Genomic DNA, 238,938 nt, shown 5'->3' on the forward strand with positions numbered 1-238,938 from the left:
TTTAGATTTGGCCAATGAGAGGCAATAGCAAGGGGGTGGGGAGAGAATAAAGTTGGGTATTTATTTCCTCAGCTTTGTTTATGTCAGTGTACACATTGAAATTCTCATTCAAAAGTCTCACTGCTGCCAAGTAAAGCTACTGCTCTAAAACTTACCTGGCTCTACAGATTCTGTTGTGTGTTTCCTTCCCTTTCTCCTGCAGCCCAAGTAAAGCAAAACCTATAGGGCTTCACTGTCCCTTGTTTGTTTCCCACAATTCTGCTCTAGTGAACTGAATGGCGGCCCCCCAAATATACATCCACAGTTTAACCCCTAATTTGGAAAAAAATGATCTTTGCAGGTGTACCTAAGTTGAAGCTCTTGAGATGAGATCATTCTTTATTATTTGAATGGACCCAAGACCTAATGACAAGCATCCTTATAAAGAAAGGCAAAGGGAAATTTGTCACAGACAGAAGATATCAATACAATGTAAAAATGGTTACAGAGATTGGATTATGTGGCCACAGAGAGCGGCTTCAACAACTCAATGAAGCCAAGGGAGGCCAACAGCCATGGAAAGCTGAAAGAAGCTAAGAAGCATTCTCCCCTAGAGTTTCCAGAGGGAGTGCAACCCTTCTGATACCTTGACTTTGACTTCTAACCCCCGGATAGGTGCGAAAATAAATTTCTGTTGTTTTAAGACACCAAATTTGTGGTAATTTGCTACAGCAGCCCAGGAAACAAATGCACCTGCTCATACTTTTGTAAAAAGACCCTTTTAAAACTCTTGCCACCAATCTCCTGCCAAGATCTGCCGGATTTATCTGATAGTGAGTGAGTGCCTCTTCATTATAACCTCTAGACTCCAAGAGTGTTCCGGTGACATAAATACAAAGTCGGTGTTTACAGTACTTATTCTTATTAAATAGTATTTTTTATTTTATTTTATTTTTTCCATCACCGTTTATTCTCTCTACGCCCTCTTCCACCTCCACCTACTCCCCTCCACCCCACAATCACCACATTGTTGCCTGTGCCCATGAGTTCTTTTTCATTTTTCCTTTTGTCTCAGTCCCTCCATCCCTGCCCCCAACCGACTCCCCACCCCCCTACGCAAACACGCTAACTTTCTATTTAGCTTGAGGTATGTCTAGATGCATAAGGGATGTTATAAAGTCACCAAACAGCCTTACTGTGGGTTTGTTTCTCCTGTCAGATAGTTGTAAGGTAAGGATTGCAGTTTTTAAAATGTTCTACAAAACAATGCCTGTGCAGTGTGAACTTGTATATGGAAGAAGAGACTGTAAATTAGCTTCATGACTAAGAATTTTCATATCTAAATTCCAAAACTATCATCAAACTAAGAATAAAGTCACTAGATGGCCACTAGAACAAGCACTGGGGGAGAGATTAGGCCAACAGATGGCTGTATGAACACTGTTTATAGACAGGCAGAGCCATGACACAGTCCAGGAAAAATGAATCCAAGAAGATGCCTAGGAAAGCTCTTTGGGGACCACTTATATTTAAGGTGAAAAGGTTGAAGAACAGGCAGAAGAGTATTTAAAAGTACAGGAGGAGAACCAAGAGATTGCAGAGTTTTAAGGTACCTGAAAACATGAAGTATTTCTAAATCTGAACCTTAGAGGTTCAGAGGAATGAGCACTAATAAAAAGTCATTAATTTGGGGACTTTCAAGAGAGTGTCTGGAACAAAAGCCAGATTGCAAAGAGAAGGGTCTGCTGATTGCTGATAAGGGTCCACTGTGTGGGGTCAACTTTCAAATACACAAATAGCAACTATTTCAGAGCAATGGCTTTCAACATTGGCTGCACATTTTAATTCCTGGGAAGCTTTAACTAATCCCAATAATGAGGGCCCTCCCAGACTAAGCAAATCAGAGTTTGGGCGTGCCTAAGCAATACCATTGTTTAAAAGCTCCTGGGTTAGTTATTCTAATGCACACCCAAGATTAAAAATCCCTCCTATGGAGTGGTCCACAAACTATGGTCCAGGCCAAATCCAGTATGCTGATTGTTTTGATAAATAAAGTTCATTGCAAAACAGCTGTATCCTTTGTCAGCTAGGTTACTGTCAGTTGCTGATTTCATGCCACAATGGCAGAGTTGAATAGTTGTGATGGAGACTGCATGCCCACAAAGGTGAAAATATTTGGCCCTTGTAGCAAAAGTTTGCAGGCCTCAGAGTAGGAGAGCCTTGGTACTGTTGACATTTAGATGGGATAATTTTTCTCTTCTTTTTGCTATATATACAATGTTTGGATTCATTAACATTGACTCACAGCCAATAGTGCCCAAACTCGTATCCTGTGTATTATATGGAATTTAACAGGATCCTTGACTTCACCCACTAGATGCTAGTAGCACCTTTTCCTGACCTCCAACCTCCACTTCATTGTGACCATTAGGGTGCCTCTCCACATTCATAAATGTCCCGTGGAGTACAAAAATCACCATGATTGAAAACCACTGCTATAGATGACCAAAATATATAATCTTATACATAAGTTGATTCTTGGTACTCACAGTAGTTACATTCTATAAAGTTACTGAAAACACTGAATTAGTGAATACTGTGCTATTGCTCCTAGGGGAAATACAGGGTTAGGTTCCTGCAAGCTTCTGGTCACAATAAGATCAATACATAATCTTGTTTTATTATGTTTAAAGACAACATATTTGGTATAGACTTTTCACAAATAGTTACATGCAGTATTTCTTTATAATAAAACACCAGTCAAAACAGGTTTAACATTTTCCTGACCCTTAGAAATGCGACTATAAATTTCTTTGGTTTTCAGTCACACAACAATTCTTTATATAAAGAATACACCAATTCAGCCACTTTTCCATTTTTTTCATAGCTTCATCATGCACTGTAGATGTTACAGTGGCAGTTTCTAGAGCAGTCTCAAGTACAGATTGGTGAATTTTCTCTTCCTTTTACTGGATGTATGATATTTTGATTCATTAACATTGAACTCACAGCCAACAGCACTAGAACTCATGCCTAAACAAAGCTTATCTAATACATGTATCCATAAGGTATATCAATCTTGTGTTTAGGAACACTAGACAGCACTTCAGCGCTATACTTGGAGCCATTTAAACAGCAAAATAACCAACAAAGAGCACAAGAATGCAAAAAACATATCAATAAATAGACTGCAAAAGGCACACTTTACAGAATGAGAGCTGAAACAAGAAGCATGGCCTTGTTTGGCTTCAGCTGAATGAGTGAGTGACGGGAGACTCAACCTGTTCACTGCTGTCCACATCCACTAATGGCCACAAAAGCACCTCAAGTCTTATTAATGGAATTACAAACAAAGTTATTGTGTAGACTAAATGATGATGAGGATCCGCTAGATAAGAAATCAACAATAAATTTGGTAGTTTAGTTACACCTGAGTATAAATCTCGTGTGAACAAGGACCATGACTCATTAATCCTTATTTATCAATTGCTTAACACATATTAGTGTTCCATACATGTTCACCTACTAAATTCATGAATACTACAAATGAAAAAGCATTTTAAATGTGTGTAGTTATTTTAAAATTAAGCAATTCTTACAAATATTATGAACATGATGGGAATATCTAGTGATTTTTACTGACTGCCCCAATACTATTCGAAGAAATGTGAAACTTGGCAACTGGTTACTCAACTGTGGAAAACTCAGATAAAACTTGGAGACTGCACCATGGGACAAGTAGAGAGGCTGGCGAGGATACAGTTAAGGCAGTTTGCAGATTCCATTAAATAAAGAGAAGTTTGAGATGTGCATCCCCACTCATCCTGATTGGAGTAGCTCAGGCTGGCCATGGACATTTCGAGAAAGTGATAGTTGCCTCTGTGACTCTTCATGAACCTTAACATTTAGTTAATTACAAAAGAGTGGTCACTTTGCTAGGAAAAGGGTAAATTTTTCCTCGGTATTTGCACATCATCTAGGAGTTCCTGTGTTGTCTGGAATTTCTGTGAAGAATTCCTTATTTCGATTTTCGCTAATGTCTAAGATCAGTATAATAATTGCATTTTAATATTGGTAGTAACAGCTGACATATATAGTGCTGATTACTTACTGGTACCCTTCTCAGTCATGGATACACATATGATATGAGTAATATTATAATATGAATAAATGTTACTTATTCATAAATTTAATACTCATAACAACTTATGAATAGGAACAATTATTATCTTCATCATCTTATAATGAGGAAACTAAGGTACATGACAATTAAGTGAGAGAGGAGAATTTCAAATTTTAAGTTTACCTCCTGACTCCCACCAACTAAGGCATCTGCATGTATGAAAAGACTGCATTATCACTTGACATGATCAGCAAATACATCTTCAGCTACATTTTCTGAGTCTAGAGACCTATTAACCACTCAGTAATATTTGTTGAACATGTACTTACTAAACACTGGTAAAACACAAAATTGTATTGCACTTGAGAAATTTGTAGATTTTTACCAGAGCCTGACGAGAAATATATAATGTTTTCTGCTTTATTTTGTTACCAGATTCAGACTGTTGTCTTCTTTTTCTTTTTCCTAACATAACTTGTTTCAAAATTATTTATAACATAAAAAATAAATGTTTTCATCATGGGGATTTTTATAATTCATAACAAAGATCAAGACAAGCTGTCAAAGTGCTATTAACCATTTTCACAAGTATAAAAACATGATCCTAGAAAGTCCAGTAGTTGCAGTAACATGAATGGAAGAAAACAATTGTTTCAGCTAAGACATACTCTATTTTAGTACACACAAACTGAGATGATGTAAAGGCATAACATTATACAGCGGCTGTCAGGGGAACCTTGAAAACACACTCTGGCCCATAACAAAATTAATCATCGGCAGAACGGCTGAATCTGATAGAGAATTCTTATCTAGCACTTGTGTCTACACATTAGCCTCAGTGCCAGAAAAGAAAGAAAACAGACAAAAGAAGACTGGATCAAGGGGGAGTGTTTGCTATTGTTTACATTCTTCAAAATAGAAATTTTCAAAGAAAAACAAAATAAGGAAAGCAGGTCTGTTGATATTAGAGGAAAATAATCCATCTGTTTTTGTAGAATTAATGTATAAAGTAAACTAGCCAAAACTATACATGACGCTTTAAGAAACCATGCCCTGACCTATTAAGAAAAATGGCCACGTGGTGCCCGGCAAGCAGCTTGGGTGTGCGGAAAACATAAAAATAGGGATGTTGACCAGGCCACTTCTATCCTTGACTAATCTTTATCATTTTAAGTCTCCTCAAAATTTTCAGCTTCCTGATATTTAAAACAACCTAATAAAAGTTGATGGGAGGCAATTAGCAAAATACCAGCAGAATGGTAAACAGCAATTTGCCCCATCACTGAACAAAAATAAAACCATATTTTGTGTATGGAAGGAGGTAGAGTGATTTTCATTATCATGTATCTTAAATATAGCCTTGCTCAAATATAATCTTGTTTAAATATAATCTAATTCACTAAAAAAGAATAAAATACTTTTAGGGGTTGAGTGAAGGCTGCAACATTATCTACTACCTTAAATATAACCATATATTCCCAGCCAAATATCTTAAAATATTTAAGATATGTATTTACACTTACAAAATTTGGGACTTCTAGGAATATTTGCTATTGCACACCTTCACATATAACACAATACTAGAATATTTAAAGTTACAGATAATATAAAGGACATTTTATTTTCTATTTTCCACCTTTCCCTTAATTTTAAATTCATGAAAAATGTTTCAGATTTTGTAAGAGGTACCTAAAATTGTAAGAAGTACATGGAAGCTCTCTGTTAATTGTGTGAAAATTAAATTGGAATTGTGGGTAGAATTTGCAATGGGGTTATTGGGGAAATGAGGAGTACTCCCAGTCCCATGATCCTGTTAAAAATAGGACACAGTCTCATCTGTCTGGGCTGGTTGGGTGTGGTCCTGACTGGAGGCAGGAAGATGGACTAGAATAGATGACCGCACACTGGCCCTGATATCCTAAGGACACTAAGCTTCTAGAAACATGTGGACTCAGGATTGTGGGAGTAAATGACAGAAAAATTCTTCCCACTTTTATTGACCAGCCAGGAACTGAAAAATAAACACATCCTTCATTCCTGTAGGTTCCTGTAACTGAAAAACACCTAGAATACAGGGCTGGCTTCCTTCGACCCAATCAGTGTGTCAGCCATGGCATGCTCAGAAAGGGTCTCAGAAATTACCCAGCCTTGGGCAGACCTTCACAAAAGTGTGTAAGTCTTAATTTTAAGAAATTAAACTTCCTGGGGACTCAGAGGAGCATACTATTTAGAGGAATTCTATATTGAATCCTTTTGATATGAAAATATTCATCTTCTGTTTTGCTTTCTCCTTTGCCCATAATTCTGGTTTTCATAACGTGAAGTGCACTTGTATGGTAATGTCTTAGTATTCATTACTACATTAAGAATATTTCTTTAATAATTTATATTTATTGATTGCACTGTTGTATAGCTACTAAAATTATAACTATAAAACCTATACTATAAATGTAAACAAAAATGTTACATGAGAAAGTTAGAACTTAAAATTGTACATTAGCTATGATTACAACTATATAAAAATTATAATTACATCTGAATTAAAATCAGCAGGTGCTTTTATAAGGGTAGATAAAGCAGAATGTTACAGAAAATTTACATAAATATCCCTACTATTTTCAATGTTAATCATAAAATTAATTAAACTGTTCATATCCTCCATTAATTATGTTTAAAATGGAATAATGACACATAATGCATTCTGTATGGAACTCAGTTCAAATCCTGATTCCTCCACTCTGAAGCCTTGGGCAAGACGTAACCCCATAACCTTTTGTCTTCTCCTGGGCAAATGAAAAGCTAGTAACCTACAAAGCAGGGTAATTGAGAGGATTAAGTGAGATAACATTTAGTAAGTGGTTGACATTGTGCAAGAGCTATGAAATGAAAAGGATTCATGGAAGTTAAATGTAAGCACGACCTCCAGGAAGCCAATGGAAAATGGCTGTTTTTCTGTAAGAGCCTGGTGGACCAATGGTGGACCAAACCACACTTTGCCCAGTCCCCATCAAAGCCAATTACCAATGAGGCAATCTAGTTTCTCTGCATACAAAAAAGAGTGTTAACTCCAACCTCTGAGCACCTAAGAGACCAATCTTTCAGAGAGTTGGAATATACTAATAATTCCACAGCAGTAAACACTACTGCTCTGTAATCACATTACCCAAGAGTCTAACTTACTTCCTCCTAGACATCAGGGTACAGGCACTGTTCTGAATGCTAGATTAGATTTCCTCCTCTACTTAGGCCAGACATCTCTTGAATACGAGGAAATCCATCTAAAGCATCTTGACAGGGCAGAATTACTTGCATTTCATTATTGTTCCTATGTCAGTCACAATGTATACCGAACACAGAAAGTCCTGACAAAGACTGGGTGGCTCACAATCACTGCCTTCTGCAATGTACCTGCAGGAAATGGAAACAGCTGAGAGTCGTATGAGCTAAACTGTAGTCCACCAGACAGATTTATGGTCTTGCTTATGCTCCAATATCCATTAAAGTGGGAAGATTGCAAACAAGAAGAGGCTTATGAAATCCTAGAAGCGTAATTTGATGGGAAGTAATGGCCCCCAAAAGTGTAGGCGAACAGCTTAGTGTCAATCTAATTGAAAGCTACCACACTGGGGTAAATTTTAGGTCCCCATTGTTGTTCAATATTCCTTATCAGTGACAAAATGGAATTAGGGAAATTCTCAATTCTAGTATGATGACAAATATGACAAGATTATTAACACTTTAAAAGTAATATGATAAAAAATGGAAGGTTTTCTTTATAAATTAGAGACATGTATAAACAAAGAATTTTGATAGAAAAATGTGAAGGTGTCATTAACCTATGCCCTGAAATTAAAATATTCTCTGCTGACATAATAAAGGAAGTGATGCTGTAGACGTATACACCAATGGTTTGAGATTACAATGGGACACAAGTTAAAGACACTGATAAATCAATAGTGGATTTGTCTCATTGCTCTTTATAATAATAGAACACAACGCTATCCTAAAAAAACACGGTGGACCATAAGAGCTTGGTGGAGCACATTCTTTACCGAGCATGAGAGAGTGCTTTACTACCCTATCCAAATGAATCATGATACAATAAATTAGGGGAGACCTAGAAAATGCATCTAAATATCTGAAAATATTTAAAGGAAAGATAAAAGACCTGAGGTTATTTAGTCAATAAAAAAATGCCTGAGACATTATTCATATCAGAGAGCACTGACTAAACATTATCTATCTTCCACAGGGCAGGAAGTGATTTCTTAACATCATAAATTGCACTTTGAGCACCTAGAATAAATGGATTTCTTAATAATAAAAATGACTAAACTCTTGAATAAGTTATCAAAAGAAGTTATTTGATGCTACAAAGTCTATAAGTCAACGATAAATGAGAAGCTCTGCCTATTGTGAGCTAGTCTGATGCTTAGGATACCCAAGGTGTTAGGCCAGAGTAGTTAGAGGTTTTAGCTAAGTCTTACATAAGGTCTGTCCAGAAAGTATCCAACCACCACGTACCAAGCAAAATAGAGACATTTATTGAAGAAGATACAAGAGATAAGAAACATTGTACACAGGACAATGACACCTCATTCCTCTTCAAAGTAGGCACCTTGGGACCTCGAAAAGTTCTCCCAATCACCATCAGCTGCCCCATCGTATTTTCCTGAACCACATCAATCGTCTGAAATCTCTTCCCTTTCAAAGGTGATTTTAGTTTTGGGAAAAGCCAGAAGTCGCAGGGACCAAATCTGGACTGTAGGGGGACTGAGTCACCTGGGTGATTTGACGTTTTGCCAAAAAAAACTCTGCACAAGATGTGATGCATGAGTATGCACGTTGTTTTGAAGCTGCCAATCACCAGTTGCCCATAGCTGCATCTCAACCAACGAAGAACATTGAAGTAGAGCTCCTTATTAAGTTTTTGGCCTAGAGAGGCATGCTTGTGATGGACAACACCTTCCCAGTCAAGGGAACACAGTGAACATGGTCTTGATCTTGCTGCAACTTTGCTGTACCTTCTTCAGGCATGGAGAACCAGGAGACTTCCATTAGAATAACTGGGCCTTCCTTTCCGGATCATAGCCATAGACCCACGATTCATCTCCGGTTATGACCTTCTTCAGGAAATCTCGTTCATTGGTAGCAGTTTGAATCAAGTCATTAGCAAATACAGCATGATGTTGTTTCTGCTCTGGTAGCAGAATCCATGGAATGAATTTTGTCATGACATGTTTCATACCAAGGTCCTGAGTCAAAATCTCAGACATAGTAATTTTTGGAATCCCTAGATCAGCTTCTAGTTTTTGCAGTGTCAGTCGCCGATCTCTGTTGCAGCCCGTAGACATTGTTGCAGTCCTTCGGAACATGGATCACTTTCAACAGATTCTTGACCGTTTGAAACATTTGTGCCACACTTTGCACTGGACTCATTGCGTCATCCACGAAATCCTTCTAAATCATACAAATAGTTTCTGTGGAGGAATGTTCAGGCCTACTACAAAATTTGAAACAGATTTGTTGCTCTGCAGGTTCAGTCATTTTAAATGCCATGACCACAGAGTACACATGCCCACTCAATGGCATCTACCACTGCCACTGACGAACACAGTGAAATCGTCCTTGTTCATGCATGTGCATTCCAATCCACTCTCTTTGGCTTCCAGGTTATATTAATTTCATGCAAACCATTCTCTTTATGTTGACAATGACTGGACTTTTTCTGCACAGACCCCTCTTATACAATAAACATTTTGACTTAATTTCTACCTTTGGTCTGCTGTTCTTTTTTCTCTACATGCTCTCTTTAGGCAATGCCCTCTCCTCTCCTGGTTTTGACTAGAACCCATGTGGAATTGCTGACTCCAATCTATCTTCATCTCTGACCTTTCCCCTTAACTTGAGACCCACAGATACAAATACCTGACAAACACATTCATTCACATAATCACTGACACTTCAAAATCAATATTCTCCCCCCAAAATACTTTTACATAAATGTTCGTAACAGAGTTATTCACAATAGCCAAAAGATGGAAACAACCCAAATACTCATCAATGGATGAACAGATACTTGAATTGTGGTATATAGACACAATGGAAAATTATTCAGTCATAAAAAGGAATGAAGTACTGAAACATGCTTCAATGTGGATAAACCTCAAAAACATGCTTGGTGAAAGAAGCCAAACAAAAGAGGTCACATAGCAATGGATGAAATGGATATTTCATCCATTTGTATGAAATATCCAGAATTGGCAAATCCATAGAAATGGAATGCAGATTGGTGGTTGCCAGGGTAAGAGATGGGAATGGGGAGTAATTGTTTAATGGTTAATTTGCTAAATTAACTTCCATGTAGCATACAGTGTTTATTATGAGTAAATAGAGTAAGTAAAAGAATAAGTAGTAAGAATATGTCCCTTTGAACTTTCCATGTGTATCATTGTGATAGTCAGACTCCAATATGGCCCCCAATGCCCCCCCCCACTCCTTGTATTCACATTCTTGTGTAGTCAGTCCCTTGCCACATTGTAGCTAACAGAATGTGGCAGAAATGATAATGTATCACTTTTGCTATTAGACTATGAAAGACACTGCAGCTTTTGTCTCTCTAAATATATATATGTGTGTACATATATTCACACACACAATATATATGTATACATGTGATATGTGCATGTATGTATAATATATAATACATCATATATTATATGTATACACACACATGTGTGTGTGTGTGTATGTGTGTGTCATGGGCAGTCCTTTTGAGAAATCCACATGGAGAGGAAATAAGGATGCCAACCAATAGCCACAGTGAATGTAGAGCTTGAATGTCAATCCTCTAGCCCCAGTCACACCTTCACATGACTACAGTCTCAGCTGACAGCTAAATTTCAGGACAGACCCTAAGCCAGAATCATTGAGCTAAACCACTCCCAAATTCCCTACTCTCAGAAACCACGTGGATAATGTTTGCTGTTTAAGTTTTTACATTTGGGGTAACTTGTTAAGCAGCAGTAGATAAGTAATATAATTATTAAAACTCAACGGTAATCATGGCAACTATTGGAAGCTTAGCCCAACAAAAGATCTTTTCAGGGAATACTGTTCTATCACCAACATTGTTTAGATTAAAAGGGTGTGTAGTGGTGATATAAAGCATATTGATTTTCAGTAGCTTTCATATTATTTTTAAATTCCCCACAGACAATTTACCACCCCCTTATAGCCTGCACCCAGAATGGACTGCTCCCACTGCTCTCATATATCCTGGCTCTATTCTAAGCCATTGTCATCTCTTCCCTGGCAAAACTGGAGTTTCTGTGTCTAGTCGCCCCTATCCCCACTGAATCTACCTACCATACTGAGGACAATCTAATCTTTCTAATTATAAATCTGACCTTGTGACTCACATTGCAAGTCTGTGTAACACCCCTCAATAATTCCCCTGTGCCTTCAGAATAAAGCCCAGGTGATTCTCAAGGCTCTACATGTTGCTTACGTAGAAAATATAGGCAAGTTTCACTTGTTGTACAATAGTATTCTAATAAGGTTGTCATGATTGGGTCCTCACCCTAGCTTTTCTGGCCTCAATCCCTGCTCATCTCTGCATGTAAATGGAGTTGTAAGCCATTGTGAAAGATTTGTAGTTCCCCAAGCATGCACGTAATTCTTTTTCACATTCTGATCTTTTGCTTGGCATTCTCTATCCCCATCAACTCTACTCCAACTCCACTGCAATTACATCCCTATTTACTTAGTAAATTATTCCCCTCCTCCAATTTATAGATAAAAAGTATCTCTTCTTGGAGAACTTCATTGGACTTCTGAAGTCCAAATAAAGTGCTTCTTTCTTATCTAGTTCTGCATACTCTGTAGCAATTATACGTTTACATGTCTGTTTTCTCTACTAGACTGAGAACCACCGAAGAACAAGATACTCAATTCATCTCTAGTGCCCTTTTGGTTACTGCAGTGTCAAGACACCCAGTACTACACAATGCAATTAATAAATATTGAAAATTAAAGCAACAATAGCAACAAAATCATCCACTATCACAACATTCTAATGCATGCACTATTATAATTTTTACACAAGTACTTCCATATTTTTCTAGATAATAATTTCATGTAAACTATCAATTTCAATCCATAAAATTTGCACAGTTCAGTACTCTGCATTGATTTTTCACTTTAGGTAGCTTCTCTTACTTTCTGTTCAAGCCCATTAATTTTTTCTTCTGCAGCATCTTTTCTTCTGCTGTTGAATTTTACAAGTTCTTTACAAATTTTGGATATTAACTCTTTATCAAATGTATCAACAAATATGTTCTCCCATTCAGTGGGTTGTCTTTTCATTTTGTTGATGGTTTTCTTTGCTGTGAAAAGATTTTAGTTTGATGTAGTCCCATTTGTTTATTATCTCTTTGTTTTCCTTGCCCAAAGAAATATATTAGGAAAAAAATATTACTACAAGAAATATGCAAGATTTTACTGCCTATATTTTCTTTGACATTTTTTTATTCAAGTTTAACATTTAAGTCTTTAATCCATTTTCAGTTTATTCTTGAGTATAGGTAAGAAGGTGGTCTAGTTTCTTTTTTTTTTTTTTGCATGTATATGTCCAACTTCCCCCAAACCATTGATTAAATAGACTATCTTTACCTCATTTTATGTTCTGGTCACCTTTGCCAAATATTAATTGATTATAAATGTGTGGGTTTATTTCTGGTCTCTATTCTGTTCCAATGATCTACACATGTTTTTTATGCCAGTACTCTACTATTTTGATTACTATGGCTTCACAGTACAGTCTAACATCAGGTAGTGTGCTTCTTCCAACTTTGTTCTTTCTCAAGATTGCTGTTGTTACTTGGGGTCTTTTGTAGTTCCATATACATTTTTGGAATATTTGTTCTAGTTCTGTGAAATATGCCTTTACCATTTTGCTAGGAATTGCATTGAATCTATATATTGCTTTGGGTAGTATGGGCATTTTAATGATGTTAATTCTTCCTATCCATGAACATGGTATATGCTTCCACTTATTTGTATCTTTTTCAATTTCTTTCTTCAGTGTTTTATAATTTTCCAAGTACAGTTCTTTTATATCATTGGTTAAATTTATTCCTAGATATTTTATTCTTTTTGAAACAATTGTGAATGGGGTTGTTTTCTTCAGGCTTTTTTTTAACATATAAATAAGTACAGAGCATTACTGTAAGTTGAATATACAACATTGTGTGGTTTTCAGCTAAAATGTACCTCATTCATCCTATTATACATATTTATTTCTTTCCTTCCTTCCCTCCTTTCTTCTTAATTATCCCTTAAAAACAAATTATTCAACATAAGTTCTTTTCAAATTGCTGGCAGCATCCTTCATTATTGCTAGTGTTTCTAGGGGTGATGTCGGTGGCAGAGGTGGTGGAAGAGGTGATGAGGGTGATGGTAGGGCTGGAAGAAGGAAGGAGAGGAGGGGAAGGAGAAGATGAAGGGTAAGAAAGAGATGAAAGAAAGAAAGGGATGGAAAGGGAGAAAAAAGAGGAGGAAAGGAATCTTAAAGGAAACCTGATCTAAATAGGAGAGTAGCACGAAACACTATTAAATATACAGTCTTTACTATCAGAAGTCTTGTGGTTTCGCTTTAAATTTTTAACTTATCATAAAGAACTACCTCAGACCAAATATTGACTATCTCAGAGTCTTGTTTTTTTACTTATAAAATAACTAATAATGACTAATACTTTTATAGTGCTTACTCTGTGCCAAGCACTATTTTAAATGCCTTACCATTAACTCATTTAATCATCTAAACAACTGTATTTTACACCTTCCCAGCATAGGAGTGGAACAGCCAGCTTTAAACCTAGGCAGTCTGACCCCAGAGTCTGTGCCCTCAATAACAATTACCTACATGGATTTCGGTGGGGATAAAATGAGGTAACTCATGGGAGATGGTTTTGTTAGCTAAAAAAGAAATTTGTGAAAACAGTTTTCAAAGAACTTGTGAGGGCCATGATGGTGATAAAGTGCAGGTAAGATGAGAGGAGGTCTTAAGAACAAAAACAAAGTATTGTTAAGAATTCCACTGTAAGTTACAACAATTTTCAAGTGCTGAAGAAGCTAAAGATGATGCTTCCCTTGTGTGTTTTTTCTCCCTCGGTTTTCTAGTTCTACAATAGCATCAGTAGAATTCCCAATGCCTTCCACCTTGACTTGCTGATAGTCTATAATACCACAGACCTCATACTCTGATAGAATTTACAGTCTTGAGGTTTTATTTTTATTAAGTATTTATCTTGATCTGGAAGTACATGTTATATTTCATTTCAGTAATGCATTGAAGAGCGTGTTTGTGTGTATACATAAGCATGTATAATATGCACACTCACTGGTTATATCTCAGGATTGTTGGGTAAAATGTCACTTTAAGACATTGTTCTATCTCACTTTTAAATATTAATATATTTTTTAAAAGTCTTTAACATCTAAGAATTGAAACTACTAGTTACCTTTAAAGTTGATTTTTTAAAAGAAGTGAAGAAAGGCAAACTCTGTCTTCTCTCTGCCTCTTCTAATACCTCTTTAGCAGTTCTTCCAATGGTAAGCACAACGGAAACACCTCTGGTTAAAGACAGCCTCACAGTGTTCATAGCCAAGGCACGTTTTCTGGACTTCTGACTGTCACGCCGTGAAACCACAGCCTGCTTCTCATGGGCATCTAAACATATTGCTGCAGAAGTCAGGCTTTCTTTTTTTTAATTTAAAGATTTTATGTATTTATTTTTAGAGAGTGAAAGTAAGGGAGAGAGAGGGAGAGAAACATCGATGTGTGAGAGAAACATTGATCAGTTGCCTCTTGCATGCCACCAATTAGGGACCTGGCCTGAAACCCAGGCATGTGCCCTGACCAAGAATGGAACCAGTGCCCTTTCGGTCTGTGGGATAATGCTCAGCCCACTGAACCACACCAGTTAGGGCGAGATCAGCCTATTTTAAAAAGTGAAATTACAGTTAAAAACTGACCCTCAGTAGGCACATGCTTAATGACATGATTTTGTTGGCCCTCTTAAAACATTTTTTAAAATTATTCCATTAAATGATTTCTATCAAAAGCATTTTAAAAACCTGGAAAGCAAAGGAAAAAAATTAAATCTATGTTTAGGAAATAATGGCTTCTAAAAATCTAAATCTTTAACAAAAAGCAGCTCAAGGACTGCTGGTCTAGTTAGGAAATAAATCAGACAATAAAGTGAGATATTTTTCCCCTTCTCATTCAACTGCTTACTCCTATAGTTTTTGTTGAAATTTTAGTTATTTTGTTATAATACTTATTAGCATCCTGTTTACAAACATTTGTAGATAAGCTAATGAGTACAAATAATGGAACCATGGTTCCTTGAGGAGCAGGGTGTGTCCTTACTTGACTCTAGAGGTCATCAACAGTTCCTCGCAGTTCCTTGCATACTGATGGTGCTTACTAAATGCTTACAGGATGAGGTAATTAGTTATTAAATTATTTTTTTTAATTTTATTTATTTTTAGAGAGAGGGGAAGAGAGAGAGAGAAATATCAGTGTGTGATTGCCTTGATGAAGCTGCGTTGAATGGAAAGAGTAAGAATGGGCCAGGTGAAGAAGGGAAAAAGATGCTCTAGCCAGGTGGATCAGAAAGTCGAAGCATACGACAATATGGTGGTGCTTGGACAGAGCAGGCATAGAGGAGGAAGTAACTCTACGCCAAGAGGTAAGGTAGTGGGAGGAAATGAACCCAAATAATGGGAAGGGTCTGGTCAGGAAGGAAATTGTGATCTGTAATTTACAAAGAAAAAAAGAAGTATGAATTAAACAGTACTTCCAAACTCTGGGGGAGGATAGGGATCACATTCTGAGAATTTTTAAAGTTTGTGTTTCATTTAACTGAAAAAATGTTTAAGTATATTACTACTTACAAAGATAATAAGATTTTAGTTTCTTATGACAGGGCTCCACAAAATATGGCCTGAGAATAAACATCTGAGAAGCACCAGGCTAGAAGATTTATACATAACCTTCCCTGAAGGCTGTAAAACAATCCCTTATTCATGATGAAACTTCACTGTAAATTATAACCACTGATTCCTTTCTATCTACATTCTTGTTTGTTTAACCCTCTAAGAACACTACCATATATGACAGTTACAATTATACCTTACAAATATTATGTGGCCTTTCTGACTTAAGTGTTCAGTAAGTGTATTACAGATATTACCTAGTTATCCAGTGTGCAAGAAAGACTACTCACCGGATCAATAGTTCTCCAAGTTTTGCCTGCAGTTTTTGTAACGGACCTAAAGCCCATTTCCAATTCACTGATGCTCTAGCACAGGGGCTTTTTGTAGCAAAATTTCTAATTTTATCTTTCAATTATTTCAGTACTCCCAGGCAGATGGCAATAGAACAAAGGCATTAATCAGTGCTAATTTGTTTGGTCCACTTCTGATTAACCGCAATAAAAAAAGTTTACCTTTGGTTATAATTGAAACCAGATTGCAGATCTTGGATGGGACAATTTGTGCCTCAGTCTTTAACTTGCTGCTCCTTCTGTAGGGACACAATGCTTCACCTCTCACCTCACACAAGGTTCTTATGGCTGACTCATTCTTACTCATCCTGTCTCTTGCCTGTGGTTTTCCCTAACTACTCTACTGAAAATGTCTAACCCAACTCCCACAGTTTCTCTCCTCCCACTATCCTGTTGCTTTCTTCATAGACTTCATCACAATTTATCATTGTTTTACCTTTATCTCTCACTTAATCATAAGCTCTGCACAAGTGAACTGCAAGTCAATTGGATCCACAGTGTCCTGCACATATAGGGTGCTTCTTAAACACTGCTGGAAGTGTAAATGTATACCTAGAAGATTGCTCAGTGGCTCATCCTCTTCTAGGGGTCATCTTGGCACAGGTTTCATTAAGAATTTTTCACAAGCTTTTCTCTCACACATAATAAGTATGAAAACACATTGTAAAGAATTTGTTTCTGTTTTTAATTGTTTTAAGAGCAAGTTAAGGTTTCTTAGAGAAATATTTGATCCAGGCTTGAACATGAACTACACAATTTTACCATGCTAGAAAGAAAGAAAAAATCTATCAAAGACTATTGGGGTCTGGTAAAAGACACAACACAGGAGCCAATTCAAAGGCTCTCCCATTGGCTGAGGATGGAACAGTTTGAGGATCGACAAGAATAATGATTGAAATAGATTAAAACAAATCAAATGTATAAAAATTCACAAGTTCAGAATGTTTTTAAAATTGGTTAGTTTTGGAATTTCCTATGGCATGACTCATTGTTCTGAAATGGGTAAAGAGGGGAAAATTTATCTGCTTTTTTGTACTAATTATATTTCAAGTTAACCAAAGAGTTGAAGGGAGAAAGTTCTTCACCCTTGACAATATCCAACTAATAAGTGCTTAAGGAATGACAAAATTATAAAAACTATAATTTCATAATCTCTAATAAAAATGGGTTGAGATAATACGAATAACTATTAAAACCATGGACATTTTAATTGTCAAGTCAGAGTGATATAATCTGAATTTTTTATCATTAACATCATTAAAAGTGAGACAACCAGCTCTGGCTGGTGTGGCATAGTTGGTTGGAATGTTGTCCAGTAGACCGAAAGGCAGCAATTTAGATTCCTGGTCAGGGCACATATCCAGGTTGTGGGTTCGATCCTCAGGTGCGTACAAGAAGGCAACCAATCTATGTTTCTGTCTCTCCCCACCCCACCTCCTCTCTCTCTAGGAGCAATGAGAAAATGTCCTCAGGCAAAGACAAAAGGAAAGTTAGACAACCAAACATTATGTGTCTTCTGATGTGATATAATACATATCACATCACCTATGTGTGTTTAATGCCACCTATGAAGTATTCTTTGCCAATAATTAAACCTCTAGAACTAACCATCACTGTATGTGACACCGCGAGGTTGTGAACAGCCATGTGGGAAATTCTGTAGGACAAGTGACTCCATTTCTTTAACAAATAAATAGCAATTTAAAAAGTGAATGTGTGGGGTGAACTCAAAGACACTTAAGAGATATATCAACCAAATTTAATATGTGGACACTGTTTCATCCTGATTTAAAGTAATGAACTACAAGAAGTGATTTTTAGATAATCAAAGAAAAATAAACAAGAACTGGGTATAAGCTGATCTTAATGAATTATTGTCAATTGTGTTAGATGTGATCATAATATTGTGTTTTTAAGAAGTTCTCATTTGTTGGAGATTGATATTAAAACAGTTGCAGGTGAAATGATACTGTTTGGGATTAGCTTCAAAATATTGAAGAAAAATAAAAATGTATGTGAGAAACATAAATGACAACATGTTAATAAATGTTGAAACTGGGAGTTAAGAACAAAGGGGTCGTTATTTTATTCTCCCTGCTTTTGTATGTTTGAAAATGATCATGGTTAAGATTAAAAGCTGAGTTTTGTTTTAATAATGTGTTAGTGTAAAATACAACAAACATACAAGAGTCTATGAACCACTTAAAGAAAAATATTGTAATAGATTCCTACATATCCACAGCCCAGTGCAAAACATGAAGCATCATCATCTCTACAACTCCCCTTCTGTCCCTTCCTGAACATCTACCTGCTCCTTCTTCTCCCTTAGAGATAACCACTATTCTGAATTTTGTATTGTAACCCCCTTATTTTTCTTTATAATTTCTTTTGCTACTAACGTGCCTATTCTTATACAACTTACTGTTATTTTCTATTTTTGAACTTTCCACAAATGGAATCATGCTTTAAGTTGACTTGCTTCCTCGACGTCAATTTTGAAATGATTCATGTTGATCATTTCGCTTTTAGCTGTAGTTTATTCATTCTCGCTGCTGCAAGTGTTCTATTGTATGCATATACCACAGACATTTTATCCATTCTACAGTTGATAGACATTTGAGTTATTTTCAATATATTATAAACAAACTTGTATGTTTCTCATGGTGCACATATAGAAAAAATTCTTTGAGGTATACACCTACAAGTAGAATTACTGTCATAGCATATAATGCAGATGAAATTGGGTAATGCCAAACTGTTTTCTAAACTGGTGATTGTACCAATTTATGCTTCCTCTAGCAAGCAATGTTTTTAAGATTTTTCTCTTTTACATCTTTACCTACTACTATTTTCAGAATGCTTAACTTTTGCCAGTTTGGTGAGTGTGAAATGGTATCTTATTATTTTAGTTTGCATTTCCTTTAACACTGCGAGCATCTTTTCATATGTTATAATGATACTTGTGCTTTCTCCTCTGTGAAATACACATGTTCATTCTTTTGCTCATATTCTAACAAGTTGTTTTTCCTTTTCTTATTGATTTCAAGGAGTCCTTTATATATTCTGTATGTTAACCTTTTGTAGTTATATAGATTACAAATAACTTTTTTGTGGCCTGCCTATTCATTTTTTAATAGAATTCTTTGATGAATCAGTGTTCTGAATTTTAATATAGCCAAATAGATCAATCTTGCATCCTTGGTCACCTTATTAAAGAAATCTTTTCCTACCTCAAGGCTATAAAGGTATTTCCCTATATGGTCTTCTAACAGCTTTATAGTTCTGTTTTTTACATCTAGGTCTTTAATTCACTTGAACTTTTTTCTTCTCCTTTTGTGAGGCAGGGCTCCAATTTCATTTTTTCCATATGAATAGCCAATTGACCCAGAATCATTTATTGAAAAGCTCATTCTTTCTCCACTGCTCTGCAATACCAACTCAGTCATAAATCAAGTGTCTACATAATTGTGGGTGTGCTTCTGGGCTCTCTGAAACAGGCTGAATTTTCATCAGCCAGGAAACAAGGAGAACAGTCTAAGTTTGGTAATTTCCCTTATCACCTCAAACCTAGAACTTCTGAGATTGCTCTTAAATTGTTCTCTTCCATCAGTCACTCCTCCAAACCATCACTCCTAGTCTGAGCACACAGTTAGTTTATGTCAGCCCTCTGCTTAAAAATATTAAAAGGTACCACAAAGAAACAATATAAATAACTATTTTAAATTCCCCAAGCTACACAGTTAACAGCTCCAACCTTCAGATTAACATTAACATCCATAGTGTCCATGATGTAGCAAATGCTCAGTAGATACAAGTGTCCTTATAGGATTTCACATAGGTTAACTTAAATTTTTTTAAGGGAACATGATTTGCCTTCTGCCATAACCAAAATGTATTCATATGCACTCATATTTAGTTTTGTCAAAATGTATAACCTAGGAATTTATCTAAATCATATAAAGATTGTAAATGTTTCAGTTCACTATTTCATTGTTTTAAAGTACCTTACTAAATCTATTTTGAAATGTAATAATATAAAAACGTTACTGTTTAACACAATCTCATGCATTCCATTTCAGTTTGATTTACCTTTGTGCTGTTAAGAAAACAGATTCCTGGAAGACCAAACAACAAAACAAAGTAATCAAGTTCCATTTAATAACAAATGCATTTTTCATTTCATTTTATTAGATGTGCAAGAACTCCAGTTTGGACGTGCTTTCTTACTCACCTGTTTGTAAATTTTGGTATTATCTCTTTTTGAACTAGAATATAAAAAGTCTTCTACAGGCAGCTTCAGGGACCAATTAACTCCATTAAATTTTATCCAGTTATGTAGTGAACTGAACCACTGCTGTCTGGGGCTGTCTAGAGCTGTGACAATTAGGAGATGGAAAGAGGCAGAAAAGAGAGAGATTGATTTTATATGTCACTGAAGCACACTGCAACAATATGCCAGCGTGACTTTCAAAATGGCCTTAAATATTCCAAACTCGGGGAGTTTCCTTGCTCCTGAGTGGGAGTTGACAGACTGTCTGACAGCATTAGAAAGAGGCAGGGAAAAGCTGATGTCTATATTGCGTTCTCTAGTAATGATAGTCTGCCTTTTAGCAGTATTTCCCCTTTAGAAGAATCTGTTTGTTGTGAGGGGTGTACGTGTCTGTGCGTGTGCCCCAGCTTTGCCTCCGCTTATGCAGAGGGCATAATTTCACCTCTTACACGTGGGAAAATCAACCCGAAGGACACTAACGCTCCCAAGGTCACATAGAAAATCAGCGTTGTGGCCTGGGGAGTGGGGATGGTTGAGTGGGGGTGAACAGAACTCAGGTTTCCCAACTCCAGCCTTGTGATATGGGCACTAAGTCATTTTTCCTTCCCTCGTTGGAAAAAAAAATCATTGGGCCGGGGGAAGTGAGAGATTAATCAGATTTCCTCCTCTTTCCCCTAACCTCCTCTCCCCCTTACGGAGATAAAAACTCATGAGAGCAGACGAGGTGTCCACTCTGCAATTCTTAAGCTGAGTCCCAAAAATCCACCTCCACCCCGACACAAAGCAATCCGAGCCCCCGGGTTTCTGCGTGTCCAACCGCTAGCCTGGGAGGTGAGGAGTGGTTTAAAACTCAGCCTTCACCTCCAGCGGGTCCCGGCTTCGCGGCGCCCAAGCCCCGCCTCCGTCCGCCCTTCCCCCACGGCCTCCGCACGCCAGCCCCTCTCCCCTCTCCTAGTCGGGCGCACCCACCCCAGATGCCGACTGGCACCGATCGCAGTCACCGCCGCTGTCGCCGTCGCACTTTCCACTTGTATTGATCACCTCCCAGCCCCGCTCAGCCTGCTCGCCGGAGCGGAGCTGCTAGCGCGCCAGCCCTTGGCAGCCCCGGAGCAGAAGGGCTCCAAGGAGGCAACTCCTCGGGAGCGCCCTGTCCGGGGTGCCCTCTGCGTTCTGCAGTGTCTTTTTCTCTACCTGGGAGGAGGAGGAGGAGGAGGAGGAGGAGGACGTCTTGACCGGATTGGGAGGTGGAGCAGCGGCAGCCACCGCCGCCGGAAAGGGAGAGGCAGGAGAGATCGAGACTTGGAAACCCGAAAGTGCCCGCGACCCTGCCCGGCAGGCTCCCTTCCAGCTTCATGGGCAAAGTGTGGAAACAGCAGATGTACCCTCAATACGCCACCTACTACTACCCCCAGTATCTTCAAGCGAAGGTAAGGGAGCGCGGGGGTTGGGGCTCGGGGGCGCGCGCGGCTCGGGCCCGGGAGGGGCGCGCGACCGACCCCCGCCTACCCCGACGGAGTTGCTGGAAGGTTGCTAACTATAGCGCCGGCCTGGGCTGAGCCGGGCGGCGCGGGGGCGGCGGCTGCAGGGGGAGCGGAGTGCGGAGATCGGGTTACAGAAAGCCGCGGGGGGAGAGACTAGACAGGAAAGAGCCGCCAGCCCCTTCCTGGCCCTGGAGGCGGGAGGGTCGCGGGGCTGAGCGGCGCCCCGAGCCGAACCCCTCGCTGAGCGTTGGCTGCTCGGATGCCGACGCCTGGGGCCCGCGTTAGGACCCGTTGGCGGCGCCGCTTTTCGACCCCTTCTCCTGGGCCCCGCCCTGCGAGCTGTAACTCTTGGGTTCCCTAGAGTGGCTTCGAGCCTCCCGCCCCTCGGGGACGCCCCTCAGCCTCCCGCGCGCGCGGTGTCTGGGGATTGGGGGGCGGAGAGGGGACGGGACCTTTTTCTCCCCGCCTGCCTGGGGCTCTAAGCGCCCGCCCCTTGCCTTGATCTTTGTGCGGTGTGGCACTTCACCTGGTTACTGATTTCTACTTTTACGCTGGTATTTTGGGTAGGAAAGTGGCCAAAGTTCACTCAGCGTTCATTGATGTCTCTTTTAATCGTCCCTGTAGCTTTTGCGAAGGAGGGACAATGGGCAGATTTCAGTGTAGAGAGAGAAGTGACTTTGTATTTAGTTTAGAAAAATACTACCTTCTGTGTTTACCACAGATCGATTTCCAATGGTGCTTTCTCAAAAGTGGCCTTGGCATACTCTTAGGTAACACAGCTGATGACATGTAGCAATGCAAATTGCGACTGGCTTTCTAGGGACCCTGGGTACTTGGTTAGTGGGCCTGTCTTATTTTTTCAAGAATTGGATGCCCCTGAACTCATTGAAAGCAAAAGAAAAACAAAACACGGGGTCCACAAAGAGTGAGTCTTTCACTGCTTTGGACGCTTCTTTGACAGTTTGCACCAGCCTCCCTCGACAATCAACATCTCCTATCAGGATTCCAGGCGCCCCTCTACATCACAAAAGAATCAAGTATGGATGCAGTGTCTGAACTTTATTTGGGAGGTTGTAATCGTGCCCTTCTTGCTGGCAGAGGGCATTTCTGGCCTGCTGCAAAGAATCTCTGATTCATCCTTGAGAAGCTTTTATTGCTTACAGTGTGTGTGGTCCATGTTATGCACCTACAACATAGTATTTGTCCAAAAAGGACACTTGTCAGCACAGAGACCAGACATTTCCTAGCCCTCAAGGGCCTCATTCTCACTCCCCTCAATTCTTATTTTACTTTGAGTCGCCTGAAAGCAGCGAGATGGTAGCAGCAAGGATATCCATTATTCAAGTCTGTGTGGTCCTTAAAAATTTGTTTTGCAAGGACTAGAGCGAAATGCCTGATTTTTGCGAGCTATATGTAAATATAAGTTCAAAGAAATTTTGAGGTGTAATCAATGCACTACTTTTTAGATATCATATATGTTTAATGCACTTGTTTAAATTATGCAGCACTGGCTAAAGGACAGCCTATTCAACACTTAACTATATAAATAATAAATACATACACTCAGGTGAAGAAAAAAGGCCGTGTTTCTACAGGCACATTCACCTTAGTAATTTTTATGTACCATTAAGTTAGAAACCAAGTACATAGCATTTAATATAGCTAATGCAGTGCCATTTGGCTCTTTTTGCCCCTTAAATAATTGAAGAGAGAGACAAACGGCAAGAGCCTGCTCTAGTAATTAGGGTCGGATCCCAGAAAGCTTTAGGGCCCATTTTCTGAAAGTGTACTTCCTGCATAAAGCATTTAATATTGATTTGTGTTACAGTAAATGACATTCTCAAAACATATCTTGTGGTTTCTATTATGAAATCTGAAATCCTATTACTCTGAATCTCTTTGTTTCCGGAGAAGGACATACATACTCACTTGACCTATATAACATGGTATTAAAGTTTGATAATTAAATCTAAATTCCCTATTGTAAAGTATCTTGATTGTCTCAAAAAAGGGGCATCTCCTAAAATGTAAAATGACTAGTTACAGATTCTAGACAAGCACAGTTGGGAACCCATAGGCCTTTTTACTCCCTTACGTATTTGTTGGTATCATGGTAGTGTGAGTCATTTTAAAAAATAGATACTTCTTTTGATTTTTAGTTGAAAAACAAGTGTTGCCTAATCTACCTAAAGAGTTAATAAACTCAGAATCTGTTGTCTGCTGTGATGATCCTTGTCTGTGTGTGCGTGCGTTTTCGCCTTCCCGAAGTATGGGATAGAAAACAACATTGTGTTTAAAGTACAGTGATGTATTCACTAGTCAGAGTTGCTTTGAAACTTCTGTCTGAAAGCGGTATCAAAAACTGAGGAATGACATGGTCATTTACAAGCGATTTTTGACTTAAACTTGTGATCAAGAGATGGATGTGATTGTTTTATGCCGAGGAAGAATAAGTGGATGGGATTTCTTCCCATCAGAAGGAGTAGATACCAATTAACATGGCTCTTCAAAATGAGTTTTCTTACTATAGTTTTGTAAAAGCTAACATTTGCCAAATTATTTTTCTTGTATTAATCATTCAATCAGAGTCTGTTTTAGAAAATGTATTTAGTACTTTTTCCCCATAAAAACATATTGGTCACTTGTATATTTTGTTAGCAACAAAAAATATACAGAGCTGTATTATAGCATGTGACCATATTGGTATGTTTTGCTTTTTGAAAGAAAGATAAAATTATCAGAGAAATGAATGCAGCTGCATTAAACACTAAGTAAACTTGAGGAGCTGTGGAAGGGCAGCACAAGGGTGGAAATGAAGGAAATTGTGAAATTTTCATAATACCTTAGTTTGGAACAACATAGGTTTCAAGTCATCTGATTTTACATGCTTGTTGGGTTTTTTGTACCTCTGTCAGACTGGCCTTACCGCAGCAAATTCTCTTTATCACCTGACACATTCAGTCTAAGATGTGGTTTGATATAGCTTCGTGTGTATAAGCATACATTGTTCTAAAGGATTTTCTGAATTTTATAAAATGACTTATGTTAGATTATGAAAAATTAAATTTGGTATCCACTTTGAAGCTGTACAGAGATTATTCAGTGTATTTTTTGCTGAAGATGTGTTACACAGTTTCAAACAATGGCTATATTAATTTCACTTATTGAGGAAGCCACCCTTCAATTGTGGTCTGTTTATTTCAAAGATACTACAACTCACCTAATGGCCATTGCTTGTATGCAAATATTTATGAGAATTGAAATACTCTTTCTTTGGAAGAAAGGGAAGTACAAAATGTACTTTATGTGATTACCTAATTTTTGTGCCAGCTGAAAACAATTTGACAAGTTTGTGATCTTTGTTTATAATTATCAACATATTTCTGTAAAATATATCATAATGAAAGCTTTACTTTTAAGTTTTATGTATACAACAGTATTGTTTTTCTATACGAAAGAAATGCTTGTTTCTAAACAAAAGTTTGTTTTAAAGCTATTTTTGTGTAAGTGTATGCCAAGAACTGAGCATGTATACTTGAACTGAGATTCAAAATCTGGAAAATAATGAGTGATATACTTTCGGATTCTGTTAATGAAAGATACTAGAACAAAACAGTTTTCGTGAATTGAATTTCTGGGTGCATTAAAATTTTGCTAAAATCCTTAACTTTACTTAGTTGTAGCCAAATGAATATTGCGTCAGTCTGTTTCTCCAGGAATTAGGGGTCAGGATTTGATACACAGAACTACTGAGCCTTTTAAGGTGAATTGGAGGTAGGGAAGCATGATATTAAGACTTGGAGTATTTTGTGTATTAAGAAGTAACCACATTTATGAGGTGAATAAAGTTTGCTTAAATACAGTAATGCAATGTTTTACATAATGAATACTCATTATTTTACCTGGGTGAGTGGGGTATTGTGGCTATCTGGGAGTGGTGTAGGAAGAATGAAGGTCATGGAAATGTTAAGATGAAGATGCATTATGATGCAGTATTTTAGCACCTGTCCCCTTGGATAGCTATTTCTTTGGAATTTTCCATAATGAGTATTATTTTTATATGTGGGGAGCAAAATTTTAAGCTGCTAGAAGACAACAGGAAGAGGTACTCATTAGAGGTAAGTGAAAAGAAGTAGGAAAGTATTTAATCATTTAGTATCAGTATAAGTAAACCTACCTTACAGGTTTGGTTTGACAGTCGTGGCTTTGAATTAAATTCAGATATGGGTGACTTTCATGTAATACACTTTTAAGAAAAAAAATTTAACATTACTGATTTGTTGCTCAGACTTTGTATTTTGCTTACTGGTTTATTGAAACTATAAAATTACCCCAGCATACTTAATGAGTACAGAAATTTTGAGTTATGGGTCTTATAGCTAAAAACAAAGGGATCTTTTTTTCCTTTTCTTTTTACTCAGGAGGGAGTTGCCAGAAAAGAAAAAAAATTTCCTATATCTGCTTAGTCAGTAAAATTCATGCAAGGAAACTCTAGAATGAAAGGGTAAGGGCTTAGTAGAAATGATAGGGACACTCAATATTGTTCATTCTTTTTAAAGATGAGGAGTTTCTTGTTTAGTTTGTTTTTTAGTGGATGCTCAGTTCACAAAAGTTTGTTTTCCCCAAGTATGAACTTGCTGTTCCACTGTTAGCCACTCTTCAAAGGGTATCAACACCTCCCTAGTTTTTTGCTTGATTCGCAAAATAGTAGGTGCTAAATAAATGCTTGTTGGTGACTATTCCTGTTAAGAATAAATACCTGCAAATTTTTCTGGACCAGCAAGAAAATCGTAGACCAAAATCTACAAATATAATCAGCCTAATTTTCTAATGAAATCTTAATATAGATTTATGTTTTGATTTATTTGTTCTATAATACAAACTTTCAAATGTTTTTTGAATGGAGTAAGATCCCTAAAATGAATCACATATCAGTTGGTCAGTGCTTTATTTATGGAATCAAAAGTGCCTCTCTGTGCAATTTTTATTAAAAAATAAGGTGTTGGAGAAGAAATCTCATAGCGTTCGATTGAGGGGAGGAAATGTTATGATGAATTGGTGACTCAGTCTGTCTTTACCTTCTCTCACTGGCCCCAACCAACACAATCCAAACTTTTCCTGCTTAATTTTTAAGAAAATCCTCCTTTTTTCCAGGGTATTTCAGAATTGGTAAGGAAAAAAAAGGAAAAAGAACAAAAAAACATTTATTTAGTGGATAATAAATAAAATACAAACTGTCACAGAGGTGTTCAAAATTATAGGTATCTCTCAGTTTCTGACTGTTGCACAACCCTGAACATGACATTCAGCCATCTAGCTTTTTATCGCATTCACTGGGATGTCATAGGAATGAGCGGGGACACGCTAAGTTGCTCTTAAGTGGAAGTGTCTTGTTCAGTGATGTAGCTTATTCTAAAGAAAATGTAATAATGATATGTCAGTGATTTAAATGCAGTGCTCTAATATTCAGTATAAAATCAAACCACAGAGCATTCAGCATTGAACATTGGGCTTGGGGATTTTATGCAGAATGGATTGTGCTGTTCATTTTAATAAACAAATAGTAAAATCTGGTGGAACTTGGCTGTGCTTCCTAAGAGACCACACTTGTATGACAGCAGACGTTTACCAGTAGTTTGGTCAGATGATACTCAGCAAAATGTCTTCTTAGAAGCGCATGTGCAAACACACATGCAGATTGGAGTACACAGGCAATTCCACAACAGAAACTAAACATTTCTTAATCAGGTCCATACAAGGGGAAAAGTGTAAAGGAGATGCTGACAGCTAAGCCAAGAACAGACTGACCATGTCTCCGAGAACTGAATTCCTGATTTTTGCTTAGTGCATCTAGTCTCAACAGAAGTATATGAGTATTTTAATTTTTCAAACAAACACTAGAAAATAAGTGTGTCACAGAACTTGAGAGAAAGACACAAAAAGGGGAGGGCAAAAGTCAACCTCCTAGATATTTTAGAGGAGAAAATGCATAAAAACTGAACATTGCCCTTCTCCATACATTGTCGTTTGGCTAATTGTTAAGTGAATGCATTTGTCATTTTAGAGGATGGAGAGCAGCCTTCTGGATGATGAATGTGAAAACCTGGATTCTAAAACAATTTAGACGCTCATATGAATAGTTAACTTGCTTATAAATCTGGTACTGTTAGCATACAGTTCAGTGTCTGGTGGATGATTTCCTATGTTGGCTGTAACATCTGTATTCTGGAATTAGGTTAAGTTTTAAGCTGGTAGCTTGTTGGAAAATTGCAGAGGCTCATGGAGGGCTAAAGTACTAATCGACTGTGTATTTTCTGAGTGACCCCAGAGCACCATTCTCTGCACTTGACATTGGGAAAGGTTAGGGAGTGCAGTATCTGGTCCCTGCTCTTCAGCATCTCACCAACTATCAGGGAATACACAATAGATAAAATACAAAAAATAAGCAAAGGATATTTACAAAAATGGTACACCAAAGGGTCTGAGTGACAGAGAAAGCACTAAAGTCTATATGTGGGATTAAAAACAGCACCATGTGTTTTGTGAGAAAAAAGTAAAGTGCTAGCTAATTAAAACTACCATAAACCTGAAAATTTTAGAAAGAAGTTGGGCTTTAGATTAATGAATGAAATTTTTTAAAGTTGATAATCCACAATGTTTGGAATTTTTTCTGCTTTGTAATCCTCTTATGAGTACTTAGACTTTTAAAGAATAACATTTTTAGTGTTTTCTGTGAACTCCTTCCCTTCAGATTTTCATATTCAATTAACTTATTTTACATTATTATTTTTCCAGTTTTATGGTTATATATGTGCACAGCCAACCTATTAGGGTTGTGAAAAAGTCTGAAACTATAATCCTTAAATGATGACATAATGCTTATACAGAAATGTTACTTTTGTAGTTTTAAACCATTTGAAGTGATGTTTATTTCTTTTAATTTGTTAGCCTTCCTCATGGCAAAGGGGGAAAACTAAGTTTGGAGTTTTGTTATGCTGCTAATGAGATCACTGTGTTCCTGCAGTCTACACATTAACAAGGCATGTAAGTGAGCTGGTGTTTCATCAGAAAATCACAACCTTGTATTATTTCTGATCTTTTGTGGATATAGTTATTTGTTCCCTTTATTTGGTCGTTATCTCACTTTAATTCTTTTAAAATAAACTGTTACTCACCTCTGCAAAGGGAGTGCGGTGCTTTAGGAGTCTGGTTGTCCTGTCTGGCCTCTGTGTGGGACCTGGAACCCATCCCTCTGGCTGCTCATGGAAACACGTGTTCTCGGGCTGTCAGGGCCCAGATAGAGTGGCTTCAGGGGAAGGTTTTGTGTTGCAAAACCAGACCATGTCTTAGATGTCCAAAGTATTTTTTACTGATCTTGAATGAAACATGCATCATCTTCCCAGCTCTGCAAGTACGTGTGCCCCCATTTTACATGATACCAGTCTGGGTGTTTTGATAAGTTGAAAAGTGCAATGATTAGGCAGAATTGGGTATATCGTGGCGTAGTGTACTCTTAAATTTCTAGGGGGGGATCAAAGTTGCCAAAATGAATTTTAGATAATAAATTTATATTAATCTTATACTCAATTCTTCAAATGATGCTTTATTTTGTTCCATGTTCCATACTTTTGAAACCTGTTGAATTGAGAGTTGCCATTGGAATTATATTTCTGCTATTGGGGAACCTCTAAACACTTTCTTACCTGTAAAATAACAATGAAATATTTTCTTTTTTTTTAAAGATTTCATTTATTTATTTTTAGAGAGGGAAGGGAGGGAGAAAGAGAGAGAGAGAGAGAAACATCAATGTGCGGTTGCTGAGGGCCATGGCCTGCAACCCAGGCATGTGCCCTGACTGGGAATCAAACCTGCGATGCTTTGGTTCGCAGCCTGAGCTCAATCCACTGAGCTTTGCCAGCCAGGGCGACAGTGAAATATTTTCACAGTTTAGGAAATAAAGTCTCATAAGTTTTTGTTTAGAAGGAAAAGTAAATCTCATTAGAAATTTGTAATTCTATCAGCTTTACCTTGTCTTCTCAACAGCAGTTTGGATTTTTCAACAATAAGCTTTTGACAAATGCAAACATTTATAAAAAGAAAAATTTGCCAGTTTTTATTTTCTAGTCATTAACTGCCATACTCCTCATACTCCTAAGAACCTGGCTACCTCCCACAAAGCATAGCTTTGATTAATTTCATTGTTTTAAAAATGGAAGTCTTTTTAAAAAGGTTCCTAAATCAGTCTCTTTGTAGAATTCATTCCACTTGATCACTTGCATACTTCCATTAAACAACAGCAACAACAACACAGAAAGATTTGGCTATCAGAGAGACTGCTGGAGCAAAAGCAGCACCGATGGTATTTTTCTGGGGCTTTTTGTGATTTGTTTGATGATTGGATTTACCTTACTTTACAAGTGGGTTGTGTTTCCAACAGGTTTTATTCCCAAAAGTTCACTTGTCAGTTATTTAGAACTTAAAAACTCATTTCCTATATTTCACATAGAGGGACCTGCAAAGTGGGAGCGGGTGGGGATAGAGTCCCTGAGATTGGGCAGTCCCTTTCCCCTCACTCCTGCCTTCTTCTCCCTGCTCCCCCACTCGGACTTGCAACTTTTCTCCTGCACACTGAGAATCATGCCACTCTGGACTGACTTTGCAAGAGCATGTGCCCTGCGTGGATCTACCAGGGTGATGCCATGTATAAGCACTTGCACTGTATTTGTCTGAATCAGGGACCAAGTGTGCCTGGCTTAATTTTGCTAAAGAAATCTTTACTACCTCCTAATGCTACAGATTATGATTAAAAATTTCCCAGCTACAATTGCCTCTTTGAATTTGATTTTCTTTCTGATTCTTTATTCAATATTATATGGAAATTTAAAGTAAAATTTTATCTGTTAATGTTCATGCGGGTTAAAGAAATGTTAAAGAAGTGCAGACATGATGTAATACTTTGAACAAAAGAGAACATGATTAGCATAATAGAAGGTATTTTGATGATAAATGTATACGCTGAGATTGGAATATAACTATGACAGTGAAATGGTAAGATGTTTACAATTTTTCTTTACCCATGCTTAAATATTTCACAAAACTATTCTTTATCTAAAAATAATCAAAGTATTGTGTTTTCTTAATTTGTAAAAGACCAAAAAAGATGTTTCTTGGAAATAGTTCCTCAGATTTTAATTTTAATAGCAAAAATCTTAAGTATTAATTTTGACTTTTTAAAAAACTGATTTTGTCTTCATATATAAATAGGGTGTAAAATGATGGTGGGTGCTATCTGGTGTTCTTTACTACCCACCCCTCGGTCTCTATCACGAAATTCAGATTTGTGTTTCAGCAGCACAGGATGTTCTTCAGTGCACATCCTTTGAGCCTTCAGAATTTGATTTGACTCTGAGGTCTGATGAGAGCATGTTCAGATAAGTGCATTGTGATAGTAATCTGCGTCTGGGCCCTAATGAACATCTGCTTTCTAGGGCGCCACCGCAGCACCTTTCTTTGTTTCCTTTTCCTTTGCCTTTTTGATTTAAATCTTGTTTAAACCCTGTAAATGGGGATGTTTTTCAGTATGCAAATATCCTATCTCCCTTTTTAGGAACCGCCCCCCCCCAGATATTTTAAATACGAATGCATTGGGAATTTAAAAGCAGTCTGCAGGAAGCAAGTCCAGGGTCACAGTTCTACTACTGATAACTCAGGCATATTGTACTAAAATCACCGAGTTAAGATCGTGTAGTTGGAACTACCTGTCCAATTTAATGAAATTCAACAAACACTGAGCAGGCATCGTATTAGGCCTTGGAAAGTGCAAATATGTGAATAAGACATGATTTATACCATCATGGAGCACAATGGAGTAATTTTTTTTTTCTTGTTTCTTTGTTAAACATTTTTTGGGGGGTAGAACATACATGCATAGTACAGTGCACAAATTTTAAATGAATGGATGTTCTCATGTAACGGCCACCCAGGTTACTATAGCATTTCCAGCACCGGCAGACACTGTGGTGCTCCTTCCCAGTTTGTGCTCCCTGAAAATAACCATTCGTCTTCCATCTTTGTAGATTGGTTTTGCCTATTCTTGTTGCTCATAAAAATGAAATCCTATAGTATCCTTTTGTGTCTGGCCTCTTTAGTGCATCGGTTTGGTTTGATTCATCTGTGTTGTTATGTGGAGCACATAACATGTTCTTTTTTTGATGCTTTGTAGTATTCTGTCTTGGAATAGACCATGATTAATTTCTCTGCCCTACTATTAATGGGTACTTGGATTATTTTTGGCCAGTTGCTATAATTATTTGTGTGCATATCATTTGGTTAACATGCGCACTGACTTGTAAGGGAGGAACTGGTAGGTTTTGGAATTGGTATTGATATGTCTCATGTTCAGCTTTGGATGATATTGCCAGATATCACCAGGCAAAGCATGAGAAATCTAATTGCCGTACAAATCACTTTTGTCAGTCCTTCTAAGTTTAGTCCATCTGGTAGGTGGTATCTTGTTATGATTTTAATTTATATTTTCCTGATGATTAATGATGTTGAGCACTTTTTCATGTATTTATTGGCCAAATGGCTATCTTCTTTTGTGAAGTGCCTTTCAAGTTTTTTGGTCACTTTTTAAAAATAACAGATATATTGCCTGTAATTCACATAACTTACAACTTAACCTTTTGCTCACTTTTTATATTGGATTTTTCTTTTTATTGGTTTATAGGTTTTAAAATATAGTCTGGATATAAATTCTTCATCAGATATATGATTCAGCATATCTTCTCCTAATTTCCAGTTTTTCCTTTTACTATCTGATTAGTGTCTTAATGAACAGAAGTTCTTAATTTTAATGAAATCCAATTTACCAATCTTTTATGATTATTGCTTTTTGTGTGTGTTTAAGAAGACTTTGCTTACTATGAGGTCATGAAGATATATTCCTATATTTTCTCCAGAAGATATATTTTACCTTTCATGTTCAGGTCTGCAGTGCATTTCTAATTAATTTTTGTTCTTGGTGTGGATGGGGTTGAGTTTGTGGTTGTCTTTTTCCCCTCCATATGAATATCTAATTGATCCAGCACCATTTATTGTAAAGACATTTTCATTTTCTCCTTTGAATTTCAGTGTTGCCTTTGTTGTAAATCAGGTGACAACATGTATGTTTTTCTTTCCCTGGACTCTTGGTTTTGTTCCATATGTATCTTTGTGTCAGTACGACATGGTCTGAATTTTAAATGTATATTTCTCAAAGTGATCTGAACTATTCTTGATCCTTTGTAGTTATATATAAATCTTAGAATCATTTTGTCAATTTCCATAAAACTGATACAGTTATTATTGGAATGGCATTAAATCTGTATATCAATTTTGGGAGAATCGATATCATCCAAACTGTAAGTATATCTCTTCTTATTTATTTATGAACTTACCACTTTTAAGTAATTCATAGCAAAACATGGAAAATTGCCCTGGCTGTTGTAGCTCAGTGGATTGAGCGTGGGCTGCAAACCAAAGGGTCACAGGTTCGATTCCCAGTCAGGGCACATGCCTGGGTTGCAGGCCAGGTCCACAGTGGGGGCCATGCAAGAGGCAACCACACATTGATGTTTCTCTCTCTCTCTCCCTCCCTCCCTTCCCCTCTAAAAATAAATAAATAAAATCTTGAAAAAAAGAGGTAACTCTAGTTTAAAAAAATTTTAAAAAAACATGGAAAATTGTTTTAAGTGCTTATTTCTTAAATACATCCAATAGTTGCTTCAAGATCTGTAGTATGATAATTGGCATAGATTCTGTTAAGAAAATTCTTTCAAGGAGAGAAAAACTATATTTATTATCAGAAATCAAAATTAATTTTGGAAAGTAGCTTACCAACTGAAACTTGCTATTTAAGAACGATGGCATTCTTTTCGTTTTTTTTTAAATGCATCCCAAAATATGGCTGATTCTCCTTTCGTACTCTTTATTCTCCTTTTGAGGCTTTGTTTATTTGATGCTGTGACTTCTCATCACCCTGTCTTACATAGTTATAAACATAATAATAAATTAAAAATTAGTTGTATTTGGAAAATTTTCTGATGCCCCTGGTGATTTTTTTCAATGTGCCCTGGATGTTGTGAAATGAAGACTGGGAATGGTGCTTAGATACAGACTTTGAAGCAAAAGAACATGCAGCTCTGTGGGCTTCAGCTTCTTCAAACTTTTCCTTAGGTGTTCTGAAAATCATAGAGATACATTTCATGCTTTAAGGTTTTGAGGCTTTGATTATTGCCATATTCAGCTAGCCAAAAACAACTACATAGAACTTTCAAAGCTTATTAGTTCTGGCTAGGTTAGCCTAGGCTGAGTAGGAGGTTGAATAGACAACTTCTGAAGTTCTTTCAAGTCTAAATTTTAGGATTCTGGGAATTTATAACATCCAAGAATCACAGAATGTTAGAACTGGAAGGAACTTTAAGATAATCTGGTTCAAGCTACTCAGTTTACAGATGTGGAAAGCTACCCAAAGTGAAAAAAAGAAAGTAGAGCTCCAAAGAGACAGAGATTTGCGGGGAGTGGCAGGAGGGCCAGAGATCGGGAGGGTGGAGGCCTGACCTCACATAATTACTCAATACAGTGGCCTGCAAAGGGAGAAAGGAGAAGGGAGGCCACATACAGCTTCAGCAGTCATTCCAGGAAATTTATCACGAAGTTGGACTGGTGCGTAACAGGGGCCAGCTGGTGTCTGTGAAGGAATCAGCAGTGGTCACTCTGTTTGAGGTCACCCCAGCAGGTAGAGCTGGCCAGACATCTGCAGTTACTTCCATGATTGTGGCTACTTCTTCTTTTCCAGAACTGTTCAGAGCTGATTCTGCTTTGTTCTAATGTTTCTAACTTTGCAGATTTTGGGGAGCCTGCAGTGGGGCCCAGCTCATCCTCCATGGCTTCTAGCCTGTTCATGGCCTTGTTCTCCTTCTGGATTCTTCCTTTACCACATTCTTAAGGGTCTTTTTTTTTTATATAGCCCTGGGTCTGGAGCCAAAACCCTCTCACTTTTTTAGCATGCCTGGAGCTTCCCCCCGCCATCAGGCTAGACTCCAGACAGCTTCATCCATGCTAACTTTCTTCATCCTGCCATCGCCATCCGCTGTAACCTGTTTGGTCACCTCCCCACCCTAATCCAGAGAGTCTCTGACTAAAGCCCTTTTTTATTTGTTGAAGCCACCCCCTCATTCACCACTCTGATGAGAACCACCTTCCTCCTAATGCCAGGCACTCCACACTTGTCTCTAGTGTCTCTTGTTTTTTCATGAGACATTTGAACATAGTTGACAGCCTTTGGTACTCTTCCTACGATCACACTTCAGGACCTGTTTTAGTCGGTTATTATGTGGAGAGCCTTGGAAAAACAAGATGCCCAGTATGTGGCATCAAGAGCCCACGTGTCACTTGGACATAGCTTTTCTCTGATGTTGTTTGGATCATATACTCATTAAGTGCACTGAAAATACCATACCTGGCTAAGTGCTATGCACTGTGGAAATCAAATACAGGAGAAATTGGGATATATTAAGCAAGTTAAAGAGAATGATTTTTCCACAGTTTACAAAGCGATTCACCCGTGAAAATGCCTCCTTAGTTCTATTACATGTTTTGAATGTCCCTAAGACTTTGAGAGAAAGTATAATTTAAAGTTAAGTCATCGGGAACCGTGGCTTATTGAAAATTAATTAGATATTAAGAAAAACAGTTTGTGAAATAATTTCTTAAGTCAGTTGGAAAGAATTACCGAATTTTTCAGACCATAAGACTCACCTAGGTTTTAGAGGAGGAAAATAGGGGAAAAAACTTTGAAGCAAAAAATGTGGTTAAATATTTAGTAACATAAATAAGATAACATTTCACCAATATAAACATAAACAGAACTCGACAGCAGCATTAACAACCATTATTCCTTCCAAATGGAGGTGTGTCTTATAGTCTGAAAAATACGGTAGTTTATTTTGTTACATTTGATTTACACCCAACTTCTTAGGAATGCGTGATGGAGTAAAGGTGCAATTGTAGCTAGCTTTGTTTGTCTGTTTTTTTTTTCTCACTGTTTGAAGAATCCTTTGCACTGATTGGTTCGGCCCTTTCCTCCTGGTTTTTCCTCCTGTGACTGTGTGTAACCATAACTGTGAACTTTGGAAGTGGTGGGCTGCACAGAAGGAAATGACAGAAAGGGCTGTGGGTGACTGAAAGTGTTAGGGCAGCTATGTTATCTGTAAGGAAACCAAGTTGTTTGTGGCCCATTATTAGTTGACAAGTGTCATAGTCAGTGTTTCCCGTGTGGTGGTATGGTTAAAGACTGGGGAGTGGCGTTCTTTTTAGACGTTTTAAGGTACCATTTTACAGAACAATTGATTACTTGGGCTGGAGTGTTCTCTCAGGTGGGATCCAGTGAATAATCTTGAACAACTGATGATCCAAAACCTTTCGCTGTTAATGTTTGTGTGTAAATTGCTTTCCCAAAACACAGCAGGAGCCTTGTATTTGGATTTCTTTTACTTAATATTCAACAGTGAAAGGTGGGCTTGCTTGATGCCTTAGAAGTCATATATGTTGTTCATTTAAGTTAAAAAGGTATGTATTCAACCAGAGTGACATAAAGTCTAAAAGGAAAGTTAGGGTTTAAATAAGCACATGAGTAATTATTATCCTAAGAAACAGAGGGAATTGTCTTTGTGGTCCAAGTTTACTTCCTATACTACAGTTTCTGGTTTTAGAACCTTTCATCTAACTTTCTCAACATGTTATGAAGATTTTGAGCATAGTTTGCCCACATTTTTGAAAATACACAGGCAAATTGAGGGAGATATATCAAATTCTGTGTTGGTTATATGCCCCTTCTTAGGCAGCTTGTAAATTCTCGGTTTTAGGATGCTTAAAAAAAGGAGGCATGAGAGTTTACTAATTTGATTTTTCCTTTTCTTATTATATTTAAACTTCTGTGTCATTTCATCCAGGAGTGTCCAACCTGTGGTCCACAGGCCACATGTAGCCCAGGATGACTGTGAATGCAGCCCAACACAAAATTGTAAATTTACTTAAAACATAAGATTTTTTTTGTGATTATGTGTTGCAATGTATTTAATGTGTGGCCCGAGACAACTCTTCTTTCTTCCATTGTGGCACTGAGAAGAGTTGGACCAAAAGGTTCAACCAAAAATGGTTGGACACCCCTGACCATACTGTATAATAAATTTACATTATAATCTAATATAACTTAACCTGTTGGGGGAAAAGACTGAAAAAGTCAGAAGATAGCAGAAAAAAAGCATGCATGCAGTTATATGTATGTTTAGTAACAATTTAATGTAGTATTTTGATAACATTAATTTGTGTACTTATGGTCTCCTTTATAAGAATATAAGATTCTTAGAAATGTATTTTGTTCATTTTCACACCCATTGTATTCTTTTGCACATAGTAGGTACTTAACAAGTGTGTGTTAAATTGGATTCATATTCATATCTTTTGTTTTCTAACATGATAAACAGAAATATGAAGCCAGAATTATTGAGGAATGAAGTGCTTCTTCTTAAAATATACACATGATTAGGATAAAAATGGGCTAAATTACCTAAATAATTCTCTCACTCTCTGGCTTTACGTTTAGACTCTTAGTTCATGCCTAGCAGGCTATTAGTACTCTTGGGCTAGTTTGTCATTGTCATATAAGCCTTTTATGTAGTACAAAAACAAAATTTTCAGTGACCAATTTAAGTTAAATACAGTGAACATAATGCACATGGAAATGGGATGCCCATTAAAATGAACGTTTCTACTCTGTTAGCATAACTTTTTGAATATCATCTGGTTGGGGCATTAATACTGAAGAGCAATTAACTTTATTTTTAAAAGGGCTGTATTTCTAAGAACTATGTTTCTTCAGATTAGCTGGAGGTCTTTAAGGGCCCAGAACTGTATCTGAAAGGATAAGTCAGGGTTCAGACAGAAAACATATGGCATACTTAAACTTGGTATTTAGGGAATGTTTAATAAACAAGAATATTTGCAAAAGTGTTGGCAGGTTTTAAGGAGACCAAAAAGGGATAACAACACTCTGAGGCCAGCAGAAGGTGGGCACCTTCACTGAGCAGGGTCTAGAGCCAGGGGTGGGAACAGTGTCGAGAGCCTACAAGGGTGTAACCTGCTTTGTGAAGATGGCTGCCTGCCTGAGAGGAGCCATGACCTTCATCTGAGGTGCAAGGCCAACCCATGCTGAGCAGACATCCCTGACTTTCCTCTTACCTTGGGCTGTCCTGCCAGTGCCTCCAATTGGAACCTGTAGGAATTTGGAGGGAGGAGGATCCCTTTGATGCAAGGCATTATGGGTCAGCCTCCCAGGGCACAGAATAGGATGGAGAAAGAAGGTAGACAGTGAAACAAAAGTATGGGGATCAGTAAATATTGGTTGAATAAATGCACAGCTGCTTACTACTTTTCTTAATGGATAATTTTGTGTCTTTTAATTAACAGTGCTACTTACTGCCTTTTAAAAATTCTGCATTATTACTTGAATGAATTAATTAGTATATAATGAATGCCTACTATATGCAAAGGATTTTGCCAGACCTGTTGTTATTGATAGTAGATAACTTTCTAAGAAAATTTGGTGGTACTGGAGTTGCAACCCCTTTTATGTAATACATAGATACTGAAAATAACCAATCAAGTGTTGACATTAAGTACTTGGAGGTGATATAAAGTAACCTAAAAGCACTTCATTTCAAGTAAATTTGGGAGCTTGGTCTTTAAAGCAATACTATAGTGCAACTCTGTCCGGTAGAACTTTCTGAGGTGATGAAAATGTTTTATATCCTTGGTCTGATGTGGCCACCAGCCCCAGGGGGGCTTATAACACTTGAAATTTGTCCAGTGCAGCTGGGCAACTGAATTAAAAATTTTTAGCTACGTGTGGCCAGTGGCTGTCCTATTGGACAGTGCAGCTGTAGAGAATATATTAAGTAAATATATGCTCCCTGATTTGATTTTTGTATGAAGTCCTTTTGAAGTAAGAAATTAGATCTTGGATTTTCAGATTTTCAGATTGCTAATCTCCATATATAGGAACAATGCAAATACTGGTGACCAAAATGTAAAGTGAAAAGAAATCAAAAGCAACTAAGATGAAGCAGGTCTTAAGGCTTGGCTAATAAAAGCAAAGGAAAAGATACAGGAACCCTTTTATGTTATACAATTATATGCTTTACAAATGTAGTTATATTTATTTAGAGAGGGTTGTAAATATTTAAAAACAGATTATTGTGTCCAGGTTTCTCATCATTAAAAAGTCCACTTCAATTAAAAACATTTATTTCTATGATGTAATTTTTCTGGATATTTGATCCTCCATTATCATACTAGCTTCTTTTGTACATAAGCAGTTGGTTATAAAGAATGAAGATAGGAAATCTAATGTACACAGCTAGACAAAAATACTATGATATATTAAAGGCATATATATTTTTAAGACTTTGATTTTAGTGGGTTTGTTTTATATTTTTTATTTTCTTAGTTTTGTTGCATAAATGTATATATTATATACAAAGGGGGCCCCCCAAAATGAAATTTATTTATACAAATTGTGTACTTATTATATATTTAAACGTCAGTCACCTTTACTCTATTTTTGATGCAATACACCTATTGAGACATTTTTCCCACTGCTCAAAACAGTTTTTGATCTCGATTTTGATGCCTTTTAGTGCTCCTGATGTTTTCTGTTTCACCTCTTCCACGTCAGCAAAACATTTCACTTTGAGGACATTTTTCATCGGGGGAACCAAGATATGCCACTTGGGGCAACATTGGGTGAATAGGGAGGGTGGGGTATAGGGGTCGTGCTGTTTTTGGTCAGAAACTGCTGAACCCTCAGTTCGGTGTGGGCAGGTGTGCTTGTGAATTAGCCATCATGAAATGGGCAAACACACTGAAAGAGTCTTCAAAAAAAATTCACTGAAGCCAAATGCAGCCTCTCACAACAATGCCAGCGGGTACACTGATACAGATGGGTTCCTAGAACACTCAGCTGGCCGGGGGAGCCTGTACTATAAGAGCCCCGCCCTCCAGAAGGTAATTCTGATTGTTGGGGTCCCTTCTTGTATATTCAGCTTTATGATAAAAGCTGAGTTCTGTTGGCTGTTTTCATAACATCTTCTCTTCTTTTTAGCTTGTCTTCAGAAATCTGTGTTAAGGTCAGAATCTGAAAAAATGATCACTTGGAATTCATAATTATTCCATAAGGACAGAGTATCACATCATAAATATGACATATTACCTATAATGCAACTGAAAATACTTTGGGGGGCAGTAAGTTCACAAGTATTTATTTTCTGATTATTCTTATTGTACTGAAGTCTACCTTTTACCTACCTTTTTCACATTACACTTTATTTTGATCTGTATTTAATAGGACATAATTACATAGGAGACTGCCTTTTAAAGTAACAAGTTCTAAGTTCATTATGGCAAATTTAAAATAGTTCCTGATGTAAGAACTCAAGCATGTTTTTATTTTGTATATTATGGTAATATATACAAAACATAAAATTTACTGTTTCAAATATTTTTAAGTGGAAATTTTTGTGGCCATAAATACATTCATATTGATAAACCACTCATGAACGTTTTCTAATTCTTAATATTAAGAGGTGATGTTTCCAGTTTTGTGGAATTTTTTGCCTCTTCCAAGAAGAGGAACAAAATCCTCCATAAAAATCTTATTCGTATCAGTAAAGAAAATATCTGCTAATATCCTGTCAAATGGCATTTTAAAGTGATGGTAAATTAGCAAAGTTATTGTGAGTTTGTTCATCAACACACAAACTGAACTTGTTGAATGAAAATGGCACTTTCAATATGAAGATGCAATCATTTTCCTTCTTTGCCTTTCGCTTTTGAAGAACTTTGTCAAAAACTCTGCTATAGCTATAGGACGATGATAAGGTGTAACGAAGGAAGGTTATGGTGGTTGTGTGTGGGATACTCCATGCTTCATAACTAAGTCACCTTCCTTCAATATATTTTTCAAGTTTGTATAATTATATCCAGACTTAAGCTTTCTTTCTTTTGTTCATTTGAGTTCTTAAGATGATATTAACACAACAATGGAATTTTAAGTAGCTTTCATATGTGATAAAGCACATAATTAACTCTTAGGTTTGTGAAAATATAAAAATTAAAACTAGCTTTCTTCCATGACACAGCTTCCTCCTACTTATCTGTTCTCATAGTAACCAGGTAACACCAATAAAACCAATGGGCATCAAAAAAGTTCTCACATAATTTGTGTTGCAAACTCATAGAATCTTTAAAAAGTAATCTTATTTGGGTAGAGGAAGAAAAGATTCAAGTAATGGAAGAGAAGTGAAACTTTATTTGAATATAGAGAGTTGAAGGGGTGGAGGTCTGTATTGCTGAGAAAAGCATTTTCAGAGCAGACTGTTGTGGTATTTTATACCAATTATGTGCAGCTATTGCTTTGAATAAATTTTGTCATCCTGCTGAGATTTCCTTTTTACAAATCCTGGAGCAATTATAAGTTGGAAGTCTGGAATGTATAAACAATGTCCTTTGAACAGTAAATGAGCCTCGTTCTTATAAAATTCAAGGGTTGCAATGTACTACCTTTTATTCTGTGGTTCTCTGCCTTTCCTTCCTCGATCATTGCACAGAAACTAGTATCTACTTCGTGTGTACAAAAACATGAATTACTGCTTTAAAATAATTATTTCCATCAAATTAACAAAATCTTTCTGTTGCTATCACATTGTAGTCAGTATTCTTAATATGTGTTTGGAATAGCTATTGATTACATGTTTCTGCATTTCCAACCTTAACACAAGAGACTACCTTTGTCTATAGACATGGAAATGAAACACTGCACCAAGTCAGTGTTCACGGGGAAAGAAATGACACCTTTAGAACATAACATTAGACCGAGTTCCCAAATGTCAACTTGTTTCATGTGACAAAGCAGTCTGCACTAGTCACGGCAAACAATATATAGAATCCGAAAGAAAAGTCAGCTGTCACTTGGAGTTAACTATAAAAAGCCCGAACTCCATTATTTTGCTGAACTTACAGACCTTATACAATGTTTACAATAAGATTTGGAGGGTTGCCTAGCATTGGATTATATACAATTAAACAACACAGGGGAACAGCCCTTTTATGTCAGCACTGCTCAAGACCGCCATTTATACTCATGTGGTAGTCATTCTTGGAACTCCTAGCATAAACAGGAATAGAGAACATTCATTTGTAATGCTATCTAAGTGCATGAAGGGTTTTATTTTTATTTTATTTTATTATTTTATTTTATTATGTTCTATTCATATAAACCCCATGGAAACTAAAGATAACAATAATAAAGAGATCACTGAATGAGAATTATTTCTTTGACTGTCAAAGAATGTAATACTTTTGTTTGCAGCTGAGCCTAACCACTCAGCTCTTTGGACTTTGATGTAAGCTTATGTAAATAGGGGAGACTGTGTTTGAACTTATTGCAAGGTGAAGTTTATTTGTTTAGAAATTAACTTTACACTAGAAATTAACCCAAAATGCACTTCTTGGTTCCCTCTTTTAGACATTTACTTCAAATAACAAACACAAAGAGACAACAGAATATCATAGATTAAAATAAAACCAAACACAGCCTAAGTCCACATCCATGTGTTGTCGGTTAGATTAGGCCAATTAAGAGTAATAGGCCAGAAAGGTTATCATTCAGCCTCCATGGCAACAATAAGAGAGATACACAACTGAAGCAATTTTTTTAGAAAGTCGAAATTTTTAAGAAATTGATTTTTAGTACCATCTTTAAGTAATATAAATATATGTATTTTTAATGCACATTTTTGGTTTTCCCTATAATAATATTTTACCTGTCAGCTTCCCAGAGATGTTTGGCTTTATAACTTTGAAAATTAGTTTACAGCAACACCAAAATAAAGTATAGCAATATTGTGTGACTCAATGCCAAAAGGGAGATTTCAGCTCAATTTAGGTCAGTAGAGCCAGTGACTCCAGCTGTTTTTGCCTCTGTTTTCTAGCCTGGTGTCTAAAATTTGGGAATTTGTTAAGCATGTTTCTAGAGAGATTTGAGCTGCTTGACAAAAAGTTGACCTGTTATACGGAAAAGAAAAAAAAAAAAGACTGTCAACCCGACTCATGAAAGGTTTGCAGAATATTTGAATGACTGGTAGGGTACCTCAAAAAATTAAAAGGTTATCTGAAATATGATTATGAGGTAAAAAAAATGAAATGTTTGTCTCCCCATAACCTTAGCCTGAAACTTACGAAGTCTTTAATACAGACAACTTTTCATCTTTTACTTTCTTTCATAATATAAATCCTTCTTCCCAATTCTCAAAACACCTAGTGGGCCTGCACTTATAATCAGAATATATGAAAGTTAACATTGAGTTAGAACAAAGGATTTTCTAAATGTGGTGTTTTTCCCTACTTTTGGACATAAAAGAGTAAGTACTTTTCAGAGCATTAGTCAGTTGGACGAACTCAACCAAATGTTCCAAATATCCCTTCAATAACCAAGTGAATCAATCATCTGAGAGTGTGCCTCAACCACTCTTGGACCTATTTATATGTTTAGGACTTGAGAATAATGTGATCCACACACATTTGTGAAGTACTACTGGCTTTTTGCTTGTTTCAAGAAAAATTCATATTTCATGTTTTCTCTGTTCTTCATTTTCCATACTTTGATGAATAAGTTTGGTAACAATTTTATAAACTTTAAATATATCTCCTTTGAATAAATATTTTTCCAGACCAAAGAATCTTACTTTAAAAATTATATTCTCTTGCCCTGGCTGCTGTAGCTCAGTGGATTGAGTGTGGGCTGCAAACCAAAGGGTCACCGGTTCGATTCCCAGTCAGGGCACATTCCTGGGTTGTGGGCCAGGTCCAAGTGGGTGCCAAGTGAGAGGCAACCACACATTGATGTTTGTCTCTCTCTTTTTCTCTCTCCCTTCCCCTCTCTAAAAATAATAAATAAAATCTTTAAAAAAATAAAAATTACATTCTCATAGAAATATCTCTGCTCTTTTGAGATATTCAGTTCTCCATTTTGTTGTTTTGGAAGGGGCAATAATGACATCTTTCTGGAGCAATTTAGATGCACTTGAATCTTGTACATGGTAAGACTAGTTTTTAAATTTTATTTTCATTAAATAACTCTACAACCAGTGCTTATTGTGCTTTTGGGTTATGGTTTCTATTGGGCTGCTTCCTTTCAGTTTATCAGGTGACTCCCAAACATTGTTCTAGTTGTTCCTGATAGTTTGGTGGGCTGTGTTAAGCTTACTTTTATGGATGTTGAGGATAATTCATTAACTTTTGGATCCACTTTCCCACAGCTAAACCCTAGCAGCTCAGTGTTATTAATGAGTAGATTGTTGTTAACATGTAGAGGTGGGTGTTTTAATGTGTACCTCTTCTTTCAAATGCTATATAAAAATGTTAAACTAAGCCAGACATGAGCCTGAGAGACCATTCTTGGAACTTAACAGAATTATGTCATGATTCTTATGTGGGTTTCTTGTTAAATTCCTTCTATAATAATGTTCTTTGCACAGATATTCTCAATTAGGCATCTGGAGGGTTCAAAGGTCAGAAGACATATCCCCACTCTTAGGGACAGTACACCACAACCAGGGGAAGCTGTGTGTAATTAATAGCCATTAGCAGCCTAAGATGAGGGCCATGCATGGTATGAGGAGAATATTCTACAGAAAACTTAAGAAACAGACCTCACTTCTGCCTATGGGAGATCAGGAAGGCTCTGGATGGGACAGCATTTGGGCTCAGTCTTGAAAGAAAGAAAATGATTCTGATGGGAGGTGTTGGAGGCAGAATAGGTGGACTGGAGGAGCAGTGCAGGTGCATTCTGGGAAAGCCCTGAGGGACCACTGGGCAAGTGGAAAGTTCTTACTTTACCATGGGGCAATAGGGAACCGCTCAAAGTTTTGAGATGAGGAATGACAGTATATCAGAGAGACTAATCCAGAGTATGCATGAAGAATGAGGTGAGAGGAAACTCTAACCATGATAAGGCTTTGTTTGTATGTATTTTAAAATGGATTCTGTGGGAACCTTGTCTCAGATTTCTTGAAGCCCCTTCAGATGAGATACTGTGTTCTTTAAACAAAATTAGTGTTAACAGCTTTTTTCACTAGTGATCATAAAAAATTCTAAGCATGAAATCAAATGTGCTCATGATGTGTACAAAAGAGATCTGACCAATTTTTCATTAATTATTTGAATTTGGAATCCTACCTTCTAAGATTCAAGTACTATGTAACTCCTCCATCTAGCAAGCTGTAGGAATTTCCTGGCAAATATAAGCTATGATATAATTAGTATTCATTGTAGCAAAGTAAATTATTATTAACATTAATGACAAAAATAATAATGATAATGACAACTGGCATTTATCGAATATTTACTGTGTGCCAGCCATTGTTTCAAGGAGTGTATATTATTATTGTTAAATGTACATAGTTGAGTATGAATGTATCTATCTCACATTAGAGTAAATGGTAGTAAAAGGGAAGAGAACAACAAATTGATGTGCTTGATAAATAGAACAAATTTAATCTATAGTGTCTTTTTTATATAATTAAGAAAATACCTATGTACTAGGCACTATGGGGAATGAATAATGTTAATGTTTTATACTGACAAGTCTATAATATAGTTAATTAACATATGCTAGAAAGTAAAAATAAATTGGGTGCACAGAATGATGTTTGGGTATTGTGATGTGGAGCTACTCCAAGCAGAACACCAGCTTGGATTTGTTTTCCTTTTATGTCTACCCTCGCACAACAGCCTCGTGGGTTTAAACATGTTGTCTGTGCAGTTCTATCTCCTGGGCTCCAGCGCACCACACTCACTGAACACCTTGGTCATCTGCAATAGGCCTTAGATGCTGCCAGTGTGGGCTGAGCATCTCTTGTTAAGGATCTTATTTCTCATTCCTTCTTTCAGAAGTGCATAGTCCTGCCCTCTCCCCACTCTTCATTGTCTTATCGATTCACCATGAGGTCAGCATTTTGTCTCCTTACTTTATTTTAATTTAATTTTTGAATGCCTTTTTAACTTATGTGTGGGGCTACAAGCTGGAATGTGTATCCTCTGTCTGTATACATGTTACCTTGTGACCAGTCCCTCGGTGTTTCCCCAGCATGCTTTGTGAGTCGTTTACATAAGCCTGTGGCTTCAGCGAGAGTGATGGGATACCGCTAAGATCCTGGGAGGAAACAGAAGGTCCTGATCTAAATGCTGAGATTAGTGACTCCATGAAAGACAATGGTCTGTGGGGTGGTAGGTACCAAGGTGGGCAACTAGAAACCTTTGGACAGTGATTCTGATGGAGGGTTGTCCAACTCTGTAGAAGCTGAACCTACTAGAGAAATCATGAGTATAAATAACAGCTGGAAGCTCTCAAGGCCCTGCATACCCTAGTTGCCATTAAGGGCCACGTAACTTGTAAAGGCAGAATCCAAGGAAGCCCGGAGTCAGAACTGTGATGGCAGCAAGGACCCAGGAGATGAGAAACAGACCCAGGCAAGAACCTCTGGGTCCTTCACATCCAAGGAGGCAGACAGAGCGGACTCTGGTTTGAATTAAGGTTGCAAGACTTGGAAAAGTGGCTGAAAGTGCCGTGAAAGAATGATCTAATGTGTAAACATGAGCCAGACCATGTAAAATTTGAGAGTGTATACCTATACTAAGTCTAATTTCTATGTAGTTTATTCCTGGATATTCTTTTATGTTTGCTTGCAGTTACCAGTCATTTTTTCTGTTTGAACTGACTTTCTGAACATGCAGAGCTGAAGGACCCAGAGTGGGGAGGAAGGCATTGTAAGGAAAGTACAACGGCACGAAACCTAGTGGCTCTGTGCTTGGAGGAGAAACCTGTATTCCTTTAGGTGATGGTGACAGAAAATTTCCCAAGTGGCATCAAACAGAGACTTTTTGTGTAAGGGTCCCCTGGGGCTGGGTTTTGACATGTGTGCATGTATCCAGTAATATTCCCCGCATGGGTGAATGCTAACTCTGTCACGGGCAAGGGCAGAACTAATGCTAACAGTTCATTCTTTCAATGAGCTGTTATTAAACTAGCCCCATACCTATTTTCATATAAAAGTTCAAATCTCTCTTGACCAGTAAATGAGATGTTCACTTTTCAAAGCTGAATTAATGAATCAAAGTTGCTTTTACAATACCTCGAATTGTAGTTTTTTTAAAGCCTTATGGGTAAAGTTTTGTTAGATTTTCTTGTCCAAGATAGAAGTCGATTATATTTACTTAAGCTATAAATTTTAGCTTGATCAAATGATCAAGATTGAATCCCACATGCTGAACACAATACTGTTATTTATTTTTAAAGGTCTTTTAAAATTTATTTATTTATTTATGTATGTATGTATGTATATATGTATTTATTTGAGAGAGAGAGAGAGAAACATCAGCTCGCTGTTCCATCTATCTACACATTCATTCATTGGTTCATTTCCTGCATGTGCCCAGAGTGGGGATCAAACCTGCAACCTTAGCGTATTGGGACAACACTCTAACCAACTTAGCTATCGGGCCAGGGCCATAATACTGTTATTTTAAATGAAGACAAATCAAAGCAATCAGAAAGTAGCTTGCATGAGTTTTTTGTTGTTGTTGGAACTGGAAGAATTAAAATAAGTTTATTTTATTAAGCTGACTTTAATGCTAGACCATACAAAGCAGACCCAAGAGGGGGGTGAGTGTGTGCATTTCCCCACCGTTTAGTGACAGCACTGCAACCATAGTGGCAAAACAGTCCCAAAGTAGGTGACATAAAAACATGAATCTGTGTTCCCAGAATGACTGTTAGTAAGCTGCTTGTAAGCAGGGGCCATGCCTTCATTTGTTTTCAAACCTCTGTTATGCACATACTAATAAGTACTTGTCCAGTGACCCAAATCTATGTATAAAATCTTATTCTTTCTAAGAAAACAGCTACTGCCTTTCTTTAATTCCAAATGTACACATTTTCTTCCGCATACTTCAACATCCTTGAGATTGAAGTGTGTATACTTGTGTATGTGTACATATGTGCATATATATAGTGTCTGAGGGGCCATCAGCTTGGATTAAAGTCCAGTTCTTCCAGCAGGGATTTGTGGATTTGTGTTTGTCTGTGATAGCCACCTGAGGACACTACCAGTCTGGGGCCACTTGAAATTAAATTCTCTCGAGGTTTCCTTGTGCCACACTGGTTGTGTGGATGCAGTGGCTGTCCTCCGGGGAGTTTTTTTCTTCTCTTCACTCAGTCACAAGCTTGAGAAATGCACATTTCCTTGTTGTCTTGTTCAGCGTAGTAAATTTATTTCTTGTTTGCCCTTCCCCAGAGAATGGCACCCTTTGGTGTCTCAGTTGCCTGTAGTGCTCTTCCATTAGATTTCTCATGTGGCAGCATGTTTTATTTCTAAAGGGTACATAGTATATTGGTGTATCCCATTGTTGATGGCACCTTGGGTTTGTTGAAATCCAGTTCTTGTTAGGGTTGCAATTACCCAGCTGATCCACAACATTTGAAAGCCCAGACAGAGCTTCTGCTGATTGACTGGCTGCCTGTGGGTCCAGAAGGCTTATTTTATCTAGATGATGGTTATGATACCCTTGTGGATCGAAAGATAGGAGTCAGTCTGGATGACAATTAATGTCTTAACAGGATTTCTGCTAAGCCTTTTTGGAGTTTGGGAAACAGAGTCCCACTGTAGTTACTTCGGCATGGTTCCTTGCGATGCCTGAGATTGACTTTGAGATGACACTCAAGTGATACGACCAGGAATCGAGTGGTATTTAATCAGAAATCCTTTTTCTTCTCATTAGCTCTCACAAAATACCCTTTCTGTTCCATCATGGCTAAGCTTCTCCTTCACAAATTTACTGGTCAGCTGCGTCCCTTTGGCATTTCGCATAGCAATTTGTCCTTGCCCATCTTTTTGATATCGCATGTGCAGAGTAGAATACCCTCTCAAATGATCATCTTCATTTGTTAGCAGATTATTCGTTTGTCTCCTTGGCGAGTGAGTGCTGTCAATACTTAATGCTTCTGTCCCTGGATGATTCTCTTCTTTGGGAAAAGAGACAAGTGGAAGAGGATTAACAGTTATTTTTTGCCCACTATTGTCAGGTACTGTAGGAAATTATTTAATTTAATTCTCACAGCAACCTGTGGCAGGTAATGATTATTACCCTGTTTTACCTGCAAGCAGACTGGGGTTCACGGAGGGGCAGCACTGGCCCAAGGCGCCGCCTCACAGGTGAGGAGCTGAGCGGGATTTGAGAGGAGTCAGGCTTCGAAGCCAAACTCTTCTCACTCCACCTCATTGTTTCACTTGAGGAAAGAGCTTTACCTAGTTCTTTTTTTCCCCCCTAAGTAAGGCTCATTTAAGTGATTTATCCACAATAAAGATTCAACACATGTATAATTCAACTACAAGTAGATACTGCTCTACATCATAGCTGTAGGCCTTGAGGCCTGAAATTTGGGCTTTTTGCTCTGTGTGTATGTGTGTGCTACATTGGTGCTGGTTTTGGCTACTGTGTTAACATTTGAGAAATGGGTACTCTTACCTCAGATAAAAACAAAAACTGAGGCCTTGTTAATCTAATTCTCAAGTTTAAACATCTTAAAATTAGTCTTCTCCCAATTAGCAGATGGTCTTATCTGCTTTGGTGTCTCATTTTCACATAGATGTCCAATTTAGATTTTTTTTCTCTTTAGGATTTGACAAAGTGTCAATTCAAAGCAAACTATTTCATATTTATATGTATATTCTGAAAATTTCTAGAACTTATTATAATTTGAGTAAATTTAATGTCATAAAACAAAATGATTTTAGAAAATGGTATAGGTATGACTGACAGATATAATCTTAAATCTCTTGGGATTATAATAAATTGCAATACAATTATAATAATATAGTTTGAGTGTATATATACCATATGATTATAATACACAGGTACATTTTAAGCAAACAAAAGCTTTTCTCATAAGTCTTAGAATTACCTAGAGAGGGAGGCTTCATGAAACCTAGGTGACATTTGTAATAACCAAGTAAATATTGAAATTCAGAAGAGAGAGGGAGTGAGTGTGTATATACCTGTAGCCCTACCAAGGCCTAATTTATTTACCCAGCCTCCTCCTCCCTACTGCCTGATCAGACCCATGCACAGGTTTGGGTATTCTGAACCAGGCTTCCAGTCTGATGGGCTCTACTGTGAACTTCAATGATTGATGAGCGCTCTCAGGAGAAAGCATTAGAGAGAAGAGAGAGTTCCGTTCCACGGTCCTCACACTTGGCTCCGGAGCCAAGCCTGCTTTAATCATTTTATGCAGGGATTCCTTACTGCTGATACTGGCTGTGATCTGGTTAGTATCTGACTTTGTCTTACCGTAGACCTGGTCTTTCTTTGAAAGTAAATAATAGTCAAAATAACCGACTGCAGGCCTGAGAACAGACAGGTGATAACTGAAAAAGGGGTGTCTTTCTTTATCAAATAAAAAAGTAGAATGAAAATGTAGGATCGAGTGGGACAGGAACAATAATGTTGGAGGTAGCCAACAATTCTGTGGCTTGATTTTTTCTAGTACAGGTGGCGATATATGTTTGTTGTGCAAAGACTCTCCACGGCAACCTTAGAGAAAAACAGGATGCACAAGACTTTTAGTCTGGAATTTCTACAGAATTGAGTCATAAGATGTTGGAAGTGCTGTTGTGCTGTGGTGATTATGCCAAATTCAAGTTTCATTATATCACATATGTTGTCATTAGTAGTGACAGGTTGGCCAATTAATCTGTCTCTTTGGAAAACCTTCAAAGGAAGATCAGCTTATTTGACTTTTTATCATTATGATTGTCTGTTTGATAATAATTCACTTTGGAACATCTTCAAAACTCATTTGCTTCAGTGCCTTTTTAAAAACTCTTGGCAAGAAGATGGTTAAAGATAAATATTGACAACTATTTTTGGGTCTATAGTAGCATGCTGTTTTGTACATAAGCACATTGCAGTTACTCTGGAGCAATTTTGAACTTAATGGAGAGCCTTCCTACGGTAAACATTGTGGGATGTGACAGGATTCCTAAATAGGAATTAGTCCATCCGTGTGGGCCTCACAAGGGCAAGGATCTTTTCTTATTCTCTGTATCCCAGGATTAGTGACACGTTCAACAAATATTTGTTGAATTCATGAGTAAAATGGGCAATTGAATGAATTTAAAAATATATATGAAAGCCATACTATTTTAAAAAGTCAATTTCACATCCGGAAAGCTGCAGGGAATAACTTTAAGAACCTATATATCTACCTTAAAGTATTAATCATTAACATTTGCTACATAGGCTTTATCTTCTTTTTTTCCTTTTCTCAAGAAATAAAATATTGCTTTCCCTCCTTCCTCAAGGCACCTCCCATTGTGAATTTTGAAACCGTTCATGTTCATGTCGTTATACTTTTGTTTTATGTTTATGTGTATCAACAAAACAGTTTATAGTGCTGCATTATTATGTTTTTCCATTTATATTTATGACATCATATTCTTTATACTAGAATGTTGTTCTGCAATTTTGTTAATTCAAAGTTATGGTTTTGAGAAATGTTCATGTTGATTACATATATCTCTATTTTATTCATTTTATTGCTGTGTAATTTTGTCTTACACCATAATTTACCCATTCACTTTTCGATGCCTATTTAGATTGTTGCAAACTTTTTTTCACTGTTCTAGAAATATTCCTGTGAACATTTCTGTACAGCTGTCTGTGTTCATGTGCGGGACCTTCTCTGAGGAGTGCTTCTGGGAGTGGGGTAGGCAGTCTTTGTGTGTTCTGTGCTCCCCGAAAGGCCTGTCTTTACTCACCCTTCCACCAGCACGCAGGACAGAATAACCTCTCCTCCATGTTCTTCCAAAGAGGCTATACAGTATTTAGTTAGTAAAATATGAAACATGGGTTTTTTTCTTTTTAAGAAAAAAGGTGGATGACTGAACTGCTGTTTAATTTTGTGAAATTCAAATTCTTTTTCATGACCTTAGAGGAGAAAGGAAGACAACCTACGGAACAAAACACTTGTGCATGGAAACAGGAAGTAGCCATGGAATAAAATAGGAGCCTGTTAGGTCAGAACCCCTTTCGTTGTCCTCCTTCCAGGGCTGCTGTTGAGCTACAGTGAAGCGCATATTGGTGTGTAAGGCGTGGCGACTAAACCCAATCACAGTCCTGGCTGAAAAAACTACATAGTAATCATTTTTCAGCCCTAAATACTTAGTTTCTTAGCAGCCTGAACTGATGCTTTTTGAGAGGCATATTATAGAACTAAAGTAGATCTCTTAATGAAAGGTTCTGGATTAAATAGTTGGAGTAACAGTCTGTTTACTCATCTTCACCACTTGGAATATATTTTTAAACCTTTTATTTTTAAAAGAAAAGATTTCTCTTTTATGTTAGAAACTACTGTTAGCAGAAATGAAGATTTTTGTCAGAAGGAAAAAAAACTATGAGTAATTTTATGGATCATTTTTTTCTCTTTTGTCCTGACAGTAGGTTCTATTTTGTCAATTCTACAGGAAGATGCCATTTCCTTGACTTGCTTTTTTTCCCTTTAATACAGAAATAGCAAGTATGAGACTGCCTTTTTCACCTTCAGTCTCTTCTATTCATCTCAGATTTTCATCCTTCAACTGAAATATCCATCTGACTCTAGCAAATGGTCATGGTAAATATGATGTTCTTCATCATTTGCCCAAGTTCTCTATTCTTGCCAAATGTTGTTATTGCTGAGAGTATCATTTCTACTTACTCAGTACTGGGATCTCCAAAATCACCTGGGTGTGAAATCTTTCCCATGGGTGCCACTCGTTGCCCTTACTAGAAAAAATCACCCTTTCCTCTTTTGTCAGTTCCTTTCTTTTCTGCCGTAGTCTGACCAATGTAATATGTTAAATTATAGGTCTACAGAAGGTCATCTCAAGGTTGCCACCTTGAAACCTGGATTATGTCCTTGCTGTTTCAGTACAGTACTTAGCACATTTGTGAACTCTGTAAATATTAAGCACCAACTCTTGAGTGCCCATCTGCCAGTTACCTGTGATAAACGGCACAAAACAGATTGGTTTTTCCTCACAACACAAAATGCTTTCAGGCCACTTGAATATCCTTCCTCAGATGAGTTTGGTGCACATCCAAGTTTGGGGCCCACTGGGCTAAGCAGAAGAGAGCTTGGGTAGGAAATTGATGGGGGCAGGGCATGTAAAACAATAATAGTAACACGTTATCTGTTGTTCTGGGTCATCTGCTCTGCTACTTGCCTTCTGTTGTCATAGAAAACTGAATATTGATAGAAATTATTAAATCAAGAAGATAACAATGGTGATTCCATTCAGCTGCCTCTAAGCCTGAGGGATTCTTTCACAGCTAAGCAAATGTCCGCATGGCTAATGTCTGAAACAAAATAGGCAGCAGGTTCAAGGGAAATTAAACTCTCCTTTCTCTGACCCCTTTCTATTATATTCTACTGGAAATTTGTATTTGTGAAGAATTTTAAGTCATTTGCTGAAGGCAGATACTTGTGTGGACCTAATGGAGTATAGAGCCATGTAGAGGGAGGGAGGAAGGCGGTGAGTGGCAGTGATGGGTGGGAGCCAGGCCTGGTGTCCCCTACAGCCTTTGTGGCTGGGTGCACTCACCGCAGCCCCAGTGCTCTCCCGAAGCCAGAGCAGCCACAGGGGCTTGCCCTCCAGAGGTGAGAGGGATGCAGGCTCTGGCCCGTTAGCAGCCATTGTGCTGACTTTACAGAAGTTGAAGGGAAGGGCCAGGTAGTCACACTCTGCCCCTCCACTGACTTGAATTGGAGTGAAGTGAGCTCTGAAACTGCAGACTGGGCCCCAGCCTCTCTCTGATGTTTGCAGTGCCACCATTTGCACTGTATTCCTTTCGTCAGAGCATCATCCATGGTTCAATAAATAAAAGCATACGTTCTAACAAATTAAGCATCATTGCTCATTTCACTCATTGTAGTAGGCTGGATGAAGACCAAAGAGAAGAAGAGGATGCTGTGTGTCTTCAGAACTGCAAGGTCACCCGAAGGAGAGGTGGCAGGAGAGATGGTCCTTTATCAAGGAGCCTAGGGACCAAAGAGAAAACGCCACCTCACATGTGCACTCTCACATCCACTGAATTATATGTTAGTAAAATCAGAATAAGCTGAGTCAAGGGCAGTGTTAAAGGGGAGCAAAACAACCAAAGAGAAAAACAAAACTAAGCAACGGGTCGTCTGATGGCCTGTGATAGAACAGGGAGTGAGCACTGTTGTAGCAGCTGCTCCAGAACTTTTTTCCCTGGTAACTAACCTGCTGTCAGGCCTGTGGCCAAACCCCAGTAGTTCTACAGTAACCTTCATCGAAACTCAGCGTCTGCATGTCTGCATCGCAGTGTCCATATCAACAGGTTGTCCATCGTGGAGCCGCTGGGTGTTGATCCCCTTGACATACGGGGACGTGCTGAGTGACAGTCACCACCTCCTCCTTCTGCTTCTCTCACTTGGTGTCTCTCAGAGTCATCACGTTGCCTCAACTGCCTATTCCCCACAGAAAAAAGCAGATGCACCCCAATATTTATGACTAGCCCTGAGTGTTGTGGCTTAGTGGGTTGGGCATCTTCCTGCAAACTGAAAAGTCATGGGTTCGAATCCCAGCTGGGACGCATAGCTGGGTTGCGAGCCAAGTCACCAGTTGAGGATGTGCAAGAAGCAACCGATCAATCTTTCTCTCCTTTCTCTGCAGTTCCCTCTAAAAATAAATACATAAAATCTTAAAAACTGAAATCTCTGATCCGAAGCAGGACGTTCACCTTGATTGCCTGGCTTCAGGTTAAGGATGGAGCAGTTGAGGGCCGAGTGGGGTCATCACCTTCTCTGGGGAGGCTATACCTTCTTTGGGCCAAAGGCTTATTTTAAGTTATCTACAAAGTTGATTGATTTAATTATATGTTAGAATATAATTAAAGATTCTTCCCAATTAATGATGCTGGTGTAGGGAAAGCCATAAATCCTCCCGTAGCTCAGCAAGCTTCGGGTTGAAGTAGAGTGATGTTTGGAGGAAGTTCCTGTCTCCTAATACATGCCTTTGTACATATTGGGTTCACTCAATACTGAGGAACTGATCTCTTGGCGAGAAGGTAAGCGCATTAGGTTTTATCTCATCCATCCAGTGAGTCAATTGCTCTGCTTTGAGTGGTGGTGGCAGGTAGTGTTCTGAAATTTTACTTTCCAAGTCATGGAAAAGTGGAATGAATTATTTGTCGAGGAGAACATTGGTTATAAAATGTTCCCTGATCACTGGAGGCAGTAAGATTACCTATATTATATGTGAAATAATATATAACTTTGGTCAACAGTTAATAATGATAAATGAGTGAAGAAAGAGAAAAATGTTTTTCAATAGGCCAGAAATGTCATACTTATGTTGGTTTCTACTTCTGTTTGAAATTTTTAAAGATCAACATATGTATCATTTTCAGTTATTTGAAATCTGCCATTAAGAATTATGGATTTAAGGTTTCCCAAAAGAACACTTAATCTTTTAAGCTTTTGTGCTATTAAAAAGATCATGGAGGATCAAGTAAAAGCATTTTAAATGTAAATCTTATACACAGGAAGAATGGCAGCACACTGTGTGGTGTCTAGCTTATTTTTCCAAGATGAAATTAACTGTCACGTACCTGGGAAGCTACTAAAGTTTTTTTCTGAGAAAGACAACTTAGTTAACCCTGAGAGAGTTGGCACTTAAGGGAAATAGAATAAAGGATGCCCCAGTGCTAGGAAATAGGCAAAGAAAGTCCGAATGGACGTGAATGGGAGCCGTCGTGTAGTAGACACTGCAGTGACAGGGTTGTTGGGAACATCAGCGCAGATTGACCATAGGCCAAACAATCTCAAAACATAATTGCATCACAAAAACAATTAGACTACAATTAGATCTGGTCTTTGAAGCTGTATTACAAAGGTGCTGCCTGAACTTCTAAGGAGCTTTTTTTTTTTAAACTGGTGCAATTTTTGCTCCGGCGCCTCTCACCTGTGGTTGAAGAGAATCAAGATGGCACACAAAGCCCGTGGGAGTCTAAAGCGCGCAGAACACAAGGGTTTGTGCCATCCGAGAGCTGTTTCCCCACAGCCGAGTGCTTCGTCGGTGGACACTGTTGGCCTTTGTGCTTAAAAGTTTCTCTGGTGGTTTCTTTCTGTCTGTGCATTTTAAGATCCAGGACACCAAAATGTGACCCACCGTTCTTACTACAGGTCTAAGGAAGTTCTTCAGGGGCTCATTGGTTGCTGTGTGAAGGCCTCTCCACTGCATGTTAACCTCAGTACCTTTAAGTATTAGTCAATTGGGAAGAAGATGTTTTTAATGTAAGTTCATGTGTGAAATATATAGGACAAGTTTCTTGATCCACTTTTAAAATATTTACAATTTTAATGATTGTTATGAGTAAATGAAGGTTCATGTTCATTGTAATTAACATGATTACAATTAATTATAACTAATTGCAGTTAGTTACAATCACTGTACTTAAGTAAATACCCAGCATTATATACTTAAAGTATATCTACTTCAGTTCTGCCACCTAGCATAATATGTAGCACAGAGTATCTGTGGCCCAGTGTCTACTTAATACATATGGGTTAAGTAAATGAATGGATTTGGACAACCAGGCTGAAATGAATTGTGTCTAAGTGGGAGAGATAAGTGGGTTTCTGAAGCAATCTGCATAAGGTGGTCAGTAAAGCTTGAGTGTCACGATATGCAAGCATTGATGCCAGCAATATGTTTATTCTAAGATATTTTGTGTATTAGAGAAATCTATATTACTTTGCATAGTAGCTTTATTTTTATGCAATAGTCTGCTTTGAAAGTGGTGGGTTGCACCCAAGAGTCCCGGGAAATCACTGCGGAAGTCATGTGATGTGTGAGTGTGACCAACGTTCTGGCTGGGCGGATTAATGCGAGGGCAGCACTGCCCAGCTGGTCACATGTTGTATGTTGCTTGTTTAGTGACCTCTGGTCTACACTCTGAATCTTGTCTCAAATTTTAATTAGATTTGTGATTATCATTCAATACTTACCAGACATTAAATACACAAAGCAAATTGTGGCTATTTCTTGAGGCCATTAGTATTACATTAATACTGGGAGTGTTTTCCATTCCCTTTTGTTGCGGTGAACTTTAGGACACAGAGACACCATGTTCAAATCCTATCTCTGCTGCTTATTAGCTGTGAATGCCTGAGCTGGTGAATGTCTGAGCCTTAGTTTACCTCTCTGTAAACTGAGGATACCACTACTAATTCACAGGATTGCCAGTCTTCTCTACCTATGTTAAGCTACAGTGTCCCTCAGAACTGGCTAGCTGAGGTTTGCTTGAAAGGAAGTATAAATTTTCTTGGTTTGACACGGTATCTCTCCTATCACTGTTGATAAAAGAGCCCACGGAGAACAAACACAGGTCAGAGTTGACTTGATAAAAATGTTGAACTGAACCCGTTGGGATTCAGAAGGCTGGGGATGAAGCACGAGAAGGCTGGAGAAGCAGCTGAAATGGAGCTGGGGCGGGGGGCGGGGCGGGGAGGGTCGATTGCTGCTAGAGCTCAGCACCGGACAGCATCTGGAACTTGGGGCTGATAACCTGGCAGTGAGGGAGTTGACTGTCCAAGTGTATAAAAAGAACAGCTCAAAGAGCATTCGGCTCCCGTTTGATGTAGGAACAATAGTCCTCCATATGTCAGTATCTCTTGAGGTTGCTATTAAGGTAGAATGTGACAGCTAATGTTTAAATTCTGCTTGGTATATTGTGAGTTATTAAAAGAACTTTAAATTATGTTTAGGATATTGTGTCTAAGAAAGAAGGAAAACCTAAACTTTTTCTTAAAAGGGTTAAGGTAAAAATCTATATTGTATTTAAGCCTTAATTATCTAGATTGAAAAACTGACAACATTTACCTGGGATTTATTTGCAAAAGCTCCAGTCAGAGGGAGCTGACCTCACATTCACATTTTAGCTTCATGATAGTGGATTTAACCCAGTTTCCTCATCTTCCAAATGGAATTAAAGTTCCTACCCACCATAGAGCTGATAAGAGCTTTAAATGAAATAACCCATGAAAAACATTTAGTACAGTACTTAATACAAAGTATGTGCTAAATAAGAGTTAGCTTTTATTATTGGTGTTCTTACTATTAATGTACAACTACTACTTTACCTTTTCAGGATTTTTTTTTCTAAAACCATTAAGTCCCACTCCTTGTACATTACTCAGAGTTCCTTGCTTTCTATTCCCTTGTCTGGTCTGGACTTCCTTTTCTTTCATTGATTTTTCCAAACACTGTTTTTAATGTTGGATAACATAAAAGGCTTGGAGAAGGAGTTCATATTACACCGTGTGTACAAATTATACCTTTTCCTCTGTTCTCTTTCTTGCCTTGGCTGGGTGTTGGGTGTTTTTTTGGTGTCCTTTCCATGCACATTCAGTTTTCCTTCCTGAGCTCTAAGCAGCGTCCAGGTGATGGTGCTGCTCGCTGGCCACAGGCCATCCACCGAAGTGAGCGCAGGTGTGTTCCCGTCAGTCTTTGTGCAGCCTGCAGCCCTCTCTCTCTCCTCCCCCTCCTCCCCCTCTTTCTGGTTGTAACATTTCTTTTGGTTCAACAAAATGTCACAAGAACAGTCTAAAAATGTGATTTATCTCCTTTTTTCGACATAATTGTAACTTGAGTGAATTTGTTCTTAGCGGAGAGGAGTGTGACATTTCTAAACAAACAAACATTCCAGCCTCCACTGTTTCTTATATGTGATTCATAAAGCATGAGCTCAGATAGAAAAGGCCAAGTTTCCCACTGCAGTTAAAATGAAAAATTCAAGTTTTAATCAACATCAGGTATTAGTTTTTATCTTGATAAGGGGCTTTAAATGCTGGAATGATAGCTCTGATTGAACATTCGTTGGCACCTGTACTGTGGAATTCTAGGGGCCAAGGCCTGTACTGTAACTTTGTATACCTGAAGTGTATTTTTCGGAGAAACCAGAGCTACAGGGGTGGTTTGGGTTTCACTTTTGGGAATGATCAGAGACAAATATTTGACTGATGAGTATAATGTTTGACTGATGGATGTTCAAACAACTATTACCTTAAATGTACCGGAAAATCAAATAAACTAAGAACTTTTCCATCTCACTAGTAATTCCACCTAAAAAGAATTTTAATGCCTCACTTCGGAGTAATATGTTAAATATGTAAATCTGATCCCATCACTCCCCCACCCCAAGCCTGCCTAAAATCTTCAGGGGCTTATGGGCACCCCTAGAAGAAAACGCCCCTGGAAGAAGACGCAGTGTGTTTCACAGAACCAGCACACCACAGAGCGGCTGGCCCGCGGCACTCCTGCAGCACTCCTGCTTCTTCACCAGGCAAACTGGTCATCTTTCACTTTCTCAAAAGCCCCACGGTCGTCCCCCACCCCCCCCCACCTCAGGACCTCCCAGGACAGTTTGCCTCTTTTGGAAGTGCTTTCTCCCATTTTTGGCGTGGTTTGTTCCTCCTGAGCCTTCACTTTTCATTGTCACTGTTCCTTTCTTAAAGCAGACTTCCCTGGTTCCAGATTTCAGCTGGAGCCTCAAGGTTGCCATCTTTCATGATCTCCTGTTCTTTTCCCCGTGGCACTTGCCGCGATCTGGAATTGTATGTTTAGTTCTCTGTTTCTTTAGCATCCATCGCACCAGCAGATTGTAAGCCTATGAAGACAGGGATCTGTTTTATTTACAAATGTGTACGTAGCTTCTGGTACAGTGCCTGCAAATAATGAGCTCTCAATAGCGGTGCTGAAGTGATGAATGCTCAGGTAAGATTGCAAGAGAAGGATAAATCATTGAAATGGTTTGCACATGTTGTCTTTGCTTCTTTTCTTCCTCTAGTATGGTGTGAATATTCTACCTTTTATGACATTTCCTCAGAGAAACTGTTGTATTATTTTAACTGACAACAACACAACATTTATCCACTTAGGTGCTTCTGCACACAAAGGTAAATTAGACGTAGCTTCTACTTCAGTGGAACTTGGAATGTAAGCAGAGAGATAAACATTTATCTAACTCTTTGGAGGGCAATATGAGAATAGTTCCCAAGGGCTTGTGTTTTGGGGAGAGGTGGACAGGATAGGAGAAAGTTTAATACGGAGATGATATTGAGACTCACTGAATTTGGGAGAAGAAGTAGAATTTTGCAAGATGGAGAAGGTTGGAAGGCTGCTCTTGGCAGCAAAACTCGAATGAACTGAGACAGAGGGGCATCAGAGTACATGCTGTGCTCAGGGAGTTTGGTGAGGAGTCGTAGTTCTGTGTGGCTGGGGTTGGGTGGGGAGAAGGGTGATGAGTAATGAAGAGTGGCAGGAAATGACCCTGGAAAGATGGATTGAGCTTAGGCCCTGGATCATGTGGGTGACTTGGCTAAGAAGTTTAGATGCTATGTAGGGCTTAAGAGGCCATGAAATGTTTTAAGCAGGTGAGCGAGAGCGCAGATCTGCGTTTTAGAAACTTGATGCCAGAGTTCTGTGTGAAGACCTCTCCAAGGGAGCTCTTGCAGTGGAGTGGTGACGATTTGCTGCTGACTGAGTGGGGAGGGGCCGAAGAGGGCGATGAATAGCAGCCAGACTTGGCAGAAGGTGGATTGCTGTGGGAAGGGGAATAATGACGGGATCTCTTTGAAAAACATTTATCTTCTTTTTTTAATTATGAAAGTAATACATGCATAACAGAGAGAATTTGGAAAATGCAGAAAATTATAAGAAAGAGAATAGAAAGTACAATATGGAATCTGGAATGGAAAGTAGAGTCAAGGGAAAATGCTCTTAAGATGGCCAAGGTGAGAAGGAACTTCTGAAAACGATCTGGAAGGATATTTCCTTACCAAAAAAAACCCTTTAGTTTCTTCTTATTCTCATTCTCTCTCTCTCTTTTTCTCTCTTTCTCTCTCTCTCTTTCTCTCTCTCTCTTTTTCTCTCTCTCTTTTTCTCTCTCTCTCTTTCTCATGTTAATTCTGTGTGTCTAGAGGGGCCACAGCCTTTGGGGTGTCAGGTGTTTTATGAATATTTCTGCCTCTGTCTGGAATAGCTTCTCTTATTGTCCCTCCTTTCTTCCTTTTACCTGGCTAACTTACTCCTTCAGGCCAATGATAGTAGTAATAAAAACATAAAAATAATAACAGTAATTGCAGAAATATATACTAATCACTGTGGTTAGTTTTTTTATTTGTTATCTAATTTAATTCTCACAAGAGTTCTATATGGTGTATACTATTATTATCCCATTTTGTAGATGAGGGCACTAAGGCATTGCAGGTTCAGTGACTTGAGCAAGTGTGAATAGCACTACTTATCATTTCCTCAGAGAAGCCTTCCATACCCCTGACCGAGTTAGGAACCCCATGTAATGTGAGTCCATAGCTGCTAATTTCTCCCAGGAGACTTTGATCACATTAGTCCTTATTTGGTAAAGGGGGACCTTCCCTGTCAGACTGGATGCCCTATAAGGGGACCTTTTATGTCTTCTTCTTAGCTTTATCTCGAATGCCTAACTTTGTGATTACATGACACGTAGTATGGTGCTCAGTTAACCAGCCTCTTGACAAGGGTGGTGGTGACTACTCTTGTAGTAAGGTCAGTCTAAGCCTGGGGTGCACCTGCATGGGTGCCCACACTACAAGGATGTACTTACTAGCTGGGCTCCATGATAGTCTGGGGCCTTGAGATATGAGGACTTCGGGAATTTCTGAAGCCTAGAGGCCTCCAGTTCAAACTCTGCATATCTCCTTCCCATCTCCTCTCAGTTCTCTTTATTTCATGGAACTGTCTTCCAGCTGGTCTGATTTTCTAGGCCTTGAACCAGATCTCATCCTCATGCAGGTCTACATGGCGGGACTCCGGGTCGGCCACGGTTGATGCTCAGATTCTCTGAGCTATTTCTTTAAGTGTTCAAGGTTGCTTTTCTTTGGGTTTTATGTGTCTGACTTTCATTGAACTTTTAAGGCTTTATAATCTTGGGAGGAAAAAAAAGGTGGTGATCCTGGAAGGTGATTTTTCAAGATAATGCTGCATTAAAGTTTCATTTTCATATTTTGTCTGACAGATTAGATTAAGTCGATTTGAAAATTACCAATAAAGAAACTGAGCTTTCTTTAATGTAAAAAAGGATGAATTACTGAGGTTTACACTTTAATTCAAATGTAGGTTTCACTGTATATTCTAAGGTAAATATATTTTTGGATTAGTTATGGAACTGTTGCTTCTTTAATTTATTTACCAAAATATAAAACTGCTAAGGCATCGGAAAGCGAACACTCATTTCAGCAGGTTAATCTGGAGTATTTTGAGCACAACAACCAACATCCAGAGAGCAGATGTTTATATTAGTTTTGATAAAAGAAAAAACAGTAGATTTAAGGGTTCTGGCTGTTTCTTTGACAGTTAATGCAAAGTGTCAGGAAAAGAAGCACACATGAATTTTTTTCTAGTTTAGGTTTTTTTTTTTCCTTAAAAAGTGGTCATAGTAAGTAAGGCATTTAAGGTGGGTCAACACAATTTCAAAATATTGGCTTGGAAGCTCCTTTAGTCTTTATCTTTGTCCTTCTGTTTATTTATAGACTGGAAAGGGAAGACAGCCTTTCCTGCCTTTTCAGTTTCCGAATGATGATATCTCAGTTTGCAATGAACTGGTGCAAAGGGAGAAGTCAGCCTTTCTGCATCTGCAGAAGAAACCACCACTATCACGAGCTGGGGTCAGCATTGTCAAATTCAAATGGTTAAGTGCTTTCCACCATTTCCCTTTATTTAAAAATTAATACAACCTTCTAAAAATTTCTTAGCCCTAAAATGTATTAGAGGCAGCATTATAAAAATAATATAACAATAGACAGTATTATTAAAGGATATAAAAATAATTGTTGTAAGCCATAGTAAAACTAACTCTTTGTTGCCATTTCATGGCTGGCCCTGATACCAAATTTTGTTACTTTTGGCATGAAATTAAAGTTAATAGAGTCTGTGATCCGACTATCCTATTTATAACAGTATTTTATATTCATTTATTTAACAGGCGCTTTCTAAGAGTGCTGAGTGCTGAATGCTAAGGATCCAGAGATGAGTAAGACCTAGCTTGTGCTTTGGGAGAGCCCATAGCCAGGGGGCAAAGAGATGACTTAATTTTCAAAGGCATCTCCCAACCTACTATAAGAGCCACTGTAGCATCTCTTGACCCCAGTTCAGAGGAGCCAAGCTTCAGTATATCTTGATCTTTGGGTCTTCAAGATTTCAGCAAGCTAGTTAGCAACAGCAGGAAGAGTATGCCAAGATTCCTTCATTAATCCATTCACTGACAGGAAAACTGACATTTGTGGCAGGAATGTCCTGTGTTCCATGCTAGCAATATAAAGGTGAAAGCCACATTGTTGTGCTTAAGGAACATAATAGTTCAATTGGGAAAACACACAAGTCAACATATTTAATTTCCCCTTCCACAATAATAAGTGCAGTGAGACCAGTAACCATAGACTTTCATGGAGAACAAGGTGGAGTCACCTAGGCATAATGCTATCAGTTCAGCAGCCCTATCTTAGTTTCCTCTTCCAGCTACATTTCCCAGCTTCTTTCGCAGCAGGGATGGAGGCCTGTGACTGACTTGTGGTGAGTGGAATGTGGGCAGAAGTGATGGACACCATGTCTTGGCCTGGACATAAAATCCTTCACATTCTTTCTTCCCTTTCTGAGAAGACTTTGGAGGCTAAGTGTAGAAGATGTCAACATTATCCAGTCAGAAGGAGCCTGTGTCCTTGAAGGATTACATGCAGATGACTGACTCACCCATGAACATTGCCCCTCCCAAATAATATTGGACTGTCATATAAATGAGAAATAAACTTTAGTTGTGTTAAGTCCCTAAATTTTGAAGGTTATTTTCCACAGCAGTTAACCTACATTGATTAATGTCCTCTGTCCACCCTCAGGATACTTGTCCCTGGAAAGCATTAGTTATGTGATGAGGGGGGGAGAGAGTGTTCTATGTGGAATGCAGCATACAGGAGGGAGACACTTTGGGACTTTCAGGAAACAGTAGTTTGGTGTGTCCAGGGTGTAGCAGGAGTAAAGGACAGTATTTATGGATGGGACTGGAGAGAAAAGACAAGGACAGGTCATGGAAAGCTTCATGGGCCAAGCTAAGGAAGGAGAACCATCTAGAACTGCAGGAAAAGCAGCCAAAGGCATGGAGTGTGTAATGATGATTTTCAAGCAATAAAGAAAAGTAGCCAACCCAGATTTGGTAAATGGTTTGGTAAAAGAAACGATTTGTTGTAATAGAGAACTTTTAAAATAATGGACATGCTTAGTGAGTTTTCTCACATATGTGGTCTCCTAAAGTTAATGAATGTGCACCGCCTCCATTGAGGCTAACATGGGCTTGGCATTGACAGGACTTGAGAAAAGTGAAGGTTCAGCCTGAGAGAGAGAACTCAGAAAGACCGTAATCATTACCTTCAAGTATGAACAGCAGGCGGAAGAGGGATATACATGACTGAGTGCTCCCAAGGGGCTAGTTAAGACAAATAGGTAGAAGGGAAGGGAGACAAATAAGGGTTCGCATGAGGAAGAACTTTCTGTCAGGATTGCCTGAAGAACAATCATTTGGTCCTAGAGAAGATGGCAATGAGTTTTATGAACGGAAAGTGTTGAAACAGACTGGCCTTACAGCTTGGAGGTGTTGTTATGAAGGTGGTTCACAAGTATTGGTTGAGGCTAGATACATATGGGGTCTTTGCTAAGAGTCCCATATTCTCTGATAATTTATTTGAATTTTACATTCTGTGAAGGCTGACCTTCACAACATAAGGTCAGAAAACTTCTAAACAGAAGAAAGTATGTTTGCACCAATGTCTTTACCTAGAGCTAATCATTTGACACCTAATACATACTTTTTGTTGGGGCTGGTGAATAGGCATTTAGTCCAATTAATGTGGTTAAATGACCTTGCAGCGGTATCACTGAATTGTATCTCCAATAGAATGTCAGCCCCCACTTACAAGGCAGTGGGATGAATGAAGAGCAGATACTATCTTCCTCTGAGATATTGTGGGAAGAAGCGTTCCCTTAACTCCCTTATTTATCAAAGCCAGATAGCTCAGCTGTTTCTCTGAAACTGTCAGAATTTCTCATCGCCGCCTTTGAACTGATGGATGGGGATTGATTGGAATTGCTTACCAAATGTGCATTGTAGCAAGACACAACTTTATTTAAAAGACCATTAAGATGCAAACACATTATGACCAATCTGAAGGCCTTTTCTTACAACATGAATTATTCAAATGGCTTCTTAATAATTGCATTGATTTCCACAGTTAAAAGCAGATCGGGTTATGGAATCTGCTCAATACCACTTAAATGTTTATAGATGTTTGAGTTGACAAAGGTCTTTTAGACACTGATAATTCCTTTCACTGGGTTGAATGCTAGAGATTTAGCTTGCTAATAATGCCCTGTGATTCTTTTTAATAAATCGGGAACACCATAGCAGCAGTCATTTAAGGGCTTGATTCTTATTCTGTTTCATTCCTAGAGTCATTGCCTGGAAATCTAGTTATGCTAAATATCCAACCAAAAACTTTTACATTTATATTGAATAGAAGCTTTTGTGTTTCTTTTGCAAAGATCAATATAGTAAACATATCTTAACCTGCATGTATTGATACATATATTTTAAAAATCTATGAATATTTATAGTGATAAAATCCAATAAGATTTCAGTTTCTCAGATTCTTTTAGTACCTGATGGAAATGGAGCAAGTTTACTATTATGAGAAGAAATTATAGGTGAAGCAAAACTTAGATCTTGTGTTCTTTTTGAGTTTCCCTTTATTTGAAAATCTCTGCAAAGGTGGTTTCCATAGTGTTTTAGTCTATTCTGGCTGCCATAACAAAATACCATAGATGAGGTGGCTTAAAAAACAAGTTTATTTTCTCACAGGTCTTAAAGGCTGTGAGTCTGAGGTCAGGGTGGTAGCATGGTTGATTTCTGGAGAGAACTCTCTCCCTGGCTTGCAGATGGCTGCCTTCTTGCTGTGTTCTATCCTTGCTGCCCACAGGAGCATTGAGAGAGAAGCCACCAATCCTACTGGATTAGAACTCCACCCTTATAACCTCATTTAACCTTAATTCCCTCCTAAAAATCCCATTGTCAAGTACAGTCACATTGGAAGTTAGGACTTCAACACATGAACACGGGGGAGACACAGTGCAGTCCATAGTACACGAGCAGTGAGCTCGAGAGTCAGACTGCCTGAGTTTGAATGTGACCTCACCATCTCTAGTTCTTAATTTTGTGCATACTGACAATAAAAACAGTAATTTTTTGGTGGCTTTGTTATGTTGAATAAGTTAGGACACGCAGAATATTCAGCGCATGGCATCTACTAAGGGTTAAAAAGCATCCATTCTTTTTATTAAATATCTTAACTAGATAGTTATGCCTTAGCAAAGACTTTGGTGATTTTGTATGGGATCTCCAAGCACTTCATGTTTACATGGTACATGACTGCTGGCTTTGGGGATTCACAGTGTGCCTTGAAAATGTTTCCCCTCAATCTTGATAGATGCTTAAATATAAGAGAATAAAGTTTGCTTTATAAAATTTTTATAAATAAGTTGTTCCCATCAGTGTTGATCAGGTCTCCTCACCTCCTCCCCATCCTGTCCCATCCCCAGCACTGAAGAAAATCTGCTCTGCAAACAGACTGAAGGCCTGCTCTATCACTTAAAGATTTCAGGATGGCATTGCACACATTCTGCCATAGCAGGGGTAGAGTGGTTTTCCTAGCCATAGGAAACAGGGAATTTTCTCATCCCATTTTCCTACTGACCACTCCCGTGTGTGCACACATGCACGCACACACAGACACAGAGCTTCCTACTTGTACAGTAAACAACAGAACACATGGCTGCATACCTTATTACTGTGGGAGTCTAGACACTTCACCACTCATAAAAAGAAATTCAATAATTTTGGGCCTCTACCGTGAGGAGTTTGGGCTCAAAGAAAATGCATTTAGTGTCTTGGAAAGCTAAGGAGAAAACGGTTGACAACTTACTAGTAGCTCTACAGGTAAGGTACAGTTCCCTGACTCATTGGCCAATATTCTATTTCCTGTGTTAAAATGAACACTGATTGGAATTTAAATGGAATTAAAAGGGTGAAGAAAGTGCACTTAACTGATCAGTTCTCAAATAACAGATTATTTGTCAACATTTGCAGTACACGTTTGCAGATAGACTCCACTTCTTCCTGTCTATAGGTCTAGAGCAGGGGTGTCAAACTCATTTTCACTGGGGGCCACATCCACCTTGCAATTGCCTTCAAAGGGCTGAAATAATTTTAAGATTATGTAAATGTAACTACTCCTTAATAGTTAAGGAGTTGAAATTACATTCGGCCCTTTGAAGGCAACCACAAGGCGGATATGGCCCCCAGTGAAAATGAGTTTGACAGCCCTAGTCTAGAGGAAGAGCCATGTTTTCTGTCAGCATCAGTCAAGGTCATTTCTATTTGGCAGTCAAGGTTAAAGAAAAAAGAAGGAAGGAGAAAAAGCAAGAAAGAAATACCCATGAGTTTTCTTAGCTCCCTTTTTAGGAAGCAGTTCTCTTTTCTTGCCTTCTGAATTCTTGTTGTAAGAGTTGGGCCCATTGCTCACCTCCTTATCCCATTTGAGGACATGAACAAGTCATGGGTATTTCACACTTATAAACATTTCATTCTAAGTAGCTGTACTGATAAGTCAAATTATAAGACTTTCTGTCTAAAATTAGAAACCCTAAGAGTCATTTGACATCTGAACTCCTGCTTTTAAAAAAATTAAAGTGAAATATTTGTTTAGCACAGGCTCTAGCTGCTGTAGGATGTGCAGTTAAAATGATCTATACCTGTAATACTTTGCACTGTTAAGATGGCCAGTTTTACTAGAATACTGAATGCAGTAGGAAATAAAGTGAGCGTGGTGTGGGCATGTACAATGTACATGAATACTAAGGAGTTTATATATTATATTTTAAATGCAACTATTTCCCATATTTCCTAAACTAGTAGTATCAAGAAACAATCTTTGGGAAAAAGTGAACTTTGACACCTATCTCTGTACTAAAAAATTAATTTGGCCTGGATTATAGACTGAAGTGTAAATTAAAATTGTAAGCCTTCTAAAAAATCATAGAAGGATATCTTTCTTTTAATTCTTTTTTAAAAGATTTTATTTATTTATTTTTAGAGAGGGAAGGGAGGGAGAAAGAGACACAGAGAGACAGACAGACAGACAGACAGACAAATATCAATGTGTGGTTGTTCGGGGCTGTGACCTGCAACCCAGGCACGTGCCCGGACTGGGAATCGAACCTGCGATGCTTTGGTTCGCAGCCCGTGCTCAGTCCACTGAGCTATGCCAGCCAGGGCAGAAGGATATCTTTGTGACCTCAGAGTAGGCAAAGATTTTTTGGATGCCACACAAAAAGTACAAGTCATAACATTAAAAAATTGATAAATTGGACATCATTAAAATTAAACATTTCTGCTCTCCAAAATATACCTGTAGGAAAATGAATAGACAAGCACCTACTGGGAAAATATTCACACCACATATACCTGACAAAGGACTTGAGTCAAAAACACAAAGAATTTCTGTAAGTCTGTAAGAAAATGACAAACAACCCAATTAATGACTGGAACAGGTACTAGACAAAAGAAGATATATATGAATGGCCAATAAGCTCAGAAAAGATGCTCAATATTATTACACATCAGGGAAATGCAAATTATAGCCACAATGAGATGCCACTTCATGTCCACTAGAATAGCTAAAATTAAAAAAGAAAAGAAAAGAAGCACTGCCAAATGTTGGGAGGATGTAGTAGTACCTGGAATTCTCAGTCTCCAGTGGGAGTGTGAAATGAGTCTCACCACACTGAGGAACTGTTGGGCAGTCTTGTAAAGTTGAACATACATCTCCATATAATCCAGCAGTTTTACACTTACCAAGGAGAAATGAAGATACAGGCCCAGAAAAAGACTTCCATGGGAATGTTTATAGCAGCATTATTCATAAAGCCAAAAACTGGAAACAGTCCAAATGTCCTTAACAGGAAAATGGATAAATAGATTCATTTATAATGGAATACTACTCAGCAATAAAATAAAACAATACTACTGGTTCTGCCCTGGTTGGCTAACTCAGTTGGTTGGAGCATTGTCTGGATACTCCAAGGTTGTGGGTTTGATCCTTGTTCAGGGCACATGCAAGAATCAACCAATGAATGCATAAATAAGTGGAACAAAAATAGATATTTCTCTCTGTCCCTCTCTCTTTAAAAATCAATAAAAATAAATAAATAAGTACAACACTATTGGTTCAGGCAGAAACATTAATGAATCTCAACAACATGTTGAGTTCTAGAAGCCTGTCACACAAAAAAGAAAACTTTATTTTACTATTTAATTTTCATGAAATCTAAATACAGGTAAAACTGTATTTACCTGTTTTTAGGTAACTCTAATTTAGTGGTTAGATAGTGGTTGGAGAGAGAGTTTGACAGGTAAAGGGCCTGATGGGATTCTCTTAGGGACGCAGATGAGCTGGGGACATTCGTCTCTAGGGACATTTGACCTCTTAGGGACATCTTGGTTGAATGGTGACTGCACAACTATATAGAAGTAAACACTTATATCTGTGTATTTTATTCTATGTTAATATCTCATTTTAAAAAATAAGAATCTGTCTTTTTTGTCAAAATGATTACAGGCTGATGAATAATCCAAAGTGGGAGCCTAGAGAATGTGAGAAAGTATTTTGTGAGATTCCTTGGAAGAAGAAATTGGCTGCTTCCATTGTGTACAAATATGGCTGTACTCTGAGAACTCCTCAGAAGATCTCATTAAAGAGGAGGACCTGGAGTCATCAGTCCACTAACCAAATGGGAGTGGAAAGGGCAGGTTCTGTACGAGCAGACCTAGGACTGTCACTAAGGAGGCCATTTCAGAGTGAACAGATTTTGGTGAAGAAGCAAGGGTTGGGTGGTCTTTGCCAGCAGTAAAGGTGCTGACTCTCCTGCTTCATCCAGAGGAGGAGTTGGTACATGGAGATCCTTCTGGGGATACTTCTGGTGTTCCTTAGTTGGGAAGTCAACTGACTAAAAGGACTAGTTAGTGGGTGTTATGTTGAAGGTGGAGCAGAGATGGAAGCATCATGAAGTCAGGGATGCTGGACTGGTTTTATAAAGGTGTCAAAATTGTTTCTTGGACCTGGTTTCTCAAGGCCAGCAATGTAGGATTCCACCTCAGGCAGGAGGTCTGATCCACCTGGTCAGCTTTCCTGATGGAGGAGAATTCCTTTATGTTCCCAGTTACTGAAAAGCACTGATCCTACACAGATTGCCTTTCGCAAAACTTTGCATGAACAGTGGACTTCATAGAACTTGATTTCCCTACAGAGTCCCTTATAATGGTTTCCAAGAGTATTCTTGACTTCTGAGTGCTTTCAGTGCTGCTGAAAAGCAAAAGTGACTTGGTGGGAAGTCAGAGAGGGCATCAACATCAGAGTAACTTATTTCCTTTCTGCAGTGGAAGGAAGAGCAGGACCTTAAGGCATTTCTTATTTCTTATTCGGGTTCTGTCAGAAATCTCAGCTGATCACAGGAGTGAAAGTGGCATGGAGAGGGTGATTCTGCATTTTTGAAGTCAGGCTCTTGAAAATTGTTTCAGAGAACTTTTCTTGTTATCCTTAATCCCTTAAATGCGCCTTAAGTGTCGAATACGCCTATAATCAGAACTTGCTTTTAGAGAAACTGGAAAGTATCACTTGGGTCCCTTTAATAATCAGTGCACCCGGTTTTCCTGAATGCCAGCAGGGTGTATTCATGTGATGTGGGCTGTTCTTTTATACCGGTAGCCCTCACAGTTTGAATGTTTCCTATTAAGTGTTCTAAAGATGCAAAAATGTTGTGAGACAATTCCACCAAACCCTTGAAGAAGGAAGTGTAGTCTTCCTGGGCTGCTTCTGTTCATGTGGTTGTAGACATTTCAGGATTCGTTTGTCAGCCACAAAAATTTGTCCTATTTCAACATCTGTTACTCCTACACATACTGATGGAAAGATGAATATACACTGTGTAGTGAATAGTGGGTTAGAGTGTTGGTACTTTTGACAGAACTGGCAATTTTTCAAATTGAGACATTAGATAGACTTTGCTTATGGATTACATATCACTTTATTGTGGATTACATATTGTTCTTGCTAATTGTGCTCAACTTGGAGAGACTGCAAGAGAAATGAGAACAGTCTGTACTTTGTACCTCTCCCTCCCCAGAATACCTTTAGGAAGGGATCAGGTGGAAGCCTCAAATGACACAAAACAAAGGAGGTGGCAGTGATGGAGCTAAATGAGGTGTCACTAAGGGTAGCCATGAAAGTCTGAGATGAAGGCTTTTCAGACAGTAGTTGGCAGTTTCCTATTTTAATTTTCTGTAAGGTTTTCCCCTTTAGCATCACTCTTTCAGGATTCAGTCTAAATGGATTAGGAACTCTGAAGCAGGGTTCACCTTAAAGGTTATCTCCTCATATTTTAGACTTCTCTAGCTATTGTTTTTTCATACCATTTATATTTACTTTGTCTAATATAAATAGTTTCCCAGTGTTATTTCATTGTAGGGAAACAAAGCCGTCTCCTTCATCAGTGAAGAACATGAATATGAAAACTTAGCACATATTTACATATGTTTTGTAATGATTTAAAGTTCTTATCCCATTGTTGAATTAAATGTTCATGGTAAACAAGAAGACATGAGACACAGAGTGGGGCAGGGGGAGACTCCAGGATGTGCTCCAGAGATGGGCATCCTGGCTGCTTCATTTCAGTCTTATCTGGCTATTTTTCTTCATTAACCTCCAAATTTCAGTTTAAAGCATCAGCTAAAGATTCTTTTGCTATCATTCTTTCTGAACAGTATACAAATGTATGCTACCATTTTCCAGAAACATATTAATCTGTTTAAAAGCTCCCTCCTTATTTTGTTTTCTTGTAACTTGGTGGTAACAATAAGAGTGAGGCTGCTGTAGCAGAAAACCTCAAAGATGAGCTTTCTGTTTGGGTGGGCCTTTTCCGTGCCACAAACATCCTCAGATATCAGTGCTCAGCTCTATTTAATCTAGAGTGAAAATAGATAATAGAAACTTCCAAGTTATTTCTTCTATTCAGAATAAGACATATACATAGCAAGTTTGTTATTAAGGTATGGAATAAATAGCAAATCAGCCTTCTATCTTAAAACAGTAATAATGTATTCTTTCTCATGATTCTGTGGCTCAGGAAATCCGGAGAGGGTTTGGCTGCTCTACGTCATCAATCAGCTGGGGTGGGGCATTGGGATGGATTCCACTTGGTTCATTCACTCAGCTGCGTTCAGCAGGCGACTTGAATGGGCTGGAAATTTGTGAAGGTTTCCGTTTTAATAGCTAGTGTCTCTTGCTTTGCACTTATCTTTTCTCTCTCCACCTGGGTAGCTTGACCGTTCTCACAGGACAGTGACCTTAAGATGCAGGACCTGTTATGGAATGGGTGGCTTCCAAGGGGGAGAGCAGAAGCTGCCAGGAACAGCATCACTTCCACATTTTCATTGGTCAAGCCACTCACCATGCCAGCCCAGATTTTTTTTTAATCCTCGGTTGAGGATATGTTTTTATTGATTTGAGAGAGAGAGAAACATCTATGTGAGAGAGAAATGTCCATTGCTTGCCTCCCTTTTGTGCCCCAGCTGGGGATTGAACCCACAATCTTTTGGTGTGTGGGACAGTGCTCCAATCAACTGAGCCACCAACCCAGGACACCAGCCCATATTTAATGAAGTGAGATAGGTTCCATCTTTTGATGGGTGGAGGGGCATGTGAGTACAGGAAGGGAAGGAATTGATGGTGGCTGTTGGAGATTATCCATCAGTTATTTCTATATGCAACTTGAATTGGAAGAGACAGTTTTAAGAAAAATTGCCAACTTTTATTTGTACCAATGAGGTGGACTGCTACAGTGAAGATTATGAAACCTGTCTTGATGGATTGTTTCCTGGACATGACTTTATAAATACAGTAATATTGATAAAAATTCCTTCCCTACCCTATCTCCCTTTCAGTTTATCCATGCTTTTCAAATAATAACTTGACTATCTGATGGAACACTTATTTACACATTGTAACGAAGTCTTTAGAATACTGTTATGAATGAATTCTTGATTATTAGGGAATTCTTAGGAAATTTAGTCTAGTTCTGAAAATAATTCTAGATGTCCCATTATTGTACTTCAATTGACCATGTAACACTTCTTGTTTTTCCTCTTACTTCCTCAAGGAGTGGTTAATGTCCATTTTCTCACAGCTAGAGATGATCTGGAAAGTAAGCACCTTTTTTAGAAGGAAAAATAAGGTTTGAATTCTAATGTAAATATCCCCCCCAATACAAAGACTAGTCTATGGTTTGGTGAATACAAAAATCTGCTGTTCCTATTGCATTGTAATTATTGGACTATAAAATATACTGCATAACTGTTGTGTATTAAAGATTCTGAAGAAAGAGCCATAAAATAGGCATGAGAAGTTGGATGTTTGGGTCACCTTCAGTAAGTTGCTTAACTTGAAGCCTTTTTCTTAATCTATAAAAATGAGGAAAATAACGGAAAATAATTCTTAATCCACTTACCTCAAAAACTGTTCGAGAAATTTGAATGAATAAAAGCAATCAAGGACATGCATAAGTTGTGATAACTGGGTGAAAAAAGATGTGTTGGTACCAAAAAAGTGAGAAAGAACTCAATTATATATATGAGGTTGATCCAGAAAAAGCCCAGCCATTGTTAATATAACGAGAACAGTTTGCACGATATAGATATAACCTGGAAGCCAAGGAGAGTGGACTGGAATGAGCATGCGTGAACAATGATGACTTCACTGTACTAGTCAGTGGGGGCAGATGCTGCTGAGTGAGCATGTGTACTGTGTGGCCTAGCATTCAGAAGGACTGAGCAAAAAGAGCAACAAATCTGCATCAAATTTTGCATTAAGCTTGAACATTACTCAGTAGAAACCGTTCATAAAGGATGATTCAGAAGGCCGCAGCTATAGGCAACTGGTGATTGGCAGCTTTATCATGACAACATGCCCGCTCATTCATCATGTCTCATGCAGAGTTTTTTGGTGAAACATTAAATCACCCAGGTGACTCAGCCTCCCTACAGCCCAGATTTGGTGCCTTGTGACTTCTGGCTTTTCCCAAAACTAAAATCATCTTTGAAACGGAAGAGATTTCAGACTGCATTTGACATTCAGGAAAATAAGACAAGACAACTGATGGCGATTGGTAGAATTGTGTGAGGTCCTGAGGCACCTACTTTGAAGGGGACTGAGGTGTCACTCTCCTGTGTACAGTGTTTCTAGTATCTTGTATCTTCTTCAATAAATGTCTCTATTTTTTATATTACATGGCTGGATACCTCCTGGACAGACCATATATGTGTGTGTATGTGCACGCTCACACGTATTTATATCTCCCAAGAGGCTCAAGTCTCATTAGAGAGTTTGCAGTAGGATATCTAGTTAAGGCATAGATATAATTTGAAATAACACCAGTCATTTCCAGACAGAGTTAGCAAGACCTGACTTTCTTTTTAGTTCTGCTTGGTTTTGTAGTTTATGTAGAAAGTTTGATCAGGCTGAACTGCCCGGGCCAAAGTACCAGTCTCCTTAAACATTTCGTTCCCTGGAAGGAACTGGGTAATGTGGCAGAACAGTAACCATAGGACCCAGGATTGGGCTTGTCCTTTCTGCCCTGATTCTGTCATTTCTGGCCTTCCTGGACAGTTCTTTTACTTAGTTGTGGTTAAAGATCCTTTTCATGACCAATTTAATAAGGATTTTAAAAGATCATTAGGTAATCACCAGATAAACATAATTGTAGACTCCTGCTGGCCATAAAATAATTGCCACATTAAACTGATAGTTATACAATAGTTTGCTTCTTCATTTTTCAGGAATTCAGTAAAATACAGGCCTGTGCTGTGTAATACGGTGGCTACTAGCTATGTGTAACTATTTAAATTTAAATAATTAAAATAAAAAATTCAGCATCTTAGTCAACACTTGCCATATCTCAAGTGCTCACTAGCCCCAGGTGGGTAGTGGCTCCCATATTGAATAATATACATGTAGGACATTTTCATAATTATAGAAAATCCTAGTAGATAGCATTATTAGGCTATTTTCTAGTTCTTATGTTGTTTTTTCTTTGCTGTCTCCCTCAAAGGCTCTTTCTTTCATGCCTGTTTATTTTGGTTGAGCAATGGGAAAAGAAGAGATCAAATTCATGCCCAAAGTGTCTTTTTTTTTAGTAGTGTTGATGAAATAGTTGGGAATGGGGTAGACTAGAACTGTAGACTAGAGTGAGATTTTTGAAATGCCTTTGAATTTAATTTATATTTAATGCCCCAAACAGTGATTGTAGAGGTAGCTATATCTGTTTTTTAAGCTGACTAGAATCATGTCTTAGCCAAATACTTCTGATAAGATAATGACTACACTTTTTTCTACTGAGTGCTGTTTCATGACTTCTAAAAATTTCACTTCATTACAGACTGCTTTCCTAAGTGAAATTAGGCCACTATGCTCACATCTAGGTCACGTGAAGTAATATGTACCCTTTTCTCAGTTTAAACAGTATTTCTGACCCAAGATATGTTCACATCTTGATATATGCCAATTATAATATTGACTTTAAACAAAGGGGCCATAAAAAATATGAGATTAAAATGATTAGGACCTGAGTTCTTATCACGTAGTCCAGAGTAAACGAGGATTGCATAATCGCGCACTTAAGCAGCACAGTTCAGTTGCACAGGCATGTTCCTGGATGTTCGAAACTGCTTTTAAATGATAGTGTTTCATGTTGAGAGATTTATATTTAAATATTCTAGGGAATTGAAATTCATTTATGATGAATAGTTACTAAAAATCTAAGATAGCTCTATGGAGACATGGTATAAAACAGAAGAGTGTTTTCAAAGCCAAGTCATTTCTTCAGATAAGAACCAGGAATATTTGTGAAAGCTGTGTAGTTTACCAAGCACAGGTCTTCCATAATGGAAGCCTGTGTTTCTCCTTAGCATTGACATAGTTTATGCAAAACCAGGAAACAAAAGTATAACTTAATGTCACTTAGTGTTTGCTATATGAATCCAATTTCATTAACTTTAATCGTGAATCTAAAAATGAAGTTTTGTTGCTGAAAATCTGAATTCTGTGAAGAGACTTGTTCTAAGCATATTTTCCCATCTTCATATCAAAACTTTTGAGCGTTGGTATTCACCCAGGAGGTCTGGCCAGTTAGCCAGCAGCCACGAACCTCAGAAGAGAAGAGCAGTTCTCGTAGCTCACCTTCCTGAACTTCCACATGATGTGAATTGCTTGAGGACTGGGCAATGAGGGTAATGCCCCAGGTCTAATTTGTTTTGTTCTGGGTAGTTGGACAGGATACTTGACATACCTGCCCAGCATTCCAATGAAATGCTTGTCGTCAGTGTTTCCCAGCCACTATCGTGACACATCAACACGTCACAAAGATTTCCCTGCAGGGTTGCAGCAAGCCTAGGTTGCCCCACAGCTCTGGCTCCTTCCTGGTCACATAGCCGCCCATGGTACCTGCAGTGATCTGCATGCTCTTTCCCCACTCCCAAGCATTTTGCATTCCTTATATGTGGATTTACCCAAGGACTTTTCTTGGGCAAGGTTGGTAGATCTCTCACTGTATATTGTTTAGATCTCTATCATACCTACTACTGAAGAGATTCTGCTTTACCACTTTGGTTGCTTTCTTATTAACACTGTCAAATTCTTCTTTTTACCTCCATAAGTACTTATAAATAGCATAATATATGTATATACATATATACTAAAGTTCTTTAAATATAGTAGATTTATATTCCATAAATAATATTGAGTACCTACACAAGATTGTACAATACAGGACACTGATGAAAAATCAATGAACAAAACAAATATAACCATCCTTTTTCTCAAGGAGCTTTCATCAGAGGATCGACATGAAATAATCATTTAAATTACAACTAGATAAGTACAAAAATGCAGATGTATAGTATGCTAGGTGTTAGTAAGGCAGAGACGGAGGAAGAGGGTTCCATGTCAAGGGAGCAGCATGTGTGAAACATGTCAATGGGTAGGTGGCCTTGTAGATACGAAGAGCTGAAAGACCAGATTACCTGAAACTTGGTGGGTGAAGAAGAGATGGTGGAAGATGCTGTTGGAGGAGTAGACAGGCATCAGATCTTGCAGGGATTTGTGGCCCACGTGAAGGATTTGGTCTTTAGCCTAAGATCAAGAAACAGTCAGTGAAAGGTACTAAGTTGAAAAAATGTTTAATCTACATATTTATTTCAACTATCCCCTCCAGCTTCCAGCTTCCATAACTTATATTTGGACTCATTCTTATTTGCACTGTGACTGTTGGGGGGAAAACAGGAAGTGGCATGGCTTATACAGGTCATTGAACCCTCTTTACCAAAAGGTAGTGAGGTCCTTTGTCCATTTTTTAATTGGACTGTGTGGGGTTTTTTGGTGTTTAGTTTTATAAGCTCTGTATAATTTTTGGATATTAACCCTTATCAGACACATTATTGGTGAATATGTTCTCCCATTCAGTGGGTTTTCTTTTCATTTTGTTGATGGTTTCCTTTGCTGAGCAAAAATTTTTTAGTTTGATGTAGTCCCATTTGTTTATTTTTTCTTTTGCTTCCCTTGCCCAAAAAGATATATCATAAAAAATATTGCTACGAGAAATGTCCGATATTTACTATGTTACTGCCTATGTAACAGATTTTAGTGCCTGTGTTTTCTTCTAGGATTTTTATGGTTTGGAGTCTAAGATTTAAGTGTTTAATCCATTTTGAGTTTATTCTTATGTACAGTGTAAGAAGGTGATACACTTTGATTTTTTGCGCGTATCTGTCCAATTTTCCCAAAGCCATTTTAACAGGTTATGTTTATCCTGTTGTATGTTCTTCTCTCCTTTGTCAAATATCAGTTGACCATAAAGGCATGGGTTGTACACCTTTAATCTGTATAATTTTATTTACCATGTAACCCCAATAAATTTAATTTTTTAAAAAGTGATGAATTGCCTCCTCAGAAAAGAAACTGACTAGTAGGTAGAAGGATCACCAATATGGATCCAAAGATTTCAAAATTTGAATTTTATTTTGTCTTGGTCATGGACTACTTGGTTTATTCTGAAAAAACCTATTTCTGGCAATCATCATCCTTCCAATTTAATCTTGGACTGTTGCCTAGGAAACCTAGGTCATTCTTGAATTCTGAAATCATTCCCCCCTGCCACACACAACACTGGCCCCCACCGTAAACTCTTAGCTGTCAAAGGGAAAAATCCCAGCGTTTTACATTTGTGGGAGCTGTGTATCCATATCAGTCATAAGCAGTTTCACCAGTAAACCTAGGGGAGGGAGAGTGGGGTGGGGTGGGAGGACCAAAATGCAAAGGATCTGGTACTAGAGATCGAACCATTACTTTGTTGAACTGGAACTCAGTTACAGGAAGGGAGGCAAGAATTTGTAAAGGATCTTTTCAAATTTAAAAATTTAGTTTATAAAACTGTTTGAAGATGCCAGTGCTTTGTACATACACCTTTTAAATGATTAATGTTTCCTAAACACCAATAGTGAAGTGTACATACATAAAGAGGCACAAGTTCAGAAAGGTTAATTTTGCTTTTCAAATCCTTAGAACTAATAGAAATGAATACATTGTTTGGTCTAATCAGTTCTTACTCAAAAGAAACACTGGCAAGAATAGTTTTTAGTAATTGCTTGGTTATTCAGTAATCACTACTCTATCAGACACAAAATTTAAAAATAAACAGCATTTTCTTATTAGAAACAAATCTCTTTTAAATGTAAATTTTGTGTTTGCTTTTAAGCACTCTCTGCTCTTGGACAGGGTGTTTGACCTCTAACCCAGTTTCCTACTGTAGGGCAAAGCTATGGGAGATAGCTGGATATGAAAGGGCTTTTTAAAACTATAGAGCATCATAGAAATGTATTTACCGGTATTACTGTCTCATTATTTGAGAGGAACAAGCCCTCTCAAATTTAAAAAAATGATTTATTTTTTGCACAAATCCCTGAGTTGGCTGGGATCAGCTGAGTGGATCTTCTGCTCCTGTGACTTTGGGTCACCTGCACAGCAGCCTACAGTTGGGAGCTTGGGTGCAGACGGAATGTCTCTTGTGGCCAGTCACGTACTTTGCAGTTGTCAGGCTCTTGGCTAGAGTGCCTTTCTCCCTCTGCCTGGTTTCTCATTCTGCAGGACCTCTCTCACCATGTATGCTTTCTACCTGGGTAATCACAGCAACCCAGATTCTTTAGTGGTGGTACGCTAAAGGCCTCTTAGGGCCTAGACCAGCAAGTCACTCAGCTGTACTTCTGTGCTCCTCTGGGCCATCCCATTTAGAGGTTGAAAAAACATGTTCCAGCTCGAGTCTGATGAAGGCAAAGTCACACTGGGAAAGGATATGCAGAGTGGGAGGGACTGTGGCATATTTTACATTCATGGGACATTTTACCACAATTATTAAGTAAGACTTGATGATTAAAAGATTCCATTCTCAATGGATAAGCAATTGAAACCAAACTCTTAACCTGCACTGCTTCCAGAGATGAACATTTTTCAACTTGTTTTGGTATAAATGTGCTGTGCATATAATTATCAAATATATTCACAGTAGTTAATCTATTTGAAGGGGAATTATATCCAAAACAAACCTAATTTTGATTTAGTCTTACTGCTTAATAAAAAAGAAATGTACTACAATCATACTTATTGTTTCAGAAGTTAAATTCACTCTACATCTTTATTGGTACAGAGGGAATTTTGAACTCCCTCTAGTGGCAAAAGGTTTTCTTTTATTTTTTTTCAAGGAGCTTGCTTGCAATAATAAGATGGCTGACAAATATAACAACATGGTTTCAAAAATGACTTGTTCTTAGAAATGTGCGCTTTCTCTTGTGTGAGTTATGGTACGATTCTTTCCTCTCTTATGAGATTGCTCACCTTCCTAAGAAACATTGATCATATTACATGAAGAAAAATGTAAAGACTTTCTGTTAACTTCTAAAGTATAAAAACTGCTAACTGCTCCCATCAATCAAATTCTTAAGTAAAAATTATTATATTTTGACAACTGAAGTATCCTGATCTCCAATCAAAAAGTAAATTCAATTTTAATTTCTGTTTGAAGAATTATTTCTTGAATAGGTAAATGTAGTTAATTGCAAAAATCCTTAGAAAGAATAATAGGTAGCTATTGAAATATGATGCTTGCAAAGTACTAATATAGCCCCCCAAAGGAGTGCCAAAGCATTATGCTTCCCTCTTTTAAAAAAAGTTCACGTTTGGATACCCGTAGCCAGTGGGGAAGCAGTATTCATCGGAGCTATCATCACCACCCTGGACAAAAGGAAGTGCAATGTCAAAGGCTGGGAATAGAAAAACAGCGCCTATGGACTTTGTGAATGGAGTTTTCCTAACCCCACCCACCCCCAAAGAGAGTTAATAATGCTTATTAACTTTGTTATCTGTCCACTCACAGGCAGATACAGTCCAATTCTTTGAAAAAGAAGACATTCTTACAAAATGCTACTTTCTCAACTATTTGCTGAAGCAGATCCAAGTTCCTACTGACTGCATTGTCTTGTCTGGCAGGCTGAGGCCCTTACTCCTCTCTTCCTTCAGAGATAGAATGGCCATGGGTGATGGTAGGAATTGGTAAGAATCCATAGATTTTTTTTTGTCCTTTAAAACTCCAGAAAGCAGAACCTAGGATTATCAGAATAATTCCCACAGATTTTGTTTTGTTGGAGAGTAAACTATGAAGTAGTAAGGTTTTACGAAAACAATGAAATCACCCAATGAAAGCTAGACTTTGTTTCTTTCCAGTACCTCTTTTCAGTCCGACATGTATAACCAAGTATGTGTCTCTTGTGGTCTCGATTACATCCGGTGTTTTTAGCTGGCAGCATTTCCTCTGTTGAGGCCCCACTTTATTTGCCAGGCTTTATTTCTGTGAATATAAAGAGAGAAAAACAAGTTGTATTAGAGAGGGAATTTAAGAAAAAAATTATTAGTATAACTTTTTAAAACAAACAAAACTGAGGCACTAAATTTGTTGTAAATAAACAAGTGATCTGGTTATTAAAATATAGAGGCTACAAAAGTGCCTAGAAAGTCTTACAGCCATCTTTTAATGACCCTGAATGCTTTATTGTGAATATTTCTAAAGCCCCACTTCAGTTAACTGAGACGAAAGATGCCCCTCCCATTTAGTTGCTTAGATTTGGAATAATGAAAGTGAATTTGCAGTTCTTAAAATGGTGTTTTCTTTCGTTTTTCAATCCAGTGCTCATAGAAGTGTTTTTGGAACAGTGGTCTGTGCTAACAGCTGTATTCAATCTTGACTAAAAGTTACTTCCTGAAGGGAGTGAAATTCAACTTAACATACAAACTTGCCTGGAACGTAATCCTAGGGCAAGTGTACTATGTGATTATGAAACTGGACACGGGCATCCTGCTGAGGTGATTTCTTGTAAATTGTACCAAGTAGAAACCATTAATCAGTGTCAGTGTTTTTAACTGAAGATTTAATCATCTCAAAACATTGCTTCTTCATACATACAACCGTCTTAATTTTCAAGAATTTTACTCTTCGTTGCTTTGAAAATATGATTCTCTTTGGAATTATATTTATATGGAATCTAACAGCAGATTTATATGTAATCTATAGTATATCTATCTATAGCTATGTACATACAATGATTGATAGAGATAATACATAAATATGTTATTCTTGAGTTTCAGGCAAAATTTGTTTTTGTTTTGGTTTTATTTGTTCATTAATTTATTTTTTCATTTATTGTAGTAAGCCTAATTTAAATAGAATTTTTGTTCCTGGTTTCATAAGACAGTTGATTTTATGTTTATATATATAAATATATATATATATATATAAAATACGAGGTACAGTTTTAGCTATTTAATATCTATTTAAAAATATCTTTTAGGTAGGTATTACTTTTACTCTCTTAAAATATTTCTTTTAAAAAAGAAAATATTGTATCAATATAACTTGCATATTGTTAAACCTTAATGGAATCATTCTTTATATGGAAAAGTTTTTTTACTAAATTTTTTTTTTAATGGATCACTCTTTTGTTGTCTAAACAATGAATGGAGAGTTTTCCGTTAAGGGTACATAATTGAAATAGAAAGTCTAACACATTAACAAGAATTAATAAACATGTACAAAAATCACAGCCTTCTGAATTTGTAAGGGCCAAAACCATTTTCAGCTTTACTTTGGTAACAAAAAGGAAGCTGGGCTTATTTTCATTCCTTGACCAAATCGCTTAGTTGCCTTGAAGACCTTTGTTGATAATGTCTTTGTGCATTGTTCTCCTCTTGACATGCTCCCCTTCCTCGGGTGAGATACTAATTAAAAAGAAGCCACTGTGACCCTAGATTGTTCGGAAGTCACCGGGAATGAGGCGGCAACACAAATCTGCACAGGAAGTGCTTATTCCTAAAATATAACACAACCCTTGAGACCATCTTATTAAAAACCTGTTGGTTTCTAATAGCAAAAAAGTGCCTCCTTTGATTTAAAACATGTACACTTGAAACCAAAACAGAATCCCTAAGACTTAATGCATCATATATCTTACTTTTTAGAAGAATTTGCAACAAATAACATTATCTCATATATCATATAATAGTTTATTTTAGAAATATTGAAGTATATAGACATTGAAGACATTTTAAATTTGATGAAAGACAGTCTAATTTGTATGTGGGTTTTTTTCTGGGTGGGGGAGCCTGTATCTTGTCATTCCTTTTTAAAAAATGGAGATACCTCAGATTGTATATGAGAAGCTTGGTTTTTTTGAACACCAGGCAACACTTTAATTGGGATGATAAAAAAGATGAATGCAGTACCTGCTGATCATGTAGGTGCAATTAGGGCAATTTTGTTAATAATAAATTGTTTGAAAGAAATGGAAATCATTTAGTAACTTCTCATAATAAGCAGGTGGTGCTGCCTGACCTCAAATTATTTCTCTCTCGCAATGACTTGCTATTGCCAAGTGCTAATTTCCAGGAGTAGTTTCTTAGACAACTGTGTTAGCATTTCTTTAGCAAGGTGCTTCTGATTGCACGTAACAGAGATACACTACCGTTTGTGTTAGGTTGTGGGGGTGAGATTGTTCTAAAAATACATAAAGGGTATCAGAATCTCAGCTATGAGGCCATACCCAGAAAAGCTGACTTCCTAGGCTTCAGGATTGGCAGGAACCATGGTGGTCGTGAGCCTTATGGAGAACAACTGGAAGATGGTTCTCAATTCAGGGCACAAATTCAAAACCTGGAATTTTGAATTTTGCCTCTTCAACGTCTACCATTTTTGTCACCCACTTGCTTTGTTTAGCAGTTTTCTGAGTTCAGCTACTTTGCTTCTTGCTATCTGTTAGCATCTCGTTCCTCCACTCCTGTGAGTCTCATAGTTGTTGAAAAATCCCTGCCCTGTGAGTCACTATTACAAGCAATGATTCCTCTTCTTATTGTTTCTGTTTCCTCCCAATCTCAGCTTAGTCATAGCCCCTGAGCAACCTCATGGCCTCCCTCTGTGCACAGCACCCAGCAGTTTGACTGTAGTATCCTCCTTGTGAATAGAAGTTGAATGAATAGATGAGGAACATTATTAGGGAATTTTAAAAGTAACCTATCTTCTCTTTCAGTCAAAATTTGAAAGAGCTAATGAGGTATAAAATAACTAAGAGGCATCTGGAAGAGAAAATATATCTGGAAAATTTTGAGAGTCGTGATCATCTCTTTTTGGGATAAAAAGAATTCACTATGATAGTAGTAGAAATTATTTGTTTGCACAGGCACTGAAGTGTATGTGTTTAAAATTGAGTCTGGACTATCCCATTAGTAGGTAGAAGTGCCTTTAAGTCCTTCCACTTCATGCCACCCCACTTAAGCAGCTAAATGTACTGCTAGGAATGGAGGTAATTTAACTAAAGGTGCCAAGAAGGGAAGCCACCATTTTGTTGACCATTATTGCACCCAGGAACCAAGATTAAGATCTACATTTTGGGGGGGCTGTCCTTCTTAATTATATGTCTGTGAATTGATGATCAATTTTTGGTTATCTTATGGCAACCATCATTTTTACGTCCATTTTTTAAATCCCCTACCTTACTGCTTATCTCTAGCTTTTGGTTGCTCATCTCTGACTTTTGGGTGCTCAGGGTGTAAAAATAAACACCAGGAAAGATTTCTCAATTCTTCCTTATTTTCCTAGCTTTCCCTGCCCCCTTAATATAAAGGAGGTATTCTGAAGCTCATTCTGTAAAATCTTTCCTAGATTCTGCTATTTCTATAATGGTTTCTGAGTAGATGGTAGACATAAGTAGACCCAAATGTATAATTATTCTCTTCTTTAAAATTTTTCAACTAAAAATTGGGTTGAAGAAGAACCTGAAAAGCAGTTTAAAATTTAGTTGCAGAGCTTTCCCTCTTAGGGCATGAATATCCAATATTCATTTTCCTCTTAGAACACAAATGTCCCCAGTTAATGGGGCTTTTATTCCTCCTGCACTTTGGAAATTATGAGCATTCCCAAATGCATTAGAGAGTTTGTCCCTCATTAGAGAAAAAGTGCTCCTCAGATTCTGAATACTTTCTGTGTGAAAACAAAACAAAATAGATAATAAGCATTACATGAGCATAAGGATATTTTTCTCTTTAATTTTATGAAAATGGAACATTTTTTCTTGGACTCCTAACTCAATAAATTTAAAATAACTTTTGCTTAAATTTATAAGTCAATAAATTAAAAATAAATAGAGTTGTAACTATGTGCCAGGCAGTGAGCTAGATCTCTAGCTCTTAACAGGCTTAGATTCCAGTGAAATGCACAAATAAATATAACCAAAGCACACTACAAGTGGCTGTAGTAGGCAGCGTGTGGATTTTAGTGGTAGCATGAGAGAGAGAGAGAGAGGGAGAGGGAGAGAGGGAGAGAGAGGGAATGCTGACAGGGGAAATGGAGGCTCGAGGATGTTTGAACCATGAGTCTGGATCCCTACAGAGAAGAAGTAAGATTGGCTCTCTAGATGTGGACTACTTTGTTCAGGGTGATTACTGGAATGCTAGTCGTGGCTGAACTCTTATGTGGAAAAGAACCTACAGCAGGGGAAAGAGGGCAAAGGAGGACAACCAAAAGAACAGATGCATTGGAATGCCATGAAGGTGAGTTACAGTTAAGTCACACTGGATGGGAGCTAAGAGGCTGTTGTGGGTGATTGGTGGGGGCAGAAGCCAGATGACCGTGGTCTGAATTGGAGTGGGAGGTGAAGACCTACAGCCTTCCACTGGTAAATGGTCTTTTCAAAACTCTGGCAATGAAAGAAAAGAGGAATAAAATACCTCAATAAGCAAAGAAGCATTTTGTTTTTTCAGATAGAGAAGACCAGAATAAGTTGGTATAGAGGGGTAAAAGCCATTGAATCTGTTCTAATTCCTCAAAGAAAAACATATTAATGTATTACTTTTATTGTAAAAATATGTTAAGTAGCCAAGAAGGAAGAGAGGGAGGGAGGGAGACAGAGAGAGAGGGTGGGAGGGAGGGAGGAAGGAAGGGCCAGAAACAGGGTTGGAGAGAAAGATGAGGGTGATAGAGAGAGGAAATAATAGGAAAATTTATTTGAAATCAAGGATCCAAATGGAAACACATGTCTTGAAAAGAACTGGAAACATTTCTAGTAGGTAGAGAAGAAGGCCAAGGGAAAAATACACACACACACACACACACACACACACACGAGTATTTATGCAAATAATGTGAAATGATGTCTGTCTTATTATTTGACAGTGAAAAGTGAGATTGACAGTTTGAAGGGAAAATAAAAAGTTTAGCATTAATTTTCTGTGGGTTGGGGTAGGGAGCCACTGGGAAATAACTAGGCTTAAGTGAATTCTTCTGTGAAGCCAGCAAGCATTGTTATGATTTAGGAAGAACAGATAAACCTGATGGCCAGAAGTGCTCATCTGAAAGAATGAAAGGACTGTGGGTACTAGAGATGACAAAGTGAGTTGCCTGACTTAGGGATTTAACTTTGTTGGGAATAAGTGAAATGTGGGGAGGCACTGTGTTGGTGATGGTGGTGACCTGATAGCACAGGGAAGGGAAGAATAAAGAGAGTGAAGGGAAGCTTAAGTTTTCCATATCTGCAATGGGAAGAATAATGGTGTGAGGATTAATGAAACAATACCTGTAAAATACTTACAGCAATACCTGGCACATATTCATACTCAAAACTGTTATGTAATACTATTATTTTTATTAATAAGAGTGCAGAAGAGAGGGAAGAATGGGAATTTCAGAACTTGATGACATGCAATGATGTTAGTCGTTGAAGCAAAGTGGACATGCAGGTTTTCTTGAAGTGGAATTTAAGGACCTGTAAGGTTGGGGATAGATGAAACGATTATCACCTAGAAAAAGTTCTGAGCCCTGTGCTAAATTATCAAAGATAAGTGCATTTATGCTGGGTGAGTAAATGATGGTAACTAATGTTTATAATTTAACAAACTGAAGTGTCTTATTTTGCTTCTCCCCAAAATACTATAAGAGAGATACTGTTCTTTTCCTTTTACAGTTAAACAGATGTAGGTGAATATTGCTGAACTAGCAAGTGGTAGAATTGGTTTTTGAACATGTCCGTTTTTATTTTTATTTTTTTAAGATTTTATTTCTTTTTAGAGAGAGGGAAAGGGAAGGAGAGGGAGAGAAACATCATGTGTGGTTGCCTTTCACATGTCCCCTACTGGGGACCTGGCCTGCAACCCAGGCATATGCCCTGACTGGGAATCGAACTGGCAACCCTTTGGTTCTCAGGCTCAATCCACTGAGCTATGCCAGCCAGGGTGCGGCAGTTTTTATTGAAAGCTGATGCCTGTCCGCCACTCCACAGTATACATGGCAATGGCAGGCTGTTAGGTCTCAGAACAAAATGGAGTCCGTGTGAACGGTATGCAGATGCTTCTCGTTGTAGGGAGAAAGAAGAATCAACACTGGAGTTTCAGGGGAAGTTGTAGTCACCGGAGAAAAGTAATTCTCAGCAGCTTTATGCATTGTAAAATACATTTTGGTTTCATCTTGGGTTTTAATAAATACATGCTCACCCCGGAGAAAACATTTAATCATTTCCATGCCCTGTTAGGTCAAGAGGCTAGGTTGTTTTGTGATGTACCTTATAGCAAGGTGTTTTTGTTTTTTAAAGAAAGCATTATATGTCTGTAATATAGATATGTTTTAGGTATATGTATATATGTGTGGAGAGACAGAGACAGAGAGATTGAGACCACACATCTGAGTGCAGGAGGGCTAAAGTTAAATACTTATCTTTTCTGGGTTTCTGTAACCACTCTGGCCAATTCTTCATAACAGAGTTTTTCAGATAAGGATGGGAGTGTGTGTCCTCATCACATCTGAGTCAGAATCATGCAGAAGACTGATGGGAATATGTAGTATTCTTTAGGCGGAAGAAAAGAAGGAAGAGAGGGAGGAAGGACGAAGGAGGAAGGAGGACGAAGGAGGGAAAAAAGGAGGAAGGAAGATTAGAAACGAGTCTGAGAACCAGTGATTTATGGTGAAGCCAGGTCAGTAAGTTCTTGCCTTTGGACGTAGTGGAAAATCTTGGCTATGGTCTTATCAGTAGAGGAATTCCTAATGTAAAGAAACTAAATTGACCTATATTTTCTATTTCTTTAGAAAATATAACAAGAGGCCTTGGAAAATAGATGAGTAGGAAAAACTCACAGGGGGTGGACCATGAGCTGCAATTTCAACAGAGTCAACAGAGAGGGATGAAATGTGGTTTGGCTGATGGAAAAACAGAGGCTGTTTCCTGGCAAAAGTCAGCGCCAGAAAAGAGTGAGTTCATGGGCAGCCAAAACACAAATCATAGCTGGAAGAGAGGTAAAGGGGGAAAGGAGTTAGAAAGAAGAGTGTTTTTTAAGTGATGCTCAGAAATTTGCATTTGATGTGGGAGTTTTTAGGAAATAGAATGATAACCAAAGAGGTCATAAAATACTGTTTTGGAAGCAATATACACAACAATTTGCAATTTGGAATAAATAAGGACCAATCAGAGAAAGAAACAAGAGATTCTGGTAGTTCTGGCTGAAGGACACTATAGAGAAAAGATCTGGAAAAAGAATAGTCCCCAGGAACCATAGAAATGCTGCTAATTTAGAAATAGTGCAGTTTCACTGTCGAGTGTAGAAATTGGCCGAATTCTGTTTAATCACTTCATAGCATTCATAGGATTCATAGCATTTTCTAATAACGGAGTCACTGTTAATCTTTGTACTATCCAGACTATAGTCTCATATCTAAACTTTAAAAATTTTTTTAGATAACATGGACAAAAGAGTAAAATGGGCAGATTAAGTAATTATTTAAAAGAAAACATACCAAGCTACGTTGTCGCTTTGTTAAGTGTTGGAGCACCGAGAATCAACTGGCTTTGGTTTTTGGAATCCTCAAAGTCAGCCTCACAGATCTTCTAGTACACTGATGTCATTGCAAAATACACGAATCGTGGACGTTTTCACACATCACTAAATTAGAAAGAACAGCTTCAGTGATTATCAACAATTTGCCCATTCTATTTACTGATAGAATTTTTAAAAATGTTATATAATAAAATGAAACAAATTACATGATTTTCAATTACAGGAGTTTGTACACCTACTAAAAATTCTGTGGTGAACATCAAAAACAAATTATCATTTTTTAAGTTATGATTTTAGAGAGAAGAAGGGAGACAGAAAGAAACATCAATTTGTTGTTCCACTTATTTATGCATTCATTGGTTAAATCTTGTATGTGCCCTGATGGGGGATCAAACCTGCAACCTTGGCCTATGAGGATGGTGCTCTAACCAACTGAGCTACCCAGACAGGGTAAATTATGATATTTTTTTAAGTAAAGGGAAGGGCAGATTTAGAAACAAAGAAAAAAACAATTTCTATGGCAATTGGCAATATTTATAGCCAGATACACCTAACGATGTCCATGATAAATAGTTTAAATGAATACTGAGACTTCTTAAAAGAGCCCCTAAAATAGAATAGGTTTTTAAATCACTCAAGAGGTCATGCATTACAGAGCCTGGAATGATATTCTTTAATACTGAAGAAGTTTGGTTGATAAATTATAATTTACAATTCATCATTAAATTAACATCTCTAAGTTGGAAACTTATTTTATGAAACAATATCTATTTGAGTAGGACTTTCATACATTTTGAAAATACTGTTTATTCCTTCAGTTATACATCCATTGAACCAATATTTGGATGCCTGATATGTGCCAGGCCCTGAGTTAAGGACTTGGGTTCTGTTAATGGTTTGATGTGTTAATAATTCCTATAATTTTCCTTGTGAAATCAATTACACTTTTATTTTACAGCAAAGAGAAACATTACAGATAAATGAAATTCAAATATAATCTTCAAGCTCCAGTTTGACCATCCTACAGTCAGCTAATAAATTGACCAGTTTATTCTACTTTTTCACATCAGCTTTATCTCAGCACCAGCAGGGAGATGACTAAAAGGGAAGTTACACAAGGAAGAGGGAGGAAGTGGAAGGGGACTAGTCATTCCTGATCAAGTATGAAATATCAGAAACTCATATCTAACAGCCACTGCGTCCAGTGTGAACAATTTACATGTTTTCTATACCTGGCTCATCTTACATGCTCTGTTCCTGCTTTGGGTTCACTTTGTGGTGTCATATCAAATTCATGGATTGTGATAACCATTTTAGATATATGTGCTTTTATCTGACTTATCTGATTGATGTAAAAGTTACTTTTCCTGTCTGAAGCCCCAGAAAGACTGAGAACTGGCACTGCACATCGTGCCAAAAAGTGGGAGTCTGTAAGACTCACAGGTCGGGGCTGGTGCTGTGTGCCAGAATGACAGCGGTAACTGATCTTTTGAGTGTGTGTCCATGTGCATGCATGTGTGTGACTGAAACTTGCTGAAGAAGTAACAGTCTAGGATGAATGTTATCAAGTTATATTTGCAACTGACAACTTTAAAACACCAATAACAAGAAGTGTGGAGTGGAGAAGTTGGATAAATATCTACAGATTTACACTTATCTCCCTTCAACCTTTTTATTAGATGAATACATTGTGTATCTGAAACACTGTGGGTATAATGTGTAGTGATTGTGGGCGGGGGTGCGGGGGTGGAGAGGATGGAAGCAGACAGCTCAGCTTGTTCCTCAGTGAGGGATGCCTTTGTGAGATCAGGGGGAAGTGTCTCATTCTAACTCACAGAGACGGTGCACCCCAGTTGTTAAGACACTGTCAGATCTCCTTGAAAAAACTGAGTGTGTGAGGCATTTACTTGTAACCACTTAGTAGCTCTTTGTTCTTCAGAAGGGTAAAAATGAAGGTTTGAAAAAACATTTCTCGAGCTGAAGCTATGAATAAGAAGAACATGTGTGTGCATTTGCATGCATGTGTTCATGTACCCGGATGTCATACTGCACAGGTTCTAAGAGTTACCTTTTTCACACTTCAATATCTCGGAAATCAGGATGCATCTTGTAACTTACAGTGCTGTATAATTACTATTGTGCACTTTTTCAAATGTTAACATCTCGGTAATTGTTAGGTATCTTATAATCAGTAGCATCTTACATTTCATGGCATACAGTTTTATATCCAAATATTTATAGGAGACTGATTTCAGAGAGACAAATAGGACAATTGCCTTTCCCCAAAAAAGTAAAGCAAGATTTATTCTGACAGTAATAGCTGAGGTCAAGAGAAACCACTTGATCATGGAATCACGTTTACTTATGTCACGTACAAATAGAAAATGCAACATTGATTACAACCCCTGTTATGATCTCAAGTGATCTAAAGATTAGGATGCAAATTCACCATGTTTAATATAATCTGTAAAGTGTAGTCTTGAAGCTTGATCACTCCATAGCTTACATTCAGCTTTTTGTAGCTTCAGATGATCATCGTTTTTAAAAAGAGGGTGAAAATGATCATTTCTGCCATTTGTGTCTATGTGGATATGAAAGGTAGCTTCTTCATTCATTCATGCCTCCAGCAAACCCTACTATGTGTAGAACAACAGGTTAAATAACTCATTAGAGGTTTACAGACTGTATAAATATTTACAAGATTGTTAAGCCTCAGAATCAGACTCTGCCCTCATTTTTCAGGATGGGGCAGTGTAGAAGCACTGTACTATTACAGAAGAGAGACTGTCGTCCTGGGGTAAGACTGTGGTGGGCAGGCTGAGATTTGGAGACCATTTAACAAAGAACTTTCTCAGCGATATATGGTGACATATGGCTAAATATGGATAGATGGGATGAATTTATTACTGGTGAAGGTGTCCACAAAGAAATAGTATAGTAGCGTTCATTCCATTATTGAAGTATTTTGACCTAGGACAAGTTGCTTAACCTGCCTTATTAGGCTATCTTACCTATTCCGAAAAAGGTGAGAATGCCTGTCCTGCTTCCTTTGTTGAGACTTAATGAGACAATGTATAATAGAGCATTTTGTAAATTATAATATTTTATACATTCATTCTGCTTCTATGTGTTAATATATGTACACACATAAAACATTTAAAAATATATTTTCTAAATAGAAAATACTTTTTTCTGAATAGACATATATTCTGAAAAATGGCTTTAGAAATTATCTTCTTCATCTTGGCACCTTCTCCAACTTTAAACAGTTTAACAGGATTTAATGCTTAATAATCCTTTAGTTGAGACATCGTCTCACTTGCCACTAGATCAAATACCAGACTGGGAGGTGAAGGGAGGGTGCTGTTGGGAGGGCCTGTGTGGAGTGTTGTCAGCGTTCTGGGAGTGTGCTGTGTGGTTTGGAATTGGGAATTGCTGATGTCATGATCAGTCACATTGCCATGACAACATCAGAACTTCCTCGTTCGCCTTGTCTTCGCTCGGGGAGTATCAGTTTGCCACCGGTCTGTCATCAGTCTGCCGCATGTGTTAAGTATATTAGATAACCCAGAAGTAGTCATTCTTAAAGACACGTCGTGTGGGGAATTTTTGTAAGCTCCTTGCGTAGCCCATTTCAGAACTCTTAACCAAATATTCTGATGTTGAAAAGTTTGCCTTCGTACATATTCAACTGAACAGAAACTTATTTCTAATTCTGTATTTTCTTGTTTGAACTTTTGTAATTCAGTAGAGAATGAAAAGCTTTTCAGCATCCCCACTGATGCTTACTTAAAGGATGTCATTAATTATTCTGTGATTCTTCTCTTTAGGTGAAATAGACCTAATTTAATGGTAAGTGTGGCAACTGAAGAGACAGAGAACTGTGGCCATTTTTTCCTTTCTTCTTCTGGGTTTTGAATGCTTTAAAACCTGTCATGCTATGGATCCTAGGTTTCCGATAGACATTGCTAATGTCCCTCAGGCATTTAGTAATGTCTTTATGATAACCTCTGGTCATTCTGAGCTTAAGTGAGGGCTTTGTTTGCCTCAGGTACAGTTATTCACCCTGTATTGTCTGAGTTGTCATTTCAACAGTTATTCTTACTCATGGAAAGGAGATGATTATTGTAGGTTTGATTTTTGTTTTTCGTGTCGAGATTTTTTTTTTTTGGCTCTCGCTTTCTACAAATGCTGTTGATTTCCTAGGTCATGTAGCAAGAGGTGGATATGATTAGCTATTTCCACAGTACATCAGCCCTTCCCTTCCTCACCCCAGTACTAACCCTTTATCCATAGTTTGCTCAGTCAGTAGGTGATTATGCTACTCCCATCTCTTTAGGTAAGCTATAATTGAAAAAATTACCTAATAATATCTTTATATTTTGTAGGCTTTACTATAACTCATGGAAAATTTATTGAGTTATCTTTATGTATTCTGATAGTAAGCACTTTTTAATTATTTATTTATTTATTCATTTTTTAACAAAAGCTTTTTATTTATTTTTATTTTTTTTCTAGGTCTCATCCCAAAGAATCTGATTTAATTGGTTTAAGCACTTGTTTTTTTATAGACTTGCTATTGGAATGGAGAATAACAGCTCAGACACTAGATGGGCACAACCGAGGAATGCGGAGGATTGAGACATCCCTCCCTGGTTGACTCTCCTTTCTTTTGTTATAGAATCTGATCTACAAATACAGATTCAGTGTAGTATGAACCAAACCAAAACAAATAGCTTGAATTTTAATTCATATAGCCTCTGCCCCCTCCATGTTGTTTGTTTGGAAAGAATAAAAACCTGTGTACATATTTCTACACAAAAACAGAAAGGAAATTGAACTTATACAGAACCCTTTTGCCGGGAAGTTGAACAAGCATTGGATTTTATTAACCGTTCTGCATGAGCAGAATTTATGAACAGATTATATCCAAAAGAACGTGAGTGTAAGTTATTTGTTTCAAATTTGGAGTATGGTTTACCACAGAGAGGAATGTCTTAAATGGTGATTTGGACATCAATCGACCTGTAAACACCTATGAATTAAATAATGAAGCTGATTACTAACATGGTCTCCCATTATTTTTTGAGGGAAAATGTGTTTTCAGTTCCAGTTCAGGATTCAGGAAATAGCTTTCACTTATCACTGTCCTGGCTTCTAGAAGATTGTTTTTCTGCCTCCCTCCCAACTCTATCCCACCAGCAACCCCAGAATATAAAACTGGTTAAAAGAGAGGTTACACCTCAGCAACTCTCAGTTAAATGAGATTAGGAGCTAATTTGGGCCAGAATATATACTGTACTATCACTATAGACTCTAATATTAGAAAATTTGCCTTTATATTCAACTGAATGGAAATTCTATGTAATTTTATATCCTTTTTAAGTGACTTGCCCAAGGTCACATAGATTGTAATTGATCAAGCTAAGATGCACACCCAGGGTTGGGCTCTGAAGTTTTCCCCAGTGAGGCTTGGATTTGATCTACAGGCAATAGTAATAATTATTATCACTAGCATTATTAAAGGCAGGGGACTTTGGAGTTGAGATCCCTGAGTTCAAACCTCAGCTTTGTTATATATTGAATTTATATGGCCTTGGGAAAGTTACTTAAATGTCTGAGTCTCAGTTTTCTCTTCAGTAAAATGCGATAATCATTCTTTTCTCATTGGGTGTGTGGTGCATGTGTGTGCATGTTAGGGGGAGGGTGTGCTGAAAAAGTGCCTGGAATATAGTAGTTACTCAATAAATGATAGCTGTTATGTATTAGTTCATGCAGAGAAACACAGTAGAGTAAAGCTTGTTTCTTCTTTTTTGTTCATCAGGATAGATTTAGGAAACACCAGAATATTGTTTCTGGTAAAACTCATCAGTATATGTCCATGTTTATGTTTTCTTATATACCTTCTAGGATTATAGCTACAAAGCTATAGTTTTATTATAGTGGTTTCATTTTATGTGTGTCTAGGGAGACTTTAAGTCTACAGTAAGAATCATAAATTTTTTAAAAAGCAAAATAGTAAGTAACAAAATATTTCTGCTACTTTAGAAATAGGGTATTTTATCAACTCTATTTTGTACCAGGAAAGAACTGAAATTTAAAGAATCTGCTGGTCTCATGTTCATTTTCATTCTCTCTCTCTCTTCTGCTATGTACCAGAGGCTTTGTGAGCAATAGAGACTCTAAATAATTTTTTTTAGTGTAAACTGCTTAAGCTGACCAATAATATGTGGTTATATTTTGTTCATTAAAGATTGTAATTTGAAATAACGTTGGATGAACCTTAACGCCTTTAATGCCTGTTAATGCCTTTCTGTTTTCAACGTGACCCAAATAAAAAAGGTGCCTGAAGTGCATTAGCAGTGACAGAGGGATAGGACCTGCTAAAGGTCTGTGCATCTGCTGATAGAGGTGTTCTGCTCTTATCTCCCTGGACATCTTCTCCGCCTCCATTTTGTTTTTTCTTTTTTCCAAGCTTAGCTTTCCCGTCATCCTTGCTTTTTAATTTCATTCGAAGTCTTCTCTACAGGGCTCGGTAATGTGTGTGTTGAAATAGGGTGGGGGGAGGCGTCTTTTATGTAGCTTTTCACCCTTCACTCCACTCTAGGAGTACAGCGATTAGCTATGACTTCGATAGTGATCACCCCAAATCTACATCCTCTCATCCCCCCCGCCCCGTCTCGAGTTCTGTTTTCTGGCTGTCTGCACAGTGCTTCTCTCTGAATGCCCCTCAAACAAAACATTTGTACAGCTGAGCTTCCCACGCCCATGTTACATATCCTGTATTGATCGCTCCCTCCTGTGGACTCTGTAGCACATAATTGTCTAGACCACTTGGCTGGCACTTATCACTTAATGCCTTGCATTATTAGTGTACAGCAGCTCGGGTGCTGCAGGGGTTACAAGGACTCACATGGGAATTAGAGCATTATTTATAAGGCTTTTTGGAGACGCAGAATTACAGAATTGAAGGCACACAGGACAAAGTCTTTTTAACCCTAGATAGGTCTAGATTTTAATGCTTGCTACTTACTAGCTGTATGGGTAAGTCAGTCAGTCAGTCTTACTTTTTTTTCCTGTCATCTGTAAATAGAGTCCAATAACCCTTCAATCCTTATAGGGTTATTGTGAAAGTGAAATGAGATGTGAAAGATTTATAAATGAAAGTTTCATTTTTCAAATTGTTTCTATGGGACGAATGTCTTCTGCATTCAGATTCTCGAATTCCAGTTACACAAAGGCTTCTTAAGTTGCAGGTCTCATCCCTAAAAGATTGCAGGCTTCTGCAGGTACTGATGGCTCCAATTTTGTTATCCTCATCCGTCTACTCCCCCTCACAAAGTGTTCCCGTTCATACAGATATGACCCTAGTCCAACATGTAACTCTGTTAAAGGAAATGGACAAAAAGGAAGAGGAAAACTCCAGTGCACCTAGGCAATTAAAAAAAAGTTTGCAGACTGGGTTTTTTTTTGTAACCTCTTAAAGTTAAATCTATGGTATAACTGCATTAAAAAACATATTCATGTGGTCATTAAACAGGTATCGGAAGACAGCCTCCCCTTACCTAAATTTGTTCTTTTTAGTTTTCAGGTCCAGCTACACCCTTGCTTCTGCTCTTTGATGGTCAGCCAAACTTACTGAATACGCATCAGTTATTTACACAGTACACCCACTTAAATCTACAAACCACCCTGTAAAACCTTGAGAAACAGTAGTAACAGCACTTGTGTTGGTGTATTGTATAGATACTTAAGACAATCTGTGTGGAGTGTTGGACTCAGAGAGGTGAACTAACTTGCCCGAACCATGTGGATAGGAAGTGGGAAGATGAAATATGGAGCTAGATTTGTCAGGCTATTTTAACTTTGTTCCTTAGATTACAAAGCCCACATTCACTTAAGTTATCTGAAGAAGGGGAGAGGGCACTAAGTATACACTCATTGTAAGTCTCAAGAGCAAAAGCAGCTGCAGGGACTCTGGCTCCCTCCATCATCGAGTGGCGAAGAGCTCACGCTGCTGGCATCTGCTTTACTCTCTGCTTGCTGCCAGTCAGCTTCCTGTTTACTCATAGTTTCTGCTTCCTCATAACCTTGGCTAGCTTATGGTTTTGGCTTTTTGTGACCTCAACTCTACCTTCCACCATCCTTGCTATTTCTGCCCCTTTCCTAACTGATGCAGCTCTCGGAGTTTTCTGAATCAAATTCCCTGGGGTGAGAATCTGATTGGCTCTGCTCCTTTTTCAATCCCAGGCATGTCATAGGTCACTGGCTCATCTGGGGATTGGCTGCCTTGGGTCAGATCCCTACATCTTTACCCATCTGCTGAGTTGGGAGAAGTGGATGATGTAGGACCGCCCAGCATCTAAGTCTCAGTGTCCCTTTCAGAAGGATTAGCATGTACAGGATAACTTGCAGTTTCTCTACAGTGTTTCCTTATGTTGTCTGTCTGAAAGCCTATTTGTTTCAAAGGTCAAGAACCCTTCCCAGATGAATCTCACCAGGATCTATCCCTGTAATTACTTACAACAAAGCACTTGTGGATATCTATAATTGATTATATATATATATATATATATATATATATATATACACACATGGTTTCATATTTCTTTTATTTCTCTTAATGTTGGAATTATTTGAGCTTTTGTGACTTCATTACTTTTTATAGTCTTTGAAGGTAGAAACTCTATCTTCTCCGTTCTTTGTAATGAGTATAGCACCTACCTAAGTCTGGAGCTGGTAAACGTTGTTGTTGTTTTTAAAGATATATATTTGTGTTCTCTCCTATTATGTCATTCACTATTATAGAACATGACATTTTGTTGCTAGATACCTTTTTATTCCCAAAATAAAGTCCTTTAAATATTATTTTAATATTAGTAGTATAATTTATTATCTACTATAATTCTTTTCATATTCTGCTTTAAAATTTATTATCACTTACAATCTTACCTTGTAAAACTGTTGGAGGATACCAAATCAAGTCTTAGCAGTCTAGAATAGCATCATATCCAAAAATCATGACCTTAGAGCACAGCCATAGAAAAATTAATCTACGCTGTTCTTTTGTGGTTTCGGTTGTGGCTTCCCAAGAGACCAGCCATGACAACTGAAGTTGTACATGGATTTTTCCCCAAAGAGGACAAGTCTGATCTGTGGGGATCTGGGGCAATCTCTCAGGAAAATGCACCTATAAGTTGAACAGTTCTGCCTAAAGCCTTGTATTTTATACTTGTGGTTGATAACTCGCTATAAAGGGTCCTGGTGAGAAGAAATAGCAAAGGGGTAGCCAAAACAATTGTAAATGCATGGAGTAACAGGAAATAGTTCTAGCATATATATATACTGAATGTTAGTTGGGCTGTGTTTATTAAATCACTTTAAAGGGCAGTTAGGTTTCTGCAAATTTTAGCAAGTTAACTGGACCATCATGTGTCTAGTATTGTGCCCAGAATAAGATTTTCTTTTTTTTTTTGTTGTGTCTTTTTTAATGAAAAGAATTAGGAATTATATGCATATTTCGTGCATATGGTTGTTTTTTGATTAAGTGAGACTGACTAGTTCTCACCACTCTCGCCTGAGAATATGAGCAGCACCTTGGAGTGTGGGAGTGAGGTGGCCCCATAAGTCACCAGCAGGATATCTAGGATGAATATTTGTCAGTTTCTTGCTCTTGAACAAATTCTTGAATGGCCACAGCTTTGCTAGAAGGCTTGATTTCCACCGGGGACACTATGTTTCCCTTCAGGCAGATAGTTGAGTGCCTTCACTTCTTAGTCTAGTTAGGATTTTTCATTATCAGGGAAGATGGCCGTTTCCAGGAAGGTATAGAGTCCAGATTCCAAGGAAGAACTCTAACAATACTTATGCGGTGATATAACTCTGTAATTCTAAAGTTGAACAGGCCAACTTGAAAGATATCAAGCCTGCCCTAATCGCCTATCCAGAGAAGGTGGGCTCTGTCTGTGGGGCTTGCTGTAGAGGCCTTCTGGATTGTACACCTTCTAGGCTTGATGCATTACACGCAAAGGCGATCCAGAGAAATGGCATCTCGAGCTGCCTGAGATCGTTTCAACCGGGAAACAAAGGAAACTACCTGCTCCCTTTGTCCCTTTTTTTGCAGAGCTTCTGTGTCCCTTCAATAGTACTCATTCGCGTAGCATCTAATAATTAACACGTAGAAGGGCTACACTGTTCCACTCTTCTGGAAGGCTTACCAAACCGTTGATCTTTAAATGGTTTTCATCCGTTGATATTGTCACCTTGAAGGTAAACTTGCAAACTCGAGCATAGTCATGAAGTACGGAACTTTATCGTGCGCATTTGCGGTGAGGGTGTGGGGAGTGGGGACCTGTTTTCCTCGCTAACATTTTAGCGGGAACGGGGATTGGCAGAGGTTTGTCGGAGGGTTGGTTTGTTCCTTGAAGCAGGAGTGATTGTCCGCACCTTTTCTGGGAGAGTGGAGGGGGAGAAGGGGTGGGGGGGGGGGTAGTTTGGAAGGATGAAAGAACAGAGAGGAGACCTGGGACCAGTTCGCTTCCGACTCAGGTGTCCGAGGAATCCCCGAAACGATGCCCTTAAAAGGGGCTTAGAGCAGGGGTGCAGAGCCGCGCTGGTGCTCAGGCAAAGACAAGAAGGGGGAAAAAAGAAAAGAGGGGGGTGGCTACTCCAAGGAATGTGCGGCATGCGGGGAGCCAGACCCAACCATTGCACTACAGCGGGGGCGCCGGCGGCTCCCCGGGCCGTGCAGCCCTAGCCTCCGCCCAGAGCCCGGGAGGGAGTGCGCGGGGGCCGGCTATCCAGCGGGGCTGCGGGCGCGGCGCCCAGCCGGAGGGCGGGGAGGCGCGGGTGGGCCTGGGCGCGGCGCGGGGCGGTGCGCCGCCGCCGCCTCCCCGCCCCCGGCCGGCGCGCTCTCAGGGCGGTGGTTGAGGCCACGGTAGGTGGGGACGCGGCAGCGCTGCTCCTCCGCTGCCACCGGGAGAGACCGCGGCGCCGCCAGCTCCGCGCGCGAACTCCCGTCCATGGCACTCGGGGCGGCGGGCGTCCAAGCTGTCCGACTCTCTCCCGCGCCGCACTTTTAGGCGAGTCCCGAGGTCGAGGGCGGAGGAGAAGTCCGCCAGGAGCTGCAGCCCCCGCCAGCCACCGCCTCGCGGCGAAAGGGAGTTCCCAGAGCGGCCGCGGCCCCGCGGGCCACCCCCCCCCCCGCCTCCTGTGCGCCTCCCCCTCCCGGCGAGGCTGCCCCGCGCCCGCCCGTCGCGATGATCTTCCCCAGCAGCAGCGGCAACCCCGGGGGCAGCAGCAACTGCAGGACTCCCTACCGCAAGCAGGTGAGGCGGCGGCGGGGATGCCGCGCGCAGGCCGGCGGCCCGCTTTACAAAGGGCGGTAGCGCTCGGCCGGACGCCGCTCTGCTCCTCGGAGGGACCCGGCTGGGCGGTGACCTTGTTTCCGAGGGAGGCGGCTCGGGCCGGTGACCTTAGCTGGGGAGATGCCGTCGCCAGGGGCGGCTGGGCTAGAGGACAGGGGAGGAAGGGGCAGGGGCTGAGAGGCGGCGGGATCTGGAGCGCACCGGGCCAGGGGGCTTCGCTCGGCTCTGCAACAAGTTTCGTTTTTGTTTATGTTTTTGCTTTTCGGAAACCTTTGTGTGTAGAAGAGTACGATAATCGGTCGTAACATGGATTTGCAAAGATCTTCACTTGGAACCTCAAAGAAGCTGCCCGATTCGTAGGGAAACCCGGAAGACGTGTGTGTGTGTGTGTGTGTGTGTGTGTTCGCGCGCGGCCCCCCTCCCATGTATATTTTAAATGGAGGGGAAAAAAAGAAAAAGAAACAGGAACTTGTACTGTCACTTTCTTAAGGTTTTCAGTTTTCAGAAGCACAGGGAAATCCTGTGACATCTTAGTTGCAGAGATAGTTGGATAAGCCTGAGTCATACACATGCCTTTTATTTTAATACCATTTCATACATTTTTTAACAGATTGAACTCCAAAGGCACTCTAGTGGTTAGATCAGAATCCCCTGCCGGGAAAAGGAGTGGAGCTAGGAGCTTATAGTTATGGCCTTTTGTTTTGTTTTTCATCTTTGTTTTTAAAAGAAGGGAACTGAAGCCATGTTGTGATAAATCTCACAGAGCCTTTCAGCGGCAGCAACAACAAAACCTAGCTTTAAATTATGTAAAAAATGTGCAGGTCTGTTGAGAAAAGGTTAAACTGATTTAGAGGTCACTGGCACGATGCTTCTTGAGAAAACAAAAACATGATTGCAGGTATTTTTCTTCCATAACAATTCTCTTGTCTACATCCTTAGCCACTGAGACAAATGAATTAAGTTATTATCCCAGTAATGACAGAAGTGAACTGAATCTCTCCATGCAGACCATGGCTCTGTTCAGATCATGACAGAAGACAGTGATGCCAGGTGGCTTTCCCAAAGGTGTTCGCAGTGTTATTGATTGTTTAGTCCTTTTTGTTCTCAAAGTCATTTTTGGGGGATGGGTTATGTCCTAGCATAAGTATGTCTGAAAGGAGGTGTAATTTTGTCAAACAGGGACAGTGTCAAAAAGTCTTGTTTTCTGCTCTTTGGTTCTTTTACTTGGTAGTTTTCCCTAAAAAGGCACCAAACACATCATGTCTGTACCCCCACTGTACAGTCAGTGGAACTTTTACCTAGCTTAAGAAAAGCCCTCTCCTTTAATTAAAAAAAAAAATCTTCATTTGTGATCTGGCTGAAGTATATGCTAAAATTGTCAAGATTCAGAAACAGGCATCTCTAAAACTTCATGTGGCCTCATTTTAAAGAAATGCCCTCGGGTCCAGCACACTCACATCAGCTTCATAAATGAAGCCAATTTACAATAAATATTCTTATCCTGAACACTCCTCCCCCACCCACCTCACTCTACCTGAAAAGAAGGCTAATTATGTAAAGGCCTTGTGTATTCATTTATTTGTTGTCAAACCCCGGCAGGGTGTCAGCTCTGAAATGGGGAAAGAGCTCTGAGGGCGAGGCCTTTTGCTGTGAGGGGCTGGAGGTTTTGTGTGTGGAGGGGGCAGCCTGCTGGTCTGGAGCACGCTGATAAGATGCTCTTCTTTTCACGGGGCTCTCCTTAGATGCAGAGACTAAAAGGGCTGACTGAATCAGAAAAACAAACAGACTTTCTTTTTTCTATAGGCAAAGAAAGAAATGAATGTGTAGGCATTATACAGACACAAGACCCGGGGTACCAGTGGTATTTGAGTCAAAGGTTTCTTTTGTTAGTATTTAGCCATTCACTGGGAAAGCACACTTCCAGCGCAGGGACCTGGTTACCATGAGTGACTTTGTGATCTCATCCTGGCTGAGTCTAAATGGGAAGTCTAATTAGTGCTTTTTTATAAAGTTTTGTGATGTTCAACTTGCATCTTTCACTTCATACTAGTTTGTTTGTTTGTTTTGATGAAGGAATAGCTAACTTTTAGGAATATAAGGCAGTTTAATTTTGATCTTGAAATATAAAATCAGCTGTTAGAGCTGATTACAGATCATTAGCCTGGGGGTGAGTGGAGTTGAATGTGAGGAATACTTAAAAATTACCTTTGGAAAGAAGTGAGTCAGTATCATTTATACACACACACACACATATATGATAGTAGTAGCTAACCATCTTTGAGCATTTAACCTTACTGCCTGGTAGTTACTGGTCTACATGCTTCTGGTGGATTAACTCATTTAGTCATCTTGATAGTCCAATAATAGTAATATTTCCCTTTTATAGTTAAGAAAACTGAGGCATTAATTAAGTAATTTGCCCAATTTGTGCAATCCAAGTAGTACCAAGTCAGGATGTAGACCCAGATGGTCAGGCTCTTAAAACAACCACTCTGCACCTTAACAGAAATTCATCCAGAGCCCATCTACATTACTGCCCTTGGCCCTTCTAGTCTCAGAAGTCCAGTTTAGAGGCTCCTACCATCCTCTTTCACAGGGGGGTGGGCAGAGGCTGTGAGGTTGGAGGTGAAGGGTGAGGTAAATGAGTGATGATATGGATGGCGGGTTTGTGATATTTGGAAGCAGCATTGAAATCATGATATTGCACCACCGAATGATTGTACAATTTCTTCTTAAAATTTTATATTTCATATGTATAGGAGTCAGCCAGTTTCAGTTAAAGCAGAGGTGGGTGGTGCTCTTTCCCTTCCTGCCCCACGTAGTGTGTATCGAGGGCATCCAGGAGCACTGATCTCTGGCATCATCTAGGATAAACAGGATTTTCCTGCATCACGGGCCTCAGAGCACATTAGAAATACACCTGCTTGTCTCAGGTCAAAAGTGAGAGGCTTTTAGTGGAGTGATAACCCAGTAAGCAATATCTAGACAAAGATTGCTGGTTTAGGTCTTAGTGGAGAAATGTCCTATTATTATTGCCCATGACATTCAGATATATGATGATATTTCTTAAGCAGATCCAGTCTGATTATATGAAAACAGCACGCCACAGCCAAAGCAAAGCCATTTACCAGGGCTTTCATAGTTGTGAATATATTTTAGTGTGTTTTAGAAGAAAAAGTGGTTTATGCTGAAAAGCTTTTAAATACAGAAAATGAACGGGAAGTGCTTTCTGGAGGTAGTTTACTCAGTTGTGTTGTATACTTTGGTTTTTGCCAATCATGGCGTGTAGCAAGCCCCTTTTGGCTAAGTACTGTGCTCTGGTGGTATACCCATGGGGTTTTGAGGTAGAGGAGTGAATGCACGAATTTTCATGGATGTGTACATATCTCTTGTTCTTTACAAGTTCTTGCCAACTAATAGCTGTACTTGTTAAATATTGTTAACTTTGATGCGTGAAGTTCTTATCTCCCTACTGTGCAGCTTTCTTGAAGATTGCAGGGTGTAGCTTCACGTGAAGAATTCAACAGTGATTCAGTGGAAGAGGACAGTGTACAAAGCTGTTGATTAATTCTCCTCAAGCAGTTTCTGTTCCTGGCAATTTGTGTGCAGTAGATAGGGTTTCGTTAAAGTTTGAAGATTAAAGTTGTGCGTAGAAATATTTAAATGAACACTGTCTGAACTAGTCCAATTTGTTACTTTTTTAAAGAAGGTAAACATTAGTGGAAATTAGCAGAAAATTAAATTGGTGTGCATAAGTAAGGCCTTGTCCTGTTTTTGTAGGCTATCTGGGTGTGCTTTGTGATCTAATTTATGAGCCAAGGTAACTCTGTGTTTAAATCTGTGTCCATGGCCATTTGAAAGGTAAAGAATTCTTCAGCAGTGGTAACCCAGTCGTTCTGCTAGGCACCCCTTTTGGCATCTCACTAGTACATTCCCATACTTCACTTCAGGTTTTGATCACATTTCTCCACTTTGTTCTTTCCTTCCTTTCGGTAGTCTCATATATTTTAATACTTTTCAAACCCTTTCTTGATAGTGGGGGAAGAGTCTGTCTTGTCCAAGTTCCTGAGAATTTTTACCCAAAGCACTCTGCCAATAAATAAATATTTAAAGATATATATGATATTCCCCTCACAACCTCAGTTGTATTTAATCTTCATAACATCCATAAAAAGTAGAGAAAGATCAGGAATTTTGAGTCAGTGAATTTAAATATCTTAGTTGCTGAAAGCTGGTCTCTGGAGTCAAGGGCTCTGTTTGCTACCAGGAAAAAGAGAAAGAAGCTCAGTGAAGAACAGCTGTAGCCCTACTCACTGCACTTCCCTTTCCTTGGCCTCCTGAAGACATGTGACATACAGAGCAGCCCAGGTTTCAGCTTTGGGGATTGTAGCTCTGATTTGTTAATGTTTTTGTTTCATAAAGGCCTTTGCTCTCGAGTTGTCAGATAACATACAGGAAGCCAGTTTAAATTGAATTTCAGATAAACAAATACTGTTTTAGTATTAATGTCTCAAATATTGCATGATACTCTGTGTGTGTGTATGTGTATGCATGCATTTATACATACACATACACACACACACACACTAAAATCTAGCAGCCCTACTCTGGGGAATGCAATTAACTTTTTAAAAACTAATTATAAAACATCATAATTATCAACCACATTATTTCTACTTTCACTTAAAAGTTTGCCTCTTTGCATATTTCTTGAGCCCTGTTAATAATGCAAATTTTCACATTTTAAGTTCCTCAAGCATCACTCAATCTAACTAAAAGACACCCTGGTTTAAGTTCTGGCTCTCTCACGTGCATGCTTTTTCAGTTGGTCTGGCTAAGCCTCAGCTTCTGTTCAGTAAAGGTGATAGGGCCCGTTCCACAGGGTTGTTGTTGTTAATCCCTCTAAGGTGTTATGATTATTAATGTCCCCACAGAGCAGACAGCAGCGGGTGGTCCTGGGAGGCTGTGTGTTCCTGGGAGAACTTGACACAGCCTCTACAAATGGGCTTTGTTTAGAAAGTGGTGGCAGCCTCCAAAAGGGTAAGGACCTGGAACTTGAAAATAGTATCAACCACATTTGAACAAAAGAAGTATAAAAGTGAATCCCATTATATTTTAAAACAGCTGTTTTCTGTATTATGCTTGTAGCAGAGTTTGCCCTTTCTTTGGAGAAAGTGAAGCCCTTCCTATATTTATCTTATACTGATCTATGATTGGAGAAGGATAAAAAGAGCATTGCTCGTTCTTTTTTTTTTTTTTTGAGCATCGCCCACTCTTATTGCTGAAAAATGCTACCTTTTAATTTGCTTAAAAGTGGACAAATTTGATTATTAGTATATGTATGATGACTTCCTGAATTCTTTTCTCTGTCTTGTTTGTATATTTGGTTTTCAAAGAATGCCATCTTGGCATTACTCAAAAAAATAAACATTTTTTTTTGTCCTTGGATATGTGTGGGTGTTTGTTTTTAAACTCACATCTGTGGAGAATGCTTTGTTTAATACATTCTAAAAGCTCGGTAAATTTTAAAATAGGATAGACATACTGTAAGGAAGGAAGCAAGCTTTTCCTGGAGTTAGGAAGAGGTAAAAAAAATAAAATGGAGCAAACCAAATTCTGCATTAAAATAATGAATCACTGTAGCTGTTGTTATTTAACACTTATTAAATGGCAGCAGCAACAACAAAACTTGTTACACAAAGTAGGGCCCTAACTTTATTCATTTAAACAAAATGAGTTTCACAACAATGTGTAATGTTGTGAAGCTAGGGATGGTTGTACTATTTGTACTTGTTAATTGTAAGCACAGTACAATCCCAAAATATATTAAAAATAGATTGGAAGAAAATATGCCAAAATTTTAACAGGTTTTTTCCTCTGTTGGTAGAAGGAATCATTAGTGACTTATTTTCGTGATTCTTTACATTTTTCCCCACCTTCTACTGCCCCTTGCTTCACACATTGAACATACACTGCTTTAGTTGTCAAGAAAAAGTTAGGGAAAAAGAAATCTAGAAAATTTTGTTATTTTGATGTCTAAAAGTTGTGCTGAAAACCCACGGGATTCATGACATGGAGAATTCCAGCACATGGCATGTACAGGTGATACTCATTTCTGTGCCTGAGCTTTGAGGTGTGCCCTTGTTCTCCTCTTACGCGTTTCTTTTCTCATTTTTACTGCAAACTCCTAAACAACCTTTTCTGGAAATCACCTGTTTTTGATAGTTTCTACATTGATGAGCTTAGTATTTTTTATTTTATATGTGCATTAAACAGGCTCGTGCTTTCTTTAAAAAGCATTTTTAGAACATCAGTTTATCTGTGTGAGTCAATGAGGGGCAAGTGTAGCTATATATATGAAATTCTTGATTACTTTTTAGGAAAGTAGCTATTCTAAATATTGAGGAATTACCACTATTGTTTCTGTTTTCTTTTGACTTAATAGCTTCATTTAAATGCAGCTGTTTTGTGGATAAATTTCTCCACATTTAATTTCTGTATTAAATGGGAAAAAATAGAGACTGTTCCATTACTGAGGTCAGAATCTTTTGGATCTGTTTTATTGTGAATTCTCAAGATTGTCTTCATCATATAGTTACTTTTTAGTTTTAACTTTTTGAAAGGGCAAGTGCCGTGGGAGGTGTGGCTTTTTTACCGGCCTCTCTATAATGCAACAGTGAAGCTTTCTGTAAGAAACACACGGTACAGATAATGTCAGCACTTTGCAAGCTGTTGTTACTTTGTAACCCAGGGGGATTTTCTGCACATCAGGGGAGTTTTAGGTGTGCACCGAAGAGGCTGCAAGACTTCAGTGAAAGGAGAGAGCACTGAGGGAGGAAGAGGGAAGAGTTGGCGGGGAGAGGTGCTGAGTGAAATAAAGAAAAGGAGAGCAATGTTGCCTTGTTCTTCGTTAGTTGATGCATCACGTTAAGAAATCTGTAAAAGTCTCACTGTTCTGGTGCTGTGTAGGATGGGTGCAAATATGTCTCTTCATTGTTTTGTATTTCAGATTCTTACATCCCCTTTTTAATCTTTACACCATTCCAGTCATCTAGAACAGGGGTGCCAAACTCGTTTTCACCGGGGGCCACATCCGCCTCGAAGTTGACGTCAAAGGGCGGAATGTAATTTCAACTCCTTAACAGTTAAGGAGTAGCTACATTTATACAGTTCTAAAATTATTTTGGCCCTTTGAAGGTGACAGTGAGGCTGATGTGGCCCCTGGTGAAAATGAATTTGATACCCCTGACCTAGAAGATCCTCCCAGTTCTGTTCTAAGACGAGATCTCTGCCTCTCCACCTCAGGGAACTGCCTAAAAAATCACCCTTTGGGAATACCGCTTATGATCTACAGCGCCCTACTAGTCAGATATTCCAGAAACAACTTGGTCTCTCCCTTCTGTTTTATAAGTCAGGTACATCAGGGGAGTGGCTAAATTCTTTTGTTTAACTGAAAGTTTAACATATTTAGAAGCATTGTTAAATAATTATTGAGTGTGTAACGGAAGTTAAGTGGTTTTTGGAGCAGACATCTGCTGTAGGAAGTACACTGATGGCGTGCAGGGATACACAGTTGCTGGCCACAGGCCAGGCAGGCCAGGAAAACCAGTCAGCGAGCTGTTAGAGCAGCTGTGAGATGGTGAGGACCCAAAAGAAGACAATTAAGTTGTGGACATGAGAAATAAGCAAATTTTGTAGACATTTCGTCTATAAAGGCCCCTAAGCCCTGGTTGGGGAGCTCAGTTGGTTAGAGCGACATCCTAATATCAAGGTGCGGTTTGATCCCTGGTCAGGGCACATACAAAATGAACCAATAAATGCATGAATAAGTAGAACAGCAGATCTGTGTTTCCTGCCCCTACTCCTTTCCTCCCTCCCTTCTTCTCTCTAAAATCAGTAAATAAAAAGTATTATTTTAAAAGCCCCTAAAATTGTGTATGAAATGTTACATGTATTAGCTCCTTCTGTGGGAGAGGTTCAGAGCACTCATCAGTTTGCCAAAAGGATCTGTGTACTCTAAAGATTTGATGACTGCCTGTGAAAGGAGAGGGAGAAGGAGGACTTAAGAGATGATGCCAAAATTTCTAACTCAGCAGCCAGGATCGTTGGTTGCATCATGGAAGGTGACATTTCCTGCAGAAGGAACATTACAGCAAAGGTCTGAACATAGAAAACATGGGCTTTATTACAGGGGAATAGTGACTAATTCTGGTTAGCTGGACTGTATGGTAAAGGTTGGGCAGGAGGGATAGGGTCAGGCTTGCTACAATGAATGAGAAGAGAGCCTGAGTTTAGAAGGTGAATGAGTCCACAATTGAAATAAAGCCATAAAATGGAGTAGTAGCAGCGTGACTGTTTAGAAGAAGTGGACTCAAAAAAGTATTATACAGTGAGAATTAAGATCTGGTTGGTGACTGGCTGGATGGGGAGGGGATGGTCTTGGCAAGAGCGTCGAGGTTTCTCGTCTTACATGGTTGGGAAAATGAAAAGTTACTGTACACCTCTGAGCTCTGATGAGGAAGAGCCCAGCTATTGTCTTAAAAGGACTTATAATTTTTTTAGGCATTAAAAGAAACAGGAGGGGGTTGTGTTTGCTAAATGCTGAATTCTGATCCTTGGCTCCACACATGAGGGATGCAGAAGGCCCTTCTGTGTCTGTGTCAGTCTTATGAGGGAGAATTGTTCAGCCTGAAATGCTACTAGCGCCCACAGTGTGAACCTCTTTAAGAAGTGCTGGGTCCAGGAGATGGTTGTAAACATTTTTTTATTGCTCCTTTGGGATTTCCTTAAATTCATTGTAGAGACTGTGCCACCTGAGAGCCTGACTTTTCCTCTCCGGCCTGATTCCTCACATTCTTTGGAGTGGAGCCCTTCAGCAGCCAGTCTTTTTCTGGGTTGTGCACATCATCTGTAACTACAGTTGTCTGTAACCTCCATAATATAACAAGTGTATTGGTTATGTTAAAAGATCTCTCACTTCAACAAGAGTATGGAAGGGGGCCAGGTAGGATGGTGAAGGTGTCGGCAAATTCATCCTACTACAAAAAAAAAAAATTGGTTTCTGAGGAAAGTGATGAGCTTGGTTTGGCCATTTTAATTTGGCCACATGAATCACACCTTGCCACACCCCCGCTTCCATCCCAGGCGGAAATTGTGATCAAACAGTTAATAGCATGAAACTGAAGCTCTGGGCCAGAAGCTCAGAACCTTCTCAAATGTACTAGGTGGATCACTGAGAGTAGATTAAAGCGTTTCAGGAGGGAATGTGTCTAGAAGAGTTCAGGCAGACCTAGGGGTACACAGATTTGGTAGAGGATGAGCCTTTGGCAAAGGAGGGGAAAGGAATGGCAAAATATTGGGAGAATCCAGAGAGCATCACAGAAACCCAAGAACAGCTTCAAGATGGTCAGCTCTGTTAAATGTTTCCCTGAAATAAAAGAAGGCAAAGGCCGAGTAAAAAAGCTGTTTGAAATACAGTAGTTCCCCCACCCCCAATCCACAGTTTTAACCTCAGTCCAAAATTTTTAAGTGAAAAATTCCAGAAGTAAACAATTCAAAGGTTTCCAATTGCTTGCTGTTCTGAGCTGCATGATGCAACGCTGCACCCTCTCTCTGCATCCCGCCCTGGCTGAGAATCATCCAAGTGTCTGTCCAGTGCGCGCCCATTCTGTATACACTCCCTGCCCGTTAATCACTCAGTAGCCCCCTCAGTTGTCAGCTTTGCTGTCTTGATATCACAGTGATTATGTTTAAATAACTCTTGTGTTACTTAATAATGCCCCCAAAGAGCAAAAATAGATTCCAGTACACCAAAGAGAAGCTGTAAGATGCTTGCTATGTATCATCAGAAGGCCAGGAAGTAGCCTAACGCTGTGTCACAGTGCCGACATCACTCAACCTCACTTCCTCTCACTGCATAGGCCCTGCATCATCTCACAGCATCACGAAGTACAGCACAATAAAATATTTTGAGAGAGACCGCACTCATAACTTTTTACATTATAATATTATAATTTTATCATTGTTCTGTTTCATTACTTGTTAATTTCTTACTGTGCTTATTAATAGGTAAACTTTATTATAGGTGTGTATGGATAAGAAAACCACCATATGTATAGGGTGTGTATTATCCATAGTTTCGAGCATCCACCTGTGGTCTTGGAATGTATCCCCTGTGAATAAGGGACAGGGGCTAATGTATTCATTGGGAGGTCTTGAAAGCCTTTAAAAGAGAGGTTTCATAGAGCAGTGTGTGGGTAGTGGGGCAAGGAAGGGGGCTGGGGACAAGGGTTGTAGAAAGCACAGTCCAAAGGGCTTTAAGGAGTGAATGAGTGAAGAGCGGGTGTCTTTTGAAAAATCAGGAATCAGCAAGGAAAGAGAGTTCCCTCAGACAGCCTTGAGGCCAGATTATTTTAGTATCTTACTATGGTTGTAGGTAGACCAAGATAATAGAAAACTGAGGGAATAGTTGGAATTAGGTTTTTTGTTTTTTGTTGTTGTTGTTTTTTAAAGAAAAAATGAAAAGGATTTGAGGGAGTTTCCTGTCAGTGATACAAGAAGGAGGAGATTGGGTATGCTAGGTATGTGGTATGTCAAGGAAGAGGAAGACCTGTGAAACTCAACCTTGAAAAGCTACCGTTTCAGTAAAGAGGCTAGGTCATTTGTTAAGATTTTTTTTTTAACGAAAAAAAGAAAATGGGATTCTAGGCTTGAAGAGTGTGACAAAAGATTTGGAATAATGGCCCTTGAGAATTTGGTAACCATTCAAGTAGAGGTTGTAGGAGGGTTCTGCTGTGTAGGCCCCTGGTCTGAGAGTAGGCAAGATATTTTGACCTTTTTTCCAGCAATAAAGCTAGGGAAAGAACCTGGGTAATGGCCTCCTGTTGTGTTTGGCGTCAGTAAGGTGAATAGGTGTGAAAATTGAAAGATTGTCATGCAGGTTAAGGGAACAGGTGAAATGTAGAGAGAGAAGGAACTTTGAGAACAGGGAGGAACACTGGGTTCTGATAAGAGAAAAAGAAAAGTCTCTGGGAGTGAGGGGGGCGGGGGATCCGAGGGGAAATGCCATCGTCCAGATCTTGAAGGCAAAGTAGTTCCAGAATCTTACCTTGCAGTTGTTGAGAGGATTAAATGAGATCATGCACATGTGTCCGTCTGACATGTCTAAGTGCTCTAGTGGTTACATTCGTTAGGATGTAGCTCTTGTATAATTTATACCTCCTTATAACTACTGTTACATTATTTGTGTAAATAAAATCATATTTCAGACTTTAACCAACTATGAACCACAAACCAAAATAAAATATTATTTTTTAAAAAATGAACCACAGGCCTAAGTTTTAAAATATACCTTCAAACTATTTCAAACCATCTTAACTTGCTTTTAAAGAAAAAAAAGTGAATCTTTTCTAATTATTTCTCCTCATCCAACTTGTAAGCTCTTTGAAAGAAGGGGGCTGATAATTACTGAGCACTCTGTATAGACCAGAGATAGGTCTGGGTACCTTTACTTCCATTCTCTCTCTTTTACAACACTTCTGTGAGGTGTTTCCTCTGTTCTCTGATTCATAGGTCCGGACAGTTCAAGTTGTTTATCCCAAATCCTGGAGCAAATGGGCCAGAATTGCCACCCAACCTCTAAGGCCAGCAAGAATGATCTCATAAAATTGCTTTTGAAGAAAAAAAAGGTGGACATGGGTGTTGATCTCAGCTTCCTCATTTACTAGTTTCATACTGTGAACACAGTTCTTAAACTTTCTGGGCCTTAATGTCCGCAGTGGCAAAACTAGATGCAATAGTTACTTAATGTTGCTGAGATGCTTAGATGAGTCCTGTGTCATATGTGGCAGCACTTAACACATTACCTGGCACAGGTGCTCCGTCTGCATCCCTCCTTTATTGGGGTGTCACCTAAGAAGTCAGTTCACACAAGAGGATCTTGGAGGATGGGCCAAGGAAAGCCTGGAGTGATGAGAGTGGTGGGAGACTGCGATCCTTCCGTTCAGTGGCAGAAAGTACTCTGTGATGAGAGAGATCTGAAAGGGAAGCTCAGGTATTACCATTGGTGAAATGGAAATGACTCTGCCATCCTGGAGTGGAGGAGCAGTGAGTTAGTGTGAGACCCAGTGCTTTGCGACACGGAGACACTGGAGAGGTGTCGTCACAGTTCCTGAAGTGGATGCCTGAGACCCTTGGGTGAGCATCTGCTCCTTTCAGGCGTCTGATTTTAAATTTGTGGAGTTTATTGTTGATAGTTCCTTTCCCCAAATTGTGTTCACTAAGATACTTGGCTTTTATTAAATGTTGAAAGTGTTCCAGGAATTAAAAATATTCAGTGTTCAAAGAAACTTGGGAAACACCACATACTATGTGCTGTTGTTTTAGAGAGCAACAGTAGAAAATTAGCAGTAAAAATCTGAGAAGTCTGCAGTAAAAACATTTGTCTAACTTTGTGTATTTCATTGTTTCCTAGAATTATTTGCTTAGGAACCATTTAGACCTAGAATATTTACTAAATGTCTTCTATCGAACAATTTGGGAGAGACTTATTTAAAGGGGCCTTTTTGCATTTTAGAGTTTGAGGGGACCTTAGAGATTTGTTATTCCATCCCCTTTAATTAAGGGATTTAAAACCCAGAGACATTGAATGATCTGTCCAAAATCTCACAGCTTGAAAAGCCTGAGTCTTCTAACTTGCAGGGCTCCACCACCCTACTGGAAATCTCGGTGCTTCCGAGTGTGGCACGCCCTAGCATTCTCTAAACAAGTAGGCCCTTGGGGATGGTATGCTGCATGTTATTTTCAGACAAAACAAGCGACTGTCATCTCTTTCGTTTTTAAGTTCTCCTCTCTTAAGGTTAATTTTCCCACCTATTTTATTGCTTCTTCAAGCATTTATGAAATCAAGATTACTGACTTGGGAAATCAACCTTGTATAAAATATCAGTGATCTAGAAAACCCACATATTATAATTATTAGCAAATGTACTTTTGTCCTCTAAATTGTTGTCTTTTTTGTGTAATTGGCTGTGGGTAGGTGAATTTACATATTTTAGCCCCTTCCTGCTTGACTTATTACAGCATGCAAAATTTGCTCTGTGGTTTCTAGGTTAAGTTCCTGTACAGAGAAACCACAGTGAAAAATTTATAACACTTCTGTGATGAATGCCTGTCTAGGACATGCTGCTGTGTTTTCCTGAAAAATCTGAATGACCAGTTTATTGCCCTTTCTTATAATTAAGATTCATTTTAAGCATGATTAGTTTACTTGCAGCATTTCTCTTTTTATTTATTTTAAGGTTCTTAGGTACTAGTCTAAAGAAAAGTGGGTGGGTGTCTGTCAGAGACCCTCTCTGATTATTTCATGAAAATTTACCCTGAATGAGTCTTTCGACATGATTTCAGTGTTTTGAATGGATAGGAAATAATATTTGTTACATTATGTGTATCAGAAAAGAAACATAAAATATTAGTGCCGAAAGGGCCTTGAATCAGCTTTTCCACGTCCTCATTTCAGAGGTGAGGGTGTTTCAACATCGCACAACTTGTTTGTAACAAAGCCAGGACTAGAACGCATGCACCCTGACTACCGGTGCAGTTTGGGCCTCTACCAAAAAATCCAGCTCAGATTATCATGCATTCAGTCAATATTTTAGAGCCCGTTATAAGCCAAGCACTGTGTTAAGCCTTGACGGGAATAACAAATTAATGACTCTGTTCTCAATCTTGTAGTCCAAAAGGGGCAGTGGAACAAATGTGTAAATAACTGTGTAATGGAGAAATTAATCAGTGCCTTAAGAGGTGCAGACATTTAAGAAGTACATAGTAAGAACATGTCTAATCTTAGCTCTCTTGCACTGGTGGACCTGAGTTTGGACTGTTTTACTTCCAGGTGTATTTAATTTGATTCCAGGGTAGACGCAAGGTTCTGAGTTGGCTGATCAATTTTGTCATTGTCTTGGTTGTCACCTTAGTTTTACTGTGCCCTTTAATTGACTGTATTCAGCTGCTTATTAGGGTGCCAAAGCAGAGTAGAGAAGAAAAGAAAGTATGTCTTCCACATTATTGGCATCAATTTATTGCCAAATTTGGTTTTATTACTTCTTCAAAAGGAATGTGGAAAAACTAGAGTGCATTAAGAGGAATTCAAGCAAAAAAGATACTATTTCATTTTCTAAAAAGCCCTTCCTCTTTTCATTGTTTGCTGGTCCAGTGTGTGAAGTAGGATTGGGAAATAGTACCTGTGGAGTCGGGACTACTTACCAAGGAAGAAATCAAAGGTTTGCATAGGAATCGCTGGTACATTTAGTGGCCTGGGGTCAGCAAATGTTCTTCTGTGAAGGCTTCTTATTTTAGGCTTTACAGGCCATGAGGCCTCTGTCACAATTACTTAGCACTGCCTTTGTAGCTCAAAAGCAGCCACAGATAACACATAAGTGAATGGACATGGCTGTTTTCCAAAAACTATTTTGAAAAGCAAGTGGTGGATGGGATTTGGCCTGTGGACAGTAGTTGGCAGACCCTGGATCTATAGAGTCCTTTGTTTGATGGCTCTTTTACCAAAAGGTGCATCGAAGGAATGGAAAGAAAATGAAACTCAAACCAGATAATAACGGTACTTATTAGCACTATCAAAACAGAGTAGACACAGAATAAAACCAAGTGAACGTAGGCCTGATTTATAGCTTCCATCAAAAGGTTTTGGATTAAAGGCTCAATGTTGACATGATACTTTGTTTAGTTCTATTTGGGGAGGCATCCTTCATGTATCTATGTAATCAATACTACCTTGGTCATTTTTTATGTTTTGAATCCCTAAGACTTGGCCATAAATCTGAAGTGGTGAGACAGAGAGCCATGGTACGATAGAAATAGCATGGCAGGAGTAGAAGGAGGTTAATTTTTTCTTTCAATTTTTTTAATACTAATTGTTATCAAAACAGCCCAGTGCAAATAAACTGCTCACACACCTGTGTATTCATGTTCTAGGGCTGCCGTAACAAAGTTCCACAAACTGAGTTAACAGAAATTAATTTCTTTACACTTCCGGGAGATAGAAGTCCCAGCAGAAGGGGTTGGCAGGGCCATGCCCCCTCAGAATGTGGTTGGGAAGAACCTTTTGCAGGCCTGCCTCCTAACTCCAGTCTTCACCTGACATTCGCCCTGTGCGGGGTCTGTCTCTGTACACAGGGTTTTCCCTTTTGATAAGGATACTGAAGTCATGGTGGGTAAGGACCCACTCTCATGATCTTGCCTTAACTTGATTACCTCTGTAAAAATCCTGTCTTCAAATAAAGTCACATTCTAAGATAGTAGAGTTAGGATTCCACTGTATCATTTTTTTTTGGTGGGGGGGTGGCCTAATTTGACAAATACCAACCTAAGTACCAGGTATTCATTCACTTTGGGAAAAAGTCATTATGGATCCAAAATAGTGTTAAAATGACCCTCACTCATGGTCACATTAGCTTTCATAGTTACACTGGTGGTCCTGTTAATGCATAACATAAGGAAATATTCCATTTTGTTGTTAACCTGCAGGATAAAAGTTATTTCTTTATAGACATAGCCTACACAGGTGCATGGCTATGAAAGCATCCATTTCAGTCCTAATCTTCAAGGACTTTGAATAACTAACTGCTCATCAGCTTTGCCCACATCCATACCTGCCATTCCGATCAAACTTTTGATCCTTGCTTTTTGAAGTCTTGCTTTTATTTTCCCTTTCTCTCCTCCAAACTTTTTGTTAGCCTTTCACAAATAGGCACAAAATTCTATCTCCTCCTCTTCACGCTCACATTTCTCACTTCTTTAAGTTGAAGTTCAAGCTCTGCCTCTTCTGGGAAGGTGATCTATGTGGTCTCCCTTTTCTGCTGTCCCTGCTGTTACATCAGAACAGAATTCTGATGTGATGGCTTTCCATCCACCACATCTCAGTTGGGCTGTGTACGTGTGGGTGGAGTGGGGAAGCAGTAATGCCCTTTTTATTGAGAAGGGAGTCAGTTGCACCACTACCCATTAAGGTATCAGATTACCTCTGGGGACCTGGAATGGTAGTGAGTTCCTGTAGTTATTAGGTACGTTCTTCAGAACAGTGAAAGATTCTTGCCATTCGTGAGTTTGTTTTGAAGGCTGTTAGAGAACTGTAGGTAAGAATGTGAAGTGGTATCCAAGCATCTTGAGTCTTTTGCTGAATGTGTTGTTCCATTAGAGGTGAAACTTCAATTCTCAGTTTTTACTTTTTTTCTTTTTCCTTTTTTTTGGAAGACTGAAGACACATCTCAGATGACACCGGCTTTTTATTTTTAAACAGCCAAATTATGTATTATTTCTCTTTATAAAAGGATTCTTTATTATATATAATTGTTGTGTAATTGCTGAGTTGTTTGGGTACCTTTCTCATTACCAACTGGACTGTGTAACGCCTCTGAGCTCTGGGACCTGTGTTACTATGCAGCATAGTGTCTGTGTAGCATAGTGTTTTCTACGTATGAGTGTGTGGGGGGACAGAATTTGCTGGTTTTATTTTCAGGTTTTCTTTGAAAACCCTGTTTCCTTACTTGCTCCTGAAGAACTTTCAGAAACACATCCGAATACTCATAAGTCATTATTTCAGCAAGAATTTATCAGTGGTTGGCAGTGTTATGTGTCACGGAATGTACATTTCTGCTCCTGATGAGGTCATTGGGTATACAAAAGCAGCTACTTTCTCAATTTTTTAGTTTATTATTTTGTTTTTGTTTTTGGCTGCAAATAGGCACATAAACTAAAGTAAGGTTTGAACACATGTGGAATTTAATCGATGACTGAACTTGGACAGAGAGATCGTGTCTTGTAACTGGGTAGGAGGGGGCCCTTTTGAAGGCCTCTACCGGGGAATCATCCAAGCAGATGAGTTTATATTTGCTTATACCCAGTGAAAGATGGAGGGTTGTTAACCTGGAGCTGGGCTTGGAACTCTCTCCGTGTCAATTAGTGAGAAGCCATGAAAATCTCTCACGTCTGCAGAAGGGTTGGTAAGAAGTGTCAGATCAGGGAAACTGTTTGCTTGGATCAGCTGTGCAAAAGAGGATCTGGAGGCTGTGGCCAGAGAGTGTGCAGTTTTAAAACCAGGCGACGCCTTTTCCTGCTGGCGAGAAGAAAGGTCAACTATCATTTGGTAGAGTTGAAAGATAGACCTTGTGGGGAGCAAGGGCCAAGATGGGAACTGCTTTGTGAGTGGCACAGTCACAGCCAGAGTGCTGGGGTGTACGTGGGTGTGGAAGCCCCAGTGCTCTGAAGATTCAGATCAGCTATGCAGACCACAGCATCAACCCTCCAGGGTAGGAGGGACACCAGGGTCTCTGAATTGCAAACATGCTTCATCTTGGTTCTGTTCTTTACATAGGCGTTTCCTAAGGTGTGGTCCCACAACTGTCTGCATCAGAATTTCCTGGGGTACTCATTAAAAGTATAAGTTATTGGGTCCTACTACCTCAGCAATACTCACACACGACAGGGGCATTTTCTGGTTTCTAGTCTAGGTTTCTAGACTCACTGAAGTGTGAGGACCACTGGGTGAAATATTCCTCATAGAAGCTCTGCCCATTGGAATTTTTCAGTGATGAAGAATAAGCTGTCTTCTAAAGCAGCAGCCTTTTAAGTCTAGGGGCGATATAGGCAGGAAATGTCACAGTTGCCAATAGAGAATGACAGCTTATGAATAACTGAGTCAAAATTGGGTCCAAAGGAAAACTGGGACACATCTCTTAAGGCTGACATCAGGAAAGCTAACAGCACATGTCCCTTGGAAGCATGGTTGGTCAGAGTACTGGACCAGCTGGGCTGTTGCATTTGAGCCATTCTGAGTTCCTGTAGGAAACTAGAAACAGTTTCAAAGGTCAGTCTATAGATGTGCTGAGCCAGCAAAGATGCCACAGCCAGCCATAAACCTCAGGGACTAGATGAAATCCAGGACACAGAAAGCTTTTCTCTTATTTTTTCGTGTTGAGTTTTTGCGGTGTCTGTTTTCCAAGTTATCTTCCTGGAATGTGTCTATATGGGTGGGGGGGTGGGGGGACCCAGGGCTTGCTCTGTGCCTCTCATTGGGAGGAGAGGTTCCTGAGCATCTCAGAATCCCCAGTGTGTGCTAGAGTGGGTTTCCATTTTCTTTCTTTTGTTGGCCCTCTTCCCCACCTCTCTGCTGTATGCACAGAGTGGGCAGGACCGCCACTGGCAGCAGAGACAGGAGGGTTTCCAGGACTCACACTGTGGCAGAGGCTCCAAACGAGCTGACAGCTGGACAGCCAGAGGCGAGCTGGGTGCCCAGCTCCTTGCATGTTTAAGTACACTTCCTCTGCTTACTTAGCCGTGCTCTACCACACTTGCTAGTTACTGTTAATTTTAGGAAGCAACATTTAGTAATTAAAAGCTCTTGCTAAAATTTAGAGATTTACCCAGTTCTTATTCATTCCTCTTAAAGGAATAGTACAGAAAGAATGCTTAGGATAAAAAGAGTAGTTACTATAATGTAAGCTCATTTGCCTCAGCCTTTTCCTTATCATCACCACCTCCCCAGCCCCATTTACACTGCAGCTAAAGACCAGATTTTGAATGTTTAACTTCTGTATGGACAACTATATGTGGGTCTATTGAATAGTCAGAGGGGAAAAGCAGCCAGGAAGTCAAGAGGAGGGTTGGTCTCAGATGTGATAAACCAGACAGTGCGTGTCCTGCGATAAGATTTGTTGAAAACAGCAGCTTGTACACCGTGTATAAAACATGCTTCTCAGTTCTTCAGATAACATCCAGCCAGGAGTGGAGATCCAGATAGAATGACGGTTAGTGAAAAGATACCAGCACAATGGAAGGCAGGCCCAAGTTTCAACAAAAGAAGGGTCAGTAGGAAGAAGTAATCATAAAACCTTGCAGTTTAGTCAGAAGTACTGAGGAAAAGCTAATAGAATGGGATGTGAAGTGACATGTGTGGTTGGTTTGCTCATAAATGAGTGTCTGCCAACAAACTGATTCAGCTGCTTAAACAATTCGTGTGTCATTTTACCTACATTTAATAAAAGTATAGTACTTAAATTAAGAAATAAAGTCATCCTGCATAAATATTGAAAGTTCTAATCCAAAAATTCATCTGTAATTGAAATTTAATCAGGACACATTTTTTTTCATAGGAATATTGTATTTGGTAGGTCTGTTCCTAGTTTTGGTAATTGCAGTGTTGTTAGCAGGAGGTTCCGAGATCAATCCCCAAAGCCATAGTCTTCTAATGGAATTTTAGCCCTGATGCTGAGTCTCTTGTGAGCAAAGGGCTTGCTTTCACATGGTGCTGGTACATGAGGTAGAGGAGGAAAATGCCTTTCTCTCTTCTAATAATCATAGTGAAAAATGTAAATTAGGTGGCCTTTTGGCATCCTTCCTCTTCTATGAAGGTCGAGAATAACAAAAGTTAGGCACCTCTAATGGACCATGTGCACATCTTTAAATTCCCTTTCTCATGCTGTCTCAACTGACTATTTCATCACATCATATCCTGGAAGTTGTGGGATTTTTTAAAGAGGGACTCTGACCCAAGCATCTGTAATTGGAATTTTAAGTGGTCAAACTAACCCAAGTAAAAATGTCCAGGGAATAGGAAAGGCTTAATCAGGCTAGCTTTTCCAGGGAGTCTTTGCTAGGGAATCAGCTCCTCTAGATTTATCAGCAACTTCTGCTTTTGAATTCACAGGGTCATTTTTATTTACTCGTTTGTTTGTTTGTTTGTTTTCTTTAACTGTGGCTATGCAAAGGAGTCTCTGAGTAGGAGGAGGGGAACTGTGAAGCTGCTTCCCTGTACAAGTCAGTTTTAGATTAGGACTGGTAGTGCCTGTCCTGGGCACAGCCCTCGTGGCCATGTGGATACCAAGTTTAGAGGGGGACATTGAGAAAGATGAACTCAAGTGCAGCTGACATTTATTGGGTGCTGCTTGCAAGCTTGGCATTTAACTGAGGGCTCAACAGCAACTAGCTTATGCAATCTTCACAACAACTCTAAGGTAGAATAGACGGCATCACACTCACTGTACAGATGAAGAGATGAAACGTGGAGATGTTAAACAATTTGCCCAAGGTCACAGTGAGTGAGTGATAGTGGTGCAATCTGAACTTGGCCAGAGTCCATCCTTTCAAGCCTGCTTGGTACACTGCATCCTTAGAAGTTGTCTAGATGGAAGAAGTTATCTGGATGTTGACAACGTTTTGGAGGTTTAAAGGAATACAACTTGGGGGATGGGGGTAATAGGTATCATTAAAGATTTAAATTTGGATAAAAGAAGGGGAGACTAGACTTGTTTCGTGTTGGAGCAATTAGAAATGTTTTAGAAATAAATTGGGGCATCTGCTGTGTTATAATGATTCCCCACCTCACCCCCAATTGGTATGTCATAGAGAAAAATCTTTGTGTATGAGGCCAGGCAAGATGCCCCGTGAGTTTCTTCTGGATCTGATTATAGTTAAAGAATTCATGGTATTACAGCTTAGTGGGTGCTTATGTACAGTAATTTTCTATACATGTTTTGATTACAAGGCTCAGATTTTTATTTTACTTTTTTTTTTTTTAACTATTCTTAGAGAGAGGAGGAGAGAGGGACAGAAACATCTGTACGAGAGAGAAACATCAATTGGGTTTCCTCTGGTACATGCTCCAACTGGGACAGAACCACAACCTAGGCACGCACCCTGCCCAGGAATCAAACCGGCGACCTTTTGCTTTACAATAAGATGCCCAACCATTTGAGCCACGCTGGTCAGGGCATGGTTCAGATTTTTAAAAGTAAGATTAAGAGAGTCAAAAACTGGCCTTTAGGTAAAGCTACTGTAGTAAGTAAAATAGTGTCTGCCAAAAATTCATGTCTAACTAGAACTTCAGAATGTGACTTAATTTGGAAATTAGATCTTTGCAGACCTAACTAGTTAAGGGTCTTAAGATTAAAAAGTGGATTCAGGGTGGGCCTTAAATTCAATGAATGTGCCCTAATAAGAAAACAAGACACAGGGAGACACGGAGAGATGGCCATATGAAGGCAGAGGCAGAGCTTGGACTTGTGCCACCTCCAGACAGGGAATAGCAGCAGCCACCAGAAACTAGAAGAGGCAAGGAAGGCTTCTCCCCTAGATCTTCCAGAGGGAACGTGGCCCCGCTGACACCTGGATTTCAGACTTCTGCCTCCTGAACTCAGAATCGGTTTATGCTGCTGCAAGCTGCCCGGTCTGTGGTGACTTGTCATAGCCGCCCTAGGAAGCTGATGCAGCCACTTTTCACAGTGTCTCTGTATTTTAACTTCGGTGTTGCTTGATGCACGTATCTAATGTTGTACTACACAAACTGTAAGTTTTAAATTTCCTGACAGAAACTAATCACATTTTAATTGTATTAGGATGGCTCTGCTTACACTTAATTTAACTTTGGAAAAGAGATGAGGTGCATTTCAAGGAATAGCTTTTTTTTTTTTTTTAACTATGCTAGAGTTGAGAACGGGTGGGTTTGTGATTCATCTGAGAGAATTTTATCAAACCACTCAAATGACTCCATTAGGAAGTTAGTCCTAAATAACTCTTTGTCTTACACTTCTCTAAGGTTAAAAATCAATTAAATGGATCGGAGTGGAGGTGTCATTTTTCAACTGAGAGTTTAATAAAGTGCGTCCTGGAAACAACTGCCTGACCAGATGGGGCCGTTACCAGGGGCCAGAGGATCCAGAGCAATTACATCTTTTTGAAGGCTTATAGTAAATTCTGATTAATCAGTTTTGAAAAGACAGATACCCACGTATATCATGTATCCAAAGGCAATGAGATTAAGATTATTACAACTCATACTTTCCCCCAAATTATAATTCTCACCATCAATCATAATGTATCTAGTGTCCTTGGTGTTCTGAAGTTTAAACTAGCAATTTTAAAAGTCCACCTGTCAGAGAGTTGGGAAATTGTTCCAGAGGTGCTTCCGTGTGGAGAGGAAATGTAGCAGGTTTGTAGTGAAAGTAGAGGTCTTATTTCAGCTAGGAAATAAGCTGGATACATTTCTCTCCCTACATGTCAAACTCCTAAAATACTTCGGCCCCACTCCCACTAACTTCTCTTACCCTCTTTTGCCCCAGAGCTGTTCAGCCTACAGCATAACCATTGCATCAGTTCCATGGGTTCTAACACATGTCAGCCTATGTGTGTTCCCTCACCAGACATGTGAAGCTATTGGGTGGGTGCCTTGCTCTGCAGGGTGAGATTATCAGGCAAGGTATGGTCGCGTGCCCTCAAGGGGTTTCCGGGCTTGTGGGGGAGACTTGGTCTTTAATTTGAATGTGGAAATGGTATATTATAAAGTGTTAAAGCTTTATTGAAGTTAAAATAGCATATATTGAGAAGATCGAAAGGACAGTGTTATTTCATAGTAATACTGTCCTGTTGGTATTGGAGCAAGGAAGGGCGTGTCACGAAGTTTGCTGTTTTGCTACTGGTGTCTTGAGCAGAACCTTTTGATTATGGCTTTTATCGATGAACATTGGGAATATTTTCATAACTGTGACATAGGTAAACTGTTCATGGTAAAGGTTAGTTTTTCTTAAACCTTAATTAGAGCAACTTTGTATCACATAAGGCCCCAATAAAATGAAACTTAATGGCACCCCCTACCCCCTTATTCCCATTTTCTTCTACTTAGCTCCTAAAGAGGCTGTCAGAATGACCTTATTTCACAGCCAAATGGCCACCTCTTTGGTGATCTGGAGAAAATCTCTCTACTTGTGCTTTCTTACATGTATAATGGTGGTCATACCTACCTCATTGTGATTAAACAAAGGAGTACATACAAAGTACTTAGATGGCTTCAAAAGTAGTAAATGCTCCACAGTGTTAGACAATGTTAGTGAATGACACACAGTTCTTCAGGAAAAAAATGTGTTCAATAAGTTGTCATGGTTTAAAATGTTTTTTCCCTTTGGTTTTGCTTATTTAGGTATATTAAAATTAGACTGCCTAGATTACTTTGATAGTAAGAGAAAGATTAAGTATCACAGGTAGCCCCAACTAAAGTGGGTAAGTAAATGCTAAACCTACCCCTTCCAATTAAGAAAAAAATACTGTTCTTTTTTCTTTTTCTTTTTTTTTTTAAAAAAAAAGAGAGAGAAACATCAATGTGTGGTTGCCCCTCATGTGGCCCCCACTGGGGACCTGGCTGACAACCCAGGCATGTGCCCTGACTGGGAATCGAACCTGCAATGCTTTTGTTTGCAGCCTGTGCTCAATCCACCGAGCCATGCCAGCCAGGGCCAAAAAAATACTGTTCTTGGCATTTTGTCTATTTCTACAAGGGTAACAGCCAGCAAGGATTTGCACGTTAGCTTTTTGTACGAAAGAACAAAAATGAAGTTGAAGTCTGTAATGCAGGCAAAGTTTTTGTGTGTATTTCTGGGGGCAGCAGAGTAAGATAACCTATTCAAGGTTCTGGGGATCAATGTGGCCCTGATATGTACCATTTACATGGAACCTTCTAAAAATGGATCCAGGCAGGATTAAACTATCCTTTAGATTTGCATCTTCCCTTAATTTGCTTGGTGACAGAAGGTCTTATTAAAAAGTAGGGTAAGGCTTTAATTTGAACAATTTTTGTGTAACTGGAGCAACTACTGTGTTTTGGGCAGAGCAGAGTAGCAGCTGGTGTCCTCTCCCCTCTGCCATGAGGTGTGGGTCCACCTCTCCGGCTTCCTTGCCACAGTATAGAAAAGCTGCCCTTCATTCCTCAGTTTTTTTTCCATACTAGAAGGTGTAGCACCTGGTTCTGACTTTTTTTTAGTCTACCATTCTTTTTTGTTCATTTCTTTGTTCTATGCTCTGATTTTTAAATTGGGCCGAGAGTACTGTTTTGAGATTAAATCTAATACCAAATGTACAGGAAGTATCAAACAGAAATTTAAACAAATTAAAAACTCGGTTGTATTCCGTCTGTCTTCTTTTGTTAGCAAAATGATTTGATAACATTGGGTGCTCTGAAGTTTCCATTCCCCTGCTTTGTGCTCACGTAATTGGGTGAGCCTTGTGTGGCTGCAGGCCCCACCTAGATCTTCACTCCTGTCTGCACTGTCCAGGCTGGGTTCCACAGCAATGTGGGGCTCTGGCCTGTTCCCTTGCCTGTGCCAGAAATGCTTCCTAGCTGCTTTGGATTAGGTGAGGTGAACTCAGAGAGATGGTCCCTGGTCACAGTCATGGAGTGTGGAGTCTCCCAAAGTCAGTTTCCATTCAGGCAAAACTTTCGTCATAAACTTGTTTGTGTGGAGTGGAAAGGGGTGGCTGGTTTTCTTGCTTTGGGCATTTAGAAGGCCAGCGATTTACAAAACCCAGTTTGAATACTTGTCACTTAGTAAATCAAGTTAATCGGGGCTTGTAATTGAGAATGAAGGATTGTATATTTTCATGATGGGCAGCAAAGATAAAATATATCTTTTTTGATACTGTAATGAAACTAAGTAAAATGAGAACAAAAAGGGATGGGGCAAACTCAAGTATAATAGTAGTACTGTGCTGCTGTGGGATGTGTGAGCCCCACACAGGACCCCCCCCCCCCCACCCCCCAAACATACAGAGGTTCTGGGTCTTTGCTCTAGAAGACCAGGACTTCATTTATACTGTCCAAGCTCCATGGGAAAAGAAGCTCCCTCTCAAATTTTCAGTAACCAGCAATGTATACTTTTAGCTCATTTTGGTGTAGGGGATGAAACTGATGCTCTGCAATGAACTTTAGCAAAAGGAAATAAAAAGGTGTTCAGGGAGATTAATAGCTTCCCTCCCTCCCTTCCTTCCTTCCTTCCCTCCTCCCTTCCTTCCCTTCTCCCTTCCTTCCCTCCCTCCCTCCCTCCCTCCTTCCCTCCTTCCCCTCCCTACTCAGAAACAAGAGTATTGTGAAATACTTTGAAAACTGAAAGAAAAATAAAAGCCACATCTGGTTTACATAAGCATTGAAACCATTTCCCAGATTCTGCTTACTGCAGAATAAAGCTCTTCTTCAGTTTATCTCTGAGAAAAGATGAAGAGAGGAGTACACCTTGCCAGCATTCGGGTTGGTCAGCTTCCAAGGCACTGGATAATCCAAGGGTTATGATAGCGTCACTCCTGAGGTGATTAGGCAGTTGTGCAGGGGCTTGCTCCCTGAAAGAGAGGAACCTGAGGAAAGTCTCCAGACTATTGGTGGCAGTAGATACTCAGTGTGAGTATGTAATATATGCATCAAGAGAAATCTGACATGTCCGAAAACTTGTCTCTGCAAAGATGGAAAAATGCTTGTTGGATCAAAAGTGAAACGGTTCCCCAGGTATACCAGCCAGCTGCCAGGATCAGGGTGAACATACCTATTTGGACTTCTGGAGGAGAACCAGCTCGTGTGGGAGAATTCATATGAGTATAGTCATTGTGCTGCTTCAGGATAATAGCCAACACTGTAATACATGGAAGGAAAATTCTTACAAATACTATTTTTTATAAGGAAACAGGGTTGAAGATAGTGGGTGGACAATTCTAGTGATTCTTCAAAAGTTTCTGATCGAAGCCCATTAAATTGTCAGTTGACCCTGAATGTATATTGCTGACAGAAAGGTTCCAAACGGCTATAATTAATCTTTTTGATTTTTTTTTTTTTGTATCTTGTAGATGGTACAGATAATGACTGTGTGTGCTATTCACACATCTTAACTATAAATATAAAACAGAAATGTTAGCATTCATAAGAATTTTTTTAGGAACTGTACATCTAATACAATATAAGCCCCCCCCCCCGGCGGTTTTTTTTTTTTTTTTGGTAAGCAAGAAACTAGATGTTTAGCCAAAAGACTAGAATAGACAGGGACATCCAAGTAAGTCATCTAGAAATACGAGGTGGAGGGAGTACGAAATATAAAAGAAGCTCTACAAAGTACATACTTTTTCTGTGATGCCTTAACAGGACTAACATGTAAGTTTCCTTTTTAAGACTCATTAAGAAAACTGGGCATGTACCTTCATCCTTGCTATAGTCTTTGTGGCAAACAAGGGCTGGTGCTCTGTGACAGTGGGGGTGGAAATGGAGACCTCGTTCTGCCTTAAATCAGCTGCATGACCTTGGATATATGTGTGTGCTTTGACTTCTCCGGGCCTCGGGTTTCCTGCAAAGTGAAGGGTGGGTAAGATCAGTGTTTCTTAGTATTTTAAAAGCCAAGTCCTCTGATAAAAGTAAAAATACTGTCCCCACCTGCACTTCTCAGACCCATCTCTTAAGATTGTTATGCTTCCAATTGGGATTCATTGGATCGTGTGACCTCTGATGTCTCTCTGAACTCTAACATTTTGTGACTCTGAGCAGATATACTTGATTGGAAATCAGATGAACAAAGATTACCTCATTTTGTGAATAGATGCAGCTTGCTCCTTCTTAAAGCTGGAAAGGGACCTTTCCAGAGTTCATCCTCACCAGGAGTACCTGCTGCCCCGAGCCCTCCTGTATGCACCGGCATCACCTCAGAGCTTGCTGGGGCTGAGTTGAAGTCCATCCACATTTTTACAATGCACATGATTCCTGTGTTCCTCAAAGTTTGAGAAAGGCAGCAGCAGAGCACTGTTTTCTACCCGGCAAGTCACAATATTAGTGGGATCTCAAGTCAGTTTAATAAGTTGCTATCAGCATTTATTTGTTTTTAAAATGATAAAGACAAGAAAAGATAATATTGGGGTACATTTCGTATGTTAAAGGAAAATAACTCACAAATTTTTCTTTTCAGTTTTCAATGTCTGTGCCTATAGAGAGAGAGAGGTTGATATCTTAGGCAAAAAGTTAATTTTCAAGGTGTATTTTAGGCAAAAAAAGGTTTTTGGTTTTGTTTTTTTAAAGCCATTGTGTTTCGTATCTCACAGACAGCCATCTACTTACTCCCCTCTCTTTCCTCACACACAGCCACACAGAGAGACGGTCACACAGAGAGACGCAGAGGTACAAAACGGAGAACTCTTCTCTACTGATTACCCACATTCTCAGACACAGGTTACTGCATTCATCATGAGAAAGACATTTAATTGTTAATTTTTTGTAGTAACTTAAAGGTTTTTCTTGTCGCTGATGTTTTACTTTGGCCATATACAAATCATAACACTACCAGATAAGGTTTAATCTTTTTAAATTATAGCGATATTTCATACATTCGTTCACTTTCCTGAAAGTACAGATAATGCTTTTTTTTCTCTAAGAGCTAATGTGAAACCCATAATGCTGTAAGCTCATTCACATGTTCCTTTGCCTATAAAAAAAAATTAACTTGAATAATTTCATTTGGAGTTTTATTTTTGGACAAGCCAACACCTAAATTTTCTTTTTTTTTAATTTTTTTTTATTTTTTTTTATTTTTTTTATTTCAATCATTGTTCAAGTACAGTTTTCTCCCCCCTACTCCCGTTCCAGCCCCTCCATAAATTTTCTAACTTTAATGCTTACTTAATCAATTTACAATACTTTGAGTTAAGTGAACTCAGTGTTTACTTAATCTATCCTAACTCTTAATGTTTACTTAATCAATTTACAATACTTCGAGTTAAGTGTTAATGTGAAGAAAGGATATTTGAAAATAGATTATTTCCACCCTGAAGCTTTTGCAGTCTCAGCGATAGTTCCTTACTTAACAAGAATCACTGGGAGAAGATACACACTGTACTGGACATGGACTTGAAAAAGCAGCTGGAAGGAAGTTGTCAACACCAGTAGCCTCACTCCAGTGGAGAGAGGCAGGAAACGAGGGCATGGCAGAAGTGTTCTGAGCTGTCCTGACACAGGTGATCCTGCACTTCCCATAGGAAACTTTCTTTTCTCAGTTTACTTTGAGCAAAAAGGAAAAAAAAGAGTTTGGTCTTGTTGCCTTCACCAGGGTGTGTGTTGAGGAAGAAAAGTGGTGTGGATCTGAAAATCCCTCATGTGGGGCTCGGAAAGGAGAAAAACACTCTTCACACACCTGCATTCAGAATGCAGAAGAGTAATTTTGCACCTGAAGTTGGGCAGGATTTTATGTTTACTGTGTTTTAATAGCTGGCTGCTTGGGGTATAAGTGGCTTATTGTTTCGAGTTTTCTTTTAAGACGGTTTTGAGCTATTACGTGGTCCTTTTATAAATATAAGAGATTAAACAGAATATGAAATGCAACTTTTTGTACTGATTACACATGGGAGTGAAAGGAGGCCAGGCTGTTAACCCACATATCTAAGTTATTAAGGTAATTTCAGCTATAATATTTTCTCCTGAAGAACACTCTGCTTTCAGAAACTCTGCATAACATATCAATAAAATTTTTTTATTCCTTTAAGCTTTAGTTCTGATTTTAGTATATAGTTTGTGTATTTATAATATTCCTCGTTGTCATCTGTGACTAAACAGGGAATCTGTACTTGGCCCCAGCAGTGCAGGGAAACGGGGCAGCAGTGTGTTGGTTCCTGCCCGTCTTCGGCTGCACTGGGAAACGGTGTGTGTCTTCCTTTTTGGGGCCGCCAGATTCGCCTCTGGCTCCATTTCTCTGTCTACACTAGGGCCCCGCTGCATTCTGTTTTGATATGCCTTAGCTGGAGATGGCCAGAAGCCTTTATTCCAGTGTCAGAATTTGAGAGTTAGAAGGGAGCTTAGAAATCACCCAGAGATGACATGTCAATCACTGGCCAAGGCAGTATTTGAATCCAAATATTCAGTCTTCCATCCAGTAATTTTTCTTTTCTGTGTACCTTTTCATGGAGAAGAGGGGAAACAATTTACCTAGTTTTATGTTTCCCGCGGGCTGTCCTCTTCGTTTATCATCTTAAATTCTCATGTCTCCCTCTGAAACTCCATACAGTAACATCTGATGACATCCTGTCCACATTCTGTCTTCAATTTCTAGGTAATCCTCCTACTTTCCCAGTAGCTCCTCACCCCCCGCATCAGGTGGTCCTGGCAAACCCTCTAAACCAACCGAGATTGGTTTTTGCCACTGGCCTTCGTGCAGAGTGACCCTTCCTGTCTGTATCTTTGTTGTCTCCCACCAAGGGTGTGTTGTCCGCTCCCACACACCCTTTCAGGACTGCCATTCCTCTTATTCTTAATGGCTTTTTATTAATACTCAGCACACATAGCTGTCTAGCCCCTCTGCGAAACCTTCTGGCAACCTTTCTGTCTCGGGCTCTCTCATCCCTCATCTTCCTTTGGTTGAACTCTTAACTATTTTTAGAAACTGTACCATACCACACTATTATATGTGATGCAATTAAGGGTAGATAAGGCCAGGAGCCCACTCTTAAAAGCTTTTCCTTCCTAATGAGTGTGTTTTTCTGGTAAGGAAGTTTTGAACCCATTGCTTAATCCCTTCACTTCCTTTCTTGGCCCTTCAGTTTTCTGGTGAATGACTTAGGTTTAACTCCTTCACTCTGGTATTTGCATGTTTGTTGCTTTTTTTTTTTTTGAAATGAGACTATTTTTTAGAGCAGTTTTAGGCTTACCACAAAATTGAGAGGAAGGTACAGGGATTTTCTATAAACCCCCGCCCCACACATGCACACACAGGTTCCTCCTTCATCAGTGTCACTCACCAGAAAGGCGAACATACATCAACACATCATTATCACTCAGATTTGTCATAGTTCTTAAGGCTCACTGTTGGTATTTTACACTGTGGATTTAGCGAAATGTTGAATGACTGTATCTACCATTGTATCTTAACAGAGTACTTTCAGATCTGCCCCCCAAATCCTCTGTTCTCCAACTGTTTGTCCCTTCCTCCCAAACCCCTGGGAAGCTTTGACTTTTTTTGACTGTTTCCATAATTTAACTTTTTCCAGACTGTCATGTAATTGGAATTTTACAGTATATGCTCCTTTCAGATTGGCTCCTTTTACTTAGTAATGTGCATTTAAGGTATCTCCATGTCTTTTTATGGCTTGATAGCTTTTTTTAAAGATTTCACTTATTTACTTTTAGAGAGAGGGAAAGGGAGGGAGAAAGAAAGGGAGAGAAACATCAATGTGTACAAAAAACCATCCCCAAAAGGATGGATCGGCAGGGGAGGAGAGGGACACCCAGCCCACGACCCAGGCTTGTGCCCTGGCCTGGAACCGAACCAGCAACCCTTCGGTTTGAAGGCTAGCTCTCAATCCACTAAGATACACCAGCCAGGGCTCGCGCGCGCTCGCTCGCTCTCTCTCTCCCTCCCTCCCTCCCTCCCTCCTTCTTCTCTCTCTCTCTCTCTCTCTCTCTCTCTCTCTTTTTAAAGCACTGCATAACATTTCATTGTCTGGATATTCCATAGTTTGTTTATCTGTTCATCTCCTAAAGGACATCTTGGTCACTTCTAAGTTTGGGCAATTGTGAATAAAGCTCCTACAAACATCCAGATGGAGGTTTCAGGGTGGGCATAAGTTTTCAACTCCCTTAGGCAAATACCAGGGAGTGTGATTGCTGGATCATACAGTAAAAGTATGCTTAAATGCTTACTTTTAGAAAAACCTCCAAACCTCTTCTGAAGTAGCAGTACCATTTTCCATTTCCACCGTCAGTGAACGCAGGTTTTTGTTGCTCCCTGTTCTCTACATCATTTGGTGGTCGTGGTCGTGGTGGTGTTCTAGATTTTGGCCATTCTAATAGCTGTGTAGTGGTATCTCTTGTTTTAATTTTTTATTAAATTAAAAATTGTATTGTCCTAGCTGGTATGGCTTCGTTGGTTGAAGCATCATCCCATACACCAAAAGGTTGTGGGTCTGACCCCTGGTTAGGGCAGTTACAAGAGGTAACCAGTTGATGTTTCTCACATCTGTTTCTCTCTGTCTTTCTCTCTTTCTCTCATCCCTACCTCCTTCTTTCTCTAAAAGCAATGAAAAGTATTTTCAGGTGAGGATAAAAATTTTTTGTATTACATTTTTACTTCCTGATGAAATATGATATGAAGCAGCTTTTCATATGCTTATTTGATGTCTGTCTTCTCCAGTGAGGTGTCTGTTGAGGTTTTGGTCCATTTTTAAAATTGGGTTGTTTTCTTATTGTTGAATCTTAAGATTTCTTTGTATATCTTGGATAATAGTCCTGATGAGATGTATATTTACAAGTATTTTCTTCCAGTTTGTCTGTGGCTTATCTTCTGATTCTCTTAATACTGTCTTTTTGCAAAGCAAAAGTTTTTAATTTATATGAACTCCAGCTTATGAATTATTTTCTTTCATGGATTACGTCTTTAGTGTTGTTTGTTGTATCTAAAAAGGCATCATCATGGCCCAAGGTCATCTAGGTTTTCTCCTATGTTATCTTCTAGGAGTTTTATAGATTTGCATTTTACCTTTAGGTCTACGATGAGCTTTGAGTTAATTTTGGTGAAGGGTGTAAGGTCTGTGTATCGATTCTTTTTTCCTTTCTTTTTTCTTTTTTTTTGGGGGGGGGGTGTGGCATGTGGAGGTCCAGTTGTTTCAGAACCATTTGTTGAAGGAGACTATCTTTGTTCTATTGTATTGCCTTTGCTTCTTTTTTTAAAGATCAGTTGACTATATTTATGGAGGCTTCATGGTAGTTTTTTCTATCTGTTTCATAAATGCTCTTACAAAAACTAGAAGGAACAAATAGGACAAGAACTCTATCTAGTGTGTTTCTTGACCCCGAGTTCTCAATAGGCAACTTGTGGGGGACCAATGGGGTTCTTGGGAAGACCTCTGGAGGGAACAGAACAATTGAGCTGATTTGTGTGCTGGAGCACAGAAGTAGATCTTTTGAAGATATTTACTTGATAAGGAATCTATTGAATAGTTTCTTGGTGGAACCTTAAATGAACATTCAACCTCAGAAATCACACATTTAATCTGTGGTGTTTTCTACCATGGATCGGTCAATCTATCTTTCTTTTCTGTTTCTCTTTCTCTCCCTCCAAAAAAATTTTTAAAAACTTATTTTGGAGGGAGATAAAGGGAGAAAGTGAGGGGAGGGGACAAGTGAGAGCAGGTACCAATGATCTGTTGCTCCACTTAAGTATACATTCATTGGTTGATTCTTGTGTGCGCTCTGACTGAGGCTGGACCTGCAACCTTGGCATATCAGGATGATGCTCTAACCAACTGAGCTACCAGGCCAGGGCCCCTACCTGGAATTTTCAACACCTCCTTGCCCTTTCTTCTTACCCCTTCACAGCCACATTCTCCAGCCCTCAGAACTTGTCTAAGTTTTTTTTTTTAATTTTTAAGGGCTTTTCTCTTAATTTAAGTTGATTTTCATTTCTGCAATATGGTCTCCATCCATCCATTCAGTCAGCCAGGTTATATTCCACAGATAATTATCTGTTTCATGCAAGTCTTAATTTTGTTTTTTTTAACCCAAAGCCTAAGAAAATGATACACTCTTCATGGACTCAGGTAAAGAGATTTCTATGTAGAGATTGCAGTTTTACCTGCAAGAATCAACTTTGGTAGGTATCTGAGAATATGAAGTGTGAAATCTGTTGAGAATTTTTATTTTTAGATTTTATTTGACTAGCTAGCATATTAACATGGACTACTCTCTTGTGACAGATGTAATCCAACGAAAAATATTGAAGAATGTGTTTTTCTCAGTTTCATAGTCTTAGAGGCTGCAAAGTTTGTCTCCAAACAAGGCACAGTGGTGATAAAAAAAAAAAAAAACAGCTTTGTTAACTAATTGGCCATGTGATTTTAAGCTTTAATGTCCTAACACCAAATGGGGTTAAATTATATTTGCCCATTTACCCTTTCTCCCACATTATGGAAAAGTAAGAACCTGTATGTGTGAAGGGGCACTATTGTTCTTCATTAATATAGATGCTGTCTTTCCAGTTTGACCTACCCGGAAGAACATCTGCTTCCTGACCAGTTTCTCATCTCTCATTAATTCACCTCCTACTGCTCAGCTTTGTGTACTTTCCCAGCTCCCTGTGCCAGCAACTTTATCTTTCACAGCTACTATTCCTAGCCTTTGAGCCACTCAGATTTCCAGACGGAAACAAGAAAATATCCTAACTGTGGCGAAATTGGCCCATTTGGATGCTTTGCTCTTCATCCTGTTTGATAATTCCGTTAGCCTGTTAAATTTCTTTTACATCTTGAAAGCTTAAGGAGAATAACAATGTATGGAATTCTTTATGTAGTACTCAGTTTATATCAGGCTTGATATTGTACTATATGCTAGTATAAATGATAACGTTCCATAACTTTGGTTTGTTCTCAGGAGCAACTGTAGTGATTATTTGCTTCTGGATGAAGGAAAGAGTTGATGTGTGGAGCCTCCCTGCTATTTGGGATAAAGGTCCCTCTTCCTCTCTCTCTTTCTGCACACGCGCGCGCGCGCGTGTGTGTGCGTGCGTGTGTGTGTGTGTGTGTGTGTACGGGATGGCAGGGTGGGGATGAGATTATGGATTTTTTAAAACTGTTTTTAATAGTGTATTTTATATTGTATTTTTTATCACCATTTATCCCCTTATGCCCTCTTCTACCTCCACCTACCCTTCACCCCGCCCCCCATCACTGCATTGTTGTCTGTATCCATGAGTGCCTTTTCCTTTTTCCTCGAGATTATGGAGTATGGATTACAACCTTCCTAAACTATAAGGATGGTAGCCTTAAGAAAGACTTAAGGGTAACTCAAAGGCAGATCCTAGGTTTCCTTTTCCTTCAAAATATATTAGAATTCTTTTTTAAAAAATATTTATTTCTTTTTAGAGAGAAGGGAAGGGAAGGAGAGAGAACGAGAAACATCAGTGTGTGGTTGTGTCTCGTGTGCCCCCTACTGGGGACGTGGCCCACAACCCAGGCATGTGCCCTGACTGGGAACTGAACCAGCAACCCTTTGGTTCACAGGCCCACACTCAGTCCACTGAGCCATACCAGTCAGGGCTGCATTAGAATTTTTAGAAAAGTTAACACATAAGGAGGAGGAAAGAGGACAGCTATAAGATTTGTCAGCAGTGTTCTTGAGTTTATTAGAAATAGGAAGGAAATGAGACAATAGAATTTATAATGACAGGTCTTTTTTTTATTGTCTTTGCTGAGTAGAAATCTTTAACAGTACACATGATTACTAATATATGTTAGTTCACACATAGTTAATTTTTGCCTCTTTTTGTAAAAGATTTTTAGACTTGCGTTTATATAGAAGAGACTGCATAGTATGGTGCTGGGGTGGGGTGTGATGTAATGGAGAGGAGAAGGTTTATTCTGTGTCGTTGTCACGTGCCTGTTGTTGGTCGTCCTGTCTTTTGGTGTAGGAGGCGAGCTGGCCTTCCTGCCCCACCACCATAGAGGCATGGGGCTGTCCACACAGGAAGTCCTCCCCAATTGCTGACAAGCAGTCTTCCTGCTGGGGCCAATGCCCACTTGTGCAGGCAGTGCAGAGAGGACCAGCCACCCCATTTATTTACCACTGACTTTGTTTTTCTGTCGACTATGGCATGCAAATTAAGCCCAGATAAATATGAACATGAAAACTGAATTAGCTTGCTTCCCTGCCTTTGGATGGACACCTTCGATGCGTAGCCTGTTTACATGACCAGAAGCAGTGAAATCAGGCCAGAGGAGGCTGAGATAGATTGCTGCACTCTGAGATAGACTACTGGTCCTGGGTCTGGTGTTCTTCCCTGTGGTATTCTAGCCACCCAGTCCTTTAACTCAGTTGAATTTATGTAAACTAGTTATAAGCATCATCCAGGGGCAGGGGGAAGGCAGAGGTGTCTTTTCAAATTCTAGGGCAGCTTAGGGACTTGGAGACACAAAATGTAAAAGGACAACCAGTGATGAAAATGGGGTTTGGTAAAAATTGGCCCTTTGTAAACTTTTGTCTTCTTTTGGTTTTTAAAGTTTAACATTTGTGCTGTTGAGATATAACTACAAAAAGTGTAGTTACTTTAAGTTTTTCCGAGTCCTGGAGTTGTAGTTAAAGACGTGTGAGTGCATTTCAGTCTAGCAGTGAAGGTTTAATTCTTTGCTGGTTAAGTTGAGCCTTCCTAAAATGCTGACTCTGTTTTGCCTTAATATGCTGTAGTGTTCAAAAGCTGTTTGCAGAATTTTTTTTTGTTAATAAAAAGATAGTAAGGTAAATTTTTAAAAACCAACCTTTTTAAAGCTAACTTTGTTAAACACACACAAGCTGACTGCTCATTAAAATAATTTAAAGATGCCTTTGACTCTTTCTTAGGAACCTGTAGCCACTGATGGTATTAACTGTCACATGTGGGAGAAACTTGAATTTAGTAACCAGCGTGCTAGAAGGATGGGCAGAGGAGAGTAAAAGATTACAAACGGGGCACTTAGGGCAGAGTAGACATGCGTGCGGTGCCCTCTGAGTACTGTTTCAAGGTTCTGCCTTTGTTGTCCAGCAGACCTGGCTTCAAATTCCAGCCCTACCACTGACTAAGTGTGTGACTTGGCATATTACTTAACCCCTCTTGAGACTCAGTTTCCTAATCTGCAAAATGGGGGAACCATAATGTACCTGCCTCATTGAATTAAGTGAAATAATGCATGTAAAGCCATCAACACAGTGTCTGGTACATATTAAACATGCAATGCATGGCTGTAATTATTGCTCACACTTTTTAAATTATTATTAACCCATTCTGAATATCTAGGAATAATCAAGTTTTATTGTCTTTGAGTTTTCTTCTTTGAATATGTGTCCAGTCTTTTATCAGGACTTAAATTTTTAATTGCAACAAGCTCTAAAAACTTAATCTATGATGAAAAATTTTTCTGCACCAGGATATAAGAAATTGACCACCTGGAGAAACTGAATGTCTCTCTCTCTCTCAGATCTGTTTCTCTGTCTCAGCTAGTTATGAGAAGTGGTTTCTATGAGGATAACATTTGAATTTGAACCTGTTCCATATAGGATTCACCAGGGGCCAGTTGTCCTCCTCAGAGGAACCCCTTTCCCCCGCCCTAGGATCTGTGTACCAGGAGATTTTTTTCCCCTTAGGGCAAACCAGAGGGGAAGCAGGAAGGGACAGTCTGTATTTGCTCCCCACCCACTTTCCAGAGTTGGAAAATATTACTGTAATAAATACGAAGGACTGTCAAAGGTCTGGTAAATCAGCTGCATAAATTCTGAGATGTAAATCACACTTCTGCTTATGCCAAAAATAAATACATAAATAAAAACTTACTACCTTCATGTCCACACAAAATCCAAATAAATCATACCCTCAAATGTGTCTTTTAACATGGAGGTCCACACCCAGCCTTCCACTTTCTGTCCCAGAGCAAAGCAGAGGCTAGAGCTGGGGGAGACTAGGAATGCTGTCTTTAAAATGTGTGCTAGTTCACTTGCTTTGTGTTGGCATAATCCCACCGAGAGGTGGGGGTGGACCTGATCCACAGCTCCTCCTGGACTTCTCCACGTCTTACCTCAGGTGAGACTTTTCAGCCTCTGTCAGCTGCATCAAACACCATGGGGTCCTACCGTGAAGAACTGTGTGGTTTGTGGCAAGGACGAGTTCTTGGACATTCATCCAAGATGATTTAAGAAAAAATGCACAGTTGCCCAGTTTTGTCTACAGCTATAAGTTTTTGTGTAAATCAAAGGCTTGGGACAGGGAGGCAACTGTGTGTTACTTTCCAGCACCTCTGTTAACTGAAGTGAGAAGTAGGGCATGCCTGGCTAATTTCAGGTAGCAACTAGCAGATGTATTGTGTAATTTGGAGAAGAAACACAGGTCTCTGTGTGGCATGAATGGGGGTTTGCGGTTTTACTTGCAGAAAATCGGATTCGTTATCCCTTAGAGAAAACCAGGGATGGGAGGAAAGAATGAGTTTGACTGCTTCTTAAGGGCATAAATCAAAAACATTGGATAGGATATGATCTCAGGCAGTTTTTTTCTTGGGTTAAGCAATGCTGATGTTCCCAGTTCAAGTGCAGCCTTCACTTATACACTACTGTTGTTAACCTGTCTTGGCACTATCCTTCTAAAAGAGAATCTCTTGGGGTAAATTGGTGTTTGGACTTAATGATCTCAGCAAGGACCCTGGGCAGTGAGAAGTAGAATCTGCATAGTGTAGGACATGAAGAAATGGTTGCATGTCAGACCGACGAGGCTCCCAGTGCATTGGAATACTGGGAAGTACAGGATGGTCGTGGTGGAAACCGGGCACAGGGCCAGATGTCATCATGGATGGTTGAGATTACTGATAAGGTGCACAGTGTTACATTTATTGCAAGGGTCTGCTTTTTGAACTTTCTAAAGTGAAATTTAATTGTGTCTTAGAGATGCATAATTTTCTTGTTTGTGATAGTAAAAATCAAGCTGTAAGATTTAAAATTTTTGTTGAGCTGTCCATTTAATTTTATATTTTCAAACTATTACTTAATCTAAGTGATGTCCTTAGCTTAGCATATTCATTATTTAGAATATGTGAGGTGAGGAAAGTTCTGTCCTGGTGTGAAACTGAGCATTTGCTGTAAGATGACTTCAGGGTGTGTTCACTTCCATCTCAAACGGAGCCATTCAACTTCCTCATAAGATGTGTGTGGCGTAGGGACAGAGACTGTGGTTGCTTTTGATTGGTTAACAGAATTATCTGGTGTGAGTACAATTTCAGACATTCTTCCAAGGTGGCTGCTGACTGTGAAACCACACTGAGCCCTTGGTGCAAGCTTTACAAAAGATGTTGGTTGCTGCAAGGCCTGGGAAGGTTTCCAAATACTCCACCATTCTCACAGGGGTTAAGTTTCACAAGGTTAGCCAGATCGAAAGGCAGCATGCCAGTAAATCTTATCCAGATGTCTCCGTGAAGATCGACGCCTGTCCTAAGACTAGGTAAAGTTTGCTATATTTGAGCATCTTGATTGAACTCCAGCTTTCTTACCCTTGAAGACTAATCGCTTTTCCCCCGCAAGTCATCTGAATAAAATTTATCAGCAACTTTCAATCAGATGTTCTTCAGATTTTGAAAACCTTTTCAAAAGCCTAGTGATTTCTAAATTACTGTATATTAAAATGATATCGCTGCATAACTTCATGCAAGTTAATGTTGAGTCTCAGTAGACATGTTCCTTAAAATCTCTGAATAAATTAATCTTACATAAACTCAGTCATACTTAAGGTGCACATAGTAAAGGTGCTACTTAGTTTTGTGTTGAAGGGGAGAGTTTTTTGTTTTTGTTTTCTGTAAAATGAACAGGTTTTTTTTTAAGGTGTAAATTAAAACATATATTAAAGTACCTTAAGATAATCTGTATTTATATCTTGGTGACCTCATTTTATTTTGGAGATCAAACGGCTTCTGAATGGTGCTGAATGCCTTCTACCTAGAGTTCCTCTAATGCTCGTCTTTGTTTTCCAGCAGTCCCTGGTCCCAGCCCACCCCATGGCCCCGCCCAGCCCCAGCACCACCAGCAGTAATAACAACAGTAGCAGCAGTAGCAACTCAGGATGGGATCAGCTGAGCAAAACGAACCTCTATATCCGAGGGCTGCCTCCCAACACCACCGACCAGGACCTGGTGAAGCTGTGCCAGCCGTAAGTAGCAGTGGCTCTCATTGTTTTTAGCTGCTAAATATGTCTTTGATCATATTATAGAGTGATATAAATGGTATTATAAGAGAAGTTCAGTACAAGACAAATCTGTGAATCCTCATTATCGGCACAGTGACAGCGTTTCCGACTTTCAAGTCCTTGGACGCTTATTCACTCAGCCCATATAACAAAATAAATTGGAGCATTTTCTCAGTAGAATTTGACTTTATTGGCATATGAGAAGTACAGTGTGAATTATTTAAAAACTGATGGCTAGATTCTTCGGACGAGTGCTTATTTTTTGTGTGTGGAAGCACTTCTAGGGGGCCAATCTATCTCATAATAATAGAAACTGTAGTTGTTGTTGTTTGTTGGAAAGGTAGTTACTGTCAACCCTTATCCTAAATGTGTGTAGAATTCTTAATTCCAGGCAGGAGATGGTAGTCTGTCTTCATTAGCCACCTGTACTTCTGTGGTCCGAGTTGTTCACCCTCATCTCTCTGGGAATTCTTGTTCCCCACATGCCTATTTCTGTTCTCACCGCCACCCTTTCTGAGTCTTGTGAAGAAATATGCACATGTATATAAAGTTCCAAAGTAAATTTGCATTCTTTGCTAATGTTGTTGATAAATAGAACATAAATATGCTGTTTTGCTACCATTACATTTAAACCAAGGAGCCAGAAGTACGGTCCAGTACAGGGATGGCTGTATAACGACTTAAAAGCCTTCAATCAGTTTGAGCTTCTCTACAAAAGCCCACATATACAACAGCATCTTTTATTTATCCAAAGACAGTAACAGTCGTTCACAAAAGGAATTTTATGTTACTGAGGAAGAAAACGTCCACTAGGACTGTATCCTGTCCCCTGAAAAAAATATTCCCAGGTCTAAACATCTTGTTAATAGCATCTTATCGTTGTTGTCCTGGGTAAATTGATTCGATTTATTACTTCTTATTTGAAGAAAAATTTTTTTTCAAAATTTACTTGAAACTAAAAGTAACTTCTAGCCTTCCGTGAGGAGGTGGTGGCGGCTTCTCTTTGTTCCATTTTCAGAGGGAAGGGTGGGACAGTGGTGGCGGTTCTGCAGGGTCCCAAGAGCTCTGCAGACATCACTCCAAGCGCCGTCCCTGTGCTTGGCCTGTGTTGCTCCGTTGATCACCCCCTTGGACTTTGACTGCCGCCCCTTGCTTCCAGGACAGTGAAATAATGTCCTGTGCTGGGGACTATTCTGAAAGCAAGTCTGACTCTTAGGGTTTGCCACACCCAACCCAGAGGCAGAGGGAACTTCGCCAGGCACACCCGGCCCTCTCGCAGCTGTTCAAGACCACAAATAGGCCTTTGCTATCTTGTCTGCTGCTGGCCTTGGCCGGCATCTTCCTCTGCTTTTGCAGCATAATTACAGGTAGATAGAATGCCCTAAAGTCTAAGGAACTAAAAATAGAGCTTTGTAGAAAACAGAATGAAGCTAACCCTCAAATTCCTGAGGTATAAGAGTAGGGAAAAGAATTTCAGATGACAAATTGTTCCTTACCTAGTTTTGAATCATGTAAGGTGAGTTTTAACATCAAGGAGATAGATAAGCATAAAATAATAGAGTGATATCATGTTTTATATACAGTACATATGTATTTTAAAAATTGCAAACTTTTGATTGAATCAAATCATATTCCAAATGCAGAAGAGCATTTGATCATTTTTTCTAGAAAATTGTTCTTTTTTTGTTGTTAGTCTCTTTGAGGTATGTGGTTTTTATTAATGGGTGTAAACAACACTTTCTTTGCTGTTATCAGTAGCACTCTCACTCTCAACTTTCATTTGCAAAACCCCAGGTTTGTCGTTTAGCTCCAGTGACAGTTGTCTTGATACGTACTGCACAGACTCAGACATACAGTAAGAGAGAACTCTGGGTCAGCATCTGCTGAAAGCTTCATTCCTTTTAACATGGAGCATCTCATAAATACGAGATTTGACTTGATGACAGTTTTGCATCTTAGGATAGATAAAGAGAGAGCGAACAATGGCATTCTTGTTTTGGACTTAATTGTTGCCAATAAAGAATAACTAGTTAGTGACACAGAAATTATAAGAACTTTATGGGAAGGTAAACTCATCTTAGTACTTAAAAAACCCAGTGGACACAGATTTTTAAAAGAGCAAGTATCAGAAACTTCTCAGAAAAGGTAAGTATAAATTCATAGCTGTAAAATAGAAGAACATTCTAGAAATAAAAATTTAGTTATCACAAATTAACCTGACTGCAGGTGGATTGCAGGGAAACAATTGAAATAAGTGATTTGGGTCTCCAGGGGTTTGGGTGTTTCAGAGGGTATCTCAGAGGAAGATGGACTAGATGTGTGTAATAGTGACCCAGTTCTGTACAGACAGTGCATGAGGTCTAAAGGCAAGACTGGCGTGAAGATTGTGAAAACTGAAGAGGAAAACAAAAGATATTTTTAGAAAGCTGTGTTGTGTGTAGAATATACAGATGTTACCACGTTAGAAGAAGTGGCAGTGAAAAAGTTGACATTGTAATGACACAAGAAATGACAAGTTAAAAAGAGATGATAGTGGAGAAGCAGCCTCACCCCAGTCAGAGAGACTGGGAAACGTGGATCATCATGGTTACTTGGAGAGGAAGGCAGCCATGTGTTTAGGTTAAGGAAGGAGGTAGCATCAAGGACTGGGCAGGGGTGTGACCGTGGTAATGGTGGCAAGGTGATGTGGATTGATAGGAGATAAATTTTTTAGGAGCCTTTGATGACAGAATATGACCATCTCCAGCTAACTTCTAAATTATGAAATGTGTATGAGAAATCTTGTTGGGACATCATGACTACTCCTGGCTGATGCAACTTTGCTTCTTGTTTCCAAGACATTATCTACTCAAAAAAAATGTACATCAGCACTGGCTGGGCAACTCAGTTGGCCAGAGCATCATCCTGATACGTCAAGGTCATGGGTTTGATGCTCAGTCAAGGGCACAGAGAAGAATCAGCCAATGAATGCATAAGTAAATGGAACAACAAATCAATGTTTCTCTCTCTCACTTCACTCAGGAAAAAAGTACATCAGTACAGTTAACCATCAAGTCTAGAGAATAAAATAACCTAAGAAACAGAAAGGATTCATGTACTGCTCTTTAACCTTCAAGCATTCTTAACTCTCTCCCTTCTGTAAAATCAAACAAATACCGTCCTTGACTTTGTTACCATTTTATTTCTCTCATTCAAATGTCTTATGTGAATTTTCTGGAAAAATGGTTGAGGGCTCTTATTGCTTCCATTTTCTTGCCATCTTAACCCTTTGCATTTTGCCTTCAAGTTCTCGACTGAAACTGTGAGGGCATCTTCTGTCTCCCTTATCTGCTCTGGCTTTTCACTTTCATCCACTTTTCCTCCTCAACTCTTGGCTCTTTTGGTATCAGTTTTCTTGGCTTGTTCCTCTGTAACCCCATCCAGTCATTGGGTTATTCTCTGCTGATAGCACCTCAAGTTAAACATGACCTCCTTCCTCTCTAAACTGTCATTTTTCCAGGTTCACTCTCCTCATCTTGAAGTTATGGAGCATTGTTGACTATGTCTAGTGTCCTCTTAGTCACCAAGTTCTGTAGCTTCTTCTTTGGCCTTTCTTCTTCCTTCTCTCTGCCAAAAGAATTGGGTGGTTCTTCCCTTGTTTCCTACAGCATAACAGGTGGGCACCGTTTGCTCCTGCTGCTGCCTTACCTCAGGGGCTTCTCCACTGTCCCTCTCTTGATTCTTCAAGGCAAGTCCAAGTTTGCCTGGCCTCCTTCATGCTTGCACCACACTAAATTCTGCTTAATTTTTTATGCGTTACAAACAGCTTCTTATTTCCACACATTTCTGCTCTCCAAGTGCCTATACATTATTTAGCAGCTTGTTTGTGACAGTGTAGAGTCTTTACAGATTTTTCCACCTACATTATAAAATCATGGTGGTCAGTGTGGCAGGTTTTGGGTGCCCCAGAGTTACCTGCCACAGAGCTAGGCACATACCTAATTCTCAGTCAAGAGCCTAGAAAATGAGTGAAATAATGCTCATATCATGAGGTTGTGACTGGGTTGGTCAGAATGTTTATTTTTTTCTGTAAGATGGCTCTAGTAGTGCTTAGTTGTCTTTAACTTCATTTGAAACTGTTTTGTTAGATTGTAGTGTGGCAGCTGTTATGTCAGTGCGTGTTTTTAAAAAAAGCCATCAAAATTGCTAAATTTTGTGTAGGCATGTTAATATTGAAGGTGGAAGAAAATATGCAACATTTTGGCATATTATGCTTTATTATTTCAAGAAAGGTAAAAATGCAACTGAAATGCGAAAAAGAGATTTGTGCAGTGTATGGAGAAAGTGCTGTGACTGATGGAATGTGTCAAAAGTGGTTTGCGAAGTTTGTGCTGGGGATTGCTCGCTGGATGATGCTCCACTGTTGGGTAGACCAGTTGAAGTTGTTAACGATCAAATTGAGACATTAATTGAGAACAGTCGACATTATACCACCTGGGAGGGTAGCTGACATACTCAAAATAGCCAAACCAATCAAGTTATTGGTGAAAATGAAAGATGTGTTTTTTGTTTTACAGAAAATACTAAATGGACAATTTGGCCAACCCAATATTAAGAAACTGGTTTGCTGCCTAGAACACAGTCATCATTGAATAAATGTTAGTCTTCCCTGTGCCTGTACCTTTGCTCCTTAAAATCCTAACTACTAGAATAAACTTAAATTGTACATAAGCCTACATGTAAAACGGAGAAGCAAAAGAAAATACATTCTGAGCTGGAGAGCTGGGGAAGCTAGAGTTAAGTAGGTTATATTAACATAACCCCCAGTCTCCTCCTCTGTGAGGCTTTTTTTTGGGCGGGGTAGGTGGGGCGCTTGCAGAAGACTAGTTTCAGCCTCCTGAGGCCCATGCCTGATTTCTTGTCGTAACAATGACCATTGCATGGAAAAATCTCTCATTCAAATTGTCTTTTTCTGAAGATTTAAAAACAACGTCTGTGTGCAAGTTTGGTTCGTAGTTCTTCCTGGTTTGCCACTGGGAGCAAATGTGTGAGTCTCTGTTGGCCATGTCTAGGAAGCTTAGTGCTTACTTCCTGTTGATATCACATGAAAGGTCTCAGTAATTCAGTGTATGAACAACTTATTTTACAATAGAAACAATCTATTGATATTAAAACAAAGTGAGGTATTTTCATACTTTATACAACCTTTCATTCCCATACCAACCTTGATCATGTTTTCCTCTTTTACTCAATAGCCAGTGTAATTTATTTCTGAGTTAATAGAACATGATTTTAATGCAAACGTGAGTTAAATCTAGCTTACAATATTATAGACTATTATTAATTAAAAGGAAATACTTTTGAAATATAATCAATTTCCCTGATTGTAATATTCAGTACGTTTTCATTTCCTATCCCTTTGTTTTCTGTTCTCTGCAAGTTTCCTTGTTCTGTTGAGCATAGTACAGCTCTTAAAAAGACGAAATAGAAAAGCAAGATAGGTCAACAGAGGTAAACAAAATGTCCAACCATGATGTACAAGAGAGTAAATGTTATAATTAGTGAGAAGCCAGAGGAAGACTTTGTTGACCTTGATGCCAGGGGACTGGGGTAAGCTTTCAGTGAGGAGATGGCATTGTGACCTTAAAGGACAGGGGAAATTTCATGCGGGGTGGACATAATTGTGTCCCCTAGGCCTTAGAAAGAGCCCAACAGATGTGAGAGTGCTTGGGTGTCTACAGAGCACAAAGATCAATTCTGGGTACCGTAGCTGTCATTCAGCCATTGTTAGTTAGCCAGGGCTCCTGGTGACCAGAGTGGGGAGTGCAGGTATAGAAGAAAATGTGGCTGAGGGTGGGGTATGGGTTGGGGCCAGGGGCCACATTGTAAGCACCTTGAGTAGCAAGCTACAAAGTTTAGAATTTTTTTTTCAGTTACAGAACAGTTAGCCCTTGGAAAAGAGGAGCATAAATCAATGTTTCTCCTTCCCTCTCTCCACCCCCCCGCCTTTTAGATGATAATTCTGACAAAACTAGGAAGTTGGCTTGGAGAAGGAGACTTGTGGGCAAGAGATGATGTGGCTGACCCAGGGCAGTGATAGGACTCGGGAAGGGGAGACAGCTTTGGGAACACCGAGGGCAGGTTGTCTGGGAGGTAGGAACATCCAGACTCCAGCATGATTAAAAATGACTGTAAGGTTGTAGTTCTGAATAAATGGAAAACTTGAGTTGCGCTGAGAAAGAGAGCACAGGAAAATATTAGGGCAACTATGAGGAAAATGGACAACTTGAAATTATTATATTCTGTCTCTATACTTCTCTGTTTATCTCTGTAACTTGAAAATTTCTTCAATCTATCTGTTGAAAGTTTTTTCCTCTACCCTGGAATAAAATGGTCATCCCTTCTATTCCAGAGTGTTAGGCCACTTTAGGGTAAAATTTGAAAGTGAAGACTTTCTAGTAGGAAGAATATAATCAACTTTACCCAAGTAAAGAGTTAACTTCAATGTTTATTCTTAAAGTGACAGTGAGCCTGTCAGACCCAATATCCTGCAATTCCAGGTAAACATGAAATCCTTTGGAATTTATAGAAATTACATGAATGTCATGAGGACATTACATTCAAAACAAAACAGTGATTCTCTGATGAAGCAGGAAAAATTATTCCACCCAAAAGAGATCTGGTTTTCACTTTCAAATTGAAGAGGGAATTTAATTTAGAGCCAGGTGACTCAAGTTCATTTAGGTATTCCCAAATGACTTAGTTCAAGAAGCCTGAATGTACCCAGAGTTTACATTTATTTTAGAAAAGAAACACACACATGTGCATACCCCACATGGATTCTACACTGAAGTATTCGTAGCTACACAGACATGAAAGACGCAGACTATAGATTTTATTGCTTACCTTGAGCGTCATTCCAAAGTCAGGTAGTGTGTCTTACAAACCCAGAGCTCTTGAAGTAGGGTTAAGTTAGAAGTGATAAAAGGAGATGATCTCTCTTAAAGGTATAATTTACTCTCCAAGTACTGTCCTCCAGGCAAGTTGAAGAAGTGCCTTAGTGTGATGGTGGTGGTGCCGTATTTAACTCAGCAGTGAAAGATCACTTGCTCTTTGCTACTGCATCTCAGATCATTGAGATCTGGACATATTGCGCTGTGTTGTATTTCAAAGCCATTAGAGATTTTAGGTTTTTTACTGAATTTTATAAGAGTACCGAAAACTGTATTTGGTGAATTTTTCTCAGATTCCTTTGAAAGACGGGGAAAGAAAAAGAAAAGCTATCAGAAAATGTAGAGTAGTGTAAAATATTTCTTCTCTTATTAAATAAAAAGTGTTCTTTATTGACTGCCATACTTTTTCTAATCCTCCCAAAAAGTGAAATTGAATTAAGATGATGAATTGTCCACTGTTGATTATAGAAGATGCATACCATTTTTGTTCCTTTTATTGCTATGATATAGCTTCTTACAGATTTTATTTATATGATAAATAATAGGATTTTTTAAAAAGTTACAAATGTTTTTCTTCTACCTTTCAGGAGTTCTTTATTGATCTGGAAGATTCTTAATACACAAAATACTAATAACAATAGTTTCTGGGACTTGGCCTTTCCTAATATTGCTAACATAATAAGGTGATGTATAATAACTCAGTGAGAGCATAGACAAAGGATCTTGGGCGTTTTACTGAACAGTGATCTAAGGTGTGAAATTTTTCAGACTTTTTAAAAAAAGGCATGCCAATCTACTGAGTCAAAACATTGAGTCACTAATTGTGACTTAACTCCTCATGGGAGAACATTTCAGTAAGGATCTGTACAAAGAATGAAATGCGGTGCATTGCAGACCAAGCAAAATACATCATCTTTGTGATTTTTTCTAAAGTGGGTAGTGAAGGCAGGTTTGAGAGTTTAGGAGCAACAGTGTATGTAACTAAATCTTCTATTCATCTTTCAAATAAGCTATATAGAATATTTTCTTGTCCATTGATTGCTTCATTTCCCTTCTTGGTAGGAAAGAATTCTGGCATGTTAGAAATTTTATGTACAGTAATCCTTTGACATACCAAGATACAGTCTGAAGCCTTGGAAATCTCAGAATTTAACAGAAATAATTTTAGCATCAAAAAATCCCCATAACTACCTACTTTTGTATAGAGAACCCTCTTTTTCTTAGACCTCCTTTTGCTCTTTCTTCACTTTTATCATTAGAACTATCAGTTGACTTATATTAGGAAGCGGGCATTTATAAAAACTAGCACTGTTTAATTCCTTCTTGAGAGTGACTGATACACAGAGCAAAACCTTCTTGAACTATGGGCCCTGGGTGATGGGCCCCACTTCTTCACCGACTATCAGACTCACTTCTTTCTGCCAAAGAGTGCTCACGATTCAAATACGTGCTGTGGCAAAATTTAAAATAACTGTAGCTCAGAGACTTTAAGCGGTATCATGAGTAGTTGAAATCTCAAATATTAGTCATTATTGTGAAGTACTTACTGCATGCATGCATTTAGTATTTTGGCAGACAGTCTAACTTATGCCTATTATCTATTTTACCCTCAGGGCAAAATCTTCTGGTAAGCATGGATGTTTAGAGTTAGCCAACCCTCCTTATTGTCAGTTGACCTTTTTCTTGAGCATTTCTTTTTGTTATTCGTAGGTATGATTAAGAGATCTCCGTCCCAATAATGCCCAAATAGTGCATAAGCTGTTGGCAAACCAGTTTTAATATTACGTTAGCAGAAGTTCTTTAGAAAGCCAGCACTAAAGGTGGTGGCCATAACCACAAGAATTTTTTAAGAGCATCCTCCCATTCTCTGTGCAAGCAGGTAGAATTTATTTTATGTCCATTTCATGTTCATTATGAACCTTAGATTTCTGTAGCATCAGCTTGGGGGTATTTAACCGTTATATGAAAGAAAAGGTAGTATCAGGAATAAAAGCCTCTAAAATTTTTATTTGGCAATTGTGCTTGATTTGACTTCAACTTTCTTTATTGAGTTACTATCAATCCTATCAACTTACTGCCTCTCCTTTTATCTTTCCCCAAAATAATCAGTGTATGTGAAAAAATCTGGTGTAATGTGGGTAAACATCTGCATACTGCTAACAGTTAACCTTTGTCAGCTGCTTGCCACGTGCCATAACTGTGCCAAGCATTTTATTATTTAATCCTAAGAACAATTTTCTGAGCAGTGTTATTATCCCTATTTTAAAACTGAAGTTGAAATAGGTTTCTTATTGCTCAGGATAATACAGCTGATAATGGTGGGGCAGGGACTTGAGCTTGTACCATCTGACTCCAGACATGGTGCTCTGAACTGCTGTGCTTTCTGCCCACCCCCATCCCCCCAACTCCCGCCACTGCCAGCCAAATGTACTTGGAATGCCTGCTCATTATTCTCATCCTCCCTCAGCAGCACCCATGCTCCTCCATTTACTACAAGTTACAAAAACAGTCATTTCTCCAGGACCCTAAAAGAGATATTCAGACATGGTAGATTGAACACGATTTTGTTAGAAAAGTCAGCTTCCCTTAAGTCCTCTTGAATAGCCCACAGAATCAAAAGCTCAAAGTAAAGGCAGGAGGATAAAGGAGAAACTCATCTTTCCTGACATCTAACAAAGTAATCCCTTTTAATGTAGCTGGTTTTACAAAACTCAGCTCCTGGTTAGCTGTCTGGTGTGCAGCTCTGCAAGATTACACAGCATAGAGAAGGTAGGTAATTTGTCATTTCCTTCGTGCCTGGGGCGGGGGGGGGGGGGGGGGGCGGAGTAGTGCATATACAAAAAGGAAACATTCTTTTAGCCCTAATCAATGTGTCTCAGTTGGAGCATCGTCCTATAACCCAAAAGGTCACAGGTTCAATTCCCAGTCAAGGCAGATGCCTAGGTTGAGAGTTCAACCTGGTCCAGACCCACATGAGAGGCAACTGATGGATGTTTCTTTTCACATTCATGTTTCTCTTCCTTTCTCCCTACCTTTCCCTCTTGGGAGAGGATCATTATCTAACAAATCTAGACAATATTGCTTTAGAATATAATGGACACAATGTAGCATTACAACTTTACTACAAGTATAAATGTGATTAAAGTATAAGACCACTTTTGAGGAGATATTAAACAAGTAGAAGTGAGTGGTGAATTCCATTATTTATTAAACATGATGACTTTGATGTTGCTAGACACTGCACCAGACACATGTCCTGACCTCAAGGGAGGTTCTTGTCTTACACAGAAAATAAACTTCCCATGTCATGAAGACCAGAGTGTGATTTATCATGTGAGAGATACATAGGCAGGGATTGCATATGATTTGGGGGCATCGGGAAAAGCTTGGCACTTGAGTAAGTCTTCAGATGGGTAAGTAGCTGAAGGTCACTTTTGAAGCCAGGGTGAGCCTGGCTGGCCTGCCCCGTCTGGTCCTCACTGGGACGATATCATGAGGGATTTTAACTCCTTCTACGTCATTGGGAAGGCAGGTGATGCACATTGCCTTAAGATTTGCCCTTGATGGAATGTGAAAAAGGCTGGCTTCAAGAAGGAAGATGATTCAGAGATAAGATTTTGAGTCTAGGAAACTGGGAGTTTGGTACCATTAACAAAGATATGAGGATGAGAAGGAAAAGCTTATTTTTATCCTTGCCTGGAAATTCTCACCCACTCTCAAGAAACTTTTTACTTAAGTGTTTGCTTGCTTTGTGAGTTTGTGTGCTTTTGGTGTGGTTATTAAATGGAAAGAAACAATGCATCAATTCCAGACTGGTGAATCTTTAGTTCAGAGAAGAGACTAGTAACTAAACATGTTTATTTGTCAGCTGGAATACTGTGCATTAGAAACTTTCAGTTGATATAGCCTTTATGGCCAGCAATAATAAGATTTGTATATTCCTCCAACATTTAATTATTTTCTTAAATTGGTATAGTTCGATTTTAGAGGCTTAACCTTTTTCCTGCATTGCTTTTTGTTTAATAAATTGTTTTGCAACTCCCTTGGTAGGATTGTTTGGTTTCAGACTAGAGACTTTTGAGAAGAGATTTTATAAGAGCCATGAGACTGAGTAGGAGGAGAGGAGGATGAGTTTCTCTAAATGGGGTGTCTAGCGAGGAAGTACACGCATGACACAAGCAAACCCAATCAAGTTCATGGCTCTACCAGGGTACACGGACTCTTTTTCCTCCTGGCCATCTGTGCACCCCCTGACCTCACGGCTATACCAGGCTAAACTTGTCTAAACTGGCTATGGAATACAGATGGCTTGTCTTCCTCATTTTCTCTTTATGCTGTAGCATCTTCCTGCCTCTATTAAGTATCAAATGTCATTGAAGAGCCTGTATGAAAACCAACATTTTTAGGAGTATCAGCAGTTCTGATGCATAGTTTTAGATTTTCAATTTTAAAAAGGCCACTTTCTGAAGCATAAGGACTGTTTCTTTAAATGAAACAAAGAGGCAGTCTTTGTGATCCTAGAAACAAATTAGGCTGCCAGCCCATTTGGACAGGAGCGTGGATCCTTTCCAGGGATTTTCCCAAAACGCTTCATCTTCACCCCCAAATCTAAGTCATAAATTATGAAAATAGTATTGCCCCTTTACAGGCATAGCTTTTGCTCCAATATTTAGCCTATTTAAATGGCCTTGTGTAGTCCTTTTGCTTAGTTGGCTAGATAACATTTTGTTTTTCAAATTTTTCCTACTATGTCTTTATTCATTATCTTTTTTTTTGGTTGATACTATGCAATTAGATGTTAAAAGCTGAACTTATTTAATTTTGACTCAGATTTTTGAGGCAAAAGAATTTGAGCCTTTATTTAATTAAAAACTTTATTGCACTCATTTCATCTTCAGGCTGAATCAGAACTTTGCATTTCTTCTCAAGTGGCTGTTAACGAGGAGTGCTCACCAGAATTGAAACTGGCATGCCCAGGCCCTTCAGTAGATTCTGAGTCAGAAGCTTCAGAGAGATACATATGGAGAGGGCCAAAGCAGTGTGCAGTTGTACTAAGGAGCACACAGGCTCTGGAGCCTTCCCCCTTGCTCTGCCACTTGCTTCGGCAAATATCTCAGCCTCTCTGTGCCCCAGTTTTTTCACCTATAAAATCAGGGTAATAATAGTACCTATAACAGCGTTATTGTGGGGACTAAATGAAATAGGTGAATGTGTGTAGAGTGCTCAGAACACTTCCTAGCATGTATTAATGTCACTGTTATCATTATGTATTTTTTAAAGCTTCCAAGAGGTGCCAATGTTCAATCCTAGTTAAAAACTTATGATTTTTAGTCCCTTCATGTTATACACAGAGGAAGCTGAGGCACAGAGTAAGTTAAGTGACCTTCTTGGAGTCAAAATTAGTAGGTGGCAGGTTCCTGAAACACCCACCTAACTTGATTTGCCTCTTTACTTTTCATGAGTGAGTGTAAACTCTGCCCTTAATTCTGCCCTTAATCATGAGTATGAAATACCTGAACTTCAGTTTCTTGCCAAAGAATTTAACTTTGTCCTCTCCACTGCCAGCACTTATCAAGGAATTGGAAGAAATCATATTTTTGAAGAATTGCCTGAAGAGTTTAGTGCCTTTGTTCATCACAGAGCTTCCCCAACCTTGTCATAGCGCACTCAGGACACTGTCTGTGTTAGCTTATATTGGGATCAGATTAGATGATTAGATTAGAATGTCATCTATTGGCAAGGCTGCTTGGTGCTGGAAGGGAGAAGCCTCACCCAGTCTCCAGGGGTTCATGGAATCAATATCTGTGTTGGTAATAGAATGACCTCAGCAGGGAGACTTTAGTAATTTTTTAGTAGAAAAACCTTCAGTCAAATGAAATCTTGAGAAGAATTACATGTACACATATTTCTAAGTAGTATTTTTAATATATGTTTTATAAATACAAATTTGTAACATTTGTAAAATCTGTCAGGGGAAAGAGGCAGATGTGATGAACGCAAACATTTGAGATTGAGACTTCTGGAGGACAGTTGCAATTCAGTATCAACAAACTAACATATCTAAGTATTTCTGTATTCCGTTTTAGTTATACATTATTGGGAAAATACTCATTCACATCCATAGGTAGTTGCAAAAGGTAACGATTTTTTAACAACTCATTTTGCCTTGTTCTTGGTGTCTTCTTGAATTAATCTGATCCAGAAGCTGGAAAGGACCAGGAATTTTTTGTTGTGACTTTGAATTACAAATAATACAGCTATTCACAGGCTTTATGATCAATACGAAATTCAGAACAGGAGCACCTAAAACACATAGTCAATACCAGCCTTGATGATGTCACTTTACCCTGACTCAACATGGTAGGCAGCTTAGTATTGTACGGCTGGCTATTAGGTCACAGTGAGGAAGTATGCCAACCAGTTGTACCTGCTCGTGCCCTGGGATTTATTTGAGTGTGATGTGTGTGTAGGTTGTTTGTACAATTCTTTATGAATGGACCTGTGCAGACTTGAATTTCCAGAATATCGATGTAGAGTTACAGCTCTCCTAATCATTGACTCAAGTACATGAAGTTGAAATGTACCTGAAGAGATGGCAGGGACTCGATTGCCCAGTGCCTGCACTTGAAGCAACTTAATATGAACGCAGTTACGAGTTTGTTGAAATTTGTTGTACAGTGTATCTGCTTGCATTCCTTCTTTGTATATTTAAAAGACTAAGAAATAAAATTCAAAGAAAAAAACTGGTAGAACTCCTGAAGCACCCTTTCAGAGCCTAGCTTGATAAGCACTGTTCCAGGAAGTGTGGATTTTATTCCTGGATGCCACAAGGTCAGCAGAGAGTCTCATATGTTAACCATGTGGTTGTTTGCCCTTGTGGAACCTGTACCAGCGCCAGGGTACTCAGTCCCAAGTGGTCATTTGACCAGGCATTACACTAGGGTGTGGCCCTCAGAAGGAAGCTCCTTCTGGCCTTAGAACTGGGGCACACGGAACTTACTTCTCTTGAGCCCTGGACTTGCTTTTACTGTAATGAGCCCTCAGTTTCGTAATTGTATTTCCTTCTTTTTTGACTACTAGGACCTTCTGAGCCAAATATCCTTCCATCATTGGCAGCTCTGCAAGACCTTGGCATGCTGGTTCACATATCTGTGTAATAACTACTCCTGGGCTTATTTTCCCTTTATCTTGAACTCCATATGTATTTGTCTTGTGATATTGCTTATATTTTTGCCAGCAGTCTCAAACTTTTTTGGAAAGAGATATAAGTAAATGTTTCTCATGCTCTCTGTTTGACCAGCCCTTTGAAAATCACAGTAGATGGACTCTTGGTTGGTTATCTTTTATCATTTTGTACAGCAATCATTTTTATCAAAGGGGCTCACTTGGAAATGCGGGTGTTTTCAGATAATCTAATAGCATTTCCATTGCAAAGGAAAATCTGATCCCTTCTCTTCATGGCCCTATGGAGACATAAGTGAATACACAATGTCCCAACTATCAGTAAACATTAAAATCAGCAAGTATGGAAAATTGTGATTTTCAGTAACTCTTAGCTTGATGGACATCTATAGTGAAAGGTAAGTTTTTTTAAAAAAATACACCCATTCTCACTTGGAATTCTCCCTCTTTTTAAAAAAAGTGTTTGAAGATGGTGCATTCAGCAACTTCCCTGGGTATGTATTTTAGCTATAAAGGCTTGTTTCCCCTGTGTGTGGGTGGCTTAATAAATCACAATTTAAGATATTTGGTTCCAGCCTCTAAACCCTCTGTGAGCTATGTGTCTATACTCTGTCTCCAGTGAGTTCCTGATGAATTCCTTGATAAATTCCCAGAATTGACTTGAAGGCACAGTCTCTGTCTAGAAGTAGGTCATCACACCACAGTTGTTAGTTTCTTCTCCTCCTCTTTTGCATGTCTAAGAGCTCTGGCCTTTGCTGGGCTTGCATAGACAGTAGAGATATATTGGCTATGAGATATTCAGCAGTGGCTCTATCTCTTTATAGAGCCCAATCTTAGTATATAGCTTTAATTGTTTGCTGGCTTCTGCTGCTTCTAGACCTGGGTTTCCTCTGTGGGTCTGCCACTAACCAGTGCCCAGCAGGAAGAATTTGAACCATGAAGATGACACTTTATAAATAATCCCAGACTACAGCAAATTAGGTCACCCTTCATCTCTCCATTTACATTGCTGTTACTTTCTAACCCTCCCCAGCAGGGTGCTCTTAAGGAGTGCCATCTTCACACTGACACAGTTGCCAGGGCGTGTCACAATTTGAGCAGGTCTTTGCATGCTGTGGGTGAATATGAGCCATAAAGATAAACATCTTTGGGCGTGTGCCTAAAATTTCTGTTGCCTACTGCTGCCCACATCTGCACAGAATGTACGGGTAGGCCCTGTCTCCAAGTCCAGGTAAATTTACTTGTCCTGGCTAACTGAGCCCACATGGTTTTTCATTTTCCAGGTCATTCACAAGTCTTATTATGGCTACAAGCACCATATCATCTGCCCCCTCTCCTCTTTACATTTCTGATTTATCTCCCTTGATTTCTTTTCTTCAGCCGGAGAAGGGTCCTGGGTGTTTCTCAAGCCCACCAGATCTGCTTCTGCTTCCAGCCCTGTGGTGTTTTTTTTCTCCTTTACCTGCATTGCTCCTCCAATCCCCGTGACTCACTTGCTCACCTCCTTTAAGACTTAGCTCAGATGTCATCTTCTCAGCTACTCTTCCTTAACCTGCTTTCACCTCATCTTGGCATTATTACTCTCAGCCCCCCTCTCCTTGAGCTAGTTCATTGTTGTAGATGCCACCCTCTAATGTACTGTGTAATTTGCTTGCTTTTACTTATTTATTATAAGCAAATACTAAATATTTTTGAATGAATAAGTAAAATGCTTTTTTTATGTAGCACAAAGAAAATCCAGATACAAACCCAAGTGTCTAATTGCAGAAGTATTGTTTTCTTGATAGCCAAACTCAAGACCTAGCCTTGCATATTTGTTACACACATGCACACTTACACTCACTGAGATGAGCACCTAAGACATCCATGAAAGTGGGTTACTCAGTGCTGGGAAAGGCCACAGTGAAAATGAATGCTTTAGAATTTGCCTCAGGGAGAAATTTTATCTTTCCCCATGATAAATACATTTTTTATTTCTAATCCAGTTTTTCTCAACTGTTTATCACTATATATATGCATTTCTGTAACATCAAAGAATTTTTTGTAGTAAGACAGGCTACAAGTAAATTAAACCTAAAGAAAAATGGTAAATAAATAACTAACCACGTTTAGCCTTCAGCTCTCATTGATAACATCAGAAAATTGAACCAAGATGAGTAATAAACACGGAAGTAGCAATACGCTGCCTCATTTCCTCTTCTCTGGCAGAATTGCTGATAAATAAATGAGAACACTCTTTCCTGCTGGGCCTGGGCCTCAGAATCCTTCCCTACACGGCACAACCACTGGCGACTCATCAGAGTTGGAGTATAACATGAAAGCTATTTGAAACCCTTGGCAGATTTCTTCTAGCCTGTAATCTAAGGCAAAGGAGTAATAAAGGACTACTCTGTCTTTCTAGGCACCTGAAATCTTGCTTGTTTAGTTTCTTTGGTATTTAATATCTCTGCATAGGGCACATTAACAAACCAGGGGTTTGTATCGCCAAGTAACCAATAACTGGGCTATTTTTCAGTGTGGTCAAGAAATAGCTTATATTAATTAGTTCAGTTTTCTGATTACAGAGTTATACCCTATATGTATATCTCATATGAATTACCGATTTTCAAAGCTAAGAATACAGTGGAATATATTTTCCTATCATGATTCAGGTTACACTTAACACTTGAATTTCGGAGCCATCAGTAGGACCAATTACCTTTGAACTGTACTTGTGGTGAAGAGCTGCTTGTGATTGATTTCTTGTCAATCAGGTGCTTGATCTCCACATCATTTGCTGGTTGAGCATCATAGACAGGCTCTTGAGGCTCAGCCACCAGTGAGAAGTCAGGCACTTGAAACAGTAGACCTTTGTCAGTAAAGCCATTTTGCTCCTGCCTCGTTTTCCCTTTGTCCTGTGTTTCTTGCCATTGATTTTTTCCTTTAGTTTTCATCTTGTAGCCTTTTAATAAGCTACCCTAAATCCTTTCTAGAACAGGATAGGCCAAACGCATATATGCATACATGTATATGCATGTGTATGTACGTGTATTAACATGCATGCATGCACTTATACACATGTGCACACAAGTTTATGTCTGAATGCATAGATGGATAAATATCATTTTTACTTACATAAGTAAAATAATGAAAACTATGTACTAGAAATCTTTTCATTCATTCGATAAGAAGGTATTTTAAATGAGACATCTTTTCAAATTCTTGTAGGGAAAATTTTGAGGGTCAAATGTGTATGTTCGTTTTAAAAAAAACATGCCCAATGTTGATTTTAAGTAGATTTATATAATGACTTCCTTTCATGTTATATTTTAAGTGGAATCGATGGCATTCTTTAAATGGGTCACAATTAGGAAAGCTTGTGTAAGGTGATAAAGTTAGAGATGATGACTGAGCAGGCCAGCATTCCATTCCAGAATGCTCCAGGCTCCGCAGTGCTGCCCCTGACCACTCTCCATGCGATGGATGGTATCTAATTTGGTACCATTTGTTTCAGCCTCCTTTCTCAGTCACAAACTATAAATTAAGACTGGCATAATGAATGTGTAAGAACTTCGTAAAGAATTAAAATAATCTATACAAACAAGATCAGAGATATCAGGGCCTCTGTTGGTGTGCCATTGGGCTAGATTTGAGATTTTTACCCATGAAATGCAGTAAAATCCCTTTATTTAATAATGGTGTGATTCATGTGATAATAATATATGTGAAAGTGTTTCTGTATGGTGTTAGTGATCAGTAAAAACGTGACTGAAAATAACACATTCCAAGGATGAAAGTGGTGGACAGCCCCTCACAGTGGTTTTACCCTGCATAGTCAGGGTTGGTTGTTTATGCCGGCACTTTACAGCCTCCAGTGGAGAACCAATCAGTGTTACTGCTGTCTTGTGATCACCACTATTCTAGTCCAAGCAATTTTCCAGCTCTACAGTCTTGCTTGGTCTCTTGCATCAGTGAACCCTATTATATAACTACCCTCTTCTACCATTGGATATCACATGGGTGCTATTATTGGAAATAAAAGTATGATTTAAAAATGCTTTTTAAATAAACACATTGCATGAAAAATTATTGTTCAAGAGTCTTATGTATATGCAGGGTTGTGTTTACTTTGGTATTTACGTGGTTTGAAACATCTTGTAAGCAGATTCTGGGTTTTTTCAATGAATTTTTAAACCATTGAGTTATATCGTAGCTACATTGCCAATAGAATATTGCTTTAGCATTCTAAGCAATTAATTGTTGATTCTTAGACAGGAAAAGACATCCATGGTCCCACCTCTGCATAAGTACTAAAAGCTATTTCATTCCTTTAATTCGAAAGCACTCCTTCTTTCTCTGATTGTCATTTCTTACATGACTTAAGTTAAAGCAAAAACACTCCTTGAAAATGGGTCTACACTTATTTTTTCATCGGTGACAAGAAAAAGCTCTGTTTTATGAACTTTCTTTTGTAACCATGTTTTTGCAACATTTGCTTTTTTAAAAAATAACTTCTGTGTAATAATTACATTTAGTTTAAATTGATTAACAAACCCAAATGAAAATAAGAGTTATCTATGGTAGGGGTTGTTTTTGTTTTGTTTTGTTTTGTTTTAGGAAGGTACCTTTAAGAAATTTTGTTCAGATCTCTGTAATGTTAAGAGGATTTTGTTATTTGCCAGAAGACCACTAACTTCTGTTCTTTGGTTGTTCCACTGCATTGTATTGCCTTTGAAGTCTTTTTAAAAATGGCTGAAAACAAAGAACTGTTCAGTCACAGCATTAATCATTGCTGTTAATGTGTAACGCATCTCTTCCTTCCTGGCTGTTTTTACCCTAACACCATTCCTGAGTTGGTTAATGTATCTTTAAGAAGAAGGGATAGAGACTAGAATTTCAAGCCATTTTATGACATGGGGACTCAGGTTAACTTAGGTTAAATTTAGAAATGGGTATAAAGAAGATCTGAATTCTTTCTGTGATTTGGCTGTATTTTAAGGATACGGTATAATTATTGTCTCATACAATTTTGGTAAATAAGTTAGTATCTTATAAAAGCAGGCCATTATATTCTGCAGGAATGATCAGGCTAGCTCAGGGCCTGCCCTCAGCACCAGGAGTGCCCTCTGGCTGCCGTGCATTCTGATTGGTCGGTGCCTGAGTTGTAGTAGCTTCAGTAGTTAAACATTCTCAGCATCATGTCTGGGCTAGCGTATCTGAGTTGAAGAGTACATTATGATGGTGAGTAATGTTGTAGCCCATCTCTGATAAGAACTGTGAAGACTCACCAGAAGAGGTCAAGAGCTGAAGCTCTAATTAAATGGGGTTTTTTTAGAGTGAATGGGCAGGCATGGGAGGATGTCCTGTGGTTGAGGAGACCCAGAAGGCTGCAGAAGTCTTCCAGATATGGGGAAAATTTGTTTATCAAGTAATTCAGCAAATATCTATTGAGAGTGCCTACTGAACTAGATGCTGGAGTTTAAAGATAAAGTTAATAGCATAATCCTTTACTCTGAACAATCACGCTGTGCTTAATATATTAATTTTGATACTATGCTTGACATAGCTTGGACTGTTAGAGTGATGTCCAACCTTCTTAAAGTTTTAAACAAGGCATCATGAGGGAGGATTATTAGTGCTGCTTACCATCTCCTTCTGGAGTGATGGTCAAAATACTTAGCAATCAGAACAGACTTGAACCAATCAGAATAAGAACTGGCAAACTATTTATTCTCAGTCTGCCCACCCATGGGAAACTGCCCTAATTTTCAGAAGAGATTTAAAGGCATACAATTTAGCTGGGCTGTCTTCTCAAAGAATAAGTAAAAGACAATATGATTTGGAGTCCGTTTAGATGCTAGAAATCTGATTTCAGGCCTTGAACCTGCCTACCCAATACTGACAAGGCTTAGTGCCTACTGATAAGCAGACCATTGGGCGTGCACTAAATATTTGTTTCTGGGTTTTTGTTTTTTTTTTCATTTTTAAAATGGAAATGATGTTATATGGAATGTGACTTCCTTTTTTAAGATTTTATTTATTTATTTTTAGAAAGAGGGAGAGAAACATCAATGTGTGGTTTCCTCTTGTGCACCCCCTCCTGGGGGCCTGGCCCGCAACTTAGGCGTATGCCCTGACTGGGAATTGAACTGGCAACCATTTCGTTCACAGGTGAGCGCTCAGTATACTGAGCCACAGAAGCCAGGTCTGGAATGTGAATTTCTAACCCCTGCTCTGGGTTCCCTAATTTCCCTCAGAAGGGGGCATTGTCCGTCCCTGTTAAGAACTCTTCACTGTGTCCCCTAAAACACTACTAGCTTCTCTGTATGGGCTACTCTTCCTGGCATTAAACATTGATAGTAATTTACTCTTTCCTCCCTTTCCCATATTTTCTGTTGTTCTCTAAACTAATTGTTTCTGGGATGAAAATGTCTGGTATAGCCTTCTGAGCTGCTTGCTGTCTTGTTTCTGTCTGCTCATCTGTCTACAGATTACTCAGCTTAGCATTGTGTGTTTTACAATAGAAAGAGAAAGGGTTCTACTTTCTGTCTTTCTACTGAAATTACTGTGTAATCTTGGACAGATTTGCCTGAAACTTAGTCTCTCCTTTTTAGTAAAATAGAGGTAGAGTACTAACATTCTAAGGTTATTTTAGGACAGGTAGAGACAGATCTTAGCTGTCATTTTGACCCCCTGTGGGTACTCACAGATGGATGTTTCTAATGTCATAATTTTTTAAGTTAAGGATTAGTGATGCATCACCACTCCATACCAAGGAAGTCATTGTATACTAGGTTCACTTTAATAAACTTTTATTTGAGCATCTACTATGTGTCAGGCACTGTATAAAATGAAGCATACTGAGATGATGCTAAGCTGAACAAGCAGAAACTCCTGTAGCCCTCTGCACCTGACACCCAGCTGTTGTATACTATGATACCAGGTTTTCTTTGCTGTCCTCTATAGTCTAGCTAGCATCTGGGCTGAGTGCCAGCCTGTAGTAGGCACTCAGTAAATAAATAGTTGTGAAGTGCCATAGTCGTGAAATGTTTGCCATTCCCACACACTTGCCTTTTGAAAATTAAAATCTGATCTATTCCTTTTGAATAGCTTGTTTGCATCTTCATAGAACACATTACTGTTTCAGTATATTATTAGAGTCATAAATCAAAATGCTTATCAGTGCTGGTAAAACATCAAAACTATGGGAAAGAATATGAAAATATATCTATTCAGGTTCTGCCTTTGAGTAAAGCCATACTGGAAGCATCTCAGGGAGGTAGGTGTTTGATCTGAGGTTAAAATTTCTAGAGGAATGAACTCTTCTTACCATTTAGTGATGCTGGTTGCCTCACCCTGTATTGCTGCTTACAAGTTACTTATTTTACCTGCTTCACTGGCTATTGTGAGGACTATGTGAGATAATTAGTAATTAAAATATCAGAAATATATCAGTTTCATTGATTTCATAATGACTTTTGAAAAAATAAAACTTTAAAGTTAAAAAAGTTCCATTAAATGGTAACAACTTTTAAAAAAAATTCCAAGTTGTTCAGAGCATTGGGCAACAAAGTAGGATAGAAGTAAATACATAGTTTTAAAACATACATTGGCAAATCAATTCTACAATACTTCAAAGTGTCACTCTAACTTCATCCCGTAAATCCAGTATTTTGTAGCTCATATTCTTTTCTTTTTCTTTTTAAAAAAACATTTATTAATTTGAGAGAGGGAAACATCAGTCCACAGTCCCAGCCATTCATGCATGTACTGGTTGATTCCTAACGTGCCCCTAGGGATTGAACCTGCAACTGTGGTGCATTGGGAGGACACTCTCTAACCAACCCAGCTACTCAGCTGGGGCATAGCTCTTATTCTTGTACTGTGAAAACTATTTTATACAAAGGATTTACAGAATTAATAGCATAAATGAAAATTAGAACAGATACACAGTTGTTCCTGCCTGAGGAATGAATTATTTTTTAGGTTTTAGAAAGGATTTGTGTTGTAATCATTTTAATGTCAAAGCAAAAATTATAAAACAGTATTTTACAATCACAGATGCCTCATAAGAAGCCATTTTATATCATCAGTACTCTTATTTTCTCTGGTTGATAATTAAATTTTACTCCAGGTGACTCACAGCAGAAGGTCACAACTTCCTATAATTGCAGTAATGCACATTAATAACTGTGTGGTCACCAGTAACACAGCCCTTAATTAGAACCAGGAATCCAATAGGTTTAATAACAAAACAGGAGGCCCATTGAAGTTGCTCAGTTTCCACACGCAGACCTAGGAGAGAGCCGCTTCTATGGTGTGGCTACAAGACGATGACAAAAATGTGGCTAGTGCTAACGAAAATCAGTTTGTCATTTTAATGTGGATTGTACAGTTTTGGTTTTTCTTTTTTTTTATTTATGGCATTCAAAGAGAATTTCTGAAATACTGGACAGCTATATATGAAGGTGTGGGTAATAGACTATCTTGACTCACTCACTGGAAATCAGGTTCTGTCTTGTCTAAGATTCCGTGGAAAGAGGACTTCCCAGCCCCATGACAACTGTGCTTTGTCTCTCCTTGGACATAACACGTGATTGATGGGAACATTTTTAACCCAGGCAGTGGCCTTCTTCTGGATGTGGTCTGTAACGACAAAGTTGCCCGGAATCATAGTAAGTTTCCATGAGGTGTGATGGCTTCTTAGGTCCCTTATTTCAGTTCTTGGGAAATCATCGTTTTCTCACACATCACTTGAAGATCCCTAGTTTGTTTGTAGTGGGGTGATGACAGTGTAACCTTTTTCCTAAAAATTTATTTTTCCTTCTTTACTGCTAATTTGTTATATGCCTTTTAAGGACTCTCATATGAGCAAATGATGTGGATGCTTTAAGGTACAAAGAGTATCTGACTCCTAAGAATATGTTCTGTTTCTGCTGTGGTGCTGATTTAACAATCTTAAAAGGAGATTTTACTGTGTGAACATTGAAATAAGCAGGCCCCTGACACTGTTAACAAATAAATGTATAATGGCTTTTAAAAATAAGGCCTCTGGTTGGGTTTTCTTTGCATTACACGTTTTGCATTTTTCAATAATTGTAAGGGACAATAGTGATGTGTGCTTATATGTTTAAACACAGATAGGAACGTACCTCTCAGGTGATTTTTTTAATTGAGATGTAATTGACATACAACATTGTATTAGTTTCAGGTATACAACACAGTGATTTGATATATGTATATATTGTGAAATAATCACCACAATAAGTTTAGTTAACATTCGTCACTGTGTATAGTTAAAAATACATTTTTCGTGTGATAAGAGCTTTTAAGTGCTACTCTCTTAGCAACTTCTAAATATACTGGTACAGTACAATAGTGTTAACTATAATACCATGCAGTACAGTACATCCCCAGGACTATTTTATTTTATAACTGGAAATTTGTACCTTTTAACCATCCTATAAGATGTTTTTGCCTCTCAGAATTTTATACTATGCCAAGCATTAATAGAAGCCATTTTCTTCAAAGAAAAAGAGTCAGATATTGAAGTCAGATTTCTGTAAACAACAGTAATAAAGCAGATGCTCAGGGCCTGGCCAGTCTGGCTTATTACTTGGTTGGACATCATCCTGAAGACCAAATGGTCGTGGGTTCAATTCCTGGAAAGGGCACGTGCCTGGGTTGTGGGTTTCATCCCCAGTTGGGGCACATGCAGGAGGCAACTGATTGGTGTTTCTTTCTCACATCAACGTTTTCTTCCTCTCTATCTCCCTCGTTTCCCCTCTCTCTGGAATCAGTAGAAGAAGAAAAAATTTTAAGAATTCAGAGCATCTTAAGTAGCCCTTTAAAACACATGTTACTGTCACTGGATTTCACAGGCAATTTTACCGGGTGTTAAGATCCAATCCAACATTAAGATTGTGAAAGGAAACATACCATTGTTAGAGAAGACAAATGGTTTCACAAAGGTCTAGTCAGGTTTACCAAACTTTTAGAGAGTAAGTTTTTTGTTGCATTTTCTCAATGTTCATAGTGGACCACATTAAACATTTTAATTTAGTTACAAATGTTTGAAAACATGTAACTACATTGGGGGTGAAAGTTCAGCTTTTACATGAGATCTTACATTCATTCATCTACTCAAGTATTTGATATTTGGAATGGAAGGGAATTTGAGATGTGAGATAAAATTTTTGGATATTTTAATGTACCTTGCTGGTTCAGTTTCAAACAGAAAACAGATGGTATAGCTTAATAGTTATTAGCTTGTTATTGGATTAACTGTCCTATCCCTTCTGTATTTAGGGATACCCCTTTTCTAGGTGGTCCTAAGAACGGAAAAACATTCTCAGGTATTATCTAATTAATGTGTGGTAATGTAACTAGATTTATGGTTTGTTTTTTTCAGTTCTGATTTCTTCCTGGACCTTAGCTTTCCCCACCTCATGGTGAACATGGGATCCCCCTGTCCCTTTTGAGGTGTCAAGAAGGAAACTTTCTGATCTTAACAATGGTACCAAGTTGTGAGCTTCAGTGTCAGTGCTGGGACACAGGGTTCATGCTGGGCAGAGGGAAGGTAATTATGGGACTGATGGTGCTGGTAAAAGGATGTTTATCACAGTGCCATTTGTAATGCTAAGAAATTGGGAACAACAAATGTTCAGAAATAACTAATGAGTTTATAATGTGCCCATTAGAACATGGTATAAGCATTACATATCTTGATTTTGAAGAATATTTAATGTCATGCAAAAAAATCCCAATATATAATTAAGTGAAAAAGATTCAATACTTACATATTTGACATAATACAAATTTTGTTAAAAATTTAGGTGTCTCTTCACCCACTCACATACAGTTTTAAATTAATTTTTCTAATTGTATAATATATTTTTAAAAAGCCCTAGCTGGTGTGGCTCAATGGGTTGAGTGCTGGCCTGTGAGCCAAAGGGTCGCCAGTTCGATTCCCAGTCCAGGGCACATGCCTGGGTTGTGGGCCAGGTCCATAGTTGGGGACACACAAAAGGCAACCACACATTGATGTTTCTCTTCCTCTCTTTCTCCCTCCCTTCCCCTCTCTCTAAAGATATATAAATAAAATCTTTTTTAAAATAATAAGAAAAAAATGAACATTTTACAAAAGGGGAGAAGTAATAGCAAAAATGAGAGTAAAATGTGAAACTGTTCCTAATCATTAATGGTCATTATTTGAGGAATGACAATCTCAGTAATAATTGGGTGTTTAAGTTAACTTAAAGGTGTTGATCACTCCTCTAAGACTTGCATGTGTTTTAGCACAGCAAGTTTAAAAAAATTCTGTACTTTTACTGACATACCTATGAGTGCCTCAGTTTTCTAAAAGAATAAATTGGAAGTTTCCCCTTTTCGTTAAGGGATGGACACATACTACTAATTTCTTTGGCTGTGACTTTATAGTTTTGTCTTAATGATTTTTTTCTCAAAAAATAATGTATGGTCATAAAAAGTGAAAACAAATATACAGGAGTTTAAAGAAGATACTAAGATTCAAAAGTAATCCCATTACTAAAGAGTCCCTTTCTACAGTTTATTAGTTGATACTTAAAATACTCATTTGCAGTTAACCTAACCTGGTTCATAAGGTCAGTACAACACAGCACCAAATTCACATGAGAGAGACTGCCTGATTGAGAGATGAGAACCTAAGCAGTACAGGCTTCCAAAGGTCAAGAACATGGGCTACAAAGCTCTGAATATTGTGAATATTTGATGAGCACTAATGGTGGTTCAAACATCACCAATCCAAAGATGAAATAAATGCCTTTAATATAGTTGTCTAATAAGAAAAAACCATAAACTAAGAACTAGTCGAATTTTTGCCAACTATACTTTACTGCGGTTTACTTTAGTCACAAAGACTCTTTCATACACATGTATACACACACACATTTTTAACTGTATCACACACACACACACACACACACACAGGCGTGTAAGGGTATGTGCATACACCAGGCATATACATTCATTTTGCTGTTTTTGTATACTTTACTAAGGACCTTATTTTAGAACAGTCCACAGTGACTAATAAATACACCCTTGTGTTTCAGTTCCTGGCACTTACAGAAAAATTAATTTACAAATGCTGTTCCCAGAACTTTCACGTCACCACAAATAATTTTAGAGCGCCAACATAAGCTTTGTCATCTGTTTCTTTCCAACTACATCAAAAACCAGGAAAAACAATAGGCTAAAACCATTGTTACCATAAACTTCAGAGGTTCAAAATAACTTATTTTCCTGGAATTTTATATTGATTATTATTAAAGCAACTTGGTCATCAATTTAGAGTTTATGCTCAGATTGTAATGTTAACTCATAATGAAATAAACTTGTTTTAATAAAACAAAATGAGGTTTGTGACAGGTGAAGGGAAAAGAAAGATAACTGCTCGGATACCGTAGCACAGATTTTTTCCTCCAGAGCCCGCACAGCTGGCATCTCGGCTTCTTCTTTGCCAGCTTCTACCCCTAGAGCTGAGGGCACAAGGGAAGGGGATGGGATTTGGCACAGGCAGGCCAAGTGCAGTTCCAGTCCCCTGGGTGGTCCTGGGCAAGTTGCTTTTCCTTTCTGACCTCAGTGTTCTCAGTCATAAAGTGGGGGATTAGCTGGAACAACGTATGTAAAATTCTTCGACGGGTGCTTGGCACAAATAGGTCATGGATCAAATATGGTTTTTTTCTTTCCTTTTCCTTCTGTCTTCTAACTGTCGGTGGTTATTGGGTAGTCTCTGTGCTCTCCCTGTTGGCGCCTTCTGGCCACTGTCTTCCCTTTTCATAGTTTAACTCTTGAAGTCAGTCAGTTCAACCACCGTGAACTGAGCATCTGTTAACGGCATTGAAGTAGAAAGCATAAGTCATGTAAGAGAATAGGACGGGGCTCCGATCCTTAACAAGATTGTATTATATATATAAGAAAAAGAATAGATAGAAGGAAAGAAACAAACCAACAAAAAAGCAATGTGATGACTGCCTGCCCAGTGTAGACAGAGTATCAGGTTTGGTTGGGGAGATGATGAGTTCGGCTTGAAATGGTACATTTTCATTTAGACCCTATTGAGATGGATAGGAGAAGGCACTATAATGTTTTTTACAGCACACATGTAAAACTAAATTGAGTATTCTCTTCTGGATTCTGTTTCAGTCAAGTAATTGTAGCAAAGGAGGAATGATGAAAAAGCATGTTGATCAACAAGCTTCAGCTTTTCCAGTTATTTAATTAGATGGACTCTCTTGGAATCACTTATTATGTATCTTTTAAAGGTTTATGGAAAGCATTTCTATTAAGTGCATCATGTGTTTATTAATATTAAGAACTGCCTTAATTTTGGAAACTTTAATTTCCAACTTATATGTGTAACAGCAATTTTACTTTTTGAAAATCTGCTTTTCTGCACCTTATTTTCTGCCTCAGCTATCCCTAAGAGGGGCTGGCACCATTTTGCAGTATTTTATAAGGGTCACATTCTTCGTTCCTCCAGAGCTTGCTACCCATGTCTGCTTTTGTTTACCAGCTGAGAAATTGTTTCCGGGACCCCATGTACAACCAGGGACATCGTCACCTGCACAAGATAGGCTCGGCTCAGGCCTTTAGGCTGAAAGCCATCTCTCACTCAGTCACCAGGTCCTGTGCCTGAGGGATTCCTTTCTCTTAAGGCACCAGATCTACAAGAAAGGTGCCTTAAAGGCTAGCAGTGGTCCTGGTTGCTTCCCTAATATCATGTGGTAGCGTACAGTTAAAATATAAATTCTGAGAGACAAGTAGCAGTCTCAGATCTGCAGGGATGATTGGCTTCAAATTCAGTCAGTTCCTTGTTTTTTTGACAGTGAATAAATACAAGGCTGCTTCCACCCCCATTTTTTTTTACATGAGGGTCATCAAAAATACATACCATTCTGGCATGTGATCCTAAGTCATATGTACTATTCATTCTACCCAAAGTAGATGATTAAAGCTCATTCAAAGCCCCAAGAGTAAGGATGATGAGGCAAGAATTGTAGAATGTTCTGCTGTGTAAGTGCCACCAGATTTAATTTATTCTGTGAGAGTAACCATAAAATCGTAACAAATAAGTTAAAAGGAAGATGCCGTTGGAACTTTTCAAGTTTATCTTTCTGTTCAGACATTCTCAAAGATTAGTCCAAAAAACTGAATGATCATTATCTCCCTTACAGCCAACTTTAGAAAAATTACTTCAGAAGTGCAAAAGTTGGAATATCGTCCTAATTGGTGCCCACTCTAAAGCAACTGCCATAAGCTGTCCAAAGTAGTAGTTGCCAACTGTGTGACCATGATTTCAATGGTGCCAGGCTACCATTTCCCACGGCAAGAGAAATAAATGTTGGACTGAGAAACAGAGAAATACGTGCATGGTTGCCTGTGTGCATCCAGCTCTGTGCAAGCGACATGGTAGCCACCACTACATGTGACTGCAGAGCGCTGAGATGCGGTCGTCTGAACGGAGATGTACTGGAAGTGTAAAACAGATGCTGGGTTTCAGATACTTAGTAGAAAAAGTGTTCTGCATCTCCATATTATTTTTATATTGATTGCCTGTTGAAATGGTAATATTTCAGATATGTTGGATTAATGAAAATATTTAAATTAATTTCATTTCTTTTTTTTTACTTTTTAATGTGGTTACTACAAAATGTAAAATTATGTGTGTGGGTCACATTTGTGGTTTGTGTTCTATTTCTGTTGGACAGCGCTGGTCTAGGTATTTCAAGAGAAAGCGAGGAGAGGGTTTTGGAATGTGTATATGATTTCTTCACGGTCTGTACCTCATAAAATAGTTTGTTCCCTTGTTGCTGGGCACCTGGGTTGTCTCCCTCCCCACCGTAACAAGGGCATACATCATCACTGATTACCAGGTTTTTCATCCCGTGACTGTTGTGTAGTTTACTTAGTATTTAGAATAATATTTGCCAGCAACTCTTTGTACACAATCTTAATAATTTTCTTGGGAGGAATAGTTTTAAGCTACTGATCCAAATTGCCCTCCAAGTGTGACCAGCTTGCTGTTACCATAGGCGTATGCCTCTTTTGCCATCTTCTTTGCATCCTGGGGTTCTTTTTTATTTTTTGTTGTTATCATCTTACCCAAGTTGATAGTTTTTGTGTGTAATCTCTATTAGAAAAGGAAAAACAACTAAATTTGACACTCTTTATATGAGCTGCTCAGTGTAAAATAACAGCAAATGATGATGGATAGCTTATTCTAACCCACCTTGGACACAGGTTGGAATTTGTAGTCTGTGCAGAAGTACATCAGGCTCAGCGACCGTTCCACACTGACGTAATAAATGTCTGGTCCTTTTTACTAGCCATGAAGATCCTGAGAAGCAAACCATTTAAAATGCATGGAATACCTGGCAGGATGAGTCTTATGGGAACCAATCCATACTTGTGCCCTAGAAATGGAGGGAAACCAAGAACAAGTTAACAGCATTACATGTAGTTTTAGAGGAACGTAATGAAGATCCTGGGGGAAAGAGTCCTTCTCGACTGGGAAGTTTTTAATTGGCTTGTCTACCTGGGATACAATTACATCAGAATTGCAAGGCCAATTAGCCCAGAGTTTACGAAGATCTGCTCTGTGCCTTCTGCACTTGAGGAGAACAAACGAAAAGAAAACTGAACACACGTTAGCTTCCTTTCTTTCATTTAGCGGGAATAGAACTGGTTTATGTGAAGAAATTGATCATTGCTGTTGTCTCCTGCACATTAACAACTTTCACTCACAACAGTTTGAACAGTTGCCTGTAAGGTGGATGTCTTGTAATTGACAAGTCTGAGGTGTCACAGGTTTACTTGCAGGTTTGCTGTGTGGTTGTGACAGTCAGAGAGGCTCAGCCAGTTGGTGAATTGGTTGCTCCTAGACATTTGTGCTGCCTTCTTTCTTCCTGCTACTTCATATTCTCAGTAGAGCTTGATGGTACTGTTCATCCTTACACCTTTGCACTTTTTCACTTGTTTGATGAGTTTGATAATGAAACAAATACATTTACAAAAATATTTACCCCCACAATAATGTCATGCATTTTCTTTTCTCCTTTTCAGGTGATGGATAGGTCACAGGTCATTTCTCCAGGAACCATTTCTTTCTTTTTGCTGAGCTTATTTGTATAAACCATACTCTTTAGATTCTAGACATTCCTCCCTTTTTCTCCTGCATGTGGGTGATAGATTTTAATCTTTGTTACTTTGCCTTTTTGTTATGTGATTAGCTGAAGGGCTTTCACCTTTACTTTCTGAGATAAATACCTTTGCTCCCCATTTCAGGATAAAGTCTTAGGTATACATTATAGTTTTTTTTTTTTTACTCAATGACTACAGTTTGGGGGTTTTTTCCCCTTAAATTGTTTCAAGTGTCTACTTTTATAGTATAAATGTTAAACTTGTGTTTTAAACTTAGCCTGAAATGGTGACAAAGGGATGAATGTTTTGTTTCATTTTCTTGAAGAAGTGAGTTGTGTTGCGTTATTTCCACGGCCCAGCACACTCTTCATGGCACAGGCCCCATCTTGGCTCTAGTAACAATCTGTTCCCATTTTAGCCAACAGCTTCCTTAACACACATTTCACTGGAAGTGGCTACTCATTGAACTTCAGGAGGAACCTGACTCAGACTCATTCTTTTTACTGAGCACCTACAGAATAACCTGGTTTCCTTTTCTTACTCCTTTCCTACTGCAGTGCAGTGGAAACATGAGTCACTTTTCCCCATAGTCTTAGATTCCTTTCTCCATAGAATGGGAAATCTCCATTTCTGGGTTGTCATGAGGCTTAGACAAGACATATGTATGAAAGATCTTGTAAAATGTCAGATGTGACAATTCTTTAAAAAGCTTATCACAGAAAATAAATGCTTGCTAGAGCTCTCCTGGTTCCTATGTTAACTGCCCACACATTCATTGTACATTCATTAGACATACAAATTCCCCATTCATTAGCTTATTTGTTTACTCAAAAATATTTTGTTGAGGTCCTAAAGTGCATTACTACATCTTCTTTATTTCTGCAAAATCTCCTTCTGTAATATCTTCTCAGAGAAATGGAAATCTTCAGGTACTATGGATGGGGGGGGACCCAAAAGAACTGAATTATTTATAAGCTATTGTGTGTTTATTCTTACATGTTTAAACTTCACTCACCTTCAAAGTACTTTCCATTTAATGCAATGCACCTATTTCTTCACTGCTCAAAACGGTTTTTGAATTCATCGATTTTGATGCCTTTTAATGCTTCTGCCATTTTGTTTGTTTATTTGTTTCACCTCTTCCACACTGCGCCAAACATGTTCCTTTGAGGACTTTATTCATTCAGGGAAACAAAAAAAAGTTGCTCAGGGTGAGAGCATGTAAATAGGGTGTGGGCAGGTGCACTCATAAATCATCCATCATGAAACACGCAAATGTGTTGAAAGAGTCTTCAAAAAAATTCACGGAAGCTGGACACAGCCTCTTAACGATAGCGCCAACTGGTACACTGATAACAGATGGGTTCCCAAAACAGTCACCTAGCAGGGGAAGCCTATATTATAAGGGGCCCGCCCTCCAGAAACTGAATGATCAAAGTTACCATCATTGGCAAAATGGATTTTAAGTGTTGACATCTCATTACATATGGTATTAGAATAGGTGCCATACCCCTCAAGTTTTTATCTATTTTATTTTTTTTAAGATTTTATTTATTTATTTTTAGAGAGGGAAGGGAGGGAGAGAGAGAGACAGACAAACAGAAACATCAATGTGCGGTTGCTGGTGGTCATGGCCTGCAACCCAGGCATGTACCCTGACTGGGAATCGAACCTGCGATAGTTTGGTTCGCAGCCTATGCTCAATCCACTGAGCTACACCAGTGAAGGCTGTTTTATCTATTTTAAATTAATACACTTTATATCTCTGTTTCCCTTGCAGTTCATGCCCAGGAGTTACAAGGTTTCATCTCTCTGAAATGTTTGTTGGTTTTGAGGAGACTGGTTGGTTATCAGCTCCTGAATTTCCATTCTGTTTCTCTCTGATTATTCTGTGATTGAATATTACTTATGTTTCATGCCTAGTCACTAGAACGAAATTTAATTTGTCATTTACTGGATCTAAAAGTGCTTATTTCTGTCCATCCCTCACCCCCTACCTCACTTGCCCTTCATTCCTGCCCTGTGGCCTCTGAGGTGAAGGTTTGGGAAGGCTGGGAATCTGGTTTAGGAAGTGAGCTGCAGCTTAAGGCCATTCCCTGCTTGCTTTCTGAGTTCAGGCTGTTTGTGGGAGGAAACAAGCAGGGTCTGGAGTAATTAGTACGTCTAGGGTAGGCCAAGGTGTTAAGGGGTAATTATCACCTTCCTCTGGATACAGTTTGGAGCAGACAGTGGCCTGATGGGGCCGACCCAGGTAAAAACAAAACAAATATTTTGGTAAGCTGAGCTCTGAAGAGTTTAGCTAAGTAGTGGGAAAGGGTGCTTACCTTTCATTTAGGACTGTGTCTTTTATCTACACTGTAGAATAGATACCATGTTCCTTATAAGACAGTGGGAGTTAGTATTATTAGGATCATAATATAGATTATATAATATGTATTTATCAAATAAGCACGGGAGAGATAATCATGTCACATTTCTATTTTTCGTTCTCAAGTTCAAAAAAAGCCCACCTAGCCTTCCCATCCCCACTCCCAGTGCCTGGGTATCTACAAGGAGTTAATTCACTTCTACCTGGGTTAACTTATGTTTGAATTCCATTTTAATGCCAGAGATGTTAATTTACTCTTTAAAGTATAAAGAGCTTTAAACTTATCTGAAAAGAATTATATGTGTGTGCATGCGTGTGTGTATGTATGTATGTACGTATGTAAAACTGTGTAATGAAGCTTTCTGGTTATTTCCTTTGACACCCTGTCCTTAGCAATTTTCTAGAATTACTAGGATCTTGGCTCCCTTTTGAAGATCCTGTTTTTGCAGGTTCTTCGGGGCCTTTCTGAGGGTCTATAAAATACTGATTCATGTTCAGGGCCAATTTTAGCTTGACTGCTTACACATACAAGGTTAAGGGACAAAGCAGGACATCTGGGGAGCTGAGGGCTGTGTTCTGCTAATTCAGCAGGGTAGGTGCAGGAAGCATCGTTGCCGATAACAATGCCCACTTCAGCTAATGCTGGAGAGAACTAGAAGGAAGTGAGCTCGTGAGAAACCTTCTCCCTGTTCTCATTTTTTCATGTTTATTTTTATTGGGAGCATGGTCTGTTCATATACAATTTTATAGAATTTCATTGAGCTGTTTTTGTCTAGTTTGTAACTTTAAACTAAATGTTATGCTGTGAGGTGTGGTTTTTCTAAAAGCTGTTTTCACCATTATTCTTTTACCCAGTCATTCTGTTCAGGTAACCATTATTCTTATTTACATTCATCTTTTTGATTACCCACTCTGGTCCCCTTTCAAAGCAGGGACACCAGCCTTCTGCATCATGTTTTACCAAGTCCCAGGTTTTTGGATTTTGGATTTTTGGATGAAACAAAAATAGAGTTAATCTAGTCTAGAGTCAAGGTTTTACTTTGTCAAAAAGGGCACAAACAGAAAGAGCCATCATCTCCCATCATGATTTCATAAAAAGGCCATTTTAATAGAGAAAATGTGAGCAGTACATAATCAGAATAAATCTAACTTTTTGAAAAATGCACTACACTTATTTTTGTCTAGCACTAGTGGACTGTGATCGTATCTCCCTAGGTGAGTCTTGTGAGACACTTCCCTGCAGCAGCACTCTGACCCTACCCGGACGGTCACCTGGCTCTGGCAGAACACTGCCAGGGGCAGCAAGTGCTCCGTTAGCTGCTCTTTCCTCGCAGGAGGTGATTTCTACGTTTTTGTCTCTGGGGCTCACCCTCTCCCGAAAGAGCTCGGACTAGGTCAAAGATGTGTTTAAAACAAACATGTTCAATGTAGAAAGCACTCAATGAAAGCAAGCTATCATTATTCATGTATTTATTCCTCTACTCCTTTCTGCTGAATTTTGATGATTTATTATTTGCCAAGCACTCTGCTGCGGCCTGATATACAGAGAGGAAGGCAGGCCAAGGGCACGCGTGTTACAGGGATGCAGACATGTGGGTAATGCAGCGGTGTGCTGGATGTTGCACCGAATTCTGTGGGGACATGCTGCCTTAAGTGTACTGCAGAGGCAGCACTTAGCTCTTCTGCGAGGGAAGGTCAGACAGGCTTGCTCAGGAGAGCGCCATTAAGCTCAGTCTTGCAGAATGACGCTGCATTTCCCAGTGAGGTAACATCTTAAAGGCCAGGAAATTACAATGGAACAGGGCAGACGCAGGGACTTGCATAAGGACACACAGGCACGCTGGAGCTATGTGAGCTTCCTGGGGCTGCTGTGACAAAGGACAACTGACTAGGTGGCTTCAAACCACAGAAATTACTGTCTCACAGTTCTGCAGGAGGAAGTCCAAAATGAGGGTGTCAGCAGAGCCAAGCTCCCTCTGAATTCTGTAGGGGAGAATCCTTCCTTGCCCCTTCCTTGCCCCTTCTGTGCTTCCAGTGGTTTTCTGGCATTCCTTAATATTCTGGCGCGTGGGTGAATCCCTCTGCCTCAGCCATCGTGTGTTGTGTACCTACATTTCTCTCGTAAGGACACCTGTCGACACCTGCTCAGGGCCTACCTCTAATGACCTCATCTTAACCTGGTTACATCCGCAAAGACCCTGTTGTATGAGATCACATCCACAGGCACTGGGTTAGGACTTACATGTATCTTTTGGGGACAGAAGCCCATAATGATGGGTATTGGGGAGTGTTGAACAAAGGGGTTACAAGAGCATAATGTCTTTCTAAGCCCCAGACCATGTATTTTTCTCAGTGTACCCTGAGTCTGTTGTGTTGTTATTGTCGTTTTCTTCTTTTTTTTCCAGACACCTTTAACTTATTCCTAATGAAAATGCTCAGATATTTTCATATGAAGAAGCCAAGGCTTTCCCTAAATTTGTAACAGTTGATATCCTCCTCTGCCCTTTGGCACATATATGTAAGACTTACATTTTTCCTATTAAATATTATAGTGTTGGCTAGGGCCAGGAATTTTTTCTAGCCTGTTGAAATAACTTAATTTAAAAGTATTAACTCTGACATCTTACATTCACCATGCCCCCTAGCTTTGGGATATTTATATATTTAATAAGCATGCTATCGGTTACCTGATTTATGTCATTGTTTAAGTGTTGAAAAGTGCTGGCTGAACAGGGCTTTGTGGCATGTCACCAGAGGCCTTTCTCCATGCTGACTGGGACCACACTGACCCACAGACCTGACTGTAGCTCAGCCATTTGTGTAACCAGTTACGACTCATCCAAACCAAATTTCCTCTTCCAAGACATCCTCCAGGAGCAAATAATGACTTTTATTGAACTCAAGTCTAAATATATTATGTAGCATTTCCAAGCAGCCCTAACTTCTTCACCTGAGGAGGCCGTGTAAATAAGAAGCACTTGGAGCCCTGACCTCCCTGCACCATCCCCTTATTTGCAAGGGAGAATCCAAACACCTGGGACATGCAGTGAAGTCTGGTGAGCTTGAGAGTGGACCACATTCCACTTGTCTGGGATATTCGTGTGGTAATTTTGTCAAACTGATACTAAAGTAACTTACAGCATGTGGTTCCCTCTAGTTCCATTCTTACATGTAAAGACAGTTCCTGTCTAATTTTCGTAAGGGTTAAGATTATAAATTTTCAGAGCTGCACTACTCTGTCTTTGGAGTGGTTGCTTATCTTCATCTGCAGTGTCTAAGGACAGTCTTATTTAGAGGCAAACCAATGGGAAGCCACTGTGGGAGCCCTGTTGATCCATTTCCATCAGACCCGTTCTTAGAGCCGTGACCGTTGTCACTAGTGCTCCCTGAACAAAATATCTAAGTCTGAAAACATCAACTGTGCTGGCAGGCTGCCTCCACATGCCCTTGCTTATATAGTCCAAGTGTATTTTTTAACTAGCAATACATGTATATTATATACTCAGATTTCTTAGAGCTAAAGTGACTAAAATAGACACTATTTTCCAGTCTGCTCTTCAGACTGGCGTTTGAAGGTCATGGGGCAGTCAGGATTTATTACTTTACAAAAGGATGGACTGACTGTGCTCGGAAATCAATACACTGGGGCTGTGTTTTGGATCAAAGCCAGCGTTAGTGTTCGGTCTAGGAAATGTTCAGTTTGACTCCTGCCTTTTTAGCTTGTGTTAGAATCAAGAGAAATTTCTAGGTAATTTGCACACTGGGTTCTGATAGTTTCAGATAACTGTTTTGCCTCGGAGAACATGTTTACTTTTACCCCCTGTCACGCTGTTCTTGTTTTGAATGAAGCAGTCATTTATGGTTTTCAGTTTTGGAGTTTAATGCCTTCAGTTTCTACAGATTCTGACAGAGCCTTTTGGGATGTGTGTGTGTGTGTGTGTGTGTAAAAGATTTCCAGTTTTGATTTCTTTTAAAAGGAGCAACAAATTTAGAGACACTTGAAAAAATCTAGGAACAGAAACTCTTATAATTTTGGTCCCTCCCCCCAACCTTTTATCATTTTCTTATTGGTACTAATTTTAAATTCCATGTCAAACTCTCAAATTACCTTCCCTTCCTCTGTTTTTATAACTAAATTGGGATAAAATCAAGGCCATGTTCATTTTCCAAAGCAAAATGTATTTCCCTTCTCCCTATCACTGCCAACCTTTCTTAATTCTCCATACCAAGCATTTTCAGTGGAAAAATTCATACTACATGTTTATGTCTCATTCATTCAATTAGTATGTATTGATTACTTAAAATATACAAAGAACTGTGCTCAAAAGTAATTATAAAATGATAGGTCCACCTTTTCTTAACATTTTGTAGCATAAGACCAAGTCCATATGAAGGGGAAAAGATAATCTAATTTAGTGCTCTCATGTGGTATAAGAAGTAGAAGGACCATTATTTGGAGAAGGGCAGAAAAATGGGTAACATTTATTAGTTATTAAACATCTGTTATGTGTCAAACACAGTGCTAGCCTCTTAACAGTAGTCCTGTGAGGTAGTGTCATGGGGCCACTTTGCAGAACGGGTCAATGAAGCCAGCCAACCACGCCAGAATCCCAGAGCTGGGCACCGGCCCCACAGGCCCTTGAGGGTAGTTGTCTTTGGTTGCGACTCTGTCATTGTTCCAACATAGCACTGTTGCTCTTGCAGTACAGGAGAGTAAAGTACTACAGAAACATGAAAGTGACGTTATCCAAGCAAAGACAGTACATTACAGGTTTTGGTAGGAGAGTAAGAGAACTTAAGAAATGTTCCATCATTGTCAGTTCATACATTCAATTCAGAAATGAAACACCAGTTTCTGTAATCAAATTACGTTTGTTTTAAAAGTTAGACATTAATCAGTGTTTGAGACTTCTAGGGATTTTTATGATAGATAATCTACATGTTACCTACAAAATTCTGGGTCCTGTTTTCAGCATGTCTGATTTTCCTCTGACATATTAGTTCTTGGGAGCACTAATTTGGGTCTGGCCATCTGACTGTATCCATAAGTGCTACAGAACAGTGACTTGTGGCAAAAATAGTGTCATATGATGATGTAAATGACCCTTTGTGCTATGTGCTCTTAAAAGCCCATAAAATAGTGTAAAGATACTCTACTTTGATTGCAGACCATAATAGGCTGGATACTAAACTATAATAGCAAATCTGTGTAATAAATCAAATGCTTTACAAAGTGCTTTTTATTTAGAAGAGAGTTATAAGTTTTGCATAGAATATGGCAAAAATGCATCTTAGCCATTTTTAGTGGGGTAGTTTTCCTGTACACTCTATGTGAATTATTTAGTTCAAGACATATATGCAATAAACAGCATCAGTTGTTACTAATGTGTAGCATTTACAATAGATCAGCTGTGCCACCCAGAAATGTTGAGAAGTCAGATTAGCAGGAATGGGTCTAAATTGAGTGAGAAGAGGTTATTAATCCAAAAGTCTGGGTGCTGATTACCATTTTATAGTATCCTGAAAGGATATGTTTTTCTTAAAATTTTAATGTGATTTTAAAAATCAGACATGAAGACATACATGTATTTTTTTTTCTCTTGAAAAATGTGATACTTTGTCCCAAATCTTCTGGAATTTATTCTTCATCAGCTCACATGCTATAAAGGCAAGCAGCCTAAATGAGGGTTAGACTCCTTGAGGATGCTCTGCACCTCTGCTAAGTCCTCTCTAACCTATGAGCTCTAGGTCTGTGAGGGGGGCTGAAACTCACTGTCCTTTCCAGGACATTTCAGAGAAGTGATTTGTGGCAGTGGCTCCTGCTCTCCACCTTCCCTGCTTTCCCAGAGACAAGCCCCTGGCTTTTCATAGCAGAGATACTGTGAGTGGTTTTCCTCGGAAAAAAGGTTGAGCATTTAAGGTGAGCTCAAAGAAACTCCCTGTCTCAAATTTTTTTTGTCCTTTAGAATTTTTCCATTCATCTCCTACCTCTTCTCATTTCTTCATTTTAATTTCTTGAACTTGAGTGTTATTGCTTGAGTCAAAGCCCAAAAAGAATTCACAATAACATAAAATGTGACATCGCTCTCTGCTAATTCTAGCTGCAGCATTTTCATTAATCTTACTAAAGTCTTGCTTTCATCATATCTCTCTGCAGTTGCAAAACCTCCGCCATGTTCTGTTTTCTCTCTCCTTTTCCTGGAACCCAAGGTCCTACAAGGACCTTTTTGGACTCAGCTTCTACTGTTCCTCCCACGCATATGTTGCATTAGATTCTTCTGTGTACAGTCCTCCATAGCCCACCAGTATTTTTGCTTTCCCCAAAGTCTTTTTTGGTGAACTTGACCTTTCTCCTATGTTTCTTCCCCCTTTTAATTTAGCATTTGTCATATAAGATCACAACATTTAGTTATGTTTTAATGTTAAAAATTCTTTATATCCCCCAAAAGTTTGTCCCCCTGATGGCGGGACTGGCATCTTGTATATTTCTTATAGGCTTTCTAAGGTGAAGGGCATGCTGAAAACGTGCTTTAAATATTTGTGGGTTGATTTCTTGGTCTGATCTCTTTCTCAACTATACTTGTGTTTCCTGTGTTTCATTCACCTTCAGCACAAGGTTTGTTTCTGACCTTTAGGGCTATGGCATCTTTTCCCATCAAGCATTTTCCTCCCTCAAACCTGGGCTCCAGTTCTAGCTGCATAAGATGTTGCTTCCTGTTGCATGTATCCCAGGTCCTAGGAATCACTGATTGACAGACGCTCCCAGCTATTCAACACAAGTGGTACAGGCAGTAATCAAGTGGAAGAGTTAAGCCAAAACTGCTGGAATGAAAAATGGAGTATCTTTCTATACTGTCAATATTTAGTCTTACAGGAACATTGAAAATCTTCAGGGCCAAAAACATAAAGGTTTACGAAATCTGTTTGGTATTGATTGCCTAATTTTAAAATTTACATGTCTTGTATCTCGTCTTTAAATGGTTACCACTTCTTATATCAAGTTAAATAAAGTAAATATACCCAGCAGAATGATTCAAGGTTGTGACGATTCAAAATGCAAGAATGAATGACTCTTTCTACTTTTTGATTATTATTTTTTACTCTCCAACAAATTTTTCTATTAGCAAAATGAATGTATGTAATTTATACTTTGGCCCCCTCCCCAAGTCAACCACTGTTAGAAGAGCTAAAGCAGATTTTAGTAAATCTTCTTTTCCTGGGAGGCCATTTAAAAAATAAAGCAGCAGAAAAAGCAAGTTAGAAAATTACTTACACAGTATCATCTTTGTATGGGAGTCTGTGTGTGTGTATTTTTTTTCCTTTTCCCTCAACAAGTCTAAAATAGCAAGAGGGGTTTTGGCTTTGAGTCCCATCAAATAGATACAGGAATCACTCCTTGGAAGCTTTAAAGGCATTCCTGCCTCCTCCTCCCCGATACTGTTCACGGGTTCTGTTGGTGGGCTTCTAATTCCAAATGAGACAGCGTGGCCTCCCCAGAAAACCAAGTAACTTCTTCCTGAGTGGGGTCACCATCTGTCTTAAGGAGTCTGCCCTCATCCCCTCACTAGTTCGGAGCTGTGCAGATTCAAGGTGGGAATTGCTTTGAATCTTTGGAACAATCTGTGTTTGGTAACCAAAGTTTCTGCAGCTGTCAGTCAATACTATTGGCAAAGCAAAGCTCCTGCTTCTCAACTTTGCTGCTTTAGTAGGTCCCATACTGGGCTCTGCCCCTCAGCTTCTCATCTATATAGTGAGAGTCATACTGTACCTACTCAAAAGGTTGTTGCAAAGACTAAAATGAAAGACCTAAGTCACTTAGAACAGGGCCTGGCATCAAATAAAAGCTATGTAAATGTAAGCCGTTACTTTTATTATTCCCTGAATTAACTCGCTTAGGGCACACATGGGTGTTCCAGTATTAATGCTGTTGTGATAGCCACATACTCAGAAGTTCTGTTGTTTTTTTCTCACTTCGATCCCTGATCTCTCCTTGCTGCTGTTATTTGAATGGACACAACATCTCTCAGAATGTGTGCATCCCTCTTTCTCCTTCAGAGACAGATTTTAAAACAAATAAAACCAATTGAAAACATGTATGAGCAGTATCCCACCCTCTTTCCAACTTAAAATCTTTTTATATTTACATTATAAGTATGCACTTCTTACTGTTGTTTCCCACACAGGTAATGCTTTTTCAGGTTTAATAATGTTCTAAAACTAACACAAACACTGCTGACGACTCCATGGTGCTTTAAATGAATTCACCACTAGAATGACTAATATTAAAATAACTTATCAACCATTATCGCCATCTGTTGGTGGTGAGTGGAGTAGACGCCACTCTCCAGAGTCTTGGCTCCTAACTGGGAATGTTCAAAAGCTTCGAGTGTGTCTGTGTGCTCATGCACATGTGCACATACATAGGCTCACATGGGACAAAATCCATCACGATTTGCACTAATATTTAACATTCAGATCCAGCACTTCAGGTGATTTTAATATTTCAACCTACTTTCCTGTGTCTTCAAATTACAATAAGCATGCATTTCTTTTGTAATTAAGGTACATTAACAAAAAGGTAGAATTTAGGAGGAACTAAATGATGGGGTAGAAAATTAAGGAGGAGAAAATTAAGCTTTATTTACTAAATGCAAACTGAAATAGTCTTAGATTTTATATACAGAAGATGAAAGAAGAGCTCTAATTGGAAATGGGGAAGATGACTTATTTAAGCTACAGTACAAACAGAAGAAATGTTGGTAGATGCCTAGCAGAAGGTTTTGTCAGCCAAATTCACTTGGGCCAGTAGGTTTAAATGTGAGTTTTTACTTGTTATTCTCCTTTGAAATACTAATTATTTTGTAGTCACATTTCTTAGTTATTTTTTATCCTTTTATTGCCAGAGCTTTCTCTGGAATGGATTATCTACTCTTAGCAAACACTGTTATATTCTAGGTAGTCAGGGCTGTGGTCTGAGCCTCGTTACTCTGAAGCTGGTAAAGCCCAAAGAATCTTTATATTCACATTTTCCCCATAAAAGTCTGTTAGCTTGTTTTCTTGGGCGTGCATCTCTTTGTGTTCCGAGAGTGTGAATTCTTCCATTCAGGAGGCCTATTTCTGCTGATAATACATTGTATGTCCATGGTCCTTAATGTTTTTTGTTTTTCTGTTTGTTTATTTATTTATTTTACAAATTAGGCTGCCAAGGGGAACAAGGGGAAGTGAAAATCTGGTTGCTTCATGAACTTGTACCCAGGTGTCTGTTACTCTATGAGGCCCTGGTGATCCACAATCATATCAAACTAAATGTCAGTCATCATCATGGCTTCTCCTCCCCTCCCCTCCCCCTTGCCCCATGTTATTAAATCTGACTGCATTAAAACTGGTAGAGGGAAATGGTGACCTCTCGAGCTGCCACCTCTTTTCCATTCCTTGGGTGCCATTTGATAGACAGCTCTCCTTTATATTCTAGATCCCCTCTCATGATTGAAACTACTTGTTCTGCACTCAGCTCCCATAGCATGGTGCTGCAGCAGCACCTTTGAGGAGCCAGCTCAGGTGGAGTCAGAGTGATATAAAGTGCTACATCCTCCAAGACTTCGTAATTCAGTGAGAGCCTATGTGCTATGAGTGTCGTACCCGAATGGACAGCCCAAAAAAGCAGCCATAAGGAGAGGGAGCCCTCAGCACTCCTTGGTAACCCAGACAAGCACCTTCCTGACCCCCTAGACTGCAAGGAGGCCAGTATGCGACAGTTCCACAGACAGAGTGAAAGCTGTTTTCTGACTGTTTGGAAAGTCCTGGTCTTTTGGTCTTAACCCACAAATGATGATAAAAACCTCAATAAAAAGTAAAATGATAAATTTCAGAATGTCTCTTCTCCTGTACTCCCCATCCATGTTCACCCCTCTTTCAGCACTGAGCTACATGTTTATTTCTCATGTTTAAAAGAAAAACAACTTGAAAAATAAATCTGTTCCATTTCCATAATAGAGAAAATCTTAAAGGAAACATTGTTTCATAGATAAATTCCAGTGAAAACTTAAATACAATACATTTTTGGCCTTGGGGGTTTGGGTCAAGATCTTGTGTTTAAAATATCTATGAGCTTTTGTTTTCCTTTTTTGCAAAAATGGGACTAATAGCACCTACCCCTTAAGATTGTTGTGAAGTTAATTGAATAAGATCATACATACAAAGTGCTTGGCATAGTGAGTCAGTGTAAGCCTCTCCGGTTTGCTATAAAATGTCCAACTAAGTGGCTTGAGGAGATTAGGGGTGATTTCATAGAAGATAATGCTTTATAACAGGTTTTTCAGATTTAAGCAAGGGGAAAACGAGGGACATGTTTAAAGAGATGTTAAAGGTAAATGCATGCAGCAGACAGGGCTGGAAGGACCAGAGGCTGGTTCTGTTATGTGCTGTTTGTGTACATCTAGGCACAGTGAAGAGAAGGAGCAAATATTAGACACATATCAGAGACAAAACCCAGAAGAGTTACTGACTGACAGGATTCAGGAATGGCTGGGTTGATGATGTTTCACAGAACTCACACTTGGTGGAAAAGATTGTGAGTGTGGCAGTGCTATCGAGTGAGAAGAGACATAAAGGGGAGATAGGAAAAGAGGGGTTTGGGGTTCTTCAGGATGGGATTTAGAAAATTGTGGGCTTGAGGTGATATTGAACTAAATACTTCAGTATCTTGATAAGATACTAGGATATGTAAGTTAAAAGAGGAAGCAGCAAAAATGAAAACTTTGATAGTATTTGGTGGGGGGAAAGGAAACCCAGGAGATGAAATGGGCATCACCAACAAAGATGCATTAATTAAAACCAGGCCACTGGATAAATTTACTAGGATTAGGAAGGGTTGAGGACTGAATATTAACCATGATGAAAATACCTGGTTAAGGAGGGAGAGGAGTAAGCAGAATGGGCCAAGAACCAATGAAAGGGAGGGCAGGGTGAGACCCCGGGAGAGAGCAGAGGCAGAGAGAGGTGCTGGGTGCCCAGATGTGGAAGTGAAGAGCAGTGCCAAAAGTAGCAAAGAGTTCAAAACCTTGGTAGCTTCAGTGCCACGAGGGCCTTTTCTCTGCTACTTCCCACATCTCCCTTTCTCCATGTCTGTCTTTTCCATCATCGATGTGCAGAGCACAACCAGAAGGTAGAAAGCCAGCCCCTGACCTTCTCTAATTTTTTTTTTCTATTCAGTTTACAAAAGACCATGAACTCTGCGACTTCAACTAAAGTCTCTTAATCTCTGACTCTCAAACCCCTTATCCTAATTGGAGTTACAACAACTTTCTAATTTCAGAAAAGGTATAAGGCAGGGATGCAATTTGAGTTTCAGCTAAAACTTGTGCAAATGATAGAGTGCTGGTAAACATCAAGCATGTAAATAACCTAGGTAGAATCATGTAAGTAGTTGCTTAAAGGTGACCTTTAAATCATGTATTTTCCCTGGTTTACAGATTTTTTTTTAATCATTTTTTTGTGTCAGCTCAGTGACCTGTGTTAATGCTCTTATAAATGCTCAGAACCTCTACAGGTAATTAAAGGTGTTTGTGCAGCATTATGCCTCTTGGATGTAATTGTCATTTGAACCTTAAATTACCTTTACTTTCATGCCTACTTAATAATCATTTGATTACAAGGTTACACGCAGTGAAGTCTGACTAAGGGAGAGAGGTGGCTCAAGCCATTTGTTTCTTCTGGATAAATGTCTTTCAGTTTGTTGGATGCATGAAACAGAAACCTACAGTACTCAAAAATGGTTTAAAACGTGACACAGACACTTTTCATTGTCTAAAACTTTTAAGACTCTTTTTAGTCCTTCAAATCAACATAAGAAAGCAGCATTAGAGAAAATGAAAATTTTAAGAGTGTGTGTGTGTAAAATTTTGGAACTTAAGTCTGTAAATGAGGAAGTGAGTCTCAGACACATGAAGTAAGTTATGTGCATTTCTCAAAGTCCCAATAATTTTTCAGAATTATTTTTTAAAGGCTGCTCTATCTTTGTTTCCAGAAGACAAGTACAGCAGTGCTTTTACACTGTGGTCTGGTTGCAGTGAGAAGGTGTAGGATTAGTATACACATTTAAGCAGCACTGCCATTTCATTTTAAGTGGTAATGGACTAAATGGACTCAATGCTCTGAATTTTTTCCTTCTCTCCCCCAACTTCCATTGTACAGTAAGGATTTGAACACATTATAAAATTAACGCTTAACTCCTTATTTGTTGTTTTCTATTCTTGATTGTCCATTCTTATATACACATTAGTGAGTATATCATTATTAGAGTTAAAAGAAGTGTGAATAAACATTAAGTTATTGAAATACTAGGTATCAAAAGAGCTGTTTTAAATTAGTCAAATGTATTAAACATACACACACGCACCTTATTTTGACAAGCTGCAGCTACACAGGCCTGCCTGCAAACCTAAATGAATAGATACAATGCAGGCATTTTTTCCCTCATGATTAGTTTTAAAGGCTACATGGATCATAGTACTTTCCTTTAATAATTCTGTAGCCTTGCATTAGGTTTTGTAGTTGACCACAGACATAGTGCTATTAGAAGAAATTGTTTTCTATAGAGCTCACATTCCACTTTGGGGGGGGGGGGGGGTCCCAAGATTGTCAGGTAAGTAGCTCACTCCTCAAATCTAAACATCAAACTATAATCCAGAGGTTCCAGTGGGTGGGGGGCCTAGCCATTCCCTTTTTTAACTTCAGTTTTGAGTTTCGAGTTCTCATTTCCTGTACCATAGTCAGGAACATTTTGTACTTTAAAATTTGCAGATGTTGGAAAAGTATGTGTGTTTTCTGGATATTAATAAGAGTTCCTTGATTATAACTTTTTTTTCCTTTTTGTCTTTTAGATATGGCAAAATAGTCTCCACGAAGGCAATTTTGGATAAGACAACGAACAAATGCAAAGGTGTGTTTCCTTGGCTGATGATTTGCTAAATCATAGCTTTAGAAAAGCGGTGGAATTTTAAACCTGATCTCTGGTTTCAAAATTACCTCCATTTTATTAAAAACCAAATCTTATGTGTCACCCAGTTTCTGTCTTGCACAATGTCAGCATATTGCTTACGTTTGTCTCTGGTCGGGTTTTGGCTAGAAACCCAACAGCAGCTAGCAGTGTGCCAGAATCCCAGATTTGACGCCAGTGGAGTTCACATGCAAAATACTGGTTGGCATTTAGCCCCTGCTCTTAAAAGGAGAGTCGAGTTAGAAAATAGCTTTTCTTTGCTGAGCCTGAGGAGATTAGAGCTGCTTACTGAAGCCCACTGGACTGTACTAAAGAACTGAAAAGATTACATATTGTGCAAATTGGCTCTATTAATTAGAATAGAGTAGTTTTAAGCAGTACTTAATTACATGTTTCAATACTCTGAATTGTTCTCTGCTGAATGCCTGTTGACAATATTGGCAGCAGGGAGGAGAGAAGCATTTTCACTGACCAAATTGTAATAAGGAGTGGAGGTCACACGCCCCTTTGAAATATGCTGCTGCATTAATTTGATGCACTGACCTTCAGTTTTCTGTGTAATTAGGATGAGCTCATCCAGCCTCATGAGCTGGGAGAAGAGGCATCTCCAATAGGCAGCCCCGATGCTCTGTGGTTCTGACTTTTAATGATCTAGCATCTTAACAATGGGCATGTGATTTCTAGGAAAGGGGAAGAATGGAGTCAGCTGACTTTGAGTCTAACTACCGACCCCTTGAATTGAAATAAGGTTGACAGGAATAGGCAGAGAAGGCAAATCTCCTCGTTAATTAGACCCCCATTTTTCAAGTAGTGGTGGCGGCTGTGGCTTAGCACAATCTGAAAAAGGCAAAGACCGTAAATGAACCCTGTGCTAGGGCCTCGCCTTAGAAGCCAGCCATTTCCTTTCATCTAGACTTGAAGTGGTTCATTGTATTTCTCTCTTCTTCAAAGCTCCTAAATTTAAAGGAGCTGTTGTCGAAGATATCTAAGCCCATGTGTAATCAACATGGCCCGTTAAAGCAGTTTTGCCTTGGGACAGTGAATAGAGCAGCTTTATGTAGAGAGGTACTCAATAAATATTTTAATGAATTAAATGAGAAAGTTAAATTCTAGGCTGAAATGTTTACACTTAGTTGCCTAGATTAGTCATATTGAACATATTTGTAAATGATTTGGGAGAGCAGGGACACAGAAAAAAATACTTTGGGTTTTATAAAGAAAAATGGACTCATGCAGGTACAACAGGAAGCTAATCTCAAAAAGTAGTTTCAGACCAAGAGAGAAATCACAGTAGCCAAGTGGTTTTAGAGCCTTTTATAGCCTTACCCTACTTTTCCTCCCCATCCAAAAAAAAAGAAAAAGAAAGAAAGAAGGTGGGGGGAGGGGTGAAGAAAGGAAGGAAAAGAGAGAGGGAAAGGAAGAAGGACGGAAAGAGAGGAAGAGAGAGACAAAAACAGAGAGGGGAAGAAAGGAAAGGAAAGAAGGAAGGAAGGAAAGAGAGAAAGAGGAAGAAAGGGAGGAAGGGTGGGAGGAATCTTACAGTGTGTTAAAAGGCAGAGCTACCCTAGATGGGTGAGGGAAAGAACTCAGGAGCCTCCCTGCTTGAATTCTCCAGCACAGCCCTACACTGAAGACTACTATTATACACTCTTCTCCAATAAGAAACTGTTCCTTAGAAATCAAAATTCCCCAAAATGCTCAACACAGTCTCAAAAGAGTATGACTAAAAAATGGTAATGCTAAATCTAACATATTATCATGATAAAATTCCATAACAGTTGGAAAGGGTCCAAAGATAAGTGGAGAGATTTGTGGGGATTTGAAATAAGGGTAGAAATAATTCAGAACTGATTTCATATACAGTATGTATTGGAACCTTTGAGCTAATGCCTTGTGGGGGAGGGGAAGATGATAGAAAGCTTTCAGGACTCTGTCTCACACATGCCTTATGAACAGATGTCAGCAGATACCTGGTGGGTTTGTCGGTCAGTGAGTAAGGAGAGAGAATGAGTTTATAATATCTTGGAAGCGAAAATGTAAGAGCTCCTGAAAAAAAAAGTCTTAGAACAAATGAGAAGAAATAACAACATGTAGCTCATAATGAAGACAAGTAAGATGTTAACCATGTAATAACTTGAGAAGGTAGGTGTATGAATGAATATGGATAATGCATTATTAGTGTAGCACATAAGAGTATTAGTATAAATGAAAACTGCTTGTGTTTTATACTAATTTTTTTGAGGCTGAACAGATCAAAGAATTTTATATATGGAAATTAAAGAGCTTAGTGATCACAGATCATTTTTTGTCACAAAACATATGTTAGAGTCTCTGCCCAAGAGCAAAAATTAAGCTGAAGGAAACATTGCTCTGAATAACATGTACTTTAGTTAAAAAGTCATGATTCAGTTGTTCTACATTTAAGTTTTTACCAGCTTTTAGCGAATAGGTATTCAGATATTTTTGGCACTGGTATAATAGTTGCCCCTTGTGCATGGGAGATACGTTCCAAGATGCCTAAGTGGTTACCTACAACTGCAGATAGTACAGAACCCTGCATCCTCTATGTGTTTCTTATACATACATATCTTTGCTATAGGTTAATTCATAAATTAGGCTCAGTAACCATTAGCAATAACTAATAATAAAGTAGAACATTTACAACAATATACTGTTATAAGTTACGTGAATGTGATCTCCCTCTAATAATCTAATAACTTAGATGGCTAGGCAGTGTATGCACCATGGGTCCACTGGACAAAGGGATGATTCCGGCCCTGGTAGGATGGAGCAAGACAGCATGAGATTTCATCATGCTATTCAGAGCAGCTTGTGGTTTAAAACATATGAATTGCTTATGTCCAGAATTTTGCATTTAATGGGTTTAGACCACAGCTGAACACGTACAACCCAAAGCAAGGAAAATAAAACTGCAGGTAAAGGGGGACTACTATTGGAATATACATGCCATGTTCAGGAACTGTCCCCGCAAGAAAAACTTGTAAGGTATTTATTGTAATGCTGATTGATTATTGATGCGTACAAATTGCATATAAGACCAACACACACACACACACACACACACACACACACACACAAAATGAGTGAAGATAAGTCAGACCAAAGGGAAAATAGGGATAAGAGCAGGAAACAGAAGGTTACTACAGAAATGGCCCTGTATTTGCTAGACACCAATGCAGAAATAGAAAACATAACTATTCTCTTGATTCAGTTGTCACCATGTGGAGGAAAGTCCAGGAAGCCTGAGCACCATAACTGTTCCTGGTGCTGAGCCCTGAAAACTCCTGGGAATCCAGAGAGAGGGTGCTGTGTTATCTAGTGAATCACACCTTCAGAATATCTGTATATATATTTATATAATGAAACCCATAGGACCCGTGTAAATCAAAGATTTATATACTTATGTTTCATTGAAAGTAATATGAGAGAAAATGAAAGAGCACAAGATTGCATGTTTACCTATTATATTAGTTTTCGGCAGATACTTATGAAATAATTGGAATGTGGTTGGAAAGGCCAAAAAGGATGTAAACAATTAACTAAAATACAACCATTATGGATTTTCCTTAATAAAAAAATAACAGATAACCCTGTCCAGTCTGGCTCAGTTGGTTGGAGCGTTGTCCCATTCACCAAAAGGTCATGGGTTCCATCTCCGGTCAAGGTACTTACGGGAGGCGACCAATTGATGTTTTCCCTCTCTCTCTCTCTCTCTCTCTAAATCAATAAACATACTTTATTTAAAAAAGATAAAATAATACAGTACCTGAGCAGATAACTTCAACTATAGTAACATCAAAATTGAGATCTTCTGCTTACTGTAATTTACTGACAACAAAATTGGGGGGAAACTTAAACATCCACCAGCAAGACTTAAATCATCTCAGTGTAGCGTGGTGTTCATTTATGACCTGCTAAAACTGCATTTGGTAATAAAATATGGATGAGAGTTAGACAATGAGTGTGTGTGTGCCAGTGGGTGTCTTCGGAGAAGACACTAATAGATGATTTCTAAAAACACCTAAAAATATGTTTAACCTAATTTCTAACTTTGTGATTGAATAACAACCTCTTTCACCTGGGCCAGCCTCTTTTTCTTTCCAACCTGGCTGTATCTCCACTGCCTAAATTAAATTAAGCCTTATTTCAATCCAATTCCAAGTAATAGAAAGAAGCTGCCTCTTGTTTCAGCTTTAACGCTCATCTCTCCTAAAACATTTATTTCTATACTAGGTTGTCTACTTCATTTCATTACAACTTATTTTGTTACCAGTCAGTACTTCGGGTACTATGGTTGCACACCCACCTTCAAACTGTTCTGAAGCCTTCTTTTTAGTCTTGTTGGTATCTGAGGGGCAACCCTCAAAAAAACAGAATTATCTTCTGGAGGGCAGGCGCCTTGTAGTACAGGCTTCCCCCACTAAGTGAGTGTTCTAGGGACTGACCCATCTGTATCAGTGTCTCAGCTGGTGTCATGAAAGGCTACGTTTGGTTTCAGTTAACTTTTTTTGAAGAATCTGTCAACATATTTGCCCATTTGGTGATGGGTGATTTACAAGCACACCTACTCATGTCACACTGAGTGTTTAGTTTTTGACTCAAAATGGCATGACCCCCACGCACCACTGTCCCTATTCACCCAGTGTCGCCCTGAATCTTTTTTTTTTGTTTCCCCTGGATGAAAAAAGTTCTCAAAAAAAAAACATTTTGCCATTGTAGAAGAGGTGAAACAAAAAATGGTGGAAGAACCAAAAGGCATCAAACTTGATGAAGTCAAAAACTGTTTTGAGCAGTGGGAAAAATGTCTCTGTTAGGTGTATTGCATCAAATGAAGAGTACTTTGAAGGTGACTGAAGTTGAAACATGTAAGAATAAATACACAATTTTTATAAATAAACTCCAAGTTTTTGGGAGTCTCCTCTCATATATGTTTGTTTTGACACAAGTATCTTACTCTCTAAATTACTGTATCTTTATACTATCCATAAATAAATGATAGGGCTGGCCCCTCTTCTATGCAACCTCCAAATAGTGCTTTTCTTTTTCAAAATATTCTTACCATTTAAAATTAATTTTAAGTACTGGCTGGGTAGCTCAGTTGGTAAGAGCATCTACATCAAGATGATGTCCATCAAGAGTCCTCATACACCAAGATTGTGGGTTCATCACGGTCAGGGCACATGCAAGAGTCAACCATGAATGCATATATAAGTGGAACAAAAATAAATGTTTCTCTCCTTCTGTCAAAAAAAAAGCCCTGGCTGATGTGACTTAGTGGTTGAGCACTGGCCTGCAAATCAGAGGGTCACCAGTTAGATTCCTAGTCTAGGGCACATGCCTGGCTTTTGGAGGCCACGTGAGAGGCAACCACACATTGATGTTTTTCTCCTTCTCTTTCTCCCTCCATTCCCCTCTCTAAAAAAAAAATTAATTAAAAAAATCTTTTTTAAAAAATCAGTAAAAAATTTTTTAAATTAATTTTATAATAGGTTTGAGTTTCTAGAAAATCTCTGTTGGTATTTTTGCCAGGTACTCTGGTCTTTTAAACACTCTGCTAAATATAATTTAACCTTTTCTCAATAACTGAGGCGTTATCACAGTGAAAAGTCATTAATTGCCGATTTTAATACAGTGGTGCTCAGACTGATTAAGGAACTGTTGCTCTTAATTGGCGTAAGTCCTGTTTTTTGTGTAGTTTTCCTTCTTTACTGCTTTTTACTAGTCTTCACTGCTAGATACCATCCATGTGCTTATTTTGTAGCAATCCTACCCTCAACCCAACCCTCCCCCTCCTTTTTTTTTAATTTCCTGGCTTTGGTATGTTGTGGCCAGGGAAAATAGCTCAGCAGCTTGTTAAAACTGTTTGTAAAGCTCTGGGAAAATAAGCTTTGAACCAGGACCTTTCTTAGATTATTTGACTACTTGTTGTTTTGTGATGTTTTCGATTTCAGGACGTGAACTGTGGGAACAGTTATTTTGGGTATCTAGACACACATTTCCCTAGCTCTATTTGAAGGGAGATCACAATGAGCTGTATTTTAGGTAAATAGGTACTGCTATTTTTAATCAAGGACTAACATTTAGATTATTTTGTGTAGCTAATGGTTGAACTTAATTTGTTTGAAAAATAAAGTTTAGTCTACAAAACAAATATAATTTTGTTTCTGTTATTTGTAAGTGCCATAGGATGGCTTCATCTTTCTTACCAAATCATTAAAAATGCTGTTTCTCTGAAATTGATTTTTCTTGTCTTTTAACCTCAGTTGGTAACTTAGATGTCATTTTTGTCAGTAAACACAAGACACCTGAGAAAAGGATTGGCAAGGGGCAAAGCTGGGTCTTTACTTTTAAGGGAAACGTACCAAACTGTGATGGACCACAGAGCAGGACCACAGGGCAGGACCGCAGGGCAACACTGCCTGAGGAGGATGCTGCTGTGTTGCTGCTCTCAAGGCTTGAAACCTGTCAGATCTGCAGGGTGTTCGGTTTTTGTTGCCTGCATCAGAAACCAAATGGAGTCATTCTTTTCCTCTCTCCATAATCAGGAAATAATGGCTGAAAAACAAAATGTATTTTGCATTTCAGGTTATGGTTTTGTCGACTTTGACAGTCCTGCAGCTGCTCAGAAAGCTGTGTCTGCCCTGAAGGCGAGTGGGGTTCAAGCTCAAATGGCAAAGGTGAGTTGAGAGCCAGTAAATCGCTTCTCTGGTCCCTGACTTAGGTTGTGAAGTCTGACACATTGCTTCTCCTATAGCCATTCACATTTCTTCTCTCCATCCCACCTCGCCATGGTTACTTCTGGACACTTGTCCCCTAACTCCACGTCCTCAATAGTTGTTTTGATGCAGTATAAGCTGTAGTTGCTGTTCTGATTCATAGAAAAGTCAGACATTTTTAGACCTTGGTTATTTATGAGCTATAAATCTACTCTTCCTCTAGATGAGGAATATTGTTAAGTGACTTTTATGCCCTAGTCTTTATTACCTAAATGTGAGCTTGGGTTATATCATACCCAGCACCTATAGTGCACTTATTGTACAGTCATATAATTATGTCCCTTTTTCCATTTTTGGTCCTGGAATTGCAATGAAAAATATTTTCAAGCCTGACACTCAGCAGTTTGATATTTTGTGCATTATTTTCAGAAGATCAGTAGTTTTATATTATCTAGCTTCTAGAAGTATAGAGGAAAGGAATTTTGTGCTGTCCTCTGCTACTTCTGAGCAGTAGCATGCCATCATTCCCCAAGGAGTATTCACAGTTCCTTCAGGAAAGAAGATTTATGGAAGTTCAAGGGCTCTGGTAAAGAGATGAGTTACATGCTAAGTACTGTAGGGCATATATGCAGCTACCAGGATAGAGCTTTGCATTGACTAAAAGAAGCAACATAAATAAAGATTTTAGGAATTAATGAAAGGTATCACTTTTCTAAAACATTTAATATTTTTAAAGTTTGGATTTTACTTTGCATTTCCTTGAATGCCAGAATAAGAAATGAAAGTAAACAGAAACTGTAAATATTAAGTACCGTGGTTTTCAGATTATTCGTTCATAACATAGAGCAATTTCCTGTGACATTGTTGAAAAACAGTGACTATGAGGCTTCAAATTATTTCATTGTGATTGTGCAATACCTGTACTGTATAATGGTTTATTGAATGTTTAATTTTTCCTCTACTCCATCTGTTTTAACTCAAACTGTGAAGCTCTTGCCTCCTCCTCTCGTGGATGAAATCCAGGGCAGGTCGTAACTTCTCTGAACACTCTCGTGATTCTAGAAAGTCCCTTCAGTTGTTTCTCTCATTTCAGGCCTTTCGGATTAAGTTTTTTGGTAGAATGCTTCTTGATTTTTAATATACAAACTCCATGGGACATAATTATCTTCCAGTACATTTTGGCTATCTCTGTATATATTTATACCAACCTCAATACAATATTTTAAACAGTCTGTTGTATGAGGAAAGCCTCAAGCTACATCAGTGGTCCCCAACCTTTTTGGCACCAGGAACCAGTTTTCGTGGAAGACAGTTTTCCCACAGAAGGGAGTTGGGAAGGTCATGTTGCTCAGGGGATAGGGAGTGGGATGAAGCTTCCCTGCCTGGCTCATGCTCACCTCCTGCTGTGCAGCCTGGTTCCTAACAGGCCACAGTTGGGGACCCCTGTTACATTACAAATACCATTTGTAAAGTGCCAAAATCATAGGTAGATGCTTTGAAACTGCTGAGTCAGCTAAGGGAATATGTGTCTTGGATGTTGATTCTAAAGGAATTCAGTGTACAAAGCAGTTGGCTGCTATCAACCACATTGATCACTTGCTAATCAGGAAGAATGTTTTAAAGGTTTATCTCCCAACATAACCATTTGTTCCTTGTGTGTATACACACTCAGAGAGAGAAATGTAACAAAGGTATTTAGTTGTATTTTAGGAAATTGGCTGGTGTAATTAATGTGTCATACATTATAATTTTTTCTTATATGAAACGTAAAACAGACTTCTGCTTCACATTTTTATGCTGAATGTCTGATTTTCAAGAACATGTTACTGATGTTAAATGTGTGATGCTTGTAATTTAAATGTCCAATCCATTTTATTTGACAAAATTTTGAGTATCATATAATGGTAAAGCTGCTCCCTTCCCCCAGAAAAGGTCTGCTCTAAGTAGTAAGCCTATAATGGGATGGGAATGTAGTTAGTTTCTTTCCTATTTTCCAAACTTGAGTTTTTCCCACTTTTCCATTAGTTCCTGAGCTGTGGTACAATGTGAATTTTCAGAACCTTAACATATCCTGGTTAATTCACTACAGAGAAGTGGACAGCAATGGTCCCTTATCCCCTCCAGGGCTGGAGCAGTGCTGAAGGATGGGGAAGCTTCCTGACCTGACAGTGATGGCAGCTGGTGTTGATTTCTCTAGCCAGACAGAGTACCTCTCCTGAGCATTCCACCCTCACAGAATGCTTTGGGAGTATGTCAGAGATCCCTTACCAACCCCGTCACCCCAGTTGATCTTCTCTCTATGGTCCCTTGAAGCAAGAGAATACATGTCTTCAGCCTCCCACAGCCCCTCTCTATTGGGACATCCTTGCCTTCAGGACAGCCTTCTTGGGAGGATCTACCACAGGCCCTGGCCAACAGCTCTGCCTTGTGTGCCCACATCTGACCTACCATTTGCCAGCCATCCATACAGCAGTAGTTACTTCCCAGCAACATTTATTAGGGCCCTTCAGTCAACCTTTTACCTTTTAGCTTCCTCAGGTCTAAGTCAGACCTTGACCCAGTATATCCACCATAACCCACAGAACACTGATGAAGCCTCAGCGTGGTCTCCTAAAGCCCCTCTTGTTTGACTGGTGGCGATAGGGAAGCAGCCCCTATGAGACTCAGAAACGTATCTGTGTGTCTCTCCACAGCCATACTCATTCTCAGCTTCTTCAGTGTCTCAGAGACAGAGGGGAGGTGGGTGGTCAGCTAAGCATCCCAAGCCAGTCCTCAGCCAGCTCCTGTGCAGATGTTCTTTAGGTGGCCTGACTTCTCACCAAATATGGGAGTGCCTGACACCCATTGTTTCGTGTCCTCCACTGAAATGCAGAAAGAGGCCTAATTTTAACAGCCTGCTACAAGAGTAGAAGCCTTATTTAGGCTGGCCCCAAGTAGGACTTACCTAGGCATCTTTTCAGTGTCTGCTATTAAGGAGCATAGGTTATTAAATATACTCTGTTTTGAAGAAGTCTTTACAGCACCTTTAGTCGAAACTGGACTAGGTGTAGATTGACAGTAGCATATGCCAGCTCTCCCGTGAGTTGATGATGAGCACTGTTCAGACACTTTCTTAGGAGGCTTGGTGATGTAAATAGGCTAGAAAAAGTTATCCTTTCCTACGTCATCTCCAGGGAAGGGACAGGACACAGGTTCAGAGACTCTGGCGCTGTGCCAACACTCTGCACCTTATGAATTTCTTCAGGTCTTTGTAGAATGACTGAGTTTCCTGGATCTGATTTTTTTTTCTTTGGTGTTACATCATTAAAGTTACAAAAGGTATTTTAAATGCTAGAGTCCATTGTTTTATACCACAGAACCATGGATTTGAGTATCTGGAGTTGACACAGGCTCTCCATGTTGCCTGAGTTAAAGTACACCTGACACACACCTTTTTGGAGACAATTTTTTAAAGAAGTTTAGGTTTGGCCCCCATGGTTGGGTAGTAAGGGACATCACCATCCACTTTCCTCTAGTGAATTAATCAGGATACAAAAGGTTTTAAAAATTCACATTGCCATGTATTAAACACACGCTTTCTTACGTAATCAGAAGAAAATTCAGGGGTGTTCTGCCGGAGGAGTCCAGGGGCTGAGGGAGAATATACTGTGTGACACGTTGGCTACCCGGGTTGAAAAGGACTCTGCACACGTTCAGAACTGAATTGCGAAACTGCCAATAAAGAGCATCAGACAACAGCGATTGTTTTTTATTCATGTTTTAATTCCCAGTGCCTTAATTGGTATCTGGCATATAGTAGCTATTAAATATTTGTTATGTTAATGATCAAAAAAGCTAGTTAAGTGGCAGATACTAAGAATTAAGAAGGGGACATTTAAAAACATTCCAGCCCTGACGGGTGTGGCTCAGTGGATTAAGTGCTGGCCTGTGAACCAAAGGGTCACTCACTGTTCAATTCTTGGTCAGGGCACAGGCCTGGGTTGTGGGCCAGGTCCCCAGCGGGGGGGCGCATGAGAGGCAACCACACACTGATGTCTCTCTCCCTCTCTTTCTCCCTCCCTTCCCCTTTCTCTAAAAAATAAATAAATAAATCTTTAAAAATAAAAAATATTCATTGAGCTCTGTCCATAGAGTACCTGATGAAACTTAACAAAGGTTTTCTTTCCAAGGTCTCAAGGCCAATCCTGTTTCTGTTTATGTTACATTCTGCATTCGTCTCAAGTGTATGCATTTTTAAAATAAAAGACTCGGAATCTATGAAAAGAGAAGAAAAACTCAAAATAATGAACTAAAAGATGCAAAACTCAAATCAGCTTTAGTGACATCTGTTAATAGAGAGACTTGTGTGAGCCTTTCAGCAGAGCCTTTGAGGCCTGCCAGGGGTCAGCAGATCGCCCTGTGTTATTTGGCTGGTGGTGAGCTTGCACTCCCCCTGCCCCCCAGTAAATAGGCAGTTAAAGGAGCAGGAATTGAATTCCCCTTCCTCACAGAGGCCTACCAGGCTTCAGGCAGTTGCATTCACAAGCCAGTAAGCAGTGAGATCTGCGGGTTGGTGAACCTATTCAGTACAAGAGAAAACAGATGTCTGGTCTTCCTGCCAAGCCCCTTTCTTGCATTTTAGGAACCATTCCACACGCACAGGGAGGTTTTGTTCATTTCTTTCAGATGATGACTGAGTGCTCTGCACCACACGGGACCTCCAAGTCCTGCTTTTCTACTCAAGTGAACATTAGTAGCCATTTATCCCTCTCACGGCCAATGTGGAATCCAGTTTTCTACTTGTTAGAGAAGCCATTGAAGCCCTTCCATGGATACAAAGAGGCCTGTTGGCCCCGTTTTTATGTTTGGCCACCCATAATTTACAGAACTGTTTTTTCAGACATAGCATTGTATGTAATAAAACAGTTACGATTGTCACTGATTTTAAGGAAACTAAATTACCCTCATTCAAGAACCACCCCCCACTTACTACAAGTATAATGTATTTTGTCCACTGTGAATGGATGGTAATTAGTATGCGTGGACACTTGGAGGGTTAAATATTTCTGTGGCCAATGCTGCCAGCTTGGAGTTTCCTTTTTTCTTTAATTATCACAACTGTGTGGACAGTGTTTGCAGAATAAGTTGACCAGTTGAAAAGAAAAATAAATGACATTAGTTCTAAGGGTCATTCCAAATGAAGAAATCTAATTGAGTTGTTGCCATTGAAAACAAATGCATTAAAATCATAGAAAATATTTGCCTATATTTAGTCTGCTCTGTCACTATTTATCAAAGATTGGGTTAAGAGCTCAACTTCTTTCTGGATTCTAGCCTACAATATTTATGATACATGTTTCTTTTGTGACTTTTTTTAATGCTATATCTTTGCCCAAGGAATGTTTAAATCTCTTCAGTTATGGGGTTCCCAGCTTTATCCTGAATATGACTAAGCACAATTCAGAAATCTTTCTAATTGGACAGGTTTGATCATATTACTCTGTGCCTCCAAAAGCTCCGCATTTTTCAGGGTGTGGCTTTCTCACTGCAGTTTCTCCTTCCTCCTACTCCCCTGCACCCACCAGAGTACATGAGATCACAGGGAAAGCATGGCTTATGTCTCTGGAGCGTGAGCATTACTTGAAAGTATTAGGACAGAAATATTGTTTCTATATTGAAACAAACTTGAAGAGTTAAGTGGCACATTGCAAAATTTACACACACACACCCACACCCTTTTTTTTCCCCTCTTTTTTTCCAATGAAGCACAAGGCTTCAAGGAAACGTTGAGATCCTTGCAGCTCGGCTTCGGCCTTTGCCTACAGACTCTTCAGGATCCGCAGTCGTTCTCCCTGCTGTCAGCACTGCTTACGTGGAAAGTTGGAGGCGCAGCGACTGACAAGATAAAATCAAACTCCTTAGGTAGCCTTTCATAATCTGGTTTCAGCCTCCTGGCTTCTGCTTGTTTCTCAAATTTCGACTCAATATCATGCCTTCTAAAAAGTCTTCCCTAAGCTTCCTAAGACAAGTTCCCCCATCTGTCCACCCACTGTCCTTTGTACAGATCTGTGTCATAGCATTCATGAAAAATGTGTTTTTATCTCCCGACTTAACTGCTGGAACCCAGGGCTGGGGTCGTGGTTCACAGTGAGCCTGGGTGGATGAGAGGCACTGCCAGTGTCAGTCAGCTGTAGTACGCCACAGCACCCTAAATGCCCATCTTCAGACAGAAAGGACCCCACCTGTGTTGGCCAGTTAAGGACCAGACTCCCACGGGAACAAATACAGTTTTTTGCATTGCAGGAAAGTTTGGAGATTTGGGAGGTTACAGCCAACATGAAATGGAGCTTGTGATTAATTGGGTGAAGATAGTGAGCAAAGTAGAAATGGGATTTTAACTCTCATCCCATCCATCTCAGGAGAATTAGAAAACTTTAATATATAAGACCATTCAGCTGCTCCTGTTATTTTGAAATATTTTATCTATTATTGTCATGCATTCATTAAACAAATCACTTTCAATTTTTATACTTAAAGATACACACTTTATGTAATTGGTATTAGGAGGTTTTGCTCAGCATACCACACTGAATTTATCTGATTTCCGCTATAAGCAAAGATGGTTGCCATTTTGTTTAGTCTATGGAAGGATTAATGAAGGTTTGCTATTGAACATTTGAAGACTTTTTGATACTTTCTTGCACCCAGCCACATGGACACACCCCGAGAGTCCGGGGCCCCCAGCCTGGTTCTGAGCTGTTGTCTGGTCAGAGCCAGGAAGGCCCAGGGACAGTGCTTTCTGCTGGTCGTTTCTCAGTCTGTGATAACTTTAATTCTTGAGAATGCCAGGGCATTTTTCATTTTCTAGGATACCAGATTGTTATTTAAATCTTACCAGAAAAATCAATGTTTACTTTCACATGAGGGGACTATAAAAGGAAAAGATTCACTTCAGGTCTCATTAGTGCTAGAACACATTTGAAAGGAGAGATTTTGTGCAAATTCAAATGCGCATATGCTTCACATATATTTTTAAAGCACTGTGCATTTTGGACATCTAAAATATAATGAGTGTGCTATTTTGTTGCCTAAAGCTAAAACATCAGCTAATGACTTTACTAATAGTGCTTATTAAAGAAATAGTATAAGCTTGCACAGTTTAATATGTAAAGATACAGTTAGTTAATAAGATCAAAAGGAAGCCTGATTTAAAATTAAAATAAAGGCTATCCTAATTTCACAATTCCAGAGGTGAATTTTGACTTGGTCAGACATATTCCAGTAATCATATATGTTGTTTCCTTGATGATTTGAACACCATACTCTTCATAAATATACCTGTTACTGGTTCTCAGAAAGTTCTACTAGTATATCTTTGGTTTTAGCTGGTTCTACTTCAGCAAAGGAACGATGAGAAGAAAATGACCTAATTATTGCTGCTTAAATTTTCATATGTGAATAAATGAATCACCTGGGAACTTTGTGAAAATGCAACTTTTGATTCTGTAGGTCTAGGGTAGGGACTGAGATTTGGCATTTTTAATATGCAAGCAGGTAATTCTGTCACTGCCGGCCCCTGGGTCACTCTGAGTAGCAACGATGTAAGCAAAACTCTCCTCCCCCATCTGCTCTAGAGTTGATCATCTTGTATGACTTTGAACTTCCTTGGTTTTTGTTAACTTAGGAGCTCTTCTTTCCCCAAGTGATCACAACTCAAAAGTAGTAAGGACTCTGCCATAGAACAGAGGAGGAGATTTGGGGCAGAGCCCCACTGGGCTTCAGATGACTTGGTCCAGAATCCCACATGTGTCTCAGGGTTGAATTATTAGCAGGAACAGCCTTTTCTACATGATAGTGTGCCTGCGGTGGACTCCTAAAAATAGTAGAGAAGAGGTGGGTTATTTTGGGAAGACTGCAGGCAGCTGGGAGTTGTGGTCTCATGGGGGGATGTCTCCAACTCAACGGTCCCTGCCAGCAGCTCCACTCCCAGGTCTGCCGATAAAGGCTCGGTGGCTCGTGTCTGACTTGCAGAGACTGCCCAAGCTTCAGGTCCTATTTTCTAGAGTCCAGGATGACCTGTCTGTTCTGTAGTTCCAGGATCTTTCTAGTGATGCTTTTAAAGGCTGAGCAAAGAGAGTGGCTAAATAAAAGTAGGGGTGTCAACATATCTCACCTTCTATTGGAAATCAATGGGCAATTCTCTGTTCTGTTTTAGCAACAAGAACAAGATCCTACCAACCTGTATATTTCTAATTTGCCACTGTCCATGGATGAGCAAGAACTTGAAAATATGTTGAAACCATTTGGACAGGTTATTTCTACAAGGATACTACGTGATTCCAGTGGAACAAGTCGTGGTGTTGGCTTTGCTAGGTAAGCACACTTTCCTACCTTTCTTGTGCTACCAACAATAACTCTGCAAAGTATCCTGTAATATAAACATTGAGCAATGAGAGATTTTAAGCCATAATTTGGGGAGCTAGCTGCACCATGAACTTAAAGTATGTGTAAATATTGGTGTGCATTTTCCCAAATCTTTTGAAAGTCCATTAGTATTATTGAACCTGAGGTCACTACTATTTAGTGACTCTGGGCAAGGAAATACTACACGAGCAATACTTCTGAAAGTGTGTGCCCTTAATATTTTATTAATTAGAGCAGGATCCTGTGACATCTTCAAAATAACAATCTCCAACTCCTGAATTTCATACAGATATTGGCATGGTTTTTCTCATTAGATGGAAGTTGGATTCATCATCAATCAAGTCAGTGAATCACATTGTTAAATAAAACATTTCAAACTTTAAGAAAAGTAAGACAGTGATATGACACCTGTCTAACCACCAGTTGTTACCCCAGTGGTAACATTTTACAGTTTTGCTTCAGCTTCTTTTCTTAAGTAAAATGTTGCAGATAGATGCAAACTGCCCTCACCTGTTCGTCTTACTTTTGTCACTTCCTCCCCAGAAAGGATGCCAGTGCAGTGGTTAATTTGGTTTCTAAAGGAAAAATCGGAATTAAAAGAACTGATTTGTTATGTAGTTTTAATCTGAAAGATTATTTTATGTGGCGCTTTAGGAATCTGTTAATACTGTGCAATAACAGATAATGTCTACATGTCTTAAAGTAGTGATTTTGACTTTTGAAGGAAAAATGGCTGAAATTTTACTTTTATATACATTATCCTATTTGATGTCAATCAATGTACTACCACAGACTATGAGATAACAAAGCAACTGCTGTTTACTGTTTTACATATAAGAAGATTGAGGCAAAGAAGGGACTTTTTTCATTGTCAGTGGGCTGCCAACTAATGAGGCAAGGTCTTCTGGCTTGTAGTCCATTGCCCTTTCCATCGGTCCAGATAATTTTATGATGCAACTAAGATAGTCTGCAGTTGACAGTCGCCAAGGTTAGCATCTCCATGTGCACATGATCGTTTAAAAGGATCCAAGTGAAACAAGGGAAAGCCCAGTGCCATCTAAAGCTTGTCACCTCTGTGGGTGTTCTGAAAACAGATCAGGTAGTTTTATTTCTGTATCCAAAGGTGGAATCCAATTAAATTCTGCTGCTTCTTAAAACTATTGTTTAATAAAACCTGTCTGTAACTCTGGGTAGTCCAGGAGTGTAGCACATGATGAATAGATAATTCAGTGTTTCTTCCATGAAAGAAAAATAAGTCAAAATAATTTAATTCCCCTGAAATGTTTCTCAAATGTTTTTAGCCCCCTGCTGATGATGTAGAATAAGTTGTGAAGTAAGGCTCCATCCTTTAAGTTACTCCTCCAAAGCCAAGAGTAAAAAAGGAAGGGTCATAATTGACTTAAATTTAATGTTAAACTTGAAGCACATGTAAAAACCATAGAAGGCACGACATCCTCTGATTGACACTAGTTCTCATCACAGCTTTTGAGTCTTTCATTTTGTGACTGTGTGAAAGGAAAGAACATCTTTAAAATATTCTCCCAAACAATAAATACACTGGTGTTTTAAATGACTTTTTGTGTTTAATTCGGTATCATGACTAACAAAGCTATTGTGTATTGATTGCCAGCTTTCCAACAAGTAGATAAAAATTATACATTTGATATGCTTGGTCTTAAACACTCCAGATGTAATTTACTTCTTTTGTGATTCAGAGTGTAGTCGTTAACATGTATTTTACTGTGGAAGTGTGCCAGCCACAGTTAGATAAGGGACAGGGTAAGCCCGCTTTTTCCCCTGCTCACTGTCTTGCCAGGCTTCGTTTGTACTCACTGAACTTGTAAGAATGTACTCACATGCCCAGGACAAAATGAAAACTAAGAGATCTCTAAATGTTTGTGTTTTTTTTTATAAATATAGAATGGAATCAACAGAAAAGTGTGAAGCCGTTATTGGTCATTTTAATGGGAAATTCATTAAGACACCACCTGGAGTTTCTGGTATGCTGTTTGTCTAAAATTTTATCAGTAGTCTTTTTTATATAATGTGTATAATTTTAGCACATGAAGACTCATCAGAGAACAAAAAAGTCTTCATTTAGCCCTTTAAAGTTTTTTTTTTTTTTGCATCTGCAAATAGGACTTAATAATTCACCTCTCTCCAGATGTTGGGTGTTTAAATGTGAATGGAAGTTGGCCCACTGGTAAGGATGTGACTTGTAAAGCCCTAAGAAGCTTCTTTTCCTTTGATATTTAAGCTGTTCTCTAATCTACTTTATCACCACCCTCAACAAATCTGTCATTCAGGCACATCTTTGAGGACTGCGATACTTTCCAACCCAGCTCCTCCCCTGGTTGCCATCCCCTCCCCTTACAGTGTCTGGACCTCAACTCCTGTGGCCACTCTGTCCACTTCCTCCCCTCACTCTGCTTTATGTTGTCAGGACCAGTAACACCACACCTCTGTAGCTTTTCATTCCAGCATCACACACAATAACTCCCATTCAGCCTGATCTGAGATAGACAGGGATTCTTCGATTTTCACGTTTCATTGGTCCTTCTTTCCCATCCCATCTGGTATGTGTGTGTCTCTCTCTTTATATATATCTATCCATCTATATATGTATCTAGCACAAACACACACCCCTATATTTTTTAATTGATTTTAGGAAGGGAGGGAGGGAGACAGAGAGAGACAGAGGAAGACATCAATTTGTGGTTCCACTTATCTATGCATTCTTGTTTGTGCCCCTCACCAGGGATTGAGTCTACAACCTCGGTATATTGAGATGATGCTCTAACCAGCTGAGCTACCTGGCCAGGGCTTTGCTCTCCATTTTTGAATGCTAAAACCATTTCTTTAGCAGCATCCTCAGTTTCCTTGTACTCCATCCCTTGGTCACACCCTTGGCTTGGCAGAATGTTGAACTTGGGAAACAGCAGTCCACCTTTACTGCTCCTGTTACATCCAGGCAGGGAAAGGCTGTCCCCCCTTGACCAGACCCTCCGCATCACTGGTCCTCAGCAGCTTCCTCACCCTGCCTTAGAAGCAGTTCTCAGTTTTCACCTTGGGGCTCAATCCCTTCCCCACCCCACACTCCACTCTAAGCTGATAACTTCACTTCCTATTTGATGAGTAAAATTGAAATCAGCAAGCAGAAACACCATTATCAACTTCCTGCTTCCTCCCAACAGGGAGAACTTCCCCACTAAAGCCTCAAGGACCAGCGGGTCAAAGCTATGCCCTTTGTCCCATCCTCTGAGGGCCCTACTCTGCCAGTTATCTCCTCCCTATAATATGTGTGTCTTTTCCTTTTATTATTTTTTTTCCAACAAAACCAAAAACCTTTATTTTTAATTAGTAACAGATCTCTGGCAAACTAATTAGTGGAAAAATGGAAGAAAATGCACAAATACTACTAAGAACAAAAACTGTGATCATAACTACAATAGACATTTTTTAAAGCACAAAACTGTGAAATTCTATGCAAATATATTTTAATAATTTCCTAGAAAAATCTGTCCATTTGTGTTCAAGATTGTTCAGGTCTCTGCTCTCAAAACTAAATTAAACTAAGCACTTTCCAGCCCCTTCTCACATAAACTTTATAGAATTGTAGTCCACCTCCTCACTTATCATTATCATACCTCAACTTCCTGGAATCTGACTCCCCCCATGGTATACAGCCGGAATTCCTTGAGGTCAGATCACCGTCCTGGTCTGCTAGGGCTGCCGTGACAAATTACCACAGACTGGTTGGCGTAGACAGTACAAATGCCTGGGCTCAGAGCTCTGGCGGCTAGAAATCTAAGACTGAGGTGTCGGCAGGGCTGGCTCATTCTGAGGGCTGCGAGGGAAGATCTGTTCCAACCTTGCTCCTTGGCTTGTAGATGGCTGTCTTCTCCCTCTGTCTCTCACACCGTTATCTCTCTATGCCTGTCTGTTTCTGTGTCCGCATGTCACTTTTTTATACGAGCACCAGTCATTTGATTCAGGCCCAATGTAATGACCTAATTTTACTGTAAAGACTCTGTCTAAGTAAAGTCACACATTCTGAGACACTGAGAGTTAGAACTCCAACTTTTGTGCACATACCCAAAGGGAACACAGTTGAACAGTGACCACTTACCTCCTGGTGATTAAGGCTGGAGACTTCCCTGTCTCTTCCATGGTTGGTCCACCTGCTGTGTTTGGTACTGCTGGTCCCTCACTCATCCTTGGAATGTGCCTCCTTTGACTGATGTCTTACCTGTCTCTCTAGTTTCTTCCCATTTTGTGTTAATTCGAGTCTTTCCTGAGCTTGTGTTCTTTTATCTACTCCTTAATTATCAGTGTTTCCCTGAATTCCACTTTTGGCTCATGATTCTGCTAGATTTCATCCTCTCTCAAGGTTCCAACTCTTACTCACATCAGGTGACTCTCAAACATTCATCTCTCACCCTGGCTTTCCCTGGGTTTCAGGCTGCCTGGTCTTGGTCACCTCATGTTCACCTCCTACAAAATCAGGCTCCTCCCCCTTCCTGTCTAATTCTGCTCAGCTTCCTGTTTTCCTTCCGGTGTGAGTGTAACCAGTGTCCACCCAGGCACCCAAAGCAGAAACCCAGGACTGAAGATCCTGGGCTCCCCTAACCCCTCCACTTACTGTCTCTCACAGACAAGTCTTTCAGATCCTTGCATTCTCTCCCTGATTATTTCCAGAATCTACCATCTCCCCTCCATCCCTCCTACCACCATCCAGTTGAACCCCTTGTCTCTCACCTAGGCCATCGCCATGGCCTCCTGATTATTTGCCTTATCTTTAGCCCTTCCTCTCTCAGATGGCGTCTCTGACTGCAGCCAGAGGGACTTAGGTAAAATACCGTAAGCCCTTGCATCATTTCACTACTAAAAGTTCTGTCCCTGTCCCCCACGCATAACCCTTGAAGAAGGAGCTGGGATTCCTCAAATGACACTGGCTCACTCTCCATCCTGCCCCCTCTGCTCCCAGCCTCACTATTTCTCCTGCAGCACTGCACTGCAAATGACACTGAACTACAAACAGCATTCCAAATACACCATGCTGCTTCAGTTCTTACATGGTTTCCAATTCCTCAGGTCCCTTTCATGCCCTTTAATCCGCTATCCCACCTCAACCTTCAAGACTGTTCAAGGCTCACATCCCCCAGGAAGACCCCCTCTAACCCAGTTGGGTTACCCTCTGTTTGCATGGCGCCCTGAGGACACCCACCTGTATCACACAGCATTTAACATGTTTACATGTGTCAGCCTGTGAAACTGAAGGGTCTTCTAAGGCAGAAACTCTCTGCTCATCTTTCTGTTTTCATGCCTAGCATAGTATTTAGACCATACTAAGCAACAGTGAATATTTGTTGGTTTTGTATAAATTTCACTGCACAATTCAGAGATAATACTTGTTTACAAGCTGGCATGCTAGTGGCTGACCACAAACCAGAAGTTTAAGTGATGTTCGGTATTTATTCTGCTGTAGCTCCTAAGTTCCATCTTTAACTGAATGGCTGATGATTATGATTAAGGATTCACTTTAATTTTTGTATGAAAAAAGATGAGTGTCACTCACTTCATAGAAAACCTCTCTGTAAGTACATGCGATACCACAGACTGCATTCATCTTGTAATGGTAAAGCCTCACAGCACACAGTTTGCATGGCTGCATGTGAGCTTGAATTGCCTATAGACACAAGTGTGGAGCGTAAGCTCTGAGACCTGAAAGTAAACCATTCCAGGGAACTCAGCCTTGTGAAGGAGCTTCCTTTTTTGTTAAGTTAGTTTTCTTCTTCCACCAGCAACACTGGAATTGAAATAGAAAAAAAGGGAATGTTTGTACCCTCCAAAATGCTGTAAACCCTGCCCTGTGGGGCCTCTGCATTAACCCCCGTGCCCACATGACCCTCGTGTTTTCCTCCCTTCCCTGTGTCACCCTTTGCACAGCCAGGGCCCCAGAGCATCAGGCCTTTGAAGGACTGATTATGCACCTACCTATGACTACTTTACTTTCTCAGCTTATCCCTGCACACAGCCAAGAAAGTTTGAGGGGGAAGAACATCCCAGCACACATTTGCTTTTGATGTTGTTGTTATCAGTCTGAGATAAGCTTTACCAGTTCCCTGAGTGAAATAGATTTCAGAGTGTCCCAGATGGAGCTTGGACAGTTTACTTTGTTCTCCAAAGGATAACATGGTTATATCGTTTAACTGTGTTTGGGGGTTTGTTTGGTTTTTTTTGAAGTGGGTTTTATGATTGTTGATCCCACCCATTCAAGGAAAAAAAAAGACCTGGATTTCCAAGCCACATGTCAATGATTCTAGGATTCTCTGTACCTTGCAACCAGTAGAAAATGGGTTTCTTCCAAGCTGTGCCGAGTGTCAGGTGGGACACAAGAAACAGACGATTCCTCTTACATTGAGATCATCACCAGGGTGTGTGGGGGGCAGGGGGTGGGGTCTGTGCCATCAAGCCATTCTCTTCGTAATGAATCAGAATTAATTTCATGCCATTTTCCAATGTCGGATGGCCTTTCCTGTGTGCCAGTCTCGGTTCCCATCTAGAGCACCAGTCTCTGGCTGCAGGGACTGTGTCTTGTTCTCAGTTCTGTGCTCAGCACAGAAGGCCCGTGATCACCTGTTAACAGTACAGGTCATCACGTGGGTTCTAAGAGCATTTTTCACGTGGTGCTCATCACAATAATCACGGCTCTTCCGAGAGCCTTTTTGGACAACTTTTTGCATATAAATAAGGTTGAACTCCCTTTGGGCAGGTGTTTGAAATGGATGGTCTGGTACTTGGAAGCACACTGTTCCAGTGAACCCAGCTTTTTCCCAAAACAAGTCCCCAGTAGATTTGAGAACCCACAACAGAATTTGAAATAATTTTCAACTTCTGGATTTTTCCCCTTTTTTTATATACATGATATGAAAATTCTATTTGACTACCAGTCTTTTTATCAGGTGCTACTCTCTTCCTCCAATTACCTGAGAGACAACTCCTTCACATGACTGTCTCCATGGAGTGTGTGTCTTTTCAGTAGAACCAGCTGCAAACAAAAATATTGTCAGGCAAGGGTAAATTGAGTGAGCCTCCACTTTAATGTTTAAATAATGTGGCTCATTGCTAGGCAGACATCACATTTCATAAATACAGTCCAAGGATGGTTTATTTAATGATGCAAGTTGCTTAGCTAGCATAGGCAGAATTATCCAGGAGGGTTTCTGTCAGAGTCTTCAGATTCTTGCCTGACTGGAAAGTTGCCCATGACATTGGAGCCAAGTACAAAAAAGAAACCCACATCAGACAGTTTCCAGAAGACACTTAATGAAAATTAACAAACTGAACAGTGAACCCATCTTCACTGGGACACTCTTAAGAAAGTCTATAGGTGGTTTAGCAGAAGGAGGTCAACTATGCACATGAGTTGTCACGGCTCATGTGCCACGTCATTCTCCCAGAACCCTCTTCATCCCAGGGTGATGTGGCTGGGTCTCCCGCCCCTGGCCCAGGGCATGCTACAGAAATAGTGCATGGTTGTAGTTCTGTAAAAACCCACACCACAGTGTTTATGCAATCTGTATTCCGAAATTGCTTTTTAAAAATCAGTGCCTTTGAGACTAACCTCTGCATATTTTCAAAGAGGCTTTATCTTTTTTATAGCAAATTCTTCTTTAAATGTACAATACAGTTTCTGTTGAAAAAAATAAGTGTTCAGAAGGCCTTCCCTTCTGTCCTTCCCCGCCCAGTCTCTCATTTTTTCCTGAAAATGTTGCGGCATTTTCCTTTATTTGGATTTACCTTGGTGTATTGAGTGCAGCTGGTTCCCAGGAAGTCAGATTTGCTTAGAAGGTTCCCAACCAGGGTAAAAGAAACCAATGAGTTCTTTCTGTAGAGGTTTAAAATAACTAATATTTACTTGATAAAAATTCCATGATAGAGAATTAGTATGTGGTAGTTTCCCACAAAGTGAATGTTGGAGACAAGTGTTGGGATGTTCTAGTTGGGTAGAACTGATGTCCAAATTAGGAGACATTCGCAAGGCAGAAATGCTGTCATCCGTGGTGATGATTCAAGGGTTTGTCTAAAAACAACTCTTCCAGCACCTTCCTAGAAGAAAGTGCGCTCTCTGAGGAGACTGATGTGCATGGTGCATTAGCCGCTGGGGCTCCCCTGGAGCTGCCTGCCCCAATCCTGTTGTTTTGCTTCTGTGGGAGAGACACACACATACACGTTTTCAGTGCTGTAGGAGGCATTGTGACCACCCATTTCTTTCTGGACCTTTCTATGACATTAATGGAGTCTAAATAAGTCCCTGTGTGCTAAAGGCAGAAGGTTAAAAAGAAAGTGTCCAGTCACTGGATATGTGAGTGCTTGTTAGATTCTCAGAGTGGGCCGGCATGACTCTGTCCCATCGCCCAGAGCTTCCTCTGTGTGGAGGAGCAGCTCCAGTGAAGTGCGCGTGTGACCACTGGCCGACTCCATCCAAAGACCTCAGCTTGTTTTACATCTGCTTTCTGTGTTCCTTTGACTTTTCCAATTGGGTCTGTGCCCAGCAGGGCTTCAAAACTGCTCTTACCACATTTCATAACACTGTGTAGAAAGGTGATATTATTAGGGCATTATCCTGGGCCAGGAGGCAGAAAAGGTAGCATTTGGAAGAAAAATTATGACTCCAGTAAAAAGACTAGATATCTTTCAAGGGTTTTTATTGCCCATTTTTCCCCTGAATGCTTGTCTTAAGCATTGTTACTCTGTAAAAAAAGAAAGTTTTGGCAGCTGCAGGCAAAGAAGTACTGCAACATGTGTGTGGTGCTTTCAGGACAATGGGGTCATACCTCTGGGGTTGGGACCTGCTTGTGTCTCCCGCACCTGCACTCTCAGGAGCAGGCATTGTCACCAAGGGCACAGTGCTGTAGCAGTCCCGGGCAGCCCCTGGCCTTGGAGCTTTCTTGCAGATCTAAAGTTCAAACTCATTCTCCACCAAGGAGGGAAGGTCTGGTTTTTAGAACATGACAAAGGACCACAACTGGCCAGATGCCAGTGCTTTAGCTGAAGATGCTTTGAGTGGCACGCCAGGCTTACAATGGGGCTGCCTTCCGGTCGTTACTGCCATCGATCACATCCAGGCTACAGCAGACTCTGCGGATCGGTTTTACGCCTTTTCACTGTCAGGTTCTCCCAGGGAGGAACAATAAGTAATGGAGAAAACTTTTATTAAAGCCTGAGGATCTTGGGTGGAGAATGTAGTTGTTACTATGAAACAGTTTTGTAAAAGGCATTTGCCAGTAACTTCATCATTAACTACAACTTGAACATTTCTCCCGCTCCATGCAAAGCCAGGGCAGCAGTCCTCACCAGCTTGTTAAATCCCAGAGTCAGATATCGTGGAAAACAGGTCAGTCCCTAGCAATGTTTATAACTTCTGAACACAAGTTCCTCTCCTGAGAACTTAATAATTCAAAGGCAAGAGGAGGAACCATAATTAAAATGTGAGCTCCTCCTGTTACCATAGTAATAATAGCTAATATTCATTGAGCTGTTCTAGCACTTTGTGTGTTAATCGTAACAGTCTTCTGAAGTAAGTACTATTACTTTTCCCATTTCACACATTATAAAACCAGAAATATTGAATAGCTTGCCCAGAGTCAGTAGCTAATAAATGGCAAAGCCAAATTTCAAAGGGAGACTAATCTAGACCACTGTATAATCTGACCACCAGTACAGCTGCTAGTGCTGAGATTGGAGAGGTTAATGCACACATAGATGTTCACACAGTGTACAACAACAAGGAAACTATATGTAATTGTGATCCCTTTCAAATAGAACGTTATGTAACCTTTTTTTTAATGATTCCATAAAAAAGGGAGGGAAAGGCCCATCATGTAAATAGTAGAAGAAAAGGACCCAATGTTGCAAACATGAAAAAAATATAGACTTAGAAACATAGAGTAGTAAAGTATTTATGTTGGTGTGACAGGAAAGGATTGCATTTTTGTTTTTTATTTAACCTGACGTTAACAATGTTAAATAATCATTGTCTTACTGGCAGGCCCAGCTGAGTGGGAGATGGGACCACTGCGTCAGGGCCAGGAAAGGAGAGGGAAACCCACCAGAGGCCTGTGGAAGGACAGGCATCTGTAGAGAATCTGGAGCTCTGAGTCTGGTTGAGCAGGACGGCAGGATTTGGTTAGAAACTAAGGGGCTAAAACAGGAAGGGGACATGGTTTGTGCACACACACTGGGGAAAAAAAAGATGATTTCTGTGGAATCCTTAGGTTGAATTTTTTAAAACCAAAGCCCCAGATTTTTCTTTGCATGTTGTTAGTTGAGGAATTTTTGAAAATACATGACATTATCAGAAAGAAAGCTAATTACAGTTGCTGAGTGGACTAGTTTTCCACAACTGAAGGGAAAGCTTCTATAAAGGGCAGGCCACATTTTCTAGAATGATGTTTGGGATAAAATACTATATAACTAGAAAAATGGGAGTTTAGGAGTAGCAATTTCTCCAGCCATTAGAACACAGTGAGAAAAAGGTCCACTTTGTTACAGACTACAGAGAGCTCCAAGTCCTCTGAGCCCCTTGATTAGATGTGTGAGGAGGACTTCCATGTCAAATTATAAGCTGAGTGCTTAGTCAAAGAGGGCATTCTAGAAGTGATTTTTAGTGTGGGTGTCAAGGGAAGACATTTGAGCATAAATCACTGTAATGTTTGAACTTTAGACAATAGATAAGCAAACTATGTGCCTGAGATATGCAATGACTCACCATGGGGATCACCCAGATGGATGGCTCGTGTTCTCTTAGGGGAGGTGCGGTTAGTGCCACCAAGTCAGGCAGTTGTAAAAGGTCATCCCACTTGCAAAGCCCTGTTGAGGGTGTATCGGGAATCCAGTAACACAGTTACCCTAGGTGGCTGTTAAGACATGATGAAAAAGGTCAGAGCAGTGTTTGCGTTTGTCTCATTGCCTGCTGAAGGGAATACGACAGTGGTTACGCTTTTGGAGGTATGTATCCTGTTGGTTGTGATGAGCAAGAAAATAACTTTTCTGTCTTGGATAAGAAGAGAATCTGACCTAAAATATCATACCAAGAAGAAGAAATTTTTTGGATCCTTGGTTTGAAATTTGTAAAGGAAGAGCTCCAGATATTTACGTGCGTGTTGTTAGTTGAGGAATTTTGAAAGTAGGTGCCTTTATCGGGAAGACAGCTAACATAGTTGTTGAGTGTGCCGGTTTCCCACAACTGACAGAAAAGCTTCTGTCGAGGATGCTGCATTTTACAGAATGTAAAATGTGAGGTACTCCCTTTGCAAACCCCAAAGACTAATTAATGAAGGGGAAATTCAGCTTAGAATACTCTGCATATTTGATCAAATAAATTGATTGGGGTAACTGTATATAATATTTATATCACTTTAACCTAGAAGTATATCTTAAATCATAAGTCACTTGGTAGAACTTCTTGCAGTTATTATTTTGTATAATAAGGAACAGAATTGCGCATCTAGAAAAGTGACCATACAGTTCATACTAATTTTTTAAACTTAATATACCCAAACTCACCTATTGAGTATAGTCATATTACAACTATTCACAGCACTTCCTTTTCTGCAGGCCAGCCCTCCTCAATATGTCTCTTCTAAAAAGAACAATCAGGGAAGCCACCTGAGGACTGTTTTGTAGAACGGGCAACATCGCATAGCGTCTCCCAATCTTTAATCTGGAATCTGTGTTAGGCTCCAAAATGCAAACTAGACTATTCCCTGATTTGGAATAAGCCACAGGATATGCCAGTCAAATAAGAATCTCATTTTGTAACAAGCTTGCACATACTTAAAAACAAGTGGGCCATGATAGATCTGGGTATGTATTTGTATTTTGATTCAAAAATCTAATTGAAATCATCTGACCCTTGTTCAGATTTATGGTAGCATGTATCTTAAAGAAGTGTCCTCGTATTTGCTTTCTTGGATTACATGATACAGTCTGCTACAATCTGTGTAATGAACAAGGTGTATTACGAATTTATAGGGTTAAACTGTTTCTTACAATGTCATCCAAGTACACGGAGCAACAGCTGTAAAATAGAGCTGTTCCTGCATCAGAAGTATTTTGCTTCTGGGCAGCATTTTTATTAAACATCTATGAAAACAGTGCCCCATCCCATAAATGATTAAGTGGGTTTCCATAAGATTGAGGTACACTCTCACCCCCATTGGATTACAAGCCTGTTTTATTCACCACGGCATCCCTAGTTCTTAACACTGTACCTTACACTCAGTAGGCACTCAAAAATTTCAGCTGCTAAAAAGGCCAGAGGGACTTGTAGTAGAGCAAAGCTGTTAGAATTTGATGTGGTATTGCTTCACATCGAATGCTGGGGCACTCCTATATGTTTTCAGCAAACTGTGCCGTTGCCTGAGATTGTTTTTCTTTGACAGGGAGTAGTCTAGGTAAATGGAAATGTGTTGCAAGCACGTTACCTTAGGTAGGGACACTTGCCCTTTCAATAAATGTGGCATTTCCACCCCACCAGGGACTGCTACAGACTGCTCTCATTCACACCTACCCGCAAGTAAGCACTCTTTTTTTATTATTTTAAGTTAAATTTCAGTCCATGAGCTAGTCTTTATAATGCCTCCAGATAAAAATATTTCCTTAAGATGAAGTCTCAGAAAGTGCCAGCACCACAGAATTTATCTGTCTCTTGCCCTAGGAGGTTGTGGGGAGGCAAAATCCTGAAACCTCAAATGTCATTTGGAGAAAACATTTAAAGCCATTTAAGGACCTTCCTTGATCTGTAGAGTGAGATCTTGCTTCCTTTTGTCTGAGTTCTCAATTTATTGTTAGGAGTCAAGGTGAGACATCCAAGGTCATAGCCCACAGATATTCTCCTTACTCTCAGCAGGGTTTGCTGTTTTATCCCCTCCTTTGCTTTGAGGTCTGTATTCTCTGGGCCCTAGTTTCCATCTGCCCCTAAATGGCGCTGGTGTAGAATTAAAAGCATCATTGGTGATTAGAAAGCTCTCCTGCTTCATTACATTTATTTACTTTCCTTCCGTGACTGTTGGTAAGGGTAAAAATTTCCATAAGCCAATATCCTTTTTTTTTTTCTTTTAAAGACAAAAGAGTAGCTCATCCACTGTCTAGGATTTGGCCCTAGTCCTTCTTCCGGCACACCCAGCTTGCCTTAAATGGAATTTCCTTGTTCTGGTAAACCCAGAGGGTATGGGGTGTGGCTGGAGTTCAAAGGAAAACAAAGGACCCCTTTGTGAAAGGGAGGGCTGAGGCTCCCCTATTCTCACCTCCTGGTACTCCCAACACAATTGTCATTCAGAAGTGCTCTTACATCCTGCCCTTCCCCCATGCACCCCCATTCTTCTGTCTGTCAGTCCTCTGGAGTGGGTCCCACCTGGAAGAGAGGAGAGAGCCAAAGGGCTCGACAGCAAGCCGAGGAGACATTGCAGTTGGATGTTTTGTTGTGCTTTGTATTTTGGCAGAGAAGTGTTGAGAGACACTGTTGCTTTCACCCTGTCATTAGTGGGTGGGTAATAGTGATATAAAATAAGAGATCAATTAGGATAATAAAAGGCAAAGGAGAAAGGAGTAAATTTTCCACAAGTAATATTTTTCTCTTCATGGTTATTTAACTTTGAAATAGAACTTGAAAGTAGTAATCACAGTTGTGTGGTAGACAAAGGACGGAATGAGAACCAGACAGGAAGGTGTGATTGCCTTTATTGCAATAACTAGAATCATACAGAAACATGCACCACTTTTAGGAATACACTGCTGTTTCCATTATAGAAAGGCAAAAAATAAAAAAGTCATGGGTGGCCTGCTTTGCAGTCATCTCTCTCTCCTTTTTTTTTTTTTAAATTTAAATAGCTAATGTGTCTCTGTCCCTGAGAGAGTGTCTGCATCTTTGGCTCTCCTGTGTTTCTTGAGTTGTTCTTTGGATCGTCTTACGATGTGGACATACACAATAATAGTAAAGCAACACTGAGTGTGATGATTAAGGCACAGCAAAACCTTTAAATAGGGTGTTCACTTATTTTCAGCTTCTTTACAATAGCTATCTTCAGTGCTGTATCCCAGAAATAAACAAAGGAGACCTATTTGATTCATTCATTCATTGAACCAAGATGTAATAAGTGCCCACAATGCGCCAGACCCTGAGGCACTGGGGATACAGCGATGAACAAAACAGATGTCCCTGCCCGTGGAGCTTGCACTCTAGAGGGGAAGCAGACACCGAGCAAATCAGCACGCTCGCTGGTGGTTATAAATGCTCTGAGTGACAAGGCATGCGAGCGGTGTACAGGGGAACTTGTTTTCTTCTGGGGAAGCCAAGGCCTTTCTAAGAAATCATATGGGAAGCTATGGGAGCGTTTTTAAGGTGGGAGGAGGAGAGGACAATGTAGATTTGTTTACGCTGGGAGATTTGTGGAGGTGGAATTGTAGAGGGCCCAGGGTGCAAAGAAAGTGTGTATGTACTTCGGTGGTGGGAGTGCATCAGAAGAGCCCTGTGCTCCCTCAGAGTAGCTCTTTGAATGTTTCCATTTCACTCTGGTTTGAAAATAATGATTAATATATTTTTCACTCATTAATGTAAGGGTCTGAGTAAACTTGCCTTGAAGTACTATCAGTTCCCTGACAGCACTCACACTGCTCCTATCAGAAAAGAATTTCTCTTACATTTTGTCATTCATAAACACATGTCATTTTGGCCTCATATTATTCCTGTTTATTCAGCTCCTACAGAACCTTTGTTGTGTAAGTTTGCGGATGGAGGACAGAAGAAGAGACAGAATCCAAACAAATACATCCCCAATGGAAGACCGTGGCATAGAGAAGGAGAGGTGAGACTTGTAAGTTCTTCCTTAAAACTTTAGTGTGGGTGTGCAATTGTGACTGCTTCAAGAATGTCTAGGGAAGTGCCATCTAGTGAACATGTTCTAGAATCTGCCCAGTGATGACCAGTACCCACGTGCAGCTGCTGGGACACTGCAAGTGTAGGTTGTATGCTGGAGAGACTCGATTTTTTATTTAGTTTTAAATAACTGCATGTGGCTAATGGTTACTGGATGGGACAGGGCAGATCTAGAGTTTAATTCTTGTACCGAGCTTATGACTGTGTTTATCTAACAGAAACTCCAAATGTTACGAAATGCTACTAAACTGTCACTGTTTTATGTTGCCATGACTCTACAAAATGGAATTTTTTAATCGTGCCTTTGCAGATGTTTCTCTCTTTTTCATTCCCACAGGCTGGAATGACACTTACTTATGACCCAACCACAGCTGCTATACAGAACGGGTATGTCATTAAGATAAATACATAATGGCTTGAGGGAAAATGTGAAGGTGGAAAATACCAGACGTATGTTCCATGAAATATTCTACTTAAAGGATTACTTAATGAAGGCTTCTGTGTTTGTTCTAGATTTTACCCTTCACCGTACAGTATTGCTGCAAACCGAATGATCACTCAAACTTCTATTACACCCTACATTGCATCTCCTGTATCTGCCTACCAGGTTTGTACATCAGGACTCATCAGGAGCGTGACTGCTTGCTGACCGTGAATCACTGCTATGTTTTTGTGTGTCTTAAACTTTTGAACATTTATAATGAAATTTAAGTTAAGTGCTATGCAGCTTGGATACCTGATTTAGAATAAGCTGCTTTGTATTCGACAAAACGATTTACTTTTTATGTTATATGAGGGTATAAACCAGGGGGAAATGGATGTCAGTTGTCAGTCCTTGAAATCATAGCGTTTCCGAGTTGGGGTGAACCCCACTACTTCCTCACAGTGAGCCCTGCTGTTAGATACCTTAAAGAGGATTGCTATCGGGTGAAATGCAGAGTAGGTGCACACACGTGCCTGTGTGTCTTCCTCAGCAGGAACTAATGAAAGAGCAAGTAAACCTGCTAATAAATAAAGATATGTCATTATCAAGTAATATAAAATGAGCATACATAACATTAGGCCAAAAGAAAAAACAAAAAGGAGATTACTGCCTGTTTAGATTGTTTTTGTGAGGAAGCTTTATCTTAAAATGAATTCCCAATTTAGAACCAAGATATCATTAAGCACCTTGTTATAATATTCATTTGGTTTTATTTCAGGGTTAGGTCCTGTTCATCGAGAACCCAGGGGTACATGCGTTTCTCTTCCTTTAGCAGAGTGGCTCTGACGGGGTTGCCGCCTCGGCCCAGACAGGACCATTTTAAGGGAGTTCTATTACAGACAAGTAGGAATATAGTTCTCTTTAGTTGTCTGTTGAGATCCTGTGTGACTAAACTAAACTTTTGTGTAGTCTTGTTTTTTAAACAATTGAATTAGATGTTGTAGCCCTGATTTCTGGGGTTAGGGGGTTGCAGTATCTGATAACTGTGTTTAATTCAATTCTGCAAGCCTCAGTTTCCTCATCTTTAAAATGGGGATAATAATAGTTTCCATCTCATAGGCTTGTTATGAGAGCTAAACGAGAGTCCAAATAGAGCGTGGCACATTATCCTGGCATATCATTAGCGCTTAGTAAATGTTAGCTGTGGTTATTATCATCATTAATGTGCAGGATTAGCTGGCTGATGCAAATACATTCATTATACTTTTTTAAACTGATTGATTAGTGAGCATAAGCCATATGTTCAAAGTTTAAGAACATAAAAGTAACCTTGAATGACAAAGAGCAGTGATTAAATGCACTGAAACTGAAGTTTTTTTAAAACAATATTCATAGCCTCCCTCAGCTTTTAGGTTCTTTTCTCCTCCTTTCCGTAAGTTGTCTCTTATTTTTTTCTCTTATTTTTATGCTGGTGTTTTAATCTGCTGAACGTACTATTCACTTATTAAATGCCTCTTCAATCACTTTGGACTTAACATTTCTGTGTCTTCCTTGCCTATGTAAAACTCTGAGATCTGCTCTAGTGCATTTTCCCTAATTAACAACTCCTGTATCTGATATTGAAGGTAGTCTTCTTTCTAAACTATTTGAACTTGGAACCCCTTGCCATTAATGGATATCACTAAAAATAGGTATATTCTCAGGCAAATGGAGGATTGTGCATATTAATCTGAATGTATGCTGCTGTAGATAGATTACAGCTGGTAATGCATCTCCCTGCCACCTCTTTTCTATAAAAGCAATGAATGTTTTAGCCACAGAACTGTTTCATAGAATTTAAAAAATTAGGCTGATTTTGGGAATAGATTTGATATACTTAACTGGAAACAGCATTTCATTTCAGAGGCCTGATTTTCTTCTCCTGGGCATTCTGTGTTTCCCCAAGGTACACAGAATGTGGAACCTTTTTCATTTGCCTGACACTCACTGTCGTAACCTCAAAGACTGATTAACCCACTAAGTTCAGGGGCCCAGTAGGGTCAGCACATGGGCTTTAGGGGGTCTTTCTGTGATTCCTATAAATCATTTGCAAACTGTTGCTTGTGTGTGTGCATTTAGTTGGGGAAAAAGGCCTGTTTCTTTCATCAGTTTTTCAGCAGGCTCCATGACCCAAACAAGGGTAAAAAAAACCAGTAGCAAAAAAAAAAAAAAGTAGCACATAAATTATTATTCCCATTTTTTAGTTAGGGAAAAATGAGGAATTATCATTGACAGCAGCTGATTTGCTGCTTAAGGAAGAAAACTGAGTTAGATGTCATGGCTCCCTAACCCCATAATGCTGTATTAGATTATTAAGATCACTGAAGCATACAAAAAAATAGGAGCATCTGGCCAAATTGGGGTCTGCAGGGAGCTCCTCGCCTCCCCGTGACTTATTCAGTGGAGGCCTTGTACTTGTGTTGGAGTGGGCTTTTCTCCACTAAACCACCATATGCTTCTATAATTGAATTTGAGAAATTGGCATCTGCAAGAAAACCACCAGTACCCCGATGGGGAAAGGCTGCAGTCCAGATAACTGAAATGTTAACAAGGCAGAAGCACTTAACTTTGGTCTGCCTTAGGTGGCAAAGGAACCCAGAGAAAACAAGTATCGGGGCTCTGCTATCAAGGTAAATCATAATACATTCTTCCCCCATGACTCTTCCATCTCTCTATAGAACCTTTGAAGTTAACAGTAGGGGATAAGACTCAGGAGGGTTTTGTTGCTAAGAATTGGAGACTGGAACTTATTCTAAAAATCACATAGTCTCTGGAAAGCTCTGGGCATCAAGAAATAGACTGCTTCTTTTTTCCCCTTGAATGGCAGACTGCTTTCTTTCCTGCCACAGAATCTGACTCTCACATCTTATTTCTCAGTCCAGAGGGTCTGCTGTGTGGATGCCCTGTTGACTGTAGACATCAAGGTCTAGTTAGTGAAGTTTAACTTCGTAAATCTGAATTTTAGATTTTTGTTTTCCACACTAGCTAGAAATTATTGACCACCAAACAAGATTTCTGACCCTAATGAATGTCTTTGGTCCTTGGTATCAAAGAGGGATTAAATTTGATTATTCCTTTCAAATAACCACATACTTTATGGATTAGTTCATAATAAGATGTGCTGGAATTAATTCTCATTCATCGGTATTCCTGAAGCACCTAGTTCATACCTTGATGATAGCACTTTTCATTATTGATTTGAGCTGTTTACTTATTTTTCTTGCTTAGACGGTGAATTTTTGAGGGTGGGGCCCATGTCTTATTCACCTTTTCCTCTTTGGTGCCTGATACTCAGTAAATACTTCTTGAGTGGGCAGATGGAACCTGTATTTAAATAATCATTTCATCCTATTCAGAGTGACCAGTTTGCCAAGAACTCTGCCTTAGTAGTCTTTTTAATCATTGAGAGTATTGTTTCCTTATTTTCCTTCTGTAGATCTTAACATGATTAAAAGAGTTATAGAGAAATAGGTAGTGTTCCAATGGAAATCAATGTTTCTTTCAAAATCCTCCCTTCTCCAGGTGCAAAGTCCTTCTTGGATGCAACCTCAACCATACATCCTACAGCACCCTGTAAGTTTCATCGCAATGGCTTTGTGCTTTGCAAGTAAACCATGTATGTGTTGAAACCACTCTCTGGGTTAAAACCATTTGCCAAAGAAGATTTGGCAAATTTTAAGCATGTATCATGAGAATGTACAAACTCATTATAAAACTCTCACTCATCTTTGTCTTCAAACAAATTGGTAGTTGACAGTAAGTTAAATTTGCTATCTATTAGAGCTTAAAATATATCACTTTGGAGGTGGGGCACCATTTTCTTCCTCATACCAGTTTTGTAGGAGATTGTTAAACTGAGTTTTCAACTTTTAAAAATTTTTAAATTGTAAGGTTTTTAAGTTGCAAAATTTCATCAGTACTTGGGATGAAACCTAATTTTTTTACATTATGTTTAATGCAAAACATGTTCAAAATTGTTCTACAGATTTTTTAAATCGATTTTAGAGAGGAAGGGGGAGGGGAAAGAGAGAGAAATCTTCATTTGTTGGTCACTTATGTATGCTTGACATATTGGGGCCACACTCTAACCAACCAAGCTTCCTGGCCAGAGGCAAGATTGATCTAGAGATTTCTATCAGAGTTACTTAGCCTCTCCATAGAAACTCTGAGTACAAAAGTAGTAACATCTTTGGTAAATAAATGTGATTTCTTAAGTGACATGAGCATTTGTTACATTTATGTATACATTATATTTAATTGAGTTACACTCCACCTTATTAGCATATTTAATGTGTTTTTAAAAATACATAAAATCCAGTTAGTTGAATTAAAACATGGGTTTAAACAGTTGATAAAATAAAGGTGAAGAACAAAGTCACACACACATACAAGCTCAAAATCCCCAGCACACTGACTGCCATACTCGCCATGGGAAAGCCACGTCTTTGGCCCTAAGCTTTCTAGTAACAAATGCAAAATGGGAGTCTTGGTAAGCAAGATAGCTAACAGCACTTACAGGATAAAAACAGATCAGTTGTTTGGGAAAAGCACACTATTCTTGACCTTAAGATGAGACAGGGATTTCTCTCAGGACACCTAAAGAGAACACTGAGGTCACGTGTATGAAATGGTAGTCCAGGGACGAGTTCTGAACAGAAGGTGGCTGAGATGAGTTTGAAGAAGCAAATAAAACATGTTCAGTTGCTAACACAGGAGAGGAACTTTGTGCTGTCTGTATAAACACTTACATATATGTTTCTATATGCACACATGCATCCACACACATCCCTACTCATGTATGTACACTTACACCCACACGTATGCAGGGGTTCATGGCAATGTGTGTCCCTCTTGTGAAATGCTGGAAAGGAACTCGCTTTTCGTGGGGGTTTCCCAGCAATAGCAGTTCCTGCAGATGGAGGGGGAAAGGAGCAGGGCCCTCCCTCAGCGCATCCTGGGCTTCTGCGTCATTTCCATGTTACCATCCACTTTTTGATGATACTAATTAAACCTTTAAAAAGGAAAAACTTCTTATGAGATATATTAACAGCAAACTTTCTGACACACACCTATATTTTCTTATCAACTTTTAGAGACAAAGCTGCACATATCTCAGTTTAACATCTATAAGGTGACAGTCGTGTGCAGGAGGCTCCTGTCTGAGGACTCACTTCCTTTCCCACCCAGACCTAGCCCACCTGCAGCCAGAGCTGCAGTGCCCGCCTGCACACTGGTCTCTGCCCTCAAGTGCGTACCTAATGTCAATAATCACAGTGCATTTAAGGGATAAGTCCAGTACATTGACACCAAAAACTTAACATTAATCTTGCAGTGTTAGAATAATTGTATTCTCAGATAATTGGGTGATTGCAGAAGTGTGAGGGATAGTATAATCTATAAGAATATCATATAGGATAAATTAGAGAAAATGCAAAAATCCAGGAATAGAAATAAATTTTGGTTTATGCAGTCAGTGTGCCTTCCATTATGTAATTATTAAAAACGATGATAATGACAGTCATGCAGTAGGTTAAGTAAACATTTATAATGGAATGTTAAGTTAAAAGCAGAAGGTCAGGACATGAAATTGTTTGTGCACCTTCCTTCCAACTTTGTAGAACATGCCACAGTCAGAATCAGGGCAGCAGTACCCTGGCAGTGCCAACAGTGAGGTACTACAGAGAGAGGATGGGCAATGGGTGTTTCTCTTTTCTTTTCTTTTTTCCCCTGAGCTGGGGTTTCGTATCAGCTCACCACTGGATTGCACCATCCAAACCACATGTCTGTTTTTCTTAAACTGTATTTAACTTTTAATGACTAGAATTTTTTAATGAAACCAGAGAATCTGAAATTGGTTTATTCATTGTATCTGAATTGGTGCCCCCACCGACCCCAAATTGTAGCTGACAGTTCTGGGAAATGAACTGAGGGAATGAAGAATGTGATCTTGACCCTGACAGCCTGGTGTTGAATCGAATGACTGTCTATGTGGAACTTTTTTTTTTAACAAAACACCATGTTTATAATATTCAGTATATTATTTTGTGGTCTCATAAAACATCAACTGTCATTTATTTTAAAAATAATTAAGTCTTTTATTAACCTAGCCAGGGAAAAATAATTTGCATTTCTTGCTATAGCTCCTCCTGCTAGATTAGCTTACTCTACAGTTAAGTGAAGGCACAGGGAGAGATGTTTAATGCAGGGATTGCTATAGAGCAGGTGCTCTTTAAAAAGTCTCAGGAAGCACAGTCCAGAAGATTTTAAGGAAATTATTTATGATACCATTTACAAGTTTGAGGGAGGGTTATTTTTGCTTTATATTCCTCAACAAATAGGCATTTCATTTGCAAAAGGTGATTACAGAATCTTAACCCCTCCCTCTTACGTTGTATCTTTTGTTGCTCTTGTCTCCGACTTCCCAGGGTGCCGTGTTAACTCCCTCGATGGAGCACACCATGTCACTACAGCCTGCATCTATGATCAACCCTCTGGCCCAGCAGATGAGTCATCTGTCACTAGGTGGCACCGGAACAGTAGGTGGCAAATTCATATCATCTGTCTCAGCAAACAGAGGAGTGTAAATTAATGCAGCTGTGCCTTCCCTATCAATTACAGGCTCTATGATATCAGTGATTATGTCTGACCCCCTAACACCCTCCCAGGTTGCCTTCATAGTAAATACTCGGATATTTCTTGATTAATTGATATCCTAAAAGTTGGTCCTCTGGGTGTCTCTTCACTGTCTGAACATAGCACCCATACATACATGACTAACCACATCCAGCCCTAATGACCAGGGTCATTCATTCACACTGGCAGACCTGGTCTCATGAAGCCAAAGATCAAGGTGATACATGGTGGTGAAGGCAGGGGATTTCTCCTTACGTATTTCTCTTATGGAATTTGGGGACATTGAATCATGATCTATGTACTGAATTATTTCCCCAGAGTCCAGGAGACTTAGTTAAGTATTGAGTTTGAGCTGATACCATACCAGATTAACCTCCAGGGTTGACTTGGGCAGCACCTGGCTACGACAACCAAAGGCTTTTAGTTCAGACCACATCTGTGGTGGCTTACAAGAACAAATGGTAGTGTGTTTGCCCCACTTACTTTCAAAACTAGCTAGCTTCTTGAAGGCTGAACCAGGGCCACACACATCCAGTGAGACTGACTAAAAGCTCTCCTGACTTTGGAAAAAGAGACCTGTCAGCATCAGGAAAGCACAGGTCCATTTTCTGTTCTGCAGTGACCTGTTGAAGTCCTAGTAAGTCACTTTTCCCTTGGGCTTCTACTTGCAGAAACAATTTTGGATGCTAGTTCAGGGGGGCTGCTAAAAAGTAATGAGGCCATTTGAGGAGACATCTTCTAAAATAGCACATTAATGATGTTAAATTATTGACGATGAGAAACCTTAATGACCTTCACCCATGTGCTTCTTTGTTAGGAAACCCAAAGAAAGGTGGGATTTCTACTTTGACAAATTCAAACAGTACAAAACATTCATTTGCCTTTCATATGGTGCACTGAGGTATACTAATTAAATGTTGAGCCCATTTAAATTTCTTCTTTGAGACTCCCAAATACTTGTCATCCCCTCTCAAAATTCACCAACTTTCAGAATTCTGCATGGCTTGTCCTGGCCCCTCTGACTCCGTTCTTCTTTGCAGTACATGCCTGCAACATCAGCTATGCAAGGAGCCTACCTGCCGCAGTACACACATGTGCAGACGACGGCGGTTCCTGTGGAGGTCGGTACAGGCTGTCCAGTGGCCGTTCTGAAGATGAATAGTTTCAGAAATGAGTAAATTAGGTGGAACTCAGTGGAAAATCAGCCAAAAGTCAAACATTTGCCCGAAGATCTGAGTTTAGAGGGAGTACACACATCATCAGCGCTTCAGGGCTCTCTGTCCTCTGTCCCATAAAATGGTGCTTACAGGCAAATTCAGATAAAGCTGGAGTCTGTAATTCAAGTGTCAAGGATTGTATCAGTAATAATAGTAACAAAAAGCCATCAGTTATAATTAAGATACTTGGGGAAAACTGATGTTTCAAAACTTTAACAGGTGTGAGAAACAGAGCATACCTGTTTTTGTAAAGGCTGTTCGTAGAGCAAAATAACTCTTAGTTCTTGTCCTGGAAGATACTAATATGACATTGATATGAAAGAAGTCTGACATTTGATTTAAGATTTGAATAAAGCTTGGACAAAAGGGTATTTTCCAGCAAAGTACCCTTGAAACTCCAAGGAAATTCATCAACCCAGTCCATCCCACCCTCTGGGCAGATCCCATGGGTTCCAGTTCCAAAAACAGCTATAGAACTGTGTCTGGATGTCGGGGGAGGGGGGTGGGGGATGGTCCTTGTTTGGCTTGCTTCTGATTCATTTAATGTTGTGCAACTATTGACGATCATAGTTACCAGAACCCAAAATCTCTTACCTGCAATTCTGAAATGAACCAAAAAAAAAAAAAAAAAAAACCTAAAAATTCTTTTTGTAACTACTTTAGCAAAAATTTTGACCTGCAACAAAACCCAACCCGAACTGATGCAGGACAAAAATGTGTACTCCACTTTGGGTATATTCATGTCTTCCAGTGTAGCCCTGTTAATATGATTGATCATGAGGCACTGCCCTAGACCCCACTGAGTGTATTCAATGAAAAACTGCATATGCACACTGTATTTCAGGTCCTAAACTCTGAGAACACTGAATTCCAAGTCACATCTGCCCCCAAGGGATAAGAGATGTGTTGGATAAATTGTAGTTTAGTTTGAAGAGACAACTCCTAAGTGTTGGGGTGGGGGGGTTCTTTGAGTCTGTCAGATGTTTGAACTTCTTAGGGAAATAAACTTGAAAGCTCTACATGACCTAAAGAAAATCACTTTTTAAAAACATTACTTATAAGGAGTGCTTGTTTTGAAGATGTTGGACTCAGTCAGACCTGGACAGCAGCATTTGAATTTCATTGCTCACATGTCTCATCTGTTCTGCTTTGTTGTAGGAGGCGAGTGGTCAGCAGCAGGTGGCTGTAGAGACGTCTAATGACCATTCTCCATATACCTTTCAACCCAATAAGTAACTGTGAGGTATGAGAGAAAGGTCGCTGTAACTGTAGGGCTCAGGCCAAGACAAGTCTATGGTTCCTTTACAAAATTGAACTCAGAGTAACTCAGATATTGTCCCACTGCTGCCATCATGGCCAGGGAAGCCAATGTTATCAAAATGCCAAAATCGGTGACTTTGTGGATTTGGCAGACTAAGTATTCTGCCCAAAGGGGGCTGTGTATATTGAAATCAAATGTATGTTTATTCTGTCTTCCTCCTTACCTCTTCCCCAAAACCTGTAACATGTTAGAAAATACTGGGGACCAAATTTGTCCTACAGTACATGTATTTTACATTTAGCTTCCTTTGAATATTCACAGACTCCAGGAAATATAGCATAAGAGTTTGTATAACCTAGCACTGCAAGATTAGCAGCAGCTCAACTATGAATGTAATGTCAAAGGTTGCATCCCAGCTCTCACTTGGACCACAGATCTGAAAACCTTGTACATTACCGTGCAGATTGCGGTCAAGTAGTTATGTGGAACTTGGGTTTCTCGTTGCTCTCGCAAAAGTATGTTGCAACTCCCAGATTTCAGAGGTAGACTCAAAGCACAGAAAGTGACCCTCAGCTCCAAAGTTTGTATTTATTGGTCTACCACAATGATGAACACGGCCTTTTCTAAACACCTTTATCTTTTAAAACAAGAAAGAGATCACAAAGCTCAGTGGTGTGATAGCAACTGTACAAAAAGCATTTGTCTTTTATTTTTCTCTTCCAGATATACAGAAGGGTGTTCTTACATGAAGAAGGGTGTGAAGGCTGAACAATCATGGATTTTTCTGATCAATTGTGCTTTAGGAAATTATTGACAGTTTTGCACATGTTCTTGAAGACGTTATTTATAACGAAATCAACTAAAACTATTTTTGCTATAAGTTCTATAAGGTGCATAAAACCCTTAAATTCATCTAGTAGCTGTTCCCCTGAACAGGTTTATTTTAGTAAAAAAAAAACCAAAAAAAAACAAAAAACAAAAAGAACAAAAACAAAAGATTTTTATCAAATGTTACAATGCAAAAAAAAAAAGGAAAAAAAGAGAAAAGAAAAAAGGAAAAAAAAAGAACACTTCAATTTTCTGGGTATGCACAAAGACCATGAAGACTTATCCAAGTGCATGACCGGATTTTTGTGGTTTTGTTCATTTTGTGTTTGATTTGTGTTTTTTTCAGCTGTATGAAATGGGCTTTCTGACGTTCAACTAGTCCGACTTCCCCCACGGTGTTCTGTGCTTGCAGTGCGAGTGTTGCTGTAATTCAGTGTTGCCGTCAGTGTCTGTCTTCGCTTTCCATTTTTCTTTCATCGTAGTGTGAAGTGTCTTATCCTTTTCTATGAATTCCAATTTGCCTTAACTCTTTTGATGCTGTAGCTGTTTCAGTAAAAGTTAGTTCAAACTAATGATGTAGAATGCTTTGACCAAATGAGCTGGTCTATTATGCCTTGTAAAACAGCAGCATAGGGCTTTTAAAAGGTAGTCAATAAAAGTTGCTGACATTTTGGCTTTTTTAAATATGTAGTAGGTGTTTTTAATGATTTTTCACATAACGTGTAAGGTAGTGAAATGCAAGAAGGGAAAAATGTTTTGTGTGAAACACATTTTCTGACTGGGGAACTTTTAATAGGGTAAATCGTTTGTAAGGCTGTACACCAACAGCTTCTTCTGATAGTTTGACTGATTTAGGATATCTGCTGTATGATGCAATGTAAAGTCCTTTTTGCCTTTTTTCAGGAAAAAAACAAAAAAAACCTAACTTGATGTTCTAGATTTAGTGTAGGTAGTGTTGGGACTGGGGGTGGGGGCGGGGGAGGGGAGTCCCCGACTGTTTTGTCCTTCCTTTATACTAATGATAGTGCTTTAGAGTGAGAATTCTGCCTGAGATCTGGCAAACCGAAAAGTGTTGCTATTGCAACTAAATGGCAAAAGCTAAAAGTAAGGATTTATCTTCAAACATAAGCTGAGATATGGATAGAAGCAAATCGATTGGCTACTAGCTCTCTCTCTCTCTCTCTCTCTGTCTTGCTCTCTCTCTCTCTCTTTCTCTCTCTATTACGTAAATTTGAGAAATAAAAATTACTTGGCACTTTTAAAGGTAACTTCACCAAAGACCGAAGAGCCAGTAACCAGTAGCTCCAACTCGTCTCAGCATCACATCTTCTGTGCTCTTTATTTTTGCCGGACCAGTTTGCGGTTAGGAGAATGTGCCTTTTTTGTACCTTTGCATTTAGGTTTTATAATTTTAATTGATGTATGGACACACACAAACAAAAAAGCATGAAGGAAGATTTGGATCCAAGCAGTGCCACACTTTACATCATCACTACAAGTGTTAAGTGTAAAGAAAAACCAATTTTGAAACTATGAAATTCCTGATTCATAAATACACAGTTATTTCTACTTTAGTGCATATAAGATGATTCACTGTTATTAAAGCTCTTTTAGTGCATATTGCATATGTTTGAAAAGCAACGGTAAATTAAGTTGTCTTCCAAAACTGTGTACTTGTCTGGTCAACTGTGTGTGATCAGTTATCTACCTCAGAGTCTGTTTTCTTTTGTGCTGGGGCAGGTAGCTGGCCCTCCCTGTTTCCACAGACCAAATCCTCCTAGCTCAGGAGCTAGGCCTAAGCAGTTATGTCTTTCAAGTGTTTTTTTAGTTCTTAAATTTTATGCTTGTATTTGATTATAGATGTCAGTGACATTTCATAGTTTCAAAAGTCCTTGCTGCTCTGAGAAGTGTAGATTCTATTGAAAATTACGTAGTCATAAGAGAAATGTGTTTTTGTTTTTGTTTTTTGTTTCCTTTTTTAAAGTTGTGGTATTATTGGTTCTATGCTCCCTGGAATATTACTGCTTTGTGAAAGTCCAGACTGAACGCAGCACCCTCCTTGTACCTAGTACATTTATAAACCTGGGTCTCTCACTACTTGATATTTTTGCATTAGTTAAGACAGAAATTTGATAGTTCAGTTCGAGGGGAGGGCAAGTTTGCTGCTAGAAATGTCTGAACTAAGTGCCATACTCGTCTGGGTAAGATTTGGGAAACATAACCTCTGTACATAAAAAAAAAAATCAGTTAAACATCACATAGTAGACAGCCATTAAATTATAAAAAAATTAATTTATGAAGAAAGACCTTTTGTACAGATTGAAAAAAAGATTTTCATAGAGATATCTATATGATCAAGAGAGTTAATTTTTTATTTTGTTTTACTAGTGCCACAAACTTGCCAGTGGTAACTTATTTGTCCGGTTCAAGATAACTCTGTAGTTTTCTTTCCTAGGACTTGTTGACTCGTTGTTAAAACGCCAAAAGACATTTTTGAACTGTACATTTGATCAGATTGTTAGCTTTTTCTGTTTTATTTCTTTTGAGACCTTTGAATAAAAAACATCTGAAATTTTATTTTTTGTCAGTTTTTTTTCCGGAGATTAAACTTGTGTCAGGATCTTATCTGACCTTCTTGAGCTCAGTAGATTAGTTTGAAAGTGAGTCAAAAATTATTTTCAATTCAGTAGGTACTTGAAATACATTTTCTTCAAAAGAATTGGAAAAATTTTTCCATGCCCTCTGTTTGGTTATTTCAATGTGTCCAGGGACCACAGACATCAGCCATTAAGCTCACCACATTTCACCTCAGCCAGAGTACACCTTTGGTCTGTTCTTAAAGAGCCTCCTTCTACCCTGTGGCTGTGGCACTGTTTATCATTGCCCAGCAAGGAGGACAGAATAACCATCAAGCAAGCACACAGGTAAGAATTTCCAGTGATCTCAAGATGATCTTATCCACACCTTGATGACCATGGGCCTCCTTGGTGACCGCACTTGGCTGTTCCCAGTAGGACACTGTGGTGCAGCATTCAAGGGCGAGAGAGAACTACTCTTTCCCATATTGTTTTATGGAGGCTCTTAGTACAGGAAATGGAATCCTTTTACCCACAGCAGATTAAATGTTCTAGTGCAGCTGTACAGTATTCTTTCTCTGCTGCCCAAGGGGTCTATCATGGTGGTGAAAGAGGTGGACAAGAAAAATACCCATCCCCTCCATTTCTGTGTGCCTCGCCTGCAACACAGATGATGTGGACTGAACGAGGAATGTAAGGTGTAGAGCACTGCACTCATGAGAGCCAAAAAAGCCTGGCACTAAATAGCTCACTCAGAGAAGGACGTCTGGATGGTCCTCTAATAGCCAGTGCTTCAGTGGGAAAGATGTCAGAGCAGGAAGGAGCTGCAGCCACATTTTCTGTCCCAGCCTCGCTGTCCCAGTGCTCAACATATGACTCAACAACCAGAGCACCTCCAGTCTTGTTTACCTGATTTTTGTTCTCATATTTTGTAAGGTCCATCAAGGAACATGTGTAAAGAACACATGGGCAAAGCCAAAAGGGGTAGGTTTGAGGGTGGGTAGCTGTGGTGGGGTGAAAATGGAAACAACTGTACTTGAACAACAATAAAAAAAATACTGAAAAAGCTTTCTGTTATTGGAGTCAGGACATAGTGGCTTCCTTTACATAGAAACTGATACACTTTCAAGATCACCTTAGTGTAAAAGAGATGAGCACATCAAAGTCACGATGGTTCAGAAAGCTATTGCTCGTAGCAGAGGAACTGTGGTGCCTTTGGGGATAAACACCTTGCAGAAGGCCAGGGCTACTCAGGTCATTGGCAGGACCCAGGGTTTCTTTCCCCTTTGTCAGAGATGGGCTGACAAAGCATCCAAGGTGGGATTGGTTCAGGAGGGAGGGAAGAAGCTCTGGCAGTTGCTCCCTGGCATTCATGTTCCCTCTCTACATGGACAAGGATGAGTTAGAGCAGTGGGTGAATGGGGGAGCCTGTTTTCCCCCCCACCATCCATGCCCTCTATGGGCATTGGCACCAGGTAAATCCACTGGAGCCCGGATTCTACTTGAATTTCACAAATGCCGGTTAAAGGTCCACTAGAGGGGAGGTGGTGCCTCCCAGGCCGAGAGGCTGAAAAAATGTACTTCTGATTGAGGGTGTTCTCGTTGCACCAGAACAGCCAAAAAGGAAGAGGTCCATGGTGAGGCCGTAGCCCTGTCACTGGCAGCACTCCCCCACCCACCAAAAAGCTTCAGAAGATGAAGAAGGTGAGGAGGGAGGAAAACTCAGAGCTCAGGGTTTAAGAAAAGCTGGGCAGTTTCTGCCCCTCAAATAGCAATGTGATGACTAACCACCCCTTGGTCATCAGGAAGCACTATGGCGCCCCCACCGGCGGTCCAGGCCAGGTGGCAGCAGGAGTGGGGGCTGCGAGGTGAGCGCACACGGCTCCAGCCAGGAGTTCCTGGCACAGCTGAGAGGCAGTGCCATGTGCATGTTCTTCCCCATAGGATAAACTCCACCAGGCAGTGGAATTTCAACCCTGTGAAATGGCTCCAAAGTGTCCCCTGGGTCTTTGTAGAGCCAGAGAGTGTTTTAGCTTGAGCCACTAGAGGGAGAATTTTGTTTTCTTCACCTTCAAGCTGTGAGCTCTAAAGGCAGGAGTCTGGGCAGTCGTGGGTTATGGCCTTGGAGTTGGGGCGGGGGAGGGGGGGCGGGGGGCGGCGTGCTGGTAGATATGCAATCTCCAAGCACATACTCCACTGGGGATTACAGAGGTCTTGAGTTGGGTGCTAATTTTAAGAACCGATGCAAGATAATCACCACTGCCCGATGCAGGCAGCTCTCTCACCATGAGGATTGTTGCTCATACTGGAGAGTAACTTAAAGGTTATTTTTAAGGTCCAAGGAGGCCAAAAAGCCTCACCAGACCTTGTGACTCGAAAGCACAGGAGAGCTCTGGCAGGTCTCCCAGTTGCTCAGAATTGAAAACAGGTGGCTTTGCACTAAACAAACGAATGCTATTTTTGTTTTAATTTGACTTCAAGAGACTGAGATTTGATCTAGTTACTCCATTGTTCATTTACACAAGATGCATGTCATAAACTGTACTCTGCAGGTATCTCCTACCCTCCAGTATCCCTGAAGCCACTTTCACTGCTTGAATACCTCCAGCGACAGGGCACTTCCCTCCTCACCTGGCATCCTGTATGTATCTTTCTGGAACAGCTCTCAAACTTGTTTGAAGAAGGAGTCAAAATTGTGTCTGTAATTTCTACTTAGCAGCCTTACTGCTGCCATCTGAGATGCTGTGGAATAAGTCAGTCATTCCCATTCTTAAAATTTGACAAAACTATAGTGACAGGCAACATATCAGTGACGGCCAGGAGTTAAAGGGGCTAGAAGGAGTGACTATAAAGGGAGTTTTGGGAGGTCATGAAACTACTCTGTATCTTAATTATGGTTACAGAATCTAGGTAGTAAAATTCGTGGAACTGTACACCAAAAAGTTTTCATGCGTGGCCATTTGTAAAATAAATGTTTTTATTAAGTCAATCATTTTTCAAATATAGAAAAGTGCAGGTTCCACAAATCTCTGGGTTGAACCTTCCTTGTGGCTCTAATTGTTCCTCATTAGCTCTGGTTCCCTTCTCCACACCACCAGCTCACCCTCCAGACGCACCACAGAGGACTCGGGACAAAACCCGCAGCTCGAGGAACAGCCTGGGCCCTTCACCTGTCTCCCCGATGTAGCCCGTTCCATTACAGGTGAAAGTTCCCAATTTGATTTCTCGGACACCACAGTTCTGAAAACTTGTAATCAATTAAAATCCCTATGTTTTGTCTTTGTCATAGTTATTATAATAAAGACACAATGAAATACATAGTCATTTTAAATGAAGACATCTTAAGGGCACAAAAAATACTCGGAATATAGAATGAACAGGAAGTGTGGGGTACAGAACAGCAGGTAACAGTGTGCTCATAACTATGAAGCAATATTTACAAAAGATGAGAAGGAACTTCAGAATGCTTAGCTGCGTGTAGAAGGATTATGGAAAGTTTGTATTTTCTCATTTTTACTTTTCCAAATGTGTTCAGTTCACTACAATGAAAATATAATCAGGAAAAGAAGTTTTAATAAAGAATGTTGTCAGATCATCTTGAAATCATGCAAGTTGGTGTGTTATATTCCCATTCAGCACATTTTATTCGTTTGTGGGGGTTTTTTTGCATTTAAAAGACAATTCACTGGACATCGGAAGGCACAGATGAGACATAATGTGGTTCCAGTCCTCAAGGAACATTCTTCTGGGGAGGCGCAAGTGTGGGAGTGACAATATTGTAAGGAAAAGTAACAAAAGTATGATTTAATGATGCTTGGGAGTTTTGCGAGGGGGCCCGGGCAACATTCGCACTCCTGAGAGTCTTCTCATTTCCAACATTCCCAACCAGCTGCTTCTCACTGATCAGAGATCACTCCAAGCAGCCATCGTCCTCGCTGCTTGCTCTCTGCCTTGTCAGAGATGAAACTGTCAGGCAGGCAGGCAGAGTCCTTGGTAGATGTGGTCCTGCCAGAGTGAGACTTGGAGGAGAAAATGGCCAAAGAGTTGATGTTCCTTTATCACTACTGCTCTGAAAATAGCGGAATGTGTATCATTTTGTTTTATTGTAGTCACATGTGGTGTAGGATCTTTCCAAATAATGTATTTTGACTTCTTTTACCCTAGGTTAAACGTTTTTTACATGCCAGATGGTGGATTTGCAAACACCTGCGTAGTTTTCTGAGACCCTCCACTATACGTTAAACATTCACATTTATTACTTTACAAAAGGCTCAGCAGGAGCCCTGTCATACCCACCTTGTCACACACACCTGGGATCATGAATACTGCTCCTCACCCACTTGTCTCTTATTTTCTCTTAAATACTGAGGGAACCTTCTTACATTCTTATGCATGATTTTCTTCCTGATGTTTAGTTTCATACAGAAGGTTTTGTTTCTCCCAACTTTCACCTTTCATTAATCTGTCTGTCTGTATTTATTTTACAAAGTTTTGAAGCAACTTAACAGGAATCACAGTAAAACATTTAAAAATCAGAGTTTTAGCCCTGGCTGGCGTAGCTCAGTGGATTGAGCACGGGCTGGGAACCAAAGTGTCCCAGGTTCGATTCCCAGCCAGGGTACATTCCTGGGTTGCAGGCCATAACCCCCAGCAACCACACATTGATGTCTCTGTCTCTGTCTCTCTCTCTCTCTGTCTCTCTCTCTCTCTCTCTCTCCCTCTCCTTCCCTTCCCTCCCTAAAAATAAATAAATTTAAAAAATCTTTAAAAAAAAATCAGAGTTTTGGAGGTTAACAGTGAAGAGAGGTAAGGAAATGACAGAACGTAGGTCTGCAAGCCAACGGCCTCCACTATCCCTACAGTTGAACCACAATAATTTTGAGTTTCCTGGCATCCAAGGTGAAAGGAGAGAAAGGTACACACATCTATAGCTCTTAATGTCAAAGGGAGCAAAGCCTACCAGATCCTGTGGAGAAAGCTAATGTTTACTGGATTTTACAGGGACCCCTACAGGAGGCCATGGGCACTGTCCATCACATTTCACTGCCAATAAAATGATACTTTCTCAAGGGTGTCATTTTAAATAGGGATCTTCAATGAAAGCCAAGGACGGCACACTGAAACACACCGAAAGTGACTCTGGAAGGCTAAAGACTCACAATGGACATTTTCAGTTAAGTCTCTTTTCAAATGTGCCTATGTATTGTGCTTTATCCCTGTCCCCAAGCCCATTGCTCTGATTCTGAACAAAATCTGTCTTGCAACGTCACCAACATTCCAGATGCTCCCTTTAATTCCACATTCAGCCCCTATAGCCAGAGAAGAGGTGCAAGGCACAAATCATCCTGCTGCTTACTGAGCACATCAGATGATTCCTAAGACACATCCAGTGTTTTCCATTTCACCGGCGGTGGCAGTGTGGGGTCGAGTCGATAGCTGACTTGGGCAGGCACTCGCTCCTCTTAGGCAAGGTCTGTGAGTTAAGAATTAGGATCATGGCCTTATCCTTTACCTAACACTGAAGCTTTCCAAGGACTCTCAAAACAAGTAACTTTTCCATCAAAGGATTCTTAAAAGCTGAGGACAAAGGATAGGGAACTCCAGGGATGTTGAGGCATAGTTCCGTGTAACTCACCATAAACATGGACTTCACCATAATTTTCTCTTATTTTCTCCTCAATGAATGGGAATTTTGTGTTTACCTTACATCTTTCTTCCCCCCCCCCCAGGGGGTTTTGCTATTTTATTTATTTCTTTAAAAATTGAAACAAATGTTGCGAGTAGAATAGAAAGAACTTTCATCCTGATGTATTTGAGAGCAAATGATTGATCCACTGCTCCAGTATACCCTTCAAACAAGGACGCTCTCCTATAGGACAAGGAGAGGAATACTGATACATGACTCCCATCTGATCTGCAGACACGAGTCCAGTTTCATCAATTATTCCAGGAATGTCCTCGGAAATAAAAAGACCTAGTTCAAAACTGTACATTGCATTCAGTTGTCACATCTCTTTAGTTTCCTTCATTCTAAAATAACTCCTCAGTCTTTATTTGTTTGTCATGACTTTGACAATTGAAGATTCCAGGCCAGATGTTTTGCAGAACGTGCTCAGATTGGTTTGCTGGAAGTTTCCATTGGCTCTGCACCTTTGGCAGGACTATCACCAAAGGAAAGCTTGTTCTTACTGCATTCCATCAGGAGGTGAATAGTTGCTATCTGTTTCTCTACCGATGACGCTTCTTTTGATCACTTAATTAGGTGGTGCCTGCCCTGCATTTCCATTCTGAAGTCATTCTTTCCCACTTTGCAGTTAAGTGTTTTGTAGGGAGGTGCTTTGCAACTACATAAATACCCTGAACATCCCCCAACTTTGAATTTGTTCATTTACTTATTTGTGTGAGTTATGGACTCAGGATTTCCTATTTTATTTAATGGGTTCTAATCTGTTACAATTATTGTTGGCTTTGGTGCTAAAAATGTCCCCAGTTTGGGAGTTCGAGCCCCTACAAGCCAGCTCCTGTGTGCTTTTAGACCTGTCCCCCTTATTCTTTAGCACTTCCTTGCTTTCTGGCACCCACAGATGTCCCAAGCTCAGCCTGTACTTTCCCTGCCTCAGTTCTGGATTCAGCCATTTCTCCAAAGAGTCCTGGTTTCTTTTAGCGAAGAACAGCATCAAGAAGGTAAGGTTTGGGCATGTCACTGTTCCCGAGCCCTGTCGGTGAACAGGGTTAGGGAATGTGTGTGTGGTGGGGGTGTAGGTGTGCACATGCATTTACATCGGTATTTTCTACAGTCTCTATAAATATTGAAAAACACATGTTTGTACATCCATACCTCCGATTCCAATCCAATACCACAGGGTCCATTTTCCCTTTACTCATTTGCAATTCTCTTTTCTGACAGCAAGAAACCTGGCTCCTGCCCTGGCTGGTGTAGCTCAGTGAATTGAGCACGAGCTGCGAACCAAAGTGTCGCAGGTTCGACTCCCAGTCAGGGCACATGCCTGGGTTGCAGGCCATGACCCCCAGCAACCGCACATTGATGTTTCTCTCTCTCTCTCTCTCTCTCTCTCTCTCTCTCTCTCTCTCTGTCTCCCTCCCTTCCCTCTCTAAATAAATAAATAAATAAAATCTTAAAAAAAAAAAAGAAACCTGGCTCCTGATATCCTTGATATATTTAGTCATTTATCAGTCGCCATGTGTAACCAACCTCCCTCCCACCTCTGACATCACCATCTTGGTCATACAGATGCCTTAGCCCCACTTGCCTGCTCGGGCTGTCCTGTGAGAGGGAGTCTGGGGTGGTGAGGAAGTTGCTTCTCCTCCTACTCTGCCCAGAAAGAGACAGGAAGCATGTGTCAGGGAACAGGAGCAATTCTGCGAGCACAGGATACGTGCTCTCCAAAGGAAGGGACCTCTGATGCCATGGATGTGCCACATGAAGTGTGCTTACCTGTCACTTTCAGATGGAACATGGTGAAAGATTTGAAACAGAGAGTTAAAGAGCAGGAATGATGTGAAGGTAGAAAATCCAGGAAGGAGATACCAAAAAAAAGACATGAGCAAGTGGAAGAAGAGGAGAGAGGAAGTAGGAAAGAGACACTCAAAAATGAAGACAGGAAAACGGGTATAAGAAAGTTTGAGTGGAGGAGAAAAGATAAAATGAACTGTTGACTGACATCACCCTCCCGAAGCTGCACCTGGAGTGCCTGGTGAACATGCTGCTTTTCAAGCTCTCGGCCACCGACTTCAGTGTGAGTTCAATGAAGGGAGCAGAGCTGTTTCTAGGCGGGCAGCAGTGATATGCCATCTCTGAGGCAACAAATGCAACAACCTGCAGAAACTGCAATACACCAGCCTCCCAACAGTCCCAAGTATTTCTCCAGGGCCTCCCAAGTGAGTCCAGTTCAACCTTGCAGAGGATGGGGATGCTGTCTTACTAGTTAAACCAGATCTTTACCCATGAGTTAATTCCAAAGGGTCTGAAGTAAATGCCTTTGAGTTTTTGAGAAAGAAAAGAGATACAGCCTCTTACGATCATGGGAAAATAGTGAATTCAGCATTCTACACCACCTCAGCTGACTTCTCATCCAGTTGGCCCTCTGCAGCATCAGTCAGTGCTGCCAAACGTATTTGTCTCCACTCCCCTACCTCCCACCCTGCTGCCTCCCTCTCCTGCAGTCTGGTGTGCTATCAGCTCTCCGTGGCACCGCTCCCACCCAGGGGGAGAGGGACCTCTTCTTCCCTAGTCAAAGAACACTTGATCCTTATCTGAATGGACTGTCTACTGCACTAACTGCTGTTGACAGCCTTCCTCTTCTTGAAATTTCATTCCCCTGCTTAAAATCCTTTCACAAACCCACTAAGACTAAATGCCTTTGTCCCTCATGGCCTTGTCTCCAGCCTTTGGTGCCCCACTTCAGCCACACCGCATCTGGAACTTTAAAATCTCCGAAGAATTCTGTCCACCTTTGCTCCTTCTTGACTTTCTCCTAGAATGTCCTCCTTCTCCGAATAACTATTTTTTTTTGTTTTATTTATTTACTTAGAGAAAAGGAAAGGGAAGGAGAAAGCGAGAGAGAGAATCATCAGTGTGTGAGAGAAACATCAATTGATTGCCTTTCGCATGCCCCCAACTGGACACCTGGCCCACACCCCAGGGGTGTGCCCTGGCTGGGAATGGAACCTGCAACCTTTCGTTTTTTGGAACAACGCCCAGCCCACTGAGTCACACCAACCAGGGCAACTCCTATTGATTCTTGAAGATTCAATTCGGTGTCTTCCTGAAAATTATAAGGCAATAAAAAACTACTTTCTTTTTAACTTTTGAAAAATTGTCAAATAAGCTTTAAAAAGTGCACAAAGTGCAGATGTACAGCTCTAAGTACTGTTGCAAAATAAGCACCTTTTGCTTCTGCCCAAGCTGGGAAAAAGAACACAGCTCCCTCTGAAGACCCCCACACTGCCTCTTCACAATCACAAACCCCTTTTCAGGCTTAGCAGCTACAGTCACACATTTTATAGTGTTCCCTTCCCTACTTTTCTCTATGATTTTACCACCTAAATATGCATCCCTAATACCTAGAGTATTTTGTCTGTATTTAAATTTTATATAAATGAAATCACTCATAAAACATTTTGTTCTATCGGGCTTCTTTTGCTCAGTGTTTCATCTTTAATCATGTGTTTTTGCATAGCTGTAACATTTATTTTTATTATTGTATAGTATTTCATTGCATAAATATGCCAAAGTGTATCCATTTTATTTTCTTTTTTTTTAATATATTTTATTGATTATGCTATTACAGTTGTCCCATTTCCCCCCTTCTCTCCCCTCCACCCTGTACCCCCTCCCACCCACATTTCCCCCTATAGTTCATGTCCATGTGTCATATTTATGAGTTCTTTAGTTTCTACATTTCCTGTACTATTCTTGCCCTCCCCCTATCTAATTTCAACCTGCATTCTATGCTACTTATTCTCTATACCTTTTCCCCCTCTCTCCTCCTCCCACCCCCCCTGCTGCTAACCCTCCATGTGCCCTCCATTTCTGTGGTTCTGTTCCTGTTCTAATTGTTTACTTAGTTTCTTTTGGTTTTGCTTTAGGTGTGGTTGTTGATATTTGTGAGTTTGCTGTCCTTTTACTATACATGTCTTTTCTTTATCTTCTTTTCTTAGATAAGTCCCTTTAGCATTTCATAAAATAAGGGCTTGGTGATGATGAACTCCTTTAACTTGACCTTATCTGAGAAGCACTTTATCTGCCCTTCCATTCTAAATGAGAGCTTTGCTGGATAGAGCAATCTGGGATGTAGGTCCTTGTCTTTCATGACTTGGAATATTTCTTTCCAGCCCCTTCTTGCCTGTAAGGTCTCTTTGGAGAAATCAGCTGACAGTCTGATGGGAACTCCTTTGTAGGTGACTGTCCCCTTACCTCTTGCTGCTTCTAGGATTCTCTCCTTCGTTTTTACCTTGGCTAATGTAATTATGATGTGCCTTGGTGTGTTTCTTCTTGGGTCCAACTTCTTTGGGGCTCTCTGAGCTTCTTGGATTTCTTGGAAGACTGTTCCCTTTGCCAGATTGGGGAAGTTCTCCTTTATTATTTGTTCAAATACGTGCTCAATCTGTTGCTTTTCCCCTTCCCATTCTGGTACCCCTATAATTCGGATATTGGAACGTTTGAAGGTGTCTTGGATGCTCTTAATCTTTTCCTCAATTTTTTGAATTCTTATTTCATCATGCTTTCCTGCTTGGTTGATTCTATCTTCCTTCTGGTCCACTGTATTGTTTTGAGACTCATATTCCTTCCTTTCACTATTGGCTCTCCTCCGTATGTCTTCCTGCATTTGTTTTATGGTACTCTGCATTCTTTCATCTAAATTTTGTCCAAAATCCACCAGTTCCGTGAGCTTTCTGATCACCAGTGTTTTGAACTGCGCATCTGATAGATTGGCTAATTCTTGGTCGCTCAAAAGGATGAGTCCTGGGGGACTGATTTGCTCTGTTGAAAACATGGTTGTTGTTGTTTTTTTCCCCTTTCTCTCCTTTTTTTTTTTTCTTTTTTCCGGCCTGGTTGCTCTTGTTACGGTGGGGGGGCGGAGCCTTAGGTGCTCACCGGGGCTGGGCACCCCGTAGCTAGATTGTGACGTTATATGTGGGGGCGGGGCGGGAGCGGGAGCGGGGTGGGAGAAAACAGTGGCGGTAGTTCCGTTCCCCTGGACTCAGACCCTTGTCTGGGCTTCCGGGCCACGAGTTCTGCCCTGGTCCACAATCGCTGCCCCTCTGGGTCTGCCAGCCGCAGCTTGCGTACTCAGGGATCACCGCTGCCTTCTTGCGCGCCGGATGGCTTTTGCGCCGATTTTGCGCCAAACCTTCCCCGACCTCCGCGCGCTGCCGACCCGAGCCAGCCCCGCGCCCGCCGGCTCGTCCTCTCCTACCAGTCCGGATGAACGCGTCTACTTCAACTTCTTGGCTGCCCGACTTCCATTCAGATAAATCCTCTGCCGGATCTGGGTGTTATTCTGATAGTAAATTATTGTTGTAAATTATTGGTTTTCTAATCTTGGTTGTACGAGGGAGGTACGGTGCGACCACCTATTCCTCCATCTTGCCGGAAGTCTCTCCATTTTATTTTCAATAGACATGGGGGCCTTCCCAAGTTTTGGTTCTTATGAACATGCTATGATGAAAATGCTCATATATGTCACTGGGTGCCTAAGTGCGTGCATTTTTGTAGGGCATATGCTCAGGAATAGACTTACTGGA

At 39.4% G+C, this 238,938-nt stretch overlaps 1 protein-coding gene across 8 annotated transcripts; it reads left to right on the forward strand.

Moving 5' to 3' along the window:
* The first annotated feature begins 21,824 nt into the window (after positions 1-21,824).
* RBMS1 (RNA binding motif single stranded interacting protein 1) lies at positions 21,825-227,671 on the forward strand. Of its 8 annotated transcripts, none has more exons than XM_028510725.2 (15): positions 21,825-22,152; positions 138,760-138,935; positions 184,496-184,554; positions 191,218-191,309; positions 199,543-199,700; positions 201,672-201,751; positions 214,515-214,630; positions 215,030-215,079; positions 215,206-215,299; positions 217,738-217,785; positions 218,678-218,728; positions 221,581-221,691; positions 222,829-222,909; positions 224,164-224,248; positions 224,990-227,671. In XM_028510725.2, exons 1-14 carry the CDS (start codon positions 22,078-22,080, stop codon positions 224,239-224,241), a joined length of 1,269 nt encoding a protein of 422 aa, XP_028366526.1. In that variant the 5' UTR covers positions 21,825-22,077; the 3' UTR covers positions 224,242-224,248; positions 224,990-227,671. The 8 variants fall into 8 exon arrangements, with proteins under 8 accessions (XP_028366526.1, XP_028366528.1, XP_028366527.1 ...); XM_028510727.2 differs by having other exon boundaries at positions 214,515-214,621; XM_028510726.2 differs by having other exon boundaries at positions 138,763-138,935.
* The last annotated feature ends 11,267 nt before the right edge of the window (positions 227,672-238,938 follow it).

This window comes from Phyllostomus discolor, chromosome 4 (genome assembly GCF_004126475.2).
Source record: "Phyllostomus discolor isolate MPI-MPIP mPhyDis1 chromosome 4, mPhyDis1.pri.v3, whole genome shotgun sequence".
Taxonomy (NCBI): domain Eukaryota; kingdom Metazoa; phylum Chordata; class Mammalia; order Chiroptera; family Phyllostomidae; genus Phyllostomus; species Phyllostomus discolor.

Bases quoted from the DNA above. Each gene is read 5' to 3' on its own strand.
- RBMS1 (XM_028510725.2), top strand. From the start codon at position 22,078: ATGGGCAAAGTGTGGAAACAGCAGATGTACCCTCAATACGCCACCTAC. The intron at 214,631-215,029 runs GTAAGTTCTTCC...TCATTCCCACAG, and splicing joins GAGAAGGAGAGGTGAGACTT to GCTGGAATGACACTTACTTA. The intron at 221,692-222,828 runs GTAGGTGGCAAA...TCTTCTTTGCAG, and splicing joins CACTAGGTGGCACCGGAACA to TACATGCCTGCAACATCAGC.